The 243,793-nt window shown below is 43.4% G+C and overlaps 2 protein-coding genes and 1 non-coding gene across 12 annotated transcripts; 1 reads left to right on the top strand and 2 right to left on the bottom strand.

Moving 5' to 3' along the window:
* Positions 1-2,923: 2,923 nt before the first annotated feature.
* On the bottom strand, positions 2,924-96,225 carry ZDHHC9 (zinc finger DHHC-type palmitoyltransferase 9). 8 transcript variants are annotated; one of them, XM_033944539.1, is made up of 11 exons: positions 96,085-96,101; positions 72,219-72,364; positions 58,102-58,389; positions 47,072-47,232; positions 38,573-38,731; positions 38,143-38,280; positions 37,785-37,833; positions 30,415-30,517; positions 24,726-24,829; positions 22,416-22,494; positions 2,924-5,266 (listed from the first exon to the last, which is right to left on the bottom strand). In XM_033944539.1, the coding sequence occupies exons 3-11, from the start codon at positions 58,266-58,268 to the stop codon at positions 5,132-5,134; spliced, it is 1,095 nt and encodes a 364-aa protein (XP_033800430.1). In that variant the 5' UTR covers positions 58,269-58,389; positions 72,219-72,364; positions 96,085-96,101; the 3' UTR covers positions 2,924-5,131. The 8 variants fall into 8 exon arrangements, with proteins under 8 accessions (XP_033800430.1, XP_033800428.1, XP_033800429.1 ...); XM_033944537.1 differs by lacking the exon at positions 96,085-96,101 and adding an exon at positions 87,007-87,267; XM_033944538.1 differs by lacking the exon at positions 96,085-96,101 and adding an exon at positions 87,030-87,267.
* Positions 95,900-155,811, top strand: UTP14A (UTP14A small subunit processome component). 3 transcript variants are annotated; one of them, XM_033944533.1, is made up of 15 exons: positions 95,900-96,307; positions 106,924-107,010; positions 108,414-108,484; positions 111,391-111,455; positions 114,154-114,287; positions 117,099-117,254; positions 120,582-120,701; positions 121,267-121,361; positions 128,983-129,106; positions 129,212-129,289; positions 146,139-146,526; positions 147,625-148,064; positions 148,147-148,337; positions 149,018-149,117; positions 154,952-155,811. In XM_033944533.1, the coding sequence occupies exons 1-15, from the start codon at positions 96,251-96,253 to the stop codon at positions 155,195-155,197; spliced, it is 2,352 nt and encodes a 783-aa protein (XP_033800424.1). In that variant the 5' UTR covers positions 95,900-96,250; the 3' UTR covers positions 155,198-155,811. The 3 variants fall into 3 exon arrangements, with proteins under 3 accessions (XP_033800424.1, XP_033800426.1, XP_033800425.1); XM_033944535.1 differs by lacking the exon at positions 95,900-96,307 and adding an exon at positions 106,688-106,709; XM_033944534.1 differs by lacking the exon at positions 95,900-96,307 and adding an exon at positions 106,697-106,827.
* A 13,370-nt stretch (positions 155,812-169,181) lies between these two features.
* On the bottom strand, positions 169,182-169,254 carry TRNAV-UAC. The gene has a single exon. It is a non-coding gene; the product is annotated as a tRNA-Val (tRNA).
* Between the last annotated feature and the right edge of the window lie 74,539 nt (positions 169,255-243,793).

Raw genomic sequence — 243,793 nt, 5'->3', positions numbered from 1 at the left:
GAATAGAGTACAATGATAGTAAGATACTAGTGCTTGGAGTTCACTGACTTAGTGTGCAGATATAATGGCTGGGAGAAAAACTGCTTTCCATATTTGGAATGTGAGAGAGTCATTGTCTAGTGCAGACATGGGCAACTCCGGTCTTCGAAGGCGGGATCCAATCGGGTTTTCAGGATTTCCCCAATGAATATGCATGAGATCTATTTGCATGCACTGCTTTCAATGCATATTCATTGGGGAAATCATGAAAACTCGATTGAATTCACAACCCTCGAGAACCAAAGTTGCCCATGTCTGGTCTAGTGGCTCTAAAGCAGGGATCTCAAAGTCCCTCCTTGAGGGCCGCAATCCAGTCAGGTTTTCTGGTCACTGGGGAGGGTCTCCATCTCTTCATAATCAGGTTCATCTGAGAAAGGCTAATTTTCTGATAGGATTTCCTTAGCATAATCAGGAAAACTTGGCTGATGTTGTGGCATAGGCTTAGAAATGACATTTTTTAGCCCTAACTCTACCTTTCTTAGGATTTTTAACTGGGAACATGTCAGGAACAGAGCCTGACTGGTCACAATGGATTATGCAATAAAAATCCTCCAAAAAACAATCTTGATTTTTTTTTTTAAATCTATGTAAATATCTGGGGATAAACAGCTGGTTGAGAGACTTTTACAACTCTTCAATGAAATCTCAGGACATGAGGATATTTCAAAAGCAGCTTTAGCTTTGCAATCAATTTCAGTTTTACAACTATAAAGTTCTGCTTCAATTAAGCAGATGAAAACTATGATTTCAAGCTCAATGCTTGTTCTGAATGCAGTACCCACTTGTAACAGGGAAGCCAACTTCACAAACTTGTAACTTTTAACAGGGAAGCCAACTTCACAAAAGCTGGAGGTGCAATGTAATGAGAATGGAGCCTGTATTCAACATGCTGCCACATTAGATGTTTTAATCTATAGGGTGAGAGAGTTGTAAACTTAAATCACACAAGCATTACCATTTTTAAGAAATTTGGTAATCGACATGGTTAATATGTATGCAGGAAGCCCTATGGATTCTGGCTTGTCATTTGAGCAATTCATCAGCTCTGTAGGGGTAGGAAGAAGGTTGGATGCCCACAAGACCTACCTTTCTCATTAGCGAGTCTTTGTTAGGTGAGGGAGAAGACTATGAGGCCAAAGCTGGGCCCACAGAAGCTTTCCCAGTGCTCTGGAGGTGGTAAAAAGAAGTGGTAGGCTTCAGTGTTGTCTCCGTCAACAGCACCACACTGGCCGGTGTAGAAGGGACAAAGCATCTTCTGGTATACATTATTCAATCTCTGATTGTTGGCCATGTCCTGAAGCAGCCACGGTCTTTTCCCGATCAGCTGATGTAAGGGAAGCAATTCACCTCCCCAGCGGGCCGAAACAGGACCCTGGGGGGAGAGAGTGATAGAGATAGCCAGTTGCTGAGGAAAGCATCATGGTAGGAGAGGGCTGGAGGCCATGTGGGTCCCTTCAGAGCCATTCCCATGATTTGATGACTGAGAAAAGGCAGACCACAGAAGTCTCCTGATGCTGGCATCTCTCAGCCGCGTTGGCTTTCCAGCAGGCTCTGCTGTTTTAATCCAATCTTAATCTGTGGCTGAATTCAAGAATGCCTGGGATAGGCACATGGGATCTCTCAGAGAGAGAAAAAGAGATAATGGTTACTGTGGATGGGAAGACTAGATGGGCCATTTGGCCTTTATCTGCTGTCATGTTTCTATGAGCCTGTCAGGGAGCGGCGTGTCACCTCCCCAGCAGTGCCAAAACCAGACCCTGGGGGGAAGGGAGCCATCAGTGTGGCTGGTGGGTGTGACTAGTACATGCTGCCAAAAGATGGAGCCATGTTAAACTGGAACAGTTGTTTTCTTCAGCAGAAAGGAATTTCACGTGGTCCTGGAGTCTGATGGATTTAAGAGTTTTCTGAGAAGATTCTCTGTATGCTTTGTTTTCTTAAACCAGTTAGGTTCTTGAGGAGACTACAGAGGTAACAGATTAGCTTTTTCTTTTTTGGAAATTCGACAATTCCTTGATCCCTAACTACTAGGAATTGAAAATGTTTGTGTATATGTGGGACTTGTTAGGAACGGCTAAGAAAAAACTGGCAAGGCAATATGCCCGAAAACTTTCACCTACGCTGGGTGTAGGCTAACATATTCACCAAAATCCTTTGGAGAGACCAATTAGGATCCCTCAGGAAGACCTTTTTGGTCAAAATATGGACCGTGTTGGGTCCTCTCCAATCACCAAAGTTGTGGATGAACTGTATTATTTTTAAGCTTGAATACACTTTTGAATCTTAATAAAGCCTGTGTTCAACATAGGACTCCACATTTCCTTATGTTAAGGCAAGGGAAAGAGTCTCAGAAGGTGGAAGTCCCTGCACATGCCCAGTAAGCCAAAAACTTACTGCAGCTAGGGGAGAGCACCAACACACAGGATCAATCTAAGACAGTTCTTAAACCTGTCCTGGGGGGGACCCTCAGCTTAGGCAGATTTGCATATAACAGGTAAGCAAATTTGCATCATACATATTCATTAGGGATATCATGAAAACCCAACTGGCTAGGGGTCTAGGACTTCAACAAGTGTACTTGCATCTCTCTTGCTCATTTCTGGAGAAAAGATTGTCTCCCCACAGCAATCACCTGGATAAGTAGCCTATACATATTACATCTTATGATCGCCAGGAAAAAAGATCTCTTTGGCTCAATGCAAGCTCTACACCAAGCATTAGCAGTAAATCTGAAAGACTGAGATCATATTCCATATACCTTGCTTAGGAGAGTTCATTCCTGTTATGGTATGTGCAAAGTTATCCCATTTGGAGAAATTGTCCCCGAGATTCATTTAACACACAGGAAAAGACGACCAAAGAACAAAAATGATTCAAAACACCAATCCATTTCTTAAACAGAGTAAGATTTTCTTCATTATGAAATTAAAAATACCAGGTAAATAATTCAAAATAATACAAAATAAACATCAAAATAAATCAGTGCTTTCACATCCCAAAAGTGCAGATTTACACACAATTTGTTTAACAAATATTTTTTCCAGGTTAGAGATTTGGTCAGCAGCATGTTGGCAAGGGAGAGGGAAAGGAACAATTTCACACATTTCAGAGGAGAAAGTGATGATGGGGCTGTCAGGCCAACAGCTGAAGTTTAAGTAGGATACATCAGGAAAAGGGGAAAAAGGTTGGTAAGGTTTCTTCAGTATGGGAAAGATGGAAAACGAGAAATCCAGCAACATGAACCGAGCACTCCAACCAATTCAAATGCCATTGTTAAAACCCCAGAGTTATCATGAGAGGGAAAACAAATTTTGGAAGCACGGTAAGAGGCTGAGCCATGGACAGGAGAGCACAGGAGTTTATCTTCCACAGCAGGATGGGATCAGTGCATTTAACATTGTCCTTCTCTTCCCCCACCCCATCCAAGTTGGCACTTCAGTGGCATGAAATCACATACTTGCAATGGTTATGACCAATGAAGAGCTGGAAGGATTTGCCCTCGCTGGCTAAGTTCCCTTTTTTTTTTTTTATAAGGAAAAAAAAGCAGCACATCATGGAAAGTTACAGGCCAGACCCCCATCCCCTTACCATCAGCAGCTCATATTCATCCCCAGAACAGCCCCTTTGAAACAAGGAAGGTGAACCAGAGCATTTCCAGGACTGGGAGTAGAATTCACAGACTGGAAAGGAAAAGGGCCCAATAACAGCAGCAGGGGTTTTAAAAGGGTTTTATGTAATTTTTTACAATTTTTTTTACATTTTATAACTGAACCATAACACTCTGCTCCCCTATTGCACCTGTACGGAACACAAATCAGTCCAAAATTGATTCACAACCTACTAGTCTCATGTGTTTGAAATCTCTTCCCCTTCCAAGCAGCACTATGCCCTGACAAACCAGAACACTTTTTAATCTGTGCATTAAATACTGCCAAAAGACAAGACAGACAATATTGAATAAAATACTTTCAGATTGGTGCAGTTTTGGGGCACCTAAGCAAGCACTGAGAGACTAAAGAGTCTCCTCCAACATTAGCACCAATACAGACCTCTGCACCTCACCAGACGGCAAAAGGATGCTTCAATTGTCAGCCTAAAGCAGGGCACAATTCACTAGCAAACGAATCACAACTAAGGCAAGTAGCAGCCTTGTAGGCCTTCTCATCTTGCAAAAGAGCTGAAAGAATGGGATCCATATAGCAACCATGATCCCTTGGTACCCATTCTTCATAGGCACTATGAAAGAGGACAGAAACCCCACACATGGACTCTGAGTGAAGCTGAAAAGCAGATGCCAGCCAAAGGCCAGATAGAAGGAATAATTTTGAACTGGATATCTTCCATAGTTTGCAAACATCAAGTGCAGATTTGGGAGAGAGATGTCACTGAATTGGCTATTCAGAGCAGACATTGCCCCCACATGACTTATCTGGAGCTCTAACAGATAGTGTTTAAATGTGAGAGGGAAGGAGGGGGAAATATAGACATTTTTTTCAAAAAGGACCCACCCCATCCAGTCTTTGCCAGCAACACCCAAACCCTTCTCTTGAGACACACAGAGCAGGGAAAAACAAATATTGACAGTCAGATTACTGTCTCAGTTTTAGATTCAATAAAGGCTACACCTTCCAGGAAGAAGATACGAGCCAATCAGCGCTGTCCGTTTCCACAGGTCAGAGAAGAGTTCACAGTGCATTCATCCACTGGGGGGGGGGGAAATCAGTGGAAGCTCCCCTCTCCTGTCAGTCCTTTAGCATCTCCCCCAACTGCCCTTCTTCAAAATACAAGGGGAGAAGAGAGACAAGCTACCAACATGGAATGTGTGACATGGTCAGAGCCACCTCCTGCCTCGAAAGGCGTGACCACAGGTCAAGGAATGTCTTTTCTCTCCTGACATCAACAAGTGCATTCCAGTTCCACAAGACCTTGAGTCACAACACGTGTGGAAATTCTAATGCAAAAAAAAAAATGGCAGAAAGGAACATCCTTTGTTTTTCAACACTGTCCTTTTGCCTTCTTCTCCAGGTTTGGCTTTGATTAAACAAAAACAAAACAAAAAATGAAACAAAAAAGGAATTCCTCCAGCACAGATAGGCTACTTTTCTTTTCCTCTGGTGCCCTCAGAGTTTTTTGGTGGTGATGTAGACATCCCCAGAGCCTCAGGATGGACATCCTTGGGTGTAGTAGGCTCATTGGGCAATTCCTTGGAGATCAATGGGGACGTAGTGATCTAGGAGAAAGAAAAACAAAACAGTAAAATAAGCAAGTTGTACTCAATAAGAGCACAAAATCACTACTCATTTCACAGAAGAAACGGGACAAACTTAAGAGAACATACATCAGAGCACCCCAAAATCAACCAGCTTACCACTATCATGCACAGAAATGTGAGAAAGATGACGTGAAAGGGTAAATTCTGGCCATGCTCTAAAGAGAGAGAAGCACTGCCTATTATACAAAGACTCAGTAGTTTAGAGATCTCCGATTCCCTCATAAGCATCAAAATCAGCCAAAATTTCAAGCTTATTTCACCCAGATACAGGTCTATAAATATGAATTATTTCCTTATTTGCTTAAAATGTGGCAGGAAAATAGTTCTTTTGACCATGCTTTTTGGTCCTGCGCTTCTGTAAAGCAATTCTGGTGTACAGTGTTGTATTACTTGAAACAGGTAATGGGACAGCAGCTCCCACCATCACTGGTCGGTTGGTTACTGGATAACTTTGAATCACTTAACACTGCAGGGAGGAAGTACTTGACTTTTGATTCAGAAAGTAGGGCTGGTATTTTAAGAGAGACTATTCTCAGCATCTGGATAACTGGAGAGGCATAATAAAAAAAACATCTTAAGTCTGATTTGGACGTAAGGTGCTAGTTGCCCAAAGTTGGCAGCAGGAAAACATCCATTCTCGAAAAGTCAGTCTAAAATATTTTTTCCCCAAAAATGGGCTATCTGTACGACCAGTCATTTGATCATCCAGATTGCCACTACGTCTATCTTTATACCACATTCTTGACCAAAAATTTATCCAATTCCCAAATGTCCAGAACAAGACCTTTTGGATGTGGGAGGGGGCCATTGTGATGGACTGACCATCCAGACATGGCAACAGAGCAGAGGGACACATTACAGGGCACTGCTGTGAACTTCACAAAAAGGGTGCCACATCAACATTTCACCAAAACTCCCTTATAGGTTATGGTGAAACCCCCCCCCCCAAAAAAAAACACCACCAAAACCCATTATACCCACCTGTCTACAATCCCAATAGCCCTTATGGTTGCAGTGTTCCCTCTAAGGTGAGCGCATGAGCGATCGCTCACTATTTTCAGTGGCGTCGCTCATACGCTTTCCCCTGTCGCTCACTCGAGGGCGGGAGGAGGTGAGAGGAAGCGGCGGCGGCCTCTATTTTAAAGTGAAAATATGCAGCGGCGGCTCCTCTCAAGATCCCCGACTGCATCGGACTTCCGACGCAGGTGGGGATTCGTGAGAGGAGCCGCTGCCTCGTCTTCAGTGTCCTACCAAGGGGGGGCGGTCCGTCCCGGCTGTGCATCTGCCCTAAGGCTGCAGTCGGAGAGGAAGTTCGGGCCAGCCAATCGCTACCTGGCTGGGCGGAACTTCCTCTCCGACGGCAGAATTGACGTCGGGGGAAGCAGAGAGAGCTTGGAGCAGCCGTGGCGGTAGCTTTGGGGCCTGTTTCCCCCGATGGTGGCAGCAGTGGCTTTGTGGAGGGTAGGGAAAAAGAAAGGGAGCAGGCAGGGAGACAGAAGGGAAACAGAAAAAAAGAAAGGGGGCATCAAGAGGAAAAAAAAGAAAGAAAGGGCAGGGAGAGAGGAAGAAAAAATTAGGGGAGGGAATGAGGTCTGGAGGAGAGGAAACATACAGGCTGAAAGAAGGGAAGAAAGATTGGATGCACAGTCAGAAGATGAAAGTGCAACCAGAGACTCATTAAATCACCAGACAAGGTAGGAAAAATGATTTTATTTTAAATTTAATGATCAAAATGTGTCTGAATTTATATATGCTGTCTATATTTTGCACTATGGCCCCCTTTTACTAAACCGCAATAGTGTTTTTTAGCGCAGGGAGCCTATGAGCGTCGAGAGCAGCGCTGGGCATTTAGCACAGTTCCCTGCGCTAAAAACTGCTATTATGGTTTAATAAAAAGGATGGGGGGTATATTTGTCTATTTTTGTATGGTTGTTACTGAGGTGACAATGCATAGAGTCATCTACCTTGACCTCTTTGAAAAAAACCCAGAATAGAAATGATAATTAACATTTTCTCAGCGTATAGTGTGCTTTGTGTTTTTTAATTTTATTGTTGGTAGATCATTTTGACTTGATCATTTTAAAGTAGCTCGCAAGCCCATAAAGTTTGGGCACCCCTGAGCTAGAGCGTTGAAGCTGTGTATTTCTATTTTATCCTCCCTTTTACAAAACTGTGGAGCGTTTTTTAGCGCCAGCCGTGGTGCTCTGATGCTCAGAATTCTATGAGCGTCAGAGCTGTTACCACCGTGGCTAAAATCCACACTACAGTTTTGTAAAAGGGGGAGGGGTTAGTTTGTGATGACATATTCCATACTAGGCGAAGGTGTTTTCTGTGTTCTGTGTGTTCGAAAGACGTGGTTTTCTGTTAGGATTGACGGTGTAGGATTGATCTGTGCTGGTCTGGCTTGTTTAGTTTTACAATGGGTGTATTGATGTACTGCTCACTGCAATATGTAAGATGCTGCCTTTTCCTAGGTACTCATGTGTGACGTGTGGTTTGTTACTAAAAATCATGTTTTTCTTACAGATGGGGGGTGCCAAAAAATGATGGGCCCCGGGTGTTACATATGCTAGGTACGCCACTGTATGTAAAGATACCAGAAAGCTGGCGTAGCAAAAACTTTAAGTAAATTGTTATTCTTCTAAGCTTTGAGTATTTAACCCTCCCACAATCTCATGGGCACTCGTTTCAAGTTTATTGAGATTTTGATTAAAACGCAATATCAAATATTTTCAATGCGTATAACAAAAATAAATTTGGGGAAATAAATAAAACCATTTGAACAATAAACATACAAACATATCCATAGATGATTAAAATTGCACAAGGAGTACAAGGATAAACTACATTTGTTTAAAAATGCGTCCTCCGCGCCTGCTCATAAATTTGTGGAGTATGTAACTTGTCGCTCATGCATATTTTTTTTTGCACACACCTCATCAATCCTTAGAGGGAACATTGGTTGCAGGTAGCACCTATATGGCAGAAAAGTAGGGTTTTGGGGGAGTTTTGGTGGGTTCACATTTTCCACCAAGAATGAAGTGGCTAGAGTGGCTTATGGGCCTGGGACCTCCTCTCTATGGTTCAGTAGCCCACCCCCAGACTACTTAAGACATTTCTGTGCTGCTCTACTAGGCTTTCCTATGCCAGTTGCTGATATTCCGGAGGCAGGTATGTACGTTTTTATTCTGAACTTTGAGGGGATGCAATGGGGTCAGTAAACATGGGGGGAGTGTGTGTAAACACAGGGGTCTTTACTTTGTCTCTGCGGTGGTTATCTGGTCGCTTTGGATAACTTTTGGGCACTTATACCTGTCTTTACATCATCTGACTCACAACGAACAAGTTTTGCCTAGGCAGTCTCATCAAACATTTGATTATCCCTGCAGGACAACTAAGTCTAGGTTGGCCCACATCCCGCCCTAACCACTCCTCCAAAAACACCCCTTTCAGCTCTGGGCACACATTGGGTTTCAGAGGTCTAAAATATCCCTGGATATGTCCAAAAAGCTGTTTCAATTATCAGCAGACCTGTCTTTTAGATAGTCCAAGTGCCGACTTGGGTGAGTTTTTAGACATATTTAAGTTTTGATTATGAGCCCCATAGTGATCTGCCCACTTTTTGGCATTGGCAAAACAGATTTCATGCATCAATGCTGCTGAAGGGAAAAAAAAATTGGAGGGGGGGGGCGGAAACTTAAAACCCATCATTATCGAAGGTACAAAATTTAATACTGTTAAGGAAGGATTAGGTTCTTACCTTGAAAATCCTCTTTTCTGTAGAACAGCCTTACAGATGGGTTGTGAATCCCAACTCGCGAGCAAGATTGTAGAAGGCAATCATTTTTCTTATTTTTCTCGTCTTTCTGGGCAGTGCCCTCCCTCTTCAGTCTGTACCAAAGCAAGCAATATCTCCTAAGAGGAAGTTACACGGAGGGGTTCAGGGGAGACTCCCCAATAATGTTAGCTTTGCTCTGCATCAGGAAAAAAAAAAAAAAAACAGTAAACAAACATCACAATTGCAAAACTAAAGGTGGAATCAACTCACAATCTACCTGTCTGCAACCAGAACCAACACTTGTATAGCTCTATGACAGCAACTACCCCACTGCCTTACAATAATTTTCTTTTCTTCTCTTTTGGCTGGCACGAGCCAAACCACTGTAAATTCAATCCAGACTATTATTCAACGCAGGCTGTATCCATCTCTAACAGGGTGTGATATAAGGAATCGTATGCTGTTCTACAGGAACATGGAAACATCTGGATGAGAGGCTAGAAATGCTCGATCTACTATGGCCTGGAAGCATAAAAGACTAGCTACTTGAACTTTAAGAGATCTAACTGCCAAGACCTTCTCCAACCCTTCCTGCAGGAACAAGAGAACCTTAGGAATGGAAGCCCAGAAAGAATCCAACTGCTTATCCTTGCGCCAAAGCTGAAAAACATTCCACACTTTAGCTTAAACCACCACTCTCGCTGGGTTTCTAAACTGAGGAGAGTCAATATCACCATCTCTGAATATCCTTTCTGCACTAAGGTTGCACGCTTAATAATCAAGATGCAAGACCAAAGCATTTCAGATTGTCTAATGCTATGGGCCCCTGTGACAGAATGCCCTGATGCAGCAGTAGTCTGAGACAGCTGTCCCGTTGCAAATGGACCAGATCTGCATACCATGAACAATGCAGCCAATCCAGAGCTACAAGGAATACTAATCCCCAATGGATTGCTATTCTGCAAATGACTCTACCCATCATCTGCCATGGTGGAAACACATATAGCAGTTCTCTTGCTGGCAAAGGGGCTGCATGAGAGCATCCATTCTGATGCTGCCTGACTCAAATCTTTGACTAAAAAACAGAGGGACTTTCTTGTTGCCTGTCGAAACCATGAGATTGAACGTCTGGCATCCCCAGCATTTCACAATGCAGTTGAATGCCCATTCCCCGCTGCTGAGGTTGTCAACTTAGACATTGTCTACTTCCTCTGTGTGCGCCGCCATTATCACCTGCAGGTGGACTTCTGCCCACCGAAACAATTGGGCTTCCAGCTTCAGAGAAGAATCCTTGGTCCTCCTTTGCATGTTGACACATGCCACTGCTATAGCATTGTCTGAGAATACTTTGACTGCTTTGCCTTTAAGTTCTGTTCGAGAAAAGTGGAGAGGTATCTGAATGTCTCTCAACTCCAGTCTGTTGATGTTCTCTGCGATGACAGCTATCGGCCTTGCACTGGGTGACCCTCGCAATGACCACCTCAGCCACAGAGATTTGCATCTGTCGTTAGTATTATCCACAACTATATGGAGAGGAAGGCCTCTGGATAACGACTCCAGTTGGAGCCAGCACTTTTAATGCAGTAGTGCCTCCACTGTCGAGGCCTATACAGTACAAAAAAAAAATCCCTTCGTAAATGACAGCAGATAAAGACCTGAATGGTCCAGTCAGTCTGCCCAAAAAGATGATTCAATTTAAGCATTATAAAAATTCATGCGTAAATTGAATCGTCTTTTTGTTTTATATATTACCGGGTGCTGATACCTTGGGTTTCAACTATTGGGGCTGCTATCAAAGTTCACTCCAGCCCATCCAAATCATCACATCATTTGTGGGATACAGACTGTAAAAGTCCATCCAGCACATTCATGTTATAAATTACCGGAGTTTCCATCAAAACCCTCCCCAGCCCATCCTAAACCAAATAGCCATATGCAGGGCACAGACTGTGCAAGTCTGCCTTGTTCTTAAATTAATGCCATTCGTTTTCTAATTAGAGATCTACTGTGCATATCCCATGCTTTTTTGAATTCAGACACCATTTTCCTCTCCACCACTACTCTCGGGAGGACATTAAATACTAATCACCCTCTCCTTGAAAAAGGATTTCTTAACATTACTAGCAACCTCATTTTGTGTGCACAGGAAACTCATAGTATAGGGAGTCAAACAGTTATCTTCTATTTTCAAGTTGCCTTGTATGCAACGTTTTTTAATTTTTGTTAAAAGACAAGGGGGGGTAACGATTGGCTAAGCAGTTCAGGATTTTGTGAACTCAGAGGCCATTTACTGATGGAGATGGGGTTAGTATAAGAGTACAACTTCTCTATCAGTAGTTTGTTGTCTTAAGGCCTCCAAAGAAAGAGACATCAAATTGCAAGGTCAAACGCTATAAGTTTGGGATATATTTCCAGCAAGGTTTTAATTCACTGCTCTAATGATGAGAGGGGGGGAGGTGGCTATAGGAGGGGGGAAGAAAAAAAATTAAAATCATTTGAGTGTAAACAGATTTGATTCTTTTGCTGAGTATAACCTCTTTGTTAAATACAAATGGTTGAAACTGTTCTATTACATATTCTACTGTGAGTTTGTACAAGTCACTTCATTTAATAAAAATGTTCTTCCATAAATAAGTTTTATATTCCTATTGGCTAGCTATCCTCAGTGAATCAAAAATTATGAAACTCATGAGAAGTCTTCTCCTCCTGAAACAGAAAAACAAGAAACACAATCATAAAAAAATTAACACTCAATTATAGGTGAAGTAAAAGAGGTTATTAGAGCCAAGAAAACATCCTTTAAAGAATGGAAAAAGGACCCGAATGAAGAAAATAAGAAGAAACACAAGCACTGGCAAGTTAGATTGAAAGCATTGATAAAGACAGCTAAGAAAGAATATGAAGAGAAACTTACAAAAGAGGCAAAAACTAATAGCAATTTTTTTAGGTACATCAGAAGCAGAAAACCTGTGAGGGAATATGTGGGACCATTGGATGATCAAGGAGCAAAAGGGACGCTCAGGGAGGATAAGGCCAAGCAGAGAGACTGAATGAATGCTTCAGTCTTTACGGAAGAAAATGTAAGAGATCTACCTAAATCAGAAATGGTTTTCAAGGGTGATGTTGCGGAGGAACTGAAAGAAATCTCGGTGAATCTGGAGGATGTACAAAGCCAAATTGACAAGTTAAAAAGTGATAAATCGCCAGGACCAGATGGTATACATCCCAGGGTACTAAAAGAACTCAAACATGAAATTGCTAACCTGCTGTCAGTGATCTGTAACCTGTCGCTAAAGTCGTCTGTAGTACTTGAAGATTGGAGGGTGGCCAATGTTATACAGATTTTTTTTTTTTTTAAGGGCTCCAGGGGAGATCGGGGAAATTACAGACCGGTAAGCCTCACTTCAGTGCCAGGCAAAATGGTGGAAACAATTATAAAAAATAAAATTGTGGAACACATAGACAAACATGGGAAAAATGGGAAACTCACCACTAGGGGTGACAAACTTGAAAGAGACCTGGGAGTGATGGTAGACACAACCTTGAAGGCGTCGGCACAATGTGTGGCAGCCTCAAAGAAAGCAAACAAAATGTTGGGTATCATTAAGAAAGGTATCACGACCAGGACGAAGGAAGTCATCCTGCCACTGTATTGTGCAATGGTGCGTCCGCACCTAGAGTACTGTGTCCAGTACTGGTCGCCGTACCTCAAGAAGGACATGGCGGTACTTGAGAGAGTCCAGAGAAGAGCAACTAAGCTAATAAAGGGTATGGAGGACCTCTCATATACTGACAGACTGAAAAGGCTGGGGCTTTTCTCCCTGGAAAAGCGGAGACTTAGAGGGGACATGATAGAAACCTTCAAAATCATGAAGGGTGTAGAAAAAGTAGATAGGGACAGATTTTTCAAATTATGGGGAACTACAAGTACAAGGGGGCACTCGGAGAAATTGAAAGGGGATAGGTTTAGAACAAACGCCAGGAAGTTCTTTTTCACACAGAGGGTGAACGCGCTACCAGAAGAATTGATAAGCAGGAGCACGCTACAGGGCTTCAAAGAAGGTTTGGATAGGTACCTAGAGGACAAAGGGATTGAGGGGTACAGATAGGAGTAGAGGTAGGTTATAAGGATAGGATTAGAGGATTAGAGGTAAGTTACAAAATTAGTCTGGGACCACTGTTCGGGCGATAGACCTGATGGGCCGCCACGTGAGCGGACCGCTGGGCAAGATGGACCTCTGGTCTGTCCCAGCGGAGGCACCTTCTTATGTTCTTATGAGATGGAGTCAGCATGGGTTCAGCCAAGGGAGCTCTTGCCTCACTAATTTGCTTGACTTCTTTGAAGGTGTGAATAAATATGTGGATAAAGGTGAGCCGGTTGATATAGTGTACCTAGATTTTCAGAAAGCTTTTGATAAAAGTTCCTCACGAGAGGCTCCTGAAAAAATTAAAGTGTCATGGGTAGGTGGCAAAGTTCAGTTGTGGATTAGGAATTGGTTATCGGATAGAAAACAGAGGGTAGGGTTAAATGGACATTTTTCTCAATGAAGGAGAGTAAACAGTGGAGTGCCGCAGGGGTCTGTACTGGGACTGGTGCTATTTAACTTATTTATAAATGATCTGGAAATTGAACGATGAGTGAGGTGATCAAATTTGCAGATGGCATGTGGATTGTGAAAAATTGCAGGTAGACCTTAGGAAATTGGAAGACTGGGCATCCAAAATGGCAGATGAAATTTAATGTGGACAAATGCAAAGTGATGCACACTGGGAAGAATAACCCAAACAACATTTACCGGATGCTAGGATCAACCTTGGGGACTAGCACCCAAGAAAAGAATCTGGGTATCACTGTAGACAATACGATGAAACCTTCCACCCAATGTGTGGCGGCAGCCAAAAAAGCAAACATGATGCTAGGAATTATTTTTTAAAAGGGATGGCAAACAAGACTAAGAATGTTATAATGCCCCTATATCGCTCATCTCGAGTAATGTGTCCAGTTATGGTCTCCTTAACTCAAGAAAGATATAGCGGCACTAGAAAAGGTTTAAAGAAAAGCAACCAAGATGATAAAGGGGATGGAACTCCTCTTGTATGAGGAAAGACTAAAAAGGTTAGGGCTCTTCAGCTTGGAAAAGAGATTGCTGAGGGGAGATATGATTGAAGTCTACAAAATCCTGAGTGGAGTAGAACGGGTACAAGTGTATCGATTTTTCACTCCATCAAAAATTACAAAGAACAAGGTGACACTAAGTTAGACGGAAATACTTTAAAAAAAAAATCTTTATTCATTTTCAATTCGTACAACAAGTAAGCACAGTTACTTACCGTAACAGGTGTTATCCAGGGACAGCAGGCAGATATTCTTGACTGATGGGTGACGGCACCGACGGAGCCCCGGTACGGACAATTTTAGAGTGATTGCACTCTAAGAACTTAGAAAGTTCTGGTAGGCCGCACCGCGCATGCGCGAGTGCCTTCCCGCCCGACAGAGGCGCGCGGTCCCCAGTTATGATAAGCCAGCTAAGAAGCCAACCCGGGGAGGAGGGAGGGACACAAGAATATCTGCCTGCTGTCCCTGGATAACACCTGTTACGGTAAGTAACTGTGCTTTATCCCAGGACAAGCAGGCAGCTATTCTTGACTGATGGGTGACCTCCAAGCTAACAAAAAGAGGGATGGAGGGAAGGTTGGCCATTAGGAAAACAAATTTTGCAAAACAGATTGGCCGAAGTGTCCATCCCGTCTGGAAAATGTGTCCAGACAATAATGAGATGTAAAAGTATGAACTGAGGACCAAGTGGCAGCTTTGCAGATTTCCTCAATGGGCGTGGACCGGAGGAAAGCTACAGATGCTGCCATAGCTCGGACTTTATGGGCTGTGACAGAACCTTCCAGTGTCAGTCCGGTCTGAGCACAACAGAATGAAATGCACGCTGCCAGCCAATTAGACAACGTACGTTTAGAAACAGGACGTCCCAATTTATTTGGATCAAAGGACAGAAAGAGTTGAGGGAACGATCTGTGCGGCTTAGTACGGTCTAAATAGTAAGCCAGAGCCCTCTTACAGTCCAAAGTATGTAAAGCCTGTTCACCAGAATGAGAGTGAGGTTTTGGAAAAAAGACAGGCAGAACAATGGATTGGTTGAGATGGAATTCAGAGACAACCTTCGGGAGAAACTTTGGATGAGTACGCAGAACCACCTTGTCATGGTGAAAGACCGTAAAAGGTGGATCCGACACTAGTGCATGGAGCTCACTGACCCTCCTGGCAGAGGTAAGAGCAATAAGAAAAAGCACCTTCCAAGTGAGAAACTTGAAAGAAGCAGTAGCCAAGGGTTCAAATGGAGGCTTCATTAAAGCGGAAAGAACTACATTAAGATCCCAGATAACAGGAGGGGCTTTAAGAGGTGGTTTCACATTAAAAAGACCCCGCATGAACCTGGACACTAAGGGATGAGCTGAGAGGAGTTTTCCATGGATTGGCTCATGAAAAGCTGCTATAGCACTAAGATGGACTCTGATTGAAGTGGACTTGAGGCCAGAGTCTGATAAAGAAAGGAGATAATCCAACAATGTCTCCACTGCAAGGGAAGTGGGATCATAATGATGAAGAAGACACCATGAAGAAAACCGTGTCCACTTCTGATGGTAACATTGAAGAGTGGCCGGTTTCCTGGAGGCATCCAGAATTGAACGAACAGGCTGAGACAAGAGTGTATCATGAGAAGTCAGCCCGAGAGATACCAAGCTGTCAGGTGCAGAGACTGTAGGTTGGGGTGCAGAAGAGTTTCCTGATGCTGAGTAAGCAGAGAAGGATACAGAGGCAGAAGAAAAGGTTCCCTGGAACTGAGTTGAAGTAGAAGGGAGAACCAATGTTGCCTGGGCCACCTCGGAGCAATCAGAATCATGGTTGCTTGATCCCTCTTGAGCTTGAACAAGGTTCTCAACATGAGAGGCAGAGGAGGGAAAGCGTACAGGAACAGATTGGACCAATCGAGGAGAAAAGCATCCGCTGCCAGACGGTGAGGTGAGTAGAGTCTGGAGCAGAATAGGGGCAGCTGATGATTGTGAGGAGCTGCAAAGAGGTCTATCTGAGGGGTGCCCCATTGAGCGAAGATGGATTGTAGAGTTACAGGATCGATTGTCCATTCGTGAGGTTGGAGAACTCTGCTGAGCTTGTCCGCTAAGGAATTCTCCTCTCCCTGAATGTAAATAGCTTTCAGGAATAGATGGTGATTTATGGCCCAAGTCCAGATCTTTTGGGCTTCCTGGCATAAGAGGCGGGAGCCCGTCCCACCCTGTTTGTTGATGTAGTACATCGCAACTTGATTGTCTGTGCACAACAGGACAACTTGAGGAAAAAGAAGATGCTGGAAGGCCTTGAGGGCATAAAACATCGCTCTGAGTTCCAGGAAATTGATGTGACGCTTCTTTTCCTGGACAGTCCAAAGACCTTGAGTTTGGAACTCGTTCAAATGAGCTCCCCATGCATAAGGGGAGGCATCGGTGGTGATGACTAGTTGATGAGGAGGTTGATGGAACAGAAGACCTCTGGACAGATTTGAGGATACCAACCACCATTGTAGAGACTGACGAAGAGATGATGTCACAGATATGTGACGTGAGCAAGGATCCGTCGCTTGGGACCACTGGGTAGCTAGTGTCCATTGAGGAGTGCGCAGGTGAAGACGTGCAAGAGGCGTGACATGAACTGTGGAGGCCATGTGACCCAAGAGAATCATCATCTGCTTTGCTGTGATGGAACGCTGTGGAAGCACCTGCTGACATAGAGAGTGAAGCGTTTGAAGACGATTGGACGGCAGGAACGCTCTCATAAGGATTGTGTCCAAGACAGCTCCTATGAATTGAAGTCTCTGAGTGGGGATGAGATGAGATTTGGGTAGATTGATCTCGAACCCCAGAAGTTGAAGAAACCTGATGGTTTGGTTGGTGGCCAGGAGAACAGTCTGAGATGAATTGGCCTTTATCAACCAATCGTCCAGGTAAGGAAAGACCTGAAGGTGGTGAGATCGCAGGAAGGCAGCTACCACAATCAGACATTTGGTGAATACTCTCGGAGAGGAGGCAAGACCGAAGGGTAGCACCTTGTATTGGTAATGACAACGATTGATCATGAAGCGTAGGTATTGTCTGGAGGCCAGATTGACCGGTATATGAGTGTATGCTTCTTTGAGATCGAGAGAACATAGCCAGTCGCCTTGATTTAGAAGAGGATAAAGAGTGGCTAGAGAGAGCATTTTGAACTTTTCTTTGACCAAACATTTGTTGAGATCGCGGAGATCTAGAATGGGTCTGAGATCTCCTGTTTTTTTGGGGACTAAAAAGTAACGGGAGTAGAATCCCTGTCCCTTTTGATCTAGAGGAACCTCCTCTATGGCGTTCAAAAGGAGAAGGGATTGAACCTCCTGGAGAAGAAGGAAAGACTGAGTGTGCGAAGCAGACTCTTTTGGTTGACTTGGAGGAGGTAGAGTCTGAAAGTTGAGAGAGTAGCCGTGGTGGATGATGTTCAGAACCCACTGATCTGACGTGATAAGTTCCCAACGGCTTATGAAATAAGAAAGGCGTCCTCCTATAGGCTGTGGAAGTTGAGTAGGAGGGAGAAGACTGGCTATGTTCTGGAGAACCAAGTCAAAAGGATTGGGTAGACTTTTGTGCAGGAGTAGGTTTTACCTGCTGTTGTTGCTGAGGTTGTCTAGCAACTGGACGCTGTTGCCTCTGACGCCTAGGTTGTTGTGCAGTTTGAGGCAGAGGACGAGCCACAAATCTACGTTGGTAGGTTGATTGTGGACGAAAGGGCCTGGTTGGTGGAGGCTTCTTAGGTTTAAGAAGCGTGTCCCATCTGGTCTCATGAGCTGATAACTTCTGGGTAGTGGAGTCCATGGAATCTCCAAACAGCTCATCCCCTAAGCAAGGTGTATTGGCTAGCCTATCCTGGTGATTAACGTCCAGTTCTGAAACACGAAGCCAGGCTAGCCTTCGCATGGCCACTGACATGGCAGTGGCTCTGGAGGTCAGCTCGAAAGTATCATAGATAGATCTTACCATGAATTTTCGAAGCTGTAAAAGAGATGAACAAGTGTGGTGAAAAGCAGACTTTTTCCTATCAGGAAGATATTTTTCAAAAGCAGTGAGATTTTGTATTAGGTGCTTAAGATAAAAAGAGAAATGGAATGCATAATTTCCTGATCGATTTGCTAACATAGCATTTTGGTATAGCCTTTTACCAAACTTGTCCATAGATTTGCCCTCTCTGCCAGGAGGGACTGAGGCATATACACTAGCCCCTTTGGACTTTTTTAAAGTGGACTCAACTAAAAGGGACTCATGAGGTAATTGAGGCTTGTCAAACCCAGGAATAGGAATGACTTTATACAAGGAATCCAACTTTCTAGGAGCTCCAGGGATAGTTAAAGGAGATTCCAGATTCTTATAAAACGTCTCTCTCAATATATCATGGAGAGGTAGTTTAAGGTATTCCTTTGGAGGCTGGTCAAAGTCCAAGGCATCAAGGAAAGCCTTGGATTTCTTTGACTCAGCCTCCAAAGGAATGGAGAGAGAATCACACATTTCCTTCAAAAATGAAGAAAAGGAAGACACTTCTGGTTTAGAGGAGGCTCCTAAAACAGACGGTTCCTCATCACCAGAAGAGCATTCTCCCTCCGAAAGAAGAGGATCCTCCGAGTCACCCCATAAGTCAGGGTCTCGAACCTGAGAACTCCGGTCTCGAGACTCTGGAGTGGAAGGCTCTAAATGCCGGGACTTGTGAAGAGACTTCCCCGACCTGCCTGATTCGGTACCGGGAGATGCTACAGTACGCACCGGAGCCGAAGTCTGTACAGCTTGATGGTGAGCTCTCGGCTCCGGCGCCAGAATCGGCATGGAGACCGAGGAAACCGACTGTACCGGTACCGATAGAGTGGACGTCGATAAAATAGGACGGTCCACTATCGGTACCGGTGGCTCAGACCGGACTGGTACCGGTAAATTCGATGCCAGGGCTGGAGGTAGGAGGTGCTGTAGCTGTTCTTTAAGTTGTTCCTTCAGAACAGCAGCTATACGCTCCTCAAGGGAAGGCACCGGTACCGTCTTTTTCTTTAATGGTACCTGCGGTGCCGCTCTACGCTCCGAGGATGAGGACCCCGATGTCGAGGGGCTCACCTCTATTGGAGCGGAGCGCTTCCGTGGGCGCCTCGAGGTCGGCAGAATTGGACTCGCTGCCATCGAGACCGGAGGACGCTCCAACGGGGAAGGCTTCTTAGCCGGCTTACCTGGAGTCGACACCGCCGCGGTATCGCGTGGTGTCGATGATGTGGGTGCCGACTGCGCCGGTGCCGATGTCGGTGCCGGTGTAGAATCAGACATCTCGGCACCAAACAATAATTTTTGTTGAATCTCTCGATTTTTAAGAGTTCTCTTTTTTAAAGTTGCACAGCGGGTGCAGGTTGACGCTCGATGGTCGGGACCAAGACACTGGAGACACCAATTATGAGGATCAGTTAGTGAAATTGGTCGTGCACACCGCTGGCACTTTTTGAAGCCGGGTTGGGGGGGCATGAATGTAAAAACGGCTTCAGCCAAATCGAAGGCCGAGGCCTCGATGGTGGCTAAAGGCCCCGCCGGGGCAAGGCCGAAAAACAGGCAAAAAAACAAAATGTTGTTTGTTTTTTTTTTTTAAGAAAGAAAATAAAGAAAAAAGGAAAGGAAATAAGATTCCTCAAAAAGTTTACGCGAGCGGGAAGTTCACAAAAAATCCTCTCACAACAGCCGTTGAGAGAGACGCGTCTTCTTAGCTCCGCGGAAACTAAGAAACTGGGGACCGCGCGCCTCTGTCGGGCGGGAAGGCACTCGCGCATGCGCGGTGCGGCCTACCAGAACTTTCTAAGTTCTTAGAGTGCAATCACTCTAAAATTGTCCGTACCGGGGCTCCGTCGGTGCCGTCACCCATCAGTCAAGAATAGCTGCCTGCTTGTCCTGGGATAATACAAGATTATAACATATAATACATATAAATCACTTGTAAATCCTAACCAATATTATCTTAAGACGGAAATACTTTTAAAACCAATAGGAGGAATTTTTTTCCCAATATAACTTTACTTGAACTGACCCCCACAGGCTCTCTAAGCCATATGTCTTGCTGGTATAGGTGGCAAGGCTTACAGCTGAGGCACATCTACTGAAAAAATTTCAGGGAGGTGGGGGAAGGGAATCAAACCGTCAAGTGTGGCACCCCAGAGGTCAGACAGACCCCCGAAAGAGTTCCCCCCCCCCCCCAAGCTCAATCCGGCACAACAGATGGGGGACCAGAAGGCCTCCAAACAAAATCCAACAGCCCTACACTACCTCAGGGAAGACTGCACAAGCTTACCACCTCCACCTGCTGGAGACTGAGAGCAGACTGATTGTACTTGAGACTGCACAGCCATCTTGTACTACAGCCAGTCTCCACCTGCTGGTCAGTGAGCTGTGCCGGTCTGAAAAGACGCTTAAGAACAGTTTCTGGCACTAAAATAAAAAAAAAAAAAGAAAAGAAAAGAGACAAGGCTCAAAATTTTAATCGTGCTGAAGGAAAGGCATTGCGGCACAAGAAAACCCAACTTCTTTGCCCCATGGAAAACGAAGAACTGAGATACTGCGAGTCTATGTCGGCGAGAAGGCATTCGAACATGCACAGTGCAGGCAGTCAAAGCTTTTAAGTTCTTAAAGTGCCAGTGCACTTTTCACTGTCCATGCCGGGCTCCGTGGATGGTGTCACCCTACATTGATGAGGTATGAGGGGGATGGGTTTAAGCCTCTGAATTTTGAGGCTTCCTACAAAGTCCTGACAGGTGGACAGAAATAACCCACTGGTCCCGGAATAAAGTGGGATTGTACAAGAATGTCAGATAGGCGTTCACAATTACACCTGCCATAGAGGAGATGTAAGTGGTGACACCTGATGACTATTGCTAGTTGTGCACAAGCTTGCTGTTACAGAATACTAGCATAGAGCCTAGATTTTAGCACCATTTACTGAACTGCTTCTAGGTCATCAATGAAAAGTTAAAAGCAAAAAGAGGAAAAATAATTCCTAGAGAAGTGGCCTGGAATCTAGTTCTTTTCAGACACTAGAACTACAGTAGCAGGTACATCATGTTCCAGCCCCTTCCCTTCCAAGTAGCCTGTAGGAAAGAGAATGGGAGGATGCGAGTCTGAAGTAGTTCAGACAACAGCTGCTCTGCTCTCTAATTAAGCCTCTCTTCTATTGCTTATGCCTTTGAGCCATCCACCTCATCCAGTTCTACTTCCTTTTTGTCTGCAAATTAAGCTCTGGTTGGAGATGAAGAGGGCGAATATCCTACAGAAGTGGCAGCTCCCCTGAAGGTCCTTTTGTGGCTATATTATTCAGGCGCCGATGCTCAAAGCTCCAATAAAATGGTATTACAAAAAAAATTGCACCCAACATGGTACTTATCAAATGGTGCTCAGCACAATAGCATGCCAATTATATGCAAGTTATTTGTGTGGAGTAGCCCTGGTAAAAGGGAGAGGAACTGTGCCTGGCGCATGCTCAGAAGAGCATATCACTAGGCACAACTCCTCTCTTCCCCGTCCCTCTCCACGCCATCCATTTTTTTCCTGCTGCCATTGCTGTTCTTCCTCCTGCCAGCTCATCTTGATCACAGTTCCAGAGCTGCAAATAGCTGAGCCAGCAAGGGAATGCCCGATCAACTGAGCCGGCAGACTACCCGAAGCTGCCAATTGGGTTCAGGAATTTCCCTGCTGGCTCAGCTGATCGCAGCTCCAGAGCCATGATCAAGATGAGCCAGCAGGGAGAGCTGGAGCTGCCTGCTTAGCTGTGGGGGCAGAGGGTGTAGTTGTTGTGCGTGTGTTGTACGCGTGCTACCGGCAGCTCCAGAATTGTCAGAAAAACTTTTGTTAGAAATTAAGGGGTCATTTCATGTATCACATGGAAAGATCATTAGAATACTAACGTACTCCTTCGAATGCATTTGAATAGGGCTTTCAGTGGCTGCTACAAGGATCAGCAGCAGCCATGGAAAACCCTTTAAAACATTGGAAGGACAATGTCAGTGCCAGTAAGACTGCTTTAACAAGTTTGCTGGCATGGAAAACTTTTGAGCATTGAGGCCTCAGTGACTTCAGGAGCTGGGAGACAAATGTACCCATATTAAATATTGAAGTACTGCAATTGCAGTGCTTCAGAAGCGCAAATATACAGTCCCCTGCAAGTGTCCCTCAATCCAGCAGTGTACACATTTCAGTATAAATAACCAGAAATACGCATGCAGTGGTACATACCACACCTGGTGGAGGAATGCTGCTCTCCAGTGGAACTATACTGTTCTGATCCAATATAATCCCCCTTCTATCCAGCACACTGTGGGCAAAAGGACCAAAGGACACATTATACACACAACTTAACCCTTCCTCAGCCACCAAACAATGGAAGCCAAGAGATTAGTTCCTCTGACAAAGTTGACTTTTTTATGTTCAATTCTAGTCCACGATTTTACACTGCAGACAAATTTCAAATTTCGTTTTTATTTGATATACCACATCATAGGCAATACCAACTGAGCGGTTTACAATAATAAAATCAAGAAATTAGAAAATAACTATACTTCTCCCTCCGTATTCACGGTTTCAGCATTCACGATTTCGATTATTCATGGTTTTTAGCTTGCTGGCTCCTCCTCCCAAATTACATTGGCTTGCATAGAGAAATCGCTGATTCCAAGCGTTTACAGAGAAAATCACCGATTCCCAGCACTTTCTTCACCGTGTTTTGTCTCTCTTCAGGTACAGGCCAGGTCTCCTGCCATGTTATTTGCGGTTTCACCGTATTCACGATGGTTTTTAATAGAAAACAGCGAACAACATATGAAAAAGTTATTTGCGGTTTTTCTGTATTTGTGGTTCTGTTAATACCCTATCACAGCGAATATGGAGGGAGAAGTGTAAATGTTAATAGGAAAGTGATATAATGGAGAAAAAATGCAGAAAGAAAATGTATAAAGGAGTATAGAAAGGGTACTCTCCAGGGAATTCTGTATAATTTTGCCATTTTTAGTACATAATTCCCCTGGGGTTTAAAATGTCAAGTGGCTGAAAAAAGAACAGGAGAAGCCTAGAGTAATGCAGCATCTAACACAGGTAAGGAGTGCAAGACCTGTTTCGTCTTTCACCTCAGCTCAAGTAAAGCTAAAATAGCTCAGTCTAAGTCAGTGGTAGGCAATTCCAATCCTCGAGAGCCAGAGCCAGGTCAGGTTTTCAGGATATCCACAATAAATATACATGAGATAGATTTGCATCTCAAGGAGGCAGTGCATGCAAATCCATCTCATACATATTCATTGTGGATATCCTGAAAACCTGACCTGGCTCTGGCTCTCGAAGATCGGAATTGCCTACCCCTGGTCTAAGTGAACTTCAGGTGGCTATACCTGCCCATAAGAGTTGAGATGTCATAAGCCAATAAAAAAAGGATATAAAACTGCTGGAGAGGGTGCAGAGACGAGCAACGAAGCTAATAAAAGGTATAGAGAACTTGGAATACGAGGAACGACTTAAGAGACTGGGATTGTTCTCCCTTGAGAAAAGGAGACTGCAAGGGGATATGATCGAGACTTTCAAAATACTGAAAGAAATCGACAAAATAGAGCAGAAAAAAAAATTATTTACAATGTCCAATGTGACACGGACAAGAGGACATGGACTGAAGCTAAGGGGGGACAAGTCCAGGACAAATATCAGGAAGTTTTGCTTCACACAACGAGTGGTGGACATCTGGAATGCTCTCCCAGAGGAGGTTATTGCGGAATCCACCGTTCTAGGATTTAAAAGCCAACTAGATGCACATCTCCTTACGAGAGGCATAGAGGGATATGGGTGACTAAAATTACACCAGGTGTACACCTGGCAGGGCCTCCGCGTGTGTGGATCGCTGGACTTGATGGACCGAAGGTCTGATCCGGAGATGGCAGTTCTTATGTTCTAAAACAGAAAAGTGATAATTGGAAGGAGAACTTCTGCATATTGACTGTTTTGCTAGAAGAGGAACAGTACCGTGTCATGAACCACTCGGTGCCTATCTGTTCCTTTAAAAAGGCTCCGTCAGGTCTCCACGTTCTCCCCTAATTGCCCTCTGTCTTCATCACTCCTCATCCTTTTGAGCTGTACAATTTGCAATCCTATACAACAGTCCTGGTTTATTGTATTAGCCCCAATTCTTTACAATAACCTGTCCTTAGATATCAGAATAGAATTATCCTTCAAAAAGTTTAGGTCTTTTCTTAAAGCCTTCTATTTCTCCCAGGCATTCCCCCAGGATTGCTAATCACCTCCCCACACTCCTTTTCAGCTTGACCCATTCATTGCCAGTGCCCTACCCACCTGTGTTCGTTTTTCTTCTTAAAAATAAAACTCTGAACATGTGCACTATAAAAAACTTTTCATTCTGACCTCCCCCTTCCTTTATATACTATTCCTGTATTATTGACTTTTGTAAATCACTTAGATGTATTACTGATTTTGTGATATATCAAAGTGAACAACGAACTCCCTCAGCTCTTTACTGCCCTGTTTCATTATTTCTCCCTCAGCTCTTACCTGGGCTGCACAGGGCCACACAGAACTTCACAGCAATTCTTCACAAAATTCCCATGGCTGTACGGATTCTGTAAGCGGTTTTTACCCGTCCACGAGCCCTTAATCTAAGGAAGGAAGGAGGGGGAGAAAGTTAAATGAAATGTGTCTTGATCCCTGAACATTAATGTCCTGTTCCTTTCACAAGGGAAGCACCAACCCATCTCAGGTAAAGAGTTGCCTTGCCTAAACTCAAAACAAAGCTCTAGTTTGGAGCTGTATGCAGCACTTACTGTGCTATTGTTTAGAAGAGTGTTCCCTGCACCAGCTCAAGAAGATCTTACAAAAATAAACTGAAAAGGCAGAAAAAGATTTCCAAAGCATCAGGTTATAACACAGGCTGCCTGCTTTGTGTAAAATGAGTGGCTTTGGTCCAGACAAAGAAAAGAAAATGATCACAAGCTGCTCTCCTGGCTTTTCATTATAAAATACCATTATTCGTGGCTCTCTCTAAAATAAATTTTAGAATCCACATTCTGACAATCCTTACCTTATTAATGGCTGTTCTACCTCTACAGAGGGCAACTTGACTGTAAATGAGGGGCACAGCTCTTTTAGACAACGGAGGTGACTCACAACTTACTCCAAGTCTAACCATAACTTGGGAAGATGCACAAAATTCCAGCACTGTTCCAACACTGTTTTTTTCTTAGTGACCAATACGCAACAGTAAAAGCATGCAAACTATATTCACGCTATAAGTGTTGAGCAGTGGACGCTAAAGGGGGGTCAGAACTTCCTGGGGAATGCCCACAAGAGCTATATGGGAAGTACAGCTCTTATATGCATGCCCAGGGAACCCCTCCAGATCCTCTATCTACTAAAAACACATCCCTGGTAATACAGTGGCTCAACAGGAATTTCTTTAGCTTGAGGGGTCTAGCAGACCCCTCCTGACTCCCCAAGCTAAAATGAAATATCCCTGGTGATCCAGTGGTCAAACATCACCCATAAGCTGGATCCCCAGCTCAACAACTCAAACCCCCCCCCCAGACCACCCCTACATGTACCTTTTTCCATTGGGATAGGAGGGATGCCTACTGCCTCCTGTCCCAGAGCCTACCCTCTTCAAAAAGGCAGCACCCTACCTACACAGTGCATCCTGGGATGCACTGGAAGGGGCCTCAGCACCATAAAAAGGAGGGGGGGAAATTTGTACACCTGTTCCGGACATCGCACAGATCTGCTAACGAATTTGTCTTAATATCAAAAATTTTATTAGCATGGGACTTTTGAGCACTGATTTCGTGCACAGTAAAGCAGCAGCCAAAAGCCTCTGTGCATTAGACGGAGAATAATACTTCATTTAGACTGGTTAAAAACAGCCTAAATGAACAATGCCATCATGGCAGGCTTTGTGCATCTGTCTCTCAGTGCTAAGCAGCCCAGACAAGAAGTAGCCTGAACTTTATGATGACTCTACTCACAGGGAGAGCAGGAGAGATCTAGAATTAGGACTTCTAACTGCTAAACAAAGAAAAAGAAATCAACTACTTATAGCAGAGTAATTCAATCCATACTGCTTACCAGGGTGTCCTATGGGGGATACAGAGGGATATGGACTCGTATGCAAATGAGCCCTGCAAAAGTCTGTACAAGTGAAAAGTGGAGCCGTATGCAAATACAGCCAGTTACTCATTGGAAGGGTTGACCCTGCTACCTGCTCCAGCAAGAAAGGAGTGGTATAAAATATTGTCATACCAGCCCTCACCAATATGAGAAATGCTTGTTTCAGCAGTGCTGGGCCATAGCATAACTGCAAAAAAGTTTAGTGGTAAGTGGCTCAGATGAAAGAAAAAAAACACTGCCTGTAAACAAACATACTATAGTATAGATCAGTGTTTCTCAAATCTTTTCAAGCCAAGTACCTCCCTAAGCCTAACAAATACCACCCAAGCTTCGCCAAAACTCCAAACCTGGCTCCACCCCCATAATAATAGTACTAATTATAATGCAATTTCTTCCATCCATTTTTCATTTACACACAATATAATCTTATTAATACATAATGGTAACCACAAAATTTTTTAAAAATACCCAACCATAAAGCATACTGTATGCAGAGAAAATGTTAATCATTTATATTCGGGGGGTTTTCAAAGAGGGCAAGGCAGATGACTTTAAAATATGCAATAGCACCTCAGTAGTTATAGAAAAAGAGACAAATACTGTATAGGGCAAAATATAGACAGCAGATGTAAATTCTCAAAACTGACACATTTTGATCACTAAATTGAAAATAAAATCATTTTTCCTACCTTTGTTGTCTAATGATTTCATGAGTCTCTGGTTGCACTTCCTTCTGACTGTGCATCCAATATTTATTTATTTCTGCCTTCTGCATGCTTCCTCTCCAGACCTCATTCTATTCCCCAACCAACATCTCTCTCTGTCCCTCCATGAGTCCAATTTTTTCTTCCTGTCTCTCTGCCTGCCCCCCCCCACCCCCCTCCCGCTGAAGCTATCACCGCCGATTTCTCCCTGCCTCCTGCCCCACCCCCGAAGCCGAGCCTGCCACCCAACACACTCCATTCCCCCTAACGTTTTCTTCCTTTCTCCCTCCCTGCCCCCCCCCCATTGAAGCTGTCACCACCGATTCCTCTCTGCTCTAACCTCCGAAGTTGAACCTGCCACCCGACAAACTCCATTCCCACCACCGCAACAACAGGGACAGGCCAGGCGCGTGCAGCGACTTAATGTGGCCAGCTCACAGGCCTTCCCCCGATGTCAATTCTGACATCGGAGAGAAGGCTCAGAGCCAGCCAGGCAGCGATTGGCTAGCCAGGAACCTTCCTTCTCGCCAATGTCAGAATTGATGTCAGGGGAAGGCCTTTGGGCTGGCCGAGTGCAATTGCTGCACGCGTCTGACCTGTCCCTGTTGTGGCGGCAGGGGTGTGTGTGGGAATGGAGCATGTCGGGTGGCAGGGTCGGCTTTGGGAGAAGGGCAGGGAGGAATCGGCGGTGGTTTCATGAGGAGGGGCAGGCAGGGAGAGATCCCAGGAGCATACCCCCTGAGGTACAGCATAGGGAGGTTGAGAAACACTGGTGTAGATCACTGTTCCCTATGTACTTCATTTACATTTGTAGATCACATTAGTCCTACTGGTTGGCACTGTTAGACATTCACAGTAATATACAGATATTTACTATCTAATGTCTCTGCCCCACCAAGTTTACAGCCTAATAAATTCTATTGCAAATGCTGAACATATACACACTATATAGACTGGCAGGGCTCCTTGGAGCTTGCAAGCTAATAATAAATAAATAAAAAGTCTTGAGTAAGATGGCAGGATTAAGAGTGAATATTTAAAAAAGGTGAGATGGGATTAAAAGTATACATGATCAAATCTGGAGTATCATCAGCTTTGATGTTTGGGATTTAGAAAATTGTTGCAAGAAAACTGGCCTCAATAACAGCCTATCCCTGTTTCTTTCTGATTTCCTAATATCCTATACACCACTTCAGTCTCATCATTCCTCCCAGGAAAAAGGAGTTAAGCTCTATAGTAGGATGGAACAGTTATCAACTGCCCTGTATTTAAGCACATCCTAGCTACAGCATGTTTCAAAAAGTGAGCAATTAGATAAGGTTCAGCTGAGGACAAGGACCATTTTAATTGGTTAAACCTGCAAGAAAAAATAATTCTGACTATTCTGCAGAATCTGTAAAACAAAATCTGGCACTGTGATGAGTGGGATTATATAATAGAGCCATGAGTTAAAAAAAAAAAAAGCTGGAAAAGAACAGGAGAGGAGGGGCAAAAGGGAGACAGGGGAAAGCAGCATTTGCAGAAAAATTCCTACAAAATATGAAAACTGTCAGATTCTAAAGAACAAAACAGCCAAAGGCAATTTACATTATTTAAGACAGATAACATTATTTCTCTTAACTCCAGACAATAAGGGCTAGATTCATTAAGCAAACCGAACGTGTACCGATCGGTGTGCAACCCCTTTGTGACCCAATTTCCCTCTGACCCGATTCACTAACCTCTGTCCCGATCATCCTCTGATCCGTGCATGCAAATGAGGGGGGAATGGCATTGAAATGTAGACAGGCAGCGATTCACTAACGAAAACCCTGCAACACCAACTGGGCTGGCCGATCATAAACAAGCGACTGCTGGGGACCAGTCGTTCACTGCTTTCTGACTGCCATCTCCTGCTCTCTGCCTGCTGTTTATCCTGACTTTCCAGCTTTCTGCCCCCGACTTTCCTTCTCTCTGCCACGATTTACTCCTGCCGGCCTGCTTTGATCTGACTCTCTACCAATTTGCTCCTGCCGGCCTGCTCTGCCCTGAATCTCCTGCGTGCTCTCTGCCCCCGACTCTCCTGCTCTCTGCCCCAAGCGCTGCCTTGGCCTTCCCCTGCAGTGCGAGCCCGTAGTTTTAACCCACGGGTTTAAAGCATGTTAAAACCACAGGCTCGTTGGACTAAGTTAATAAAAAAAAGTTGCTGCTCTTTGACACATTCGCAGACCATCTACAGATGGTCTGCGCATGCATCGGGATTGCTACAGAGCGATCCGGGCGCTCGGTTGGGGGCGCGATTCCGATTGCCCTAATTTACATGAGGGCAATTCGTGAATCAGACCCCCAGACACAGAACGGATCCGATCCGTGCCCTTAGTGAATCTAGCCCTTAACTTGGTAAAGGGTAAAAATTTTCAAAAAGTGGCTTAATAGGGGCAGGCACTGCCTTGTGAAGGACTCCAATTCAATGTCCCAAGTCAGGTCTTCCGCTTCCTAAACTGGATGGAGATACTAAAAGGCCAGGGGGAGGAGGTCATAATCATTACTTAAAAAGGATGACACCAGGTGGTGAAATTTGGGGCATATGAATGCAGGCTTCCAGACAGACAGTCACATCAGTGAATAAGTATTTAGGAATCTAGAGGATACATCTCTGGGTTGTTAAAGGTTCATAGCAACACATTCTAATCCTGTTTGCATTTCAGCTGGAAGTATAGAGGAGGAAACAAGTCAATTTTAAAAACCTAATTGTGGATTAATAAGTCTTATTTAAATGAAGACAGGAACTATTTTAAGTGAGCACATCAGCAAGAGATCAGATGTTTGCCCCACAAACAATGTAATGCAAGAATTGGGGTGAGCGAGTAAGCCTGTTGGCAAGACAAAATCTTTCCTCTACCCTCTACCTTTCCTCTACCCTGTTAAGAGTGTTAATGCACTTAACAGATTCAGATTTTAAACCCAATTAGGGCTAGCATAAACCTATACAAAACCAAAGTGGCAATTAGAGAATGGCACAGGGACAATTTTTTCCCTGTCCCCACAGGAACTCAATTTCCCTGTCCCGACCCTGTGAATTTTGTCGCTGTCCCTGTCCCATTCCTGTAAGCTCTGGCTTTACAATCATAAATGTTTGAGACTTGTGCAGATGAGGACAAAGCTTGCATGAATGGGGCGGGGACAGGAAAAGAACTCGCCGGGATGGGAACATGAGTTTCTGCGGGGATGGGGAAAAAAATCTATCCCCCTGTCATTCTCTAGTGGTAATCAAAAACTGACAAGTCTAGCTATCTAGGACAAATTGAAGTAATCACACACTGATAGGGTTCCTGAAGCCTGATAACCCTGAAGATGCATGTATCACAGAGGAACACAGGGATGCTGACAGAGGAACTTACATCTTCATTGGTAGTCTGGTTCATTGACACTAGGAAAGTATGAAATCCAGTTAGGCCCACAACAGACCAGAGTGTGAAGAAGCAAATGAAGACCTCCAGCACCGTAAAACATTGGTTAAGGAATTAAAATCTCAACATTTGCCAGTCTTAAAGCACTACAATCAGACAATAGATTGAGGTGCACATCTACAGTACAGCAGGATCCTACAGCACTCAACATACAGCAAAATTTATTTATTTTTACATTTACCATATTGCTGCAACCATACACGAAAGATCTAAATAATTTAAAGTCTAAAATTGTGTAGATATCGTTCTTTCCTATCATTCACAAAAGACAAATGTATTCCTGGTCAAGTTATATGATTCAGCAAACCCCAAATAAGCCAAACTCGCGGCCCAGGGACCACATGCGGCACGCCAGGTACTATTTTGAGGCCCTCGGTATGTTTTTATCATAATCACAAAAGTAAAATAAAACAGTTTCTTGATCATATGTCTCTTTAGATATAAATTAGAATATTATTATTAAGACTTAGCCAAAAGGAAAGAGTTATAAAACTATAAAGAGTTTTACCTCATGCAAAACTGGAATTTCTTTAATAAGACATTAACTATTTTTTCTGAGGCCCTCCAAGTGCCTACAAATCCAAAATGTGGCCCTGCAAAGGGTTTGAGTTTGAGATCACTGATCTACACAGTACAAAGTTAACACACCTTTTCTGAAAATTTTAATGTATTAAGTACTATTTGCAGCTATTTTTAGACATAAAATAAAGAAAACAGTGAGTATGACAAGTGCATCAGTACTTTAATACTTCATTTGGCAGAAACAGCTTACAAATGTTTCTTGAAGCCAGTAGAGTTTACTTTTGCTTTTTGGAATTTTTTTGTATGCTCATAGAAAAACCACAAAGTTATGGAAAAATAAAGACCATGCAACCTAGCCAGTCTGCCAATCCACAGTAACTAAAGCTCTCTCTCTCCCTTAGAAATTCTCTGTGCTTGCCCCATGTTTCTTGAACTCAAATACATGCCTCAATTCCATCACCTCCACCAGGAAGATGTTCCATGCATCTATCCCCTTTTCTATAAGCAAATATTTTCTTACATTTCTCTAAGTCTACCCACTGTCACCCTCATTTCAACTGAAAGAGGCCTACCTCCTGTGCATTTGTGTCAGAGGTATTTAAAGGTTTCATATCACTCCCTTGTGCCTTTCTTCCAAAGCATACAATTCTAGATCTTTAAGTCTGTCCCCATATGCTTTATAATGAAAATCGACCATTTTAGCAACCTCCCTCTGGACCGATTCCATCTTTTTTATATCTTTTTGAAGGAATAGTCTCCAGAGCTGAACACAGTACTCTAAATAAGGTTTCACTTGAGACATTCAAAAGCACTATCATCTCCTTTTTCCTGCTGGCTAGTCCTCTCCATATACATTTAAGTATCATTCTAGCTTTTGCCATCATCTTACCTACCTATTTGGTCAACTTAGGATCCAATACCAGAACCTGCTCTTCTTCCATACTCATAAGAATATCACTCTACTGTATATACTATAAATCACTCCCTTTGATTTTTGCAGCCCAAATGCAAAAGACTGGATATTTTTGGCATTAAATCTTAACTGCCACACTCTAGACCAGGGGTATCTAACCTCAGTCCCAGTATTTCCACAATGAATATGCATGAGATCTATTTTCATACAGCCAAAGCAGTGCATGCAAATAAATCTCATGCATATTCATTGGAGAAATTCTGAAAATGCAACTGGTTGCAGCCCTTGAGGACCAAGGTTTGAACATTCCTTAAGCTTCACTAGATCCCCAATATTTTTGACACCTAGGTCTCTTCTGTCGCCTTTTTGGAAGCACCAATTTTTACAGGGTTTTTTTTTTTCTTGATGGCCTTTCTGCAGCAATCCGGCCCACCTAACTGTTTTATGTGGCCCACAGTGACTGTGCCACAGCATAGGGCCGGTGTTACAGGGAGCAAACAGGGCAGTTGCCCTGGGCTCAGAGGCTCTGGGAGGCACCTAGTGGGTTGGCATGTCTACCCCCTTCTATCGGTGCCAGTCCAACATCTTCTTCTCTTGGTCTTGCAGCACATCCATTTTTGTTACAGGGGAGCTGCCATCCCTGGCATCGATTCACAACCGCTACTTGCAGCCTCTCTCTGTACTTTCCTTTTGCCACAGTTCATTCAGGTGGAAACAGAAGTTGTGTCATTGGGGACTGACCGCGGCAGAAGGAAAGCACAGAAATGGGTCGCATGCAGCAGTTGAGAATTGCTGCCGAGGCTAGCAGTCCTTACAACAAAAATGGATGTGTCTGTAAGACTGAAGGTAAGGACAACATTGGACCGGCATGGATAGAAAGAGGAGGAAATGCCAGGCCAGGAAGCCCCCCTGGACCAGCTTCTTAAATAGGAGGCTGGGGTGGGAGAGAGGGGAAGGGGAAGAACTTATGACACCGGAAACAGAAGGGAGAGGGAGAAAGATAGTGGGCAAAGGTGCAGAGCAGGGATGGAAGGGGAGGCAGGAAGAAAGATAGTGGGCAAAGGTGCAGAGCAGGATGGAAGGGGAGGCAGGAAGAAAGATATGATAGACCACAGGAAGGGGGAAGGAAAGGAGGGAAATGGACCACAGGAAGGGGGAGAGGAGGGAAGAGAAGATGGTGAGAAATATGCCAGATTGCAGGAAGGAGAAGAGTGTGGGGGAGGCTGGGGTGAGAGAGAGGGGAAGGGGAAGAACTTATGACGCTGGAAACAGAAGGGAGAGAAAGATAGTGGGCAAAGGTGCAGAGCAGGGATGGAAGGGGAGGAGGAGAGATATAATAGACTGTGAGGAGAGGAGAGAGATAGGCAATGGGAAGAGAGGAAGGGAAGGAGAGAAGGGGAAGAGAGTGATACGAGATCAAGGGAAGGAGGAATGGAAGGAGATGTCAGACCACAGGAATGGGGAGGAAAGGAAGAGAGAAAAATGCCACACCACAGTAGGGGGAAGGAAAGGATAGAGTTGCCAAACTGTGGGAAGCAAATAAAAAAATATGCCAGACCATAGGAAGGGGGAAAACAGAGATGTCAGAACACAGGAGGGGGAGAGAGTGAGGAGTTGGTAGACAGGGATGGGAGGAGTGTGGAAGGGAAAAGAGATGGAAGAAATACTGTTTAGGATTCATGGGACTATGAGAAAAGGAGGAAGGAGATGGGGCACAAGTATGGAGAGGGGAAGACATGGAAAAATAGATTGAGAAAGAAGCAGAAGAATGGAAGAAAGTTGAATGTTTAAGGTTAATGCCAAAGATGAATGTAGTGGATATAGTAAAGCAACTGGTTTCAATAATAAATAAATGAATGATGAATGTAGGGCAGAAAGTGAAGGAGAGAAAATCAGCAAATGGGATAAGAAGGTCTTGGAAACAGAGTTAAGAGCACAGATAAAAGAAAGTGCAGCCAGATACTGGGAACAGATGATTAAAAATAAAAAAAAAATCAACAGACAACAAAGGTAGGAAAATGATTTTATTTTCAATTCAGTGATTGAAATGTTTTGAAAATTTACATCTGCTGTCTATATTTTGCACTGTTCAGGAAGAAATTCATTTGTTTCTATTTCTCTGGTGTTGTACAGCATGTACTAGATATGGTGTATTTAGATTTTAGCAAAACCTTTGACAGTGTTCCACACAGACGTCTAATAAATAAACTGAGTGCCCTCAGGATGGGCCCCAAAGTGACAGACTGAGTTAAGAACTGGTTGAATGGAAGATGACAGAGGGTAGTGGTCAATGGAGATCGTTCTGAGGAATTGAGAACATAAGAAGAGCCATACTGTGTCAGAGTCCATCTAACCCAGAATCCTTCTACTAAGACTAAGTATCTTAATAAAAAATTCAGCCCGCAACAGCCTGTGTTTTAGATTTTGGCCCCTTATGTAATTGAGTTTGACACCCCTACTCTAAAAATGTCTCACCTATTGCACTGAAATAAGTGTTAAACAATTCTGCTTTATTCTTATCAGCCTCTCTCTCTGCCCTTCATCTTTGAGTTTCACAATGACACACTTGCACTTCCATTTTATTTGAGTATTTTCTCTTCATTTACAAAGAACCGCCGGCCGTGCTAGCCGCTACTGCCTCCTCTTGAGCAGGCGGTAGTTTTTCATCTAGCGTGGGGGTTACGCGTGATGAAAAGTCACACGCGCTTCGTAAAAGGAGCCCTTAGTTTCCTCTTTTCCAGCTTCTCTTAGCTTTCCCCAGGTACTGTTGCCCATCTTTCTCTTTTCAGCTACTTTTCAAAAGTCACAGTGTCCTCTTTCCTGTTTACTTTTCTTACAAAAAGGTCCATTAACCTTAAAATCTCTCCTTTCCATTCTTCCCATTGCTTTTCTACTTCTTTCTGTCCAGTTAATGATTCTTCAATGTACTCATCCATCTTGACAAAGTTAGCTTTCCTGAAATCTAGGATTCTTGCTCTTCAGTGCACAGCCACCACCTGTACCCCCCCAAAAAAAAAAATATCAGCCAATATGACAAACACTATTACTGAGCACTAGGTTTAGTGTTACCCCTCCCACATTCGTTTCATTAGAAACTACTGGAACAATTCTCCCTACATCTAGATGATATTGCAGCAGGGATATCCCAATCAATATATTACATTTTAAAAAGTCTTATATTCCACAACCTACATAGCTCTATGCAGATAAGGAAAAAAAATGGGATAATACAGGAATTTACATAATTAGTAGCTAAAAACACAATCAATAAAATACTATCAAATTTGACAGTAAATCCTAAAGAATTCACAGCCTAGACAAAGAGGGAAGAGCATTCCATTGCTGCTGGTGGGTAAGTCAGAACCTAGTTGGAGTAATCATCCTTTTATGATAGATAATGAAAAATATCAGTTTTAAGTTTTCCTCTAGCATCTCGGGGGTCCCTAATAGATAGCCAGCTGTCCAAGGACAATCTTATGTTATTATATGAACTAAGGGCTCCTTTTAAGAAGCCGCACTAGCGGTTTTAGTGCAAGCAGCTTTTTAACGCACACTAAACCTGCGCTAAGCAGCTAGAACTAATGCCAGCTCAATGCTGGCGTTAGCGTCTAGCGCGGCCGGCAGTTTAGCGCGCACTATTACACGCGTTAAACTGCTAACGTGGCTTCGTAAAAGGAGTCCTAAAACAAATTAGGAAGTATTTTGTCAATTTTTATTCTGATCTTTCAGGCAGTATCTGACTAACAAAAACCATCAGTAAGTCATCCGCTTTCATAGCAATTTTGTAAATTACCAATTAAATCTATTTCTTCTGCCTTTGAAGAAAATCTACAGATCAGTGGTCTCCAACTTTTCACATAAAGGGCCACATTTTGAACACGAGAAAGCTTTGAGGGCAACCAAAAGATTTCAAGCTTACACATACAGTCTGTTCTTATTATTCGCGGCAGAATGGTTCCTGAAAATGATTTATGGTTTATTTATTTATAATCCGCCTTTTACAAGGCGAAGTACAACACACACAACATTTCAGACATCTTACACAAAAATAAAAATCATTCAACATAAAATCAAAATAAAATACCAGCCCGACAAAAATAGCAGCAATCACTTCGAAACATGTGAGTCAATGGGGAAAATAGAAGTTAGGTTCCAGCAGTACAAGCTGTCTCTCTAAAATCACAGAAAGTGAACTGTGGATCCTACCAAGCAAATAGGTTAGGTTCCTGCATGGGACAGCATTGTAGACGCTTGTAATTCACTCTCTGGACACTTGGGGGCCGTATTTGTAAGCAAACACCAGAAACGAAGTGAAAATGAAAGCAAAGGAAACTAGATTTTTTTAGAGCAGGCACAAGTTCAAGGATTATTCAAATCTTCCAAGGATTATTCAAAGCTTCCAAGGATGGGGCAGGTACAAGGACAGAACACATAGGGATGGGGATAGAGATAGATCCCACAGGGATGGGGACAAAATCTGTCCCCATGTCATTCTCTATAACACAATGGCACGAATGGGAAATACTGGTCACAATAGATGCAGCCACAGATATGGGAAATTGTGCATCAGAATGCGCAAATAACAAGAATGGACTGTACTAAATTTTGTAAACCTTCTTGATCTGTTTGTTCAGATTGGGTATTAAACAGTAAAAATTAATACTAATATTGATTCTACAAAGATGTATTTTAAAAACTTATTTTATTCTGGATTGTCAACAGTAGCAAATTCCATAAAATGAGACACCTGAACAACACCTAAGAGATTGCAGTTACAATATCAAGTGGGCAAGACTGAAATTAATGCATTTACAGGATTTCGGCCTTCTGTTAAGAGGGCCACAATAGATGACTTTCGGGGCCACATGTTGAAGACCACTACTGTAGATTAAGCTCTGCAGTTCTATTGCTTTAATATTTTATTTATATGAAGTACCACTTCTTTCTAACTTTCATAAATTCTTGGGTGATCCTTTTCCCCCAGGCATACCCCGAGATTTTCATAATACTCAGGTCTTTCAGAACTGTGCAAGTCATTTCAAAATCATCTCTCTTTCCTTAATAATTTTACAGTTTTCATGTATGCTTCAAATCAAACATCATTGTACTACTGAAATACCCAAAACTCTGTTCACTAATTGCAGAACGCTTCTAGGATATGTTGACATTTAGTTGAATCCATTCTTTCTTCCACCTGCACAGTATTTCCTATGCCACTGGCTGCCACAAACTCAAAGGATAACAAATCGATCCTCCCATATTTTTTTTTTCTCTCTTAAAATAAGCAAATAAATAGTAATTATGCATTAAGCTTTGCAGAAAGAAGCTGCATTTTAAACTCTGTACCATGTAGTAAGCTACTTCAGGTTTTGTTCACCTAGGGATTCATTTAAAAACCACACAATTTGACTGGGAGCACCTAGGCCTTTATACACAACTATACAAAGAAGTGATAACTATCAGGACTCTAGGCACAGAACAACTTCTAATAGCAAAGAGAAAAAAAATAAAAAAGTAAAGGTAAAACATCAACACTGAAGAGGGAACCATCCCAGCCCTTAGGCAGCAAGTAATTAAATGTATATCCACCTACAACAGACGAGGAGGAAATGTTAAACAAAAAAAAAAAACCCAAAGTCAACCCACACTCATTCCTTCCCAAACCAAAATACACAAATATACCCCAAAGATGAAACCAGATAGATGCCATGCAGAAAATTAGACAGAAAGTAGTTCTCAGCATTTTAGAATACGAGGCAATATTAAAGCATACAGAAGAAACAATTGCCAATACAGGCTCCTTGTGCAGAGATTTTATAAATGTCATCTTTGAAGGCTCTGCAGCACTCAGCAGTATAAAGGATATGTTCCAGGAGCTTCTTTCAATGTGTTCAGGAAGCCAACCTTCAAAGAGTCTACAAGACAGGTCCAAGTAAAATTGAAAATCAGTCAATAGTGCCCTACATCCCAATTCCAACTCCTCCACATTCCCAAGCACCAAAAATAGAGCAGGCCCACAGTAAATGATAGCAAATAAAGACCACAAATGATCCAGTCAGTCTGTCCCACTGCAGTAAGTCAACTTTGGGTAGATGCACACGCAAATTTCCCATATGGAACCCTAGACTCCCCTCCCCTTTCCTCCCATATCCCTCACCAGCCTTTCAAAAGTAGTACCAATGCCTTTTTAAATGTGTAATTGCTGCTCCATGCAGCTAACTCACTTAGAGAGATGTAGACAATGTTGAAGGTGAAGATGTAGATGGTGAGGAGGGAGAGGGAGAGGATGAAGAGGTAGAAGTAACGGTAATTTCTCTTTCCAACACAGTTCCCCACCCATGGGCAGTGATGGTCAAAGCGTTCTGCGAGAAGAGAATAAGAGGTGTCCTGAGTGACCTCATGTTCAGCAAGTCAATCAACCCACCACAAACCCCGCCCCCCATATCCTAGCAATCCTGTCATTAACACTGACCCCATCCATTCCAAAGCAAAGCTCCTATCACAAATCATAGCAGTCGAAAAATATCGTGTATCCCTTCCACTATTAATCTATCATTCTCTGTTCACTGCTCTACAGTACTTTGCCATCTCCCTCCCCCAATTCTTCCCCCAAGTAACTTATCCATAGAACCTTCCTCCAGTAGTGGCCCTCACCTACGCAGTTATCACAGATGCTGCAGTGGGACGCCCTTGGAGGTCGGAAGATTTTGCACGTGTAACAATACTTAAGCTTCACAATCTGGTTGTTAATCTGGACATTTTTAATACGAGGAGGTGGGCGCTGGCCCTGTGGCACATTTCCATTGGCTGCTTCTGCAAAAAAAAAAAAAAGAAGATTCATCCACAGAGAAATATAAAATTTAGTACATCAATAGGTAAAGGTGCAGGTCAGAAAATTCCTTTGAAGGATTTTTAAAAAGCTAGAAACCCACAGGGCAGTGTAGTCAGCATCAGAATCAGTAAAAGCGTACCAACTCAAGACCCAGCTTCAAAATAAAAGTTTATAACGTTATAATGGTAAACTTATTTCATATATACACATAAGAGTTGGATTCAGACAGTAGGGTCATTCCACTTGGTCATTACAATGGCCAAGTGGTCCAGAGCTCCCTACTGGAACATCTCAGAAATTGATGAAATTTTTTCAGGTGATATGTTGGTTCCTCTAATGAAGATATCTAAAGTTTTGGGGCATGATCTCAACTAGGTAAGTGGTCTCTTTATTTGGGCCACTTTTTTGTATCCATGGAAAACACTAAAAATATCACCTTTGGATTCAGGTTATAGAAAGAACAGTTGGCCAACCAAGGTGAAAGCCAAATTTCTATGACAACTTTTTAGGCTGAATTCAAACATACTGCTCAGAACAGTGACAGATGCTTTGTTGGATCACTAGGTGGCCACAAAGTTGGTTTAAAAAAAAAAGGATGGGGAGGCTTGTCAAGGAATGCACAAGTGCATGTTTGACTAATCATGCCCCCTAATGAAGAAGCATCCCAGGATTAAGAATTCAGTAAATGAGACTACAGTCAGTGGATGCTCCATAAATTTTTGAAGTCCACTGTGCTTTTGTTAATGAGATGATACATACTCTTATACATATTCATAGTTTTATTTAATTTTTTTCCCTATTTTTTATGCTATCCTCCTAAAAACGCTTGCAGGGTAAAATAAGTTAGGATGCACTTACTTTTGAAGTATGGCATGGGAAATAATTTTTTTTAGAGAGTCTTTCATTTGAAAGGAAGCTCCGCAATGAGAGGGCATAAGATGAAGTTAAGAGGTGATAGGCTCCGGAGTAATCTAAGGAAATATTTTTTTTACAGAAAGGGTGGTAGATGCATAGAACAGTCTCCCGGAAGAGGTGGAAGAGACAGTGACTGTGTCTGAATTTAAGAGGGCCTGGGATCAGCACGTGGGATCGAAGAGAGAGGAAGAGGGGGAGAGGAAGAGAGAGAGAGAGAGGAAGAGGAAGAGGGGGAGGGGAAGAGAGAGAGAGAGAAAGAGAAAGATAATGGTTACTGCGGATGGGCAGACTAGATGGGCCATTTGGCCTTTATCTGCCATCATGTTTCTATATTCTTTTTATGCAACTGTAAAAACTTATGTCATGTTTTTATCTGTTGTTTCTATTAGATATAACTGTATATGTCGCTTAGAATAACAATAGGCTATAAAATTTAATAAAATAAAATATGCAAATATAGTACAATACAATATAATAAAAAGACACTCAATTATATGGCATTCCCTAATCTCACAGCAGGATAGATTGTAGAAAGCCCCCAAACCAATCCAAGAGCCACAGCCTAGTCTACTTTGTACTGTTTCCATCATGAATATTGTATGAGATCTGCATTCACTGCCTCCATTGTATGCAAATAGACCTCATGTATATTCATTATGGAAATCCTTAAAACCTAACTCAGAATGCCATAGCTCAGTCTGAACATCTGAGCCCCTATACTCCCATCAAGCATGCTCAAACATTAGTAAACAGATGCCTAACATCTTCTGAAATGTATAAGTTGATTTAAGTAATCACAAAACTGGAGTTAGTTAATGTATTCCATCACAGACTAAATCACACATTATCCAAACTTTAACCAGTTTACAAAAACTTTGGAAGGCAGTAACATTGTGCTTTTTATCATCCTAAGAGCAAAGGGGATGATTTGGTGCTAAACTGGTGACCAAAGTAATGACAACCAAATGGGTGACTCATCTTCTGATGGACCCAATCAAGAGTTTAGCCAAAGCGTTTTCTACTTGCTGCAACTGTCTCATATGCTTTGCTAACAAGCCAAAATATATAGTGTTGCAATAGAAAATACAAGATAATAGCCATAGCAAAACCCCACTGCTCAAAGAAAGGTTGAATCTTTTATGATTGATGGAAATAAAAACCACATCACAGATCTGACCTTCAAATGTCATGCCAACATCCCGTTTTACTCTCAAACTACATACTTTTATATTTTGAAAAGCCAAAACACCCATGATGCCAAACGAACTAAAACACTAGTCTTCTAGAGATTCAACGCCAACTGCTCGTATGCAAAATTTTTCAAAGTTCTTCAATGAGCATTAGAAATCTTTATTCCTAACCCCACATGTTTTACTCTATCAAACAAACATGAATCCATCTAGTACCTCACCACCTAACCCCATAGCACAGAGCAACTCAATTCTGGTCCTTGAAGTCCATAGGCAGGCTGGGATTTCAGGATATCAACAATGAATATGTATTATAGAGATCTGAAAACTAAGGAGACAGTGCATGCAAATCTCTCAAGTTGATATTCTGAAAACCTGGCTGCCTATGGGCCTTGAGGACTGGAATTACATAGTCCTGCCATAGCAGGTATTCTAAAAGAATCTATAATCTTAAAATAGCAAAGACAGCACATTCTCCATTTTATCTATACAACACCAAAGATCCTTTACAAGAGAAAGCAAGACTGCCTCCAAGCTATAGTGCTCTCTAAACCAGAATTAAGGGAGCCAAAGCTATTGCCCTTCTCAAACTCTTGTAACTGAATATAAACTGCCTTTTCAATGAGCTTAGATCAGGGGTTCTCAATCCAGTCCTTGGGACACACCAAGCCAGTCTGATTTTCAAGTTATGCACAGGATTTGCACACAGTGGAGGTAGATCATGCAAATTTATCATGTGCATATTCATAGTGGATATCTTAAAAATCAGACTGGCTTGGTATGTCCCCAGGACTGGTTTGAGAACCCCTGCCTTATATAAAGAAAAAAAAATGAAAATTCAGGCTTTAACCCTGCTTTAGGCCCCTGAAACAAAGGGTCACTTTTCGCTGAATACATCATGTCCAACACAGGTATTTCTGCTAACCTCAAAAAATTTGATGAACAAGGGTCCAACCAAAACAAAAGGTAAACAGATGATTAACAAGTTTAGTGAGGAGGAGCTAGAAGGAAGGATTGCAACCCCCCCCCCCCTTTTACTTGAACCTATTAACTAAAATTCTGATTGAAGTCATTTAACCCATTGAAAGAAACCAAACCCCTATATATAACTCTGAAAAAACAAACTTCATCCTCCTAGAAAACAGCAAAACTCCTACCTTAACAAACTTAGTAATAAACTCGATCTCATACCCCATTCAACCCACGCTAAAACTTCTTGGAATACTGATTGACAGAGGGTGTACCATGCAACCACAAATCAACAAAATAATAAATGCATCATTCGCAACTATGAGAAACCTAAGACAAATTTTAAAATTCTTCGACAGGAAACAATTCCAACTTTTGGTACAATCTCTTATCCTTGGACTAATAGACTACTGCAACAAATTATACCTCCCCTGCCCAGCTGCCATGATAAAGCAATTACAAACAATACAAAATACAGCCCTAAGACTCATCTACTCATTGAAAAAATATGACATCACAGAGGCATACCACGACTCACACTGGCTCCCAATACAAGCAAGAGTACACTTCAAATTCTATTGCCTACTATACAAAGCTATTAATAGAGACAGCCCAGCCTACTGGAACAACCAACTAATTCAAGCCACCTCAACCAGACACAGAAGCACCCACTCACTATTCACACACCTGTCAACCAAAAATGTCAAACGAAGAAAACTATGACAACCTAATGACCACCAGAGCAGCAAAACTAGACAGACAAATCACCAATCTGCTGTCTTCGACCACAGACTACAAAACCTTCAAAAAAGAAACAAAAACTACTCTTCAAAAAATACATAAAACCTATTTAACATGACCAGTTCCTTCCCAAGCTCCACCTACCACACTGTCTACTCATATCAAATCTAAAATGTTCTTTTTATTATATAAGGATATAAGTAGGGTGGGATTGGAATATATATTTGTTTTAATTGATTTATTACTAATGGATGGGATGGGTAGGGAAGGATTCTTTTTATGCTTAAGTAAGAATGTCAAGTGATTTGTAAATTTTTTTTGAATGAATATTATACACTTGTTGTAAGATATGAAAATGAATAAAGATTTAAAAAATAAAAAAAAAATCTAAAATGTTCTAATTACCCAACACATATTACCTTAATTTCTCGACAATTCTTATGTAATCCGCCTTGAACCGCAAGGTAATGGCGGAATAGAAATCACTAATGTAATGTATATGTATAAAAAAGAGAATTGTACAAATATCCCATAACTCAGCATTTTCTGAAATATAAAGACTTGAATGATAAATTTAATCTAACAGTACACATATATTCTGCCAATTCCCCCTGGAGGTACAAAGAAGATCACAGTAAGATTGTACAAGGACATACCTTTAGAAAAAAACATAAGAACAGCCTTACTGGGTCAGACCAATGGTCCATGAAGCCCAGTAGCTTGTTTTCACAGTAGCCAATCCAGCCCTAGTACCTGACCAAAACCCAATTTCCTCTTCACAGAGGCTGCTGTCTGGCGTTTCACCCCCACCTGAGACATTCGGTGACACAAGTTCTAATGCCTGGGTCTCGACACGCAACGCTGATGCTGCTGAACACAGTGACAAATTGGAATCCAGAGGTGATCTCATACCCTAAACAGACAGATGTTCCTCCCTTCTTTCCTACCACAGGGCTTCCTTCTCCATTCTTCAACTCCGAGGTCCCTGTGGAGTACTGGCCAATCCTCTGATTAACAGATGTCCTGGCCAGTGAAAAGACAGCCTTTACTACCACCCCCCCACTTCATTTTTATAAGGGGCACCTAAAGCAAAAGGCAATTCACAACAGAAGTTAAATAAAAAATTAAAAAAGAGATCCAACACCAGTCTCACCATCGCTAAGTCATGCTGCCATTTTGGACACATCCCCTCTTATCTCTTGATAAAAATATGTGCTGCACTAAAGCTAATGTCATCATTCTGTTTCAGTATTTTGACTAAAATTACAACTTCTAAACCTCTTCAACCAATCGACACAATCTGCCACATCTGGGATGGAAGGCCTAGTAGCATATAGTTGCAGGAAACTCTCCAAAAGAGGAAAAGAAAGCAAGAATAGTGTTCTCTTGTGGCTGCAGGGCAATGACAACCTGGTTTTACTTCAACCTGCTGCAGCTCCACACAAAATAAAGGGTGACAAAGCCATTTTTTCCCATGCAGGCAAAAAGCTTTTAAGGGACAGGGAAAGGGATTGGGACTGGTACACCACCGTTTAGCTTCTTAAATTTAGGTTAAGATTCAAAGACCTACTTGGATTAGTCGAGGTGTTGGGGGATCAGAGCAACAGAATGTGAGATTTATGATACATTAAAAAATTTTTGACTCTTGTAAGAATGGTTAGACTTTTCCTATATTTTATGGAGTTCTTTTCTATCTTATTTGTATAATTTGTTTTGTAAGCCACCTAGATCATTTATGGTCTGGCAATATAGCAGGATTTACTAATATAAATGTAAAAAATATTAAATTACACAGCATTACACCCATTTAATTGGTTTCTAAAAAAAGCTCTTGAACCCAACTAGGGGCTCCTTTTACAAAGGTGCGCTAGCGTTTTAAGTGCGCACTACCCAAAAAACTACCGCCTGCTCAAGAGGAGGCAGAAGCGGCTAGCACGCACTATTTCTTGCGTTAAGGCCCTAACGCACCTTTGTAAAAGGAGCCCTAGGTTCTGGGGAATGTGTATGCATGTACATTCAGCCTACAATTAGAGTAGAGATTACGCACTAGTCAATACTTAATGAAATGTCAGTTTGACAAATGAAATGTTTTAGTAACATTCTCAAGCAGCCTCTCCCAGCTCTCTTCTTGCCCCAACTAACTTGATAGTGGAGGCAAGGAGTTATGTGGAAGAGCCTGTAAATGGTGCTCATACCAACTGTTTTCTGCAAATATTTCTACACTTCAGAAACAAAGATGTCAATGTCCTAGTTAAACCTGCTAAACAAGTGCAAACAAGTTCCCAAATACAGGATACAACATTCCAGTGAAGAAGGAAAAAAAAAACCCATGCAAATACCATCTCCCCACAAAGAATGAGGAGGTAAAGTCCAGATACAGTCAAGTCAAAGGCTTCAAGGACACATGAGCTCAAGTTAGCTCAGCAGGGACAAAAAAAAAAAAGAGAGAGCATTAGAGCAAGCTTTCTGTCAATTTCACATACACTGCAGTGACCATCAGCAGGCTACTGAGAACATTTTATGCACTTCTGTATTAGAAGCTCATTGAGTATTCCAACTCAGGGAAGTTTAGTCTCTTTCCTTTTAGGTTTGTGGAGACAGGATTAGGTTACTAAAAGCAGGTCAGAAACTAAAAAATTAAAAAAAAAAAATTGTAAATATAAACCCATGGGGGGTTGTTCTCAAATATAACCCAAGAGCTTATATTCCAGCATTCACTGCTCCTTCCCCACCCACTGGGTTATCTGGCATTCCTCCCCTTCTACACCCCTCCCCATCAGTGTTCAGCATGACTCCCTTTCCCCCACCTTTGCCATGGTGTCCAGCTTTCTTCTCTATCTCCCTCTCCGGTCAGCTGACACAGAAAGGATTGCAGTGTGCTGGAATTTTGAGCATCTGAGCATATTCAAGGCTCCGCACCAGCTGACTGTAATCTTTTTGTGTAGGAGCATCAAATGGCCTGAAGTAAAGAGAAGAAATGCCAAACAAAACAAAGCAGGTGGGGGAAGACTCAAATATAAACTGACGTGAAATTTATTTTTTTTTTTTAACAAAAAATTCTCATAGAGTATATACAGTATTTGGTTCGAGTTTGTTTCCTACTAGGGAAAGCTCACCAATTTACACTTAAGGCCAAATTCTATAAACAGCATCCCTATTGTAGGCGGTGGTAGGTGTTCTACCACTGTCTAACAAGCCAATCGAGACACATATTTAAAAAACTATATATACCCCCCATGGCAGGCTGCCTACACTGTAGGTATCCATCACCGTTGAGGGAGACACATAGGGATGCTTAAGCTCGCCCTGAAGTGGCCTTAGGTGAGCTTAGGCGGCCCTAGGCGTCTCCCTATGGCCACGATAGGCACCTAAAATGTAAGCCAGCAAAATGATGGTCTACATTTCAAATAGATGTGGTTGTTGAGCTGATCACGGCAAGGGAATCTCCCTGCCACGATCAGTTTAGTGGTCAAAGCAGGAACCTGTGCCATCCCCCCACACACGAAATCGGCCGACAGGAGGATGCTCACTCATTCCTGCCGGAACCCCAGAAGGTTCCCCCCTGAATGTCCACGGCAGGAGGAGTGCCCAATTCCTCCTGCCACAACGCTGAACCTTCCAGGGCCTTAGGCATCTGAGCCAATCAGAGACTTAGGCACCCTCCCCGGTGCATCCCAGAATGCACCAGAAAGGGGAAGGCCCATCATTTTGCACTGGCGAGCCTGCCGGCAGGAAGGACTGAACATCCCTCTTGCCAGCCATCAGAAAAAGCTACGGGAGGGTTTTTGAGGGTGAAGTCAGGGAGTGTTTGGTGGAGTTCGGGGATGATGGGGCCATCAGCAGAAGGGAGTGAGCATCCCTCCTGCCTTGGACTGTATTGGGAGGGTTCACCGTTACGGCAGAAAAAATTGGGCATTCCTCCTGCCACAGACAATTGGTGGGGGGGCTTTGCTGGGGGAGGGTCCCTGTTGAGGCTGCTAAACTGACCGCCGCAGGGAAATTTCCTTGCTGTGATTAGCTCAGCGGCAACGCAATTCTCTAACCAGCACCTGTGACATGGATGCCGATTAGAGAATTGGGGTGGTTATATGGGGTTATGTGTCTGTCCGTGAGTACAGATGTGATTCTATATAGGATGTCCGTGTGCAATTCTCAAAAGTCACTTAGGCGGATGCTGAGACCAGCTGTCCTATACAGAATAAGGCCCTTAACCTTTATGTACAGTCCCTGAATTCCATGGCCCTTTTGTTGATGTTCATGACATCCAGGTTCCAGAGGTTGGGAATGTGTCTATTCCACTAACACTCAAACATGCCACAAGTTAGCAGCTTTTTTCAGGGTCATGTTAAAGAGTATTAACTTTTAACCACAGATGTGCAATCCTGTATAAGAATTTATAATGCTAGATTTTAGACATAACATCCCTCATGCATCTGATTTTGTGGAAAACCCTCCCCCCCCCTAAAAAATATTTTTTGTGTTACCTCAATCAAGTGAGAGACCCACCTATTTCCATCTCGATAAATGCTGCCTCATCAGGAAGAGCTCGTGGGATCACCCCAGGGTCGCTGAAACTTGTCCGCAAGAGAGTCGCCACGGCAAACAGAAAGAGAACAACAGCAAAGACAGGGATGGCCGGAGACAGATGCACAGCAAGGTAGCGACATCTACAGGGTGAGAAACCAGTTAGAACCAGCTGGGGGGCAAGGGTATTAAAATATTGTAAAATCAATCATCAGCAGCATTGTATAAAAGGGGAAGGGTAGGAAGCGAGTATTGTATAGCGGTTAAGCGTTACGGTATGTTTCATGTTACATTTTCTTCAATTAAAAAAAAGAAAAAAGAACCACTCCAGACCAAACAAAACTTGTGGAAACAGAAGCATAATGTGTGAGAGAGATGCAGAAACAGCTGCCATACAGGTCAAGAGGTCCTTTTTGTGAATATTGTCTATGACACAAGTAGCATCTCCCCCCAAAATCGAATCTATAGGTGCTACCTCTAGAGCCCCCAGCTGAGTTCTCCTGCAAGACCAGCCAGTCAACTTCAAGCAAATATCAATCTTTAAAACCCTTTTTAAACACAGCAGTATAATTTTTTTTAAGTAAAAAAAAAAAAAAAAGTCTGGGATTTAGGCAAGACTGATTCTACAGTTTCTTAAAGTTCCATCTATTTAGTCTCCTTCCTGTACTCCCCACTTTCTTCAATTATGCATCTAGGCCAGACATAGGCAACTCCAGTCCTCGAGGACTGGAATCCAATCGGGTTTTCAGGATTTTCCCAATGATTATGCATTGAAAGCAGTGCATGCAAATAGATCTCATGCATATTCATTGGGGAAATCCTGAAAACCCGATTGGATTCCGGCCCTCGAGGAACAGAGTTACCCATGTCTGATCTAGGTACATGAAGGCCTTGTTCTGCTGTCTCCATGCAGAACAGGAATACAGAATAATATTCTGAAAATTTAGGGCTCCTTTTACTAAGGTGCGCTAGCGTTTTTAGCACACACACGAAATTACTGCGCACGCTTCTAGAATAACGCCAGCTCAATGTTGGCGTTAAGGTCTAGTGCAGTGGTTCCCAACCCTGTCCTGGAGGACCACCAGGCCAATCGGGTTTTCAGGATAGCCCTAATGAATATGCATGAAGCAGATTTGCATGCCTGTCACTTCCATTATATGCAAATCTCTCTCATGCATATTCATTAGGGCTAGCCTGAAAAGCCGATTGGCCTGGTTGTCCTCCAGGACAGGGTTGGGAACCACTGGTCTAGCGCGCGCTATTCCGCGCATTAAGGACATAACGCACCTTAGTAAAAGGAGCCCTTAGTGTATATATTTTCTCTTTTTTTTTAAACATATTCTTTATCAACATCGAAAGAAATTACAAAAAACTCAACTCCTCAATTTGAGAGGTAAAACTACCAAACAAGTTATGAGTGGAACTAATCAATCCCAGAGTGATTTTTTTTTTTTTAACACAGTAAACCAAAGATCTGCAAGTTATACAAAATAGTGACTGCAGGTTATTTCATCAGTCACCAAGAGGAACAAAATCAACCTGCAATACCCTCCACCCCCTACCTTTCTCCCGTGGGATCTCTCGGAGAGAAAAAGAGATAATGGTTGCTGCAGATGGGCAGACTAGACTGGCCATTTGGCCTTTATCTGCCATCATGTTTCTATGTTTCTTACCCCCCACTCCAAGGGTGCAGAACCACATAACAGTAAAAAGCAACCACCTTTTTGAATATTTAGTAAGGCAATGCCCTCTAGATCAGTGGTTCTCAACCCTGTCCTGGAGGATCACCAGGCCAATCGGGTTTTCAGGCTAGGCCTAATACATGGAGCAGATTTGCATGCCTATCACTTCCATTATATGCAAATCTCTCTCATGTATATTCATTAGGGCTAGCCTGAAAACCTGATTGGCCTGGCAGTCCTCCAGGACAGGGTTGGGAACCACTGATCTAGATAAGAGACCATGTACAATGAAATAACTTCCATACTTTAGGAGTAGCAAGTATAACATTCAGGCACTCCAATTTTAACTAATATAGATCACTTTTCTTCTGAGTGAATGTAGGTATATTCAGAGATCTCCAATTATGCAAAATAGATTTTTGGGGGGCCTAAAGATATGCCCTCTGGAATAAACGTCTGTTCTCGTCATAAAAAAAGGTTGACCAAACACTATCAAACAACATTAATTCAAGTGAAATAGTCATCAACAGACAAAAGGAGTTCAAATTAGAGAATGGCATGAGGACAAATTTGTCCCCATCCCGGCGAGAATTCATTTTCCCGTCCCTGCAAGTTCTTTTCCTGTCCCTGCCCCATTCCTGCAAGCTCTGACCTCATCTGCACATGCCTCAAACTCTTTAAAACTACTCTGGCTTGGCCCAAAATGAGATCAGTTACCCAAGCTCATTCCACTACCTTCTGGTTCCTCACTGCAGATCGAATTCTCAAGCAAAGTTTTGGGCATCATTACTGACTCTACACTTTCCTTTAATGATCATCTCAACTCTCTGGTAAAAAAATGTTTTTTTGAGTCTTCACACGTTGAGGAAAGTGAGATCTTGCTTCCGCCAACAACATTTTGCTATCCTTGTACAATAAATCATTCTTTCCAGACTGGACTATTGTAATTCCATCTATCTAAGTCTAACCAATAAAAATCTTCAAAGACTTTAGCGAATCCAGAAAACTGCGGCTAGGTTGATCTTCACAAAAAGCAAATTCAATCATGTTTCCCCACTTCTGTCAAAACTTCACTGGCTTCCGGTGATTTCTAGGATTTACTTTAAATGTATCTGCCTAATTTTCAAGATCCTACATGGCATTCTTCCTCCCCTAATCCCACTATCCTGGAATTCTTTGAGACCCGACACTACCAGATCCGCCCACATACTCAAACTATCTTTCCCCTCGTTAAAAGGCATCATGTATGCAGGTAAATTAGGGGAATCCCTTTTCTTCAAATTCACTGAGCTTTGGAATAACCTCCCTGCCCTGCTGCGGAACCTAGGCTCATTCCAATTATTCCAAAAGCATCTGAAAACCTGGCTTTTCTCCAAAACATAAAGCTATCTATTTAAAATGTAAAGTTAACTATCCTCTTCATAACCTCTAATTTCTTATCATGTCCTTCCCTCATTTATTGAATTACCTTTAAACCTTGCCAAGCTCTATCTTTATGGAGATGATGCGGTATACGAACTTAAGGTTTAGTTTAGTTTAGTTTAAAATCATAAGTGTTCAAGGCTTGCATGGTTAAGGCAGAAATTACAGTAATGGGACAGGGACAGCAACAAAACTCGCTGGTACAGGATGGGAAAATTGAGTTCCTGCAGGGATAGGAACAAATTTGTCCCCGTGTCATTCTCTAGCTCAAATATAAAAATATTGCTGACCAAAATGGGTGAATTGCAAAACATGAACTAAATTCACAGGTGCCAAAGAACATTCTGAACATTGGTTATCCGGTGAAAACCTGCTGCTTGTACTCCGCATGGAGATATATATAACTGAGTCAGAAACTTATACCGTCATTCCTGTAATAATGTAGAACATGTTAGAGAAGGCAATCATTTCATTAATGATCTCAAATCACCTCTAAGTGCTGATTTATTAGTTAGATCATTCAACCACTTCTGAACTAAAAGTTCAGTGTCCCATTTAGTTGTCAAGTTCTGCACTACCTTTTGATAAAAAGAAATTAGTCCTTTCCAGTTTATTAAGCAGTAAAGCTTCTTGTCTCATATTCCAAACATCCTCAGACAAAGCTGTTTGGGCCAAAGAACAAATATAATGTCGAAGATGCAGGTAATTACCAATCCTTCCCAGAAAATGAATATTCCTGTCAAAGACCTGCAACAGATTTACAAGTACTCACATAGTAACATTTGCTGATTTTCACACTCTACAAGCTATCCATGATCTGAAATGACTATGTTTCTCTTTTTATGAAAAATCAATTTTGGACAACATTGTGCGCTGCCTTCAAGTTTGACAGTTAACAGCTTGTGACCAGTTGCATTAAATTACTTCAACCACTCAGGATTTGACTTTAAATTACTCACCTTTTCAAACCAATGCTGAAGGTGGGTTACAAGTCAAGCAGGCCTGTGCAGGTATGTGAGCTTTGAGTGACGAGTTTGGGCCACCATTTGGGTACCCGTGATTTTTCATCACTGCCGTTTGGATGCCCAAATGACAACACCTAAAAGTTCTCTAGATCTCCCCTCCCCCACCCGCCCAATGACCTCTAGTACTCAGGAGCACAATCCTGCTTGCTGAAGCCAGGGGGTCCATGGGCAAAAGGAAGATGTGGGCTGGCTCATGTAGTGTTTGAGAGAGAGAGAGAACAGAACAGTCTTCCCAAGGAACTGTCCTCCCTTTCAAGCACATGAGGTAGCCCACATCTCCCTTCTGTCCAAAAACCCCTGGCTACGGCAGAGAGAGGCACAGGCCATGCTCCACATACCAGAGATCAGTGCATTTGGGGAGGAGAGTAGAGGACTTTCAGATGCCATCATTTATGTCTCCAAATTTTCTGCAGCACTGAAATGGCAGTGTCCAAAAAAAGGTGTGTTTCAGGACCCTGCCTCAGGTGGTCTACAGTTTAAAAGCTAGGATTGACTAACTGATGTTAACAAATTTTAAACAGTAAATACCACGTGTCATGTTTATTAGATTGATATACCACCTTTCTGTGGTACAACCAAAGCTTTACATAAAACATGCAGGTACTTTAGTAAATATTGTCAATGGGACCTAACAGAGCCTATACTGAATGTGTGTTAAGGCAGTGGTTCCCAACTCTGTCCTGGAAGACCACCAGCCAGTCGGGTTTTCAGGTTAACCCTAATGAATATGCATGAGAGAGATTTGCATATAATGAAGTTGACAGGCATGCAAATCTGCCCCGTGCAAATTCATTAGGGCTATCCTGTCCTCCAGGACAGGGTTGGGAACCATTGTGTTAAGGTATAAATGCAGGTTAGTAAATCTAGCCCTGTGTTTGTATCTGAGGCCCAAGGTCAAATAGCCATCAGCTGCAGAAGTGAGATTTGAACCCCGACTTCCCTAGGTTTCTGCAGCTTGAGGCTGCAAAATTCTGTGTTTTTTTCCCATATGCCTCAAATACACAAACTCAAAGGATGTGATGTCATCCTACAAATGAATCATACGCCTAAGGCTTTAGAAGTCTACATTAGGAATGCCTGATCAGGGCGAAAGTAGAAAACTGTGTTCATAAACTGTGTCTTAAGTTGAGGGAACAGGGGACCTTGGGCTCAAATTACTCTTTCTTCTTTTTCAGTCGCATTAAATTCAAGGGTGAATAATTTAGGATTATATTTCCATTGCAGGCCCGATTCCCTGTTCTCTGGGAAATAAAAGCTTAGTAATTTAAGCTTTAGATGTCACCAGATGCCTTATCTAGGACAGGTCAGCCTAGTATCGACTTTACTCCACTGAAGGTCCAGATATGCAGTCTTGCTTTTCCCCACGATATCTAAACTCTGAACTACGTCATGTGTACAATGAAGCAAGAACAGGACTGGCTCCTGCCTAGTTAAATCACCTATGCAGTTAGTATCGCTGAATACCCTCTCTAACCACCTAAGTCAAAATCAGCTGTGCTATAGGGCAGGCGATCTGGCAGAAGAGTCACCACATAAGCAGTTAAGTGCCAATATTCATCTCTAAACGGGCAAATCAGACTACATAAAACACAGTCCTTTGTCTGGTTTCACCTATTCATTTTAAGGGCCGAAAATTGGTCCCTTAAGTGGAAAAAGTATTGTCCATCTGCTGACAAATGTTACTTTTGGTCACTAAAAAGTACTTCTCCCCATCAAGAATTAAAAAAAAAAAAAACCACCATAAAACACCAACCACCCACACCCCTTCACATCACTAATAATGTCCTTTTTCTTGGTGAAATATACATGAGTATTTTTAAAAATCTGGGTACATAATACATAAATGCTTCTTATGAATATAAAAAAAATTCTGAGGGAGTAGGACCATTCACAGACAAACAGACTTGTGACAGACAGTCTCTCTCCTTTCTGCCCTACTCAAAAGAATATTCCTTTTTCTCTCTGGTTAAATAGTTTCTTTGGTCTCTGTTTAAGCTTGGTAGAAGTCACTGAACTGTATGCAAATGCTCAAAAGATGATAAGCCCCATCATTAATTACCATGTTATCACATCACTGAATTCTACCTCAACTCTAGTCAGGCTACACTATTGTAAATTCTCTTCAAGGCTGGAACTTTCAGTGCAGGGGGTAAGGGAACAAAAGGGTCCTCATGCCTCAGATAAACAAGACAAATACTTTGCTATAATAAAAACCTCTAGGTCATAAAAATCTGTCCTGTCCCCTTTTGGATCTCAGGTTCACAATACCATTTTTTTCCACTCATAGAAACATGATGGCAGATAAAGGCCAAATGGCCCATCCAGTCTGCCCAGCCGCAGTAACCATTATCTCTCCTCTCTCTAAGAGATCCTACGTGACTATCCCAGGCTTTCTTGAAATCAGACACAGTCTCTGTCTCCACCACCTCTTCCTGGAGACTGTTCCATGCATCTACCGCCCTTTCTGTAAAAAAATATTTCCTTAGATTACTCCTGAGCCTATCACCTCTTAACTTCATCCTATGCTCTCTCATTCCAGAGCTTCTTTTCAAACGAGCCTCGACTCTTGATTTACACCATGTAAATATTTAAACGTCTATCATATCTCCCCTTTCCTGCCTTTCCTCCAAAGTATACATATTGAGATCTTTAAGTCTGTCCCCATACACCTTATGTTGAAGACCAAGCACCATTTTAGTAGCCTTCCACTGGACCAACTACATCCTTTTTATAACTTTTTCAAGTTGCGGTCTCCAAAATTGTACACAATATTCTAAATGAGGTCTCACCAGAGTTTTATACAGGGGCATCAATAACTCCTTTTTCCTACTGGCCATACCTCTTCCTATGCACTCTAGCATCCTTATAGTTTTCGCCATCACCTTTTCAACCCGTTTGGCTACCTTAAGATCATCGCATACAATCACACCCAAGTCCCACTCTTCTGTCATGTATATGAGTGAGTTCTTCACCCCCCTAAACTGTACTGTGCATGACCTTGCATTTCTTAGCATTAAATTTTAGCTGCCAAATTTCAGACCAATATTCATTTGGATATTGGGGCATAAAGCCACAAGTAGTTAAAAACAGTCAGTCACTCACAGCTGCTAGCTGAATATTTATACCAAAAGCTTTGGGGTGAGGGAATGATTTTTAAAACAGTATAACTGCCTCATATGTATAAAGAAAACAGAAGAACCACCTTGCACAAAGTGGCCTTGTGAAGAGATGTCTCCCTCCCTCCAAAAAGAGCCTCTGAACATTAGCAAACAAAAATAATAAAAAATAAATCCCCTGCAGCACAAATAGAACAGACCATGTTGATTTTATTTAAAACTAGGACTTCTAATTTTAGGTTTAGGCACAGTGCAAAAAAAAACAAAAAACCAACAAAAACACACCTACATAAAAAAACTGTATTTATTGGGTCACCCCAACTTCCCCTAGTATTCTCTCATCCTCTCATAACTGAGCTTTTTTTCTTTTGCAACCAACAACATAAGAGAAGCTCACACCTGAATTTTGTTTTTCCGCCGGTTAGAGGATGTAAACTTAAAATTCATCATCAATATATGCCTGGAATAAATTATCTGAGTTTGTCTGCCAAGTCCCTTCCCTTGTTTCAAAGTAAATTGAAAATCCACCTTTATGCTATAGCCTTCAATCTTTAACCCTACTCCTCTGCCCTCCAACCCAGCCAGCTGATTAACCATTCCCCTTAACTGAATCCATGCCATCCTGTTTGTCTTGGCTGTTTAGATTGTAAGATTTTTCGAGCAGGGACTGTTTTCTTCTTCTTTGTGACTCTGCAAAGCGCTGCGTGCATCTGGTATCACTATAGAAATAATAGTAGTAGTTGTAATACATATTGTTGCCAAACCAACCAAAATCTCCATGCTTTATTTATAAGAAGCAAGGAAACCTAGAGAGTTTGATGACCCACTTTGGTAATATATTTTTACTAAAATCATCTGTTTTGTCTGCTTTAAATAGATTATAAGTTTGTTGAGCAGGAACTCTCTCAGGTGTTTTGTAATGTATACAGTGCTTTGTACATCTAGTAGGACTAACCTACTTCAATTTCAGAAAATTGGTCAAAACGAGTTTGTTCAATCAATTTGTAAACTAAGAATTTTTATAGCTCTGCTATTCCAACCAGTAACCTTAAGTACTATATAGCTTTCCACTTCTTTCATTGTGTAAGATTGTATTGATGACTCTCAATTGTGACCTCTTCACTGATTGTCCAGCGCTTCTTGTTGTAAACCGCCTCGAACTTCATGGCTTTGGTGGTATACAAGAATAAAAATATTATTATTATAATAATAATATAGTGGTGTACCTAGTATACTGTATTTGACATCTGAGGCAATCATTTAACACATACACACGCACCCCGAATTATTAATTTTAGTTATAATCCATGAGTCACACAAGAGTGTAACTAGGAAAAGGCAGTAAAAAAACTGCAGTGAGCATTAGATCATCAATACACCCACTGTAAAATACACACAACCTTTTCTACATTGAAGCCTAAAGCTTTGTTCCATAAGCTTGGAACCCAAAGTCCCAAGTACCTATCCTTCCTAAAGTCTCATAGCTGGTAGAAATGGGTGCGGAGTCAGGGGTTAGCCTCCTCCCTCTGCCCTATGTCAGGGCCTTGGGTACCAAAGCTTCAAGATGGGGTGAAAACCACACAAAAATCAACCCTTCCCTTTATACCATGTCCCAGGTATTAACAAAAAGAAAACTACCAAGTCCCTCGGGCCCAAAAAGAAGAGTTTTCCTGCTCTAGAAACCCAAAGACCGGCCCAAGAAAGAGCAGCAATGACAATGCCCCCTCCCCACCAAAAACGCCAGTACTACCCACTAGTTAGCACTATGATGTTTACCTTTAGAAAAAAGAAAAAAAAAAATTTAAAGACCGTTTCTAATCACGCACACTTATACTTGCAGCTGTAGCACCCCATTAACAGAACACAACACACATTCATTCTCTTGTATGTTATGAAGTGTTGGCAAGAAGGTATAGGCAAGACTTTCAGACAGAGCAAAGAGGCTCTTTATAACCCAGTCCACTGTTCTTCATTACTACAGGGATTAAGACAGCCCTGAGCAGGGGAATGCACACACTGCTGAGTTAACGGTGCACCAGCACCAATGGTCGCCTCCCTGCCCCTTGCTTACCTTACCATACCATCTTTAAAGTTAATCAACAGATTGAGATCTAACAATTTCGCTGTCACTGCACCCTCCCTTTGGAACTCGTTACCCAATTTCGTACGCAAAGAGTCCACACTAAACCAATTTAAATCCAAGTTAAAAACCTTCTTGTTCCAGGATGCATTTGGACAATAATTGTCCTTTTAAGGACTAAATGCTTGTCTATTTTTTACTCCCACCCACCCTTCTTTTTTTCCCTCCTCTGTGTTCTTTTCTCCAAAGATTGCAGTTCTTGCCCATTTTCCCATTTGTTTGAAGTAAGTCTGTATGCCATGTCTTTGTTGAACTAATATACCCTGGTATTGTTTAGTATTACTAATTTTTAGCTTGATTTTATGGCACTGTTATTGTACACCGCCTAGAAGTCTGATTAGGTGGTATAAGAAATTTTAAATAAACTTGAAACAATTCGTGGCCCCCTTTCAACATGAGGGCCCATAGCACTTCCCCTTGCAGCTGCACATAAATGCACTGGAAAGGACGGCTCTGTTCTCCATTCTCTCCTCCAGGCCAGTGGTGGGTGCCCGCCGATCCATACTCTACACTATTTAAAACTATCTGCGGCTGGCTCCATTCACCGTCTGCTCCGATTTCACATTTTACACATAGAAGAAAGAAAAGGTGGGAGGTGGCCACCCTCCTCTAGCCAGAATCAAGAGGCACCGACAGTGGCCCGGAGCACCAAAGGCGAGTTGAACATGCTGCCTCCAGTGGCCCTGGAAGCTTTCCCTCTGCTTCAGCTTCCTTTCCCCGCAGAAGCAGAATACTGCAGCAGAGGGAAAACTTCTGGACCACCAAAGGCAGTGTGTTCAGTTGATCAATGCTGCTGGTGGCCCAAAGCTTGCAGGCTGCAGCATGGAGGGATCAGATTCTGGAGAACCCCAATGAACTGCGCCTGGGGCAGATCGCCCCCTTATCCCCCCCCCCCCAGTACCGACACTAGGGCTAGAAAATTATAAATAATAGTAGCAGCAGCAGCAGTAGTAGTAGTAGTAGTAAGAAGCTGCAACCATTAACATCGTGAGATATTGATTGCTATACACTACAGTATATAGGCAGCATAGCATGATCATCCTATGAATTTGGCCAAATCCAGAATCCAACCTGTAAATGTTCATTTTATACTGAGATATATCTATTTTTGTCCTGATATAAAGTTCTAGTAAATAAAAGTTATATTTAACAGTATAGTCCTTTAGATCCAGCACAAAAATTTTAAAAGCCTAATATCAGTAGTAGTTGGGAGCATAAAAAAGAGAAGTCAAACTCAAAGGTTTGGTGTACCAATTCCACAGACTGAGTGAAAGTATTCAATAAAACTTTGAACACTACAGCAAGGTAATATCAACCAGTTATACTTTTATGAAGCACCTATGTGAAGATTACTCTTAAACAAAAGAAAACCTATTATTTCAACAAAATGTATTCTGGAGAGAAGGACCATAACTAATTGATCTTCTCTTCATCAGATGTATGAGTCAGAACTTTATTTTTCTATGGTTTCATCATCATCCGAGAGCAACACATAGAAGAGATTTTATCTGAAGGTTCCAACACGAAGCATCCTGTAAGCTATGCAGCAGCTGTGAACTACCAGTAAATATTCACCACAAATGGCACTGCTTAAGAGAATCTAGCATCTTCTGATGCATGAACTCACTCAAAAGCAAAGAAGAGCGAGCAGGTGCCCAGGATGAGTATGAGCGTCAGGTAAAAGATACCCTTCTGCCTAGCCATCATGATCCTGCCATCACAACAGAAGGAGTTCTTTCCAGGCAGCTTCTCCCACTTCCTCGTCACCTTCTTCCTCATCATCATGACCGACATTGTGCCTTTTATGTCCAAATCCGGCCTACAGGAAACCTCCCTCACAAAGGGGCAGCTATACCAAGAAATCCAGGCCTTTGCTCTAGCAGGTCAGTTGTGCAAAGCATTTTCCAGGACACACCTTTAAAAGAGAAGAAAAAGAGAAGGCAATGAGAAATTCTTAGAGTTTATTATCCTCTAACTGCCTACCCTCAAGGTGTATTGTCTCAAAGACTTGCAGGTCACCTTTGAAATCTGTGACGAGACATTTATAGTTTAAGCAGCTTACTATACCGCCTAATCTGGAAAGGAAGGCCAAGGCGGAGTACAGGTTTACACAGAGTTAGGAATGGATTTCCCAAATTAAATATAGGACAGAACAGTCATATTAAGTACAACCAAACCGGGAAGGAGGGGGGGGGAGAAACCAGGATAGCCAACCATAGTATCATGCTACCAGAATACTACATTGACGAGTTGGGCGATTTAGATTTCTAATCACTCAAACATAAAAACTTAGAAATGGCTTGGGTATATTTGTATACAATAGTGACCATTTATGCCACCAATGATGAACAAAGTGAGTTTCTGGATAGCCTTAATTCAAGTTATATTGTATCATATGGAGGTGTCTGTTTTTAATTTTTTTTTTATTTTACAACTTTAGTTTCTTTGAAACAAAAGAAACCAAATATGGAAGTTCAAGACAAAAAAAAATTGCAGAAAAAAATATATACTAAAGGAAATTTTATCAAGCCACATTAAAGGACAACCATTTATTTAGAAAAATAGGAAATATACCATTAAAAAAATAAAATAGGATTAATGCCCAAACAATTAAGACACAGTATTACACATAAAACTCCAAAAATCAATTATTTCTCAAGAACTTTTAGAAATTGGGAGGGTTCTTTAGTGGGCAGACTTGTTGGGCCGTCGGCTCTTTTCTGCCGTCATACTCTATTTTATGTTTCTATGTAATTCCAATGAATTAAAAAAAAATTTTAACCCACCCACACATCACACAATCCTTTCTTTGGAAAATAATTTAACATTTGCAGGGAAATTTAAGAAAAATATGGCTCCTAAGGCTACCATTCTAGGTGCCCCTTCCACAAAACCACAGTAGCATTTACCGTAGCAGCATCTCACTTCTAGATTATGACTATAACATTTTCACAAAAATCATAACAAGTTATTTGCAGAAGGTGATGCCAATATTGATTCATGCAGATCAAACTGGCTTTATTACAGACCAACGGACATTTGATAACATGCGTATAGCATTTCATAAAATATGCTAGAATGGACAGTGTAACCATTAAACTATTGTCTGTAGATGTAGAAAAAGCTTTTGATAGGGTGCACTGACCATTCATGTTTCAAATCTTGTAAAACTTTGATTTGGATTTACTAGTCGATATATGCGATAGCTTCACCTTTTGTATATTAAGCTGTTGGCGTGCTTGGAAATTAATGGCTCATACAATCTTTCGAGCTTCATCATGAAACCTGTCAAGGTTGTGCATTGTCACTGCTCATATTTGCATCTCTATAGACCAGATAGCACAAATGGTCAGAACAAATCCTGACATTAATAATATACAAATAGACAGATGTCATTTTGTTGACCTTAACTCAGCCACAAGAATCCTTGACACAGATAACAAACATTGCTGCTTTTGGCCGAATCTAGGGCTTTAAGGTTAATATGAGTAAATTGGTGATCTTAAAATATTACCTAGATGGTGGCTCAATTGCAAACTTATTTCCCCTTCCAATGGGACAGAAAATTATCAGATATCTAGGAGTCAATCTGACAGATCTTTATGAGGCTAACTAACTTCCCTTCCAAATTGTGCGAGTTATTTGGTTTAGAGATATGGAAGGGATTAACTATCTTGGTTAGGGTGTATTCATGCTATCAAAAAGCACAGTTACTTACCGTAACAGGTGTTATCCAGGGACAGCAGGCATATATTCTCACATGTGGGTGACGTCATCTACGGAGCCCCAGCACGGACAGCTTTTCAAGCAAACTTGATTAAAGTTTCAAGTTTGCTATGCTGCACCACGCATGTGCATGCCTTCTTGCCCACTAGAGGGCGCATCCCCACCTCGTGGTCCTCAGTTCCATAGCCAGCAAAGAAGCCATCCCCGGGGAGGAGGGCGGGTTGTGAGAATATATGCCTGCTGTCCCTGGATAACACCTGTTACGGTAAGTAACTGTGCTTTATCCCAGGACAAGCAGGCATGATATTCTCACATGTGGGTGACCTCCAAGCCAACCAAAAAAGGGCAGGTGGGAGGATGGCAATTTAGGAAAACAAGATTTTGCAAAACTGACTGGCCAAACCGGCCGTCCCTCCTGGATAACTTATCCAGGCAGTAGTGGGAGGTGAAAGTATGAACCGAAGACCAAGTGGCAGCCTTGCAGATGTCCTCCACCGGAGTAGACCGGAGGAAAGCAACAGAAGCTGCCATCGCTCGGACCTTATGTCCCGTGACCCGACCATGCAGCTCGAGATCAGCCTGAGCGTAGCAAAAAGAAATACAAGCAGCCAACCAGTTGGACAAGGTGCGCTTGGAAACAGGACGTCCCAACCAATTAGGATCAAAGGACAAAAATAATTGAGGAACCTTCCGATGAGACTCGGTGCGTTGAAGATAAAAAGCCAACGCCCTCTTACAGTCAAGCGTGTGAAGCGCCGCCTCCCCAGGATGAGAGTGGGGCTTCGGGAAGAACACCAGAAGAACAATAGACTGATTGAGGTGGAAATCAGACACAACCTTAGGTAAAAACTTTGGATGGGTGCGAAGAACTACCTTGTCATGATGGAACACAGTAAAAGGCGGGTCCGCAACCAAAGCCTGCAACTCACTAATCCGACGCGCGGACGTGAGTGCAAGTAAAAAGATCACCTTCCAAGTGAGAAACTTAAGATGAGATTTGTCCATAGGCTCAAAAGGAGGCTTCATCAGCTGAGCCAAGACCACATTAAGATCCCAAACCACAGGAGGAGGTTTCAGAGGAGGATTAACATTCACTAGACCCCTCATGAAACGAATCACCAGAGGATGAAGAGAGAGAGATCGACCCTCGAGATGCCGATGGAAAGCAGCAATAGCACTAAGATGCACCCAAATAGAAGTCGTCTTCAGCCCAGACTTGGACAAATGCAACAAATACTCCAGAACCGAGGACACCGGAACCGAACTCGGATCCAGATGGTGCGAAGAACACCAGGATGAAAATCTGGTCCACTTCTGGGAATAACAAAGCCGAGTCGAGACCTTGCGCGAGGCTTCCAACACCTCCATGACCGACTGAGAAACAGAAACCGAAGTCAAGGGGAAAGGAACCAAGCCGTCTGAAGATTGGGATGCAACAGCGAACCCCGACTCTGAGACAGCAGAGAGGGAAAAACAGGCAGAAGTAGAGGCTCCCTGACACTGAGTTGAAGGAGCAGGGAGAACCAGTGCTGACGAGGCCAACGAGGCGCAATGAGAATCATAGTGGCTCTGGACGACTTGAGATGAACCAACGTCCTCAAGATCAGAGGGAAAGGAGGAAACGCATAAAGGAACCTCCCTCCACAGTCGAGAAGAAAGGCATCGGCCTCGAGACAGTCCGGGGAGTACATCCGAGAACAATAGAGGGGCAGTTTGTGAGTCTCCGGGGAGGCAAACAGATCCACCTGAAGAGTCCCCCAGCGGTCGAAGACCTCTTGCAGAACTCGGGAGTTTAGCGACCACTCGTGCGGCTGGAGAAGACGACTGAGTTTGTCGGCCAGACAATTCTCCTCTCCCTGAATGTAAACCGCCCGCAGGAAGATGTTCTGGGAGACCACCCATTCCCAAAGGCGCAGGGCTTCCCGGCACAGGGACCAAGAGCCCGTCCCCCCTTGCTTGTTTACATAATACATTGCCACTTGGTTGTCCGTCCGTACGAGGACTACCTGATCGCGCAGCAGGTGGCAGAACGCTCGAGCTGCCAGAAAAATGGCACGAAGCTCCAACACATTGATGTGACAAAGACGGTCCTCCGCTGACCATAGACCTTGAGTCCGCAGACCGTTGAGATGAGCCCCCCATGCGTACTCCGAAGAGTCCATGGTCAGGACCTTGCGATGCGGAGGGACGAGAAAGAGCAAACCCCCGGAAAGATTGGAAGAGTTGGTCCACCAACGGAACGAGCGTCTCAAGGAAGGAGTCACTGTAACAGGAAAGGAGAGCGGGTCCCGATCCTGATGCCATTGGGAGGCCAAGGTCCACTGAGGGAGTCTCAGGTGCAATCGGGCGAACGGTGTGACATGAACCGTCGACGCCATGTGGCCAAGTAGAATCATCAGACGGTGCGCTGAGACGGAGCGCTGCAGCGAAATCTGACGGCATAGTCGAAGCAGAGCCTCCAGCCTCGGAAGGGGGAGGAACGCACGAAGGCGAACCGTGTCCAGCACGGCCCCGATAAACTGAAGGGATTGAGCAGGGCACAGCTGCGATTTGGGAAAGTTCACCTCGAACCCCAGACATTGAAGGAAGATGATAGTCTGTCGGGTCGCTGAGATAACCCCCTCCCTGGATGACGCCTTGATCAGCCAATCGTCCAGGTAGGGGAAGACCTGCAGCCCTTGAGATCTTAGGGCAGCCGCGACTACCACCATACACTTCGTGAAGACTCGAGGAGACGACGCCAGCCCGAAAGGGAGGACCCGATACTGAAGGTGCAACTCTCCCACCTGGAACCGTAAGAACTTGCGGAAGGTAGGATGCACCGGAACATGAGTATACGCTTCCTTCAAGTCTAGGGAGCACATCCAGTCCCCTTCCTCCAACAGAGGGTAGAAAACCGGAAGCGACAACATACGGAACTTCTCCCGGACCAGGAACTTGTTGAGCTTCCGGAGGTCCAAAATGGGGCGTAAGTCCCCGGTCTTCTTTGGGACCAAAAAGTAACGGGAGTAGAACCCCCGCCCCCGTTGGTTTGGGGGGACCGGCTCCACCGCCCGAAGGCTCAACAAGGCCCTGGCTTCCGAGAGTAGAAGAGGAAGCTGGGCTCGATTGCAAGGAGATGCCCCTGGCGGTTGTTCCGGTGGCATGGCTGAGAAGTTCAGCGAGTAACCCTCGGAGATGATATGGAGCACCCAAGCGTCTGACGTGATCATAGCCCAGGCCGAATGAAAGGCCCACAGCCGGCCCCCGATGGGCAGGGGGTCCGGCGAGAGTGCGGAGGGGGCCCGCCCCCATCCGCGCATCACGTCAAAAAGACGGCACCGGCTTAGACGCCCCTTGCGTCTGAGGTTTCGGCTGGGCCCCTCTGCCCTTCTGCGGGGGTCGCAGGGCGGAGGCCTCGAGAATGCTGGTGTAGACTTTTGAAGGTATCGCTGCGGTGGAGGTCTAAATGGCTTCTGTGGCGGTACCCGTGGCTTAGGACGGACCAAGGAGGCGATGGAGCGCTCATGTTCGGACAGGCGTTTGGTCGCCGCCTCCAAGGACTCATCGAACAATTCCAATCCAACACATGGCAGATTGGCTAGGCGCTCCTGCAAGTTCGGGTCCATATCAACCGTTCGGAGCCATGCGAGACAGCGCATCGCTACTGCAAAGGCGGAGACTCTGGAGGCCAACTCAAATGCGTCGTAAACAGCATGAAACAGGTATAGACGCAGCTGTGACAAGTTGGCCATAAATTTACCAAAGTCCCCCTTATGGGAATCCGGCATGACCCCATGATAACGGGGTAATGCCTTCACCATCTGCCTCAGATAAGATGAAAAAGTGGAAGCATAATTAAGGACCCTGGCCGCCATCATGGAATTGGAGTAGAGGCGGCGACCAAACTTGTCCAGGGTCCACCCTTCCCGCCCGGGAGGGACTGCAGCCGAGATCCTAGAAGGCTGGGACTTCTTTAATGCCGACTCCACCAGCAACGACTGGTGAGACAGTTGTGCTTTCTCGAAGCCCTTGCATGGGATGGTACGGTACTTCGACTCCATTTTTGATGGAACCGCTGCGACTGTATGAGGGGAGTCCAAGTTCCTCAAGAAGGTCTGATGGAGGACCTTATTGAGAGGCAGACGAGGAGTCTCCCTCGGGGGAGAGGGTAAATCCTGCTCCTCCAAAAACTCCTTGGTGTATTGAGAACCAGACACCAGATCACGGTCCAAGGCCCTCCCCATATCAAGCACAAATCTCGAAAAGGAGGAGGGCTTGGAAGGCAGGGAGGGAGACCGAGAGGCCCGCGTCGCCAAAAAGGAAGGGGAAGCCTCACGGGAATACCGAGGTTCCCTACCAGTACCAGACCCCGAACCCCACGACGACGCCCCGAGCGACCTCGAGGGGGTCGGGGACCGCCTATGCCCCGAGGAACCCCTTTGGGAAGTTCCCCGGGAACGAGGTACCGAGGCCTGCCCCTTCCGTTTCGGCGAGGAGTCTCTCGATAACCCTGCCTCGGAGGAACGGAAAAGCCTCGGATTATCGAGGCGGAGCTCCGAGACACACAGCGTCTCAGCCCCGGTCGGCGAGGAGCGACCGCGTCTCCGAGGAGAACCCCTAGAACGCTTGGGCTTCCTCGGCCGGCGCTTCGCCCGAGGCCGACCCGAGGGCGAGGAGCCCTGGGAGGACCTCGACGAGGAAGAAGTGGAAGAGATCCTCCGAACTCGCTGCACCCTGTCCCAAGGCCGCACATTCCGCTCCGGCTAGTCGACCGAGGTCGAGGGCAAGGTCGGGGTCGAGGCCGGAGCCACCACGGGGGCCGAAGTCGAGGGCACCGAGACCGAGGCTGCCGAAGCCGGGGCACTCGAGGCCGAAGCCGGCTGCAGATGCGCGAAGGCCCGGAGCAAGTCCTGAAAAACAGGAACCCCCATCATGGCCGGTAGATCCGGGGCCGGCGGATGCTCCCTCGAGGGCGACCTCGGTCTCGAGTATTCCCGCGGGGCACCCAACTTCGACGCTCGGGGCGGGGCCGAGGACGACCCACCCGCCCCCATCGAAGATCCCGAGGATGGCTTCTTCGAGGCTGAAACTGAAGAAGAAAGTGAGGACTTACCCCCCGTCGACTTCGAAATCGAGGACGCAGGCTTCGACGAAGCAGGATGTCGCGGCGAGGTCGAGGTCGTCGAGGCCGAGGTTAAGGCCGGGGCCGAAGCCGAGGCCGACGTCGAGACCTGCCCCGCCGTGGGGTCCACGGCAAAGAGCTCCGCCATTCTGGCCCGACGGCGGCGGAGAGCTCTTGGCTGAAAAGTCGAGCACCAAGGACAGGAGTCGGTGGGGTGCTTGGGACCCAGGCAAAGTAAGCACCACCGGTGGGGATCGGTGATTGAAAGTAGCCGATCGCACCGGGTGCACTTTTTAAAGCCCGTCAAAGGATGGGACATGAAATCGAAAAACGGCCGGGAATGAAACGAGGTCCCGCGGCCACCGGGAGCCCCCGGAGCCGACGAAAAAGGTTTTTTGTTTTGTTTTGTTTTCGACGATTACCGAACACACAAACGAATAAAAAAAGAAAGCAAGCACAGCGACCGAGAAAAATGACTCAGACGCGGTGTCAGAAGGCAAACACTAAAGAGCAAAAATTCCACAGGGCTTCTGGCTCCGCGGAAAAAACTGAACTGAGGACCACGAGGTGGGGATGCGCCCTCTAGTGGACAAGAAGGCATGCACATGCGTGGTGCAGCATAGCAAACTTGAAACTTTAATCAAGTTTGCTTGAAAAGCTGTCCGCGCTGGGGCTCCGTAGATGACGTCACCCACATGTGAGAATATCATGCCTGCTTGTCCTGGGATAAATGCCGATTCAACCTAAATTACTATACTTACTCATGGCTTTGCCTATCCTTATTGCAAAACATGTTTTAAGTACCTCAAAAGGAAAATTTTTTATACATATGGAACACATGTCCACCTAGGGTACATAAGGATGTTTTATGCCAACTGAATATTGCTGGTGGAACGAGAGTACCTAATTTTGAACTTTACTATAAAATCAGCACAATTGCAAATTATAGCGAATTAACTGAAGTCACTGGAAAAATCTGATTAAGAATTGAGCAATTTTGGACAGGTAACACCATTATGGACTATTCCTTGGCTCTCAAAGCAGGAAATTCAGATTATATTAAAGAATACTGAAAGTTATTGGGCTTTCCTTTGTTTACATGGCAAACTAATGTTTTACATCTGGATATGTACCTAGCAAGACAGTCTCTACCTATGTTCACTGAGCAAGCCAAGGACTAAGATATTTGGAACAAATATGGGAATATGGAGAACTTATTACACCTTTTACAAAATTACAAGAAGAGTATAGTATTGCACAAAGGGGATGACTTCTGTATTGACAAATCAAGGATTACATTTGCCATAAGGCCAAAGATGATTCGACTTGAGATAACGAACTTCGAACATGCGCTAGGTGGTAGAGATAGAAAAGGTTACTGAAAATTTCATGACTACATAAAGCTCTTTTGACACAAAAGTATCCGATAAAGACATACGGTATACTGATAAATGGGAGTCCAACTTGAGAACCGCCCATACAATAGAAAGGAGTGGGAAAGGGACCGAAATCTCTCTTGAAAATATCTATAGTAAGTAACTTGGTTGAAAATAGTTACAAGATTTTGTACAGATTGTACTCTACGTAGTAACATAGTAGCTGACAGCAGATAAAGACCCGAATGGTCCATCCAGTCTGCCCAACCTGATTCAATTTAAATTTTTTTTTCTTCTTCGAGCTATTTCTGGGCAAGAATCCAAAACTCTGCCCGGTACTGTGCTTAGGTTCCATCTACTGAAGTCTCCATCAAAGCTCACTCCAGTCCATCTAAAACCAGTGGTCTCAAACCCATGGCCCAAGGGCCACATGCGGCCCGCCAGGTACTATTTTGAGGCCCTCAGTATGTTTATCATAATCACAAAAGTAAAATAAAACAGTTTCTTGATCACATGTCTCTTTAGCTATAAATGACAATATTATTATTAAGACTTAGCCAAAAGGAAAGATTTATTAAGTATAAAGAGTTTTACCCCATGGAAAATTGTCATTTCTTTAATAAGACATTAACTATTTTTTCTGAGGCCCTCCAAGTACCTACAAAACCAAAATGTGGCCCTGCAAAGGGTTTGAGTTTGAGATCACTGATCTAAACCATCAAAGACCTCCCCGACCCATCCTCAACCAAACAGCCATATACAGACACAGACCGTGCAAGTCTGCCCAGTACTGAACTTAGTTCTTCAATATTTACTTTTATTTTCTGATTCTAGATCCTCTGTGTTCATCCCACACTTTTTTGAACTCTGTCACCGTTTTCCTTTCCACCACCTCCCTCGGGCGCGCATCCACCACCCTTCTCCGTAAAGAAGACTTTCCTCACATTGCTCTCAAGTCTACCACCCCTCAACCTCAAATTATGCCCTCTGGTTTTACCATTTTCCTTTCTCTGCAAAAGATTTTGTTCTATGTTAATACCTTTTAAGTATTTGAACATCTGAATCATATCTCCCCGTCCCTCCTTTCCTCTAGGGCAGGGGTAGGCAATTCCGATCCTCAAGAGCTGGAGGCAGGTCAGGTTTTCGGGATATCCACAATAAATACGCATGAGATAGATTTGCATCTCAAGGAGACAGTGCATGCAAATCCATCTCATACATATTCATGGTAGAGATCCTGAAAACCAAAATTGCCTACCCCTGTTCTAGGGTACACATATTCCAGGCTTCCAGTCTCTCCTCATACATCTTTTGGTACAAACCTCCTATCATTTTCGTCACCCTCCTCTGGACCGCTTCAAAACTCTTATGTCCTTGACCAAATATGGTCTCCAAAACTGAACACAATACTCCAAGTGTGGCCCCACCAACAATTTCTTTCTTCTACTGGTTACGCCTCTCTTTATACAGCCCAGCATCCTTCTGGCAACAGCCACCGCCTTGTCAAACTGTTTTTTCACCTTTAGCTCTTCGGACACTATCATCCCAAGGTCCCTCTCCCCATCTGTGCATATCAGCCTCTCACCTCCCAACACATACAGCTCCTTCCGATTATTAATCCCCAAAGGCATTAATCTGCATTTCTTTGCATTGTATTTTAGTTGCCAGATATTAGACCATTCCTCTAACTTTTGTAGATCCTTTTCCATATTTTCCACTCCCTCCTCGGTGTCTACTCTGTTACAAATCTTGGTGTCATTCGCAAAAAGGCAAACCTTTCCTTCTAACCTTTCAGCAATGTCACTCACAAACATATTGAACAGGAACAGCCCCAGCACCGAACACTGAGGGACTCCACTACTACTTTTCCTTCCTCCGAGCGACTTCCATTAACCACCACCCTATGGAATCTGTCCGACAACAAGTTTCTAATCCAGTTCACCACTTTGGGTCCTAACTTCAGCCTTTCAAGTTTGTTCAAGAGCTTCCTATGAGGAACAATGTCAAAGGCTTTGCTGAAATCTAAGTAAATTACATCTAGCATATGTCCTTGATCCAGTTCTTTGGTCATTCAATCAAAAAATTCAATCAGGTTCGTTTGGCACGATTTACCTTTAGTAAAGCCATGTTGCCTCGGATCCTGCAACCCATTAGATCGGGGGTGTCAAACTCAATCACATAAGGGGCTGAAATCTAACACATAGGGTAAGTCGTGGGCCAAATTTTTTATTAAGATACTTAGGGATCCTTTTATTAAGGTACGCTAACTGATTTAGTGCACGCTAAATCCACACCTTAATAAAAGGACCCCTTAGTCTTAGTAGAAGTATAGGGTTACAACCTCTCCAACCCATCGCTGGCTCTGTGATGTAAACAAAATAAATAAAGACTTACTCTCTTTTCCCAACTACCCTCCTATCCAGTATCTCTATCCCCCCACCCCCCACACACCATCCCTTGTGTCCAACTTCTCTCTCTTTCTGTTCCTTCACTCCCTAAATCCTATTTTCTACCATCTCTCTCTCTCCTCTGTTTTAGCCACACTAACAACTTGATTTCCAAACACAATGCATCTGAATAGTGAAAAACTTTTGCTATTAGGTTAAAAAAATTTCTAGTGTGTTTCCACTGTGCTGCTTTGTTGCTTCATTTTTTTTTTGCTCAGGAGCTCTATTCCTAGAAGAGAAAGTTTAACAGATGCTCAGTCATTTTGCCCTCATTGTCTGTGCCTTCTGCTGTTTCTCTGCCAATGCTGCTCGCTGAGAAACAGCTTGGCAAAAAGCTCCAATTAATTTAAATATATTGCCCATCCCTCATAGGTTTTGAAAAAAGTCAAGTTCTTACCTTCTGCTAATTTTGGCAGCCTGCAGAGAGGATCGCCATAGCTGTAGCGATCCCTGCAGGCTGCCATCGTCCTGAGCACCATGTTCCCTCTGACACGATCCTGCCCCTCCTCTGACGTCAGGGGCAGGATCGCAGCAGAGGGAATGTGGTGCTCAGGACAACGGCAGCCTGCAAGGATCAATACAGCTACGGCGATCCTCTCTGCAGGCTGCCAAAATTATTGGAAGGTAAGAGCGGGAGAAACTGCAGCACTACCTGAATCGCACTCTGTCTGCCAGCGGGCCAACTTAAGTTAAATTTTTTAATTGTCTGGCGGGCCAAATTATACTACACCGCGGGCAAGAGTTTGACATATCTGCATTAGATTCTAGGAAGTTCACTATCCTTTCTTTCAGCAACACTTCCATTATTTTTCCAACAACCGAAGTGAGGCTTACTGGCCTGTAGTTTCCTGCTTCTTCTCTGCAACCACTTTTGTGAATAGGGACCACATCCGCTCTTCTCCAATCTCCAGGAACCATTCTCGTCTCCAGAGAACAAGTCTTTAATAGGACCCACCAGAACCTCTCTGAGCTCCCTCAGGATCCTGGGATGGATCCTGTCTGGTCCCATCACTTTGTCCACCTTCAGTTTTTCAAGTTGTTCATAAACACTTTCCTCAGTGAACGACGCAGAATTTACTCCATTTTCTTGTGTAACTTTTCCAGACAATCTCGGTCCTTCTCCAGGATTTTCTTCCGTGAACACAGAAGAAAAGTATTTATTTAGTACATTTGCTTTTTCCTCATCACTCTCCACATATCGGTTCATAGCATCTTTTAGTTTCACAATTCCATTTTTCATCTTCCTCCTTTCACTAATATAGCTGAAAAAAATTGCATCTCCCATTTTCAATTTTTTAACCATTTGCTTTTGCTGGACATCTCTCTCTCTTGGCTTCTTTCAGTTTCACCCGGTTGACTGCTAAAAGAACTATAAATATGGTACTACCGTGTTTCCCCAAAAATAAGGCATTGTCTTATATTCGTTTGGGGCCCAAAAAAGGCACTAGGTCTTATTTTTGGGGTATGCACATGATCATCTCTCCCTTCCTCTCCTTTACCTTAATTCTTCCTCTTTCCTTTCTCTCCCCCCCCATCCCCCTGTGCAGCAGAAGTTTGCCCAGCTTCTATCCTTCCCTCCCATCCCTCGGGCAACATAACCCTTGCCCAGCTTCTATCCTTCTCTCTCTTCCATCCCCTTGTACAGCAGAACCCTTGAGCACCCCCTCCAACCGCGCAGCCGAACCCCTGCTGACCCTCCATCCTTCACTAGCCATAGACTGCGAGCGAGCCCTACCTTCAACCGAAGCAGCGTCGGGCCAGCCACAGTCTAATAAGGCTGCTTGGCCTTGTCTGTCGGGGATTTCACTCTACCGCGTTACTGATGACATCATCAGTAACGCAGCAGAGTGAAATCCACAATGGACAAGGCCAAGCAGCCTATTTAGAGTGCTGCTGGCCCGACTGCTTCGGTTAAATGTAGGGCTCGCTCGCGATCAGCGGGGAGGGAAGGATGGAGGGTCAGCAGGGGTTTGGCTGCATGGTGGAGGGGCGGTGACGGGGGGCGGGGCCATGTTGAAGAGTTGGCAGCGAATCCCGGGACTAGGGCTTATTTTTGGGGTAGGGCTTATGTTAAGACCTACCCCGAAAATGATGCTATGTCTTATTTTTGGGGAAACCGTAGTAAATGCTGGAGAGAGTATGGTACAAATGGGGACATGCATCATATCTGGTAGACATGCAGTTCTTTAATTGGCAACATCTATTCCAAAAGAGTAGATTTTTGTCTTTCATATTTTAAACCTAGGAGCATAAAACCAGAGCTGCTTAAGCTGGCGACAAGTTTGTTTCTTTCAAGTGAGTTAAGTAACCTTGGTGGCACCTTGGAAACAGGAAATAATACCTACTACAGACATGGTATTGTTTAAATTGGATTATGTTTATCAGACGACTAAACTCATAGCTTTATGACATGGACACGAGAGTAAGTTTCAAAAGATATGGGATGTGTATGAAACTTGGACTACTCATAATAAAGGACATAGTGCTAAATAATAATAGGTTGAAAGACTGATAGGTATTTGGTGGTTTTAGCAGCTATGGTTGGATTAATAATACAAGCATTTCTGGGGAGGGGAGGGAGGGGGGGAACATTATGGGATTAGGAAATAATCAGAGATGACTCATGACTGCTGTATAAAAGTTCTTGTTGTGTACATTGTTTTCTTAAGTTGCATAACCACAAACTTTGTACAAAAGGATTTTTTTTTTTTTTTTTAATGGCTTGAGCGTCACCCTGCCAACCTCTCAAAAGCCTGGTAGAAAAATCTTCACTGCTATTTTAGTTCTTAAAAAGATAATTCATGGAGGGAAGGGAGAATCTCTTCTATCATTCATGTACTGCGAGAATATGGACAAATAACGCCAAATCGGGGACCATCAGTAGAACCCTAGGGTATATAGCACAGATGCTTAAGCATCTATCATGCAGTTAGCCCACTATGTACATACCCTCTGGAGGGAGAACCACTCAATGGGGATACTTAAACTCACTGAATTTGTTATGTTTGTTGGAGATACTTCATATACTGCTTTTAATAATAGGACAAATCAGTTTACAAAATTACAGAATAAAAAGAGATTATGTACTTACCCTGGTAAGCTCTTTTCCAGTTGATAGGCAAGAAATTCTAGACAGATGGGTAATGTCCCCATAGCCGCATATCCATCTGCGGAAGGAATCCACTCTGTATGTTTCCTTTTGCCTCTGTTGTAGGTCACTGGGCTCCTTAGCTTCACCTGCAGTTAGTACCCAAGCATTGAGAGCAAATAAACGTAAAGTAGAGGCACCTGAAGCAAACAGACTCAGAAAAACCTGCTCTGCTCAAGAAGTAAAATCAAACAGTAATGTTAACCACCACCAAAGGCTTCAAAGGAGCTCAGAAACTAGTCCCATATAAAACTGAAACACATACAGTGTTCCCCCATGAATTTGCGGTCCAAGGTTCGTGGTCCCAGTCATTCGCGGTATTTTCCGACCATGAAGGGGCAGGAGAGGGCACCTGGAGTGGCAGGAGAGGGGAGCTGGAGCGCCGGCAAGTGAAGGAAATCACTGGCAGTATGTTCCGACCACCTCTTCCTGTACTAAAGTCGGGCCTCATCAATCAGGAGCTGTGTAATATAATCCAACCCAGCCAAAAGAAGCTGATGAGGAAGATTCACAGCCTCGCTCTCCAGTGTACGCAGTGGAGAGAGACCGGCACTTGCAACAAAGGACATCGCCAAAGCATCTTTAATGCCTAAAGCAGCTACATCAAAGAGTCTCCGGAGGGCCACATCCACACGGTGGTCCTGCATATCTTTTAGCACCACACCACTTTCACTGGGTAGAGATGTGCATTTAGTCACCTGCACAACCAAAGAATCCACCCTGGGCTGACCCAAAAGTTGTTGACACTCCTGTGCCAGAAAATACAAGCGTAACATGGCTCTGGCTATGTTAAGAGCACCTTCTGGAGAGTCATACTGCTGCTAGACTAGAACGCTCATATCAGGGTGCCAGGGAAAGGTAGTAGACTGTGGGCGCACACCACAAAGCCAGGAAGAAGTAGACAGAGCCAACTGAGTGGCTAAATTGAACTCCAGCAAAGATTCAGAAATAAGATCTGGCAAAGCCGCAGACTTAAATAAATGCAGAACTGTGGGATCATCTTCAGGTTCCAAAACCCCAGAGGAATCCACAGATCCAGCACAGTCTCTATCTCCCATCCCAGGAAGAGCTGCGCCTGTAAATAAGGGGTCAGCAAGCTGGTCATCCGCATCAGGATCAGGCAGCACAAGAATAGTGGCAGGTTGAGCCAAGGACGTATCCCAAGAAACAACACCACCGAGAGAGACGCCTCAGAGGCAGGGGGGAGAACGCTGGCTTTGAAACTCATTCCACAAAAATTCTATAAACTCTGAGAAAGTGTTCATCTCCTGGGGCATAGTCACTCTTAGATGACTTAACTTTGTATTTCTTAGGCTGCAGAAGGTCCGCAGCCAGGCACATAACACTAGCAGCCGTGCCAAGCCCCGAAAGTAAAGAAGGTCACCCCACCAGGCTAGCCAAATGTTTAGTCACCTGCTTCAGCAGGAGAGAGGCTAACCCTGATACTGCCGCCTCCCCTGGCTACACCATATGGCGCAAGGACGCTCTGAACGCCCTACATTTGCATAATCCTGGCATGAATCCACAGGAGAGCCCAAGGACTCTATCCCAACAAGTTTTGAGGCAAAAATTGCAGTTTTGGAGAAGCATGGAGGTTTAGAAAAAAAGATTGCTAAAAATCCAAAATGGCTGCTGTCAAGAAATTCGCAACAAAATTGCAATAATTTTTACACTTACCAAAGGCAAAAAAAAAATATGGTTTTAGGATTTTTCAGATGGGGGAACCCAGGGAAACATGCAGAAACTCTGAAAACCCCTCTTTTCAAACCTCCCCCGATTCACCTCACAGGCTGTAACTGCCTGTATACTCACTGTGACCTGTTTGTGGATCTGTGCTGCAGTCTGCCTTAGCTCTCTAACAGCAGCCGAATGAAAGAATCACTGCCTTATGCTGAGAATGCCTCTGCAAAGCTGATCTACGGGCTGCCAGTCATACCCTAAGCCTGACTGCACCTCCACCTCTGCTGACCGAAGGATGCAAACCGGAGGCGAGAAGACACCACCGAGTATCCTAAGGATGCCCAACGGCCTGCGTTTGACCCTTGCTTAACAGATGGTGAGACCACTTCAGGGACAGTCCTGAGCTCCAAAGAAAAATATGCAAACTGGCGAACAGGTACCCACTGGGATTGGCCTCTCAGCTACAGACCGAAGTCTGTGTGTTCTCAAAGCAGGCAGAGCTGAAAAAAATTCCGAGCACCAGAAACCCCGAGAAAGGGATGAAAAATACACCAAATAAAACAGGGGTAGGGAACTCCAGTCCTCGAGAGCCGTATTCCAGTTGGGTTTTCAGGATTTCCCCGATGAATATGTATTGAAAGCAGTGCATGCAAATAGATCTCATGCATATTCATCGGGGAAATCCTGAAAACCTGACTGGAATTCGGCTCTCGAGGACCAGAGTTCCCTACCCCTGAAATAAAATAATAAAATGTGGATAGCAGAACAAACACTCCTGCAGGCGCATGTGCAGAAGGGAAGAACTGCAGGTGGAGCTAAAGAGCAAAAAGCAAAATCCGGGGTGCAGATGGCATGTGACTATGGGAACACTACCCATCTGTCTAGAATGTCTCACCTATTACCCTGAAAAATAAGAGCATGGAAAGAAATGCCAAATTAAAATAAGGGCCATTCTTAAAGATAAAAAAAGAAAATAGGGGTAAAGGAAAGATAGGAAATGGCTTCCTAGGGCAGCAACTGGAGAGCTTTAACACATATGGCCAAAGGACAATTAAAAACAAATGGGTCTTCAATAACACCCTAAGGGCCCCCCTTTTACAAAGCTGTGGTAGCGATTCTCCCATGGCAAATACGCCAAAGCCCATAGGAACTACCGCAGCTTTGTAAAAGGGACCCTAAATCTGGAAAAGGAATGTTCAGAACAAAAGTCCAGAGGAAAGGCTATTCCACAAACATGGTGCAGGAAAGCAGCAGAATGTCTTGTGGATTCCCAATGAGTAGGGATGAAGGACCATCTGACAGGATTTGAGGGAATGCTATTGTCTGCTAGGAATATAAGGAATATTTCTTTTTATACCACATATATCCAAAGGGAATGCTAAGTGGTTTATATTAAAAACAGGGACCAGGTACTTTAAGTGCTTTCCCTATCTATCTGTCCTGGCAGGCTCACAATCTAATCATGGTGACAGTGCATGATAACAAGATGGGTAGGGGCTCCTAGGTAGTAGACTGTGTGGCTAGACAGAGAACCTTTAAATTTGATCCTCACGGTGAGTGGAAGTCAATGCAATTATAAAAAATAAGGGCGTTAATATAATTAAAATGGTTGGCATTGCAAATGAGGCATGATGCGGTGTTTCGTAAAGTTTGAATTTGTTTATATGTCTTCAAACCAACAACAACAAAAAACCCCCACCTGCTGCCGCACTCTCTCATACTCAAAAGTTGCAGTAGCCATTTTTTGAAGGCAGTCGCAAGTGGCCTTTCTTCCTGCTCCCATTGGCCCACTAGGGATACAGGTAGGACTGGGGGGGAAGGGGATGCTTACAGGCATGGGATGGAGAGGAGGAAGGAGGTGGGCCATTTTGGAGGGGCTCAGGAGGAGGGCAGGGGATTATAAAATTTAAAAAAAAAAAAAAGTTATGTTGGTTCTGGATGGAATATTAGCTGAGACCTACATAAAGAGAAATTTCATCACTTGATAAATTTAAAAGTAGCTTGAAGGCCTTTCTTTTTAAAGACGCATTTGGAGTATAATAGTCCTTTTAAGGACTGTAATGAACTTGGCTCCTTACTTTTCTTATTCATTTTAATCTTTTCTACAAAGTGCTAGATTATTTACTTTTTGTTCCCTCCCTTTTGTTTTGATCCTTCTCCCTCTCTTTTTCATTACACAAATGTATTTCTACCCTTTGTCATTTTGTTTCGGTAAGATAATGTTCGTCTATGTGTTTGACTGTCTGTTTTAATAATTATAATTTGTTTTTAATGTATGCCTTTCTACTCTTTGTTTTTATATATTATGAAAAACCGCTTTGAATTTTGATAAGGCGGTATATCAAATTTTTAAATAAACCTGAAACCTGATAAACTCTGGCAGCCAGTGCAGCACCATTTAACCCTAGATATTCAAGTGCAGGGGCCCCGCACACAGCCCAGAACCGAATATCTGAGGTTAAATTTAGCCAGCCAGTCATGGTTAATGTTTTTTATTATTTACACACCGACTGTCATCAGCTAATATCTACCCCAAGATTAATAAGGAGAAATGCTAAAAGGAGCATGTCATGGTATGATGATTTCACCGTGAAGATGGAATTAAGTCTAGTGAGCAAGGTTTTTTTTGTATTAAATCGATGTCAAAGCTCTGAATGAGGCACACAAAATGAGGAGCCACAAAGTTACCCTTAAGAAGGATCTTACAAGAGGAAAAACTCTCTCCGAATTACTGTTTGTAGGACTATATATAAAATAGCATGGTAAGGAGAACCTGCGAGGATGTAATCTTTAAAAAATATTGGACCAGTACCTCGGGTAACACTAGAAGTACCTCAGGTGGAAATGCCCGTTAGAAAAAAAAATGTTCTTTAGCAGGGTTCAGAGATGTCCTAAGTTAGAGAAACAGGGTTTGTTTTTTTTAACCTCTCTTAAATGAAAATTATAAAGATACCGAAGCTCTCTACAGTTTCCCCACCTCAGATTTAGGGCTCCTTTTACTAAGGTGCGCTAGTGTTTTTAGCGCACGCACAAAATTACCGCACGGTACACTTCTAGAATAACGCCAGCTCAATGCTGGCGTTAAGGTCTAGCGTGCGCGCTATTCCTAACGCACCTTAGTAAAAGAAGCCCTTAGTCTTTATCCACATACCATATAGCCTTAGAAGTTTATTTCTTTAACATATGAAGGCCCCTGTGATACAAAGGCTAGTACCAAATGATTATTGGTTATCTCAAGACCTGAAAGCACATATTGCAGCCAAAGTAAAGAGCAATTCTGAAGAGTTATACCGACAGTTGCAATTAAAGTTTCCAGGAGGAAAAAAAAAAATAAGTTAAAGCAGTAAAACAAGTATAGGAAGACCTTTTTCTTGCATCAGTAAAAGAAAGAAGAGCAATTGTACAACTGAGGGGAAAAGAAGAATAGGTAGAGGATGACAAAGAAAGAGCTGAAATACTTGAATGCTGAACAGAAGTTCTTTAGAAGAGACTGAACACACACCACTACTGGTAACTAGCATGATTATAAATACACTAGAAATACAGAATCACTCCATTTACAGCAGAGATCGCCTCCACAATCTAGAAAAGCTGAAAGTGATTAAAGTAATGGAAAACATCATGAGATTTTAAAAAGAACAGTTCTATTCAATCACTCTGACGACAGGAATGTTTCCAGAAAACCGAAGAGTGTGAATACGGTACAGCAAACTAACTAACCTACTGAAGAGGCCCTAAAATCTCAGTTTATATTCAAGTATATATAGTATTTACTTTGGCATGACATACAGGTTTTCCTTAGGGTCAGGAGAAATAGACCAAGATTTAGGAATGGATGTGTAGTAGATCTTGACCCAATTTTCAGAAACTATTCATGTTACAAATGGAATGCCTCTAGGATTAGTCAGATCTTTTTAACAAGGGGTGTTTGATTGCCTCTTAACATATGACATCAAATTCCATAATAGGATAGACACTCTTGATGGCATGGATGTTGAGAAGGGACTTAGTAAAGCTTGAAGAATTGGTTAGCAATTTCTGGAAAGGATTTAATGCTAAAAAAAAAATAATAATAATAATAATGCAGGTCACTCATTTGGGCTGTAGGAGCCCAAGGGAACAGTACCATATAGGAGGATGGAGTACTTCTGTACACAAAAGAGTAGACCTGGAGTGATCATATGACAATCTTATGTTGTCCAAACAGGAAGAAAAAGTGATGACCAAAGCCAGAAGGATGCTGCTTGGGTGCATAGGGATAGGAATGGCTAGCAAGAAGGAGGAGGTAATAGTGCCTCTGTATAAGTCCCCTGTTATGCCCCCTCCCCCCATTTATGTGTAAAATTTGAAAACGGCACCTTCAAAAATGGAGTTGGTCCAGAGGGTGACTTCTAAAATAGACATTGGTCTCCATCATAAAGTATATAGGGACAAAGATCTCAATATGTATACCCTGGAAGAAAGGGGAGATATGATCGAGACATTAAATTTCTCTGTGGCGTAACCACACAGGAGGCAAGTCTTTCAACTGAAAGGAAACAAGATGAAGTTAAAAGGGGAACAGACTCAGGAAAAGGTGGTGTATATGTGGAACAATGTTCTTGTGGAGGTGGTGGGCACGAAGACTGTATCTGAATTAAAGAAAACATGAACAAGCACGCGAGATCTCTTATAAAGAGACTAGTCTTTAAGCCCGTTACATTAACGGGTGCTAGAGATGTCTGTCTGTCTGGGGTTTTTTCTTTGTCTCTCTCTCTCCTTGGACGCTGTCTGTCTGTCATTCGTTCTGTCTGTGTCTCTCCCTGGCCCCCTGCCTACCTATATTTCTCTGTTGCGCCATGCCTGCCTGTATTTCTGTGGCCCCCTTCTGTGTCCCCCCTTCCCAGAGCAAAGCATGATTGTTTTGTGCCCCCCAGCACACCCCTCCTCCCCAGCAGCCCCCTTTCCCTCTCCCCTTGTTGTGCCATGCCTGCGTGCTCCGTGGCCCCCTTCTGTTCCCCCCTGATGATTGCTGTCTGCCCCCAGCATACCCCTCCCCCCAAAGCAGCCCCCTTTCCCTCTCCCCTGGACCCCTGTTCTACCATGCCTGCGTGCTCCGTGGCCCCCTTCCCCCAAAGCAGCCCCCTTTCCCTCTCCCCTGGTCTCCTGTTCTACCATGCCTGTGTGCTCTGTGGCCCCCTTCCCCCCAAAGCAGCCCCCTTTCCCTCCCATTCTTACCCTCCCTCCATGCCTCCAAATGGAGCTGGTCCTCTCGGCGCAGATCGTCGTGCAGCAGGCCCGACGTCCTGCCCCAGTACTGCCCGCCTTCGGGAAGGTGGAGAGCGGCCTGCAAGGTTCGCTACAGCCGCTGGGGAACCTCAGCAGGCCGCTTTGAAGAGGAGCGGCAGCGGGAGGGAGGAGTCGCTGGCACACGCGCATCCAGCTAGCGCAGGCACCGTGAGGACTGCCACAGAAGCACACCTCACGGCACCAGGAATCACGCAGTTTCAACAGCGCATGCGCGCTTAGAGTTTTATATATAGAGATAGATATGATGGATGATGATGGATTGAAAGTTACAGCAGATAAAGGCCATACGGTCTATGTTTCTCTTCATAAAAGGGAAACAGAAGAGGTTGGGAACTACAGACCAGTTGGACTCAGTAGTGGGTAAACCAGGTTACTACTAAAGGAAAGTACCATGAATCATCATGTTCCGAGATCAAAGATAAAAATTAGCTCATTATTCAAAGCATTTATGCTCCTAACTTTGAGAGTTATGCTCATAAGCTGGCCTCGAAAATTTACTAAGGTTAAGCGTATGTTTTTATTCAAAATTTCACTAAGCAACATTTTAAAAAAACACAATAAGTTAAGAGCTTAGCACTGATTTTCCGTACCAAGTTCATATATCTAAGCAAATAAATGGCAGGCCTAAAAACTTATAAAGCATAACTTTTAGGCTCCTAAAAATTGATTTTCAGCTGAGAAGAATACATTTTTAGCCTAAGTTAGGGGTATGCAGTCTGGCCACTGCGGATATTCCCTGCCCATCTGTAGAAGCCGCTGCCACCTGGGATCCCTGTCTGTTCCCCTGCTGAAGTCGCTGCCGGGGATCCCTCCCTCCCTGCATACACTGCCCCCCCCCCCGCGAAGCCAACCCAGTTACTTGATAGAGCCGCACTAGCTCCCTCCACCCCCAGCGAACTCCATGCAGAGACGCAACTCACACGCTGCACTAAGTAGCTCACCCGGAAACCTCCTCCGACATCAAGAGCCGACATCAGAGGGAAGGCTTGTGGGCCAGCCACGTACAGGTGTGAATCACTGCTCATGCCGTCCCTGCATGGAGTTTGCAGGGAGAGGAAGAATCGAGTGCAGCTCCAACAAGGAACTGGGTAGGCTTCGGGGGAGGGGGTGCGAGCGGGCAGGCAGGGAGGGATCCCCTTCAGCAGGGGCGAGCAGGGATCCCTGGCGTACAACTTAAATTTGGGACAAAGGCTGGAAGGCAGGGAGAGGTCATTTTTCAAAGATCGAAAACAGGAAGTGTGTGCGCGGGGAAATATTTCCCAGAATAGAATAATGACTATGGGGGTACAACAGGGCTCTACATTGTCTGCCATTTTGTTCAATTTATATCTGACTCCGCTTTGTAAATTGATGAAGCATCACGGGATATCCTATAAGATATACACAGATGATATTCAGGGGGGGTGTTTCCCTATAGAGAGTACGTTATTGCAAGCAGAAGTGAGAATGAATTAAATTCTTGAGTCAATTAGGGATTGGATGACTAATAAAAAAATTGATGTTGAATGTAGTTAAGACTAAAGTCATGTTAATGTCAAGAGAACAGGTTGATAAAATGTTCCTTTGGCAATTAATGTGTTGAATAGCCAGGTGAAAATTGCTGAAAGTGCGACTTATTTAGGTGTTCTTTTGGATTCTCAGCTTTTGGTTACATGTACAGAGTGTAATCAAAAAAAATTATTTTAAACTACAGCTGTTAAGTCAGCTTAGATCATATTTGTAAAGGTATGACTTTAAGAAAGTTGTTCAGACTGTAGTTTTTGCTGGGCTGGATTATTGTAATCTTGTGTTTTGGGGACTCCAAGTAACATGTCTACATGCTTTACAGGCGGCTCAGAATTCCATAATACAGATGTTGTGTGGAGCTGATAAGTGTGAACATATCACCAGACACTATATTGCAATGCATTGCTTGAAAATGGAATTTCAAGTAAAATACAAGCTTCTCTTGATGGTATATTTGAGTGTTAATCATATGGCACCTAGGTATTTGTGTGACTGTTTAGCACTTTATACTCCCGGAAGACAACTGAGATCTGAAGTACATTTGATTGACAACTGAGATACCACGTTTACTGTTCGAGCTTTGGAGGAGCTTACATTATGAGAGTACAAGGAAAAATATATTTTCCTATGCAGCTCCCATGGAGTGGAACCAGTTGCCTGTGAATCTACAACATCTGAAAAACTTGCAGGAATTTAAGAAAATTTGTAAAGAAACATTTGTTTTGTACTATGAAATATGGTACTCAATGATACTGTGATAGTGTAAGGAATTGTTAAAATGAGATATGCTCTGTAAATGAATTATGTTATCTGGTAATATGTTGGATCTTATAGCTCAACAGACTTTTGTTACCTATTAATATTGTCTGGTATTTTGTTTTTATTGTGTATGTTTACTTTTGTAAGCCTCTTTGGATAAAGGCGAACTAGAAATTAACTAACTATATAGCATGAGGTTGCATATTCATGCAATGTTTAAATTTTTTGATAAATGAATCCCATTAATCCATTCATAATGTTGCAGGCCTGATTTAAATCAAGTCTTTCTGATTAGCTATTTAAATCAAATCCACCCTGCAGAGAAGTTAGTAGTAGGCTTGTCCTATTTTTAGATTCCAAATCTCCAATAAAAAATGAAGAAATTAAGAAAAAAAATTCTGCAGCATGTTTGGGATGAAGAAATCTAAGGGATTCCATACACAACCGACTATAACAATTTTCAACTACAGTGGCAAAATAACGCTCAGAATTCAGGAAGTTGGTTTGGCTGAGAAATTTTCAGCATCCCCTTGTAAAGTGAAAACTCAGTTGGGGGTCTGCCAGAATTTGGAAATTCCTGGTATTTTATTTTGCAAAGTGCCAATTTGCAGAATCGTAATGCTATGTTGACATGGTTTCAGATCACTGATTGAACCACGTCAACGTAAAGTGTGGAATTTTCAAGTGTGGAACTCTGAGCTATCATGAAGTTCCCATTCCCACAGAAGAAAATTCCAAAGGAAATCCATGAATGTATGATGTAAACATTGAGTGCCAAGTCCCATCATACTCCACAATGAAGTGCAAACTTTCAGTGTGGAGATTGAGACCAAAGAAACAGCAAGGTCTGGGAGGCCTCAAACGGTGTCAACTCTTGAAACTGTTGACCATGCCCATGACCTGATTTTGGAAGAACAGCAAATATTGGCTAAAACAATTGCTGAGACACTACAGATATCCATGGAACATGCTGGGGATATAATCCACAAGCAGCTGGGTATGCAGAAGCTGTCAGCCAAGTGAGTGGCCAAATGTTTGAATGCGGATGAGAAACAATGTCGAGTAGACATTTCCAAGTTGGTTTTTTACAACATTTTCAGTGAACTGGTGCCAACCTTTTGGAACAACTGTTGATGAAAAATGGTTACTCCACTATGATCCTGAGACAAAACAACAGCCCATGCAATGGCAGCACTCAGGTTCTCCAGCAGGAAAGCTCATGGCCAGTGTTTTCGGATCAAGAAGGTGTGTTATAATGACTATCTACCAAGTGGCCAAACAGTTAATGCAGACTACTACTGTAACTTGCTGTGTTGATTAAAAGAGGCATTGAAAGAAAAAACAAGGAAGCTGCAGAAAGTAGTTCTTTTTTTTTTCAAGACAATGCACCTGCTTACAAAAGCTGGAAAGGTGATGGATGTTTTAATGCAGTTGGGGTTTCGGTGCATAGACCATCCAAACTACTCACCAGATTGTGCATCTATTTTCTGTTTCCATACCTTAACATGAGTTTGAAAGGGTGACAATTTGAGTGATTCGGAGGCAATTTGCAGCAGCGAAGCAGTATTTCAGTGACCAGAAATCAGAGTACTTTTTGGAAGGATTACAGAAACTTCAGACATGATGTACCCGAGTGTTTTGAACATAGGGGTGAATATGTGGAAAAACTTGTAAGTTTCATGGCTCCATGTCATTCCTTCCTTGGTTGGGCTGAGAACTTTTTCAACATCCCTCGTCTCTCTAGTGAACATGGATTTGTATATACTGTATTGCCTCCACTGTACACAAAATGTATATTTCTTGCCAATATAGAGATTCTCCAGGATAGATTTGGGCATCCCTGAGCTGAGATTTTGATGATTATCAAACAAGAAAAAATCTCATGGTGATCGTAACAAGGATTAAGGTTGCAAAACAGTGCAACAAGACAGTGCTGTGTGCTAGAGAAATGCTAGAGTGCAACAGGAGATATGCCCAGTACAGGCTCCAATCTCAAAATGGCTGCAATGACTTTCTACAAACAATCTCATGAGGTTGCTGTGGAAAGTCACTCACCAGGACTTCTAAGGTCGGTCCAGGGAGGGCAGCGCAGAGATTGGTTTGTTTGCAGACGAGTGCACTGGTATTTTCAGCTGAAACTGAAGCATGGCTGAATCCAGATTTTGAACTGGTTTTGATGACAAAGCTAAAACCAAAATTCAGTCAGCCCCTACCCTGAAAAAACAGACTGATTAGGTGTCCAGGACCGGGTTGAGAATCCCTGTTTATAGACGAGCAAAACGAAGTCCAGAAAAAAAGCTACCACAATGGCACAGAGTCTGCACTAGAAAATGACATAGGGACAAGTTTGTCCCCATTCTGTCCCATCTCTGCAAGCTCTGTCCTCATCTGCATAATCCTCGAACACTTTAAAATCCTAAGTGTTCGAGTCTTGTGCAGATGAGGACAGAGCTTGCATGGATAGAACTCACAAGAACGAAGACAAATTTGTCCCTGTTTTATTCTCTACTGTGCACCAAAAGACCTAAGTATGTAAATACTACATTGAAAGGGAAGGCAGAGGAATAATAAAAGACTACTACATCAAAAAAGTTATAAATAAGCAACAAAAACCTAGAACACAACTTAGGAGGCAACTTCAAGCAATATTAGAAAACATTTGAGCCACTCTGGTTGCCCATGTGAAGGTTCATGTCTTCTACATCAGTGTTTCCCAAGTTAGTCCTGGTGTACCCGATTCCAGTCAGGTTTTTAGGATATATATGCATGAGACCGATTTGCATACATTGCCTCCACTGTATTTCATGCATATTCACTGTGGATATCCTGAGAACACAACTGGTAGCAGCATACTCCAGAACCGACTTGGGAAACACTTATGTATCGCAGGTCAGCTGGAAACGCACAGAGGCAACATCTACAGACCCTGGGAACAGAAAGAGGGGAACAGGGTCACAAGTCAGCACACATTGGCAATACAGAAGCCAGATTTGGAGCCCATAAATGGAAGGTTCCAGAAGCAAACATGGTACAATGGCACATGGACGAAAGTTGGGAAGGGGTATATAGGGGGAAAATCCACAGGTTGTTTGTGAACAAAGCTTCATTGCACAAATCCCAACCCTGGTTTTGACAGAGATGAAATAAAAGGAGCAAGAGAATACTACTACTAGGTAAAAAAAACAAACCCAAAAAAACACATTTATCTTGGTGGTGGATGCTTGGAACTGGCTGACAGTAAAAGTGATGAAAGCTATAGAAATAGAATAAAAGAAAAGTATACAAGCATACAGGTAAGTACAGAGATTCTTTAATGACAAAATGTGAGACAAAAGACTAGGGTCTATGTGACATTGTAAAAGGAAGCGGTAGACTTTATGCTCCCTATTTGCTTTCATATTCTCCCTTTATATTTGGAAGTAGTAATAAATTAAAGGAAATCAGGGAATAAAAGTAAATAAGGCAGTAGCCGATATTTCCAACAATATTGTTGCTTTGCATATTTATTTATTCAGTTTTCTACATTCTCTCAGGGGAGCTCAGATTGGTTTACATGAATTTATTCAGGTATTCAAGCATTTTCCTTGTGTGAAGGTTATTTTACTTTCTGTTGTCAGGGCATCTCTAGCTTGCTGGGAGAGATTTAAGTTAAAATTTCATAAAATGTGGCTAAACTGCCATCATGTTTCTATGTTTCTAGGAGAGATACGAATGTAAAGAGAGTCTCAGGCATAACTGCATTGTACCTCCATTCTTTAGTGTACTTGATTTAACGTCTCTGTAAATGCCTCATTTCCCCCCACCTTTAGTAGCTATAAATATCTACCCTCCCCGAGTAGTATACCTTCACCCACTCCAAGCAGACCAGTGGTCCCAAACTCAAACCCTTTGTAGGTACGTGGAGGCCTCAGAAAAAAACAAGTTAATGTCTTATTAAAGAAATGACAATTTTGCATGAGGTAAAAACTCTTTATAGTTTATAAATCTTTCCTTTTGGCTGTCTTAATAATAATACTATAATTTATAGCTAAAGAGACATATGATCAAGAAACTGTTTTATTTAACTTTTGTGATTATGATAAACATACCGAGGGCCTCAAAATAGTACCTGGCGGGATACGAATTTGAGACCACTGATGTAGACCTTAAAGATTTTGCTATTGATTTGTAGTATATATCAAATATGAACAGGAGGGGGCCTAAAGGGTGTTGCACATTCATACTGACCTGAACACGTGTATTTTATATTTTATAGACACAAAAAGGCAGAGAGCACAGATATAATGAGGGAAAAGGCTCTAGTGAGGAAGAGAACCATCATTAAGGGCCTGTAGTTGTATAGGAGGGGGAAAAAGGTTTATAGCACTGAACCCAACATTGGGATTAGGTTCAACTCTAGAAAAGGCAAAGTATTCACAACAAAAACAGAAACTCAATTTCACAGAGTTTAAAAAGGAAAGAGCAAAGCTGGCAAGGAGAAAAGGACAGAGATACAATTAGGCTTGCACTGCTTTCCTTCAAAATAAATGCAGAAGATCCCTAGCTGAACAAGTAATATTTATCCTGAGATGATGACACAGAGCCACACAATTCACCCATCACAAAAGTCAAAGCAAGCATATACTAATTCCCAGAACAAGAAGGAAAGAATCCAAAACGGAAGCATACACAAACAGTTCAGAAATTAACAGAAAACAAACAGTATGGATTGTTACAAAACCTCAAAACTAGGGCTGCCATCACCAAAGCTTGAGTAACAGAATATAAGAAGGCATCCCAAATAGATTTCTGATCACTTTCGGGACTATTTTCATCAGCTGTCTATTGGTATGGTGACCTGAGCTCACTAAATTACATACAGGAAAGCCCCGCAATCTATTATATAAACCAGATCCATGGTGGCATGGAACTGACTCCTACAGATGATGAACTGGGATAACTACATTCAGGGCGAGCAATCTCTTCTGCCTATACAACAGGTATTCAAAGTCACAGGTAGCCGACATTGCCAACCTATTTTGTTCAGTTTACCAATACCAATGAACTGTATCTCATGCAAGAAGTTCGGAGTAGGGGTGGCAGGACAGATGTTCCGAGAGATGCGCTTAGAAGAACCAGAGAGCTGCAATTATAATCCAGTTACAAAATGTGAAACTGTTAAAAGCTGTGCAATAAAATTTAATAAGTACTCGAAGATGACGCCTATGGAGAAAAAAAGATACAGGAGCCCTACGAAAACAAGAGCCACACTCATAGCCAATTAGACCGGGCAACAAGAACAATCAGCTAGCAGTGGGATGCACATTATGTAAACGATTTTTCCCATTATCTAAGAATCTAAACACACACAAGTTATTATTATTATTATTAAATGTGAAAAATATAAAGCATGAATAATAATAATAAAACCCCAGTGTAATAAACGATAAAACATGAAAATCAAGCCACAGTACATAATGGCCAGTTCTCTATACATGAAAAACCTGGTATAACCTACCAGGGCCGTAGTGGGTTACGTACGGGCAGAAGCACGCCAAAACTGCGCGTCCGTTAACTCTCCTGCTCCCTCGGGCGCCCGAGATGTCACCGCTGCCTCCCCCACTCACCGTGGCCCTCCCCCCAAACACTGTTTGTTGAGCCGCTCCGCGATTGGGGCTTTCTCTCCAGCTGGAGCCGCTCGGAGCAGGAAGTTCGGGAAGTCTCGCGGTTTCAAGTATCGCGGGACTTCAAACAGCTAGACCCGCCTGAGCTTCCTGCTGGGCGCGGCTCAAACTTACGGAGAAACCAATCGCAGCGCACACGTGGTGAAAGCGCTGCTTGTTAGGTAGCCAAGGTAAATGGACTAGGTCCAAGACTTCAAAGAGAGATCTGGGTGGAGCGGGTGGTACAGGGCGTGCGAGCAAGCAAGCAAAGGGCAGCTATATGGGAAGAGAATGGAGATATGAAGATAGGTGAAATAAAGAAGCAATTTGCATCTTTGTTTTTCACCAATTAAGCCTGCTTTGGAAAGAAAAATGCTAGCTTCTACCAATCGTTTGCAGGGACTGAAATTTACTAAAGTACACCCGTTGATACGCAGCTCTTCCAGGCACTTAGCTTCACTGCGAGTTCCGCTTTATTTGGACATTGTGTGGCCCTTTCGCTTATTGGACCCCTGAGAAAGATATGTTAGTCAAAACACAGACCGTGTCGAGTCTCTTTTCCTTCATCACAAAGTCCCTCCCGAGGGCCATAATCCAGTCGGGTTTTCAGGATTTCCCCAATGAATATGCATGAGATCTATTAGCATACAATTAAAGCAGTGCATGCAAATAGATCTCATGCATATTCATTGGGGAAATCCTAGACAGGATTACAACCCTCAAGGAGGGACTTTGACACCCCTGACATAGGTGAACCACATTTCTACAACATTTATTGATTGAAATAAAGACTTAAAAAAGAATGGGGAAAGGACACAGTGCATCAGCCTCAAGGACAATCAATTTATTAGAAACAATAAATAACTAAAACATATACTGTACAAGAAATAATGCAAGCCTATCCGAGAATTTTTAATCCTTTTTTTATACTGGACTCCAACACAATCCGTGTTTGGGCTTGGAAAGCCTTCCACAGGGGTGTGCTAATGAAAGCCAGTAGATTGTGCCAATATATTTGAAAAGGAATACACTTAGAGTATAAAAGCTTGTAAAATCAACATTGTGCCCAGTTCCAAAAAGCTATTCAGCAGATGCTATTGCTCACAGCGTTTTGGGACTGGGCACAACGTTGATTTTGCAAGCTTTTATACTCGAACTGAGAGCGCATTCCTTTTCAAATATATTGGCACCATCTACTGGATTTAATTAGCACACCCCTGAGGAAGGCTTTCCAAGCCGAAACAGACAGTGATGGGGTCCAGTACAAAAAAGGATTAAAGACTCTCTGATAGCTAAAACATATACAAGAAATAATGCAAACCTATTTAAGGTTTAATAAATTGATTGTTCTTGAGGTTGATGTAATGTGTCCCTTCCCCACTTTTTTTGTGTTTTGCATTGCCATACATGAGTTGTGTTTTCCTTTTTGTTATGGAATACTGAAATAAAGACTTGTCATCAAGTACATTGTCTCTGCTGTATTTCTCTTTGGTTTTCTGTTACTTGACGCCCAGCGCAGTTCTTTTGGATTCCTTTTTTCGAATAAGGAAAATAAACCAGTTTTTGACAGCTATTACTAATCTGGGAACGGGATTCCACCTCCCCCCTGGCCCCTTCAAAAAAAAAAAAAAGGTTGTTGGGCATCAGGAGCAGCGTGGGCCATTCAGCGCAGTTTCATAGAAGAGGGGGCATGTCATGGTTCAGTAGTCGGAGCCTATTCGATGAACTACACTTTTAAAATTATTTTTGTTGAAAAATGACTTCAGGTATTATATCACCTTTCTCAAAGTAGTCGTCACATGGTATCAAATAACTGAGTTTAAAAGAATGCCTAGATTTCTTAACTCACCAGACACCAGTATTTCCCTACTTCAAAGCTCTGCCATATCATATCCATACTCGACAATGTTTCAATGGTACGCTTCTATATTAGAGAGGAATCTGTACTAGACAGGTTTAAAAGTTCACTAAAAACTTTTCTTTACAAAGATGCTTTTGAAAATTAAATTCTTTTTTGCCAACATCATTACTGCAGACTCCCTTTTTACTTATTTAAGCATTCTGCTCCTTCCTCTCTTCCCATCCTATTATGTTACCCTTCAATGTTGCTTTTCTTTAAAAATTTGTAGTTCTACCCACTCTCCACTTGTTTCCTGTAAGTCTGTCTATAAATTTGTCCTGTACATATGAATAAGTGTTTTTTGTTACCCAGATTTTAATATATATGTAACTCACTTTGAAATTATTATAAGCGTTTGCAAATTTTAATAAACATGAAACATTCTCCATGTATCCAAACTAGAATATTCAAAACAGAAAATGACACGGGGCAAAAATTTATTACCGTGCCCGTCCCATGCCTGTGAGCTCAGTCCCCGTCCCTGCCCTGTCCGCGTGAGCTCAGTACCCGTCCTGAAAACTGTCAGATCCCATCCGCACAAGCCTCAAATAGTTATACTGAACTTATTTTATTAAAGTATAAAAAGAGACTATTCTGTACAATTGTCATTTTATAAACACAAATAATACAGAGCAAGGATCAACAAAACCCCTGTCTCCCCTCCTTTTCACAAATATTCCCTCCACTATTGTGAAAACTGAACAAACCAAATTACTACAGAATGCTACATAGAAAAATCAAGCTAACAGAATACTTCAGTTACACATGGCAGGAATAGTGTTAGGGGAGGGCAACTTCCCCCTGGTCAGAAAGAGAGCCCTAAGCCAGCTGGAAGCTAAAGAAGCACAGCCTGGGCTTTGCAGTTCCCAGTTATGTCTAATACCAGCTCTAGATGGATACGTATTTCAAATCTGAAATATTCTAATCACAAAATCTACAATAAATTTATTTTTTTCTATGTTTTTGTTGTCTGGTAATTTTGTTCTTCAAATCACATTGGTCTCAGGCTTTGGTTTCCTTCTATCTTCATTGTGGCATAGCTGGCTCCTGAAGTTAAAATAGGCGCATGAATAGCTGGGGAGGAGATGCCAAGTCTGACACGGGTGCAATTTTTTTACCACATGAACAAGGTTTTTCACCGCTTCCACGGGCGGTAAAAAGTCTTGTCCCCATTCCTGCAGTAAACCAGTTGCAAATGTCCCCTTTACTGCAGTGACCACGGTTTAACGCAGTAAACAGTCCCCATGTCATTCTCTAATTCAAAATCCTCAGCGCATGAACAATGGTTCAACGGAGCAACAACTACTTTCTTGATCTTCACCCAAAAAAAGGCAAGGATAAATTTGGACAGTAATTACTCACTAATGGGTCCAACTTCAACCTTTTTAGAACAGGGCAAAAACTAACAAATCTTTAGCCAACTTGGCAACCTTCTTGTAAAAACGTATTCACTATTATTGTTACAGTCTCTGAAATATCCATGCAGTGATTTCAGTACATATGTAGAACACAAATTTAAATGGTCGTAGAACAAAATCTTTTCCAGAGAAAGGAAAATGGTAATACCAGAGGACATAATTTGAGGTTGAGGGGTGGTAGATTCAAGAGCAATGTTAGAACATAAGAAGTTGCCCCCGCTGAGTCAGACCAGAGGTCCATCTTGCTCAGCGGTCCGCTCCCGTGGCGGCCCATCAGGCCTAGTGCCTCAACAGTGGTCCCTGATTAATTTTGTAACTTACCTCTAATCCCATCCCTATAATCTACCTCTTATCTGTACCCCTCAATCCTTTTGTCTTCCAAGTACCTATCCAAAGCTTCTTTGAACCCCTGTAGCGTGCTCCTGTTTATCACATCCTCTGGTAGCGCGTTCCATGTATCCACCACCCTCTGTGTGAAAAAGAACTTCCTGGCGTTTGTTCTAAACCTCTCCCCTTTCAATTTCTCTGAGTGCCCCCTTGTACTTATTGATCCCCTTAATTTGAAAAATCTGTCCCTGTCTATTTTTTCTATGCCCTTCATGATCTTGAAGGTTGCTATCATGTCTCCTCTAAGTCTCCGCTTTTCCAGGGAGAAAAGCCCTAGCTTTTTCAGTCTGTCAGTATATGAGAGGTCCTTCATGCCCTTTATTAGCTTAGTTGCTCTTCTCTGTACCTCCATGTCCTTCTTGAGGTACAGCGACCAGAACTGAACACAGTACTCCAGGTACGGGCGCACCATAGCACGATACAGTGGCAGGATGACTTCCTTTGTCCTGGTCATGATACCCTTCTTAATGATACCCAACATTCTGTTTGCTTTCCTTGAGGCAGTGGCACACTGCGCCGACGCCTTCAATGTTGTGTCTACCATTACTCCCAGGTCTCTTTCAAGGTCGCTCACCCCTAGCGCTGATCCCCCCATTTTGTAAGTGAACATCGGGGGGGTTTTCCCTATATGCATGACCTTGCATTTCCCTATGTTGAAACTCATTTGCCACTTTTTGGCCCATTTTTCCAGTGTTGTCAGATCTTTTTGGAGATCTTTGCAGTCCTCCATGTTATTGGCCTTGCGATATAGTTTGGTGTCATCTGCAAATTTAATAACCTCACATTTTGTTCCTGCCTCCAGGTCGTTAATGAATATATTAATAGGAGCGGTCCCAGCACCGACCCCTGTGGAACTCCGCTCGTGACCCATTGCCAGTCTGAGTAATGTCCCTTTACTCCAACCCTCTGTTTCCTGTCCACCAGCCAGTTTTTGATCCATCGGTGGACCTCCCCTTGCACCCCATGGTTCCATAGCTTCCTTAGTAGTCTTTCGTTTGGCACCTTGTCAAAGGCTTTTTGGAAGTCAAGGTAAATGATATCTATGGATTCCCCTTTATCCACCTGGCTGGTTACCCCCTCAAAGAAGTATAATAAGTTCGTGAGGCATGACCTGCCCTTGCAGAAGCCATGCTGGCTCGACTTTAGCTGCCCATAGTTGTCGATGTGTTCCCAGATGCTGTCTTTAATCAGCGCTTCCATCATCTTTCCCGGGACCGAGGCAAAGCTACTTTACGGAGAGGGTGGTGGATGCCTGGAATGCGCTCCCGAGAGGTGGTGGAGAGGAAAACAGTGACAGAGTTCAAAGAAGCATGGGATGAACACAGAGGATCTAGAATCAGAAAATAATATTAAATATTGAACTAAGGCCAGTACTGGGCAGACTTGCACAGTCTGTGTCTGTATATGGCCGTTTGGGGGAGGATGGGCTGGAGAGGGCTTTAATGGCGGGGAGGATGTAGATGGGCTGGAGTTGGTTTTGACAGAGATTTCATCAGTTGGAACCCAAGCACAGTACTGGGTAGAGCTTTGGATTCTTGCCCAGAAATAGCTAAGAAAAAATTTAAAAAATTTTAAATTTAAATTTAATCAGGTTGGGCAGACTGGATGGAGCATTCGAGCCTTTATCTGCAATCATCTACTATGTTACTATGGTCCAAGCAGTTATTTAGTCATATTATCACTTTATGAATCTGATCAACATTGGCAACTGAGAATGTCTCATTCTCTTATTTCACAACCTGCAACTCATAGCTATAAGAGCAGAGAAAACTGCCTGGCCAATTTTTTTTTAACATATTTTATAAAGACAACGCAGAAAAACAAACATATAACAATAGCAAGATAAAACAACTGCAGTATAGGCAAATTAAACCAAGTTGAATAATTTTATATTTTCTCCCTCCCCTGATGACCAAAAATGTTCTAACTTGCTCCAGAAAAGACTAGACAAAGTAGCTTGGTTACAGTTTTAGTAATCTACTTTGGGCAGTCAGTGTTAAGGAGTCCCAAAAAGGCTCCCAGGTGAACTGAAACTGTCTGCCACCAGGAGTATCTAAGTTGGGTATTCTCCGCCGCTCCATTTGTAAATGTTGTATAAGGAGCGCTCTCCATTGCGCCAAAGTAGAAGTCTGCCTGACCAATTTACCAAATGCATTGTAAAATGGATCCCGACACTAACAGTGGCTATTTGTTGTCCTGCCTCTCTAAAAATACTTTTGTTACCACAGAAAACATTACACAGCTTGAGACTCAAATGTTAAGGGGAGAAATATGTAGAAGCTGATAAAGAAAAGGCTGAATTGCTTAACAAATATTTCTGTTCTGTGCTCAAGGCTGAAGCGCTGGGAGCGAAACCGCAAAAGATAAATGTGAATAGGGATGGAGGAGTGGTAGACCCTGATCAATTTTCAGAGGGTTGTGTTAATGAAGAACTAGCTAAAATAAAGGTAGACAAAATGATGGGGCCGGATGGTGTACATCTGAGGGTGCTGAAGGAATTAGGGAAGTTCTGGTGGCTCCGCTGACTGACCTTTTCAGCGAGTCTCTAGAGTTGGGATTGGTACTGGAGGACTGGAGAAGGGTGGATGTGGTCCCTCTCCAAAAAAGTGGAAGTAGGGAATTACAGGATGGGACGTCTGACTTTTGTGGTAAGCAAATTAATGGAATCATTTTTAAAACACAGAATGGTGAAGTTTCTGGAATCCAGTGGATTACAGGACTGGAGGCAAGATGGATTCACGAGAGGCAAGTCTTGTCAGACAAATCTGATCAATTTCTTTGACCAGGTGACTAAAGACTTGGATAGAGGGAGTGCGCAAGATGTGGTGTATTTAGATTTTAGTAAAGCCTTTGATAGTGTTCCACACAGACATCTAATAAATAAACTGAGTGCCCTTGGGATGGGTCCCAAAGTGACAGGCTGGGGCAAGAACTGGTTGAGTGTAAGGCAACAAAGGGTAGTGATCAATGGAGATTGCTCTGAGTGGTATGCCTCAGGGTTCTGTTCTTGGGCCTGTTCTTTTTAACCCTTTTATAAACAATATTACTGAAGGGCTGTCGGGTTAGATTTGCTTTTTTGTGGACGATACCAAAATCTGTAATAGAGTAGATGACCAGGATGCTGTGAATAACATGAAGAAAGACCTGGCAAAGCTTCAAGAATGGTCTGAAATTTGGCATCTAAAATTTAATACTAAGAAATGCAAGGTTATGTATTTGGGCTGCAAAAAACCCAAGGGAGAGGTACAGTTTAGGAGGTGAAGAACTTATGTGCACGACAGAAGAGCAGGAGTTGGGTGTGATTATATGTGATGATCTTAAGGTGGCCAAACAGGTTGAAAAGGTGATGACGAAAAGTAGATGGATGCTAAGGTGCATAGGGAGAGGTATGGCCAGTAGGAAAAATGAGGTATTGATGCCCCTGAATAAGACTTTGATGAGACCTCATTTAGAATATTGTGTACAATTCTGGAGGCTGCACATTCAAAAAGATATAAAAAGGATGGAATCGGTCCAGAGGAAGGCTACTAAAATGGTGTGTGGTCTTCAACATATGGTGTATGGGGACAGACTTAAAGATCTCAATATGTATACTTTGGAGGAAACCGGAGATATGATAGAGATGTTTAAATACCTTTGTGATATAAATGTGCATGAGTCAAGTCTCTTTCACTTGAAAGGAAGCTCTGGAATCAGAGGGCATATGATGAAGTTAAGAGGTGATAGGCTCAGGAGTAATCTAAGGAAATACTTTTTTTTACAGAAAGGGTGCTAGATGCATGGAACAGTCTCCTGGAAGAGGTGGTGGAGACAGAGATTGTGACTGAATTTAAGAAAGCTTGGGATAAGCATGTGGGATCTCTTGAAGAGATAATGGTTACTGCGGATGGTCAGACTGGATGGGCCATTTGGCCTTTATCTGCCATCATGTTTCTATGTTTCTATCTAGTTATCCTTTCACCCTGTTAGCAGTAAGAGAAATGGGAGGTGAATGTACACTGAATCGCTACCTTCACCCACTTCTCATAGTACCTATTCCATAAGATCACTACAGGTCTATTTTACCATTCTGAAATCCCAAGAAAATGCTTTTTCTCCATATAAAGTTAAAAGCTATTGAGGCTTCGATACAATTAAAAACTATTCTTACACAATGTGCTTCATATTCCTAGAGCTTTGTTTGTAGGTCTTGAAAACCCATAAGCTATTTAACCCACAAGCGTCAGAAGTGGGGGGTGTCAACAGGACGTTTTGCTGCGCTATGCAGAAAAGATGATAAATGGGGGCACAGTTAGGTTACTTACTTTTAACAGAGGCTCTCTATGGAAAGAAGGATAAGTGGTGAAAACAATCCACCGATAAAAATAAAAACTGTGGATACAGATGTTCTGGAGATAATTTATTAAACACTGGCATATAAAACCATGAAAATTCAATTTAAAAAATACAATGATAAAAAATACTGTGATAAAAATCCAACCGGACCCTACACAGTCCGTGTTTCGGCGAACATGCCTTCCTCAGGGGTCCAATGGTTTGCAAACTCACATATAAAGAATTGGACTGAAAACAGTCTATTGTCTTTAAACATGTGAGCAAAGAACACCGCAGACAAGCTGAAGTATCAATAAAATGCTAAGGATAAGTGTGCCACACGTGGGCAACATCATCCAGTGGTACCATGAACAGGTTATAACTCTCCTAAGGCTCAGAAAGCTTTTCTCGAAGGCATTCTGAGCATGTGCAGGTCTCCCCGCAACAACCGTCCCCACCCATTTCCTCTCCAGTCTATTCTATCCACCCTACCAGGAAGATGGATCCTTCTGCTCTTCTCTAAATCCCTCCCTCCTTGTGCTTCCTTTTTAATATATTTATTTTAAATGTGTTCTAAAATGGCTTTTTTTTTTTTTTTTTGCTCGCTCTCCCTACCCCTCAAAAAATATAGATCAATTTCCAGGGACACATCTCACGCCTTTGCCGGCAAGTGTCCAGTTCCAGGCACCTCCCCATCGACAACACAGAACTGAAAGATCCTCTGCCTGGGATAACAAACCTCTCCAGAGCCATTTCTCCTCATTCTGGCGAAGCAGGGGCATGATGACTCAACGTGAGAGATCGCCCCTTTCTGAGCGTGAATAGGGAGAAACAGACTGCTCACACTTCAAGCCCTAATGGGCTGCACAAACAGGACGGGTGTATATAAGTCGACACTCTAGCCCCTTACGAACCTGTGCCCTGACGGGTTGCATATGCAAGACTCCAAGGCTACAGCAGACACATTAATCACCTTGCACTACCAGACAGTGCCCATGCCTTAACTTCTCTGTGAGCTGAGGACACGCCTCTATCCCCAAAGGCTTCTCACAAAAGCACCTGTGGAGAAACCTCTAAAACATGGCGTGGAAAATCACAAGGAGCCGGGAACAGGACGCTGTTGACGTTAAGACACAGGTACAGCGCCCACTCCTGCCCCTGCTGCCAGCAGCTTTTTTCCGTCTGTGCATGCTTCGACTGCCCATAGCCTACCACAGATCATTGTGTCAGTAAGCAAAGTCTCCATAAACAAAGCACTCGCTGCTTCTTTCTATGTATGAAGACCACAGCGCCACCTAGTTGCTCCAGGGCGCATCATAGGCTGCTACAAAAACTTTCTTTAGATACATAAGGTATTGCCTTCGAATGCTGTATTAAAGTTAAACTGTATTAAAGTTAGTCCAATAAGAAGGTATCATCTTATTTTCTTTTGGTTTTATTGTATTTCTATTTATTACATTTAAAAATGGACTAATAAGGTTACCGCACCACTTTACTGTCTTTAAAAACCCAACTATATAAAAGCAAGGGTCCCATAAAAGTACTAGCATGCCAAGTTATTGGCACTATGTATATCTTGTCAATGTGTCCAGTCATCTGATTGCAGGTCATCCTTTTCTCCTCGTTCCTTCTAGGGTTACCATATTTTACTCCTGTAAAATCCAGATCCATGGCCCCATCCTCCAAGTCACGCACTCAAACTGTTCTTGTGCTCAGAGCTGCGTCGGGAGGGCATCTGTGCATGCACAGGTGTGATGCAATGATGTCACACGCATGTGCTTGATAAATCCAGACATCTGGTAACCCTAGTTCCTTCGATCTTCCCAAACACAATGTCCTTCTCCAATGATCTTTCTCTTCTGATTGTGTGACCAAAATAAGACAGTCGTAACTTCATCATTTGGGTTTCAAGTGACATAGCTGGTTTATATCTCTTCCAGAATCGATTTGTTAGTTCTTCTGGCAGTCCATGGCACACATAAAATCCTTCTCAGCACCTAAGCTCAAATGAGTCATTCTTTCTATAGTGTCCAGCTTTCGCATCTGTAATTGACCACTAAAAAAATAAGTGTGTAAGTACCTGTATGTAAAGTGCTTTGGTTGTACTAACAGAAAGACATTATATGAAATGTATGGCCCATCCATCCCCAACAATTAAAATCATTCAGCAGATGGTGCAACTTTGTGAGGATCACTAAAGTCTTAGCACTATAGTTGCAAACATTTTAAAATGATTGGGAGTGCCAGACTCCATTGCACCAAAGAAAGTAATGTTTCCTACTGCAGAGGGAGCAGCTCTATACTGGCACTAAATCTCTCTCCCTCAGCTGTCCTGCATCTGGAGACATAGTACTGCACATCTAGGGGGTAATTCTATATAGATCAAGATGATGCATGCTGGCTGTTATAGAATGCTAAAGTAAGTCCACCTTTATACACCTAACCTTAGGCATGTTCAATAACTAGTGTAAATGCTTGTGCCAAAATGTAGTCAATTAGGCATATAATTGCTAGTGTTCTATAGCCCACATGTGTAACTACTAGGCATGCTTTTAACCCACCCATGTCCTCCAAAGTCCACACTCCCCCTGCAGTTGCACGCTCTGGACCTTGCACATGAAGATCTAGAGCAGTGGTCTCAAACTCGCGGCCCAAGGGCCACATGTGTCCCGCCAGGTACTATTTTGAGGCCCTCAGTGTGTTTATTATAATCACAAAAGTAAAATAAAATAGTTTCTTGATCATTATGTCTCATTAGCTATAAATCACAATATTATTAAGACTTAGCCAAAAAGAAAGATTTATAAAATATAAAGAGTTTTACCTCATGCAAAATTGTCATTTCTTTAATAAGACATTAACTATTATTTTCTGAGGCCCTCCAAGTACCTACAAATCCAAAATGTGGCCCTGCAAAGGTTTGAGTTTGAGACCACTGATCTAGAGCATCCAAAATGTTCTTACACAATTTACTTTATATTCTTATTGCTTTGTGCTTTGTTTGCATGCCTGGTTGACCCATGAGCTAAATAATCCACAAGAGTGGGAAGGGGGAGGTGGAGCTGCCAGACCAACATTTTACCACTTCTCGCTGAATCAGATGTGGCACAGCACAGATACCAAGCTTGAGAGACTGAAGCTGCCAGATTAGTGAAACACCATCTAATAGCTTTGCAAGTGATCAGTGTCCCTGCCAAATTAAGCACTTTGTTTTATACCACATCTCCAGACTTCTCTCCTGTGGCAACTAGACAAGAGGAATGTGGGGCAAATCCTACACTTCTCCATTCAGGGTGCATCAAGAAAGTACTTCATAAGTCGACAGCTGTTTCTGGTTCTGCAGTCATAATATTGCACATATCTTTTGGAAAAAGGGAGGGTTTGGTATTGGGTTTATTGGGGTGATTGAAGATGGACTGGAACAAAGGTTTGGGTTTAGTTGTTCTCTAAACCTCAACTTTCTTCTGCTTCCTCATTGGAGCTGCAGCTTACTTGTTCATAAGCTCACTGTGCATTTTGGAGAGTGCACATGTATGGCAGGGTGCCAGTCTTTATTTCACTGTTCTAATGTCGTGAAAGTGCCAGGCTTCAGCAGTGCAAGGGAAGTTAATAATTAATAAAAGTGTTTCTGAGTGGTGTCACGGAAACTAGGCAGATGATAGATTTCCACCCTACTCTAGTTATTCTACTACTACTATTAATCATTTCTATAATGCTACTAGACATATGCAGCACTATATACCGAAACACAGAAGAGCCAGTCCCTGCTCAAAAGAGCTTACAATCTAATCAAGACAAACTGGACAAGAAGCTGCATCAATACACTTTGCTCAGGTGGGGGAATTACAGAGGGAATGATAACACAGATATTGGTTCTTAGAAAGTGAGCTGGATTTTGGAATTCTGTATCAAAGCCTAAGGATGGGACAGTATGACAGTTGCAGTCATAGGGGATCAGCATTTCAAAACAATTGGGGATGTCAACACAAATTACCCCTCCCTAAACACACTGAAGGAACTTGCACAATATAGGGGGTATTCATTACTCATTGGCACCTACAGATTTCTTATGGTTGATGTTATTGTCCTTATTGGTTCTGTTGTATGCTGCTATATCTGGAATGTCCTCAGTGGTACTGTGCAGTCTTTGCATGTCTGAGAACCAATGCAATAAAGTGAACTCAGACCATGTGCAAGGTTAGCACACACTTTTGTGGGTATATGATGCAGAAAGGTTTTTTGTGCACAAGTTAACCCTGTGCAAAGCCTTGGGACGTAGTGCATATGGTAACAAGGCTAATTCACTATTTAATGTAGATGCAGAGAACTGCATTGAAGAATGGAAAGTTGATCATACTAAGTCATAGGAGGTGTTGAGGACCCACTCCTTGGCTTGTAATCTGAAATGTGTACAGTGTTTTACCTCAGATCACTTACCCCACCCTGACCCCAAAGATAATCCCCCAAATTTCTCAACACCCCTCCTCCAAAATAAGATCTCTGTTCATCTGGTAGACTGTAGCCACCTGGATCCCCACTCACTCATGCCTCTGCATTGCCTTCTTGCAAAATAGAGATGCACCGCATGGGGTCAGTCTGTCAAATAGGTGAACTTTTGTTTCATGTGGGGAGTGGAAAGTCCATTACAGCACCAGAAACCCAGCATCTAGCAGGAATTTTTTTAATGTTTTCCTTTAACTATCACTGTGAGAGCTGCTTATGTACCAACGGGAAATTAGATATTTTGCAGCATGCACTGTTTTTTTCTGACAGCTCACACTTTAAAGCAGCAGTGATGTGATGCTATTTGGTAAGTGCTTTGGGGAGCTAAAATTTTATGTTAAGCAACTATGCACTAACCCCTGGATTCAATATATGGTGCCTAAAATTGCACACACAAATTTGGGCATGCTGAATTTAATTGAATAACTAGCAATAATTGAGTATTAACAACCAATTATTGAAGTTAATTGAGCCCGATTAGCATTATTTACACATGCATCTTATTAACTGCTATTCTGACATGGACAGACCAAGGACGTTCACGAAAGATACATGCAATATTATAGAATTCAGAGGATCTGCAACTAATTTACTTACAAAGATTTATACCATCGGGCATGGATCCCGGCACTACACATTATTCTATAAATGGCATCCCAATGAAAACACCATTAGAATAGCACTCAACATACTTTTTTTGCACCATTTTCTGAATCTAGTCACGACCCCCTAATATGTACAGTTCAAACTACATGCAGGAGAGAGAAAGGGCTCACTGTACCTAAGTATTTGTGTGATACTGTGTTGTCTGTTGTCTCTCACACCACCTCCACCCATGTACAAGTCATGTGGGCTCTTCTCAGGCCTTCTTAACAAAGTTTTAGTCTCAGTAATTTAACTGATAGATTTTTTTTGTTAAAGGAAAAAAAAGCCGTGTGTATTTGATTTTTTTTTGTAGAAGGAAAAAAAAGCCGTGTTTCTAAAAAAAAAGCCGTTTCTAAAAAAAAAAAAAAGGATCATATTTGTCTTTAGGTTTAGTCGTTCAAATAACAGGCCTGGAGATTTCAGCTCCCCATTCCTGCACCACCCCTTTCCTCAAATCTCATCCCTTCATTTCAGTTATTGGAGTACAGGATAGCTCTGAATGCCTTTAACAATGTACACGTGTCAGTAGCAACTGGGAGTGATCCAGCCTATGTGCTGCCTGTGCCAAGAAATTCTGAAGTTGTGCTGTATGTTGTAAGAGGTGGCCTTTGAAATGCATATTAATGTGTTGTGAATCTGAGTGCTAGAGCAGATATAGATTTGGTTACTGATTGTAACTGGATGATAGCTGTAGTCTTATAATGTATCTATTAAATTCACCTTTATGTGTGTTTGTCTTCTTGTGCAGTACAAAAGCAAATGATGAAATCTGGGGCATGAGGAAATATGAGACTGCAGTTCTTTTATCTGGTGCTTAATCCACTGAATAAGCTTGTAAAAACTTTGGCCATGGATTGAGCCTTAAAAGAAATACTAAAGATTTGCAGGTATCATCACACTGGATGTAGATGAGATAAAGCTTTACAGCACAGTGATTATTGCTTAGGTCAGGAGAACTCCAATTAGTGAAAAGTTTCTTAGATAACTTTTGGCTGGACACATGAAAGGAAAATGTCAGAAAACATCCCTTTAACCGAAGATTGAGCAAGAATATACTGTAGATGTAAATATGTAAGAGTAGAGAAAAGAGCCATAATACAGCACAAATATCAATAAAGAATATTATAAGAGACTGAAAATGGTATTGAAAATTGCTTTAACGGTATACCTCCTTTCTTTGTAGTCAGTTAATAAAGGAGTAAAGATGTAGGCTTTGCCCTTCAACAGTGCTCACTGCTACACTTGATAAGAATAGCCTTACTGGGTCAGACCAATGGTCCATCAAGCCCAGCAGCCCATTCTCACAGTGGCAAATCCAGGTCACTAGTAACTGGCCAAAACCCAAGGAGTAGCAATATTCCAAGTTACCGATCCAGGGTAAGCAGTGGCTTCCCCCATGTCAAATAACAGACTTTTCCTCCAGGAAATTGTCCAAACTTTTCTTAAAAACAGCGACGCTATCCACTCTTACCAAAACCTCTGGCAATGCGTTCCAGAGCTTAACTATTCTCTGAGTCCTATTGGTTTTTAAAAGTATTTCCCTGTAATTTCATCGAGTGTCCCCTATTCTTTGTCATTTTTGACAAAGTGAAAAATCAATCCACTCGTACCCATTCTACACCACTCAGGATTTTGTAGATTTCAATCATATCTCACTCAGAGAATAGTTAAGCTCTGGAACGTATTGCCAGAGGTTGTAGTAAGAGCGGATAGCGTAGCTGGGTTTAAGAAAAAATTGGACAACTTCCTGGAGGAAAGGTTCATAGATTGTTATTGAGAAAGACATGAGGGAAGCCACTGTTTGCCCTGGATCGGTAGCATGGAATGTTGCTACTGCTTGGGTTTGGCCAAGTACTAGGGACCTGAATTGGTCACCGTGAGAACTGGGCTTGATGGACCATTGGTCTGACCCAGTAAGGCTATTCTTATGTGCGCCCTTGCCCAAGGAACCACATCCAGTGTGGCAACCATGGATCCTAGAACCTGAAGATAAGCCCACTGTAGCTTCTTGATTTTCATATAGGCTCTCTATCAGCTGAGTTATGTGTTTGGGTATTCCCATTTGCACTAGAGTTCTCCATAGTTTATTGTAATCCAGTAAATCCTGCCTAAATAGAGAGAATTCATGCTGGATCCTGTTTCTTCCAGCCCTTGGGAGAATCCAGGTGGATCCAGAATTTCTGGGGAGCATCTGTGCTTAATGCAGGTAGTTCTAGCCCCCAAAGGAAAGGGATTGGGACTTGTATACTGCTACACTCAAAGCGATTTACATACAGGTACTCAAGAATTTTCCCTAGCTGTCCCGGTGGGCTCACGGGGCAGTGAAGGATTAAGCGATTTGCCCAGGGTCACAAGGAGCATCATGGGGTTTGAACCCACAATCTCACGGTGTAGCTCTAACCACTGCGCCACTCTCTCCAAAGAGATAATTTATGCTGGATCCAGGTGCATCTTGCCCTTATAATGAGAATTCCTGCTGGATCCCGGTGAATCTTACATAAATGGAAAGAATTCATGTTGGATCAAGATACATCCTGCCCTTCTTAAAAGAAATTTGTGATACATTTATTTATATCCTGCTCTACTGGGTGGTATTTATACTATTTATATTTACAGTATATAGTGTAATTAGACTAATTTTGAAGTAAAAGTGTCCCTTGAAGATGTACAAGTATATGCAAAATGTGTTGCACGACACCACTTGCGTTGCAAATCAAGGTTCCAAATTTTCCATAGCCTTCCGGGCGGCTTAAAGTCTAAAAATCAACTAACCCCCTCTTCTACGAAACTGCACTAGCAGTTTCTAGCCCAGAGAGCCGCGCTGAATGGTCTGCGCTGCTCCCAATGCTTATAGGAACTCTATGAGCATCGGTAGCAGCGTAGGCCATTCAGCGTGGCTCCCCATGCTAGAAACTGCTAGCGCAGTTTAATAGAAGAATCCCAAAGTAATTTACATAGTCTAAAAGATTTAAAAAATACAATAATCAAAATAAAATTAACTAAAAATTTTAAATCAAACAGCAACATAATCTATCTAATGTTATTTATTTCTTTAGTCTGTTGTCTCCAAGGTTCTCTCCATGTCAAACCACCCCTACTTCTACATATATGCATCAGAAAAGAAAAATGTTTTAAAATCTGTTTTAAATTCTCTAGCAATCTAGTTAACGGTAGACCATTCCAGAGTTGGGGGCCTTTCACGGAAAAGGTTGAAGCTTGGATGTGTTCGTGGACTATTTCAAGGGACGATGGTACCGTTAGGCGTTTTTGATTTTCTGATCTTAAGAGATCTTGAAGGAGCATATAAATTCAAAAGATGTGCCAAATAAGGAGGCTCATCTGTTTGCAGAACTTTAAATTAATGATAGTATTTTATAAGCAATACAATGGGGAATTGGCATCCAGTGTGCTAATTTCTAATACTGAGTAATGTGATTGAATTTTCGCAGGTTGTATATTAAACGAATTTCCGTATTTTGTATATTTTGTAGTCTACAATTTCTTTTTGCCTGATACCTGCATTTTACCACACTTGAAATTTCTAACTTTTAAGTTAGCTTTGGATCGAAAATAATCCCTAGAATTTTACTGAAGACACAAAAGGTACTTCTATATTTGTTATTTTAATCTAATGTGGTAAACTAGCCTCATCAGTAGATGGTTGATGGCTTATCTGGATTCAGTTTAACTCAATGTTCTGCAAGCCATGTAGAGATTTGATCAAGTTTTTCATTAATAGATACTATCTCGTTGGGAGATTGATGATCAAGTGTATATAGGATCTGAATGTCATCTGCATAGACGTACATTATAAACCCTATTCACTGTGCCTAAGTTGAGAGGGAGGCTAGATAGATGTTAAAGGGACTCGGATAATATAGAGCCCTGTGAAAGGCCAGTTTCTGAAGGACGCTGTTCAGACGTTTCATTTTGCATAATTACATTGCCAACCTTGGTGCATAAACTTGATATTTTTCTCTTGTAATTCAGTTAATTTGGATATAAACGATGTATTTATATATAGGGGTGGGTGCATGGGAGTGGCGTAAGGGATCTGGCCAATTGGATGTTAAGCCACTCCCAGTGCATCTCAGAGTGCATTGGGAGACCTAAGATTCCGATTGGCCAGATCACTTAGGCCACTCCCATGCACCCACCCCCTATGTGGGAGGGGCATTAGGTGCCTGGCCCAATCAGGGCCTTAGGCCCCTTTCCAATTTATCCCATGATGCACCTTGAAGGGGAAGGCAGGCCTGCCGGCCACCATCCCTCTGGTCAGACAACTAAAAAAGGTATTGGTGGGGTCCAGGTGAGCTTGGGGAGGCATACCTTTTGGAGGGGGGTTCCGGCAGGAGGGAGTGGGCATCCCTCCTGCCAGGTGGATGTCTCAGCGAGGTGGCGGAAGGAAGAATTCAGCACTCCTCTTGCCGAGGACATTTGGGTGTGTGTAGGGATGCAACACAGCAAACACACACACACAGTTTTAGAGTCGGGATGGAGGCGCTGCCAGGGGCAGCTCCGAATCCCTTTTTATTATGCTTCTAAGCTAATGACATCATAGTAACTCCCTCGTTTATACACCTAATGATTGGTGGGTACAAAGGTACATGCTTTTACATTGGATACAAAGAAAGGTTCAGTGGTACCTTGGTTTACGAGTGCACCGGTTTGCGAGTGTTTTGCAAAACGAGCAAAACATTTGCAAAATCGGTGCATCGGAAACCGAGCTTGCCTCGATGTACGAACGCCTCCCCCCGCGATCCTGCATCCCCCCGCACGATCCGGCACACACCCCCCCGCTCACATGCCCCCCGCCACGATCCGACATCCTCTCCGTACCCATCACCCACCCAAACTCATCACTTACCCCCTATCTGGCACCGGCACCAACGCACAGGACGTGCCGGTGCCGGAAGATCTGTCATCCTTTTCGCTGGGCCTTGAGCATCTGCGCATGCTCAAGGCCTTAGTTCCTGCTCTCTCCAAGATTTTCGAGATCCAAATCTCGGAGAGAGCAGGAACTAAGGCCTTGAGCATGCGCAGATGCTCAAGGCCTAGCGAAAAGGACAACAGATCTTCGGGCACCAGCATGTCCTGTGCGTTGGTGCCGGGTGCCAGAGGGATGGCAGATCACGCAGGGGGGCCTTCATGAGTGGGGGGGAGCAATGCCGGTTCTCAGGGGAGGGGGGTAGAGCAGTGCCACTGGTCTCGGGGAGGAACAAATCAAGCGATGTTACTTTCTATGGGAGATGTTACTTTCTATGGGGAAACTCGCTTTGATATACGAGTAATTTGGTTTACGAGCATGCTTCTGGAATGAATTATGCTCGTAAACCAAGGTACCACTGTACATGCTTTTACCTCGTGATCACCCTCCCTTTATCTTGTGCTTTTACCTCGTGATCACCCTCCAACTCAGCACTTAGACAAGGGCCTGATTAACATGGACAGAACCTGAGTCTTTGCAGTCATCAAGGCCTGTCAGCTGATGTCCTTTCCTAATAAGGACTGCTCAATTAAGATAAGGGTTAATATGTGACAGGGGTCTTGTATCAAGAAGGGAGGGGGGAATGAGGAATGATTCAGTATTCATACACAAGGGCGAAAGGTCAGTGTGCTGAGCTTGCCTTGTATTAGAACATTACTATGGGAGCGCGGCTTTGGGGATTCCAGCAGGAACTGGGCATCCCTCCTGCCTTAGAGCCTTAGCCTTAGAGCTGCAAGCAGTTTCCTGGAGTTGCTTTGTGGTCAGTACAGTGCACTAGAGAAGTTTACCCAGGCTCTAGAAAAAAAGGGAAGCTGGATCCAGGTGAATGAAGCCCTCCTGGAACCAAAGAGGGCTATCCAGATGGATGCAGCCCTTCTGGAAGAAAAGAAAGCTAGATCCAGGTGGTAGCAGCCCTCCTAGATAAAAAGGAAGCTGGATCCAGGTAGATGCACTTCTTCTGGAAGCAAAGGGGGCTGGATCCAGGTGGATGTAGCCCTTCTGGAAGAAAGTTAGATCTAGGACGGTGGATGGTCCTCCTAGATTAAAAAAGGGAAGTTGGATCTAGCTGGATGCATCCGTCCTACATAAAAAAGGGAAGTTGGATCCTGCTGGATGAAGCCTCCTAAATAAAAAAGAAAACTGGATCCAGGTGTATGCACCTCTTCTGGAAACAAAGGGGGCTGGATCCAAGTGATTGCAGCCCTCCTAGATTTTTTTTTTTTTTTTAAAGGAAGCTGGATTCCTAGTGAATGTAGCTCTTCAGGAAGCAAAGGGGGCTGGATCCAGGCGGACGCAGCCCTTCTGGAAGAAAAGAAAGCAAGATCCACTTGGGTCAATTCTGGTGCGTAGGCGTCGTGTGACGTATGACGTTTTTATATTTGACGGTGGAACCGGAAACAGAAGGTAATGTACTTCCGGTGACTTCACTTAGTTCGTGCCTTGTGCGGAAGAGTATACCTTTTGTACCACATTTTTCTCCTCTTTCTTATTTAATTGAGCTTTTGCTAAAAACGTATCGTGGGTGAGTCTGAAAATGTAAAATGATGATTTTTTTAAAGAATTATAGTAGTGTATTAGCACGCTGTTCTCTTTCCAACTTTCTTTTTATTTTCTACAGGGCTGTAGTATTCACTTTTCCACTTACATGGCTAAAGAGGAAGATTTGTTTTACAGTGAACACCCTGTGAGCGGCAGTGAAGATGAAGTAAGTTGTTAGTCTCATGCAAATTTCTCTCTTTGCCGATCTGCCTGTGTTTTGTTTGAACCCGTTCTTCCAAATAATTTATGCTTTTCTTTATTGGTACCCCCCCCCACACACACTCACACACACACACAAAGGTTTGGTCTTCTGCATCGGAGTAGCACAGGCAAGACATGCTTAGATCATCTTGTTAAAGATAAAATGAAAGATATATTGGTTGGAAGGAAAGAAGGGTAGCTTCCATTAATACACACAGCACTGAGGAGCCACGGAAAAGGCTTGTAGAGAGCTGTATATGGTTCATGGCTTCTATCACAAAGTTAATACTGCACTATTCTAAAAGCTGATGATGTAAATTTTATACATAGAAAACTTGCAGGTAATGATGGAGTGTGCTGGACACCTTTATGTTTTTATGTTAACTGCCTAGAATTGTGAGAGAAGTGCAGTCTATATATTTCAAATAAGTGTGGCTATTGTCTATTCAGTGAAGCTGATAATCGAGAAGTTAGTCCAAAAAAGTTTCATTGTGATCCTTAGTAATCCAGGAAGACTTGACACAGGCCTGTGTTTTGGCTAGATTGCCTTCATCAGGGATCTAAAATAACTGAAAAGCCCTTGACAACAGTGATAACAAATCTTTCAGTAATCAGCTCAAAATACAAGGTTGATTTAATTGACTGCAACATGCTGTAGCAAATTTTGGTCAATCAGTCTTGGTCAGTCTAACATCATCAATGTTTGAGTGTTGTTGGCTTTAAAAGAAGCTTTTTATTTTTCGAAAGTAAAATAGATTTTGAATAGAATTAGTTATCCTACTGCATTTCGTCACAGTTCTATAAAGAAAATAAATTATAATGGATGTAAGAACATAAAATGTGCTACCCAATACCCATAAAAAACATTTTTATGGTTGGGTATGTGCCCTTTAAGGCAAAAACAAATTCATTACAGTATTTACTGATGAGGAGGCTACTGTGATAACTGCTCATCTTGTGAATAGCTCCATGCTCCTATAACTGCGATTTTATGGCACAGCTATGTAGGATAAAACACTTCTTTTTACTCTTCTTTATGCAATGTAACTTTTTATCCTTTTCTCTTTATGGTCAAATCATAAACTGTTACTTTACCTTAATGGATCAAGTTTATTAAAATTTTTGATGTATTGCAATATCATAAATTCAAAGCGATGGTATGTTACATTTTTAATAAACTAAACAAGAAGATTGCTTTCTATCGGCTCTTAGGCCCTTTAGGTGGTTCTTGGGGCATGCCTTTGTAAAGTTTTTATTGTGCTGGCAGTAAGATTCAAGTGTGGTAGTAGTGACATCGCTTCTGCTTGGTTGACAAAGAGAAAATGACGAGCTTTTCCCTTTGTTTTTATTTCTTTGCTTTTCCTGTAGGGAGGCAGTGATGAGGAAAGGAAACATCACAAGCTTCTGGAAGCCATTGCATCTCTGGATGGGAAGAAAAGGTATGTTTTGGTCTCATTGCTGTTAGGGGTTATAGAATCTCATACATTTGAGGGTTTGGATGGTTATGGGGCTTATGAAGTTTTCATCTAGTGCAAAGGTTCCCAAGATGTGGTACTCTTACCCCATGCACAAAGGAACTTAGTACTGCATTGTTCCTGTCATCCTTCGTCTTCCCTCTCTCTCTCTCTCTCTCTCTCTCTCTCTCTCTCTTTCACTCCCACCTCTCCCTTTCTGGGCTCCACCCCCACCCCAGCGCTATTTACTTGAATTGCTACCAGTAGCACCATCTCAGTGATTCATACAGGCAGCCTCGGGGCCTTTGCTAGGCCACATCCACCTCCTTGATGGAACTTCCTGTTTTCTCAGTCATACAGTCAAAAGCTATCTGTATGACTTGCTGGGCTGCTGCTATCAGCAGCAATCCAAGCAAATTAGAATGAATCGCGGGGAGAAGGGTGAAAAAGGGACAGGTGGTGGAAGAGATATGCTAGGCTGGAGAAGGAAGGATGCTGCTGACCCTATTGGGGAGGAGAGGTGCTGTTGGACTGAGGGTTGGGGATAAGTGCTACTGAACTTGGAGAAGTGAGAAGGAGGGGTGTTGCTGGACTGGGGGAGAGGGTGTAAAAATGAGGGGTGCTGCTAAACCAGAGTTGGGAGAAAGAAAGGGAGAGGAGGAGATGTTGCTAGACTTGGAGTGGTAGAGGGAAAAGTATGGTAAACTGGTGACAGGAGAGGTCAGGTGCTGCTGGACCTAGGAAGGAGGGAAGGATAGGTACTACTGGACCTGGGGAGGAAAAGAGGTACTGTTGGAGGAGGCAGTGGGGAGGGAAAGAGAGAGTCTGGATCGAGGGGAAGATACATTAAGAGAGAGATACTGGATTGCAGGAGGAGTAAGGAAAAGAGGGAGAGATACTAAGCCTAGGGTGGGGGCAGAATGGAAGAAAGAGGCACAGAGAAGAGATGTTGAGCATTGAGGGAGCATAGATACAGGGCACAGAGGAGAGATGCTGGACCAGTAGGGGATGGAGACATAGAAGGAGGCAATACTGGTGACAGGAAGAGGATTGGGGACCCAGAGGGCAGATGCTGAATATGGGGGGATGAAAGAGAAAAGGACACACAAGGGAAATGCTGATTAGGATGAATAGAAATGCAGAGGGAAGATAGATAGTGGACATGGAGATAGAAGAAATGTCAAATGGACAGGAGTTCCTGTAAAAAGAGAAATAAATCCAGATAAAAACTGAAGAGAGATACTGGACCAAAACGAATGAAAAAATAAAATGCTTAGACAACAAAGGTAGGGAAAAAAAGGTATTTTGTCAGCCTTTGGAAATGCACATATCTGATACCTTGTATTTTAGTTTCTATTTTTCTAATATTGCTATAAATGCAGAGCCTGATTTCTTGAAGGTTTTTTTTTGCCTTCATAACTCTGTTACTGATCTGTGGTTTCTTATTTCATATTTGTTGAGGATCTATCTATGTCTTGCATGTGTGACCATGGTATGGTATTCTGCTAGCATGTAGCAGTCCTATGTGTCCTGTCTTCTCACTAGGTGGTGTATTAGTGTTTAGAGCCTGGTGTAATATTTATAGTACTATCGGCGCTGTTATGGTATGACAAGGTTCCAACTTTGTGATCTGCAGTGGAGGGAATGTATTTTTGGCCTTATTAGATGATATCAAAACTTTAGCTTTAGTTTGCCATACCATGAAACAAGGCTTTAGACATTTTGCAGTAACTGATATGTGTTGAAGTGCAAAAAGAGCATGTTGATTTTGCAGCTCCCAATCTCATGAGACAGCAAAATCAACAAACTCACTGAAGAGAGAAAAGGAACAGACAGGCTATGGGAAGGTGAGATGTCAGAGAGGGGCAGGTGGGATGTGAGTGGCTTGGGGGAGTGCAAGTATCGATGACTGGAGGCATGCTACTTATATTCTTTGCTGCTGAGGCAGTATGAGGAGGAAAGGACAACTTAGGCAGCATATTTCTTTGGCTGATGAGGTTTCAGGTATCCTACCAACCACTTAACAGGTACTGCAGCTCTGGAAGGGGCTTGAGCACAAAGGAAGGGGCACAGATCTCCAAGGGTTCCCCAATATCTTCCTTTCTTCTGCCCCCAGGTCCAACCCTGTTTCTCCCTCCCCCTCTGTCATCAGTCCAATTCTGTCTCTCCCCCCTGCCCCAGGTCCATTTCTCTCTCTTCCTTTTCTCCCATCCCCAGTCCAATGCATGTCTCTTTTCAGTAGAGCTGCCACTGGTGCTGCAGAGATGAAGACCGACTTGAAAGGTAATCCCAGATGGGGGCGGGGGAGGGTGAACTTTGGTCAGGTCTTGGAAGGGAGAGATAGATGTCGGACCATGTGGGGAAGGGGAGAGGGAGGAAGGCAGAAAGTGTGCTGCATGTGATTAATTGTTAATCGCGATTAATAATACATTAATCACAAGTAACATGCAGCCTTAGTTCTAATAAATAGGCCCTGTCTGTCCACCTGTCAAAGGGCAAAGCAGTTTATATGAGAGTGAAATAACAGATTCTACCAACTATGTCTTGGTCTATATGCCAGTTGCAGTGACCTGTATTTGTTATGTATGTTGCCTAGTTAACTGTTTAACATTAAAAGGTCCATTTCAAACTATCTGCTGCTCAGAGCTTGGGGTACTCAGTTGAAATGTGTTCAACATAGGGCATACTTAGCTTGAAGAAGTTGGGAAACGCTGACCTAGTGGGACTTGCTCATGCTAAGCAAGCAGAGTATTTGGCCACTAGTCACTCTCACTTAGCCAGTGACCGGAAAGGTCTATTTTAGAAGAAGTATTACAGTTAAAAGGTGAAAAATCTTTTATGAGCATATAGAATTTTCCCTTTATAATTCTTATTTACTTATTTACGTACAGAAAGAAACTGGGTGAGAGAACAGAAGCCAGTCTCCACGTGTCGGAGTTCAGTGTCAGCTCAGAAGGTGAGATCATTCTTATTACAGATGTGTTGAAAACAAGAGCAGAGTGGTTCTTACCTCATCCTTTTCTCTAGGATACATCCATGTCTCATTCGAGCAGGGACTGTCTTCCTTCGTGACTATGTATAGCGCTGAGTACATCTGATAGCATTAGAAATAATAATAGTAATAGCTGAAGGAATGACCTTGTATACATTGTGGTGTAAAGTCTGTAACATCCAGGGTTGGTTTTGTTTTTGTGCAGAAGAGATTTTTTCTCTCTCCCATGCAAGCCTTTGCAACTTCTAAAGGGAATGATACTAAACATGGGTACATAGAGAAAATGTCCCTACAACCTTTTTTTCCAGTTTAGTATACCCTCAACTCCCTAGCACAGAGACACTTGGCAGAGAGAAGATGGTGGCAGACCACTGCTGCTGCTACTATATTTGGAAGTTATGTATGTTTGTATCTCTCTCTCTCTCTCTCTCTCCCCCATATCTCATAAGCATGGTGGGAGATGCTCTATTCTAGCACTTTGTTTAAACATAGGACAGCTAGTCCTGTCAAAAATCTAAAGCACAGAGGCTAGATAACTGAAATACTGTAGAAAAATTGCCCTGAAACAGCAGAAAACATTAAAAAGTAAATACTAAAAACAAGGAATGTAATCTTGAAGTGGAAGTGCTGAAGTTAGCATCTAGCACATGAGTGAGAGGATAGTCTCACTTTACCGCAGTCTGGCTTTACTGCAGCTCTGTGAAGTCCTTATAGGTAGAAGCTGTGCATTAGAGAATGATAGTGTGACTGTTTCCTGTGGGTAGCCATGGGTAATCCGCAGGAACGGGAGAAGAAATTGACTGGTTGCCACAGGTACAGGGACAAGACTATTCACCGCCCTGTAGAGCGGTGAATGGCCTTGTCCCTGCAGTAAATTATCTGCCATGAGTTGTCTCCCCTCCCGATCAGCGATCACGGGTGCACCAACAGCCCCCCTCGCAAGTCCAACAGCCCCCCTTCCTCTCTCCCTATCACGGGTTCAACAATCCTCACACCCTCCTCTCTGGCTCCCCAATCGCTGGTGGCAACCCCCCCCCCCCCCACACACACACACACAAAACCGCTACCAGCCAGTTGGAAGCTTCCTGCAAATAGCACTGCTCTGGGAACCTTCTTGCCATCAAGTCCCTCTTTCCGATGTAACTTCCAGCGAAACCAGAAGTTACATTAGAAGGAGGGACTCGGCGGAAAGATGGTTCCCAGAGCAGTGCTGTGTGCAGTGGTGGTATATGGACACAGAGGGGTAATGCTAGATATGGGAGGGTATATGGACACAGAGAGAAGATGGCTAGACATGGGGGAGAATAAGAACACACAAGGAAAATGCTAGACAGGGAATATAGAGAAGTGATACTGTGCACAGAGGGGGAGGGGGTCATAAAATGAAGAGATGATGAAGGCAGGGAGATGGGCACAGGGAAATACTAGAAAGGGACATATAGGAGACATAGAGAAGGGAGACGCTGAACATGGGAAACAATACATTCACAGAGATAGAAGATGGATGGTGAGCATGGTGAAATGTCAAATGATCAGGAGACCCTGGCAAGTGAGTTATAAGAAAGCAGAGACCAGTGTTTGAGACCAACAAGAATAAAATGATGAGACAATAAAAGGTAGAAAAAATTAATTATATTTTTTATTTTGTGATTAGAATATATCAGATTTGAAATATGTATCCTGCTAGAGCAGGGATCTCAAAGTCCCTCCTTGAGGGCCGCAATCCAGTCGGGTTTTCAGGATTTCCCCAATGAATATGCATTGAAAGCAGTGCATGCACATAGATCTCATGCATATTCATTGGGGAAATCCTGAAAACCCGACTGGATTGCGGCCCTCAAGGAGGGACTTTGAGACCTCTGTGCTAGAGCTTGTGTTAGACATAACAGGGGACCTCAAAGCCCAGGTTATGCTTCTTTAGCGTCCGGCTGGCTTAGGGCTCTCTCTGACCAGGGGGGTAGTTGCCCTAGTTGCACTCCCCAAACACTATTCCTGCCATGTGTGACTTAAGTATTCTGCTAGCTTGATTTTTCTATGTTGCATTCTGTAGTAATTTGACTTCAGTTTTCTCGATAGTGGAGGGGATATTTGTGAGGGGTAGGAAAGGGGAGACGAGGGTTTTGTTGATCCTTCCCCTGTATTATTTGTGATTTATAAAATGACAGTTGTACAGAATATTGTTTCTTTTTATACTTTAATAAAATTAATTCAGTATAAAATCATAACTATACGAGGCTTGGGGGGATGTAATCAGATGGTTTGCAGGGACGGGGACTGAGCTGACAGGGACGGAGCCAAGCTCACGGAGACGGGGACAATTTTTTTTCCCCTGTGTCATTTTCTCTACTGTGCATTTATCCATGTTTATCCCCCATAATGTAAAGTCCAAGGCTATTATGTTGCATGGCAGAAAAAGTACAGGGTTTACTACAAATAACAGGATTCTGCAACAGGCACTTTATAAATGAAGGCTATTCTATCTGCCTAAATACTAGACATGCATACCCATGGATGGAAATTGGATAAAACGGCTATGAATTCCTGTCTTCATGGTCCCTGGCAAACTTGTATCCAGGCAGTTTCTGTAATCCTAATAACCTGACATCCCTGTACATCCTTGGCCCCAAGTAACTTTTATCCTTCCTATCTTGACTCTCTGAAGGTGCCAGTGACAAGATTGAACTCTCTGAACTGCTTCAGCCTATGAAGGTCTCGTCGTCATTGAAGAAACAACTGAATAAAGTGAAGCAGAAGGCGGCAGTTGAGTTGCCTCTCAGCAAAGAAGAGACACAGAGGGTATGTAGGAAGGAAAGAGCTATGATCTTATAAGTGTGTTGCATCCTAGGAGTTGCATCCAAACTGCTGCCATCTAAAGCAGCAGCAGCAACAACAATTATTGAGCCCAGTTATTTGATAGATCAAATGCCTCTAACAGTGTGCTGGCAAATTTTTTAGTAGCAGATAAAACACATGGTTAGGGCAAAGCCATCAAGAAAGAATGGGAGGCCTTGGTCAGAAACACTGCCCTCACCTGTCTTTCATTTACATCCTCCATCTTGTCCTTATGCAGTCTTCTTCCATTAACAGTTAATGAGCAGCACTTCTTAGCTGCCGCTGCTGCACTGCATCCTCTGCAGTTGAAGCTGTGCACAGCTGGCAGCTCTCATGAGATTTTGGAGCGTCATGAGGTTGTGACTTCAGAGGAAACTGGAATATAGCAGCAGGTAAAATTACCTCATGATGACTTCTGTCTGCTGGAGTAAATCATGTGGGAGGAGGGACAGATGATTGCATCGATGTGATGGAGTAGGGTGAAAGAAAGGTGATTGTGCCAAGAAGGGAAGGTGAATATCTCAAAGCTAGACAGAGGAGACAATACCAGTGCTGGGGGAGGGTGAAGGCTAGCCAGGCTTGAAAAATCAATGCTGCTGTTGATGTTGGGGGGAAGGGGTAATTAAGGAACTGCCGCTGATGGGGAGGAAGAAGCAAGACAGGTTTTAGCTTGTACAAGGAACTGCCTTTGATATCAGTGGGTTACTTGTTACTGCTAGATACGGAAGGAAGACAGTGCTGGGAAGAAGACTGTGGTGCTCAGAGGGAGGGGAGAGGAGGGGAGGAAATGGAGAAAAAAAAATATCTGCAGGAAGTTAGAGGATGTGGAGTAGAAGAATGTGTCTACAAAGAGTTTAAGAATTAGGACATGGTGGGTCAGTGACTGGAGGAAAAGGAAAAGAAGCTAAAGTATACAATAGACCAAAAGAATAAAATAAAAACAATTCCCCAGAATGTAAGGAGGGGTGTATGTCTCTTAGTTGCTTCTGGGACAGAAGTTGGGTAAGTGAAGGTGTATGTGGTGACAGTGGATGAGGAAGGTGTTTGTGAAGGAAAGTGTAGTTGAAGAAGGCTCACTATTGGATTGTTAAAATATATTGATTTTATTGTACTGCAACAAAGTGAATCTAGCATCAGGTGTGACACCACATGAAAAAAGGTAGGCAATCACAGTTGTAGGTTCTCAGGGTCTTTAAGGTCCTGCTTCTTCTGGCTTTCCTCTCATACTCTATCTGCTTTGAATAAACAGAATTTCAGTATCCAGCACGATCAGTATCTTCCCTTTCACTGCTCTAAAGAACTTTCCCCTTTAATTCTGTAAACTTGCAAACACAAGTTATAGAATAAGGTCTGTTAACGCATATAACTTAATTGCATAATAAGATGCCCTTAGTCCAGTAGTCTACAGAATGTGCATTCAATTTCCTTACATTGTAACTGCAAGAGGAGAATGGGTGAGTCTGGGGTATGTCAGACAGTTTTGTGCTCTGGTTATATAATGCTAGCATTTACATGCCTTATTGCCTACAATTAGGAGCAAGCATTTACACCAGCCTTTTAGCTAGCTTAGATGCTTAAACCTAATGTTAGGCATGCAACAGCAGACTTGTGCTAATATTCTATAACGGCAATATAGAATTTATGCTCAGCATACATTATTCTGGCACTCAGCTTTAGGCAATTTAAAGAAAATTATCTTCTTTGTGTTCAGTTCTGCCCTTTTCTCCATTGTTTTGCATCTATTCCATCAAAGCAGCTTTGATTCTGAAGCAGGGCTAGCTAATGTATATATAAGGAACATAAGAATAGTCATACTGGATCAGACCAATGGTCCATCTAACCCAGTATCCTGTTTTCACAGTAATCGATCCAGGTCACAAGTACCTGGCAAAAACCCAAATAGTAGAAACATTCCATGTTACTGATCCCACCGTAAGCAGTGGCTTCCCCCATGTCTGTCTCAATAGCAGACAAAATTTGGTATGGGGACAAAAATGATGACAAAGTCACATTAAGTTCCAAAATAGGCCAGATCAGGCAGGGGTTCCAGAGAAAAACTCTCAAAAAATAATGGCCCAATATATTCCTCGGAGAGAATGTCCAGGGTGTGCAACATAGAAACTTCAAACATAGCACCCCCATCTCCCTCAGCTATCCTCTATGAACAAATCTGTCTCATTCACTCTCTCTTGTTAAGCCAGACATACAATTCTCTGACAGAAGGGTCAGAAAGAAATTCCATGAACCATGCTTTCCCCAGCTGTATTTTACAGTATTCTTAAGGATCAGTACTGTAGGACTGTACACACACAGTCTTTGATGAATATGAGTGTTCATGATTATGATGATCTGGCTTCCAGCTTATAAAAACATTTTTTTTAAGTTGGGTAATCTGTTCTGTAGACATTGTGGTCCCTTTTTACAAAGCCATGGTAGCGATTCTCCCATGGCAAATGCACCAAAGCCATAGAAACATGATGGCAGATAAAAGCCAAATGGCTCATCCAAGTCTTCCCATCCACAGTAATCATTCTCTCTTCCCCTCTCTCTGAGATCCCACATGCCTATCCCATGCTTTCTTGAATCCCCATGGGCTTTGGTGTATTTGCTGTGAGATTATCACTACAATGGCTTTGTAAAAGGACCCCTGTGTCTCTTCTGCTTTCTTTGCCCTTGATCTCTCTTTATAGACCAAGTGGCATATGAATATCTTTTATTGCTGAAAGTCTGCCCAACTCTTTTAAAACATGTTCTTTTCCTTGTCTTGCCATACAGATCCAGAGGCAAGTGGCTTATGAAAAGGCCTCTAAAGCCATTACTAAGTGGGATAGGGTAGTTCTGCAGAACCGGAGAGCAGATCAGCTGGTGTTCCCACTGAACCAGGAGCCACTTGTAGTTAAACCCATAGAAGAAGTGCTGACCACCTGGCAGGTAGGTAGCCGTAGCATCATGTAAACACCTGATATAAAGGGATTGCACTTGAGAGTGAGTCAAGAATATCCCAGAGTTGGGCCTCCCTTTGGTGAAATTTAGTTGGCAAATTCAGTAGATTTGTGGCCACCCTTTGATTTTGTGAAACGAGTACATGGATGCAGTGAATAAACATTTGGTGCTTATCCTGGCAAAGTATAAGGTGTTGCTTTTCCCAATTTGTGAAGTAAAAACTGTTGAAGTTTATCCGAGAAGATAGGCAGACAGCGAATTGTGCCTTTCTTAGGGAAAAGAAATGTCAAGTGGGCTGTAGTGTAAGAAGAAATATAGACTATGTTCATATAATTGGGAATAGAAGATTACCAGCCATATGGTGCCTGCTGCAATTGGGTCTTGGCTAGAAGAGGAGGTCATTAGATTGGACTGGAAGCAGAGCCAACATTTGGGTTTGGATCTGAGAGGAACTGCTGCCTGCATTGAAGAGAGGCTAAATAAAAGACAGAAATATAAAGCAAAACAAAGGAACCAAAAAAGACAGGCACAACAAAGAAAGAAAAAAAAATTGAAAGAGGAACTAGAATGAGAATTCCAAAATACAGACAGAATAAAAAAAATAAATATAATTTTGAATTGTTATATGGATTTTTAAATAAAAAAAAAAGAAAAATGGACTTAGGGATATTTGGAGTATTGAGATTGGACAGACAATTTCTGCGTCTCAATGGCCACGATTTTGGTCCTGGAGGTTAAGGTCTACAAGGTCAGCATCTATGAGTCAAACATGGATGTTTTTGTTACATCGAGTTTTATGGACCCCTACGCGTTTGCAAAAGATAGATAGTACTAGGTCTAATAGATGCTGGCACTGTAGATTAGAAGTTGGGACATTAGATCATTTAATTTTTTTTTTGTCCCTGTGTAAATGCTTTTTGGAAACTAATTTGGCCCCAAATTAATAAATTATTAGAAAATCATGTAGGACTCTCATATGACACTATATTATTTGGTACAGCAATGAGAACTCAGAGTCCGATTTCTGCAAACAATAACAAGTTATTGTTGATATTAACAGGGGTCGCCATGCAACAGATTACTCAAAATTGGAAAGATTATTCTAAATTAAATTATAAATTTTGGTGAAACTCAGTTTGTCATATATATAAGATGGAAAAGGTGTTAGCGTTACAACAAGGGAATCTTCATAATTTTAAAAAAATTTGGGAACCATTGACTAATTATTCTAATGATCAGATATCTTAGCACATGGGTAGTAGATATGTGAGGGCGGGCTGGGAAATGTATATCATATGGAAATAGGAATATTGATAAAAAAGGGGGGGGGGGGTTTATTCTGTATTACAAGATGATTTGTTTGTAAATACAAGTGATATATGACAATTGATTATAATATGTTTAATTCACTTGTTGTAAGAATTCAAAAATGAATAAATAAAAAAAAAGAAAAAAATATAAGTGCTAATTCTCCAGCTCCCTAGTCCCCAAGACCAGGAGGACCAAAGAAAAAATATAGAGAATTATAAAAAAGAAATTTTAAAAAACTTCAAACTAAATGAAACGATAGTTGCCAAAGTATACACCTAAAGCCTACTTATTAGATAGGAAACTTAGGGGTCCTTTTAAGGCGCGCTATCGATTTAGCACGTTCTAAAATGACTAGTGAGCCTTAGTAAAAGAGGGGGTTATTATCTAAAAGAGCTTGCAATTGTTTAGCATCATATCTCACGTAATCAAACTTAGGCTCCCTTTTATCAAGCCGCAATAAAACATTTTAGCGTAGGTCGGTAAGGTAAATGCTCTTACGCTCATTCAATTCACAAAGTATGCCAGGGATTGGGTCGGTTCCAGGTAACTCTTTCAGGAATTTATATTCTATCCCAGGTCTTGCTGGAGCTGGACAACTTGTGTCACTACCTTATGTCTGTCAGTCTTGGACGGAGCCCTGATTAACCAATTGTCCATGTAGCTCATCTGAGAGTTGAGCATTTTCTTTTACCTCTGAGATGTCCAGTTGTGCCTCTGTGGGATTTAAACTTAGGGCTCCTTTTACGAAGCCGCATTAGCGCGCGTGATTTTTTATCATGCGCTAACCCCCACGCTAGCTGAAAAACTACCGCCTGCTCAAGAGGAGGCAGTAGCGGCTAGCACGGCCGGCAGTTTAGCGCACAATATTATGTGCTTTAAACCACTAACGCGGCTTCATAAAAGGAGCCCTTAGTGTTATTGGTGTTGGGGGCATGCCCTTTGAGGCTGTTGAGGAAGCTAGGTTGAAGACTTTGAAGGCAGTGCTACCATTGGTCTTTTGTTTGGCTAAGAGAATTTTGAGTTGCAGACCTTGTCTTAGGAATCATTTCTAGTGATTTCAATGTTAATCAAAGCATTTCACTTCCAGTGTTGGGGGATATGTTAGACGATGAGGATGCAAATTGGTTTTATCAGTTGGATATGAGGAAAGTGGTACACTGCTTATCTCGATAGGATGGAAGAACTCTGCCGGTTGGACTGCTTGATTGTATTATTTGGAAGTCCTAGGAAGGGAGAAGTGGCCTCAAAAGCATCTGTAGCCCCCTGAATAGAGGAGGTCATTGCATCGTATATTTCTACAAGACCAGAAGATTCCCTCAGTTTTGACAGCGCATTCTGCCAGGAGAAAGCTACCTCTTGGGTAAAGCATGGCTTTTATTCCTCCACAGAGAGTTGTAATGTGGCTGTCTGGTTGTCCTTGTATTCCTTTGTGTGACAATATTTCTTAGATTCCTCAGTCTACATCCTGATAACATGGTATAAGGTTTCTAGTTGTAAGAAATACTGCTTTTATGCTTCCCACACATCTGGACTCCTCTGGAGGGACATTTAGTAAGGTGAAGTTAGATCTTGCCTGCTAATTTTGTTTCCTTTAGTTCTTCCTGACCAGCCTGAAACCCATTTGGGGAAAAGATTAGTAGAACTGGAGGCCTTTATTGTTCAGAATGTGGATTTAGTCTCACTCTTATCTGTCTTCCTAAGTCTGCACATTGTCGGTTGGAGAATTATTGGTAGTTTGTTGTTGCAAATTGGTCTCTGATTGAATTGGGGATTATTATTAAGTAGATTATTAGGTATTGTTAAATGGTCTTAGCTATTGTCTGCATAGGAGTCTTATGGGGTGTTTTTGAAGTCAGTAGTTCTCAGAATAGGAGTGTGAATACCCACATGTCTATTTTGGTGTAAGGGACTAAATGAAAGAAAATTAGCAGCTATAATGTAATTCCTCTATATTCCCTGGTTCAGTGTGCTCATCTGTAGCTTATCTGTCTATGTTTAACAAAGGCACGCACTCCACTGGAACAAGAAATTTTTAACATCTTACATAAGAATAAGCAGCCATTAACAGATCCCCTGCTAACACCAATGGAGGAGGCATCACTGAAAGCCATGAGTTTGGAGGAGGTAAGCATTTATTTTTTTTTTAATTAATATACTGTGCAAAGTCTTAATGTAAACCACATCGAGTTCTCTTTTGCAGGGAAGAAGTGGTATATAAAACAAAGGATTAGATTAGATTCTATAGGCTTTTCTCCTTTAATGTAGGACACAATGCATGTATCGTATAATTGCAAAGCAGCCTCAGACATGGGTTTATCCAAGTGAAGAAGTAGCCAAATGATTAGAGCAGTGAGCTGAAAACCAGAGAAGCTCAGTTTAAATCTCACTGCAACGCTTTGTGATTGGGCAAGTCACTAAAACTCTGTTCCCTCAAGTACAAACTTAGTTTGCAAGCCCTCCAAGGAGAGGAAAATATCTACTGTACCTGAATTTGACTCGGCTTGAGCTGCAACTGGGAAAAAAAGGCTTGAACTAAATCTAAAAACTCCATTAATTCCACATTGTCACATCACAACCACATTTATGTCACTGTGAACCCCATTAGTGTTGGCAGATAGCTGGATATACAGCCTTTCTTTCTCATTCTATGGCTGTTTGTAGAATTTACCTCTTTTTTTCACTCCTACAGGCAAAGCTACGTCGGGCAGAACTGCAGAAGGCTAGAGCACTTCAGTCCTATTATGAAGCCAAGGCCAGAAGAGAGAAGAAGATTAAAAGCAAAAAGTAAATCATCTTTTCTGTGACGTTATTTCAGATAGCCACAAACAGCAGTTATTGACAAAATTTGTTACAGAGCAAAATGGGACTTTAAATACACATAATATTAAATGCTAAAGTAAGCTGCAGAGATTAATAAGCTAATTATTATTGGCACTGGGTGCATAATCATATACAGATCCCCCCCCCCCCACAGGGGTTAGGGGCGCAGCCCCCTTGTGAATACCATAAGTTCGTAAATAAATTATCTCATCTCGCGATCTCTCTTTCCATGGATTCAGTGGTGTCATCCTCTTAAATCTCTTCCTCACATCATTCCTCTCTGTAGACTTTATTTAATATCTCTGGTGTAGCTACTGCAAAACTGTCACACGCTGCTGTGGTGTTAGTCAGGGCCTTTTCTCTCGGCACCTCTGGATGATGTCAGTCAGGGGCAGAGTCAGCTCTGTCCCAGGCCCAACCACGCTCAGCTGTTCCTCGGAGAATAAATTCCCAACAAGCTGATCTGGAGAACACTTGTGAATAACCAAAGTCACAAATGCCAAACCGAAGATAGGGAGGGAGACCTGTATATAACTTTTTAAGTATTAGTGGCAAAATTTTTTAAGCACCAAGTCATCTAGATGCCTAAAATTAGCACTTGCAACCTGCAACTAGGCCATAACTTACCTCAGCTATGGCACATGAGATCAAAATAACTGCCTCTGCTGGGAGAGTCAGAGTGGAAGAATTGCTACTATGGCCTAGGCTTAGGAGGATCTGCCATTGTGGACTTGTACTAGAAGAAGAGCACAGTACCGGGTAAAGCTTTGGATTCTTGCCCAGAAATAGCTAAGAAGAAAAAATTAATTAAAAAAAAAAAAAAATTTAAATTGAATCAGGTGGGCAGACTGGATGGACCATTCGGGTCTTTATCTGCCGTCATCTACTATGTTACTATGTCTCTGTGATTGGGTCCAGTCTAGAAGCTTAGAAGAGAGTAAGAACATAAGAATTGCCGCTGTTGGGTCAGACCAATGGTCCATCGTGCCCAGCAGTTCGCTCACGCGGCGGCCCTGCATACATTTTGGTTCAGAAAGCATAAATGAAACCTGCTAAACTGTAAATAAGAAATCCAAACTATAAACAAAAGCAAAAAGACCTCAAAAACTCACAAAAACAAAAGTTACAAGAAAGATATAGTTTGGCTAGCACACAATATTTTAAAGTGATAACTTTTTTTTGTACACCATGCAGCTTGGTAATTACATAGGCAAAATGTTAAAGCAAATGAATGAAATTTGTAAAGTTAATCACTTCCCACCCCGATCAAGACAATGCTTTAATCTGCATAGCACCTCAGCTCCAGGATATGTATTGCTGTACTTAGATATTTCTAGGCTGAGAAAGTATTGCTGTAAAATAAGCATGTGTGCAGTTAGGAAGCATAAGGGTCTGCTCCCTGATTCTTGTGACAAATCTGAGGGGAATTTTAAGATCTAAAGAAACCTTTTCCACTCTTGTCAGCCTTGTTTTATTTTGCATATTGTCTGAAGGATAGGGTTAAAATATATTTATGTGCCAAAACATACACAAAAGTAAAAACAAGTATACCAGTACATGTAAGAACTGATAAAATTCACAAAGGTATATAAAAAAAACAATGCAAAAAGAAAGGATTCAGCTTTGAGATTTGTGCTGTCTGTATTTGGGTGTGGTGTTTTGTTTTGTTTTTTTCAGAATGTTTTTGCAAGCTCTCAATACTCAAATAATGAGGGTCTGGCATGCCAGAGTTCCCTCTTCAGTTTGTCAAGGGTGGAATGTCTTTTCCAGCCTCACAGGGTATGGAATAATAAGGCTCAGAAATCTCATACCCTGAGCATGGAAAAATATGACTTTACCCTAGTAATAACAGAGCTTGCTCAGACCTAAGGAAAACTGTAGAGTCAAAAGTCATATTTATTTATTTCTTTGGTTTTATATCCCATCCTCTCCAAAGAATTCAGAACGGGTTACAGTTTGCAATCATACTCAAGCCTTCAGTTGCTGACACCTTAAGCCCCTTGTGGTTGATGAAGCCACCTTCTGAGATATCCAGTCTCCCTTCTGAACCTGAAGACTCTCCTTTTCATAGCCTTTGAGAGGTTCTGGTGAACATTTTTGCCTTCTTCAGAAGCTGATGTTGAACTTTAGGCTTGTTTCTTTAAATATCAAGTGACCATTTAAGGAAGGCCGGTATAGCGGTGCATCCAGACTTAATGCATTCTTGAGCTAAATTGCAAATTTGATCCTAATGTCATTGACATTTCAACTTAGTAATTGAATCACTTCAAGACTCATTATCTCATAGCAGCTTTTGGTCACAGACCTTAGCTCTTGAGTGAGAGTTCCATGAGATCAACTTCCTCCCTAGACAGGTCCTTAGCTTTGTCTGCGTTTTGATCTTCTTCCTTCCATGAGGAGGTCTGAAATAAGAAAATTTAAGTCACTTGGCTTCTAAGGGCTCACCTTCTTTCCAACAGGGTTTTCAGTGAAGAAAGTTGTTTTGGCTTCTCTTGGTCCTTTTTGGTGGAATGACAAAACAGGAAACTTTCTTAGTTTTTTCTAGGGTCATTAAGCTTACAAATATCACTCTGAGGAACTAGCCAACTGGAGGGCAGTCATCCCACTCTGCTCATTAAAGCTTAGTTTCTTTGATGGGGATCAGATTTAATAGCTTTAAAAATTACTGTTACTTCTAATATACTGATTATCTTACATATTTTAAGTTACTATAAGCTTCATGTAAGTGCATGACCGAAACCTGAATTTGGAACCTGATTCCTACCCCTTTTTAAGGACAGAGGTCTCAAATTGTGAGTGCATTCAGATCTCCTGTCATGGGGTCCAGTTCCCATGGAAAGTCGGGAATGCTTTGGTCTTGCAGCATGACTTTTGAATGCACAGCTGTAGTATGGAAAGGTTACTCTGAAGTGGTCATAGCTACTCTCCTTAGGAGTCAAGAGACCAACAATGATTGCAGCCTATTCAAAGACCTGGAAGTTATTTCAACATTGGTGTGAAGGACAAGATGGAGCTATTAAAAGCCCTGGTGTCGGTGATTTTGGTGTTTCTGCAGGCCGGTCTGGACAAAGGACTGGCAGTGGGACTCCTTTAAGTGCAGGTAGTGGGTCTTGTGTTTCAGAGCCTGAGTGGAAAAGGGCTTTTAGCCTGGAATAGCTAGATTTTTGAAGAGAGTATTCAGGTTGCAGCCTCCAGTAAGACAGCCATTGTGGAATCTTAATATCATTTTGAAGGGGCTCAGTAAGGCTCCATTCGAACCTTTGCAGGAGCATCATTGCTGGATCTTACTTTGAAGACAGTGTTCCTGGTAGCCATTATCTCGGTGAGAAGAGCCTTGGAGTTTCAGCACTATCATGCAGAGAACCTCAGTCTTACAGAAGCGAGAGTCTTCCTTCTCACAGTTCCTTCATTTTTACCGAAAGTGGTGTCAGCCTTTCATATCAGTGAGGAAGTTAGGTTACCCGCGTTCCATTCTGTGGGTTCCAAGAAAAGAAACTAAATGTTGAAATTACTAGATGTGCAGAGAGTTCTTCTCCTTTAACTCGAAGTGATGAATGGATTTCGACTCTCCAGTCATCTTCTTGTTCTTACCAATGCTGCTAGGCTGGGTAAGCCAGCATCTAAGGCAACCATTTCTAGATGGATTCGTAAGGCGATCTTGTTAAGAACATAAGAATTTGCCTCCGCTGGGTCAGACCAGAGGTCCATCGTGCCCAGCAGTCCACACCCGCAGTGGCCCATCAGGTCCATGACCTGTCAGGTTATCTTGATTTAGCCCTATAGCCCCCTTGTTTTTATCTATACTCTTTCCATACTCTTATCTACCCCTATTTGTATCCCTCAATCCCCCTATCCTTCAGGAATCCATCCAATCCCTCTTTGAATCCCCGTAGCGTACTCTGCCCGACCACTTCCTCCTGGAGCATGTTCCATGTGTCCACAACCCTCTGTGTGAAGAGGAACCTCCTGGCATTGGTTCTAAACTTGTCCCCTTCCAGTTGTTGGTGTACAGCTGCCAATTTCCTTGACAGCACACACTACTGGAGGCTTGGCTTCTTCATGGGCAGAGTCTTAGGCAATTCCTTTCAAGGAGATTTGTAAGGCAGTTATGTGGACTACTCTCCATACATTTACAAAGTTTTACAAAGTGGATGTAGCAACACAAGATGATACAGTCTTTGGGTTCTCAGTTTTATTTATTTATTTTCTACATTTCTATTCTGCATTATCCAAAGGTCTCTCTGACATCACCTCTGGGTCCTGCACCAAAGAAGTGATGTCAGAGGGAGAGTCAACGCCGACACGGGCAGCGAGTTGATAATGCTGCTCGCACTGGGGAAGTTTAAAAAGGTACAGGGGAAGGGAAGGTGTGTGTGCACGCAGGAGAGGAGTGCCTCTCACTCTCGCTACACTACTGCCCAGAGTCATAAGGAGCTGCAGTGGAGGAAATTAAAAACACTCCTTTAATTTGTGATTAAAGTTTTAATCAAAATGCAGTCCTAATTAAAACTTCTGTAACTTACTTCCCCCCCCCCCCCCCGCCCCACATAAAAGGATAGGGTTTGGACTGTTGTGTTACAAATTGTTTGTTCTAACAGAATTCATTAAAACATTTTTTTTTTTCTGAAGGCTTTAGTTGCCCTTTCTCAGAGATATCACATCATTCCAATTCTTATCATTTTCACAGCTCAAGATGCTTGTAGTGTGCAATAACTTCAACTTATCTGATGGGTTTCTGAGGTAGCTCTTGTCCCAGTTGGAGAACTGTATGTCAGTAGAGCATAAAAGTGCTTTTTTATTAAAGGTAATGTATGGATAACAGTTGAACAGAAGTAAGAACATGAACACCATTGCTTTATCATATGAAATGGTGAACACTTGAGGCTGCACAATGCACTTATAAGGTAGAGCCTAGAATTCTAAAATATTTTTTTTATTTATACATTTATAACCCGCCTACATCTAACCACCTACATCTAAGCAGTGAACAAAGTAACATATGCAAAAATAGAACACACACAAAACTGTTCCAAGCTGTACTAATAAATTCTGTATCATACAGTCAGGAAAGCTGTCATAAATAGATGTCTTCAAAGTTCTTTAAACTGCTGGAAAGAGGTACACTAATGTTACACTGGTCAACTGAAAACATTCTGTTTTTAAGTTATGCATCAGTTTGTGTTTATATCATTTTTTTACAATATCGATACCGTGAAGCATCGGTATTTTACTGTTTCTGAAACACAATATTGCATTTTAGGAAAGCTCATCGATCACATATACGTAATTTGAAAGTTTACACTAAAAAGTGATTGTGCTGCTTTTTCTACCTGTGAATTTTTATATTTTATTTGGTTTTGTCTAAGATATTATAATTATTATGAGCAAACGAGGTTGTGTTAACCATCCTAATTTCTGTTATGTTCTCGGACAATTTACTGCACAAGATCAGCGAAAGAATCTGTCCAGCAGACTTCAAAGTTCATACAGTACAAGCATTATTTTGGCTGTAAAGTTGGTGACCAAGATAGTGTGGGCACCTCATGTGTGCTGCACTGTCTGCTATTCCAGATTAACACAGTGACTGGTTAGAGACTTTTCACTGTCAAAGGAGAAAGCAGAATTGTTGGGTTCAAGGCTGAAGCAATGGAATCTTTTAAGGCAGGACATCAAGTATCTCTTTTTCCATGATCATCACACCATCCTGGCTTCCTTTTACCAAATGGAGGGAAATATTTGTTTCTGTACTGATTTTAATGGTTTCATGTGTGAACTGGGATATGAACATGTTTCTGACAAATGGAGACTATTCATTGATTCAAGCAAATCAAGCCTTACACAATGAAAACCAGAAGCCATCTGTTCCTGTTGCTCATGCAGTTGGGTTGAAGGAAACGTACAAGTCAATGGAGACACTTTTAAAACTCACACGCTATGCAGATCCCAGTGGAACCTCTGCGGTGATCTCAAAGTTGTGTCACACCTTCTGAGTCTGCAGCTGGGGTACACCAAATACATGTGCTTCTTGTGTCCTGGAACAGTCGTGATGATGCCAACAACCACTGCAGGCAGAAACAATGGCCAAACCAAGATGAATCCGTACCTGGCAGATACAATGTGAAGCACCTGCCGTTAGTACATCGTGAGAAAATCTATCTTCTAGCACTTCACATAAAACTGGACTGCTGAAAAATTTTGTCATGGCGATAGTGCGTTTGGTTTCAAGAAAAGTGAAACCAAAATCAAAGAAGGTGTTTTTGTTGGACCCGAAATCCATAAACTGATCCTTGATGATGCATTCAAACAGAAGCTGAACCATGCTGAATCAGCAGCATGGGAAGCATTCGTGTTGGTTGTTCAGAATTTTCTTGGTAATCACAGATCAGAGAATTTTGCTGAGCTTGTGGAGAACATGCTGACAGCATATTAGCTAATGGGTGCCAGAATGTCACTTAAAGTGCATTTCTTCTTGACTTCTTCCCACTCAGTCTTGGTAATGTCAGCGATGAGCATGGGAAAGATTTCAAGATATCAAGGTGATGGAAAGCAGATATTAGGGAAAGTTCAATCCCAGTATGATGGGAGACTATTGTTGGAGACAAATGTACAGTAAAAGTGTAAAAGCAAGTGTGTCAAACATTTCTGAACATGCTGACATCACTTTTGTGTGAGTTAAGAGAGACTTAAATATATGCTGTAACATGTCTCCTTATTGTCTTCATGTTGTTTTCTGAATAAACTCCTTAACACAAGTTTGGTGAGACACAGTTCATACTTGCAATATTGTGCTGATATGGTAAACTGTCTAAAAAAATCAGTAGCATGTATCTCTGAAACCTGACATGCTAGCTGAATTTCAATTATGGATCTGAAATCGGCATCATTAAATTAACTAAGAACACTTCTTAAGTTTTAGTAGCCAAGAAAACCTTTTTTTTTTTTTGTTGACCAGTTTAATGAGACAGGGAAGGCATTCTGCAGCTGTGGCCTCACAACTGTTGGGCACAATTCACATGTTCTGGACTGGTCTGGTAAGACTATAGGAAAGAAAGTTATTATATAAGACATAATTTCTCCTTGATAGCAGCATCTGCTGATTCAGAGAAAATGAATCTCTGGTCCGATTCCTGAGGTTCTTCATGCTATGCCAGTGGTCTCAAACTCAAACCCTTTGCAGGGCCACATTTTGGATTTGTAGGTACTTGGAGGGTCTCAGAAAAAATAGTTAGTCTTATTAAAGAAATTACAATTTTGCCTGAGGTAAAAGCTCTTTATAGTTCATAAATCTTTCCTTTTGGCTAAGTCTTAATAATAATATTGTAATTTATAGCTAAAGAGACATATGATCAAGAAATTTTTATTTTGCTTTTGTGATTGATAAACATACCGAGGGTCTCAAAATAGTACTTGGTGGGCCGCAAGTTTGAGACCACTGTGCTTTGCTGTGCATCTATAACCTGAAAACCTCAGATTTGGAAATAGAATCCTAAAAATCCTGGGCCTAGGTAGATGCATGTCTTGGAAGGCTGTGTTTTCCCTTTTTGTCCTCTTTATGATGTAATTCTTTCCTGTATTGGTACTTCAGGTATCACAAGGTACAGAAGAAAGGCAAGCAGAAGGAGGCCTTAAAGGAGTTTGAAACGTTGAAGATGAAGAATCCAGAAGCTGCTTTGGAAGAATTGCAGAAAATGGAGAGAATTCGAATAGAGGTGATTAACATGTTTCCTTTCTGAACCCCCTCCCCCCCAAAAAAAAATTTCTAGTGGCAAGAGATACTTGAGTGTAAAGCCTCTGGCTTTTTCCTTTCTATGCAGGAGCGAATGTCCCTGAAGCACCAGAACAGTGGCAAATGGGCCCGATCTAAGGCGATTATGGCAAAGTACGACCAAGAGGTAAGAAACTAAAATAGGCATATGAAATTGATAAGAATGTAAGAGTTGCTCTACTGAGCCAAACTAAGGGACCTTTTAGCCCAGTATCCTGTCTTCAAACAGTGTCCAGTCCAGGTTACAAGTACCTGACATACTTTCAAAAAGCATCAAGATTTCATGCTACTTAATCCCAGGGATAAGCAGAACAAGTCTACTTTAATAACAATTTATGGACTTTTCCTCTAGGAATTTGTCCGAACCTTTTTTAAACCCAGCTACATTAACTGCCTATACTCTTTAGTGCCAGCTCTCGCTTCTGATGCCCTTAGTTCTCGTGAAGTCCCTTGGAAAACATTACGCTGAATTGCTCTGAAACACCGAAACGCTTCTCTTGAAGTGATCCCTTCCCCTCCCTAATGCATCTCCATTCACCTCCCTTTTTTATTATTTTACTTCGATGTATGTAAAAACTTTCCTTCCCCTACTTCCCTCTCGTTCCATGTATGTCAGTGTGAACTTTTAATTCACCCCTTTTTTTTTTTTTTTTTGAAAATATGTTTATTAAAGGATCAGTGCATACGAGAAAATACAAATTTAATCTCATAGTAATGTATACCGTTTAGACACTTGTTTGATAGACGGTATATCAAAAATGAAGAAACTTAAAACTGCTTTTACCTCGAGTTCCAGAGATTAAATGTACAATGAGTGAAAAAATATTTTCTCCTATTTGTTTTAAATCTGCAACTATGTATTTCACGGAGTGTCCGCTAGTCTTTGTTCTGGTATTTTTTTGAAAGAGTAAACAATTGATTCATGTTTACCTATTCCACTCCATTCAGGATTTTATAGACCTCAGCCATCTGTTTTCCATGCTGAAAGCCCTAACCTGAGACTTCCAACCCTTAATCATTTTGGTTGCTCTTTTCAATACCTTTTCCAGTTTCACTATATCTTTATTGAGATGCAGTGACCAGAATTGCACACAATACTCAAGGTGCAGTCTCACTATGGAGCAATACAGAACAGTGTTCTCCCCAGAAATTTTTTCCAGCTGGGTGGCATGAAAAAGTAGCCGGGTGGTGCGGGATGGGGAAATTTGGTGGTGGGGGAAATGAAAAGGTCCTTTTACTAAGGCTTGCTAACCATTTTAACACACACTAAACACTAACGTGTCCATTATAGTTTATGGATGCATTAACATTTAGTGTGCGCTAAAAGAGCTAGCACGCCTTAGTAAAAAGATCACTACATGTGCGCTATTTTTATTAGTTAATTGTTATTAATTATTTTCCAATGCTCACTATGACTTTCTTTTTTAAGGTTTGACACTTAGGCAGTGTTCCAGTAGCATTTAAGCCACCCTTGAAAAAAAGTAATGTAGATTCTCTTATTCCGAATAACTACTGGCCAGTATCAAACCTTCCATTTCTTTCAAAACTACCGTACTTGAGAGTGGTATTCAACCAACTTCAAACTCATATTGAATCAGTTAATGCTTTGCATCCCCGGCAATCTGTGTTTTAAGACACAGCACAGAGACAGTAGTTCCTGCCTTAGGGCTCCTTATACAAAGCTGCGATAGCAATTCTGCCACAGCAAATGCACTGAAGCCCATAGGAATCGAATGGACTTTGGTGCATTTGCCATGGGAGAATTGCTACTGTGGCTTTGTAAAAGGGACCCTTACTGAGTGAACTCCATACTAGTCACCCAGAGACCAATGTTTCTCAACTTCTTCAAGCCAAGTACCCCCCTAAGTCTAACAAATACCAACTGAGTAGCTCAGTCCAAGCTCCGTCCCTGACCCCACTCCCATTATAATAGTACTAATTGGAATGCAATTTCTTTCATTCATTTTTCATGTACACACAACCCTACTGTACAACCATTAAAATACTCCTCCCCAATGTCAAAATTATAAAAAATCCTATTAATACAAAAATAAAAATAATGCAGAATACATTTATAAGTCCAACTTTAAAAGCAAGGATAAGCCTCCCCCCAATACACCCCCAAACAATAAGATGTATAATCTAGAAAAGTGTTTCTCTACAGCATCAATAATTGCAGCAATAACTCCAGGACTACCATACTAGGAAAATACCTTCCTTGAATAAGTCAAAGGATACTAAGGAGAAAACATGTTCATTCAGGTGCAGAGAGCAGAAAGATGCACACTAGTTCTATTCATGGTACTCAGAAAAAAACCCAACAAAACACATCCTTCAAAAAACGTGCTCAGGGTTTACAGTTTTTTCTCTATCTCCCTCAACAGCCATGTTACAACTTTGTACACCATTCAAAACACAGATGTCATAGTCTAATGGACTTGTCTATGCCAAGCATCCTAGTCCATGCTGTACCAACCTGCTACAGATAAACTATAAAACTAAGAACATAAACATTTTACCATGCCTTGCCTCCAACAAATCAGCATATCTCTCATCTCCCCTCTCCCCCCCCTTACTTTCCCACCCCCCTTCCAAGTTTGTTGCCCCCCCCCCTTTTTCCATCTAATATGCTCTTATTTAATTTCCTCTCTTAAATTCTATTGTATCCTACTGCAGCACACACTGTATGTATCCCGTATTTAGCCCTACCCCCCTCCTAAATCGATTATGTAAACGAGTTTGACCCTACGATTGCCTTGTTATGTTCTTCTTTTTTCGAATCGCACTGTATGTAATTCATCTATCTGTTGTGAACCGCCTTGAACTCCCTGGGTATGGCGGTATACAAAATAAAATATTATTATTATTATTATTATCTAAGACCATAATGCCTTAAAACCTCATATCGCCTATATACTGTTTACAGCTCACATTGGGCAGTTAAAAATTATCACATTCTTCAAGCATCCAGTCCCTGCTCTATTAAATAATACCAGTTACGACCCTCCCACTGCAGAATCTTTTTTTTTCGGGGGGGGGGGGGCTCAAGGTCGCAACTGTTCATAATCATTCGCGTGCCGGACTTCAGCGCAATTCTGGACATCTGTGCAATTCTGGAGGCCACACTGTGCAATTCTGGAGGCCACACTACCGAAAAGATGTGCTGAGAGTAGAGTCGGTGCAATGGATGGCCACCAGGATGGTCTCGGGGCTCAAGGATCTATCGTACGAGGAAAGGCTGAAAAATTTGCGGCTGTACTCACTCGAGGAACATAGGGAGAGAGGAGATATGATCGAGACATTTAAGTATATTACCGGCCGTATCGAGATGGAAGAAGAGATTCTCTTTCTCAAAGGACCCTCAGCCACAAGAGGGCATCCGCTCAAACTCAGGGGCGGGAAATTTCAAGGCGACACCAGGAAATATTTCTTCACCGAGAGAGTGGTTGATTCTTGGAACGAGCTCCCGGTGCAGGTGATCGAGGCAAACAGCGTGCAAGAATTTAAGAGCAAATGGGATGCCCATGTGGGATCCCTTAGACTGGGTTAAGCCAAGGGAACCTGTCACTAGGAGTGGGATCCCTAGGATAGTAGACTTGGGGGTGGGTCAATAGAGTGGGCAGACCTGATGGGCTATGGCCCTTATCTGCCGTCATCTTCTATTTTTCTATGACAAATCAGCACAAGACTCTAGCATGCCGCCTAAAAAGTTACTTTTAAAGAGCTCCAACGCGGGGTGTGAGTGGGGAACCCCCTCCTCCAGTTTACTTCATATTATTTGCACTGCCATGGGGGGGGGTTGTGGGGTTGGAACCCTCCATTATAGAGTAAATTTAATTTTTTCCCAATTTTTTAGGAAACAGTTCAGTTTTCTCTATAATGACACCGCCCCCCCCAACGGCAGCGCAAAAAGTATGAAGTAAAGTGGGGAGGTTCCCCCCCACACCCCCGTCAGAGCTCTTTAAAAGTAACTTTTTTAGGCGGCACGCTGAGGTCTTGCGCCAATTTGTCTATGCTGAAATGTGGGCGTGCCAAAGTCTCGCGCGCTTTTGTCTTATCACCGGTCGGAAGTAGCTTTCACTATGTTTTATGTTCCCAAATACCTGTAAACATAAATAAATGTGCTTAGACTTCCAGACTTGTGTGTTTAAAGTCAAGGGTTGAATGGAAAGAGTTAATCCTAAATACCAGAAAGTCACAGGCAAATAATGAATCGGTTTAGTCACAGTAGCACTCGGCGTCTCACCTCCTGGGGCTCCGGCTGTAATGGCCTTGGGATAGTTGTGTCTGGTTAGCAGTTCGGGGCTTGTGGGCGCTGCCAGAGCCAAGCTGCAGTGGGCAACAGGAGCCAGGCAGCCAGAGCCATGGCCGCCGTGGTGCCAGCCCCAGTGCCAGGCATCTTCCTCCTCCTCTTCCCCCGGTAGCCACTTGACTTGCCCCAAACCGATGCTGCACAGGAGCTGCTGAAAGTCTTGCACCGTCAGCGAGCTGTTGTCGCCGTAGCGTGTGAAAAGCACGTGCAATTGCCGCTGCTGAGCCAGTAACGCCCGCTCCTGGTCCACGGCAGCCAGCTCTAGCTCTACACTGTTTCCGCCACCGGCCGCGCGACGAAAACAAGGGCGGTGAGATGAGCATCGACAGCATCAGCCCTGCCCAGCCGCCCCTTCCCTCTCAGCTCACACATCCGTCAGCAAAGTCGCTAGGCAAATCGTAAGCTTCCCTCCATCACTGACCTATCTTCCATAGGTCAGCGACGAAGGGAAGCTTACAACTTGCTTCGGGCCTTCCTCGTTGCCGAGTCCTGCCTTCGCGAAAAAGTAGGCAGGACCCAGCAGCGAGTTGTAAGCTTCCATCCGTCTTTGACCAGTCTCCTGCCTTAGCCCGTAGCGAACTCATGCTTCGGGGCTCTAAGGTGTGCATGTCGGCTTCCCTTCTCTTCTTTCCCCCCCCCCCCCACCGGACGTAACTTCCGGTTTCGGAGGGAAGAGAAGAGAAGCTGGCACACACCTTAGAGCCCCGAAGCATGAGTTCACATCTCCAAGCCGGTGAGAGGCAGTTTTGGGGGGGGATTTATTTATGTTGAGCGGCAGCAGCAGCAGGATTCCCAATAAATGACAGCCGGGCAGTCATCTAAATTAGGCGGGCGGAGCACCCAGCTAAAAGGCCCTGCGGAGAACACTGCAGAAACATTATGATATTCTTTAATTTATTTCCCATTTCTATTCCAATAATTCCTAACACTCTGTTTGCTTTTTTTGGCTGCCTCCTCTTGTTATTCATAATGTGGTCTTGCATCATGTAGCTATAATTTGAGTTATTCTTCCCAATATATTTCTCCACATTAAATTTCATTTGCCATTTGAATGCCCAGTCTTTCAAGGTCCTCCTGCAGTTTCACATAGTCTGCATACGATTTCACAATTCTGAATAGTTTCATGTCATCACCTTATATTCATCGTTCCCATTTCCAAATTACAGTATTTATAAATTTGTAAAAAGCACTGCTCCCAATACAGATCCTTGTGGCACTCAAATGTTCACCTTGATCCATTGAGAGAATTGGCCATTTAACCCTATTCCCTGTTTTCCTTTAACCTTGTCCCAATCTACAACAAATATTGCCTCCTCTCCTATGGTTTTTTAAATGTTCTCAGGAGTTTTCTCTTGAGGGACTTTGTCCAAAGCTTTCTGAAAATTTAGATATAATATATCAACTAGCTCCCCTTTACAGAGACTTCCCTGTAATATTGTTTACCTGGGAATCAAATCAAGAGACTAAATATTATTCAGAATGTGGTAGTACGCCTGATTTTTGGCTTGAAAAAAATCTGACAATGTAAGACCTTATTATAAAAATTACATTGGTTACCTGTGGAAGCCAGAATCATTTTCAAATTTGCCTGTTTATGTTTTAAAGCATTAATAGACACTGCTCCAAATTATCTCCTAAAGTACTTTGATCTTGCAGAAATTACCAGCCGTACATGTAGAACTTATGGGGCTCATAATAAAAAAATATTAAAAAACATCTAAAAAGTGGCCTAAATGGGTACTTTGACGATCAAAAAGCCTGATCGTCCAAGTACCCATAATCAAAGCTGGTTTTAAACGTATCTAAAACCAGCTTAGGCCTTTCCCCTGCCTCTAAACGCATAGAGCAAAAAGAGGCGTTTTTAGAGGCGGGGAAAGGGCGGGCTGTGGGCGGGAGGTGGGCCGACTTACACCTAGGTGTACAGCAGGTATAACCAAAACTTTAGGCAGGTTGCCTAGTCGGCACAACAAGTCAAAACAGGTATAAGTGCTGAACTGATCGCTGCAGCTCAGTGGCCCCAGCAACCTGCCTACCCCCTATTGCAATGTTCGCTGCAGGAGAGATGGCTCATCTCTCCTGCCGTGATGGTGATCACCCACCCCCCTCCGAACCGCGGCATTTCAGGATGAGCATCGCGGCAGGGCATCTCCCCTGCCGGCGATCTTCACCACGAAGTGCCGCGGTTCAGAGGGAGGTGGGTGATCACCATCGCTGGCAGGAGAGATGAGCCCTCTCTCCTGCAGCGATCAGCCTTCCCCCGGCTATTATGATCGGGCAGGAGGGGGCCCAAGCCCTCCTGCCCGGCAACACCCCGACAGCATCGGGGCAAGAGGGAGCCCAAGCCCCCTTGCCCCGCCGACTCCCCGACAGCATCGGGGCAAGAGCGAGTCCAAGCCCTCTTGCCCCGCGATCCGCAAAACCCCCCCCCCGAGTCCGATGGGTCCAGGAGGGAGCCCAAGCCTTCCTGGCCAGGCGACACCCCCTAACCCCCACTAAAATGCGGGCAGGAGGGATCCCAGGCCATCCTGCCCTCGACGCAACCCCCCCCCCCACGATGGCCCCCCTGATCGCGCCCCCCTCCCCGTACCTTAAAAATTTTTTGGATGGTTGCCAAGCCCATCCGTCCGACAGGCCAGCCGTCTCCAAAATGGCTGGCCTTAGGGCCTGATTGGCCCAGGTGGGCCAAACCACGCCCACAGGTGGGGCTTGAGGGGCCTGGGCCAACCAGAATCGGCCCAGTTGTCTTAGGCCCCTCCTGTCGGGAGTCGGCGGGCAAGAGGGCTTAGGCTCCCTCTTGCCCCGATGCTGTCGGGGAGTCAGCGGGGCAAGAGGGCTTGGGCTCCCTCCTGACCGGATCGTTGTGGGAGGGGATTATGTAACCGGTGTTGGTTTTGACAAACACCGGTTACAGAATCCAGCTTTTAGGTGAAGGACTGGCTCCTCCTTCACCTAAAAGCCCTTGTTTTGGGACTTAGGCTTTTTGTAGGTTGATTATATGGTGTAAGTTTAAACGTAGTGGTGGTCTGGGCATTTAAACAGCTGAACGGAGAGGCAGGCCATTATAAAAAAAAACCTCCTTTTGGACTTTTTTTTTGATAATGGACATTTTCCCTGCTTCTACTTTCAATGTTTAAGACCTTAGGCCAAAAGGGGACTTCAACGTTTTTTTTTTTAAATTATGCCCCTCTATTTGTTTACTTTTCCAACCTTGAAAGGTTGTATTTATAAGATTTCTGGTTAGGACCTTATTCTTTCAAGCAGGTAAATAGAACAAATGTCATCTAAGTGATCTTATTCCAGATGCTTTCTCTTATCAAACCTTCAGAAGGTCAATAAAAACCTACCTATTTGACAAATTTGGTTAATCTCATAATCTTAATGATGTATTAATCTGAATATGTTTGATGTAATTTTGCTGTGTGTGTGTGCAGTTTCTTTTTGCTGTGAACCGCTCTGAATTGTTATGGTACAGCGGTATACAAAAAGTTATTTTTATTTTTTATCCATGTTTTTATTCATGCCTTCAAAAAAGTGTAGCAAATAGGTGAAACAAGACTTCCCTTGGCTGAATCCATCCTGACTCTGTCTCATGTTTGTCTGTGTGTTTGGTAATTTTGGTTTTATTTATAATAATTTCCACCCTTTTGCCCAGCACTGACATACCGGTCTGTAGTTTCCCAGATCACCCCAGAACTCTTTTAAAAAATTGGAAAGTGGCTAACAATGCCAATCTTCTTTTTTTTCCACTTCTTTATTATTTTCAATACTTACAATAAGTGTAACAGTAAATATAACATTTTATGCTCAAATATCACACTTAATATTCTTGTAATATCCATTTCAGAATTAATCCCCTCTAAACAATCACAATGACCATACATAAAATATCTATAATCATCCCATATCAATTCAAAATCCATTAACCTACAGTCCCCTCACCTCCCCCCTCCCGGATGTGCATATTTAAAATAATGCCAATCTTCAGATACAATGGATGATCTTAGTGAGAGGTTACATTTTACCAATACGAAACTTGCAATTTCATTTTTGAGTTTCTTCAGTACCCTGAGGTGTATACCATCCAGGAGATTTTTGGCCTATTAAATCTTCTAGGTTCACCAAGATTTCTTTAGTTTTTCCATGTCACCATTTTTAAATATCATTTCTGGCACAGGTAACAACACCCCTTACATCTTCCTCAGTAAAGACCAAAGCGAAGAATTAATTTAATCTCTCTACCATAGCCTTGTCCTTCCTGCTGACTCCTTCACAGGTTTTCTGCTACTAATGTACCTGAAAAAGATTTTGTTATGTAAACTTCTTTTCAAATTCTTTTTTAGCCTTCTTTAGCAATGCCTGCATCTAACTTGCCAGTGCTTATGTTGCTTCCTTTCATTCAGATCTTCTTCCCCCCCTCCCCATTTTCAAAACCCATAGGAATTTAAAGGGCTTCAGTGTCATTACTGTGTGGCAGCCACTAGCGTAGCTTTTTAAAAGGGGGGGGGTAAATTATTATGTACATCTGTTAGTCTCTTGTATGTCCACTGATTATAATTGTATGTATGACCCTATGAAGTCTGTACAACTTGGGCAAATCAGAGCCTCAGACTCCCCTCCCCAGTGCATCCCAGGATGCACTGGAGAGGAGCAGGTCCACCATTTTGAAGAGGCAGGCCTACTGGCTGGAGGGAGTAGGCATCCCTCCAGCCAGCCATCTAAGTAAGGTAAGGGGGAAAGGATGGGGGTTGTCGAAGGCACGGCGGAAGGGGAGGGGGGTTGCGTGGCAATTGAAGAGAATGGGCATCTCTCCTGCTGCCAGGTACAAAAAGCGTGCTTTTACCACTCCCCCTAAAAAAAAACCCTATAATTTGTGAATCATGTAATTTTTTTTTTTTTGTTTCATTAGCCACAGTCAAAACATATACCACAAGATGCACTTTTCACAGTGCTGGTACTGTTCTGGCACACCCGGACCAGTCGCTGACTTTTTGTTGCTAAAAGCCGACACTGTGCTTGGAGAATGACTTGGCGAAGAATCCAACGGAGTGTTCGTTTAAATATTGAAGAGCCCATTTACAAGGCAGAGTCAGCTAGAAAGCTTGCAAAAGGCCACCATAAGCCATTTTGATAATCCACCGTTAAAATGCATGCAGGCTAAACCGGCAGGAACCGGTTTAGCGACCGCGTTATAGGCAACCTTAAGTTTTGAGAATCTGTCCCTTAGTCACTTCTTCCACAGTTCTGGCTCTAATGTTAATACCATGAATTGTATCTGCAAGCTAGATGGGTAAAGCCAGCAATACTTCACTCTTTTTGCCCATAAATAATTATCTTCTGAAATTCTCTTCTTTTTTTTGTAGAGTTATACTTGAGAGATTGTTGTAGATTTCTATTGGGCAGTTCTCCCATTGAATTTTACCCAATTTTTTCATAGCTTGCAACACAGTCTCCTTCACCTTGTACTTATGAAACAGAACTATCTCTAGGCTTGCCTTCCTGCCAAGATCCCAAGGCCCTGTGTGCTGTTTCTATAGGATACTGCTGGATTTTCTATTTTTCAGAGCTGAAAGAAGTGTTCTGCAGATTTGCTGAACCATGCTTTTATAATTGCATTTCTCATCTTTTTCTGGTACCTCTGGCAATCTCAGGTTGCTTTGCCAAATTTGATTCTCCATAGCCTCGATTTCATTCCACAAGTTACATCAGACCATTTCCATCTCATACAACTAAACCGTCTCTGGAGGCTGTTCAGTGTCCTCCCTCTATTTTTGCTTGAGTTTCTCCAGTCTCTGTCCTACTTTAACCATTTCATATTGTAGCTTCCCTAAAACTCTGCATTGCACTCTTCATGGAAGGCAGATCACATTTTATTTTGAGAAACCTTTGGCATATTTCTTATCACATGCATGGTTAGAAACATAGACACGTAGAAGATGACGGCAGAAAAGGGCCACGGCCCAACAAGTCTGCCCACTCTAATGACCCATCCCCTAATTTCTTCTTTGAAGTGATCCCACATGCTTATCCCATTTTCTCTTAAAATCCAGCATGCTGCTGGCCTCAATTACCTGCAGTGGAAGACCATTCCAATGATCAACCATCCTTTCAGTGAAGAAATACTTCCTGGTGTCACTATGAAATCTCCCACCCCTGAGTTTCAACAGATGTCCTCTTGTTGCTGTAGGTCCTTTAAGAAAAAAGATATCCTCTTCTACCTCAGTACGGCTCGTGACATATTTGAACATCTCAATCATGTCTCCCCTTTCTCTATGTTCCTCAAGTGAGTATAGCTGCAACTTACCCAGCTGTTCCTCATACGGGAGATCCTTGAGTCCTGAGACCATCCTGGTGGCCATTCGCTGAACCGACTCAATTCTCAGCACATCCTTTTGATAATGTGGTCTCCAGAATTGTACACAATATTCCAGATGAGGTCTCACCATGGATCTGTACAACGGCATTATAACTTCGGGCTTTCAGCTGACAAAACTTCTTCGTATACAACCCATCATTTGTCTAGCCTTGGATGAAGCTTTCTCCACTTGATTGACAGTCTTCATGTCTTCACTAATGATCACTCTCCAGTCTCGTTCTGCTGCAGTTCTTGCTAAGGTCTCACCATTTAGGGTGTAAGTTCTGCATGGATTTCTGCTGCCAAGGTGCATGACCTTACACTTTTTGGCATTAAAACTTAGTTGCTAAGTTGAGGACCAATGTTCCAGTAAGAGTAGGTCCTGCGTCATACAGTCGAGCACTGTGCTTTTGCCTACTATGTTGCATAGTTTGATGTCATCGGCGAATAATGTAATTTTACCTCAAAGCCCCTGAGCCAGGTCCCTTACGAAGATATTAAATAGGATCGGACTCACTCCACTGATCACTCCCGACGTTTTGGAGAGAGTACCGTTCACCACCACCCTCAGAAGTCTACCTCTGAGCCAGTCTTTTACCCATGCAATTAATGTTTCTCCTAATCCCATCAAACTCATCTTGCTCAATAACCTGCGGTGTGGGACACTAGCAAAAGCTTTACTGAAGTCCAAGTACACGATGTCCAGGGACTCCCCCATACCCAACTTTTTTGTTACCCAGTCAAAGAAGCTGATCAGATTGGATTGGCAGGACCTTCCCTTTGTAAATCCATGTTGATGGGGATCTCGTAAATTATCATCGTTCAGGATCGTATGTAATTTGTGTTTAATTAGTGTTTCCATAATTTTACTCACTATCGATGTGAGACTCACCGGTCTGTAATTTGCAGCCTCCGTCCTGCATCCCTTTTTGTGGAGTGGAATGACGTTAGCTTTTTTCCAGTCCAATAGGACTCTTCCTGTACTTAGGGAAAGATTGAAGAGCGCGGATAACGGTTCCGCCAGGACATCTCTCAACTTCCTAAGCACCCTGGGATGTAGTTTATCTGGTCCTATGGCTTTGTTCACTTTTAGCTTTGAAAGTTCATAGTAGATGCTGCTGGATGTAAACTCAAAATCTCGAAACGGGTCTTCCGAGCTTTCCCTTGTCTGCAGCTGCAGCCATATCCCGGCGCCTCGCAGGTAAAGACTGAGCAGAAGTATTCAGTTAGTAGTTCGGCTTTATCGGAGTCCTTTTCTACATAATTCCCGTCTGATTTCCTAAGGCGCACTATCCCATCTGTGTTCCTTTTTCTGTCACTAATATACCTGAAGAAGGATTTATCCCCCTTTTTAATGTTCTTTGCTAGATTCTCTTCCATCCAGAGTTTGGCCTCTCTGACTGCTGTTTTGACAGCTCTAGACTTGGCCAGATAGTCTTCTTTAGTCTCTCGTTTTCCTGATTGTTTGCAGGAGATAAATGCTCTTTTCTTCTTTTTTACGAGGTCCGAGATCTCCGCAGAGAACCACCGAGGTTTATTGTACCTCCGCCGTTTACTTACTGTTTTTATATAGAGGTTGGTTGCTTCATGTAGGGTAGATTTCAGAGCTGACCACATTACCTCTACATTATCTGTTACGGCCTTGTTTTGCAGCACCCGATAGACGAAATCGCCCATGCTTTTGAAGTTAGTGCCCTTAAAGTTGAGGACCTTTGTGGTTGTGTTAGATCTAGTGAATCCTTTCCTGAGTGAAACCACATCATGTTGTGGTCACTGGAGGCCAACGTATCGCCTACCGTAACCTCTATGACACTTTCTCCGTTGGTGAGTACCAGGTCCAGTATCGCCTGATCCCTAGTGGGCTCCAATACCATCTGTTTGAGTTGTGCTCCCTTTATGGAGGTTAGTAGCCTTCTGCTGCCGCTGGTCGTAGCGGAAAGTTTGTTCCAATCTGCATCAGGCATATTGAAGTCCCCTAACAACACCGTGTCTCCACGCAGAGTGATGGTCTCTATGTCTTCGATTAGTTCTATATCTATGTTTTCCTGTTGTCTTGGAGGTCTGTATACAACACCAAGATACAGGCATTTCTCATTCCCCCAGATTCACCCAAAGGGATTCCCCGGTGTACTTGACGTCTGCGATCCTGGTAACTTTGATGTCCTCTTTAGTATATAATGCTACCCCTCCTCCTGTTTTGCCCTCTCTGTCTCAATGAAGTAAGTTGTATCCCGGTATAGCCATATCCCACCCATGGGAATCCGTGAACCAGGTCTCAGATATTGCTACCATATCTAGGTCGGTGTTCCTCATTTCCGTTTCCAAATCCAGAATTTTATTGCCTAAACTGTGGGCATTAACGTACATAGCCCTCCATACTTTATGTTTGCTAGGTCTCTGTGGCGATTTTCCCGCCTGAGTTAGTGTGGTTCCTACAGTACTGTTTGCCATGTGTGTACTTACCTCAGACTCAGAAATGGAGTGGCAAGTTACCCCACCAGGATGGTTATTTACCACACCAGTATGTGAGTGGGTACCCTCCCCCAACTTACCTAGTTTAAAGCCCTACGAAGCAGGCGGGCTAGTCAGTGTCCAAAGACGTTCTTACCCCTTCTGGTCAGGTAGAGCCCGTCTGGTCCGTGTAGTCCTAGTAGTGCATCTCCATGGTTCAGGAATCCGAAGTTCATCTCTTTGCACCATCCATGTAGCCATTCGTTTGCCCTCTGGATACGATCTTCCCAGGCTCTTCCCTTACCTCTCACTGGAAGGATCGAGGAGAAGAACACTTGCACTTCCATCCGCCTCAGCTTCTCACCCAGGGCTCTAAAATCTTCGGGTATTTTCTCCGGGGTGTTCCTGGCAATGTCGTTCGTTCCGACGTGGATGAGAAGCATGGGGAAGTGGTCTTGTGGCTTGATAAGTCGTTCTAAGCAGGTGGTCACGTCCCGGATCCTGGCTCCTGGTAGACAACAAACCTCTCTGGATTGCATATCTGGTCTGCAAATTGGTCCCTCGGTGCCTCTCAGCAGGGAATCCCCAATGACTACCACTCTGCGCTTCTTCGGGGGGAGCTGATCCGTTGCCCCCGGAACCGGAGCCATCTGTTGGACAACTTCCTATGCTTCACTGGCAGCTCCTTCCTGTAAAAGCTGGAATCTGTTCCTCAAGGTGATTTGTGGGGGTTGATGTAAAACTGCCGTGTTTGCAAGAAAAAGAAGAAGAAGAGGAAGGTCTTCTGTGTTTGCCTGTAGAGGAGGTTACCAGCTGCCAGGAGTCAGCGTCTCTAGCCTCTTCCTGTACCCCAATTGTTGGTTACAAAGTTGTAGGTTTGGTCGGTTTGGGCGTCTCGAGGATGGTCTTGTCTTTCGCCTGCTTGGTGATTTGTGACAGCTCCTGGATGACTCCGTCGATGAAGGCCTCATCTTCCCGGATGCTTCTCAGGCGCTTCACCTCTTCCCTTAGGCTCCTCAGCAATTGCAGGATGTCTCCGTCTAGCTGACCAACCTCATCTGTCTGTATGGAGACCGAAGTCTTCTGCTGGGGGATAGCCTCAGTCTGCACAGAGACCTCTGTCCACCTTCCTGGGTCGTCCTCCATCTGCACGTAGGCCGTGGCTATCCTCTGGATCTCTTCGGTGACTGGAACGCCGGTCTTGATTGTAGTCTTGGTGCTCCTAGTTCTCCCTGCCATTTTCAAGATTTTTTTTTTTTTTCTCCTTACCCCTGCTTGGGTGTCTGCTAAGGTCTGCCTGTTAGTTAGTTAGAGAGATCTGCCTGTTAGTTAGTTAGGTATGTCTTCCTGTTAGTTCATTAGAAAGGTCTGCCTGTTAGGCCTCTGCCTGCCCGTTAGTTAGTTAGAAAGGTCTGCCTGTTAGATAGTTGTATGTTTTAGATGGGTTGTATGTGCCTGGTTGAAAGTTTGAAAGATAGTTTGAGAGTTAGTTAGTTAGTTGTATGTGCCTGGTTGTACTCCACCTTGTTGTGTGTTGTGTCCTTACCTTGGTGGTTTTCTGGAGTCTTCAGTGGATTTCTGGAATCCTAGTGATAGAGATTTGGCCTTCCTTGAGGCCCTTCGCAAAGGCGCTCTCGCTAAGGCGAGCACCTTTGCCGCTCACCGAACGGCTGCGCGCCGTTGGCTCCTCCCCTTTTATGGGGGAGTTCGGCTGGTGACGTCGGTGGGTAGGCGGAGTTATCTCTCGCCTCTTCCCCTCTCCGTGTCCCGTCTGCCTCCCTCTCTGCTTGTTCTGCTTACTCTACTCCTCTTTCCGCTCCTCTTTCTGCTTTCTCCGACCCTCTCTCCGCTTTCACTGCCTTCTCCGCTCTTCTCTCCGCTCTATTCCCTGCTAGCTCCCTCTCTGCTTCCTCCGCTCACTGCTCTGCCACGTGCTCCGGACTAGGTTCAGCTCCTCCTGTCTCCCTTTGGCTGGCCTAGCGCTGTGGACTCTTCACTGTTGGCTCCTCCCCTTTTATGGGGGAGTTTGGCTGGCGACGTTGGGGGTAGGCGGAGTTATCTCTCGCCTCTTCCCCTCTCCGTGTCCCATCTGCCTCCCTCTCTGCTCCTCTTTCTGCTTTCTCAGCCCCTCTCTCCGCTTTCACTGCCTTCTCACTCCTCTTTCCGCTCTATTCCCTGCTAGCTCCCTCTCTGCTTCCTCCGCTTACTGCTCTGCCACGTGCTCTGGACTAGGCTCAGCTCTTCCTGTCTCCCTTTTGCTGCTTTGCATTGGAGCCTTACTGGCATTCCTGAATGTGAATATTATCACCACATAGGGGTTTTTTTTGCCATCTGTAGTACCAAGTTAGTTAGTTATTCAATTTTCTATACCGTTCTCCCAGAAGAGCTCAGAACGTTTTTTTCCCTGTCTGTCCCGGTGGGCTCACAATCAATCTAATGTACGTGGGGCAATGGGGGGATTAAGTGACTTGCCCAGGGTCACAAGGAACAATGTGGATTTGAACCCACAATCCCAGGGATGCTGAGGCTGTAGCTTTTTAACTACTGTGCCACACTCTCCCCAGTGCTTCACTCAGGGTGAAGTGCTTGGGCTTTTCAAAACTTCAATATTAATCTAATCTAAATTTCTGTATTGCTCTTACCCAGTACAGACGATTTACAAGTTAAGAGGCCCATGAGGTAGTATGGGCAATGTTAGTTACATCTCTTCAATGAGTGAAGGTAATCCATAGCGGGCAGATAGGGCAAAGGGAGGAAGAGTTACATTTACACAGAGTATAGGGGTATACAGTAGCTGGGAAATGACTATCGCAGAATCACAAATGGGATAAGGGGGGTTTAGCAATAGAGTCAAAAAGAGGTGAAGGAATGTCAACTATTCTTAGCTAGGCAAGCAGGTTGAATTACTGAGTTGTATGGAATTTAACAAAGAAGTACGTTTTCAGTCTTTTCCTGAAGAAGAGGTAGTTTTGTCTCTGTCCTTATAGATGTAGGGAGGCTGTTCCAGGTTCTTGTGGCTGTGTAAACGGCCAGCTATGACAGTCCATCTAGTCTGCTCAACAGTCACACTCATTACTAATTTGTGGTTAAATTGGCTTTCTTTGATATTTCATGGACATAGACATAGAAGAGTGCCCAGTACAAAGACTGTGTCTGAATTCAAGAAAGCGTGGGACAGGCATGTGGATGCTGCAGATGGGTAGTCATATTTCTGTGTACTGTCTTTAGGTTCCAACTACTGGAGTTGTCGTCATAGCCCATTCCAGCCTATCCAAACTATCTTGTCATTTGCGGGACACAGATCATAAAAGTCTGCCTGGCACTGCCCTAATGTTCCAAATTATTGGAGTTTTTCCACTGAAGCTCTCTCCAGCCCATCTTAAACCGAATTGCCATATACAGGGGACTGACCAGGCAAGTCTGCCCAGTATCGGCTTTTAATTCTTCACAACCGTAGTAACCATCTAAGGACCACTCAACACATCAAACACACATACAACCATTTAAGTTTTGTTCTTTATACCATTCGTTTTCTAATTAGAGAGCCTCTGTGTTCATCCCTTGCCTTTTTGAATCCTGTCACTATTTTCATCTCCACTACTTCCCTTAGGGAGGGCATTCCAGGCATCAGCTGCTCTTTTCGTGACGTCACCGAACTTTGAGTGATTTCTAAGCCAGAGATTCAATTTAAAAGTGATTAAATTAAAACCAAACAAAGGTGATGTGCCTAATGGAAGAGTGGTTACAAAGCATGGATCACTTGTTTCTTTGTTGGGATAACTCAATGATTTTTATAATGTCTAACGCTAAGTCCCCTTCTGCAGATTACTAAAAGTGTTCTTCCATTTTTGCTGTTCTCAGGCCCGTCAAGCAATGCAGGAACAATTGGCTAAGAATAAAGAGCTGACCAAGAAGCTCCAGGTGGTGTCTGATAGTGATGAAGCAGAAGTGGAGGAAGAGACACTGGTCCCTGCCTCCATCAATGAAGTGCAACTGAGTGCTGACAGCTCAAATCCCTGGATGCTAGGAAAACTTGGAAGTGATGCAAAGGATTCTGGCATAGAAGAGGAACTCCAGGAGCCTCCTATTTTGAGTGACACAGGAACTAAGAACATTGAAGAGGAGGAAAAGGAGTTGGAACTGTCTGAAGAAGAAACTCTTCTACAAGAATTTGAGGAAAGATGTCATCTTAGGAAACAGCAGCAGAAAGTGGAAGATGGCGAAATGGAACAGTCCAATGATGACATGGGTGAGTTTCATAGTAGGCTATTATTTTAAAAAAATTGGGGACATGTACAAGAATCTTTATGTTCCTGTAACTTCCTCCAGCTACAAGTTATGTGTGTCTTTTATGATTAAAGAAGCCAAACTTAAATTAACTTTTTCATATGTTGAACTTGAACCCAGTCCAGCAGTGACAGACAGGTGCTGTATCAGGAAATGTCACACTCAGTTCTGGGAGAAAAATTTTATGAAAATCTCTAGGGTGATATCTGTTTCAACATAATTTATACTCAGGGGGAATACTCAGGGAAATACATCCAAGTACTGGAGGTAATGAGACTTGAGCTTCTAATGAAAAGACAGGAAAAAAATGTAAACAAATATATTTATTGTAAAGAGATTCAAAAAGAAGTATCATAATGTGAAAAAATATATGATCTCTTCATTCAGTAACTGTTGATCAGTCTCGGACCCAGATGAAATGGAGAGCAAAATGTTGGACTGGGGGAGGGGGGAATGTAGACTGACTTTATGCATAGAAAGAGCTTTTAAAATTTTTAATTTTAGAGTATCTGCACAAGTGATCTTCAATTTTCGGCCCCAAAATCCTCCATTACAGCCCTCAAACAGTTGGCTGAAATGCTCTTCAAATCCTACAAATGCATTAATTTCAATCTTGCCCACTTGATATAGTCCAACTCTAAACAATCTCTTACTCAGATGTTTCATTTATGGAATTTGCTTCTGTTGACAACTCAAAATAAAGTGTGGCGGGTTAAATATAGTCTTGAAGTGCTATAGAATCAATATTAGTATTAATTTTTAATGTTTAATACCCAGTCTGAACAAGCAGGTCAAGGTGGTTTACAAAATTAGTAGAATATGAAAGTTTGAAATATTTGTGGGGCTCTCAGAGCTTTTTATATTCACATTGTGGCCCTTTACTTGGAAAGGTTGGAGACCCCGATTTACACACTTAAAATTATTTTTCACTCAATTTTTATTAACATGACTCTTTTTTTAATTTATCAGCAATCCTCTTTGACTTTGTTTTGAGGAAAACTCTTGAGGGAAAGGTTTTGGGAGCTGTCAGTTTATTGCATATTCTGTGGTTTGTTTCCAGATCCTGAAGAGGGGCAAACATCTGATCTTGAAGATAACATAAAAGATCAACAAATGTTAGCATCTAAAGATCTGGATCACAGTGGGAAGCCTGAGGAATTGGAGAGGAGTCCAACCTGTGCAATGTCGTCTGATGTTAATGGACTAGAGAAAATAGCAGATGAGCCCTCTGTGAGGGAGGAGGGCCCCTTCCTAATGGAGCAGCTGCAAAGAGTACAAACCGTGGAGGAAGTAGGAGCACTTGGCGGAGAGGAGTGGGCAGGAGGTGAGGAGGAACAGATAAATCCACTTAGGCGAGAGGAGCAACAGCAGACAGTGACCACTGTTCCTGGGGAAAAAAAGAAGAGAAAAAAAAGTAGCCTAATTAACTTGAAAAGTGTACTCTCTGCTTCATCACATACAATTAAAACCCCCACGTTGCCTACGACAGTGGAGGAAGAGGTGAGGAAATGTTCAAGAAGTTGTTGGTTTCAAGGGTCCACCTTTAGACTGATGTCTGTTGTGAACTTGTGGCATTTTACAGGAGGAAGAAGAAGGCAATCAAAAGCTGATCATTAAGGAGGCCTTTGCAGGTGATGATGTCATCAAGGACTTCTTGAAGGAGAAACGCAACTCTGAGCAAGCAGGGAAGCCCAAGAACATAGACCTGACTTTGCCAGGCTGGGGCGAGTGGGGTGGCACAGGATTGAAACCCAGTACTAAAAAAAGGAAGAGGTAAGCAAAGAGTCTTTGTATCTTCCCTGAATATGAGAGAGGAAGGTTGCAGTAATTGAGCATGTGTGGATGCTAGAAGAGGATGTGTGGTAGTGTCTGCATCTGCTTTCCCCTTGTGTACAGTATATACAGTACTCCCCCGAAATTCACAGGGGTTCCATTCCAGGAACACCTGTAAATTTCGAAAAACCGTGAATGCAGTTTTGAGTCTGTAAAAAGGCCGATGAGGGCAGCTGGGGCGCTGGCAGGTGCAGTAAAGGGGTATGCTCCGGGGGGTGGGGGGGGAAGAGGAGGAGGAATCGGCTGTGCAGAAGACTGATTCGCGGACTCATTCCCTGTATTTTCTGACCGGAAAAGGCAGTCAGAAAATACCACGAATGACTGAGTCCGCGAACCGCAAATTCACAGGGGAACACTATCACCAGTCTTGGAAAGCTGTAATAAGGGGATATGTTTCTGGATTTTTTTTTTTTCAGACAAATACCTTTTATTAGAACAATATAAAAATTCCATACATGTTCTAAAGCCAGGTAGATTTGAAGGAGAGGTGTACATGATTCTGATCCCTAAAATGCACCCTAGCTGAGTAGGTCATATGTTGCTCCAACAAGGGGTCTTGGAGCTGATGAAGAATCCAGTTACTTTGTGTCTCAGCAGAAACTTACACCCAGCATTTTCAGGTTTCTTATTAGAGCTGCACCAGGCCCTCCGAGAAAAGACAGCAAGCTTCCAAATGTCATTATAAATGAGAAACGAGATCTGTTGGCAACAGCCCACCAGGTAAGCAATAATACTGTGCTGTCCCCTAATAAAGTATAAGATATAACTGTCACTGTGAAGGTCTCCTATACAGAGGTTGATTAAAAAGTATACATACCTTGCAAAAATCTTACTGCTGTGTAGAGTGTCACAGATGGAGTAAACATTCATCTCAGCAAATGCACACAATCTGTATAAATAGTTTCAAGTTTATTAGGTTTTTATATGCTGCCTATCAAGGTTATCTAGGTGGTTTTTACAATCAGGTACTCAAGCATTTTCCCTATCTGTCCCGGTGGGCTCACAATCTATCTAATGTACCTGGGGCTATGGAGGACTGAGTGACTTGCCCAGGGTCACAAGGAGCAGCATGGGACTTGAACCCACAACCCCAGGGTGCTGAGGCTGTAGCTCCAACCATTGCACCACACACTCCTCCTCCAGTTAATTTAAATCCATGATCCTTTTAGTGTTATATTCTCCCCTTCCTGCTATGACCTCTGCATCTCCTCAGCCCTTGACTGCCCTCTAGTTGCGCTGCAGTCCTTGCTATGTGGCCAGAGAACTGCTTTACTGGACTTGATTAGTATAGAATTGTGTATGGCTGTGCCCATTAGAAGGCAGCCTTGCTAGATTCACCGATGGCAGGGTCTATCATTGTATGAAGTCTTCAGGACTAAAGACCAAGGAACATTTTTTTGAAAGGCTATTTTTTTGTAAGGTTATATAGTACTTCTATGTGAGTGTGACTGTCTTATCCGTAAGAGTGAGGTTTTTTTCCTGCACAGATGCCGTTGCAGAAAGCACTCGTATATGTAGGTAAATAATGTGGGTTTCTTGTACAATCCCACTCTATTCCCACTCTACTCAATCACAGAGTTTTCAGCCTCCCACTGCATTTCCTACAAGCCAGACAGTAGAAGCTTGTCTTTTCTGCTCGTGTTTATTTTTCTTTAAACTCAGTCTTTTTGTTCAAAAATTGCACCTTGTTCTGCAGAGATTCCCTGTCGGGACAGCTGTGACTGCAGGATATCGCAGACTTTGCGGAAAGTCTGTTTCCAGGGGGTTGGCTGCCTGGCAGTACACCCTCTGGACAGCCTGCACTTTTGGATAGGGGCTCAGGGACCATTCCCTGGGGAGCTTGCTCACCCCAGGTTTGTACACTAGTGGGTTTGAGCACAGGCTGCGTGGCTCCATGGAGGTATGCCCGGGATCGGAGCCAACTGCTTCCCTCAACCATGTCTCGTCCACAGGGATGTCTGGTGGTGGTGGAGACCGGCCATTGGAATCAGGCTGGTAAGGCACTTAGAAGACCCTTAACCCAGTTTGTATGGTAGTTGAGGCAAAGAATCTCTACGTAAGTTGTTTCAGCTCCCTTTACTGCAGTCTCCAGCCCTTTGTGGCACAGTGAGTACAGAGCTAATATCCTGTTTCAGTGATTTGGGGGGATCTCCAAAAGTGGATTTGGGGCAGTTTGGGAGCTAGCCCTAGTCCCCCACCCAACCCCTTAAATCCTGAAACTGCCGTGTGCTTTTCCCAGGCTATTTTATTCTGAAAATAGCACCCGCTGCAGCCATCTTGGATTTTCCCAATTTGAATTTAACATTTTTTTGCCTCTACAAGCTTCGTTTTTCAAGGAAACTGCTCAGATGGACTCACCAGGGCAGGATTCTTTGGATTCATGCACTGTTTGCAGTAGATGGCTGTTCGGTGAGCAGCTGTGTTCCACATGCACTGTGGCAAGGGAGGGAGTGAAATATCGGCCCAAGTTCTCTCGACCCCTGCAGAGGATCCAGATGATCTTTCTAGCCGGGGCACCCTAAAAATTCTAAAGCGGCACCGAGGACAGAGCTGTTGTGGCCCAAGTGAAACACAGCCACGATTTGGCATCTAAACCTTGCAAATCCTCCAGAAGTTCTAAGGAGGGTCTGCAGGAGTCAGCTCCCACCTCAGATGATTTATTTTCCCCTGAATATATCAACATGATGTATCAGGCTTACTTGGCAAAGAAAATGGTCAGACATCCTCGCCTCTCATGAGGACCCTTCTTTCCCAGGACACAGGTCATAAGCCCAGTCTCCCCATTGCTTCACTTCCTGTTGCACCAGCTGTTGATGCGTTCACCCTGGATACCCTGACCATGTCTTTGCTCACACAGGCTTGCACTGCTACCGCAGAGGATGTTTGCTGTGCTCGCAGATCTCCAGGATCAGGATCCGGATGGGACCCTGGATCTGGATGATGATCCCACGGCGTGGAAGTTTTTCAGACCCTCGAACCTGGTTGATTTGATTTCCGAGTCCCTCCAGGAGCTTAACCTGGAGGATGATCAGCATGCTACTGTGGAATGCTCTCTCATGAGAAATGAAAAGCCACAGTCTTTCACTTTCTCTGATCATCTGGCCATCATCAAGATGCTCACAGACATTTGGGAGGAACCAGAAGGTCCCTTGAAATGCGCACAAGCCATGTCCAAGCTTTACCTAATGGCAGACGCTTTTAACCAGTGCTTTGCATCCCCCAAGGTTGATTCTTCGATAACACTGGTGACTAAATGATCTTCTCTCCCCAGTGATGATGGGGTAGTGCTGAAGGACCCTCAGGACCACAGAGTGAATTTTGTCTTCAAGTGGCCACCAGACTGAAGGCGGCAGCGGCCTCTTTGTGTCCAGACATTGTCACTTGAAGCTCCGACATGATCCTGACGCAATAGTGATCCAGGATTTCACCTTTCTGATCTCAGGGGTGGATTATATGGCAGATGCACTGTATGACATTTTCAAAGTATTTAGCAAACTGTTGGCCTATTCCATTTTGGCATGTAGGATGTTGTGGATTCGGCAGTGGTCCGGTCATAACCCACTTGTCTAGGAATAGAGTGTGGATTTACAAGAAAGAAGATTAGCAAAGGTAAGAACTTAATCTTTTGTTGTTGGAAATAAGAACTTTTATTTTACTATTATTTGACCACTTGTCTCACCCAGATAAGTCTTGAGGTGGTTTACAATAAAAAGTACTTCTATTTCATTCCAATTTATAAGCTAAACGACCTAGGCATTAAGTTTTCTCTTAATAGCTCCGTAACAAACTAACTGTTCTAAGCTCAAGCGGAATATTATTCCACAAAGTAGCTAAATATGTGTCACACACACATACATATGGTCTTTCTAATAACTCTAGCTGAATGTACAATTCTCCCTCCGTATTCGCGGTTTCAGCATTTGTGATTTTGATTCACGGTTTTTAGCTTGCCATCTTCTCCCACCAAATTACATCAGCTTGCATAGAGAAATCGCCGATTCCAAGCGTTTACAGAGAAAATCGCCAATTCAAAGCACTTTGTTCACCGTGTTTTGCCTCTCCTTCAGGAACAGACCAGGTCTACCACCGTGTTATTCACGGTTTCACCATATTCACAATGGTTTTTAATAGAAAACAGCGAATAACATATGAAAAAGTTATTTGCGTTTTTTCCGTATTCACGGTTCTGTTAATCCCCTATCACAGTGAATACGGAGGGAGAAGTGTAATTGTCAATGTGGAACATATGCCTTGAGATGTTCTTTCAAGTATTCCTGACCATCCAATTTTAATACATAAATTCTTAAACCATATTCTCTGTTGGATTGGGAGCCAGTAAATTTATTTTAGCAATACGTGATCATTTATGCTTTTGCCCGTTAACAAATGAATTGCTGTATTTTGCTCTAATTGCAAGCTGTGTAACTAACATTTAGGTAGGCCACAATATAGCACATTACATTAACCTAATTTTGATGTGATAAAAATATGAATCAGTGAAACATAGAAATATGATGGTAGATAAAGGCCAAATGGTCCATCTAGTCTGCCCATCCGCATTGGCGAAATACTGTTATCTAAGTCATTGTATTACTTCTTCCCACTATTCAGAGCTATTTAAACAGCCCATAGAGGCTGTTGACCATTTAAATTGCCTGCCCATAGCTAACTGAATATTCAGCGACACTTAACCATTTAGTGCTGCTGAATATTTGCAGTTAGTGCCTGAGCCAAAACTACCTAACTTGTGGTCATGCCAGGGATGGAGTTGACACTTGTGTGTTCAAGTGCTGATATTCAGCCCTTAGCCGCTTAAGATGGCTGCATAAATTGGGTTAAAGAACAAAACTGAAAAAAGGGGGGTGTAGTGGTAAAGCTGTAGGCAAAATCACACAATACTAGTACTAGTAATTATTGAAAGGACTGCCACAGACGTTTAGACAAAAGCTCAAATAATAAAAAAATAATAAATAAATTGTGGAGAAAACAAACCTCAATACAGTGGTTCCTGGGCCACAAGGTGCCCAAAAGGAGCCTGTATCATCACTGGAATGAAAAAACTCCACAACATCAATATAACTCAATCATGTCTAATTATATTTATCAAAATCTTCCTTATCACTGTGAGTCTGTTGAAATCAGGGCTCCACACCAATAAACTTCAATTGTGGGCATTATGCAATGTTTTGAAAGTGCTCTTAATTAGCGTGTAATAGCAACTCTATCAAAAATTGATAGAAATGCTGTCCAGAGAAAAAAAAGTATGAAACCACTTATCTCAAATAGCTGGAATCAGTGTTCTGGAACACAGCCATTAAATCCAACTTCCTTGTCTTATCCTGACAGGGGTCCACCTGTTTCGCCTCATAAAAAATGCTACGACAGGGGATGAAAAAAATCAAGCTGATATCAATAACACACCTTTGATCCGCTGGCGCAGTTCTTCAAAATGGCCTTTGATTCTGATAAATATCATTGTAACTGATTGAGTTATATTGATGTTGTGGAGTTTTTTCATTCCAGTGATGATACAGGCTCTTTTGGGTACCTTGCGGCCCGGGAAAAACTGTATTGAGGTTTGTTTTCTCCACAATTTATTATTTTTTTTATTTGTCTGAACGTCTGTGGCAGTCCTTCCAATACTTACCAGTAGTAAGTTTTTCATATACTGTATTGTGTGATTTTGCATAAATTGTATCACATAAAAAGCAGGCCTATCTTTTGTGGTTAAGGGCCGAATCTTGTACTTAACCACATAAGTTTTAGCAGCCGCTATATAACCAGATATTCAGTACTGGTGCCTGGGCATGGCCTGGCATTGAATAACTGACAGTGGCCCTATTCAGCTGGAAGTTCTCAATATTTTTATCAGCTGGCTTGTGAAATGGACAATCTTGTTCGTTTTAATAAAATCTGGGCCATTTACTGGGCTTGGAAACTTCAAACTAACAGAAGAGAATGGAATGGTAAGATAGAATGTTGGGAACCGCAGCTCCATCTGTAAACATTTTACAAATTATTTTATTCCTACTGTGGAGGCTGCTGCATGGGGAGGTAAGGGTGAATTTATTTTTTTCATAGTACTGGAATTTATCAAGAATTGTATGAATACTCTTTTCTATTGTTAAAATGATCTTTTGAATAAAGTTTAAAATTGGTGTGTGTGTGTATTTTTATCCTAGGACAAGCAGGCAGCGTAATCTCACAGATGGGTGATATCATTCACGGAGCCCCAGTCCCTAGATGCTATCACCCATCTGTGAGAATATCTGCTGTCCTTGGATAAGACTTGTTAGAGGTAAGTAACTGTGCTATATATATGTATATCAGTCAGCTGACTTATATTTAAGTGATGCAGTCAGTTTCCCAAAAAAGTTTTAAATACACTCTTCCGCAAGGTTTGATGTGGAGGATGGATCACTTGACTTCTTAAAGGGGAGAATGTGTTAAGGGACAGAAAAGTTTCTGAGCTGCTTCAATCTCTCCTGCTAGGGGTTGGGGAAACTCTGAGCCGTGAGTAAAGTAATCCTGGGCTTTTATCTCCTTTGCTGCAGGTGAATGAACTCCCTTTCCCCTTCGACAACTGTAGGCAGTTCCAGAGTAGCATCCGTACACCCATTGGTGCTACATGGAACACACAATATGCCTTCCAACGGCTGACCGTACCGCGTGTCATCACCAAACTGGGACATGTAATAGCACCCATGGCAGATGAGGACACATTCCTGAGCACTCAAACTTCCCAGCAAACTAAGCCTGCCTATGCACTGAACCCACGAAAGCCCCGTACCCGTCGATAGTTCATACAGTAGACAAAGAAGATGGCAAAAGCAGCTCCCTAGGGCATCTTATAAAAGGCAAATAGATGATTTGTCTGAGTGTTTCAGCAACGGCAGTTTGCCCATCAGCCAGCCCTGCACAATTGCCAGAAACTGAAGCAGCTTCTGCGATTAGCTCTCTCTGCTGCTCTTTCAGATTATGAGGTGTTGGGGTATGACTGTCTAACAGAGATAGATATATGATTAGAACAAAACACACTCTTCCATCTGCCCAGCAAATTTATAAATTAAAAAAAAACCTGTTATTAATAAAAATGTACAAAATAAAGGTACCAACCTGTGCAAAGATGCCTCCACAGAAGATCTGGCCTGCATTCTGTTGATAAAAATTGGATTGAAAATTTTTCAAAAAGACTTTCTGCTTTGAAGGAACATGACATGACTGTTTACAAATAGTTGCGAGGGTTGTTCTTTTTATCATATGTGCCCTAACCAGCAGCATTGAAAATTTTTTTTCCAGTGTTTCAGAATAATCCCCAGAGGAAGGACGTCTGATTCAGTACTGTTGCAAAGCCTTCAGAGTGTGGTCTCATTAGTACTGTTAAAATAAAAAAATATATATGTGTGTGTCTTAATCACAGTCTTCTAGCACTTGCAGCTTCTGTGTTAACAGCATGTTCCTCACGACACCCACCTTCGCTTTTTCCAGAGAAGGTGACACGGGAGGAGCCAGGGGCTCTCCTGCAGAGTGAACCATGAGCCTCAGCGAAAAGCAAATGTGTAATGCCAGAGTCATGTAGCTGCAGTGTTTTTTCTTATGGGAGAGAAAAAGCGAGGGCCAGCCTGGGTGGCAATGCAGAGGGCCTAAGCTCAATTTCCACAGTAGGTCATAGGTGAAATTTTATGCCAGGTTACAGACTGGCATCTTTTAGAACTTGCTTCGTTTTCCCCATTGCAGGTGCAATGGGAAGTGAAGGCTACTTGGATCCCCCTCCACCCCTCCTTTTGGAAATATTGGGCCTTGGGTTCTCAAGCAGGGGATGCTACCATGGATTATTTACCTAACCCCCACTGGTGCATATAGATTTTGGGGATGCACTGCCTTTTGGCCAAGCTCTGTTACTGCAGTGAGTGGGGTCATGAATGAAGTTATAAAATAAGGGGGGGGGGAAAACTGTAGTTGCAGCTTAAGGCTTATGGGGCCATGACCCCACAGAAGGTACTTCTAATTAAATACAAAGAAAAAAATCTCTTGTCATTAGGAATACACTTCCCCCTCCGTATTCCCAGGGGTTAGGGGCAGAACCGTGCCGCAAATATTAAAAAACCACGAATAATATTTGGGCCGTTCTGCCCCTAACCCCCGCTTTCCCTGGCTATTTTAAGCCCTGAAAGCCCCCCCCCCCCCCTTAAGCCTTACATGGTGGTCTAACGGGTTTTCAGGCAGGAGCGATCTTCCCACGCTCCTGCCCGATGCAGATCGCTCACAGGAAATGGCTGCCTTGAACTCCCATAGTGTCTCGAGCCATTTCCTGTGAGTGATTTGCACAGGGTACTCATTCCCATGTTATGCTCTAGACCAGGGGTGTCAAAGTCCCTCCTTGAGGGCCGCAATCCAGTCGGGTTTTCAGGATTTCCCTAATGACTATGCATGAGAAATATTTGCATGCACTGATTTCATTGTATGCTAATAAATCTCATGCATATTCATTGTGGAAATCCTGAAAACCCGACTGGATTGCAGTCCTCGAGAAGGGACTTTGACACCCCTGCTATAGACTGTTCTACCTACTCATGAATACTTTTTTATGGGTCATTCAGTACCCTCTGATGTACACCATTTGATAGTGGACAGTGAGAGAGAAGGAGATGTGTGGGACATAAGGGTGGCGGAGAGAGAGGAAAAAATGCTATGCAACAGTGGGAAGGGCAAAAAGTGGGAGCTGGATTCAGGGGCAGGAGAAATGCTGGACTATGGAGGAACAAGAACAAAGAGGATGATGCTGGTTGGGGGTGGAGTGGAAGGGACAGCAAGATTTCAGGCTTTGAGGGTGGGGAGGGGCGAAAGAAGGGGCAATTGCTAGGCAGGGATGGAGAAGCTGGGAATGGTGGCATCGTGGGGGAGTGGGTTGGCAGGAAAATGAATGAGCTGAGGATAGTAATTAAAGTAAGTAAAAATGTTAATGGGGAGCAGACTGAAGATAGACGAGAACAAGAGGGAGTGAGAGAAGATGGAAATTTGATAGGTAACTGAAACATGAAGAGGGAGAAGGGGTGAAATTTGAATAGAAAAAAAGGGAGGAAAGAGCTGAATGGAAATATGTCAGAGACAGCTGTAGTGAGGGAATGCAACAAGACAGGAGAGAGAAGAGAAGAAAAGAATTACAGCAATTGCTTGAAGAAGATTTTGCAGAAGACTGGAAAGCAGGAAAAAGAGAAACTGAAACCAACTTGATGGAAAAATCAATCTCCAGATAACACCATAGAGCGATACAGAGGCATTATAGTATTCTTAGTCTTATTTACCATTCCTTTTCTAATAATTTGTAGCATCTTGTTTGCTTTTTTTGTGCAAGAAAAGTTTGCAAGGCTAATAGTTATGTGCACACCAGCTGCAGATAGATGCTGCCTTTTGTTTTCTTCAGACATGCACACAAGAAGCCACATTTACCACTCAACCCTTGTGCACATGTGCCTGGTAGGCTTTCCCTAATTATCATGCAAGTTCTCTACACACAACATTTGTATAACATTACCTTTCTGCATGATGCAGTTATGAGCTTACAGTAGATGCTACATGCTCAGCTCTCTGCAAGCCTTTCTGCACTAATCCCTCAGTTATTCTCCAGTAGCTGTAGAAGTGCAGCTCAAAAACACACTAACATCTGGAGGACGTTCCAATTCATGTTTGAGGAAACAGCCCATAAGGGAGGGCCAAGGGGACTGAGTCACAAACTGCAACAGGAAGGTCAATCACTTGGCTGTCCACCAATGTCTCTTAACTGAAGTGTGCATAATGAAAACTGGGACCGGGTATATAATGTGGCTTTTCACTGCTGGCAGGAAAGTGGCCAACAGCACCATCACAAAAGACACTAGAGAATGGCAGACTGGCATCCAGCCTACCCATTTATAGTGATCACTGCTAAGAATAGATGTCATCTACAGAGTGTGACTGCTTGCAGGATGTCACTCATTCAAGGGAGTTTTTGTCATCTTCCTCTGCTTGCTTTGGCAATTAAAGCATTAGTAATATTGCCTTCTCGCTTCACTTTGTGTTCCCAAAAGATGGCGAGTAGTGAGATTTGAACTGGCTACCCAGTGCCTTTAAAGCAGCACCCTTACTCGGGTTAGGGATAAGCAGGCTACCAATTTTTTGGAAAAGCAAATCTGGGATACTTCCTTCAGAAAGGCAGGGGGAAGGGAGCTGGAAGTTCTAGTCATAGGGCTATAGATAACCACCATAGGATGGGCAGAGGAATCTTGTGGCATGCAGTATTTGCTCTTCCCTCTTATAGGATATAAAGCTGAATGAAGTAAAACCAGACTTAGGGGCTGATTCTATAAATGGTGCCTAAATTGTCAGGTGCTTAGAAAAATGGCACCAGCCATATGTCGATTACACAGCTAGCAGTACCTATGTAAAAACTTAGGTGCCTGAAATGTAGGCTAGGGTTTTAAAGACCTACATTTCAGGCACCTAAGTTTTTGGAGAATCTCACTTAGCGGCATCTAAGTCATGCTCTGCCCTTAGAAACACCCACTTTGGTGTTAGGTGCTGCTAAACACCATGCGATAGTGGCTTATCTTTTATAGACTCGGACACCTATCACCTAATTAAATTTTTTTTAACCAATTATTGAGGGTATTTTGTCAATTATGTTAGGCGCTCTTTATAGAATCAGCCACTTAGTGGCAAAGAAGAAAAACATCAGCAATGTATTGATCATAGAGGTAGCAGAGTTAAGTGATTTTTTTTTTTTTTTAAATTGGGTGTAAAGGGAGAAGTTCATCAAATATCAAGAAATGTGGTCGGAGATCAAGAAAAAGTGGCAGAATGATACAGAAATATGTCCCCCTTTATAGGAACAGATTAGAAGTAATATTAAAACACAATTTTTGTTTTTTAATCTATAATAATAAAATGGTAAGTGCGCATGCGCACTCGCGCCGCGTGTTCCCTGATCTGTCGGGATGTGGTGGCACGAGTGCGCATGCGCTACACCAGCACTCGCAGAGCATTGGCTGCCTGGAGGAGGGCTTTGAGGCAAGGCGGCTGTCGGCGGAAGGCAGACGGTCTGCAGATAGACGACTTGCTTCAGCTCGTGCCGCCTTCAAAATTAAAAATAAATGGCCCCACACCGCCTCCCTGCTCGCGCAGACCTCCATCAAGGAAAAACAGCACTACCGGCCGAAGTTTATTTTAAAGCCGCTGCGGCAGCCCCTCTTATGAGCCACACCTGCGTCGGAGAAGGCTTCCGACGCAGGCAGCGATAGTGCGAGGAGCCGCTGCAGCGGCTTTAAACTTTAAAATAAACTTCGGCCAGTAGTGCTGTTTTTCCTTGATGGAGGTCTGCGTGGGCTCTCCCAGAGCCTGGCCCACACCAAGATGCGCTCCTACGGCAGTACGGCTAGCATGACGGTGCCTCTGGCCAAGAACTACGTGGAGCAACTGGTGAGCGACGGCGATATGCTGCAGGGCATCGCGCTCAAGTACGGAGTGACGGTAAGGCGCATTAGGCCAAGTACCCCACCTGGAGGCACTTCCGCTGCCATGAGGGAACCCTGTGGAGGTCCTCGACAGCCCACCTTCAAATTATTGACAGCGGTATTTTGAAGGGCTACAGAGGCTTCCTAGCACTCTACAAAGACACCGAAGTGGCCTGTTAACAGAGAGAGATGCTGGCTTTGCCTGTGGATTTTAGTTTATTTAAGATGCTTATAAACAGTCTTCCAGGGTAACTACAAAGGTAGAAGTAGACTTGGTTACCCAAGTGATCACCTCCCCCCAATCCCTCCCCCCCCTCACAAAAAGGCTGGTGTTAACTTTTGTCAGATCAATCTGTTTCTTGAAACATAGCCTTTCAATGGCAGGAGTCCTATGCCTCAGATGCAGGAATGTCAGAGCTAATTTGCTTTAATCTAATCTAATCTAAATCTTGGGTTTATATACCGCATCATCTCCGCAGATGGAGCTCGACACGGTTTACATGGTTAGGGAAGGAACGGAACTCCAGTGGAATTATATAAGTATGAGAGAAGAGAGGTTGGTGTGAGAGTGCCAGGAGCGGGACGGGGTTACGTTCTGGAGAAGAGCCAGGTCTTCAGATGCTTACGGAATGGTAGAAGGGGGCTCAAATTGCGGAGAGGGGAAGGGAGACTGTTCCAGAGCTGAGTGATTCTGAAAGGGAGGGAAGAGCCAAGTTTACCAACAAGGGAGATGCCTTTTAAGGAGGGGTAGGATAGTTTTAATTTTTGAGTGGATCTAGTGGAGGTTGGATTTGAGGAATTCCAGGATAGAGGGATAAAAGGAGGAAGGATACCGTGGAGGATCTTGAAGGTTAGGCTTTAGTTAGGTTGGGGGGAAGAAAAACAGACCAGTGGCTGGATAACTGAGGGCAAAACTATTCTCTGAAAATGTACCAAATTTGATGTGGTTAAAACTTCTGCCTCAGCACTATGAGGTTCTAGAGAATGCCACAGTGACAGAATTTGTCCCCATCCCTGCGGATAACCGCAATAAACCATCTGCATTCTTTCAGGAGAGAGGGAAGAATCAAGAGTATGAATGGACACAACCACTGACCCTCAAGCCTTGCATTGAAGAATGCTGGTGTAAAAGGACTAAGGTTGAGATAAACACTAAAGAATGGCATGGGATGGTTTCCCACGGTTATGTGTGGGGACAGTGGCAGTGATGGATTCTGTCACCGTGTCATTCTCTAGAACCTCACAGTGCTGAGGCAGAGAAAAAGAATGACAGACGGGGCCAGAGAGACAGACAGACATCTATTCTAGCACCCGTTAATGTAGCGGGCTTCAAGACTAGTCATGTATATTCTGCGTATCCTACAATTCTATGTGGAGCACAAATTATTCAGGTACTCAAACCAGTGGCGTACCAAGGGGGGGGGGCGGTCCGCCCCAGCTGCCAAGCCCTGAGGGGGTGCTCCCGGTCCGGTCCTCCCCCCCCCCCCCACTGCGCCGGGTGTCGCGTCTGGAAACAGCCTGCAGCAAGATCGCGATGCCAGCGATCTTTGCCTGTTTCGGCTGTTTCCTCCGCCACGGTCCCGCCCCTCCTCTGATGTCAGAGGAGGGGCGGGACCGCGGCGGAGGAAACAGCCGAAGCAAGCAAAGATCGCTGGCATCGCGCGATCTTGCTGTAGGCTGTTTCCCCAGGGAAATGAAGCAGGGAGGCCGGGGGAATGAGCAGTGCTTCCTGGTGGTGGTGGTGGGGCTGAGCGGTCCTTCGAGGTAGTGGGGGGGAGGCAGCAGGCCTTCAGGGTGGGGCGGGCAGGCAGACCTTGTGGAGGGGGGGGAGGACAGGCCTTCAAGGGGGACGGGCAGGCCTTCGGGGGGGGTGACAGGCCATCGGGGGGGGGAGGACAGGCCTTCAAGGGGGGGACAGGCCTTTGAGGGGGGTGTAGGTCTTCGGGGGGTGCAGGCCTTCAAGGGGAGGCAGGCCTTCAGGGGGGACAGGCAGGCCTTCGGGGGGGTTACAGGCCGTCGGGGGGGGGGCAGACCTTCAGGGGGGAGGACAGGCCTTCAAGGGAGGGCACAGGCCTTCAAGGGGTGGACAGGCAGGCAGGCCTTCGAGGGGGGTGTAGGTCTTCAGGGGGCTACAGGCCTTCGGGGGGTGCAGGCCTTCAAGGGGGGCAGGCCTTCGAGTGGGGTGTAGGCCTTTGGGGGGGTGCAGGCCTTCGGGGGGAAAGGCCTTCAAGGGGGGAAAGGCCTTCGGGGGGGCAGGCCTTCGAGAGGGGTGTAGGTCTTCAGGGGGATGCAGGCCTTCAAGGGGGGGTGCAGGCCTTCGGGGGGGGCAGGCCTTCAAGGGGGGACAGGCATTCAGGGGTGGGATGCAGACCTTTAAGGGGGAGACAGGCCTTCAGGGGAGGGGGGGCCCTGGTGTAGAAGTACACAGAGGGAAGGGGGAGGGGTTCAAAGAGACGTGCATATGCCGGACTTTGGGTTGGAAGAAATAATGGGTCTGAAAATAGAGGAGAGAGAGAGAGGTGATGGACATGGGTTTTAGGGAGGGAAGGAACAGAAAGGGAGAGAAGTTGGACACAAGGGATGGTGTGGAGGGGGGGGATAGAGATACTGATTAGGAGGGTAGTTGGGAAAAGAAAGGGAGAAATGGTGAATCCTGGGGTGGTGGGGAAGGAGGGAGAGCTCCTGGATGAAAGGGTAGTTAAGAAAAGGTGGATCTGTGGAGGGAGACAAAAAAAGGAAAGATGGCAGACATCCGGGGGAGGGAAGGGAAACGGAAGGGGAGGACAGAGATGGCAGATGGATGGTTAGCACGGAGAAAGAAGAAAGAAGGAGAACCTGGCAAGCAAGTTATCAGAAGACAACCAGAGCCTTGGACCAACAAGATTTGAAAAATAACCAGACAACAAAAAGGTAGAAAAACTAATTTTATTTTCTGTTTTGTGATTACAATATGTCAGATTTGAAATGTGTATCCTGCCAGAACTGGTGTTAGACCACAAACGTGAGCTAGGATTTAACAGAGAGAGGAAAAGTCCTTTTTGTTTCTTTATTTTATTTACACCACAGCGCCAGTGTGGTTAGGAGAAGCCAAAGGGGGGTGAAAAAGCTATAAAATAAACCCACCAGGATGTTTGAAAAAAACACCCAATTGGGCAGGAAAATCGAATCGATAAACCAATTCAATAGGCTGAATCGAATTGAAATTTTTTTTCCTGAATCTGGCAGCACTAGCTTGCGCTACTGTCTTAGACTTTAGAACCTGGGATTGGGGAGAGATGACATCTTCAGTACTTTATAATGCAAGTGAAATGAGGATTTGGTCAGATTTTTGAAGGGTCTGCACTCTGCAGAAAAAAATATTGTATAGGCCGGGGACATGAGACAGCAGGAAATGGGAACTTTTCTTCCTTCTATTTTTGTGAATGGCAAGGCTGAGGATGTCAGAGAGTTCAGTTAAAATATGTGCTTTATAAGAAAATATAATAATGTGTTTTATAAAGTTTATAACATTGCTGGTCTACCCGGTGAGGTGTTCCTAGTGGTGGTGGTGGCAGCATGTCAGTGTGTTGAGAGGAAGAGGTGATCTGGGAAATTCTACTGAGCAAACTCTGGGCCCATTTCCACCCCCCAGTTAGTCCACTCCACTCAACTGGTTCACACACTGAGTGGGTCTTTGGGTGTTGTTCCTGGGTAGTTGTTTTGGGATCTCTTCCAGTGGTTTGTCAGTATCTCCTTCTGGTCCAAGGAAGGAAACTTTGTTAACCTTAGCACTGACCTACAGAATATGTTTGTAACAGCGCTGCTTGTGTGGCATTAGTCTATGTAGTGATCGAAAGAAAAAATCAGACCTGTGCACATTTTTGCACTATATGGTGGGTGTATGAGGAGATTCACATTTCCTGCACAGCTAAGTCCGTGTGAAGTTACCTTGTGCTGTATTTGACATCTAGCAAAGTCTCTGTTTGGAAGGAAAGATCTCAGCTTAAAAATAAAGTGGCCAGAAGTTATGGTAAAAGCAGATAGTGTAGCTGGTTTTAAGAAAGGTTTGGACAAATTCCTGGAGGAAAAGTCCATAGTCTGTTGTTAAGACATGGGGGAAACATCTGCTTGCCCTGGATCGGTAGGATGGAATGTTGCTACTCTTTGGGTTTTGACCAGGTACTAGTGACCTGGATTGGCTTCCATGAGAATGGGTTACTGGGCATGATGGACCATGGTCTCACCCAGTTAGGCTATTCTTATGTTATGTTCTCATCTGTAGGGGCCTTTGTTTTCACTTCTTATTTTAATGTATTTTTTTTCTGAGAACTTATCAGAGTTTTTTTTATAATGGGAACAAAAATGGAAGAAAATTAATGTGTGTGGAAAGGGGGGGGGGTAACTAATTTCTTCAGCTAAATAATTCAATCCACCTCAACCAGACATAGGAGAACTCACGCACCATTCACACACCCTCCAACCAAAAACGTCAAAAGAAAAAAACAGTTCGACAACCTCCTAGCCATTCGAGCTGCAACACTCGACCCCCAACTCTACAACCTATTGACCTTGACCACAGACTACAAAACCTTCAAAAAGAAATAAAAACCCTTCTATTCAAAAACACATAAAACCGAACTAACACAATCAGAACTGTCCCAAGCATCACCTGCAACTACTCCATATGTACTTCTGATATCATGACAATTCAGACATAATTTATGTTATGTTATGTTTGGAATAATGGTTACATATATGAGGTTCAATAAAAGAAAATTTTCACTGCCTGTTTCTATTATGACCATTTATTCAGTTTATTGGTTATTACAAAAAATATTTTTTTACATGGAGGGGTGTCAAAAAATTATGGACCCCGGGTGCCATATTATGTATGTAAACTTGTAACCCGTTCTGAGCTCTTATGGGAGGAAAGGATAAAAAAATGAATAAATAAAGTCCAGTTGAGTGCCTATATCAGCACCGATTAAGCCTATTGATCATCAATTAAGTTGCGCCTAACTTTAGGTGGACTTTATAGAATCAAGGCCTTAAACCCTCCATTGTCTCAGGTACAAATGGGCTGATGCCAAAAGTTTTTGTTAGAGCTGTGCACTGATGGCTTAGCACACAGCTTCCTAAAGTCTCATTTTTGCTCACCATTGCAGTACACAAATTACTGTATATACAAATAGGACCTGTGCGACACTTGTGCATTCACCAGGGAGAGCACAACAGACACATGTGCACAGTCGCACAAGCTGTGCACATGTTTGAACAGAAAAACATTGGCATAGATTTGTGCATGTTCTTGAAGTTGTTGCAGTGCTAATATTTATGCACTGAATAGCATTTCTAACTAGCAATAGGGAAAATATACTTAATAAACCCTATGAGTAACACCCTTCATCAATTTTTAGGATCCTCAGCAACACCACTCAGAATTCAAATAGTCTCATTACTCCAAGCTTTATGTGTTAAATCTTCATCAGATCAACAGTAATATTTGTATAAGTAGATTAATTAAAGATAAATTGATTTTTAAATATATTTTAGATTTTTAAATTTTTAACTTTTTAAATATTTAAATAAATATTTCGTTTAATAATTATAACTAAGTTCGTTTGTACTTAACTTCATTCTTGTAGTCTAGATCGGGGACAAACATTCACCAACATGTTTCGCTGGTAAGCTTTCTCAAGGTGAAGTCCCTCTGATTCAGATTGCCAACAACATAGACCAGAGGAAGGAAGTTCTAATATCAAAAGGAAGTCCATTCCAAAGTTTTGCAAATGAAAATACAAAAGATCGGGACATGTAACCTAATACTTTAATTCCTTTAAAAGAAGGAGAGGCAAGTTTATATTTTTGAGAACTTCTTGAATTTGATGACCACAGACAATTTAAAGAGACAGTGACTAATGAGGAAACAATACCATGTAAAATTTTAAATATTACAGTGGCACATTTGATTTGAATTCTTGAATGAACAGGGAGCCAATGAAGAGCCCTCAAAAGAGAGGGCACGTGATCATATTCCTTTTGTCCAAAAATCAATTTGGCCGCTGTTCTTTGAATTAATTGTAGCCTTTTTAGGTTACACTTACTCAAGCCAATATAAAGCGAATTGACATAGTCTAGCTGTGCCAATATAATAGCCTGCACCAACACAGAAAAGTGTTGTTGATGAAACAAATAATGGCCCTTTATTAACATTTGAAGACTGAAAAATTTTGGGGGGAAAGGTTATTTACCTGACTTTGCATTCCTGCTCTACATTGTGGCTTGCCAGTGTTAGTTAAGGCAAGTGGCTCTCCTGCATAGTTTCAGATAAGTGTTTTGTTTTTTGCTTTCTAATTGTATAAGTTGCATGGATACTTAGAAATATCATATAGTAAGAAGTGACTATGAAATGTTGGATCACAAAATTATTGAATTTACAAGTAGTGTGTCAAGATGGAGATGCATATAGTGGTACAAGGGGCCGCTGAAAAGTTCTCAACCCAACTAACACTTAGTCCAGTAATTTTCCACTTATTTTGATCCATCGGAAAAATATGGAACGAAAAAAGTGGAAAATTGCTGGACTAAGGGCCTCGTCTATCAAACTGTGCTAGCAGTTTTTAGCGCAGAGAGCCGCGCTGAATGGCCCGCGCTGCTTCCGATGCTCATTGAGTTTCTGTGCCAGTGAGCTGTTAGCTGCAGTGCTGACATCTAATGTAGTTCAGTAATGGCCACTTCTGAAGCATCTTTTACATACAAAATATATATATATATGTGTGGTGGAGTTTTTTGGGTTTTTTTTGTGATGGCATCTAATACCCTTGCACCACTCCTATTGTTGCCACAAAATTAGAGGAGACCAAGGGACAAGAAACTTACTCTCTTGCTTCAGAACTTTTTATCTCTCTTCCCTCCCCCATTTTCCTGCTTAAACTGGAAGTTATTTTGTAAAGGATCATTGCTAGGTTTATTACTATGAGTGTCCTAAGTGCCTGGAATAAAATTCAGGGCTAAAACACTAAATAACATACAAAGAGGGCCAGAGGAGATTTCATAAAAACTGAAATATGAATACGTTACCACAATGAAAATCATCTTAGAATGCATCCTATTGAGATTCACCAGCACTTGATCAGGGAGCAGCACTACAAAACTCATGCACATGCATATTTTCTACTATCTGTCCCTGAAAGTGCTGATGCTCCCTCATCTTCCAGTTTGTAAAAGGGGTAAAAAATGATGAGTCATTGATCTCTTATTCTAAATCTAGTCTATAGCTACAGCCTTTTTTAAAATTTATTCTTTATTAAATTTTCAGTTCTTACAAAAGTGCAATATAACATACTTGTCATAACGATGAAAATTAAGCACTTATAAACATTCAGAAACAGTTCAAATCCTAACAAAAATTACCCCCTCCCTTCCCATCACCCCAGAAAAAAATCATAAAATAGAAGACCATTAAAAACTTATATCCCCCCTGGATGTGCAATTAATACATCAACAAAAGTTAAAACTATAATGATTCTACAAAAGACATCAATGGGCCCCAAATTAATTTTAAAATTTTTATGTTCCCTGACAAATAAGCATTTATTTTTTCATATTTATACAATAAACTTAAATATGCCCACCAGAAGGTAAAATTAAGATGGTCCCAATTTTTCCAGTTGCGCGTAATCAACTGTACTGTACCCGTTATAATTAAGAAGAGTCGCCTTTTATATTTATCTAAGGGATTCTTTACATGCAACACAGTTCCACAAATCACTACCTCATAAGTCAAAGGGATTGCAGACTCTAAAACATTATTAATATGTCCCCAAATTGACTTCCAAAAACTCAGTATCATAGGACAATAAAACAGTAAGTGATTCAATGTTCCTATGTCTAGATGACAGTGCCAGATCTATGAGATCTAGAATTATCCAACTTATTCAATCTACTTTTTAGGTGCGCTGTTGCCTTCACAGACACATTCATCATGCTGTGACCATTGTTAGTTCCCTGCCTGTTTTTGCAGTCCCTCATTCACGACAGTGTCCATTCGTCCCCTGATGAAGGCATGTACGGATGCCGAAACTGGGATCCTAGTTGGCTACAGCCTTAAGAGGACATTCAAGGATCCAGTAGTGGGTCAAGTAGCTATGACTGGGTGAACCGTCCCACTCAGAAACTGCAGGATATCATACGAGGTGAGAAGCCATATCTCAAGACAGAAACTAACAAAATGAAGAGGCCACCAGCCAGATTATCCTAATGCTCTACAGTAGTGTAGTAAGGGAGAGCGGTCCACCCTGGGTGCTGTCTTAGTGGGGGCGCCGGCACCCCTCCTCCTCCTCTCCTTTCCACTCTTTCCCCCACTGTGTGTGCCTTCACTTCCCCATCCCCCTGTACCTCTAGCTCTTTGCCAGCAACAGCAGCAACTCTAACCTGCTGCTCGCGCCAGCATCAGTGCTCCATCTGACATCACTTCCAGGTCCCGCGCCTAGGAAGTGACATCAGCAAATACGGGCAGCAAGTTGGTGATGCTGCTCATGCCAGGGAAGTTAAAGAGGTATGGGGAAGAGTAGGGGTGCAAGCGGGAGGGGGGGACGCCTTTCATCCTCGCTACGCCACTAATGATTTAGTTTAGGGGCTGTTTTACTTAACTGCAGTAGAGAAGTGGCCCTATATGCCCTTGCGCAGGTTTTTTTCCCCCCACATTAAGGCCATTTAACTGCTGTGATAACAACTTTTTTCATTTGTTGAATGGTCACGCACAGCCATTAAAAAAAATGATGGTGGGAGCACTTACTGTACCAAAATCTATTTGGTAGGTGGTAAAAAGCTCATGTGGTAAATCCTGTGCTAAGTACCAGTTCGTGTAAAGTAGATGCACAGGAACACCCTAATTTTTAAAAGGTTCCAGGTTGATGATCTGATAGAAAATCACCACTGAAGCAAATTATGGAGCCTGGCCTGCTTGGTCAGATTTATAACCAACAGGCATATTTTCCATCTGCTGCTTCTGTTCGAAAAAGAAAATGGTGCTGGGTGAAACAGCATGGCTCTTTGAATATTATTTAGACAAAACCTGAGTTGCTACCTAACAGCTAAATTTTGACTAAGACCTTAGTCTACCGAATGGTATTTGTCAGCTGACTGAACTGGTTGGCTTTTAAGTTGTTATGCCGAGAGTCCCTATATAGGTAGACTAAGTGAAAAGTATTTTAAAACAAATATATGGATTATATAAATAAACTCGGCAAATAATATTAAACTATTCGCTGAAATAATCAATCTTCTGGAGGGGGAGGGGGAGGGGAAAAAAAAGTGGTTCCACTGGGGCTCGAACCCAGGACCTTCTGCGTGTAAAGCAGACGTGATAACCGCTACACTATGGAACCGTGCTGCGAAAACGTCATCTCCCAGCGTTGTGTATAGCTTTAAAAAGGGACAGATGTCTGCCGGGAAATAGGGTTTTTTTTCCAAAGTGTTTTCTAACCAGAGTTCCGCTTTAAGAAATTTGGTTTAACCCAGCCTTCTCTTCCAATCCATGTGCTTCGGAAGCTGGGGGCGGTCACAAACCACTGTTTTGACGTCGAGCATCCCGCCCCCGCATTCTCCTCCCCCTCCGATGCTGTCGTGTGGTGTTTAGCCCGCGCGCATTTCTCCCTGCTGAAAGCTCGCGCATGGAAGAGAAAGGAAGAGCAGAAGCCGCGCGCCGCCCTCCCACGCCGGCAGCTGCAAAAAGCTCAAGTCAGAAGCGAAAGATAAAATAGTACCCAGGATACACGCGTGCGCGCTACCTTAGAGCCACGCAGGGTTATTTGGGGTTATCTGTGTAATGGTGGGACTGATGTGAGAAGGACGCATAAGAGAAAAATTGCAGCACAGCAGACGCATGGAGGAGAAGGATGCCTGGGAGAAATACAGCACAGCTTTGGCGAGTTAGAGACCGCTAACAATTTCTGTTAGATGGATGAAAGGGACCTGACGGATATGCAGAGCTGCCTCGGAAGAGAAACTGCCGGGCAGTGGAGCTGGAAAGAACTGAGACGAGTTTGCACAGATTGGACGTTACTACTACTATTTATCATTTCTGTAGCGCTGCGCATTAATACACGGGACACGGACAGGACCTGCTCGAGAGACTTTCAGAGTAACATAGTAGATGACGGCAGATAAAGACCCGAATGGTCCATTCAGTCTGCCCAACTTGATTCAATTTCAATTTTTAAAATTTTTCCTTCTTAGCTATTTCTGGGCAAGAATCCAAAACTCTACCCGGTACTGTGCTTGGCTTTATAATCTAATTGTGACAGGATAAAAAGGTGAATCTACAACAGGCTGCTCAGGTAGGGAACTATAGAGGGAATGACCCACATATTTTAGTGCTTTACAAGTGGGTTGGAGTTAGGACTTAAAAGCAGCTTCAAAAAAGTGGGCTTTTAGCATAGATTTGAATACTGCCAAGGAAGGAACCTGATGTATCATGTCAGGCAGTTTGTTCCAGGGGCAGAGTTGGCAGTAGAGGAGAAGAGTACAGACAGGAGAGACTGATAAACTGAGTTCCTGGGGAGGAGGTTAGCGAGAGACAAGAGAGGAGAGATGCTGAGGAGCTGCAGAGTGAATACATTTGTTGGTCAATAAGAGGCCTTTGATCTGTATGTGGAGCCAGTGAAGTGACTTGAGAAGGATTAATGTGAGCATATCGAATATGAGGCATGAGGGGAGAGAAAGGATTTAGCTGAAGACCTACGAGAAGCAGGTTGCAGTAATCTAGGCGAGAGGTGATGAGGGTCTTACCAGTGTGCTCAGAAAGGAAAGGTCAGATTTTAGTTAACTTGTAGAGAAAGAAACAGGTTTTGGGGATCTGTTGGATATGTGAAGAGAAGACTGAGTCAAAGATGACCCCGAGGTTGCGAGCTGATGAGATGGGGCTTATGAGAGCCCTATCCAGAGAAATAGAAAATGAAAAGGTGGGTTTAGGAGGAAAATAAGCTGTGTTTAATTTTAGATGGTGGTGAGACATCCAGGTAGCAAAGTTAGACATCAGGTTTCGCTCTGCAAAGCTTCAAGCCTGGCTACTGTTCATTGCTTGTATCTTCATACTCATTCCATGTTGCCCATTTCATGCTTGGAGGTCTGAAATAGTTAAGGAACAAACTGGATATTTGGAATTTTTACATTTCACCTCGAACAGATTAATCGGAAGCAGTAGTAAAAGGACTTGTGTTCAAAAACATGGAAATCTCTTTCACCTGGCTATCCACCTGTGGGGTATTTTAGGGATCTCCCATTTCCTCTCTACTTTCTTTTTAAGTTCAAATGATGGTTTTTTAAAATTGAATTTATCTTTATCGCAGATATGTTCTTTATGTCCCCTCTACTTTTTAACATTTATCTGAGTCTACAGAGCCTAATGTTAACTGAGTTAGGAATATACTATGTTTTCCCCAAAATAAGACAGTATCTTATATTAATTTTGGGACCAAAAAAATGTACTAGGTCTTATTTTTTTCATGTACAATGATCAGCTCTCCCTTCCTTTCTCTCCCCCACATGTGCAGCATCTTTCCTCCCCCTCTCACCCATCCCCTTATGCCTTCCCTCTGCAGCATCTTTCTATCCCTCTCTCCCATCCCTCTGTGTAGCAGAACCCTTTCACAGCCTCTTTCTATCCCTCCCATCCCTCATGCAGCAGAACCCTTGCACAGCTTCTATCCCTCCCTTCCTTCCATGCAGTAGAACCCTTGACCAAGCATCTTTCTATACCTCCCTCCCATCCCCCCTGCACAGCCAAACCCCCGCTGACCCTCCCATCTTTCCATCTCTCCCTCCCATCTGAACCCCTCCAACCCTCCCGCCGCAGAGACCGACATACCTCCTTCCTAACAGCAGCGTCGGCAGCACTCTAATCAGGCTGCTTCATGGTCTTCTCCTGCCGGTGATTCCCTCTGCCGCATCACTGATGATGTCATCAGCAATGCAGCACAGGGAAGGCCCCAGCGGGAGAAGGCCGCGAAGCAGCCTGTTTAGAATGCTTCCAACGCTGCTGTTAGGAAGGATGTATGTTGATCTCTGCGGTGGGAGGGAAAGATAAGATTATGGGAGGGTCAGTGGGGGTTCGGCTGTGTGGCAGGGACAGGGGGAAGCGCTGCTGCCGGTGAATCCAGAGACATTCGGGTTAGGCTTCCGGGGTTATTTTTGGGGTAGGGCTTATATTAAGACCTACCCCGAAAATCATACTAGGGCTTATTTTCAGGGTAGATCTTATTTTCGGGGAAACACGGTAGTTATTCTAAATGCCAATGTCTTTTTTTTGTGTGTGTGTGGTTGTTCGGTATTGGTCTGATATTGAGCTAATAAATAGTTGTGCCCGGGTACATCTTTTCAAACTTAATAGATTAAAATCCAAGGTCTTATGATTTGGCCTTCTTCCAGTTGATACCATCTTATGTTCTGGTAAATCTTCAAAAATTGAATGGGACAAAGTTTGGGGAATTATACTGGACTCTAGATATGTTTGAGCCCCAGGTAAATAACATAGGGCCCTTTTTACAAAAACACAGTAGCAAGGCGTAACAAATGCGACACAGCCCATAGGAACTGAGACTGCATCGCATTTGCCATGTGGGAATTACTACGGTACCGTGAATTTGTATAAAGGGTCCTTAGCTGGAATCGTGTTTTTATTTTTTTAGATTAAGGGGAGAATTCATCAAGTAGTGTTTGCATTTAATGCACCGTTAACGCACATTAAGACAGCACATGCCAAATTTTAAAGCTCATATTATACCTATGGGTTTTAGGCCTTGATTCTATATAGGTCACCTAAAAAATCAGCACTGACTAGTGTGGTGCTAAACATGATTCTGTAAAAGTTGAGTGTACTGTATAAAATCATGCTTAGCACCACTTAATGCAGCGTTAGGCATTGTAACTTTAGGTGCACCATATTTATTCCAGGGTTTTCTTGGCCTAATTCCATGCATTTAAGTTAGGTGCACAGTGGCGCCTAACTTGAAAACACAATCATGGTCCACCCCTAACCATGCCCACTTTTCGATAGATGCTTTGGACTAGGTGCCTACATTTTATAGAACCGTGTTAGATGCCTTTCAATTAAGTACAATTAATGTCAATTATGAGATGTTAAGTGCCAATTATTGGCTAGGCACGCCAATATAGGTGCCTAACACAGTGGCCAGCGGAAAAAAAAAACCCCTAACGTGGCTTGATAAAAGGGGGGCCTCTTTTTGGGTGTGGAGACAATATACAGGGTGTTGGAGTAGTTACAAGTGAATAGTTTTGGGGCTGTGGAGGCAGTTTAGAGGTTTGGAAGAGTAGGGAATTCTACTTCTTAAATTTTCTTGCCCTTTTTTCTAACTTACACTTCATAATCTAAGTTTCCATGTTTTAGAAGCCTTGGGCCATTATTTTATTGGGGGAGGGTATTATTTCCCTGGAACTCTAGATCCAGTTTGACCTATTTTCAAACTCAGTTTTCCTCACCTGCCCAAGTTTCATTCCATTACAGAAGCAGGAATTGTTTTTATCCTATAAATGCTTTGGGTCATTTGGGGGAAGGTCTCATTCCTCTGGAACCACCCAGTCTGATCTGTATCATTTTATGCTGGGTTTTCCCTCATTCCAAATTTCAACCCACTTCATAAATTTGAATTATTTTATCCCAAGATGCTCAATATTCTCAACCCCTTTGGGTTGTAAAAAATAATTATAAACACATACAGGGTAAGGTAAAAAAAAAAAAAAAAGTAACCCCCCTACAATTTCTTACTGTTTTCTCAGCAACCCCTTGGAGTTTCAACATAAAATTTTACAGCTTTATTTGTTTTTACGATATATGTTTGTGTGTCCAATGGAATGCAATTAAACATGGCAAAGTTGCAGACTCTATTGTGACCACCTAGTGATTTTCATGCATTTAAAAGTGTTAGCACTGTAACACTCCATGCTGCTCAAGAAGATACAAAAAATAGAACCCTATATGGAGGAGGTACAACAACAAGCTATCCCAGTTAATCCAGCAACACCACAAGAAACATCGATACGGTGATAGCTCAACACATTAAATGCAGTGCAACTTGTGACATCTGCACTTCTACTTTAGAAGGAAAGAGTTGGCAGCACCCGAGAACTAAAAAGTGCTACAATTTTAAATCGTTAACAACATGCAGGTCCAACTGGGTGATATATGTCATTCTGTGTCCTTGTGACATGCTATATGTTGGGCGCACTCAGAGACCGATTAGGACCCGTCTCATAGAACACAGGTCACGTATACACACGGGGTCCATGACTGCTCCCATGGTCCCTCATTGCATACTAGCCGACCACTCCTTTCAAGATCTCAGGTGGTTTGTTATGGAGCAAGTTTTTGAGGATTTCCAGGGAGACAGACTGACTCAACTTCAACACAGAGAACAATTTTGGATATTCGAGCTTCAATCTTTAACCCCTAAGGGTCTGAATGACTATATAGAGTGGCAACATACTTACTGAGTGTGAATGTTTCTTTAAAGGATTTGTTTCAAGTTCCTTTGCAAGCTGTCTTGGTCAGGTGCTTGATCACCTGACTTTTTCATTTCACCTGTTTCTGTTTCTGCGAGTTAAAAAGAGGGCGTCCTCTCCAAACCAGTGCCATTTCTTTCCTGCTTCATTCACGAACTTGAGAGTCATTGAGCAGTGCGGTTCCTGAGGAAGGGGGTGTTCACCCCCGAAACGGAGTCCGTTGGACGTTTACTTCATTTACTGCTTATGGATCACCATCTCCACTACACACGGAGAAGCTAAGTTCTTACAGGAGCTTGGTTGGATTTGGACACTAACTTTCCAGTTTGGCCCCCAGCTTAGGGGTAAGAGATGAATTCCTTCTTTATTATGATAATGTGTGTTTTTTTCATTTGAGTTTTTTCACACATTGCACATTTTGCACTAGTTAAGCACTATAAATATTATCCGGAGCAAGCCCGGGGATGTTTCGCAGTTAACACCTTTCTGGGTGTAAACCCGCGACAGCTTTTCCCTGGAGTTTCCAGAGGTTGCTGTGTGACTGAGGGCTTGTCCGTTTAATACTCTTAAATTATAGAATTATTTTCATTTTTTGCTCAGTTTGGAGTTGGACTTCATCTCTTTTCCCTAATCTTTGTAGACTTCTTGGGGTGAGGGAGGTTCTTTCATTTGTTAGCTCAAGAAGATACAACACACAGTGGAGATGACCAAAAGGAACAACAGGACACCAGAAGTAATGGTAATCACTTTAATGTGGAACTTTCAACAGACTTGATATAGCTATGCATTGGCTTCTAGGTCTGCATCAAGTGAATTTCTTTCTTTATTGATGAACGCTGAACGGTTGTAGGTTTTCAGCTGATTTAGATTGAAGCTACATTGCAAACTGTTCATGAATAGGCAGACACGAATACATCACTTAATTCCATTTGGATTTGTTTTGTTAAGTTTAAGACTTCTGATCCAGGCCTAGAGGCTAAAACATGGCCTACGGTAATTGAGTCTTGTCAAAAGTTTAACATTAAAGTGATTACCATTACTTCTGGTGTCCGGTTGTTCCTTTTGATCATCTCCACTGTGTGTGGTGTCTTCTTGTTGCACTGTAACACTACCATTATTTGAAAAACAAATGGGGTACCAGTTTATTGTTAATGATATCACATTGACGTAGAAATTTGTAGACAATAATTTGTATTTGATAATTTACAGATAATTTATTTAAAAACATTTTGTTTTGGAACAGTGATCATGAGCAAAGTGTTGGTAGCAGACAAAATAAGAATCCAGACTCTGCACAAATAAGATTTCAGAGCAAAAGTGACAGTAGCTGCATATGATCTCAAGAACAGGAAGCTCAGCACTGTGAAGAAGATTTGTCAGTTTGTCGATCAAATTGGCTCTGCAATGAAGACTGCAATTAACTGCTGCCCACCGGATTCATCATCCAGTAAGAGGGTGCACCAGCACACACAGCACGTTTTGCGCAGGACTAACTCTGGGCCACATGTTCAGATTTTATTATAATGGACCAGTGGATTCTAAATGTATTGGACCTAAACCTCCTTGAGCTACTATGTTGGAGGCCTAGCACAAGCTCCACCCAAAGCCACAAGCAATCGCCAAACTCAAGGAAGCGCTGCAAATGATCTGGGTCAGCCTGCCACAGGGACCGATCCCAAAGTGACTGACAGCCTGTGTTAAAGCTGGGGGGGGGGGAGTGGACACTTAGAATATTCACAGAGACTGCAAAATTCGGACCCATTGTTAATTGTGTTGTTTGAATGACATTATTTTACTGTGTTTTAGCTTAAACATTTTTAATGCACAAAAATTTACTAGGTAGTAATGCTAACATATTAGTAACATCAGTGCAGCTTAAGATAGTAAAATGTTGTTTAATAGTAATACGTAAACATGATGGCTAAATAAGTATGTGAAATTTCGCATTGAAATTCAAAGTGGTTGCTGAGAAAACTGCAAAAAACTGTAGGAGATTACTTTTTTGGTCTCACCCTTTAAAGGGACAGTGTCAACATGGAATTAGCTAAGAGAAGTCTTATCTCATCAGTTTGCTGCATTTTTTTTGAAGGTGTATATAGATAAAAGTTAGACAGTTAATCATACAGTCCGTTTTCGTTATTCGCACATTCCTGTTGCTTGATTTTGTGTATCCATGGTTTCATCCCTTTTGACCGCTATTATCCATTTGCGCTGCTGTGTTCACATATTCGCAGACCTGCTCTTAAAAAAACAGCTTTCTTTGCTTTCATTTTAATTTAATTTAATTCTTATATACCGCTAATAACCATGAGGTTTCTAAGCGGTTTACAAAAATGATGCATTAAAGATACAATAAATAAAAACTAAATAATGGAGTCTGGTGTTTGCTTCCAGATATGACCCCAAGCATCCAGAAAGTGAATTAAAAGCATCTACAGGTACTCCAAGTGCTGTCAAACCTAACCTTATTTTCCCAATAGGATCCATTGTTCACTTTTCACGTTTTTGAGGCACAATGTGTATTGCTGGAACCTAACCTATATTTTCCCATAGATTAAGCGTTTCATTATTTGTCATTTTGAGAATGGGCTGTATATCTAGAATTTCAGAAAATGTTTGACACTCATTTTTTTAAATTTTATTTATTGTATTCATTTATTACATAACATAATAAAATTATAGAAATAAAGGTAAATCACATATAAGAAAATAATCTAGGCAATATAACATTAAGTCTAGCCCACGTTATTGGGACTGCTTTAAAAAGTAAATAAAATCTAATAAGAAATAATTTCTTAGTTCTTCAGTATATCATACAGACAGGCAAGATAAACTTGTATATTTTAATCACCTTTATCCTCAACCACCACTAATTCTTTTTCAGAATATATCTAAGGTACATTCTTATCTTGAAGAAATAACTCCAAATGAGAATCCATAAAGGTATGTTTATTATTTCCATATGCAACCAGGCATTTACATGGGAATGTAAGAAAAAATAAAGCTCCTATCACCAAAGTCCTAGACTTTAGTTGTAGAAATTGCTTTCTGCATAACTGTGTTTGCCTGGTTACATCGGGAAATATAATCAATTGCTGACCACAAAACAATGCTTGCTTCTTGGTAAAATATAATTTCAAAATATCTCTCTTTTCTACCTCAATTTGAAAGGTAACAAAGCAAGGTAGCTCTCTTAACTGTATTGGCTTTAGAAGATTCCAAAAACTGTGAAATATTCAGACTAGCTGGAGATACCAAGTGGTCTATTTCCCCTTATTGGAATTGGATCACACACCCTTGGAACTTCTTGGAAGATAGTATTATTTTGTCAACACATAGATATTGAAGTACATCTTTTAAATATATCTTCAGGAGTTCCAATGGTGCTAAATAATGAGAAATAGGAAAATTCAAAAACCTAAGGTTCCTTGTGCTTAATAAATTTTCCATTTTCTTCATGTTCAAATGGAGAGAAGTACAATTTTTTAATGTTTGAAACTGCTGTACTTTTCAAGTATGAAACAGATATATCTAATTTCTCTAATCTATTTTCAATTGCAGTTAATTGAGTTTCCTGCTCATTCACTTTAATCATCAGAAGAAAATGAACATAGTTTAGATACTGTATTTTGCAAAGATAATTCTATTCGATTTATCACATTCCAAATATCTTGTAAAGTTATTATTTGAACCGGGACAAGAGAAAAAGATCCCGAAGGTACCTTACTCTGTTCCAGGTTCCCCAAATTTGGATCCAATTCTAGTTGAGAGGATGAGCCTTTACCAATTCTAGGGACTGGCTCATTTATCTCTTGAGATGTTTCCAGTTGAGGATGAGGTGATGGTTTACCGGAGGATAAAGAAGCAGATTGTGAAAGTATACTCACTTGACCAGTATTGGCAGTAAGTGTCAAAGGAACATAATAAATGATGGTCCATAGGCCCCTTGACGGGAACAGTTAAAACTGTCTTCGCCTTTCTTTTCCCCATTATCAATAAAAACATCCACAATTCAGTTTGGTCTCCTTCAGGCTCCAAAGAGGCATGTCCTGCCCCTTTTGGTACACCCCTTCGGACACATGCCCATGGGCACACGTCTGCAGGCCGCGTTCTGTGGCTAGATGACCTTTTAAGAGGTCTAGCAGGACCTCTTCCTCCAGTTCTTGATGTCGGTTACTGACCACAGAGAGTGCCTGTTGATGAAATAGAAAAAAGCCTGCCAGCTCAAAGCAGCCCCCTCTCATTTAAAGAAATTATAACATTGTGAGATATGGGGCAATGCCCTAATGTTGATTGGGAACCAACTAAGAGATAAAAAACAGAAAGTAGAGTTACGTAAATGGACACTTCTCTCAATGGAGGAAAGTACATAGTGGAGTACCACAGGGATGGGTTCTGGGACTGGTGCTTTTTAACATATTTATAAATGATCTGGAAACAAGAATTACAAGTGAAGTGATCAAATGTGCAGATATTACAAAAGTATTCAAAATTGCCTGTTCTCTTTTGTAATCCGCCTAGAACTGCAAGGTATTGGCCGAACAGAAATCACTAATGTAATGTAATTGTGGAAAATTGCAGGATGACATTGGGAGGCTATGTTACTAGGCTTCTAGATGGTAGATGAAATTTTATGTGAACAAGTGCAAAGTAATACACATAGGGCAGAATAGCCAAAAGTATAATTGCAAAAAGCTAGGTTCCATATTAGAAATCAACAGACAGGAAAATCTTCTGCTCAGTGTGTGGTGGTGGCCAAAAATGCAAACAGAATACTGGGAATTATTAGGAAAGAGAAATAGAGAACAAAACCATATATATAATGCCTCTGCAGTGCTCCATGGTGCAATTGCACTTTTGAATATTGAATGCAATTCTGGTCACCACATCTGTTAAAAAAAAAAAGATTTAGCATAATTAGGAAAAGTAGAGATACATAAGTGACCAAAATGATTAAGGAAAAAGAATGACTCATATGAGGAAAAGTTGTGGAGATTGGGGTTCTCAATTTGGAAAAGAGATCCTGAGGGCAGATAAGTGGGATGGAATGATATGAATATAATATTTACTTCTTTTTTTAAAGTACAAGGACTAAGGGGCATACCATGAAGTTACTCTTTTTAAAAAACAAATCAGAGAAAATATTTTTCCATTCAGGCGCTTATGCAGAAAGCCACATTGTAGAATCTTGCGCGGATGTCTAAGCGCATGGCTACTACTGCGAGCATAAAACGGTGCCTTGCAAAAAGCTAAGGGGTCTTTTTATCAAGCTGCGGTAGGGGTTTCATGTGCATAATACCGCGCGTTAAACCGCCTGCCGCGCTAGCCACTAACGCCTGCATTGAGCAGGCATTAGTTTTTTAGCCGGCCACGGGGGTTATACCACGGCATCTAACACGGTTCTATAAAATGTAGGCACCTATAATCGACCAAAATCCATTGGGAATTCATGGGCTTCTGTGCCATTGCCACGTGGCTTTGTAAAAGAGTGGGTAAACCTGATGAAAAATTTCTCACATTGCCTTTGCATCAAAAGCCACTGTTTCCTTCTCTGTGTCTGTACTCCATGTACACAAGAGCCATTTATATGGATTACAATTTTGTATAGATTTCCAATAAAGATTCCTGCACCTTGTACATTCCACTCTGAAGTCTTTTTCTTGTTTTTGGTGTTTGCCTTTTACTGCAGACCCATTGGATTTTTCTTGGTTTTCCTTCTCTATGTTGCCACAGAAGGTTTAATGGCCTAATTACCTTACATTTTAATGCAATGTCCCCCAAATTCTATAAAGTCCAGTGCCTAGCTTAATAGATCAATAGGCTTAAATTAGTGCCGATAATTAATAACACCTCATAATTAGATTTAATTGAAGGCGCACAACTTGCAAAGCGTGATTTGATAAAAAGTAAAGGCTAGATTCACTAAGCAAACTGATCGAGTACTGATCAGTTTGCGACTCGATTTTCCTCCGACCCGATTTACTAACCTCTGTCCCGATCATCCACCGATCCGCACATGCAAATAAGGGGGAATGGCATTCAAATGTAGGCAGGCAGTGATTCACTAAAAAAAAAAAAAGAGGAATACCAACTGGGCTCACTGATCACAAATAAGTGACTGCCGAGGACCAGTCGCTCAGGTCCTTTCTGACTGCCCTGCCTTCTGCCGGCCTGCTCTCTTCCCCGATCTCCTGCTCTCTGCCCCGACTCTCCTGCCCTTCCCCGCAGTGCAAGCCTGCGGTTTTAATCCATGGGTTTAAAGTGGGTTAAAATTACGGACTCGAAAGTGAAATTTTAAAGAAAAAAAAATTGCTGCTTTTGTAAGCATGCGCAGACCATCTACAGGCAAAGAAGATAGTCTGCACATGCCTCAGGATCGCTCACTAGCAATCCGTGTGGTCGGAGGGGGGCGTTCCTCCGATCACCCCCCATTTAAATACTGACCCTTTATGGATCAGTTGGCCTGCCGTGGATCAGCCACAGATCGGACACGATCGGCAGTTTAGTGAATCTAGCCCTAAGTGCCTAGTCCAAAGCATGTAGTTAAAAGTGGGCATGGTTAAGGGGTGGATCGTGGGCATATTTTCATATTAGGCACTGGCATTTAGAACAAAAAAAACCCTAGCATCAATATGGTGTGCCTAAAAGATAAGATGCCTAAGGCTGCTTAGGTACCACTAAGCATGATTCTATACAGTGTGTCTCACTTTTAGGCAACATATATAGAATTGGGGGTTTGTGGCCATGTCTTCTATGAGTTAACACCTGCACTCAAACACTCTCTGTAGTGCTTGGACTTTAACATGTGCATACGACCTTTAATAATCCCGCTGTTAGAGTCATAGTAGCTTTCTGCATCAGCCTCTCAATGCATAGTTAAGCTCTGGAAGTCCATTGCTGGAGGATGTGGTAAAGCTGGGTTTAATAAAGGTTTGGATACATGCCTGGAAGAAAGTCCATAAACCATTATTAAGGTAAGCTCTGAGGAAAATCACTGCTTGTCCCTGGAGGTAAGTAGTATGGAATCTCTTTATACTGTAGCTTTGGGAGTCCTGCCAGCTTTGGGAGACTTGCTAGTCTGGATGGTCCTTTGGGCTGATCCAGTATGGTAAATTTTATGTTCTAATTTATAATAATCAAACACTGCTATATGAGTCGACTTCCACTGGAGATGAGAATGAGTGATAACTTGCTTTCTTTTCATAATGTCTGTAAATCTAGGCTGTTTCTGATTGCTTATGATTAATTGTAATTGAATACCGAGGGACCGATATTCAGTGGGAAGTATCCAGGTAGGAATGGCTCCTACCCAGAAAATTCCTGTACCCTGGGGCCAGTCACTAATTTTTTAGCAGCATTTTATGGATAATGCTATTGAAAATCTTTTCCAGCCTCCCTAGCACTAACCAGATACTGCTGGGTCAGAGCCAAAGTTGAGCTGAAAGTCAGGGCCGCCATCAGAAATTTCTGGACCCCTTACTGAGCAATCCTATTGGGCCCCCCACGCACCCCTTCCCCCCCCCCTTCTTCCATGGGCTGAATACACACATACTTTTCTCTGTCACCGCACTCTTTGACCAAAATATTTGTAAGCCTGCAACCACATCAAGGTAGACTCTTTCAGCAAGGCCCTAACCTAACCTAAACTAAACTAATCTATACCTATCTATTCTAAACTAACATATGTCTAATACTGAACTAATAACAAACTGACAAACATCTGCATAATAAATAACTAATAAATAATAGTGCTAGTAGCTATAATTCACTTTTGAATGTAAAATCTCAGTTAAGGATTTCTTTTGACCTTTGTAGGCCAGAAGTAGATCACAATTGCACAATATTTTTTGTAACAAGTATTAAATGTGTTTTTATAAATACTGTAAGCTTAATAAATATATCAGAAAAAACTACACATCTGAGCGCATATCTGAACATACACATCTGTATGATCCCATCCTCCTCAGCTTGCCTATAGCTGCATCATGCATGTTAAAAATGTATGATATGTTGATATGTGCACCTTCTTCCTTCCCATCCATCCTCCTCAGCCTGTCCTTACACATCCACAGCTGCATGTTAATGATGATGTATATGTTATGATAATAAATAAGTGCATATGAGCACATCAGTAACATGCAGCTATGGATGAATATAAAAAAGAAACAATATTCTGTACAATTGTCAATTTATAAATCAGCGTCTTCTCCCCACTCTCTCTTCCCCATTTCTCTTCAGCGTCCTCAGCCCACTCTCTCTCCACTTTCCTTCAGCGCACGCACATAAAAACAAGCAAGTAATTTATATCATTTTCATTCTATTCATTCATAGAAATTAAAGTCTAAATAATGCCAGTCACATAACAAAACATGATTTTACAAAAATAATTCCCTGCACAGTCAAGCCTGCAAGGATTACTAGATGTCTTTCAGCAGCTCCCCTCCCTCCCCCTTACCTTTGTGGCCAAGTCAAAATGATCTACCAACAATAAAATTTTAAAAACACAAAGCACGCTGTACGCAGAGAAAATGTTAATTATCATTTATATTCCGCTCAGTAACAACTATACAAAAATAGACAAATTTTCCCCCTCCCTTTTTACTAAAACGCGATAGCGGTTTTTAGCGCAGGGAGCTGTGCTGAATGCCCCACGCTGCTCTCAACGCTCATAGGCTCCCTGCGCTAAAAAACGCTATTGCAGTTTAGTAAAAGGGGGCCATAGTGCAAAATATAGACAGCATATATAAATTCTCAAAGCAGACACATTTTCATCACTAAATTTAAAATAAAATCATTTTTCCTACCTTTGGTAATTTCATCAGTCTCTGGTTGCACTTTATTCTTCTGACTGTGCATCCAATATTTCTTCCCTTCTTTCAGCCTCCTGTATGCTTCCTCTCCTCCAGACCTCATTCCCTCCCCAAACTTTTTCTTTGTTTCACCCTGCCCCTTCTTTCTTTTTCTCTCTCTCCATACCCCCTTTCTTTCTGTATATCTGTTTTTCTCTCTCTCTCATCCTGCCCCCTTCTTTCTTTCTCTCTCCACACCCTCTTTCATTCTGTATGTCTGTCTTTCTCTCTCTCTCTGTGCCCCATTTTTCTTTGTTTCACCCTGCCCCCTTTCTTTCTTTCTGGCTTTCTGTTCCCCCCCCCCCTTTCTTTCTTTCTCCCTGCCCTCCCCTATGCCACCACCATTGGGAAAATGCTGCCACCGCCACTGGGGAATAGGCTGCCACTGCCACCATCGGGAACAGGCCGGCGCCGGGTTTGCCCTGCTTCTCTTCCCCGCGGAGCCGACCAACTCTCGCCACCCGACGTCAATTCTAATGTCGGAGAGGACGTTCTAGGCCATCCAGGCAGCGATTGGCTGGCCCAGAACGTCCTCTCCGACGTCAGAATTGACGTGAGTGACGAGAGTTGGTCGGCCCCACAGGGAAAAGCAGGGAGAACTCGGCGCCGGCCTGTTCCCGATGGCGGCGGTGGCACTCAAGTGGCTAAAGAGCCGCAGTTTGCCGGCCAAGGAAGAACACTGGAGGGTGGCCAGCTGTGCACCCCCTTGGGACATAAACCCGGGGCGGGGCTGGGTGGACCACCCCCCACCCTCCCCCACCTTGGTATGCCACTATCTGTACCTCACTCCCTCCCTATGACCAAAAATTCTCCTTTCTTCTATTCCCCGTGTACACTACTATCTCTTTCCCTCCCTTCCTTTCTCCCAAGTCGATGCCTTCTGTGCCAAAAACCCATTCCCTCCCCCACCTCAGCATCTCTTTCCCTCCCTTCCTCTCTCCCAAGTACATGCCTTCTGTGTCCAAAAACCCATTCCCTCCCCCACCTCAGCATCTCTTTCCCTCCCTTTCTCTCTCCCAAGTCCATGCCTTCTGTGTCCAAAAACCCATTCCCTCACCCACCTCAGCATCTCTTTCCCTCCCTTCCTCTCTCCCAAGTCTATGCCTTCTGTGTCCAAAAACACATTCCCTCCCCCACCTCAGCATCTCTTTCCCTCCCTTCCTCTCTCCCAAGTCCATGCCTTCTGTATCCAAAAACCCATTCCTTCCCCCACCTCAGCATCTCTTTCCCTCCCTTCCTCTCTCCCAAGTCCATGCCTTCTGTGTCCAAAAACCTATTCCCTCCCCCACCTCAGCATCTCTTTCCCTCCCTTCCTCTCTCCCAAGTCCATGCCTTCTGTGTCCAAAAACCCATTCCCTCCCCCACCTCAGCATCTCTTTCCCTCCCTCCCTCTCTCCCAAGTCCATGCCTTCTGTCCAAAAACCCATTCCCTCCCCCACCTCAGCATCTCTTTCCCTCCCTTCCTCTCTCCCAAGTCCATGCCTTCTGTGTCCAAAAACACATTCCCTCCCCCACCTCAGCATCTCTTTCTCTCCCTTCCTCTCTCCCAAGTCCATGCCTTCTGTGTCCAAAAATCCATTCTCTCCCCCACCTCAGCATCTCTTTCCCTCCCTTCCTCTCTCCCAAGTTCATGCCTTGTGTCCAAAACGCACTCCCTCCCCCCTTTTGTGTTCCGCGTTTGCCTCTCAGCCCATCTTTGCAATTTTCTCAGCAAAACGGAGCTCGAGCCGCGAGGCTTGTCTTCTGTTTCCTGCCTGCCCTACCACTTAAGCCCTCCCTCTGACGTCAGCGCTGACATCGGGGAACACTTCCGATCGGCTATATATGAGCGGCAGGGCAGGTAGGAACAGAAGACGAGCCTCGCGGCTCGAGATGTATTGAACTCCAGCTCTCTCCTGTGCATCTGGGGCGGCTCGCCCCCCCCCCCCCCTCCCTAGACTGTGGCCTAGGACCCTGGGGGAGCCCAGGCCCCCTGTCAGCTCCGGGACCCTGAATGCAGGACTGGTAGTACTGCCCTGATGGCGGCCCTGCTGGAAGTTATCTAGCTACCCTGATAACTCTCTGTCCATTTTGCTGTCTTATGTTGGCCGCATGATTATCTGAATACTGGTGCTGAACCTCAGTCGCTAACTTCCTGTGGCCACTTTATACCCAGATATTCAGCACCAGTGTCCGAGTATGACCTTTTACTGAATATCATAGTTTAAGTTTAAACACCACAATAACTCTGACTGCTAAGTTTAACTATTGAAGGTTGAGGGGGAGGGAGTATGAAATTTTCAGTTTGTTTTTATTGCTTAAAAGTGTTCTGAAGCCTTTTGGGATGAATAGGCTGTACACATAATAAAGAAACAAATTTCATTGCTGTTTTGTGAATCTATGCTTTGTCTCAATCCTCTTGCCTTTAGAGATTCATTGTGTATATCCTAATCCTTTTATAAGTCCACCAGCCAGTGCAGGAAGGCATTCCAGGCATCTATTACCCTTTCCATGAGCAAATACTTGAGCAACCTAAATAATAAGCGGACATCCTGTCCTGTGGGGCCGATGCTCAAACCCTAGTGTCAGCATTAAAAGCAATTAGTGCCAGACTAGCATGCATGTTAATGTGTACAGAATATTCAGAGGGCTGCAATGCTAGTTCAGCCAAGCAGGCTGAGCTGGAGAGAGTAATTGAGTGCAGTTGCCTTCACCTTCTTCTTGCTAGAGTGAAGCAGAAGAGTGGCATGGATGGGGCTTCCAGTTTTAGTATTGGGCAGATTGTGTGTCTTTATCTGCTATTGACTACTATGTTACAAATTGTTTCATAATCACCCAACAGCAACACCTCTTTCATTCTGAATTTTTGGATATCTGCAATCAGATCTTTATCAATTTGTTACGGCTGAGTCAGAGGTCTGTAGACTACACCCACATAGATAAAAGTTTCATCTTCTTAAAGAATCAAGAGAAACTGGCTTCCTTTCACATGTTTTGTTCCACTCTTTCTTTTTCTACAAAAGGGAAAAGATAATAAGCCTTGAGAAAGGAGGAAAGGATTACTGAGGCACCTTTAATATCTCAGAAAAATATCAACAGAGCCTTTCAACATGTGGAACTAAAGACAATTTAAGATTTACAAATTTCTAAGTGTAGCATCTATAACATTCTCTAATCTCTCAACTGTTATAGTAACATAGTAACATAGTAGATGACGGCAGATAAAGACCCGAATGGTCCATCCAGTCTGCCCAACCTGATTCAATTAAAATTTTTTTTTTTTTTCTTCTTAGCTATTTCTGGGCAAGAATCCAAAGCTTTACCCGGTACTGTGCTTGGGTTCCAACTGCCGAAATCTCTGTTAAGACTTACTCCATCTACACCCTCCCAGCCATTGAAGCCCTCCCCTGCCCATCCTCCACCAAACGGCCATACCCAGAGGCTACTGATATTTGTATTTTAACCACATTTCTTCCAAAGTCATGAACTATTTAGATGTGTCCTCTAACTTAAGATCCAAATCAGGAATTTTAACCATGCACTTTGGTGAAAGATATTACAAATCCAGCAATTGCATTCCACAGGTTGTCTAAAGTAACAGGCTTATTTTTAGTCACAGCAAAGTCGGAGAACATAATGGAAGCACTGTCAAATGCAACACTGCTGCTCACTACATTCTTGAGACTCACAGTGTCAAGTGACTCATCAGTTGTCCCCATCTAGGATAGTGATCACCCTTTTTCCTTTTCTAGATGGCTGACTGTAGCTCCATTTCAGTCTTAAAGGTGTAAATCTCAGATTGTCCCAGTGCATGAAAGAGAAGCAGGATTTGGATGTGACAGTATGTAATGGTCTTAAGGTGGCCAAACAGGTTGAAAAGGCGGTGGCAAAAACTAGAAGAATGCTTGGGTGCGTAGGGAGAGGAATGGCCAGTAGGAAAAAGGAGATGTTGATGCCCCTGTATAAGACTCTGGTGAGATCTCATTTCTAATATTGTGTACAATTCTGGAGACCACACTTTCAAAAAGATAGAAATAGGATGGAGTCGGTCAGAGGAAGGCAACTAAAATGGTTGATGGCCTATCTATGTCAAAGGCATATGGGGACAGACTTAAAGATCTCAATATGTATACTTTGGAGGAAAGGTGGGAGAGGGGAGATATGATAGGTATTTAAAAGTCTCTATGTGGCATAAATACGTATGAGGAGAGTCTCTTTCAATTGAAAGGAGACAAGTGAGAGGGCATAGGATGAGATTAAGAGATGATAGGCTCAGGAGCAATGTAAGGAAATACTTTTTGACAGAAAGCATGGTATATGCGTGGAACAGTCTCCCAGTAGGGGTGGTGGAGACAAAGACTATGGACAGGATTCACTAAAGTCAGCGATTGTCACTAAACCAACAATTGCTGCTAACTGACCCGATTCACAAATCGGCCCATTGCATGTTTTTCCCTTGATCGCCCATTTTCTAATCTGGCCCTGCAAATTAGTAAAACCCCATGCAAAATAGTCAAGCAATTGATTCACTTACATTGCTTGGCTATTTAGCATTGGGTTTTACCAATCCTCCCAATTGCTGTAGACCTGTTGATAACTGTGTTACCAACAGGTCTGCCTGGGGTTTTTTCTTTTTTTTTTTTTTTTTTCAATGGCATATATATTTTGCATGTATTACACATGCAAAATATCTGCTCCATAAAAAGAAAAAAAATCCCCCACCGCTGCCAACGGCCCTCAGCCAATGACCCCCAACAATCATGTCCCCCCCCGACAAATGCAGTGACACAACCTAAAACAAACTCCCTCTTGCCAGGAAAGACCTCCCCCTACCCTTCACCCACCTACAGAAAAAGGCAGGAGGGATGCTCACTCCCTCCTGCCATGAAGGTGCCTGCCCGCTCCCCCAAAAAATAAAACAGCAGGAGGGATGCCCACTCCCTCCTGCCTGGAAAGTCCTCCCCCTCTTCTCCCCTCCTCCGTGCAAATCATTTGCATACAAACTTGATAGTGATTCAATCGCTGTTGGAGAATTGGCCAACAGCGATTGAGTCACTATCTTTAGTGATCTAGCCCTATGTCTGAATTCAAGAAAGCATGGGACAGGCATGTAAGATCTCGCAGGGAGAGGAGGAGATACTGGATGCTGCAGATGGGCAAACTGGATGGGCCATTTGGCCTTTATCTGCCATCAAGCTTCTATGTTTCTAAATAGATTTATCACATTCCTTAAAAAAAACACACCACCACCAAGTATGCTGCTATGCAAAACCTGCTTGTCAGTCTTTTGGGCCCCTGGGCCTGGGCACTGTAGGTCCACCCAAGGATCCGTCCTCGAGTACAATGTTTGCTTTAGTATAAGTTTCTACCAGTAGAAAACCTCTTTGCTGCAGGGAGATCAGATGTTCCCAGTTAGAAACCATATGCAAAAGAAACAAACAGTTCTCCCCATATGTGTTAAAGCTGCTGGGATCAAGGCTTACATTAAGCAAAGCTGCTTTAAGTGGCACTGACTGAACCCAAACTGCTAGCTACTTGTCTCACAGCTTTATGTGCATTATATGACTGGGAATCACCCTCTTACTTGTGGAAGTGAACGAAAATAGACTTCCCCCAGTAGCTATTGACTAAGGAAGGCCACTAACAAAGAAAGGATGCCGGGCTTGATGGATCATTGGCACTTGGCATTTCTTATGAGCTTATGGTTATTGCTATTTTATGGTAATTATTATAATGGTATCTGCCTTAAGTGCCAGGAGATTTTATATTTATTTCACTATCCCCCACACGTACACTTTTACAAAACTGTGATAGCAGTTTTTAGTACTGGCCAGCGCACTGAATGCTCTATGCCAGGGGTGTCCAACCTGCGGCCCAGTGAAGTATTTTGTGCGGCCCCGGTCGAGGGCGATGCAGTGTTTTCCTCTGCTGCCCCCGGGTGTTTACCGTCTTGCCGGCTCCCTCCTCTGTCTTGCTGCAGCGTTTGCGTGTTTCTGCGGCCCCAGAAACATTTTTTTTTTTCGGCCAATGCGGCCCAGCGAAGCCAAAAGGTTGGACACCCCTGCTCTACGCTGCTCCTGACACTCATAGAGTTCCTATAAACTTTGGGAGAAGCGCAGAGCTTTCAGTGCACCAGCTGCGCTACAAACCACTATCGCGGTTTTGTAAAAGGGGGTGGGGTATGTGATTGATTGGATATGTTTGTTATCACGACCTTGACATTCTAGACATTTCATTAAGGAAGACTTCAAGAGTGGTTACCCCTTTTAATCTAGATTAATAATGCCATTTGTCATAAAAGTAAGTTTGAAGGATATGTAATAAATTATACCATTAAAAAAGTCTTTGTTTCCCTATTTTTGCTTTTTTTTCTTCCATATGCATCTTTACTCTTACACTGCTGCTCTAGCTTATCAGCTTTTCCTCTTTCTATGATCCTTTGTAGTCTGGACACACTCACTCACAATCTAAGTTTCTGCACCTGGGGCAATGAAGGGTTAAGTGATTTTCCCCAGTCACAAAGAGCTACAGTGGGAATCAAACCCAGTTTCCCAGTCCACTGTGTTAACTGTTAGGCTACCCCTCCACTCCACTAGGGATGGGCTGTCATTGCATGTAGGTAACAAATGAAAACAAGCAGTAAAAAAAACACATTTTGGGTTCCTTTTTCTTAGGTGCACTAATGGATTTAGTGCATGCTAAATGTTAAGATGCCCCATTTTATTCCTATGGGTGTCTTAGCACTTAGGCCCCGATTCTGCAAAGTGCGTCCCAATTATAGGCAGCTGTAGGCATCCTACAGCTATCTAATCAGCCAATCGGGAGGCACATTTTCTTTAAAAAATGCCCCCAGGCAGGTCGCCTCTATTGAAGGCGCCTCTGGGAGCCTAGGGAGGCCTGCAAGCCTGCCTAAGCTCGCCTAAGGCTAGGCAGTAGCCTTAGGCGAGCCTAGGCGGCCCTTTGCATCTCCCTAGTAGAGTGGGAGACACTTACTATGTAGGCCAGCCAAATGCTGGCCTACATGGTAAGTAGACACGGCTGCTATACTTAATCGCAGCAAGGGATCTCCCTGCCGCGATTAGTATAGCGGCTACGGCCAGCAGTCCCCCCTCCCCCCGACGATCGCGGCAGGAGGGTGCCCAACCCCTCCTGCCCACAGAACTCACAATCGCCGGCAGAAAGGTGCTCAACCCTTCCTGCCAGTAGGCCCTGCCCCCGAAGATCACCAGCAGGATCCAGCCCTAGGATCCTGTGGGTTGGGCAGGGGAGGGGGCGGGCCTACCTCATTTGGACAGAGACGGGCCTGCTGGCTGGACGATGCGATGTCAGTCTGGGGCAGGGAAGCAGGTAGTGGAGGATAGGAATGTCTAAGCCATTGTTCTTCAATTCTCCAGCACTGTCGGTGGCCTCCTCTGGTACATTTCTTTTGCCACAGTCCATCCCCCTCTGAAGCAACTTCCTGTTTCCGTTTGGGTGGACAACAGCTAAGGAACGGTGCACAGCAGGCCACCAGCAGCACAAGAGAATCGTTCCCACCCTAGCAATATCTTTGCAGCTTTCGTGGTAAGGGGAGCTTCAGAACTGGGTGGAAGAACATTTAGTGGAACTGTTAGGAGGGAGGAAGAAGGCTAAATTCATTCTTTGCCTCTGTCTTCACAAATGAGGACACTACAACAATGCCAGACACAGGGAGGGTATTCAACGGAGACATAGATGAAAACCTCGCCACAGTAAATGTGGATTTGGACATGATATACTATCAGATTGACAAACTAAAATGTGACAAATCCCCTGGACCGGATGGAATTCACCCAAGAGTATTAAAGGAGCTTAAGGTTGAAATTGGAGAACTACTACAAACCTTAGCTAACATGTCAATTAGAACTGGGCAAATACCAGACGACTGGAAGATAGCGAATGTCATTCCAATCTTCAAAAAAGGATCAAGAGGAGAACCGGGTAACTACAGACCTGTGAGTCTTACGTCAGTTCCTGGGAAGATGGTTTAATCACTAATTAAAGATAGCATTGTGCAGCACCTGGAAAATCAAAACCTAATGAGAGCTAGTCAACACGGCTTCAGGAAGTCCTGTTTGACAAATTTACTTCAATTTTTTGAGAAGGTGAACAAACAAATTGATAGCGGAGACCCGGTGGATATAATTTACTGGGACTTCCAGAAAGCATTCGACAAGGTCCCGCACACAAGGCTTATGAGGAAACTACTAAGTCATGGAATACAATGAGACGTACTCAGATGGATCGGCAAATGGCTAGAGAACAGAATGCAGAGGGTAAGGGTAAATGGGAAATTCTTGGACTGGGCGAAGGTGACTAGTGGCGTGTCCCAGGGCTCAGTTCTTGGGCCCGTCTTGTTCAATATTTTTATAAATGACCAGGAAGAGGAAACAACAAGCAATATAATCAAGTTTGCAGATGACACAAAACTATGTCGGGCAGTTGGCTATCAAAGGGACTGCGAGGATCTCCAGAAGGATCTAAACCAGCTGGAGAGGTGGGCAGAAAAGTGGCAGATGAAATTTAACATAGACAAATGCAAGGTGATGCATCTGGGTAGGAAAAACAAGGAACATGAATATAAAATGTTAGGTGTAACATTAGGCAAATGCGAACAAGAAAGGGACTTGGGGGTACTGATAGACAGGATCCTGAAGCCATGGCTCAATGTGCGGTGGCGGCAAAGAAAGCAAACAGGATGTTGGGCATGATAAAGAAGGGCATCACGAGTAGATTGGCGGACGTCATAATGCCGCTTTATAGAGCAATGGTCAGACCACACTTGGAATATTGTGTCCAACACTGGTCTCCATACCTTAAGAAAGATATAGCCCTGTTGGAGAAGGTGCAGAGGCGAGCCACGAAACTAGTCAAAGGTATGGAAAAATTGAACTACAAAGAACGCCTCAGAAAACTAGGACTGTTCACCCTTGAAAAGAGGAGACTGCGAGGGGATATGATAGAGACTTTTAAAATATTAAAAGGATTTGACAAAATAGACCAAGAAACATCATTATTCACTTTTTCAGATGTGACACGGACAAGAGGTCATAGACTGAAACTGAGGGGCAGCAGGTCCAGGACAAATGTCAGGAAGTTCTGTTTCGCACAGAGAGTGGTGGACGCTTGGAATGCTCTCCCGGAGGAGGTTGTGACGGCGACTACTGTTCTGGAATTCAAGCGAAAGTTGGATGCATACCTTCTTGCAAATCACATCGAGGGATACGGGAAATCAGGGTCTCCAACAGGGAGCACCTAACTTGGCCTCCGCATGTGCGGGTCGCCGGACTAGATGGACCTAGTGTCTGATCCGGTGAAGGCGTTTCTTATGTTCTTAAGAAGGGAGAGATGCTGAATGAGTGGGACAGAGAGAAGAGGAACGGGGGCACATCGATGGAGGGGAGAGGAAGGTGATAGTGGTACATGGATGGAGGGAAGGGGAAAGGATGGGGCACATGGATGGAGGGAAGGGGAAGAGTTGGATAGATTTGAGATAGAGGCAGAAAAATGGATGAAAACTGAATATGAAAATCAGTGTCAAAGAAGGATGTAGTGAAAAAAGTGAATGAGGGGAAAGAAACAGCAAATGCATATGGAGGCCTTGTAAATAGCATTAAGAGCACAGATGGAACAAGATGATCAGAAAAATAAAATCACCAGACGACAAAGGTAGAAAAAATGTTTTTATTTTCAATTTAGTGATTGAAATATGTCAATTTTGAAAATGTACATCTGTTTCTATATTTTGGACTGTTCAGGAAAAAAATGCATTTCTTTCTATTTCTCTTGTGGAATACTGTGTGCAGAGTCCGGCATATTAGGTTTTCGTTTGTGTATAATAGTACTTTTAGTTTGTGGGTTTGTATTTGAAAAGGGTTTTTCTGTTTTCTGCATGTATGACTGAGGCCAGGTGTCCTGGTGGGGATAGAAGTCCAGAAACTTTGGTTGGTGTCGTGGTCCCAAGTGGGAAAATATTTGTTGGCTCTCCTTCAACTTTTTTGGACTTGAAACAGCCCATTTGAAAAATTAGTGATTACTTATGGCATGATCCCTGACAAACAACGCTCACGTACCCAGATTTCTAACCTTAGTTTATATTCAAGGCAACCTTTTTTCAGGGGGGGGGTTACCTCGGTTTATATCCGAGTATATACGGTATTAGGAGGTAGATAATGGAAAATGAATATCTTTTTGAAACCCTTCAGTCTTTCTCTTTAGTAAGAGGAAATGGCAGGTCTTATGTATGCTGAAAAATCATACTGTGTCTAGAAATACTGCACAATGAGACTCATATATACCAAGGAAAAACACCCCACCATTTACCTATGACTCAAAAAAACCATGTGTGCTTGCCAATAAATTTTCCAAGGGATTCTTTTTGCCTTCTAAAGACCATTTGCACTGAAACAAAAATCAAGTTAATAGAAAAGCCCCTACTGATTGCAGAAGAGCAAAATCCCTTTGCCAAACTCTACAGCAGAGTTCTGGTCCTCCAGAGCCCTAGACATAGGGTTACCAGATTTTCCATAAAATTCTGGAATCTCTCACGGCACACCCGGAATCTCTTCTGGACACACCACTGTGCCATGGCACACAGTTTGAGAGATACTGCTCTGGATAATGCAAAAGGGTGAGAAAGCATGGTACATGGAGTCAAAGGCAGCGGAACGCTTTTTTTTATTTGGGGGAGCCCAGGAGCTCTGCCCTGGTGCACAACCTCTAAACAGCTCCCGCGTCCCCCCACCCACCTCCTCCCTGCGCTTTAGTTTTAAATCCTCAGCAGCCGCCATGCAGCATCCACGAGCAAGCCTGCCCCCGGAAGTGTTCTGGGGCAGGCCTCCTGTTTGATGCTGCACGGTGGCTGCCCGAAGATTTAAGCAAACACCGGGAGAAGGGTGGGAGGGCTCAAACCACAGCAGCCAAGAATTTCTGGAGAGGCCATGGCCCCTGTGGCATCCCCCGTTCCGATGCCTATGCACGGAGTGTTACAGCAAAATAGTCTGACAGAGCTTGCTGTCCTGCAATTAGCTGCTTCTACAGATGTAGTGTAGAGCCAAAGGTCAAATGATTTTGACCACTTGAGATATGTAAATGTAGGGCTGCGGCCCATGCTGTGAAGCACTGTAATGCTATCCTATCATAAAATGGACCTGTGCTATTCAGAATGCTTTCAAGAAGCGTTTTCTGTCTGTATTCAGATAGCTCTTGGAAGAGCTAGCTATGGGTAAGGGAATGGCTAATGCGACTGCAGTCATTACAGACACACGGTGGTAGGAATATCTGAAAGATTAGCAGAAATGATATGCTCCACTGCTAAAAAATCTGAAGAAAAATACATAGGGGGGGGGGGGGGAAGCACCAGTTTTCTATAAAAACTACAAGATTTATTTTTCAGCCTGAATAGAGCACGTGCAGACATTTGATTTATTCTTACAGACTTCTGCAAAAGATATCCTACCAGCTGTCTCTGCAACACACTCTCACAATGGCCATCACATGTTCTAATTCCTGACTCTGCTGAGGAACGGTAACACTTTCTGTGCTATAAATCTTTCTACTTTAGCAACTTTCTCTTTTCCTCTTTCATTTTGTATATCTTTCTTTCTGTCTTTTTGGCTCTTTCTAACATCTCCGTACTCTCTCATTCTGCCTCCTATCCAGGCAGAGAAACTTGGGTTTCCCACACACACTTCTTCCCTTACCCTATGAAAACCCAATGCAAAATTTTCTAAGATTCAAACCCATGGTGCCAAGTACTGGACCATTTGGCTGCAGCCTAAGTTCAAGGAAGCATGAGCTGCAGTGATAAAAAGATATGCTTACACCCTGGAGGAGTGCATTGGACCTGCAAGAGGTGTATCTAATCATTTAGGCATGAGCATGTACGCCATGTCAAATGCTGGTATCTAAAGTTGACAGTGTTCTGAATAACTTACACATGCAACTGCAAGACTTACAATTGATCTGCTCATAGGCACACCACATTTGTAGTAGCGTGCTACAGTATTTAGGTGCTATCCTTCCCCTCCCCCTCCCGATATTTAATCGGCCAGGAATGGCTCCTAGCTGATTAAATAGCATATCGGTGCCTACCTATGGATATTCTTCAGAAGATAACTGCATATCTCCCACTGAATATCCCAGTTAGCTGCTAGCCATTAACCAACTATATCAAGCAACATAGCCTGCTAGGCATGGATATTCAGTGCCTAACTGGTTATATTTAATGTTCAAAGTAGGCTGCATAAATAGGCCTTTTTAGAGGACCGTCCAGGTATCTGGACGGCTTTTCAAAACCCGGCACATTGTCCAGGTTTTGAAAACAGAGTGCGGGATGGCAATAGGAGGGCATCTGCGCATGCACGGATGCAACGCAGTGATGTCACATGCATGCGTGTATGCATATGATGTCATCACATCACACCTGCGCACGCTCGGAGGCCCTTCAAACATGGCTTTGAGCTTGAGAAGAGGTTCAGGGGCAGGGCTAGAGTGGAATTATTTATTTTTGTTTTAAAAATTTCTATACCGTTTAAAACTAAATGGTTTACGTAATTTACATATATAATTTTAAAACAAAAACATCAATAATAATAAAATGTTAAGCGCCGCGTGTTCCCTGTTCCGTTGCGATGGCACGAGTGCGCATGCGCGCTTATACGTCACAGTCTCCTTTTTTTACAGCCCAGCTCGCTGAGAGGGAGAGCGTTGCTGGCACCGGGGAGGGGTGGGGGATGCCAGTTCAGCTTGGCTGCTCCATCTCTGCCATCTCAGCAGCCCCCGAAGCTCCTCAGCAGCCTGTTCCGCTCCCTCGAGAAGGGCTCCCGATGGCGGCACTGCTGCTGGTGGCGCTGCTCCCGCTGCTGTGCGCGAGTGATGCGCCGGAGCTGGACCCCGCCTGTCAGCAGCGGATCGACCACATGGCGAACGGCAGACAGAGGTGAGGATGGATTGATGGGAGATGCTGGACTGTTGGGGGGGATAGACAGAGGGGAGATTCTGCTTTGGTGGGGGTTGGGAAAGGAAGGGAGGCCTACTGCTGCACAAGGGGAGCAGGAAGAGGTGCTGATGGACAGGGGGTGGGGGGAAAGGAAGGAAGGGAGCCTACTGCTGAACAGGGGGATCAGGAAGAGGTGCTGATGGACAGGGGGAAAAAGGAAGGGAGGCCTACTGCTGGACAGGGGGAGTAGGGGGAGTAGGAAGAGGTGATGATGGATAGGGGGGAAAAAAAGGAGGCCTACTGCTGGACAGGGGGAGCAGGAAGAGGTGCAGATGGATGGGGGGAAAGGAAGGGAGGCGTACTGCTGGACAGGGGGAGTAGGAAGAGGTGCTGATGGACAGGGGGGAGGTAAACAAGGGAGAAGGGCTGCTGCTGGATAAGGGGAGGTAAAAGGAAGGGAGAATGGACAGGGGGAGCACGCAAGGGGTGGTGATGGACAGCCAAAACAAAGAAAGACAGAAATACAGAAAGCGGCTAAGAAGACACAGAGAGAAAAAAATAAAGACAGACACACACATACATTCTAGCACCCGTTAATGTAACGGGCTATAAAGCTAGTAATAAAATAAACATACAAACAATCCTCAAAAATCATGATTACAAAATAATACCATAGCTTGCATAGTAAAGATCATGAATAGCTCATCAACTCTGTCAGAGAGGAAAATTATTGGCTAGAGAAAGGCATCTACAAATAACTGCGTCTTAAGTAATTTTCTGAACATGCCCTTTTCACGGCAAATTCGTATTTAACCCACCAGGGAGTTCCATGACTTGGGCGGAATAGGGCAGATCTGGGTGGGGACAGGTGTTACACTCATAAAATCTGGTAACCCTAGGAACAGCAGACTGCCAATCCAGTGGAACAGCGCAAAATTTGAGCCATTCAGAGCCAGGAGAGCCCTGCCTGGCAAATCGTAGCCTGCACCGATCAGGTCCAAGAGGCATGAGGAACCCAAGGGAAGGCTGGAAAGGAGAAGGAAAGACCAGGAAGCAGCCAGAGAGAAGATGCCATGCTGCAGGAAAACTGAAGAGAGGTGTGCCTGGGCAGAAAAGGCAAGTCTGTGCAGGAGGAAAATGCTGCATGAGGGAGAGAAGCTGAGCAGAGGAGCAGAAGCAGCTGGGAGACAGGCAAGAACAGGCTGCAGGAGGAAACTACAGGTGAACTCTGAAGGGGCTGAAGAAGAGGTCTACAGAGAGAAGAGGTAGAAAGAAAGAGAGCTGTTGGGGCTGAAGGAGAACAGATCTGCAGGAGAGAGAGAGCTGCCTAAAGGTAGGGTTACCATATTTTGGGCCGCAAAACCCCAGACACATGGTCCCGCCCTGTTCTTCCCCAAACCCATCCAGTTCCACCTCCAGCTCAGTCTCGTTCTGCCCCCAGCCCCACCCTTACAAAGCCTCCTTTCTTCTTCACCACATCTGGAGGGCCTGGAGCATGTGCAGATAAGTGTGACATCATCCATGCATGCTTAGAGGCACTTCAGGTGCAGCCAGAGCTCATTGGGGCTTTTCAGAACCCGGACAAACTGCCGGGTTTTGGAAAGTCTGTCTGGGCACTTGGACAGTCCTCTAAAAAGAGGACATGTCCAGGTTTTCCCGGACGTCTGCTAGCCCTAGCTAAAGGAGAGAGCTGCATGAGAGGGAGAGATCCTGGCTGCTGGAACCCCATGTTACAGGAGAGACAGAGAGAGTCCAGCTGGAAGCAGAGAGGAGAGCTACATGTAGGATCCCTGAAAGAGAGAGAAAGCCTAGGTGAGCCCCAAAGCATCTGCACCCCATTTCCCTGAAAACTTTTATTTAGGAGCCTGCCTCCAAGAACTTTGATTTGCAAGCCTGTACCTGGGGTTTAGGGATAGTCAGCCAGTAATTGCAGTTAGGGGTGGAAGGGTGGGAGGAGCCAAACTGAAAGAGCAAAGAAGCCACTGCTGTTGGGGAAGGCTTTCTTTTATTTTGTATTTAATCAGTCATCTACATGGTCCTTTTGCCAGAAACCCCTTTCACTGACTGAGGACCAGGAGTTAGGGTTTTACTTTATTGATCTGTTTAAGTTAAGTCAGTAGGTACCCCAGAGTTCCTGAGTCAGTGAGCTGATCTCACCTGCCTATAGAGACATGGGCCTCAAAGAATCATGGTACCCAACGTGACAGCTGTAACATTTCCAGAGATTTTCCTAGACTGGTAACACTGTGTGCACACAGATTTAGAGTACTAGGCCAGATTCATTCCAACATAACACACTCAGATCTGAGTACTCAAGTTACCTGTAGATGTTCATTGTATGATACTTACCTGAATGTGAACCTGTTGACACCTGTAGGGGAAGAAGAGAAAAAAATGTTGAGTACCAAGAATCATAGCCTTAATGCAAAGGATCTAGAGTATAAGTGAAGAAGAATACTTATCTGATGCTATAGTACTTAAAGGTTGATAGTTGCAGAATTAAGTTCCAGTAGTCGAACCACTGAGGGAAACGAAGAAATAATTACGTTTGTGTGTAAACATGTGAAATGGTTTTGATTTTATAGCATTTAACTTGAACGTCTACAAAATTTAAGTGGCAACTTTAACATCCTGTTACCTTTGTAAATTTACCACTTGCTAAATAACATCTAGCCGTACAAATTGGTACCTACCTGAAGAGCTTACCAAGCACTCTTCATCTATTTCTATTTAATAAACTATATAATTCTTTCTTGTTGAATCCCTTGCTTGTGTGGAGTTATTTGGGAACTCTTCCAGGTACCATGACATTTCCATCATATTTGTATTTAATAGTAATTGCACCACTCCACCACCAGGGGATCCACACTAACTTAAAAAGTGTGTTACGCACACAATGGGTACTATTCTATCAATTGTGCATTCACATTTGTGCACTAGTTGGAATTTTGTGTGCCCAGCTTTGTAGAATCTGAGGGGTTAGTGACCATTTTTATGAGGACCAACTTTTAACCATCTATATTGAATTTTCCCCTACATATATATGTATGTACATTTGCACTAACTGTATATTTATTTAACAGTAAAGAGGTGTATTGTTCAGCAACTGGATGAGGCCATGCTGGACACAGCTTTTGCACTTATCACTCTGATTTTTTTCATTTAATGTACAGTAAATGTGTACAGTTTAGTAGACAGAGTCCTAAATGTGGTCTTACAGGAAAAAAGCATTATGCCAAATGTGTTACTCTTTCCAACTAGAAGGCTGTAGTGACAGGCTGGGTTCAGGCTGAATATGAAATATGATCTCTCATCCCTTCTGACTCTTTGGGTGGGGCTTGATATTTAGTGGCACTTATCCAGGTGGAAATGGCTCCTACCCAGAGAAATGCTGTTCATCAGGGCTGTACCTGGATTTTCAGTGGCATTATCTGCATTATCTTCTCTGTCTGCCCCAGAACTTTCCGAATGGTTCTGGGGCAGTCTGGAGGAAGAGCCAAGGTACAACCCAAACATATCTGGGTACCAATGATATTCATTGCTGGGTCATTTAGGACAATCCCAGCTTACCTAAATAATCATCCAGGTACCGGTGCTGAATATTAGTAGTACCTGGGTAATTTTTACCACTCAGTCTATACTGGGATATTCAATGCCAATATCTGAGTATCAGTTGATATTAGCAGTACCTAGGTAACTTTCACCACTCAGTCTATACTATAATATTAATTGCCAATAAGTAGATATTGGCTGATATCAGCAGTACCCAAGTAACTTCAGTCTATACTAGAATATTCAATACCAGTATCTGGGTATCAGCTGGCACTGAGTATCTGGGTATAGATGTAAACTCTGTAACCAGCACTTAAATCCAATACTGACCACAGTGATTGAATATCAGGGCCTTGGGGTTTGAGCTAGAGAGTTGCGCGGGGACAGAAATCCCACCCGTCCCCGCCAAAAGTCCACCCGTCCCCACCCATCCCATGAGGAATCCCACCCATCCCCACCCGTCCCCGTGAGGAATCCCCTCGTCCCCACCTGTCCCCGCAAGGAATCCCCTCCGTCCCCACCCGTCCCCGCGAGGAATCCCCTCCGTCCCCACCCTTCCCTATAAACTTCAAAAATAGTTATTTTATTTAATTATGCTACTGAATTAAAGGTTCTGGTAGAGACCCATTTACAAATAAGCAAAGAGACTTTATTAATTTGGAAATATTAATTGGGAAGAATACATACTTTGTAAATGGGTTTCTACCAGAACCTCTAATGTAAATATAAAATATAAATACTCAGCTGATGAGAACCCACAAGCTGTCAGCTGAGAACTTCCTTTGCAGTTGGCCGGGGGTCCCTTTTGCCAAACTTGGCAGGCAGCAATAGCATCCCTGAGCCACAGATGCTGGCACCTCAGTGGCTCATGGATGCTGCCAGCGACTGCTGCGCTTGGTGGAGGGGAGTTCTGGTCATCTCTAGAGGAGGTCCTCTGCTGACGGTGCTTGGGGATCCCCACCAGTCACAGCAAGGGTCAGCAAGTACTTCAACACTGTAGAAATAAAACCAGAAATGCATTTCCTTTTCTTTTGAACACAAAACAAAGACATCTGCCATATACATTTCCCAAAGCTAACATATTTTACCGGCCTTTGTATGAAGGAGGTCTGGTGCCCCAGAGTAAGGAGACCTGCAGCCATAGAGCAAGGGACTCCCACGGGGATGAACACAGGCCTACCTAAATTCTGGCGATGCAGGCATGCAGCTTAAATACAAGTTCACTTGCAAACACCTCTCTTTCTTACCTTTTCAGTGGGCTCCCAGTCTGATAATCTCTTCTTTGTTATTGCCCAAACCCCTTTGACATGTGGAAAAACACTTCACTGAATGTCCTCACACTGTAACTTCACCATTGATCATAGGCCTCTACCTCATAACTCATTTGTTGCACATTCCCTCGATCTTTCTCTGTGATTCAGGAGCCAACTGGCAGCAAACCTCCAGGCATCAAGACCTCTCCTCTGGTTTGTATACAGCGCTGGTGATAGGTCTCCTAGTTATCCCCTCTGCTTTCTTACAGTTGTATCGCAAAATACAAGTTCGGCATCGCGGCGGGAAACAGCCATGCTGATCAGTGAGCTCAGCACATACACAGCTGAAAGCCTTGCTTGCTGATTGGGCCGGCGGCCCCGCCCTGCCGTACTGCCGGACAATCAGCAAGCAAGGCTTTCAGCTGTGTACGTGCTGAGCTCACTGCTCAGCATGGCTGTTTCCGCTGCGACGCCGGACTTGTAAGCTGCATGCCTGCATCGCCAGAATTTAGATAGGCCTGTTTTCATCCCCGTGGGAGTCCCGTGGGTCAGGGGGGCGTCCCCGTGGGAGTCCCGTGGGCCAGGGGGGCATCCCTGTGCGAGTCCCGTGGGCCAGGGGGGGAACCCGTGGGATCCCCACGGGACCTGCGGGATTCCCGTGATCCCCGTTCCCGTGCAGATCTCTAGTTTGAGCTTGGAGTCAAAGTCCATTATTCTAGATGAGGTGTGTAGAAGGATACAAGATAAGAATGCACATTAGATAGAGTATGAGCACTCTGGGAAAGATAAAGAAAATTTTGAGTACCTGAATGCAAACCACATGTGTGCTATAAGTGGTATATAAATACAAATAAATAAAATAAATAGAATGGCATTTTCTATTCAAGATCTGAGGAATAAATATGGTTATTTCTGAGTTAGCTAACACATAGCTGCTTAAGTCGATATTCACCCTTAAGCAGCCATAGGTTAGCACATAAAGATAGGACAGACTTATACAGTCCCATTTATACAGTGACCCTTGCTGCTTACGGGCTGAATATCAACCCTTAAATGGCCAAGTGCTGACTCCACCCCCAGAATATCCCCAACATAGTCAGCTTTGAGTTAGGCAGTAACTGCGAATTTCAGCAGCACTTAGCTGGTTAACTGCTGAAAATTAGCGTCTAGCCCTGATCAAGTAATTTAACTGGTCAGTGGCCAGCTAAATGACAGAAGAGTGGCACATTGGCTCATTTTTCAGAGTCTGGGAAAGTTTATAAGTGTTTCACAAGCAGTTTCAGACAACAATGAAACATTTAGAACCGCCCCAAGCTAGAAACACACCCTATGCAACATGCCCCCAGGAGTTCCTATCTTGCCCACTGAGTCACAGCCAAGTAGGGAAGGCAATGGACAGAGCATAAAATTTTGGAGGCCCCCCCCCCCCACCTCCTTTGCGGTCCTACACTGCCCACACATATCTCATTATGTGGACCTGTCAAAATGAAATCATTTTTGGCTACTGTTATATCACACAGTGGAAAACCTCTCATATGCTGAGAGGCTGGAGAAGCTGGGGCTCTTTTCCCTGGAAAAGCGGAGACTTAGAGGGGATATGATAGAAACTCATAAGATCATGAAGGGTATAGTGAAGGTAGAGAGGGACAGATTCTTCAGACTAGCAGGAGCAGCAAAAACTAGAGGGCACTCAAAAAAATTGAAGGGAGATAGGTTCAGAACAAATGCTAGGAAATTCTTCTTCACGCAGAGGGTGGTGAACACCTGGAATACGCTTCCAGAGGAGGTGGTAGAGCAGAGTACGACTTTGGGGTTCAAAAGGGGATTGGACGAGTTCATGAAGGAAAAGGGGATCCATGGGTACAATTAGAGGGTTACTATACAGTACAGAAGGCTGTAAAGTAATAGAAAGTAGAGTAATAGATCACTACAGGTCATTGACCTGGGGGGCCACCGCGGGAGCGGACTGCTGGGCGTGATGGACCTATGGTCTGACTCAGCAGAGGCAATGCTTATGTGCTTAGGCCTAATTAATATGAGTTTAATTGATCTAAAGCAGTGGTTCCCAAATCTGTCCTGGAGGACCCCCAGGCCAGTCGGGTTTTCAAGATAGCCCTAATGAATATGCATGACAGAGATTTGCATATAATGTAGATGCCAGGAATGCAGATCTGCTCCAAGCATATTCATTAGGGCTATCTTGAAAACCCGACTGGCCTGGGGGTCCTTCAGGACAGGTTTGGGAACCACTGATCTACAGGACAAATATTTTCTTTGTGATGAGTAGTTTGGTGAAAGTAATGTTACCAGATTTTTGGTGGAGTAATCTGGAGCACCACCTCCACGTGGTGATGGCAATAAATGCACAATAAGCAAAAGCAGAGTAGATGGAGAACTGAAGGCAAAAGTAGTGTTCATATGGAGAAACTTTATTGCATATATATCACAATGACTCAACACGAATTGTGTTTCGGCCGTAAGGCCTGCCTCAGGAGACCCAAAGCTGAAGTATAAATTGTTGCTATGGTTGTTTTTCTTTGGAAAAAAAAGAAAAAGAAAACATTGAGACTTGCATAAAAATGGCAGCCATAGTGACAATGGGAAGATTAGGTTCTCTCATACCTTGATAATCTTCTTTCTAGTAGAAAGGCATATGAGTCTTCAACCAGTAGGTTATTCTCCTCTAATCACGAGTTGTGTAAAAGGCGTTGTCTACAATTTTTTTTTCACAGCTCCACCTCCTGCATCACTAGGCTGTTTTGTAGCTCTTCAGTTCATATCAAAGCAGTCAACAGCCACTATAAGAGGAGAAATAAAAAGAAGGGGTTCGTGGACCGCCTCGACAAGCCCAATTCTGTTCTGCTCTTCAGTGATTACAATGAAATTAATCAATGTCAATAGGAATATAACTTAAAACAGGGTGGAGAAGAACAAACCACTTACTTGAGTTCAAAACATAAAAACATGATGTCAGATAAAGGCCAAATGGCCCAACCACAGCATCCACCATCTCCTCCTCTCTGTTCAACCAGCACTAATACTTGTGGAGATCTAACAGTGCCTCTCTTGCCTCTTTACAATAGAGATATCTCATCACTCTTCAGACCTGTCTGACAGGCTAACATCAAAACATCTGGAAATACATACATATCTGAGACAGTAAGCAGGCTAAATGAAATCTGACGGGGCGGGCCTTCAAGACTCATATGCCTTTCTACTAGAAAGAAAATTATCGAGATAAAAATGTAATCTTCCCTTTTAGTGCAAAAGGCATATGAATCTTGAACCAGTGAGACGTACCAAAACAGTCCCCCGAGTCTAGGGTGGGGCAGATGAGCCTGCAGCCAGCACCCAGGACTCAATAGTGGCATCAGGTTGTACCGTCACATCCACTCTGTAAAATTTTGAAAGAGTATGGAGGATGGACCATGTAGCTGCCCTACAAATCTCCTTGGGCATGACTGCCCGGGATGCTGCCCATGAAGTCACATTCAGGGCCTGCATTGGGAGGACAAATAGGGCAACAGCTCTGGGCCCCCAGGCTCTGGGGGGGGGCCTCCATGGGCTATCATGTCTTCCACCTTCTATCCACACTGATTTGATGTTGCCCCTACCTTCTGTCTCACTGACAAATTCATTTTTTGTTGCAGAGGACCACTGGCCTTGGCAGCAATTCTGAAGCACTGCCTTCAGCAACCCTCCCTGCTTTCCTTTTGCCACAGTCCACCCAGGTGGAAACAGGAAGTTGTGTCATTGAGGATGGTCCGCAGCAGAAGGAAAGGAGGAAGGGGAGCGCAGGCAGCGTTTCAGAAAGACTGCCAAAGCCAGTGGTCTCCTTCGACAAAAACAGATTTGTCAACTAGACCACAGGTACGTTAGACAGGCATTGATGGAAAGGGGAGGACAAGCCGGCCAAGAAAGTCTCCTGGACCAGCTGTTTTTTGGGGGTTTTTTAAAGTAGAAAGTGGGAGGGCCAGGCTGGGCATGGGGGAGGTGAAGAGGAAGAGCTTATGGGACCCGGAAACAGAGGAAAGCGAGAGTGGGCAATGGTCTGAAGGGAAAGAAGAGAAAAGGAGAGAAGTTAGACGTAGGGTGGTGTGGAGGAAGGGGAAAAGAGATACACTAGTGGCCAAAATTGTGGAACATCTAGCATTTTAGGTATTATGTTTGAAAAAAAACCATGGTAATAACATCATAATTGTATTTAATGCATACATTTTCAACTAATAATAGAAACTCTGTAATCATTTAACAAGACCAGCATATTTCACAAAAATAATGTTATTCATAAGCTACCCAAGCTAATAATGATAATTTGTCCAGTTATTAGATGACTTTATCAGTCTCGCTAGTAGTGCCTTTGATATCCCTTAGCCTTGATTACTGCCTCACATCTTTTTGGCATGCTGTCCACAAGTCTTTGGAGATCAATAGGTGTTATTATGTGGAACCAGGAGCTGATTATTGCTGCTATAAGCTCATGTTTGGACAGTCACTTTGCTGTTAGTGATCTCTTTAATCTGACCCAGAGATTCTCAATGGGGTTGAGATCTGGGCTGTTTAATAGCCAGTCCAGCAACTCAGCCTTGTTCTCTTTGAACCAGGGGAGACATTTCTTGGCTGTGTGGCATGGGGAACCATCCTGTTGAAAAATGAATGGTCAACTGGCACTAAAGATGTTTCTAGCTTTAGGACCTTGGGCTGAAGGAACTCCTTTATGTATTTTTCAGCATTCATCACTCCATCATGCAATTGACCCACAGTGTCTCTGGACATGCAGCACCACAAGATCACACTCAGAGGATGCTTCATAGTGGCAGTAGTACACTCTGGCACGCAGTTCTCACCTGGTCACCGACAAGCATAGTGGACACCGTCACTTGCCAAATATGGAGATTCGGGTCTCATCACTCCACAACACCTTCTACCACTGCTTTATGATCCAGCTGACATGCTCTTTAGCCCAGTTCAAACATTTACGATGCTGAACTTCAGTTGAGGAAGGCCTTTTTCCTGATAATTCTTGCTCGCAGGTTTGCTTTCACCAGTCTCCAGTGAACTGTCTAGCCTGTTTCTGCCAGTCACTTATTGATGTCAGAGGCCTATGGTTCTCCTTCTACTCCACTGTTGATTGCTGTATACTTTGGAGGAAAGGCGTGAGAGAGGAGATATGATAGTCGTTTAAATACCTGCATAATGTAAATGTGCATGAACCGAGTCTCTTTCATTTGAAAGGAAACTCTGCAATGAGAGGGCATAGGATGAAGTTAAGAGGTGATAGGCTCTGGAATAATCTGAGGAAATACTTTTTTTACGGAAAGGGTGATAGATGCGTGGAACACTCTCCTGGAAGAGGTGGTGGAGACAGAGACTGTGTCTGAATTCAAAAGGGCCTGGGATAGGCACGTGGGATCTCTCAGAGAAAGAGATAATGATTATTGCGGATGGACAGACTAGCTAGGCCATTTGGCCTTTATCTGTTGTCATGTTTCTATGTATCTGTGAGGTATCCTGTTCTGTTTGTTCTGTGATGACAATAAGTGAGCACTTTTTTACAATGTTGGACTTGTTATTAATCTGTATAGCTCATACATAACTTCAGTTTAAGGCTGACAAGTATGGCCTGTATAGAACCAATTAATTTTGTAGCAGACATAACCTCACAGTTCGCAACATGTAAATTTCATGCGGCAGCTAGAGCTAGGTCATGAGACTTTGAACTTAGTCACAGGATGCTGTGCACTGATTAGTTAATTGATATTCTTTTTCAGATAACAGAGTTTAACCTTTGGTGTCTCCGTCTTGATTTTCTGGCTCAGCCTCTCTCCATTTGTATTCTCTGCTAATCTCTATTCTTTTTATGTTTTCTATCGCTTTCTGGTATCCTTTTCTGTTTCAGACTTGTCTCCTTCCTGGATATTTAAGATTTTCTCTTCCTTCTCTCTTTCTGTCCACCTCTTATTTCTCCTTGTGTTGCTCTCTATTTCCTATTCTTCCTGTCTGTTCTCCTTTCATCATTGTCCTCTTTTTCCTGCTCTATTCTCCTTTTCCTCATCCCATTATCTTCCTGGATTCCTCCCTTTAATCTTTTCTCTCTTTCAATTCTTTCCACCCCCCCCCCTTCCTGAGTCCTCTTTCCCTTTCATTATCTTTGATTATCCAGGGTCCTCCCTCCTTCTTGCTCTTCCTTTTCCTCCCTTTCTACCACATCTCCAGTCCTCCTCTTCTTACCATCATCAGGGATCCTTTCTCCCTGTCTCTTCAATCCCATCCTCCTATCCTCCATCTGGCTAATAGTTTGACACCTCTCTTCCCTCCATCCTGGGTCCTCTTCCACATTTCTTAGTCCCTAGTCTTCACTCTGCTTTTTTAAATTTCTCTCTCCATTCTGGGTATTTCCTCTTCACCTCTCCTCATCCTCATCTTGTGCCTTCTCTGTCTCCCTACATCTATGGATTGGTAGCATGGAATGCAGCTACTATTTGTTTTTTTTGTCAGGTACTTGTGACTTGGATTGGCCTCCATGAAGACAGGATACTGGGCTAGATGGACCATTGGTCTGACTGAGTAAGGCTATTCTTATGTGTATATATATATGTTACCTATAGCAGTAATACCTATAGCAGCTACAGTTAAAAAAAAAAAAAAGACAGACAAGGACTGGAACAGGAATAAAGGGATCAAGGAAGGGATGAAGGATATGAAAAGAGGTCACTGGTTCAGGGTTACCAGACGTCCGGATTTCCCCGAACATGTCCTCCTTTATCCGGGTTTTGAAAAGCCTCCTCATATCGCCATCGGGCAGGGAGCAGGTCCGCGCATGCGTGGATGCCACACAATGACGTCACGTGTGGACTTTCTTCTTACCCAAGAACAGGCAGCGGGGGGAGGGGGCTATGGCGGAACTGGGGGCGGGATTAGGGCATTACAGAGTGGGAATGGGCGGGCCTGGGGGGTGAGTCTAGGGGGGTCCAGATTTTCCGATTGGAAAATCTGGCAACCCTACACAGGTTAGGAGAGAAAATTCCGCTCTGAAATGCTGAAAGAGGCACATAGGAGCTGTAAAGAGGCTGGGTGCTGGGGACAGGGACTGATAGTGGAGCTGTGGGAAGAGTAGAAACAGGATGTGAGGAGCTCAGGAAGAGAGCATGGGCTGTGTGGGAAAAGGCTGCTAGCAGGAGACATGATTTGGGAGAGAGGAAGAAGGGCAGGCATAAGGGAGACAAACTGCAAACAGAAGAAGTACAGAAGAAATGTACAGTGCTGCATATGTCTTTCGCTATAGAAATGATAAATTGTAGTAGAAGAAGAAGAGTTGAATGAGATTATTCCTGGTAGAATTCTGCACACAAAAAATGAAAATTCTGTACACAATACTTTAAAATTCAGCAAAATGTATTTTCCTTTCGCAGGCTCCAGCCTCCTAATTTCCCTCTCTTAGTCTAACTGCAGTTCTGTCTCCCTCTAAATCTCACCCCTCTCTTACTCTCACTCTAACCCCCTCTTTTACTAAGGTGCACTAGCGTTTTTAGCGCGCGCTAACCCCGCTCTACGCGCCAAAAACTAACGCCAGCTCAATGGTGGCGTTAGCATCTAGCGCATGGCAATGCAGTGCGTGCTAAAACCGCTAACGCAGCCTAGTAAAAGGAGCCCTAAATCTCATTCCTGGCCCCCATAGTCTGGCATCTCTCTCTCCTTCTCCACTGGCTAAGAATCTCTTCCTCTCTTCCTACCATCTTTCTAGACTGGGTCATTCTTTCTTCCTTTCTCTACCGCTCAACCCCCACCTCCACTTGTGGGTCCAGCATCCATGTCCCCTTGCCACATCACCCACCAACACCTCTCTCACTCGCACACTGGATCCTCTCCTCACTCTCCGTGGTCTGGCATCTCTTTCCACGGGCCAAGCATCTCTTCTCCCTTCCCTCTCTCCACTGGCCAAGCATTACTTTCTCTCTCTATCCTCCTCCTCCTCCCCCACCCCCACTTGCAGGTCCAGCATCCATGTCCCCTTCTCTCCCCTCCTCTCTCCACAGATCTGACTTCTCTCACCTCACCCCCCTCCCCTGTGGGGCTGGACTTTCTCTCTCTCTCCGAATGGCACCTCTCCCCAGGGATCTGACATCTCCCTTACATGTGGACCCTCCCAAAGCAGCAGCAGCAGCAGCAGCAGCAGCAGCAGTGAGTGGTCAGCAGAGGCAGCCCTGTGAACAGGCTGCTTGAGGTCAACTCCGCCAGGACCTTTTCTTTGCCTCGTCGTCCGGTTTGTTTAATTTATAACCTGAAAAAATCTGAATACATAACATCTTACTATTAGAAATTACATTGGCTCCCAGTTGAGGCTAGGCTAGTTTTCAGATTTGCTTGCATAAGTTATAAAACATTGTTTGGTTATGCACCGTGCTACATGGTGAAACATTTTAGACTTTTTGAAACTGATCGCCGCACTCATGGTTGTTCTTTATTCTCTTTTACATCCTTAAAAGGATGTAGATATAAAAGATTTATTGAAAGAACTTTGTCTTATCAAGCAGGCAAATGGAGTAAAACTTTAAGGGCTCCTTTTACAAAGGTGTGCTAGGGCCTTAATGCGCGCAATAGCGCGCGTTTAAATTCCCAAGCGCACTAGCCACTACCGCCTCCTTTTTAGGAGGTGGTGGATTTTCAGCTACTGCGCTATAGCGCGTGGTAATTTTGTGCGTGTGCTAAAAACTCTAGCGCACCTTCGTAAGTGGTTTAATTGTGGTTTCTTATTCCTATCAAGATTTTAGGAAAAATATAAAAACTTATCTATTTGATAAATTTGTCTGATGTTTTTATCGATTTTGTATTAAATTTCCATGCTATTGATGTATAATATTATTTTCACAGTTTTACTTTAATATTAATAATATTAACATCCCATAATTGCTTTAAATATTATAGTGAAGTGCTCAGACCATATAACCTAAAATATAGTGATGTCACTACATTGAGGTTAACAAGGGGACCATCATCGCCTTCACCTGTCCCCTGCCCACCCTTTTTAACCAACTATACTTTCAGATAATCTCGATGTACTTATCTGAGTAGGGCGGGTAGTTGTTTGTCGTTAATCTTCAATGGTGACTATGTGCTTATAAATTTCATGTGCTTCGTTAAAATACTAGAACTTTTCATTCATTCGTCCAATCCCGTCCCCCGACTCGAGTTTCACCTCTTCATCAGGGAGGGGACACTGGTGTGGGCTCACTGAGGCAAGACTGAACCAAAGCAGCGGACCAACTGACCAATTGCTATTGATGTACCATCACGGTGTTTTACAGCTTTTCTTTATTGTAAACTGCATAGAACTGAGAGGTGCTGTGGTATAAAAAGAAAGATTTATTATTATTATTATTACTACTACTACAGGAAGTGACATCATAAATAGACAACACAGCAGAGTTAAGGCCCTGGCATGGCTGGTCACAAGCAGCTTGTTCATAGCACTGCCTCTGCTAGCCAGCCGCCACTGCTGCTTTGGAAGAGCCCACGGGTAGAGGAGATGCCGGATCCACACAGGGTGGAGTCAGTCAGAGTGATAGAGACCAAACCTGCACATGGGAGGGGATGTTGGGTCAAGAGCAGGCGCAGGAAGAGAACGGAAAGCCTCAGCTCAGCAGGAGTGTGGGAGATGACCTGGGCCATAGAAGACTTGGAAGGTCTGCATTGAAATCTGTACAGTGTGTGCAGAATTCTGTGTGGATGGAGAATTCTGCACAAATTCTGTTTTGCGCAATTGAGCAGAATTTTGCCAGGAGTAAGAGAAGGAGAATAGCTATGTGGGACTGGGAAAAGAACATCTGAGGGAAAGAGGGATCAGAGTGGAAAGAACGGACATGAAGGTGAGAAGAGAGTGAGAAGTGGAGGAGGGAGGAAGAGTAGAAGAAAATGAGTAGAAAGAAACCATGGAGAGAAAAATATATGTGGAGGAAGGAGAAATGATGTTGACATCAGAAGACAGAAAAAGAATCACAACTATATATGTTTCTTGGTTTGGTTTCCCTCTTGGCTCAGCCACTAAGCCCTGGCTTTCCATTCTCACTCCCAGCACAACTCTGCTACAAGCTAACTTTTTTTTTTTTTGGGGGGGGGGGAGTGACTTTTGTGACTATGCAGGGCACAATGAATAAGAGGGTACTGCTATAGTGATGTGCCACCCCATATTCTTCCGCATCATGTGAGCCAGGGACAGAGGGGAATGGGGGATGATGTTGCTGGGCAGAGAATGGAAAAGAAAGAAAGGGATGTTTGGTAAAAGGAGAGAGAAAGAGGGATGTTGTGCTGGAGTCACCACTAATTTATTTAATTCATTCATTCATTCATTTTCTATCCCGTTCTCCCCAACGAGATCTTACAGGGGGGGAGAGGACATTGTGCCAAAGCTGTTACTACCAAATGAGGTGCCAAATTGCAGATGGCACTCAGGTTAGTGCTAACTCAGCTCCCCAAGTCAAGCACTTACTCTGTAACCACCAGAGCTTTAGTAGGTAGGCTGCCACACAGTGAGTTGATATGAATGCACACCTTTAGGTTCATTAATTTCCTGCTCAGCAAATGATCTTTGGGATTTTCAGTCTGAAGGCAGGAAGCACCACATGCATATGTGGCCCTGAGGGCTATGGAGCAACTGATTGCTGGGCAGGTCGTGGAGCAGCTCATAGCGCCTTTCTAGATGTGGAATTGCTATGGTATTTCAGTCTGAATTCTAGATGTGAAGGGGGAGTAGGAATATGATCTTTGCCAGGTAGGGTGGGGATATAAAATGTAAAATGTGTGATGAATCTGCTTGGGAGGTATGAAGGTAAGTGAGTCTAGCCTGCAGGGGAGGGGCACTGACCAAGGTAAAGTAAGAGAAACCTAATTAGTAGGGGTCAAGGCAGGAGGAAGTAGAGAACATAGAAATATAAAATGGGGGAGTGGAGTAGTTACAGGAAGAATATTAAGTAACCTGCTCTCCCTAATAATTGTATGGTATGTACAGGTTAGGTAGGGAAGAGGGACTAGTGAGGACTGGCTGGGAGGAGGAGAATATGGGTTGTATAGATGAGCCAGTGTGGACTGGAAGGCATAGCGTGAATGTGGTGTAGATGGGCTGGAAGTAGGGTGGTAAAATGTGATGAGTTGGGGTTGGCAAGGATGAGAGACAGGTGGGACTTGCAGGGCTTCCTCTAGTATTTCTTTTACCCCAAGTCTTCTTTGTGTGTGCACCATCTGCTGTGCTCTTCATTTAAAGACAGCCTGACCAGTTGTGTTCAAAACCCACCATGCTTTGACTTTATATGGACTTCGTAATTTGTGCTGATAAAGAGCCTCTACGAAAATCAAGAAGCTGCAGAAAGAACAGAATATGGGAACACTGGTATCCAATAAAACGTGGTGTCAGGCAAGGATGCATCTTGTCACCTTACCTGTTCAACCTTTACAGTGAAGCCATCTTCAGAAAAGAAAATTTGGAAGAAGAGAGCATTGGTTTCAAAGTTGGTGCCTGAAATATAAACAACCTGCGCTATGCAGATGATACAACACTCATTACCAGCAGCAAAGAAGACATGCTGCATCTACTGAAAAAGCCAAAACTGAAAGTCATAACATGGGATTAATGAAGATCATGAACATGGAAAAATTATGAAGATTTTGAGCTTGAAGGCAACAGAATAGAAATTGTAAAGGATTTCAATCTCCTGGGCTCTTTTGTAAACAAAGAAAACAACTAGCGGGGAAGAAATACTCATAAGACGAAGAAGTAAGAACATAAGAAGTTACCTCCGCTGAGGCAGACCAGAGGTCCATCTCGCCCAGCGGTCCGCTCTCGCGGCGGCCCATCAGGCCCACTGCCTGAACAGTGGTCTCTGACTAATTTTACCATTTACCTCTAATCCTATCCCTATAACCTTACCTCTACTCTTATCTGTACCCCTCAATCCCTTTGTCCTCCAGGTACCTGTCCAGACCTTCTTTGAAGCCCTGTAGCGTGCTTCTGCTTATCACATCCTCCGGTAGCGCGTTCCATGTATCCACCACCCTCTGGGTAAAAAATAACTTCCTGGCATTTGTTCTAAACCACAGAATAGCACTGGGTCACTTTTCAATTAAGGCTCTTGACAAAGTATTCAAAGGCAAGGAAATAATACTCCAAACAAAGATCAGACTTGTCCATATACTCATTTTCTCAGTAGTCAATTATGGATGTGAAAACTGGAGACTATGGAAACAAAACAGAAAGAAGATTGACTCATTTGAGCTTTGGTGCTGGAGAATAATTTTATATGTGTCGTGGATTGCCAGAAGAACTAACAAATTGATTCTGGAAGAGATCAAGCCGGCTATGTCACTCAAAGCCCAGATGATGAAGTTATGATTGTCTTATTTTGGTTACACTGTCAGAAGAGAAAAATCATTGGAGAAGGACAATATGTTTGGGAAGATCGAAGGAACCAGGTGAAGAGGGTGACCTGGAATCAGATGGCTAGACATGTTGAAAACAACCATGGGGATGATGCTGGAGGACCTTACCAGACTAGCACAAAACCATTCTCTTTTTAGATCTGTAACTCATCAAGTCGCTGGCACCCCCAATCATTAAAAAAAGTTGGCTCCTATGCCTACATCTGCTGTCTTCTCTCTATGAACCCACCCCAGCTGCTGATACAGGGCTTCCCTCCTCTCAGAATCATTACTGCGGTGAGTCTCCAGTACTTCCATTCTCCCCCTTCCAATTCACAGGAGCAGCAGCGCTTTAAAACCACATCAGCTCCTTTTGCCACTCGGGTCAAGTCTTGTGGTGTGAGCCACAAGATCTTCAGGAATCCACACGGGAGCCTGACTCCAACAGAAGAACTACGGTATATTAAAGTGCTGCTCCTTCTGGCAGCCAGGAAGAGAGGGGGAGGACTTCAGATTAAATAGAGACAGAATCAGGGAGAACCAGTTCTGAACCAGAAGCAGCCAGGGACACTGGCCACAAATTGTGAGCAGTCCCTTTATCTCAGGGATTTCTGGTGCTGTTCTCTGATCTAGCGTGATGCTGTCGTTTGCTCAGACTGGTTGCACATTGATTTATTTCCCTCTTTTACTATCCATCACATGGAGTCTCTTGTCAAAATTACCTACCATAAAAGAGGGAAAAGACAATAAGAGGGTCATTTTATAATTGGCCATCTGGATCAAGAGGGCATAAAAGCCCCTACTTGCTGCTGATTTCATTAAATACATATATGCAGCACTTATGTGTAGTTATAACATACTTGCAAAAACAAAGCCACATACATTTACACCTGCTAGAGAGCAGGTGTAAATGTATGCAATATAATATGCACAATCGTGCATATTTATAAAGTATGAGTGTAAATTGCAATTCCATCCGTACTGTACCCAGACTGCTCTCCAGAACGTCTTTGCTATCGCACATACTTTCATGCATGGGGTAATCTGATACGCAGCATTATACACAGGAAAATGACTTTATGCAATTACCCCTATGCTTAATGTTTAGCTGCTTTGCCATAAAAACATTGATGATTTATAAATCTGTAGGAAATAGGAGCAATTTGTGTTCATATAGTACTTGTGTTCCAAAAGCATTGCTTCTGTAATGTGCAGTTAATGAAAAAAAAAATATTTAAAATAATTCTTCATTAAAAAAATGATGATGTCTATAATTGAATCACCCAGTTTCTTCATTCTCATGATGCATCCAGAGCTCCCTTGGAAAACAGACCTCAAATCTGATACCTGGGCTACAGTTTTACTGCCAGATATTTTGGCTTTCCCAACAATTCCCCGACAAATTAATTTAAACCTGCAGCAGCGGGTGCCATCTCATCCAAACTTGCTGGTTAAACTGATCACTAATCTATTACTGTATTGAGCGTGAAGTACATGGCTGAAATATAAACAGCCTGCGTTATACAGATGACACAATGCTCACAGCGTGTAAAGAAGACATGTTGTATCTGCTGAGAAAAGTTAAAGCCGAAAGTCATAACATGGGATTAGAACTGAATATAAACAAAACAAAGATTATGATTTATGAATAAGGATATTAATGAAGATTTTGAGCTTGAGGGTGATGGAATAGAAGTTTTAAAGAGTTTTAATCTTATGGGCTCTTTGGTATACAAGGAAGCAACAACAGTGAAGAAATACTCTGCAGAATAGCAATCGGTCACTCTATAATGAAAGTTCTAGACAAGGTATTTAAAGGCAAGGAAACAACAGTTAAAACATAGATCTGATCCATGAACTCATTTTCAGTGGTCAATTACGGACGCGAAAGCTGGACGTTGCAGAAACTGGACAGAAAGATGATTGACTCTTTTGAGCTCTAGTGCTGGAGAAGGATTCTATGCTTGTCATGAACCGCCAAGAGAGCTAACAAATCGATTTTGGAAGAGATCAGACGAGATCTGTCACTCTAAATCCACACAATGAAGTTACGACTATCTGATTTTGGTCACACTGCTAGAAGAGAGAGATCATTGGAGAAGGACATCATGTTTGGGAAGATCAAAGGAACTGGCGAGGAAGGTGACCTGTATTAACTAGGTGCTGGATACATTGACAACTACTAGGGGATGACGCTGGAAGACCTCATCAGACTAGCACTTGAGTGACTTCTTTTTGGATCAAGTCGCTAAGACTCGAACTCAAGTCGATGGCACCTAACGCACACATCATCAGCTGGTTGTGTATGCAGCTTTGGTGTTTTTAGAGTGTCTATTATCATCTAGGTAAGCTTTAATTTTCTTTTATATGCGCACACTTTTTTTTTATATGTATGTTTTTTGGTTTTATATTTGTATTTATCTTGTTCATATTTCTAATGGTTTTATTACCATAGTGACTCAAGTTTGAGAATACACAGACTCATAGGTTTATGAATACACACTTTTACTGCAAATGTTTTATCTTTATGAATTGTGGTTTTCATTATTAAATTTTATATTTGGTTTTGGTTTGTTCCAGACACAGCCATATTGGTGAAACACTGCCACATCGGGCACATCATTTTGTCCAGGGAGTATGTTCAATACTCTTTTTTGATTCTGCTTGGTTTGCTTCTTTGTTTCCCCCTATGGTAGATCTAGTAGACTGGCTGCCTTCTTTTTTTCTTACCGTTCCAATATTTCCTACAGTACAACCAGTTGATAGATGTAACAGAGCAAAACCAGAAGTGGCCCAGCCTGTCCCTGATATCAATCTCTTAGGACAGTGATTCCCAAATATGATCCTGGAGGCACCCCAGCCAATCTGCTTTTCAGGATAACCACTATGAATATTTGTGAGAGATATTCGTATACAGTAGAGGCAGTGAATGCAAATCTTTCTCATGGATATTCATTGCGGATATCCTAAAAACCTGACTGGCTAGGGAGCCTCCAGGACCAGGTTTGGGAACCATGGTATTATGATATTATTTTAAGCTAGTACAGAACTAATGTTCACAGCAAAGCTTTAATGACCACACACGTTGGATTCGCAGGTGGAATAGAGATATTGCCAACCTGCAACTAAGCTCAACCGTCCATGCAACATCATAATATGCTTTTTCAAAATTATCGTACTGGACAGACCACAAGGAAACAATGTAAAATTGCTATTATTCCATCAGCTACTACTGGTAGCAATAAGCTCTGGCCCAAAGAGATGTTGAATATTTTCCATTAAAATAGCTGTGACTGTCCTCTTTAGCTCACTGTGCAGAAAGCTGATTCTGGCACACTTTTTTTCTTGCCTTCGTTATAATTTTCCATTCCATTTTCTGGCACTTTCTATATTCTCTCTTACAGTGGTGATCAAAACAGGGCCTCAAGTTTATTTGGACTTGATATACCGCTTTTAGATGCAAAGCAGTTTACAATTATACAGACATAAAATAAATATTTTTAAAATATAAAAATCGTAGGAAACAGGCTTACATGAACAGTACAGACATAAACATGCTACATAAAGGTAAATGGGAAGGATACATTGCATGAAATAAAAAGAAAGGAGGAAGGGAAGAACGAAAGGGGTAAAGGGAGTCTTTGATGTTAGGCCAATTGTCTGGGTCTCATGAGTGGTAGGTCCTAGGAATAGATCTCATAAGCATCTTTGAAGAGAAATGTTTTAAGGCTAGATTTGCCCCACCCTGAACATACACAGAGATAAAAAAGGAGAGGCTCACAGCTGGAGATAAACATAGACAAACAGATGCACTCTGTCTCTCACAGCCACATTTCTATTGTTAACTGCTCTCGTGCTCACTCAGGGCAGGATGTACAAAGCTCCAGCAACCAGGTAAGAAATACTGGGTTGGGAGAAATTTTAATTTATCGGGTGATGTTCAGCACAAATAGCATGTAAACCTTATGCATGCTATTTGTGCACTGCAGCCCGGTAAAAAGGGGGAGGAGCTGTGCCTGGTGCCTGCTCCCACAGCTCTTCTGAGCAGGCAAAATATCAGCACAGGCTCTGCCACCTCACCTTCCTTCTGCCAGCAGTGCCACTGCTCTCCCTCCGCAGTCTAAGCTGATCGTGGTTCCAGAGCCCCGTTCAGCTGAGCCGGCAGGGGAAGCCATGATCAGCTGAGCCGGCAGGACCCACCAGAGTCGCTGACCAGCTGAACCAACAAGGGGAAAGTGGAGCCACAATCAGTTGAGATGACAGCAGTGCCAGCACTGCCAAGACTTAGCTGACCGCGGTTCCGCTCTCCCCATGCCGGCTCAGCTGATCAGCAACTCTGGTGAGTTCTTCCTGAGGAGTTCCATGGTACTACAGTAGACTCAATTAACTCAATTAACTCAATTAACTCAATTAACCAGAACTCTCAAGCAACCAAAACAAAAAAATATAAGAAATACTTTAAATGAAAATCAAATCAATTTCTGGTGGAAATTTAAGTGTAAACTTGGCATGCCACACCTGAGTACACCCACACTATGCCTACCACATGTCCAGTAGTTTGTCTGGAACGGTTTATGGTATGGCATTGTATGGGGTATAGTATTAGTTAGGCCTATTTTTAATAGTAACTGTCATGCAACCAGAAACTATATTTATCTGGCATCTGTCACTCCCCATGGGTGCCGGTTAACTGAGAGTCTATTGTACTATGCATACTACTCATATGTTCCGCAAATATCTGAAAACGACTACTACTACTACTACTATTGGTGGTACAACAATCGCGCGCAGGTCATTGGTGCACCGACAAGCGCACGGCAACACCTGCATGCAGGATGATTGTGCACCGCCATTTCCAGTGCTTTTACGGCTTATCGGTAGCATTATGAGTGGGGGGTGTGGGCCCCAGCTATACTTATAAATGCTCGTGCTCCACTACACTGAAAACTCCAGAACAGCGAGAGAACGGAAGTTTTCAGTGTATGGTAAGGTTCCCCCCAACCCCCCCCCAACAGGAGTGCGACCATTTACAAGTGTACTGGGGGAGTTCCATCCCCACCTCCCTCAGAACCAGTAAGCCGTAAAAGCACTAGAAACGGTGGTGCGCAATCATCCTGCGCGCAGGTGTCGATGCACCATTGTCAGTGTGCCATTGACCTCCGTGCTTTAGTTACGGAACCCTACTATTAATTATTTCTATAGCGCTACCAGATGCACACAGCACTGCACAGTGTCACAAAGAATAAGAAAACAGTCCCTGCTCAAAAGAGCTTACAATCTAAATAGGCAAGACAGACAAACAGGATGTCATGGATATAGTTAAGAGAAATGGTCAATCAGCGGGCTGGGATGGAGGGCAGAGGAGTAGGATAGGATTAAGGATTGAAAGCTATATAAAAAAGGTGGGTTTTCAGTCTGCTTTTAAACAAGGGAAGGGGCTTGGTGGACAAACTCAGGTAATTTATTCCAGGCACAGGGAGCACTTAGATCAGGGGTAGGGAACTCCAGTCCTCGAGAGCCGTATTCCAGTCAGGTTTTCCCCAATGAATATGCATGAGATCTATTTGCATGCAATGCTTTCAATGCATATTCATTGGGGAAATCCTGAAAACCCGACTGGAATACGGCTCTCGAGGACCGGAGTTTCCTACCCCTGAGTTGTTAGATGAAAGGAACAAAGTGTGGAATTGGTAGTGGAGGAGAAGGGTAACATTAAGAGTGACTTATCTGAGGAACGGAGTTCTCTGGGAGGTGTATAAAGAGAGAGAAGCGAGGAAAGATATTGAGGGGCAGCAGAATGAATACACTTGTAGGTCAGCAATAAGATCTGTATGCCAGTGATTCCCAACCCTGTCCTGGAGGAACACCAGGCCAATCGGGTTTTCAGGCTAGCCCTAATGAATATGCATGAGAGAGATTTGCATATGATGGAAGTGATAGGCATGCAAATTTGCTTCATGCATATTCATTAGGGCTAGCCTGAAAACCCAATTGGCCTGGTGTTCCTCCAGGACAGGGTTGGGAACCACTGCTGTATGCGATGGCAGATAGGGAGCCAGTGAAGTGACTTAAGGAGAAGGGTGACATGAGCGTAGCGAGGTTGGTAGAAGATGAGTTGTGCAGCAGAGTTTTGCATAGATTGTAAAGGGAGAGGTGACACTGGGGGATACCAGTTAGTAGTAGATTGCAGTAATCTAAGCTTGAGGTTATGAGAGCTTGGACAAGGGTCCGGGTAGTGTGCTCAGAGAGGAAGGGGGTGAATTTTGGTGGTATTAAAAGAGATAAAAGCGACAGGTCTTAATGCGATCTAGATTTCACACTGTGTAATGATAATCACACTGAAGATCTATTTGGTGTAGGGCAGGGATCTCAAAGTCCCTCCTTGAGGGCTGCAATCCAGTCGGGTTTTCAGGATTTCTCCAATGAATATGCATTGAAAGCAGTGCATGCACATAGATCTCATGCATATTCATTGGGGAAATCCTGAAAACCCGACTGGATTGCGGCCCTCAAGGAGGGACTTTGAGACCCCTGGTGTAGGGTTACCAGATGGCTCCAGAAAAAGGAGGACGGATTGAGACATCTGCCAAATGCCCAAGACTGTGACATGACATCAGTGGCCCATAAGTTAACCTACAAACACCTCTCTCCTCTGATACTGCAGCCAAGTCCCATTGTGAAAGTAAACCCCAGATGTTTCAATCTATCCTCCTTACTTCCATTGCTTTCAGTAGAAGTAAAACCCGGATATCTCAACCCGTCCTCCTTTTTCTGGAGCCATGAGATAACCCTAACTTGATGTAATGTTAATATCTGCAACCTACTACCTATGAAATTGCTATTTGTAAATCACTGTTTCAGAAATATCTGTTAAGTATGTAATCTGATTCCATCATATATTACATGCAAATAAGTTCTATGTAACATTTATGCTATTCAGGGATGTCAAAGTCGCAATCCAGTCGGGTTTTCAGGATTTCCCCAATGAATATGCATGAGATCTATTAGCATACAATGAAAGCAGTGCATGCAAATAGATCTCATGCATATTCATTGGGGAAATCCTGAAAACCCGATTGGATTCCGGACCTCGAGGACCGGAGTTGCCCATGCCTGGCTTAGACTGTACTTCCCTCCTCAATGCCCTAACCCTGGCACTTTCCCCTCGTGGCAGCTGGCTTATGATGCTGCACCATGCCGGACTTGGCTGCAGTATCAGAGGAAGGAGGTGTTTGTAGGTTAACTTATGGGCCAGTGACGTCATGTCATGTTACAGTCCTGGGCATTTTGCACCCTGGGCCAGAGCCTCACCTGGTCCATAGGTTAAGCTGGCCATGGAAGAGACCAAGGTCTGCTGCTTCTGGCTCCTTAAGGCCAATGTAGGACATGGATCTGTCACCTGCTCCTGCCAATCCCCTCTGAGGCCGAGGAACATAGATGCATCTCCTTGATCCCTCTTCCTAAAAGCCTCACCTCCTGTTGTTCCCAGCAGCCCTTGCTGCTAAGATCTGCTGGCTGACTTCTCATAGCCCTGCAGGGTCAAAGCTGCCTTCACTTTCTGTGCTTTCTGTTCCAATGCCGTTTTCAACTCCTCAGCAGAGTTACCACTTGCCATCTCCTGCACTCAAACCAGCCACCCCTCCCACAATCAGACCTCCCAACCGAGAAGCACAAAATGCTATCAGAGCTCTGCAAACACAGCAGCTGGTGCCAAAAGAAGGACATGCTATGAATGATTACAGCAGACAGAGCTCAGCTGTAGGGAGTGAGCCTGCCTGGAGAGGAATCAGTCCCCCAAGATTCCAGAGGAGAAAGGAATCCCCCAGTAGCAATATCACCCATACCAACATCAAGAGATCCCGGCTGTTCTGGGAGGCCTGCAGCAGCTGGACTGACACCAGCAATAACCCACCACCCTTGCTGAGAAGGAGATGTAGCAACACCAGCAACTTCCCTGCTCACCAACCCCCAACTCTCGATGCTGAAAAGAGCAGAGGAATTTTGAGAAGAGCCACACAAAGGAAAGGGAAAAGGATTGGGACTTGTATACCACCTTTTTGTAGTTTTACAACCACGCTCAAAGTGGTTTACATAAAGGTACTTCAAGCATTTTCCAGACTCGACCAACTGACTGAAAACATTATTGTGTGAGGATTAAAGTTACGGCATAAGCTGCGATAGAAAAGAAAGCAGGAGGGGAGCATACCATGCGGGGGTGATGGATGGTGGGGGACTTTGGAGTGGAACAGGCAGCCCTGCCTGCCCAATCTTAGCTCTGGCCTGCCCATTCTCTCCCATGGCGGCACGGCAAGCATGTGGGGAATAATAGTCTGGCACTCACCCCCATGCCGTGCAGGCTGAAGAAGAGCTTACCGCAGTGGCTCAGGCACTGCATTTGGACTAGAGAATTGCGCGGGGACAGAAATCCCACCCGTCCCCACCAATCCCACCTGTCCCCGTGAGGAATCCCTCCGTCCCCACCTGTCCTCATGAGAAATCCCTCCGTCCCCACCCGTCCCTGCGAGGAATCCCCTCTGTCCCCGCCCGTCCCTATAAACTTCAGAAATAGTTATTTCATTTAATTATGCTACTGAATTAAAGGCTCTGGTAGAGACCCATGTACAAATAAGCAGACACTTTATTTATTTGGAAATATTAATTGGGAAGAATACATACTTTGTAAACGGGTTTCTACCAGAGCCTCTAATGTAAATATACAATATAATTAAATACTCAGCTGATGAGAACCCCCAAGCTGTCAGCTGAAGACTTCCTTTGCAGTTGGCCAGCGGTCCCTTTTGCCAAGCTTGGCAGGCAGCAGTAGCGTCCCTGAGTCACAGATGCTAGCACCTCAGTGCCTCATGGATATTGCCAGCGACTGTGCTTGGTGGAGGGGAGTTCTGGCCATCTCTAGAGGAGGTCCTCTGCTGGCAGTGCTTGGGGATCCTCACCAGTCACAGCAAGGGTCAGCAAGTACTTCAACACTGTAGAAATAAAACCAGAAATGCATTTCCTTTTCTTTTGAACACAATACAAAAACATCTGCTATATACATTTCCCAAAGCTAACATATTGAGTCCTCCCACCTTTGTTCCAGGTTTTTCTGTCTGCCTCCCTCTCCCCAGGGCCTGGCATCTCGCTCTCCTCAGTTCAGTGTGTTTCCCCTCTCTACCCCCTCTAGTCCAGCATTTGCTCTGTCTTCCTCCTCCCTTTTGGTTCAAGTCTGCATTCCAGCCCCTCCTCAAGGTCCTTTTCTGTCTCTCTCTCCTCTCCCCCCCTGTCCAGATCCAGTGTCTCTATGGGTTTACAGTCAGCTAAACTCTAGGTTAAGTGGAATATTCAGTATTTAACAGACTATGGTGAATGGCATAAAGTAAGGATTGAGTTTTAAACACAGTCCCATTTGACTTTGGCAAGTTGTCTTGAATATCAGTCCTTTACTAGCCAAATGCTCACTCCAGCCACAGAATGTCCCCAACATACCTGGTTTCAGTGACCCAGAGCCATTTAGGGACAGTGAAATTGCTTTGAATATCTCCCCCCCCTCCCCCGAGACAACCACCTCTTTGGTGCTTACAACGAGCTTTGGAAATGCTTAAAATCACCGAACTTAGCCCTAAAACAAAAACACACTAGGATTTAAAAACTTATTTTCCTCTTAAAGCATGCCTTGGCCCAGTGAACCGTTTCTATCCCTGACCTCCTTGTGACGTGGATTACATCGCTTCCCCTACCGCTGGAATGGAAACAGATCCGGAATTAGAGCTTTGGTATCCCTGAGAGGTAATAAGCCCCTCCCCAAGCCCACGCTCCTCCGCAGTGTTTCCATCCACAGGAATTTGTGTCAGAGGAGGCGGGGCGCGGCAGATGGAAGGCTGCGGGGCGGCAGCTGGTGGATTGTTTACAATTACTGCCGGCGACCCACAGCAAGTTTGGAGCACTGCAGGGGAGGTGAGAAGAGGAAGAGAGGGCCGGAAAGTGAGAGGAGAGAGGGAAGTGATAAATGCAGGCTCCAAGGCGCCGGGAAGAGGGTGAAAGTGCAGAGCCTGTGCTTGAGAGGAGGGCTCTGCACCGGCTGAGCTGGCGGGGGGACAACCGGGTGCTAGGGAGAACACTGCTCGTCTTCCATTTCCTGCCTGCCCTGCCGCAGCACACATAGCTGACCGGAAGTCTTCCATAAGCCCTCCCTCCGACATCAGTTCTGACATCGGGGAAGACTTCCGATTGGCTATGTGTGCAGCGGCAGGGCAGGCAGGAAATGGAAGATGAGCCTCGCGGCAGGGCAGGTAGGAAAATCAGACAAGCCTCGTGGCTCGAGTTGTATTGAACCCCGCGGGATCCCTGAGAACCCGAGGGGCGTCCCCACGGGGTCCCCATGACCTAGGGGGCATCCCCATGGGATCCCTGTGACCCTAGGTGACGTCCCCACAGGATCCCCGTGACCCGAAGGGGGAACCCGCGGGATTCCCATCATCCGTGTTCAGCTCTCTAATTTGGACCAGGTTGCAGCAGCACTCACAATTGCTGCAGGACCATGCCTCCATGAAGCACAACACTCCACCAGCATTCCTCCTGCCAGTGAAGAGTTTCATTGTGCCGAGGTGTTTGAGGGGGGGGGCTGGCAGGAGGGACTGGGCATCCCACCTGCCGCTACAGGAGAGGTGTCAGCAGGAGGGACAGGGCATCCCTCCTACCGATGAAGAGTGCGATCGATCGTGCGGGGCTTTTTTGGGGAGGGTGTCCGGCAGGAGAGATTGGGACCCGCAGGATACCCGTGATCCCCGTTCCTGTGCAGACATCTGCTATCAAAAATTGTTCTCATGTGTTCATTCCTAGCTTCAAACTTATTGCTCGGATTACTCCTCCTTTCTTTCCCACCGAATCCTGGGAGGAAGACGAAAACGGGACACGAGCCATGCTGATTCATCGTGGACTGCAAAGACATTTCAGGACAGCGAAGGAAGAAATAATTCCACAGGTAAAGTTCTCTGTAAATGCTGTAACTGTAGCATAAAGGACCCACTGACACTACGTGCCTTTTTGTCTACGTTATTGAGCGATTCGAGACTATAAACGGCTTGACAGCGGAAAGAAGAACCACTAACAAAATTCTCAATAGCAATACGGCAAATTTCTATGTTCTATATTTCATTTCAGGCACCGGCCTTAAACATGTCAGCATGTTTAGCTCATTAACATGGCCTGAAGCTTGCAGGCTGCAACATGGAGAGACTGGACTCTGGACTGAAGCACCCCTAATGAGCTGCACCCAGGATGGACCGTCCCCCCCTTTGAGGTCCCAAAAATATTAGAGGTACTCGGGCACCTTAGCACACACAGAGCCAGCGCCTCTGTCTGAATGTAAATTTAAAACAAGGGCTGGTCTAAAGGTCTTCTTCCTGGCAGCTCTGCTACACACTGAAATCAGTTCTGCAGTTCCCATAATGCAACTATATGAAGAATGTTAGAATTCTAAGATTAACCCAAAATCTCCCTCCTGGAACTGAGTAATTTGGCAGCTCTGTAATTCTCTAATTTGTCCTGTTTGTCTGTCTTGAATAGATTGTTCATGGAACAGGGACTTTCTTTTATGTGTATGTATAAAGTGCTGCATACAAGTAGTGCTACAGAAATAGTAAGCAGTACTTATAAGAAGACTGAAGACAACAGTCATTTTGATGTGTCTTGTGCTTAGTGGACGGCAGGATCCACTTTTCACTGGGTGGTAGTTTGGTTGATTATATTTTATCCCCGTAGTGTCCCCTCCTGAAGAAGCCAACTGTGAAACCTAGGTTGGGGGATCAGAGAGAGTATGACAGCAGTTTAGAATTTAAGAATGTACCTGGAGCAGTTGCAGAGTTGTACCCTTGCCACCATGCAATACAGATAAGTAACAACTTGCTTATCTATGTAGAATTTTTAGGTGTAATTGGAAGCAGGTGACAAAGACAGTGAACATGCTATGATGGTCTCATTTGCAACTGGCTCCGTGAAAAATCACTAGAGTTCAGGTTGTGGGTCTGAGCGTTCACTTAATAGAACTCTCTGAAGCTAGTTTTGATAGTGTAATTTTTATTATATTTATTATTATTATTATTTATTTATTTAAGGTGATCACCATTAGAAACATAGAAGGTGACGGCAGATAAGGGCCAAGGCCCATCAAGTCTGCCCACATCAATGACCCTCCCCTACCTCCCTTTGCGAAGAGATCCCACCTTTCGATTCCATTTAGCTTTAAAATCAGGCACACTGCTGGCCTCAATCACCTGTATCGGAAGACCATTCCATCGATCCACCACCCTCTCGGTGAAGAAGTATTTCCTGGTGTCGCCATGTAATGTCCCTCCCCTGATTTTCCATGGATGCCCTCGTGTTGACGTGGGTTCCTTGAAGAAGAAGATATCCTCCCCCACCTCGATACGGCGCGTGAGGTACTTGAATGTCTCGATCATGTCCCCCCTCTCCCTGCGTTCCTCTAGGGAGTAGAGCTGCAGTTTATTCAGCCGTTCCTCATATTTAAATTTCCCTAGTTTATAGTGTACATTATATAGCCTGGCCACACCCCTGAGTGGAGCTGCATGCATCATCCCCATCCTCTGATGAGGTCATGACTTTATGTAGCACTTTACAAACACTTGGAAGAGACAGTCCCTGTTCAGTAGAGCTTCGAATCAGGGTGTGTGCAAATATTTTGGGTGCTTTTGTAAGAGATGTTCTTTTTATTATTTCTTTCATACTTGTGGAATACAGTGCAGACTCTCCTCAGCTAAAGAGGGCTAAATTCTTGATTATTGCATGATAGACATTCTGATATTTCATCGTTTTTTCCCCAGGATCGCATGTTTCAATGTATACAGGAATTTGTATTTTGAAAAACTGCTCAATAAATAAAATAAATAAATATAGGGTATGCTAGACCAGTGTTTCTCAACCTTTTCAAGCCAAGTACCCCCTAAGCCTAACAAATACCAACCAAGTACCCCCGACCAAACTCTACCCTAGACCTGCCCAAACTCCGCCCCGGACTCATAATAATAATGCTAATTGTAATGCAATTTCTTCCATCCATTTTTCATATACATACAATAAAATCTTATTAATACAGAATGGTAACCACAAAATTTAAAAAAAACACAAAAGCACACTGTAGGCACAGAATATGTTAATTATCATTTATAGTCGAGGTTTTTTCAAAGATGTCAAGGAAGATGACTTTAGAACATGCAATGTCACCTCAATAACAACTATAGCAAAATAGACAAATATAGTGCAAAATATAGACAGCAGATATAAATACTCCAAACTGCACATTTTGATCACTAAATTGAAAATAAAATCATTTTTCCTACCTTTGTTGTCTGGTGATTTTATGAGTCTCTGGTTGCACTTCCTTCTGACTGTGTATCCAATATTTCTTTCTTTCTTTCTTTCTGCCTCCTGCATGCTTCTTCTCCTCCAGACCTCATTCCATTCCCCAACATCTTTCTCTGTCTCTCCACGAGTCCAACTTTTCTTCCTCTCTCATTCCCCAGATCAATTTTCAGCACTGCCAATTTCTCCTTCTATCACCACTCTCTAACACCATGCCACGTCTCTCCCTCCATCACTATGCCCAATATTCCTCCCCCTTGCATACCCTTCAATCTACCCTCTGTTTCCTCTCCACCATCATATCCAACATTTCTCCCTCTCATCCTTCTATTCCCGATGCATCTCTACCTCACTCCTCTCTATGCCCAATTTTCCTCTTCCTTTCCCCATGTGCACCATCTCTTTCCCTCTCACTCACACACTCAGGCCCAACAATTGTCCCTTTCTATTCCGTCCCTCCTTCCTATGTCCCAAGTTAGTGTCCCCTTCCTCCCTCCTTCCTATGTCCCCAGTTCATGTCCCCTCCCCCTCACTGCCTTTCAGCCTTTGTCCCACCCCCCTTCCTCCCTCTCCTGAAGCCGCGCTGAAGCCTGCCTGCTCCCAAGCTGACCCACTGCCGATTCCTCCTCCCCCGGTCCACTGCCCCCGCCCACTCCATTTAATTTCCCCCCCCCCCACCACAACTCTGGGAAGGGAAAGGCCAGCTGCGTGCAGTGATTGCACTCCGCTGGCCCACAAGCCTTCCCCCGACGTCAATTCTGATGTTGGAGAGAAGGTCCAGGCCAACCAAGCAGTGATTGGCAGGCCCGGACTTTCTTTCTGATGTTAGAATTGACATCAGGGGGAAGGCTTGTGGGCCGGCGGTGTACAATCGCTGCACGCACCTGGCCCTTCCCTTCCCAGAGTTGCGGGCAGTGTGAGCAGATGGCAGTTAGCCCGCATACCCCCAACAGGCGGTCCGCATACCCCCTAGGGTATGCGTACCGCAGGTTGAGAAACACTGTGCTAGGTACATCTACACTGTCAGACCCCCAGCTAGTCAACCCCAACCCAGATTTTGATACCTGAACTCAACGATTATGATCACCTCATCCATAACACCAGAATCCTGTAAAAAGGCTTGTATATTTTCAAATGTGTGTGTGGCTGTCCAGATCTGTTTTGCTTTAATTTCAGTTGCTTCCCCAGAAGCTGCTGCCCTAGGCAACCACATAGTCTTGCCTAACAGTTACACTGGGCCTGTTTATAATCTGAGGAAAGATCAGCACTATATACAGTAGTAAACATGAATCCTACAGTGAAGTCAGAATGTAAGGCTAGCATTTCCTCTTCCTCTTCCCTTGTGCCCGGTAACAGATGGCTGGGTTGCGGTGCAGCTTGTAAGAGGAACATTTATGAGAGGGGAGTGAAAATATATTTTCTCATTTAGACTGACTGAAGTAATTCAAAGATTGTAATTCTGTAGGAGGAATGAGGGATCAGCACACTCACACATTCTGGGTTTTGTTGTCCTTATATATCCTCTCTGCTTCTCCTTCCTAGAATGTCAGACAACATTGAAATGATCACAGACTAATACTACAGAAAACTGTCATAAAATACAGTATATAACGCTGTCGTAGCTTCCCGCTACAAGTTTTTCTGATACTGTTACTAGGATTGTCATCTCCAAGTTTACCTCATTGATTGTATTTGTGTTTATACTGCATTTGGTCATGTTATTATTGTTAAATTTGTCTAAGTTTTATATTAAACTGTATCTGCTATATATCACCTTAAGTGAATCTCTTCATAAACGCACTTAATAAATCCCAATTTAAAAAATTAATAAATAAAGGTAAATAAACTATTTCCAGCCTGCCTGCTTGCCTGTAAAAAGATTCTGAGGGGAACTGGCCTTGAAATGAGTATTCTAGTAGCATATGCAACCCATTTACCTGTGAGCCAGTGAACACACTGAGGCAAAGGAGGACTAGTGCTATTTCAGAAAGCAGAGTTGCAGTTAGAGAGCTGCTCATAAATAGGGTTACCATATGGCTCCAGAAAAAGGAGGACGGATTGAGACATCCTGGTTTTACTTCTGCTGACAGCAATGGAAGTACAACCCAGATGTCTTAATCCGTCCTCCTTTTTCTGGAGCCATATGGTAATCCTAAAGCAGAGGTAAGCAACTCCAGTCCTCGAGAGCCGGAGCCAGGTCGGATTTTCAGGATATCCACAATAAATATGCACGCGATAGATCTTCTGCATCTCAAGGAGGCAGTGCATGCAAATCCATCTCATACATAGTCATTGTGGATATCCTGAAAACCTGACCTGGCTCCTGCTCTCGAGGACCGGAATTGCCTACCCCTGCTTAAAGGATTAACCATAGACAAGTATGAGCATCATTCTATCCATAATGCATAATCAGTTTTCAGTGATATTCTGTCTGCCCTTAGGATAATAAACTATTAATAATATGTAACCTGGTATCAAGACCTAGTTCACTACCATCCTTTGACATTATAGTATATATTTAACCATAACTGGGCCCAGTTAGATATAAATGTGAAAATATAGAATTGTCAACAGGTTCTCTGAGGACAACAGGCAATAATGAAAAACACACACACAAAGTTCAAGTGAAATGTATAAGGATATTTCCCTTCTGCCCCTGGGGTACAGTGGTGGTGATTAGGATTGTCTGTTTCCCTTCAACTATGGTAATTTAATATTTTATACTTTGTACATCGCTTAGAATGTTAATAAGCGATTAATCAAATATTTAATAAACTTGGAAACTTTGCCAACTGAATCCAAATGCGCTTGACAGAGCTGATCCAGTCTTGGACTTAGCCCATTGAATGCAGGGCATTGTAGTCTTGCTTTTTCATTAGTGAATGTAATGGGGGAATTCAGAACCTCAAGTCCTTGCATGCAGTGGGGTATAAACCCAAAACTGGATCAACCCTGTTCAGCATATCTGGATGCTGTTGGAAAACTTACCAGGTATTCAAGAGTTAAATCTTGGTACAACATTGGTTTAGCTAAAAATCCACAGGCTCACATATCATGCAGATGAATAACTATTCTTAAGGTAGTCAGAAGCAGTTTTATGATTAAGCAAAGTGAGGGATGACAACAGAAACAGAAAGACTAAGGCAGTCTGCCAAGCAATCACCCTGTTACGCCAGAAGGGGGAGCTAACTACCATGTGGCACAAACTGACCAGAGCTCTAAAAGGGGAGGAGTCCTATGCCCTGAAAACATGAGAGCAGCTGCAGGTAGGGGGAGGGCATGCCTTACGATCTAACCAGCGAATCCAGGGTCAGTGGCTGCAGCTCTCTGGCAGACGGTGAGAGTAATCTTAACTTGTCTAGCCGTCTCTCAGTCTTTCTTTCAAATCACCCTGGTCACATGTTAGGTTCAGTGTTATAACTCACCACTTAAGTGCTTCTCTGCTGCTGGTGTATCCAGGGTGCGCTCATCTTTTCTCACAGTTCCATGTGTGTACATGAACAAGAGGGGAAGAGAGAACGTGCAAAAGATAGCTTGAGAAAGGGTGTTCTCCTGACACCATCTTTACACACCTGCCTCGGACATCTCTACCTGTATCTCACCTCTAACACCTCAATCAGACCAGTCATTCCCTTCGGTTGTGCACCTGACGCAGACATCCACCCTGCCCTAGGAGCCAACGTTTCAAGATGATTGAGGTGCTGAACTAAACACGTGAATTCTCTCTGATTGAGCCAGGACCCCACCCACAACAGACATCCTCCATACACCCCTACAGCCCCAAATACTCCCTTTCACATTCTCTACATTCTCCACACATATCAAAACAGGGGCTTCTCCAAAAATGACATTGTAACGCCTAGTGAGTTACAACTGGTCCTGTTCCAAGTCATCTATTTATTTCTTCCTGCTCAATCTAACTGGGGTGATGAATGTGGAATTCCCATAGTAACATAGTAGATGATGGCAGATAAAGACCCGAATGGTCCATCCAGTCTGCCCAACCTGATTCAATTTAAAATTTTTTTTTTTTTTTTCTTCTTAGCTATTTCTGGGCAAGAATCCAAAGCTTTACCCGGTACTATGCTTGGGTTCCAACTGCCGAAATCTCTGCTCATCTACACCCTCCCAGCCATTGAAGCCCTCCCCAGCCATTGAAGCCCTCCCCTGCCCATCCTCCACCAAACGGCCATACACAGACACAGACCGTGCAAGTCTGCCCAGTAACTGGCCTTAGTTCAATATTTAATATTATTTTCTGATTCTAAATCTTCTGTGTTCATCCCACGCTTCTTTGAACTCAGTCACAGTTTTACTCTCCACCACCTCTCTCCCGAGCGCATTCCAGGCATCCACCACCCTCTCCGTAAAGTAGAATTTCCTAACATTGCCCCTGAATCTACCACCCCTCAACCTCAAATTATGTCCTCTGGTTTTACCATTTTCCTTTCTCAGGAAAAGATTTTGTTCTACGTTAATACCCTTTAAGTATTTGAACGTTTGAATCATATCTCCCCTGTCTCTCCTTTCCTCTAGGGTATACATATTCAGGGCTTCCAGTCTCTCCTCATACGTCTTCTGGCGCAAGCCTCCTATCATTTTCGTCGCCCTCCTCTGGACCGCCTCAAGTCTTCTTACGTCTTTCGCCAGATACGGTCTCCAAAACTGAACACAATACTCCAAGTGGGGCCTCACCAATGACCTGTACAGGGGCATCAACACCTTCTTCCTTCTACTGACTATGCCTCTCTTTATACAGCCCAGCATCCTTCTGGCAGCAGCCACTGCCTTGTCACACTGTTTTTTCGCCTTTAGATCTTCGGACACTATCACCCCAAGGTCCCTCTCCCCGTCCGTGCATATCAGCTTCTCTCCTCCCAGCATATACGGTTCCTTCCTATTATTAATCCCCAAATGCATTACTCTGCATTTCTTTGCATTGAATTTTAGTTGCCAGGCATTAGACCATTCCTCTAACTTTTGCAGATCCTTTTTCATATTCTCCACTCCCTCTTCGGTGTCTACTCTGTTACAAATCTTGGTATCATCTGCAAAAAGGCACACTTTTCCTTCTAACCCTTCAGCAATGTCACTTACATACATATTGAACAGGATTGGCCCTAGCACCGAACCCTGAGGGACTCCACTAGTCACCTTTCCTTCCTTCGAGCGACTTCCATTAACCACCACCCTCTGGCGTCTGTCCGACAGCCAGTTTCTGACCCAGTTCACCACATAGACAGCAAAGAAACATTTGGAGGTGAATTAAAATGTGTACCAGCGGTGGGAATCACTTGGTGATTCTTTAGCTGCAAAGCAGCATTTGTCAAGTATTCAGTCGTAACAAGATCTCTGCGTGCTATTGGGAGTCCTGTCACAGTCAGGCATTTTCCTATTATTTAAGAGAGGATATTAGATGAGGTGCTAATCAGTCCAAAATGGTGCTAAGAGGTTCTGCTTGTGGCAGCAAGCTTTGAGCATGAAACCTGACTATCAAAATCCTGAGACACCAAGAAAGGTTACTTATGAATCGCTGATGTCTTCTCCATTGGTCTTTGCAGTGTATAGTCCACTGGCCAGGGTTCTGAGACAGGATTCTCTAGGATAGTGTACAATGAGGATAATTCTGATCAGAAACGGGAGCTACCATGAGATGTAACCAAGTCTGTATCACCACTCCATGATGCTGTCAGATTAGGATTGTCAAATGAGATTATATTGGTTTGCATTGATTACAGAATTATTTGAGAGCTGCATCCTCCATGATATTTAAACTAAACTAAACTAAATCTTAAGTTTATATACCGCATCCTCTCCATAATTATAGAGCTCGGCATGGTTTACAAGAGTTTATTATAAGAAGGAATAACATAATGGGGTTGGCGGTTGTATACAGGGGGGAAGAGAGCATTACATTTTTGTGAAAAGCCAAGTTTTCAGGTGCTTATGGAATAGTTGGAAGGAGCCCAGTTTCCGTAGTGGGGCAGTAAGATTATTCCAAAGCCCTGTGATTCTGAAGAAGAGAGATTTCCCAATTTTCCCGCAGAGAGGATACCTTTTAGTGAGGGGAAGGAGAGTTTAAGTTTTTGGGTGGGCCTGGTGGTGTCGCGACTCAAGGAGTTCCAAGATAGTGGAATTAGGGGAGGGAGGATGCCGTGTAGGATCTTAAAAGCTAGGCAGGCGCATTTGAAATGGCAAGTGATAGCAATACTCACTATGTCTCACTTAAATTTAGGATAGTGAACTCATCGGTTGGTTCAGTGATGATGCTGCCATGCAGAAAATCTGTGTTTCAGTCCCAGTCCTGGAATTCACCCCCAAGTTGGCCAGGGCTGGAGAAGATTCAGAGACAGTTGTTCCTAGCCCCTCTGGAAAGGGAGTCCCAGCCTTTCCACAATGGTGACACCTACTGGCTGGCCTCAGGAATTCTGTTATCAAGTTCTACTGTAAACATCAGGGAACACTTGTTGCAACAGCTGAGCTACGGTTTGAAAGAGGATACAGCAAAATCATTTAAGCAGCTGTGAATTAAGAATCATGGAGCCATAGCCTAGCAGAGGCCAATTCTGACTGAACCAGAAAGCCCAAAACGTAGCAGGAGGAACCTACAAGACCAAAAACACCCATTATATTCATATACTGTTATGTGATTTCTTTTGTAATTTTGTTAAAACATTCGATTTTAACATTTCAGCAGACAGATGCACAGATACATAGTCATCAGACACAGGAATTTACATCAAAACAGTACTCTGCAAGTCACATTCATTGCCCCAGGCACAAAATTTAGATTATGAGCCCACTAGGGACAGATGAAGTAAACTTGCATATAATAAAATGTAAACCACCATAGAAAGGCAGTGTATTTAATCCAGGATCTTTTACCCTTTAACTTGTACTAATAGTAGCAAACTACCCACAGAACATGACTATATGCAAAACATCTTCATGGCAAAATAACCTAGACCTCTCTCACCCTGAAAGAGTTCTACACCAACTCATACTTATTATCTCTCCCCTCAAACAATAGCACAGCTTCTGAATACTTGTAGCTTCCAACAACTGTCACCTTGGACTGAATTTCCAGTAAGTAAGGACTGTAAAGCAAGCTCAGAGCATTAGCTGTGAGACCAACGCTGATACTGTAAAGAAATTCATTTCCCATCTACCCAGAAGACTCACAAGCAGGATTATGTGCAAGGAGTGCTTTATAATGTCTGACATCTCAGGGGTTAAATTTACCAGAACTCCCTGATATGACTACTGTATATGCAAATATGTGCCTTGGAGTCTACAAGAGATTCACAAAAAAATGACCTCACATGCACTGCATCCAATTGGCCAATCCTGAACATGATGTCAGAAATACACAAATTAACTAAAACGCTTGAGTACCTGATTGTAAACTGCTTAGATATCCTTGACAGACAGTATGTAAATACCTAAATAAATAAATAAAACTAAATCAGCCCATGTGATTTTACTAAGGGGCACTTTTACTAAACTGTGGTAAAAATCAGGACTTAACATGTTTTAACACAGGACTTTTCTGTGTCCTAAGCCCGGATTTAACACAGCTCTTATTTTTAAATACTTTATTGCAGGTCATGCACTAATGTTGACAGCATGTAACCCTTGCATAGAGCTGATGCAGGGGTGCTCACCTTTTTTAGGGCTGAAAAAAGGCAGATGGTCCCATCGGGGGAAATGAAAAACTTCTGGAACCCCAGAACAGCAATCCAAGAAGAGTGTAGATGCTTTGCAGCCCAAGAAAAGCCATTTGCTCCACCCTAAGGGGCAAGGAGAGTTGTCCTCTCAAGCCTTTACCCCAGAGTTCATTAATTTGCTCTGGCAGGCTTATGAACAAGGCAGAAATCCATCGGTTAGGTCCATGGACGAGTGGACCAGCGTGCGGGTCTCGCTGGATACTTGGAGCACTTCTTCCCTGAGGACTGAGGCTATTCTGGACTACAATGGTTCATTAGACAAGGACTCGGCAGACAAGGTTTTCAGATTTGATCCCTTTACTGTCCCAAAGTAAGGTTTCCCTGATGGAAGATGCAGACACCCATCTAGAGAACCAGGAAGCGGTTTCGACCACCAGGGAGATGATCCTTCCATTTGCCAACTTTTTAAGTCCTCTGTTTTGCTGGATATCATCACCGAGTCCCTCCAAGAATTGAAGACAGACCCTATGCAAACTCCGTTCTCCTAGTGTTCTCTTCTGAGCAGGGTCTGGGCTCAAACCATGTTTTTTCCATGGTACCCGGACATGAGGATCCTAGTTACAGAGCCCTGGGAGACCTCTGAAGGCTCCCCGAGTGTGGCTAAAACCATGGCTAAATTATTTTCCCATGAATCAGGAATTCCAGCAAATGTTTGCTGTGCATAAGGTGGATTTCCTGGTAGCCCAGGTGACTAATATACTTCCCTACCAAGTAAGGGAAGCATGGTTTTAAAGGATATGTAGGACTGCAGTGGATATGGTCCTCAGGAGGCAGTTTGAGACTCTAGCCATAGGGGTTAAGGCTGCAGCTTTGACTTCCTTCATGGCACATGCCTGTCACTCTAGACTATGAAATCAGAGCCTGATGAACTCTAAGCTCCTGCCTCCACTTGTGTTGGTGGGAACAGACTACGTAGCAGATGCACTATATGATATAATCAGAGTCATGGGGAAAGTCTCAGCATTTTTGATCTCCGTCCATTGTAAGCTTTGGATCAGGCAATGGGCGGGTGATTCGGCCTCTAAAGTGAAGCTAAGTAGGCTCCTGTTCAGGGGACAGATGCTGTTTGGCAAGGGCCTAGATGATCTTATGGCTAGTGTGCAAGATTGCTAACCACGATCTTTACCAGATAGAAAACCACGAGCAGCTAAAGGCCAGAGCCGGGGATCCTTTCGAGGGACCCGTCACTCTCGCCAATATACCACAGAAGCCTTTACATTAATTCCAGCCAACAATTCGGGAACTGGAGGAACCAAGGTTCAAGTTCCCGCTCTGCTGTGCTAGCCAAAAAGCCACAATGATGCCAGTCCTCAAACCGCTCCTCTGAAGATTGGAGGTTGGTTCTTGGCCTATCTGGAGGCTAGGGAATGGATAATGCCTGACCACTGGGTCCTGGGGATTATCAGAGAGGGTTACAAGATAATGTCTGTGCATTCTCTCTCTGACTGGTTCATGGATACAATGGCAGGCCAGCCAGAGAAGGCAAAAAGGGACCAAGCAACGTTACAAAGGTTGCTAGACATTCAAGCCATAGAACTAGTCCCACCAGAAGACTCAGGCTCTGGCAGATGCTCCATATACTTTTTCATGCCCAAGAAAGGCTCAGAGGAGTGGAGGCCCATCCTGCATCTCAAACATGTCAATGTAGTCCTGAGAGTTCTTTGATTCTGGATGGAGACCGTTCGGTCCGTCATCGCAGCGGTGGAGCCAGGAGAGTTTCTGGCTGCCCTAGATTTGATGGAAGCTTTCATTCACATCCTCATCTTCCCAAAACACAGAAAGTTCCTCATATTCTATCAATTCTCAGTGCTTCCCTTTGGGCTGGCAACAGTGCTCCAAACTTTCACCAAGGTTATGGTGATGCTGACCACTCATCTCTGCAGAGCAGTTTGGCAGGTGCACCCATACATGGATGATTAGCTCATCAGAGCACCATCCTGAGCAGAAGGAGAAAATGCAGTAGCAGTAGTTGTGGAGACATTGCAGAGTCTGGGATGAATTGTGAACTTTTGAAAAAGCTACCTGGTTCCGACACACCCTAGAATATCTTGGGGTCTTATTCAACATGGCTGAAGCATGGAAACAGAAGTTTTGTGGTCAAATTACAGACCTGTTGACCAAGCCAGTATCTACTGTGTGGCATTATCTTCAAGTCCTTGGATCAATGGCAGCCACGATAGAGGTAGTCCCCTGGGTGAAGGTGCACATGTGTCCCTTTCAGGATACCTTCTAGTCTTGCTGGTCACCTCATAGAGACAGTGGAGGCTAGACAAAGCAGGTGCTGGTAGCTTCACCCCCAATCTCTAGCAAAGGGAATCCTACTCCATATCAATTCATGGGTCATCCTGATGATGGATGCCAGCTTGTTCAGCTGGGGGGAACATTGCAATGGCCATCCAGTTTAAGGACAATAAACTCCATCACAGCTGAAGTGGTCTATCAACAGGCCTTAACTACGAGTAGTTCGTCTGGTGCTGCACCGCCTGCAGTCTTTGCTGGAGGGCAAAGCAGAGTCTTCTCTGACAATGCCACAGCAGTGGCCTATGTCAACAGACAGGAAGGCACCAGGAAGGCTCCATGCTGGCAGAAGGTGAAAGCATTGTTCTGTTGGGCAGAAACACACCTGCAGGCAGGAGTGGACAACGTTCAAGCGGATTATCTCAGCAGACATAAAACCCAAGAGAGTGGTTGGTGTCCCTGAAAGCATTCCAGGCCATTGTGAGAAGATGGGATTGTTCCACATTCTACCTCATGGCGACTGCAAGGATATGAACCAGAAAGTGCAGAGCTAGATATCCTGGTTCAACCATGACCAGAGACTGGCCTTCTGTACAAGTTTCTCCCTGACCCATGATGGTCCGCGTGATTCGCTGAATAGCACATCACATGGGAACAGTAGTTCTTGTAGTGCCATATTGGTACACGGATCTCGTATGACTACAAAAGGAGCAAAGTCTTCGACTCCAAGTGCATCCAGACTTGCTCTCCCAGGGGCTGATTGCTCTAGAAGATCTGAGACACTTTGGTCTTACAGCATGGCTCTTGAGCATGCAGTGCTAGTCAAAAAAGTATACTCAGAAGTAGTCATTGCTACTCTCCTTAGAGCCAAACAGCCAATGACAGTTTCAGCATTTGCTAAGACATGGGAGACATTTCAGCACTGGTGCAGCAGACAAAATTTAAAACCAGGCAATGCCCCAATCTTGCTGGTACTGGCATTCCTCCTAGAGAGCCTTGACAAGGGATTGGCGGTGGCATCCCTTGAGTTCAAGTAGCAGGGCTCTCATATTTCTGGGACCGAGAGAAGAGAGCTTTGCTAGCGTCCCATCCAGACATGTGTTCTTGAAGTGACTACGACCACCGATTCAAGACCCATTTGCATCCTGGAATCTTAATATAGTTTTAGAGGGACTCAGCAGAGCTCGATCTCTGCTGTTGTGATAGTACAGGTAAGAAGCGGCCTAAGGCTCTGATTGGCCCTGGTTGTTTAAAGCCCCTGCTTTGGGTGGGGCCTTATGCATCTAGCCAAACAGAGCCTTAGGCCCCTTCCCGGAGCCTATTTAGCATGTACGTTAAAGGCAGATTTTTATTTTGAGAATCTGGCCATGTATATATATATATATTTTTTTTTTATTTTTTTTTCCATGTGCTTTGATTGAGGAACACAGAGGCCAAAAGAGTTTTGGGTTTTTTTTATAAAACAGCAGAGGAACTGGACAAATGTTGAAAATACATGTTTGATATTTATCCTATAGAAATGACTACTTGTGAATCAAGAGGATATAAGCTTGGCTTTGGAACTGACATGTGGTTTAATGGCTGAGTGTGTGGTGCAGCGGTTAGAGCTACAGCCTTAGCACCCTGAGGTTTGGTTCAAATCCCCCACTGCTCTTTGTGACCCTGGCCAACCGGAACAGAAGAGAAATATGATAAAGGAGCCAAATTTAAATACCATATAGCATGCAGTAAATGCAGTGTATTAACTGCCAAATACCTACCACACCCAATGTCCACACATGCTATGCCTTCTAACACATAAAGCACTTAGGCCAGGATTTTCTATAGGGCACCGATGTCGCCCGACAGTTAAAAACCAGGCCACTGATCGCGTGCCAATCACGCGACGCACCCTATAGAGAATCTCACCTCTGCGAAAGATAGGCGCCAAAAATGTAGGCCTGGGTTTACCAGGCCTACATTTAAGGCGCCTATCTTTGTCTAATGCCACTTCTGGTGTTAGCCACACCCATAGTGGCATTAGGCGGTCTAGAACACCTACATATGCTCGATTCGGTAACATATTTAGGCACAAGTAGGAGCTTTAACTTTACGTTTTTTTGGCATTTAAAATATCATTTGTTAATTAACATAGGTGCCGGTAACAGCACCTAAATGTAGGCACCATTTCTAGAATTTCCCCCTTAATGCCCAGTTTACTACCTGTTAACTGTGACAATACTGCAAAATGCTCTAAGTGGTTTTGCTGAAATTTAGCATAAAGGCAGTTCCATGTGGAACTGTTGATATAGAATATTAGCATAAGTTTGTAGTTTTGTACCTAACCTTAGATGCAAGCCATGTCAAAGACTAGCATATGTGCTTGTGCCTGACTGGTGGCAGGTTCATAACCCCCTAGTATTCTATAACCTGCGACCTAACTCATAGCCACACCCTGACCCACACATGCCTCTCCATACATGCCATGTGACAGAAATTGCGTGTACAGCTTCTAGAATAGCCACTAAGGTCAGTTGTGCACACAACTGCCAATAGGTGCCAATTAACACAAACTGAATTCGATAATTGGCTGTTAATTTAGTAATTGGCTGTTAGTTGACACTAAGTTGCATGTGCAACTGACAAAATTCTATAAATTGAGCACCCAACTTTGCACACTAAACCTAAAAATGGGCACACAATTTTATAAAATTAGAGGGTAAGTGCTTAACGCGCTTTAGTAGAAGGACCTCTAAATGTAGAACTTTCTCGAAAGCTCAATGTTCAAAGTAACAGAGAATTCCTAAAGATAGGTTGGATTTCCTAGATCATCTTTTCCCCCTTATTCTGTGTATGATTCACATGCTTCTTTCTGTAAAACATTTGCTTCGACATCACTAAGTGAGCGGTCAGGGGACTGTGGTTACAGTGCACGTGTATTCCTTACAGGAAGCGGTAACCTCAGAATTGCAGGCCTAAATAATTCGTTGTGACTATATTCTTGTAACCTTCTGATATTTAATACAGCATACAGCAAATATAGAAGGTCTCAAAACTTTTTCAACTAAACATTTAGCTTATATCTCAGACCTCAGTAGTACCAGCTACATGCCATTATACTTTAGAGCATGCAGAGTTATTGGCACCCCTGATCGTCATAGGTCTCTTATCGATTTAATAATTTTTAGGATAATTTTGATTAAGATTTATATTTTAAAGCATATTACTTATCTTTAGCTACGCGGGTGGGGGTACGCACTCCGACGTAGACTACGTTTCGCCCTTGCGGGCTGTATCAAGGAATCCCCCTGCAAAATATTAGAAATATTATTGTAGTATCACTCTACTATAATAGATCACATTTAGATGGTTTCGACATAGTTTTAACATAGTTTGGTAGTGTTAGCATAATTTTAAATTACCTCAGCTATTCCAGCTCATGCTCCCCGCGTCGGATTTAAAGACAGGAAACATGGCCGCGGCGTTCACACCTTTAAATGTCCAAATTATTCCTGAACGTGATGACATCAGTCTTAGCGTAAAAACGCCCCCCTGTTCTTTTTTAGCCTCAAATTAAGGTCGTCCATTCTATTTCGGCATTCAAGCCAGTGGGAATCACAGAATTTAAAGAGGTCTGAGATATAAGCTAAATGTTTAGTTGAAAAAGTTTTGAGGCCTAAATAATGACAGGTGAAAATAGGCCCGAGTGACATTGTGACAGACCAGTGTAACTCAGTGCACATAAAAATCGGTAAGGCTTCAGCTTCTTTAAGAAAGGAGAACTAATTGAAAGCATGACATATCTGAAATTTCATTACATCTAGCTTTTGCACAGTCATGTGCCATTGGCAATAAAATTCTGTTTAGGATTTAGCTAACCTCTTAAAGATAATACATTTATATGACAGCAATAGTAAAAAAAAAAATGTGAGGCCACAGACCCCTTTTGCCTTAATATAAGGTAAACCATTAAACACCCTATTGGCAGCTTTATGTAGCCTTCCTCCCTTCTCTCATTCCTTGCAACCTCATTCACCTTGATTAACTCTCACCCTGCTTTAATTCTTCCCAATCAATTTTCTTATTGTAATGTTAACCCTCTTATTTGCTTTTTGTCCATGTCTTGACAAGATTGTAAGCTCTTTGGATTTCTGCCAGGTACTTGTGACCTGGCTTGGCCACTGTTGGAAGCAAGGTACTGGGCTAGATGGACCATTGGTCTGACCCAGTATGGCTATTCTTATGTTCTTATTATCCCTCTCATTCTATAAAATTGTGCAAACAATTTAACGGCTAACGTGCACTAATTGGCTGTAAATACCACTGAGCGCAAGACGGAAGCGCGCGCCGAAGAAAATTACTGTTTTTAGAGGCTCCGACGGGGGTTTTTGTTGGGGAGCACCCCCAGTTTACTTAATACAAATTGCGCCGGCGTTGTGGGGGGTTTGGGGGTTTGTAACCCCCCACATTTTACTGTAAACTTAACTTTTTCCCTAAAAACAGGGAAAAAGTGAAGTTTTCAGTAAAATGTGGGGGGTTACAAACCCCCAAACCCCCCACATCACCCCCACAACGCGGCGCGATCTCTATTAAGTAAAGAGGGGGGTTCCCCCCCCACACATCCCCGTCGGAGCCCAAAAAACAGTAATTTTCTTCAGTGCGTGCCTCCGCGCTGCGCTCAATTGTCTGCTCGCACCTTTGTCCCGGTGCATTTTTGACCTGACACCGGTCCTTGCAGTTGTTGATCAAATACTTGCTCATTGTGCACATAAGTTAAAGAATACTATCAATTGCGTGTTCATCTGCCAACAGTTAGGCGCAGTCATTTACATTGGCCTTTGACATGGCGCAAGTGCTCGCAACTAAAGTTATGCGAGTTATTCTATAACGGCAATTACGCAAGTTATTCTATAGCGGCAATTATGCACAAAATTGCTGTTGTAGAATTGGTGCTTGACTGTAGGCGACTTTTCTTGAATTTAGGTAGTATACTGGTATATATGTGCATTGAATGTGCACATCCACACATATACGTTAATATCTAAACATTAGTGCTGCCCGATTTGCTGATTCAAATCAATTCACCTTCAGGGGGCCCCCTGGTGTAGTTATTAGAAGTACATGGAGGGAGGGGTTCCTGAGTGGGGGGGAAGGGGAAGAAATAAGGGGCCTTAAAATAGGAGAGGGAGAGAGAGGGTGGACAATGGAACAGAGGGAGGGAGGGAAAAGAAAAGGAGAGGAGTTGAACCCAAGGTATGGTGTGGAGGGAGGGGGATAGAAATACTGGATGGGGGGAGTGGTCATTAGAGAAATGCTGGACTGCGGGGATGGAGACAAAAAAAAAAAGGAAAGATGCCAGACCTCTGGGGGAGGGAAGGGAAACGGAAGGGGAGGACAGAGATGGAAGATGGATGGTGAGCATGGAGAAAGAAGAAAACATTAAATAGGCAGGAGACCCTGGCAAGCGAGTTAACAGAAGACAAACAGAAACCAGAGCCTGGGACCAACATGATTTGAATAACGACCAGACAACAAAAGGTAGAAAAAAAAATTTATTTTCTGTTTTCTGATTACTCTATGTCAGATTTGAAACGTGTATCCTGCCAGAGCTGGTGTTAGACAGCGAATGTGAGCTAGGATCTAATAGAGAGAGGAAACGTCTTTTTTGTTTATTTTGTTTACACCACTGCGCCAGCATGGGTAGGAGAGGGCAAAGGGGGTGGGGTGGTGGAGGAGGCTACAAAATAAACCTGCCACCCAATTGGGCAGGAAAATCAAATCAAATCGAAAAATCGATTCAATAGGTTGAATTGAATCAAATTGAAAATTTCTTCCCTGAATCGGGCAGCACTATTAAACATCTAAGTGAGTAACACACATGTAAATATTAATGCCTAGTGCCTTGATCTTCACGTTCAGTCCTGCTAATGGGTCAGTTTCCAGGATATGTCTAATGAATATGCATGTGTGCACTTAATGTCCCTTTATACCAATATGTGTAGGGCAGTATATCGCAAACTGTGTGCCATGGCACACTAGTATGCCACAGCAGATTCTAGGTGTGCCCCGATGAGACGCCAGTAAGGAGGAGAGCACCAGAACTGGCTGACTGTTTATAGGACGTACCTCTCAAGAGGCAGTCAGCTGGTACCAATGACTCTCCTCCTTGATGGCATCTCTCCTCCTCTCCCTGCACCTCCCCTCCTCCAGGATCCCCCCACTGAAGCGACAGGGTCAGGGTCATGGCCGGATGGACCTCCATGCACTTCCATGTGCCTTTTGGCCAGGGCACTGGGTTTAGGGTGCCGTCGGCCGAAAAGTTTGTGGGACACTGGTCTAGGGTTACCAGATGTCCGGGAAAACCTGGACTTGTCCTCTTTTTAGATTGGTTTTGGAAAGCTCTGGTCACATCTGGAGGGCTTCTGCGCATGCGTGGATGATGTCACATGCATCCACGCATGCTTGAAAGCCCTCAGACACGGCCCGGAGGTCAGGGATTAAAAGAAGAGGCTTGTTGGGAGCATGGCTGGAGGTAGAACAGGGCGGGGCTGGGGGGGGGGCAGAATGAGGCGCAGCCATGCGTCTGGGATTTTTGGACACAAAATCTGGTAACCCTAAATCTGCCACCCAAGCACAATTCTGCAAATATCAGTTTGACAATAGCAAGTATTCCCAAGGAGGACATACACAGGGGTGGAGCTTTGGTGGGACATAGATGGGGCTTCCACTTATGCACATAACTTATAGAATACTGCAGGTTTTGTATCTGCCATACTTCGGTGCTCACACTTACACCAGCTCTATGGCTAGCAGTACCAAAATGTTAGGCACAAAATACTAGGTTACATAATATTCCTATAATGAAACCTAAGCACCTAGGTTCCTGTATGGAATAGGCTACTTCCCTCAAAATGGGATAATTCCCAATACAGGAGCCTCCATTTCAAAAAGGGCAATATATTCTGGAAGCAATCTGAAAGATCTACTACAAACTATTTTACCTGACTGCATAGGAGTAGCAGAAGTGCCTCTAATAGTGTGATCTTATGGGAAAAGAGTGATAGATCGCACAATCATACCAATACACTGGA

The sequence above is a fragment of the Geotrypetes seraphini genome, chromosome 5 (genome assembly GCF_902459505.1).
Source record: "Geotrypetes seraphini chromosome 5, aGeoSer1.1, whole genome shotgun sequence".
Classification (NCBI taxonomy): Eukaryota; Metazoa; Chordata; class Amphibia; order Gymnophiona; family Dermophiidae; genus Geotrypetes; species Geotrypetes seraphini.
Note: the sequence above shows the minus strand (reverse complement) of the source record. Positions and strands in the feature narration are given on the sequence as shown.

Coding starts and splice junctions, on each gene's coding strand:
- ZDHHC9 (XM_033944541.1), bottom strand. CDS start 58,268: ATGTCGGTCATGATGATGAGGAAGAAGGTGACGAGGAAGTGGGAGAAG. Junction 30,518..37,784: donor TTGAAAGAAGCTCCTGGAAC/ATATCCTTTATA, acceptor CCAATGTTTTAC/GGTGCTGGAGGTCTTCATTT. Junction 5,267..22,415: donor GCATTCCTCCACCAGGTGTG/GTATGTACCACT, acceptor TCTTTCTCCTAG/ATCACTACGTCCCCATTGAT.
- UTP14A (XM_033944533.1), top strand. CDS start 96,251: ATGGCGTGGAAAATCACAAGGAGCCGGGAACAGGACGCTGTTGACGTT. Junction 121,362..128,982: donor AAGAAGATTAAAAGCAAAAA/GTAAATCATCTT, acceptor TTGGTACTTCAG/GTATCACAAGGTACAGAAGA. Junction 148,338..149,017: donor AGTACTAAAAAAAGGAAGAG/GTAAGCAAAGAG, acceptor CAGCATTTTCAG/GTTTCTTATTAGAGCTGCAC.